General features: G+C 39.9%; 12 protein-coding genes across 21 annotated transcripts; 4 read left to right on the top strand and 8 right to left on the bottom strand.

Annotated features, from left to right (window-relative positions):
* Positions 1 to 4,828: 4,828 nt before the first annotated feature.
* avpr2aa (arginine vasopressin receptor 2a, duplicate a) lies at positions 4,829 to 32,768 on the top strand. Its single transcript, XM_008413598.3, has 7 exons — positions 4,829 to 7,705; positions 9,992 to 10,047; positions 18,928 to 19,304; positions 22,068 to 22,313; positions 22,530 to 22,676; positions 27,586 to 28,111; positions 31,221 to 32,768. Exons 3-7 carry the CDS (start codon positions 18,930 to 18,932, stop codon positions 31,418 to 31,420), a joined length of 1,494 nt encoding a protein of 497 aa, XP_008411820.1. The 5' UTR covers positions 4,829 to 7,705; positions 9,992 to 10,047; positions 18,928 to 18,929; the 3' UTR covers positions 31,421 to 32,768.
* A 6,747-nt stretch (positions 32,769 to 39,515) lies between these two features.
* Positions 39,516 to 43,062, bottom strand: ssr4 (signal sequence receptor, delta). The gene is made up of 6 exons (XM_008413597.3): positions 42,883 to 43,062; positions 42,576 to 42,694; positions 42,416 to 42,490; positions 41,069 to 41,158; positions 40,924 to 40,989; positions 39,516 to 40,060 (listed from the first exon to the last, which is right to left on the bottom strand). The coding sequence occupies exons 1-6, from the start codon at positions 42,929 to 42,931 to the stop codon at positions 39,956 to 39,958; spliced, it is 504 nt and encodes a 167-aa protein (XP_008411819.1). The 5' UTR covers positions 42,932 to 43,062; the 3' UTR covers positions 39,516 to 39,955.
* Positions 43,063 to 43,982: 920 nt separating this feature from the next.
* arhgap4a (Rho GTPase activating protein 4a) lies at positions 43,983 to 56,670 on the bottom strand. 4 transcript variants are annotated; one of them, XM_081608984.1, is made up of 22 exons: positions 56,295 to 56,670; positions 54,789 to 54,875; positions 54,440 to 54,611; positions 54,185 to 54,353; positions 53,260 to 53,322; positions 53,034 to 53,162; positions 52,816 to 52,944; positions 52,521 to 52,742; positions 52,341 to 52,442; positions 51,297 to 51,476; positions 51,102 to 51,186; positions 50,852 to 50,879; positions 50,617 to 50,716; positions 50,222 to 50,282; positions 49,981 to 50,058; positions 49,757 to 49,885; positions 49,562 to 49,667; positions 46,861 to 47,088; positions 46,702 to 46,754; positions 46,403 to 46,625; positions 45,115 to 45,205; positions 43,983 to 44,916 (listed from the first exon to the last, which is right to left on the bottom strand). In XM_081608984.1, exons 2-22 carry the CDS (start codon positions 54,850 to 54,852, stop codon positions 44,761 to 44,763), a joined length of 2,568 nt encoding a protein of 855 aa, XP_081465110.1. In that variant the 5' UTR covers positions 54,853 to 54,875; positions 56,295 to 56,670; the 3' UTR covers positions 43,983 to 44,760. The 4 variants fall into 4 exon arrangements, with proteins under 4 accessions (XP_081465110.1, XP_081465108.1, XP_008411816.2 ...); XM_081608982.1 differs by lacking the exon at positions 56,295 to 56,670 and adding an exon at positions 55,138 to 55,246; XM_008413594.2 differs by lacking the exon at positions 56,295 to 56,670 and adding an exon at positions 55,138 to 55,245 and having other exon boundaries at positions 45,115 to 45,160.
* A 2,319-nt stretch (positions 56,671 to 58,989) lies between these two features.
* naa10 (N-alpha-acetyltransferase 10, NatA catalytic subuni) lies at positions 58,990 to 61,409 on the bottom strand. Of its 2 annotated transcripts, none has more exons than XM_017305997.2 (8): positions 61,227 to 61,409; positions 60,989 to 61,087; positions 60,845 to 60,903; positions 60,513 to 60,558; positions 60,322 to 60,437; positions 60,149 to 60,193; positions 59,735 to 59,833; positions 58,990 to 59,619 (listed from the first exon to the last, which is right to left on the bottom strand). In XM_017305997.2, exons 1-7 carry the CDS (start codon positions 61,245 to 61,247, stop codon positions 59,740 to 59,742), a joined length of 480 nt encoding a protein of 159 aa, XP_017161486.1. In that variant the 5' UTR covers positions 61,248 to 61,409; the 3' UTR covers positions 58,990 to 59,619; positions 59,735 to 59,739. The 2 variants fall into 2 exon arrangements, with proteins under 2 accessions (XP_017161486.1, XP_008411813.1); XM_008413591.2 differs by having other exon boundaries at positions 59,749 to 59,833.
* Positions 61,410 to 62,437: 1,028 nt separating this feature from the next.
* Positions 62,438 to 71,284, top strand: LOC103467319 (ceramide kinase). The gene is made up of 13 exons (XM_008413592.3): positions 62,438 to 63,023; positions 64,942 to 65,037; positions 65,174 to 65,311; positions 65,393 to 65,521; positions 65,939 to 66,002; positions 66,084 to 66,229; positions 66,315 to 66,389; positions 66,470 to 66,622; positions 66,827 to 66,932; positions 68,889 to 68,992; positions 70,034 to 70,230; positions 70,316 to 70,635; positions 70,788 to 71,284. The coding sequence occupies exons 1-13, from the start codon at positions 62,888 to 62,890 to the stop codon at positions 70,900 to 70,902; spliced, it is 1,779 nt and encodes a 592-aa protein (XP_008411814.2). The 5' UTR covers positions 62,438 to 62,887; the 3' UTR covers positions 70,903 to 71,284.
* A 141-nt stretch (positions 71,285 to 71,425) lies between these two features.
* On the bottom strand, positions 71,426 to 81,740 carry LOC103467320 (glucose-6-phosphate 1-dehydrogenase-like). 4 transcript variants are annotated; one of them, XM_017305996.2, is made up of 13 exons: positions 80,962 to 81,740; positions 80,531 to 80,568; positions 80,292 to 80,400; positions 79,003 to 79,220; positions 78,755 to 78,916; positions 76,368 to 76,493; positions 76,177 to 76,270; positions 75,911 to 76,097; positions 75,570 to 75,805; positions 74,917 to 74,993; positions 74,657 to 74,749; positions 74,482 to 74,547; positions 71,426 to 71,555 (listed from the first exon to the last, which is right to left on the bottom strand). In XM_017305996.2, the coding sequence occupies exons 1-13, from the start codon at positions 81,070 to 81,072 to the stop codon at positions 71,543 to 71,545; spliced, it is 1,530 nt and encodes a 509-aa protein (XP_017161485.1). In that variant the 5' UTR covers positions 81,073 to 81,740; the 3' UTR covers positions 71,426 to 71,542. The 4 variants fall into 4 exon arrangements, with proteins under 4 accessions (XP_017161485.1, XP_017161484.1, XP_008411815.1 ...); XM_017305995.2 differs by lacking the exon at positions 71,426 to 71,555 and having other exon boundaries at positions 74,379 to 74,547; XM_008413593.3 differs by lacking the exon at positions 71,426 to 71,555 and having other exon boundaries at positions 74,379 to 74,547; positions 78,755 to 78,913.
* galnt6 (UDP-N-acetyl-alpha-D-galactosamine:polypeptide N-acetylgalactosaminyltransferase 6 (GalNAc-T6)) lies at positions 81,735 to 92,836 on the bottom strand. Its single transcript, XM_008413590.3, has 11 exons — positions 92,650 to 92,836; positions 90,876 to 91,382; positions 90,244 to 90,416; positions 86,190 to 86,339; positions 84,496 to 84,730; positions 84,291 to 84,408; positions 83,995 to 84,195; positions 83,771 to 83,902; positions 83,572 to 83,673; positions 83,296 to 83,454; positions 81,735 to 82,331 (listed from the first exon to the last, which is right to left on the bottom strand). Exons 2-11 carry the CDS (start codon positions 91,352 to 91,354, stop codon positions 82,218 to 82,220), a joined length of 1,863 nt encoding a protein of 620 aa, XP_008411812.1. The 5' UTR covers positions 91,355 to 91,382; positions 92,650 to 92,836; the 3' UTR covers positions 81,735 to 82,217.
* A 3,174-nt stretch (positions 92,837 to 96,010) lies between these two features.
* Positions 96,011 to 139,093, bottom strand: LOC103467316 (adenylate cyclase type 6-like). The gene is made up of 25 exons (XM_008413589.3): positions 138,927 to 139,093; positions 138,508 to 138,630; positions 134,012 to 134,189; positions 132,839 to 133,712; positions 113,808 to 113,957; positions 113,322 to 113,443; positions 110,498 to 110,609; positions 109,722 to 109,849; positions 109,469 to 109,627; positions 109,236 to 109,377; positions 108,985 to 109,113; positions 107,731 to 107,759; positions 106,453 to 106,600; positions 106,249 to 106,346; positions 106,028 to 106,115; positions 105,777 to 105,893; positions 102,751 to 102,900; positions 102,450 to 102,625; positions 102,205 to 102,237; positions 102,092 to 102,121; positions 101,679 to 101,811; positions 101,132 to 101,395; positions 100,780 to 100,984; positions 100,494 to 100,618; positions 96,011 to 97,677 (listed from the first exon to the last, which is right to left on the bottom strand). Exons 4-25 carry the CDS (start codon positions 133,709 to 133,711, stop codon positions 97,549 to 97,551), a joined length of 3,540 nt encoding a protein of 1,179 aa, XP_008411811.1. The 5' UTR covers position 133,712; positions 134,012 to 134,189; positions 138,508 to 138,630; positions 138,927 to 139,093; the 3' UTR covers positions 96,011 to 97,548.
* Positions 139,094 to 142,198: 3,105 nt separating this feature from the next.
* On the bottom strand, positions 142,199 to 149,182 carry LOC103461560 (uncharacterized). Its single transcript, XM_008403833.3, has one exon. The coding sequence runs from the start codon at positions 147,788 to 147,790 to the stop codon at positions 142,199 to 142,201; it is 5,592 nt and encodes a 1,863-aa protein (XP_008402055.2). The 5' UTR covers positions 147,791 to 149,182.
* A 5,634-nt stretch (positions 149,183 to 154,816) lies between these two features.
* cacnb3b (calcium channel, voltage-dependent, beta 3b) lies at positions 154,817 to 177,549 on the top strand. Of its 2 annotated transcripts, none has more exons than XM_081608979.1 (14): positions 154,817 to 154,897; positions 169,835 to 169,954; positions 170,086 to 170,208; positions 170,302 to 170,423; positions 170,646 to 170,698; positions 171,701 to 171,720; positions 171,913 to 171,993; positions 174,306 to 174,364; positions 174,550 to 174,650; positions 174,805 to 174,956; positions 175,131 to 175,226; positions 175,437 to 175,607; positions 175,696 to 175,743; positions 176,736 to 177,549. In XM_081608979.1, exons 1-13 carry the CDS (start codon positions 154,859 to 154,861, stop codon positions 175,723 to 175,725), a joined length of 1,167 nt encoding a protein of 388 aa, XP_081465105.1. In that variant the 5' UTR covers positions 154,817 to 154,858; the 3' UTR covers positions 175,726 to 175,743; positions 176,736 to 177,549. The 2 variants fall into 2 exon arrangements, with proteins under 2 accessions (XP_081465105.1, XP_008411807.1); XM_008413585.3 differs by lacking the exon at positions 154,817 to 154,897 and adding an exon at positions 164,450 to 165,063.
* Positions 177,550 to 183,631: 6,082 nt separating this feature from the next.
* rnd1b (Rho family GTPase 1b) lies at positions 183,632 to 199,360 on the top strand. The gene is made up of 5 exons (XM_008413582.3): positions 183,632 to 183,954; positions 184,392 to 184,479; positions 193,160 to 193,269; positions 193,366 to 193,500; positions 195,833 to 199,360. The coding sequence occupies exons 1-5, from the start codon at positions 183,835 to 183,837 to the stop codon at positions 196,076 to 196,078; spliced, it is 699 nt and encodes a 232-aa protein (XP_008411804.1). The 5' UTR covers positions 183,632 to 183,834; the 3' UTR covers positions 196,079 to 199,360.
* LOC103467314 (E3 ubiquitin-protein ligase DTX3-like) lies at positions 199,236 to 217,875 on the bottom strand. 2 transcript variants are annotated; one of them, XM_008413584.3, is made up of 3 exons: positions 217,498 to 217,875; positions 215,709 to 215,926; positions 199,236 to 201,148 (listed from the first exon to the last, which is right to left on the bottom strand). In XM_008413584.3, the coding sequence occupies exons 1-3, from the start codon at positions 217,795 to 217,797 to the stop codon at positions 201,127 to 201,129; spliced, it is 540 nt and encodes a 179-aa protein (XP_008411806.1). In that variant the 5' UTR covers positions 217,798 to 217,875; the 3' UTR covers positions 199,236 to 201,126. The 2 variants fall into 2 exon arrangements, with proteins under 2 accessions (XP_008411806.1, XP_008411805.1); XM_008413583.3 differs by lacking the exon at positions 199,236 to 201,148 and adding an exon at positions 210,069 to 213,623.
* Positions 217,876 to 220,309: the final 2,434 nt, after the last annotated feature.

The following is a 220,309-nucleotide window of genomic DNA, read 5'->3' as shown; positions in this document are numbered from 1 at the left end:
TCTCTCAGATTACTTGGGTTCTTGTTTTAAGTCAGTAATTCCTTAATATTGACGAAAAAGTTCCACTTACTTTGGGAGATTATTCCACCAAAAACATGGAAAAAATATCTCTTTAATCTGTCAATGGAACAAACACTTTTTCATCAATATCAAGGAAAAAAATGACCTAAAACAAGCTCATATTTGCACTAGAAACAAACCCAAAACTGTGTGGTAAGAGTTTGTGTTTTTGCAGTGCACTGATTGAGCTGTGCACTCCGACCCTTTCTAAAAGTTAAATAGAAGGTGATGGTGATGATGTGACCTGGACTGATTGAGTCAAACGTAAAGGGTTTGGCAAACTGTCTTATTTTTATAAGTTTAAAAAAATCTAAAATAATAATGTAAGTCAAATAAACCCTCTAATTGCGGACCGTGGAAGCAGTTCTGCCATGAATTAAGCCTCAATTTCAAGCCAAATAGTGATTTTAAAAAAACAAACAAAACCAAAACAACTACTTTCCACTTTAAATGACTTCAGCTAAAAAAGAAAAAAAAAAGAAGCCAAACTCTTGATTCATATGTGACTGATAACATCCTTTGGCGAAATAATGACATTCCACAACCACATGTCATCGTTGATTGCTATCTGTTTTTTCTCATACTTAGTTTTTTGTCAACTTCATTAAAAAAAATAAAAATAAAGTGTTCAATGAAAAATGGGGCAATAAATATGTCTGCTGGTTCAAGTGGAGAAACCCCCCCTGCACCCCCCAAAAATCAAGAAAAGCATTTGCGTAAACATTTGGTTTAAATGGATTTGTTGGCCGTATCTGATTTCTAATCATGAACACAAAGCCATTTTACTCGCAGAACTAACCTCTGCTAATCTCCCCCCGACATTACTCTTTTAATTATGGCCTTGGCTGTTCACACAGATTGTACATGAGTGCACAAAAACATACTAAGATGAATGCAGCGGTGCTGTGTTTAGCTCTGCTATCAGGCCGTGCTCCAGCCATATCTGTGCAGGCTGGTGGCTCTGATCTGTCTTCACAAGCTTCCATTTACAACCCGGCTGGCAGTGAGACTCGCAGCAAGGCCGTTCAGCGCATTCATCTATGTCTATTACGGCTATTAGTATGATAAAGCATATGGAGATAATAGTTGTGTGAGAAGTGATTCTGGCTATCAAACTGTGACCACATGCATACACACATATGCGACAAATTAATTTAGCTCCCCTATCCCCCATCCTTTAATTTCATAAACAGTTCATGTCACAGAGAATCCTTTGATACGAGCAGGAAAAAAAACAAAAAAAAAACAAAACAAAACAAACATTAAGCACGTCTGGACTATTTTAGGAGGATTATTTGTTCATTGACATCACCTGGAAGCAAAGCAGACCACAAATGTGATCCCAGCAGCAGCAGCAGCTCTCAAATGACATGTCGCTGTGACTGAAGCTTTCATCAAAGGTGAAAGGCTGGTTTTCACCTAATTGAAACAAACAAAAAAAATGTTTTAAGGAACAAAAGCATTCAAATCCCTTGAAATTTTCCGCATTTTGTTTTATTTCAGCCATACATTGATAATCTTTATTGAGATTTTATGTGATAGATCAACATACAGTAGTAAAATAGTTGTGATTCTTAAAATAGTTGTGAAACGGCAGTGATTCTTTGTGTTCTGCCCTTTTTCTAAAATGATTGGGTTAAGTTTTTGTTTTACATTTTGACTGAAATGTAGCAGAAATAAAACAACCAAAAATCAAACAATTATTTGTCTTAGATCTCTAGCAAGTGTTTAACGCTGTGACTTCTCTTCTAAAACATTTACATTTTTTTCAATATATTTACCATTATAAATGTAAATAAATACATTGTTATATTTACTAGAGAAGGTGATGTACAGTGAATATTACATTATTGAATATTTTCTTACAAGTTATAAAGTGGCAAAATGTGCTAATTTGTTAATTGTTTTTAAACTTCTAATGTTCATTTAAGAATTTAAACAATTTCTTACTGTAACATAAAAAAAACATTTAGAGAAAAAGACTACAGCGCTTCATACAGCTATTGCTTAAATGTCTGGTTTTTCTGCAGAACCAGTTTTTCTCTGCGCAGGAAGATCACACTGATAAGTTTCTTCTGAGACAGTTTTTACATCCAGCCTCTCTGCTCTCTGGAATCAGCACAGCTTTCTATTAACCAGAATAAAAAAAATAAAAAAAGGAGGCCTGTGCATTATGTTTATTCACGGTTGTCTGATGCAGAAACAGCTCCGGATACAGGTAACTGGTTAAAATGCCAATATGAACGCAAATAATGCAGCTGTTTTCTAGAGAACTGTGAGGAGAAGTATGAAAGATGTTAATCAGTGTGTGAATGTGTGTGTGAATGGGTGAATGAGTGATTAATGTGCGCAGCCCCTTTGGGGATCTTCGGCCTCGATAAAATACTGTACAAGTACAGGCCGTTTACCATTTAATAAAGGAAATGAAACAACTCAGTGATGATCTGTTTTTATTTGATTCTTGAAGATGTTTGTCCTGGAGGAAATAGTGTGTAATATGTGTGAGCAGCAGAGTGAAATGGAGCATCTGTCAAATTTTGCTTCCTGGTGAGGATGAAAGGCAGGCAGAGGGACCGTTGAGGAGATCTGGAGGATCCAGGATGAGGAGGAGAAGGTGAGTATTTGGTGTGGAAGTTCATCCAGGGATCAGAGGTTAGAAGCAGGGGTTATGCTTCCGTAACTGGAACCAATTAATCACAGAAAGAACTGAGAAGTCTCTGTTTCCTCTGCCACTCTTTTAAGTCTGCCTTGATTAGCTCGGATGAGCTCCAGCTAGAGCTTGTTAACCTGCAGCAATATGCATGTCTCACTTTATTAGCCCACAAAACGATAAGACTGCTTCTTCTGACTCTTCGTGTTAGACTAGATTATTTTGGAGCCATGGTGCAGAATCCATCTGGGTTTGACTTTTTAATCTCTCCTTCCATTTTTTAAGCTTTGATTAATTTCCTCACTAGAAATAAGTGTACAATGAAATCACAAATTTGTAAGTGATATTTCAACATCAGAGTCTAATCAGTTTTTGTGTCATTCCAGACGTCTAAACAGTTGCTCATAGCCAGAGTGAGTTAATTACAGCTAAAGAACTGTTCAAATTATGATCATAAAGCTGTTTTACACCTCTTTCTGGTTCCCTTCTGACATTTAAAACACAATCTATCATCTATAGATTGTGTTTTGTTCTTTGTAAACTCTATTATAAAGTTAAACACGACGAAGAAAAAAACGTTTGTCTTCTTGACACAGTCCCACAGGCTTATGTAAACGGTCGTAAAAAAGTATTTGTTTGGATGTTTAGCGTTTTTCTAGATACTCATTAGACGTCTGCACTCTGACTTTGACAATGAGTGAAAAAACATTTACTCAGTAAGAATGGATACAAATGCAAGACAACACTTTTCAGATCTTTGTAAGAGGTCTTGAAATGACTAAGTGTAAAATGATGAAAATGTAATACTCAAATATCTTTTTGGTGGTATCTGATTTGCCATTTAGAAAAACTTTAACATTAGGATTTTTATTCAAAAGATTCAACAGTTATTTTTCTGACACAATTTTTAGTTAAGAAATTTGCAAAGAAAATAGACATTTTATCAGAAATTTGTCCTGTGAACACCACATTTGACGGTTTCGTAAAAAAAAACAAAAAAAAAACAAAGCTGCGGAAAACAGCATTTACAGATAAAACAGAGCTAGCTGAGCTGTCCAGACTGAAGTGTTTCATTACACATTATTGCCTTTAATAAAAGAAAATTAGAATACAGTTACCTCTTATTATTATTATTTTTTTACCATTTCTTTGGCTCAACATTAAAGCTGTACCCAGATGCTTGAAGCAGATGTGGAATGCATCCTTTCGAAGGCCAGTCACAGGTTTGCAAAAGTAATCTCATGAAAAGGAGCTTTGAGATGTTGGGTTTCCTGGTTATTATGAGCCCTAAAAAAAGTCGAACCCCAATTTCTCCGTCCGTCTCGGGTATTTATTGGTCATCTGACGGTTAATGATTCCCTCAGATGTTCCCCAACATTTATCTTTCCAGTGGCCTGGTGGTGTTTTTCTGTACTGTGTGCACAGCTTGACTCTTTTGAATGAACTTCCCACTATATATATATATATATATATATATATATATATATATATATATATATATATATATTTATATACACGTTGTTTGTTCCTGAGCTCCAGCTGAAGGTAGCGCTGTCTGCTGCCAACTTCTTTGGACTGGAAAGTGAACATGATTGATTTATTTTCTCTTTTTATTGGAGTTCCCTTCGGCGTGTTCTAGTGTTTCCATCAAACTTTTCTTCACACCGTACAGGGCCTCTGACTTCACTGACCGTACGGCTTATTATGCAGCCTTACTTGTGTGTTTGTAAGAAATCTTTGTGCAAAAAAAAAAAAACAAAAAAAAAAGGTCCCAGAAAGGAGTTAGCAGGTGAGAGCCCATCTCAAAGAGAAACAGCTGTCGTTTTTATTTCTGGCTCAAACCGCAGCTGAAAATAAGCTCCAACATGTGGGAGAATGACCAGCCAGAAATCTCAAAGGAAAAGACTGTCATGATCTGAGATATTTAAAGTCTCCACATTCCTTTTGAGCTTCGCTCCTGCCAAGCGACTTAACATGTTAAGCATAAAGATGCTCCAGCAGATGATGGACAGAGCAGAACATTTTTTGTATTGGAACACGAGTATTGGAACAAACTCACCGTCCCCCCGCCCCTCCCCAAAAAAAAGATATATTTTTTTTTGGGTCATGACCTTAAGAATTTATTTATTTCATTATGTTTTTTTACTAGAATCTTTTCTTATCTCCCCCTCAGGCTCATCAGTTGTCAATTTTGGCAGCGAGCAAATTGGATTAATTTTGCTGCTTTACTGCTTTAAAACAAAATGTTCTCCAGGATCCAGGCAGTCAGGATAATCATGTTAGAGTGAAACCTATTGTCCCACCTCTTCAGCTTAGGACAAAATGGTTCAGCTTGACGAGGCGAGTCAAGCAATACCTGAGGGAAAGAAACACGTCTTCTGACATTATCTGGTATCAGATTGTTGAGGAGGGTGGCTCGGATTTAAATGTTACAAACATAAATGTCTGTAGATACCCCCATTCCCATAAAGTTTAGTGGAAAAAAACAGTTTAGCTGCATTACTTTTCTTTACTTAAAGGAATTAGACCAGATGTTTTATACTTACATTTATCTAGCATCCCTGAACAGGAGTATCTAGTTTATATACTTTGGATCAACATAATTAGATTATTTTTATTCTTTTGCTCTTTGCTCTTTCCTTTGGTTTGTTATTTTGTTTGTATTTCCTTTTAATTCATGTAAAGCACTTTGAATCGCCTTTTTGCTGAAAATGTGCTATATAAATAAAATTACCTTACCTTACCTTAACTTTTAAAATACTTTTTGGAGCGCTTTGCAAATTTTTTCATACCCTCTTACTTTTTTTCACGTTTTGACACAATTCACTTTTGCAAATTTCAAATTTGCAAAGTTGTGAAGCAAAAGGAAAATGATGCATGTTTTTTTTTTTTTTTTTTTATGTTTGCAAGTAAAAATCTGACAAACGTTGCTCCCATTCACTCAACCGGCTTCAGATGCCACCCAATTTATAGCGTCCATTTTTGTGTTCTGCAGTATTAAAAGGCCGCAAAAATGTTGTGCGCTGACTAAAAAAATATCGCCCTGAAACATCTCTCCAGTAAAAACCGGTGCTGGCGGCCTGAGGCTCTGGGGATGTTTTTCTTTATAAGATGGGGCTAAATACACGGCGATCCTGGAAGAAAGCTCAACACAAAATATCTAAAATTCTTGAGACTTAGGCAGTCATTCACCCTCCGGATGGGCCAAGACATACAGCCTTGGCAAAGATGGAAGCATTTAAATAAAAGCATATTTATGAGTTGGAATGTTCTAGCCAAAGGCGAAGAAACGATAATCCAATTGAGATTCTGTGGCAAGAATTAAAAATTGATGCCCACAGAAACTTTTCCTCCAATCAGACTGAACCACAGCTATTTCACAAAGAAAAATCACCACAAATTTGAGTCTTTTTAATGTGCAGCATAGAAACGTGCCCTAAAGATGTGAAGCTGTACTGACTGGCGGTTCAAAATAAACACATCCTATACGCCGTTTTAGTTTTAGAAGAATTTTGTTTATCATTGCTCTTCCACTTTTCAGTTACGTTCTGTTTTGGTATATTATAAAACGAAGTGATTGACCTATAGGATGGCTTCGGTTTCAGTTTTATTTAGAGATTTCAAAGTGAAGGAAGCTGAAAATATGCGCGTGCAAATCTTCTCAGATTTTTATTTATGCAAAGAAATTGAAAACACTGCCACGTTTCCCTTCCATCTCACGACTATGCACTATTTCATATTTTGCCTATCAAAGACATTTCAGATTAAACAGCTTCTGGCTGTAAAGCAACACAATGACGGAAAGTTTTACTGCACTGCTGCTTTATAGCCACAATTTTCCTGTTGCCTCTTCTGCGTATTTGTGTTGGAGCAAACGTAGGTTTGTGAACACCCCCCCACCCCTCCCTTGTGCACACCTGTGAATGTTTTCATGCATGCCAGCAGTATTTCCTTACAATCACAAGTACCGTACACACCCAAGAGAGAGAGAAACAGAGACAGAGAGAGAGGGAGAGAGAGCGAGAAGGAGCTGTAACGCTGAAATTTAAATACATAATCATTTTATTTATTTTGTGTAAACCCAAGTGAATACATCAAGGGTGTGACCCAGCTGACTCAGCGGCCAAGCATTCCTCACCAGGTGCTCCGGTTCTTGTCCTCCATCAACAAAGGAGTAAAAAAAAACAATAAAAAAAACAACAAAAAAAAACAAAGCGTTCCACAAAAGGTGTGAGCTTGGATTTAAAACAAACACGGCCAATGAGTTATACAAGAGACAAATTATTAGATTGGAAAGGGGATGGGTGTGTTGCTGCGTAACCTTCACCTTGGTCTGTCCTCCTCACAATAATAAACATGGCTTTCTTCTTCACGTCGCAGCCACGGACACAGACAGCACACGCACACATGTATGAACAGAGTTGTCCCTGTGTGTTTTTGTCTTACACACACACACACGCCCACACACTCACACACACACACACACACACACACTCTCTCTCTCTCTTCATAGGTATGTGTAACATCCTCCCTCCGCTGCTGACAGCAGGCTCCACCCTCAGTCACAGAGGACAGGCTGGTTGACCTGGGAGGAGGAGAAAGCTAAGAACGGGAGGTGGGAAGTCAGGGTTGTGGGGTTGGGGAGGAGGGTGGGGGACACAGAGCTGAAATTCAGTTGTGCTGGTGGTATTGGAGGCACGGCACAATGGGCAAAAGCAAATCGAGGGAGTGAAAAGAACTGAGACGCACATGGCTTTTAAATGGACCTCACCAATGAACAGTTGTGACTTACAGCCCAGAAAGGACACCATAAGGGGACCTGCACAGACTCTGTCTTTGAAGCACTGGCCAGGAAAAAAGTTGCCATGTTTTTTTTTTTTTCTTCAGTTATGACAGATTCATTGAGGAGTCAGCTGATGGGACGGTGAGCAGTGTTTGAAAACGCTGAAGAACTAAAGGCTTTAACCTGAATCTGGGAACAAAAACAGGACAGCAGTAAGTAGAAATCTTTCCTTAGTCAGAGGTGATTTTTTTAAAAATTTTTATGGCTGAAACTGATTTGTATTGTGTCATGTTGGTGTTTTTATACTATCACCTAGGCAGAAACGATACTATTTATAGATATTTAATCATTTCTATCTTCTGTAAATGTTGTTCATTTCATGCAGTGGCCAAAATAATAAAATTAATCCATATTTGTTTCTTGGTGGACCTGAGTCAGCACAGTGTATGTTTTATGTTTTCACCGGGAAAATATAGTGTTGTAACTGTAAATATTGTTGTGTTGTCCACATTTTGACGATTAATTAGATTACATGCTACATGTACGTTAAAGCAAAATCATACACTCATCATTGGCATTAAATAAGCTCAACATTGTCTTATTTAAAATAGAATAGAAAATTGTATTTATCTGAAACCAAAGGAAATAGAAATTTGTCTTTGACAGGACTATACACACAAATATAAAACATTAAAAAAAGACAAATACACAAGATGAAAATCATAGACAGGTTATAAAAATCCCTTTGCTGTCGAGGAATTTCTTAATATGATGTTTTTACATAAATTAGAAATGACACACATAAAAAAAATAAAATGGGTTATTGAAATTATGAATGTTATGCCAGAACAGCAGTTCATCCTGTTTTGACTGTAAGTCAGGAAAAAAAATGTTTTGTTGATCATTTGTTGTTTGGTGATTAAAATTTTTATGCATAATTACAAATAATATCAAACATATTATTAAATATTTATATATGACTACATGTATATAATTGTAGTAGTGTTTGTTAAGTGTAGCATAACTAGAATTTACAAACAATCCTCGCCGTGTGACATTAAATCTGTCAAAATGTTTCCTGTTTTGAGTCAATCAAGATGACCAAAGCTATTTTATTTTGCTAAATGCCAGAATAATCTGATTTTTTTTTCATTTTTTTTTTTTCAAAATTTGCTTCTTAGTGTTTGGTGGAATGACCTTTCAAACTGTGCGACTTGGGTCAAGTGTTTTCCTTCCAGAAATCTTTCTCCTTCGTTTGCCCTAATTGTGACTCATTGTGACAGAACAAACATGGCTGAGTCAGATCCGTTGGCCATTTGGCTCACAAACACACCTTTGACGCCCCACCCAAAAATGTTGCTCCGGACACTCGAAACATACCGACACTGTTGTCCTCAAGCCGCTCTAGATCTACTCTTACATTGTGATTTGGGTCGTTGTAAATTGTGCTCAAACCGTTTGAAATGCTGATTTAATATTTTCATGTGTTGTTCTTTCCTTGTAATGTCATGTATTTTTGTCCCTCCTGCTAACACTGAACAATGCCCACATCATGATGCTGCCACCCCACAGCTAGGATGGTGTTCTCAAGTTTCCCCTCGTTTTTAGCTCAAACTAAAATTAAATTTGTTTGCCTGTTTCGCCTTTTTATTGTCTTCTTCCTCCCGGAGTGATTATTTTCAGTACAGCTTTAGTTCCACTTACGATAATGACGCGCCATAACAAACTTCCACCAGTGTCTTCACATCGTCTTTTGTTTTTGTTCAAGAGTTGATACTCGCATTTCACATCAAGGCACGTCCGTCTCTGGGACACAGCAGCCGTCTCCTAGCTGAACTGTTTGATAGCTGGACACTCTCATGGTGTTTACAGTTTTGTGTAATTGAGCAGACAAATGTGGCACCTGCAGGCATCTGGAAATTGTCCCCAAGGAAGAACCAGACGTGTGGAGGTCCTCCGTTTTCTCCCTGTTACGCCGGCTGATTTCTATTGACTTTTCCATGATGTCACATTTGGAAACGTTGCGTGTTTGACGCGTTGCCTTAAATATATATCGACAAAGACACTTGTTCAACTGTATTCATTCATTTTCACATCAAAAATATACTCTTAGAGTCAATATTTCCATCAGATGCTGGAATATCTCAGTAAGAAAATGAAAAAGAAACAACTTTTTTCAAGCTTCTATCACAACAATATGAAATGACATTTCTTATTTTATTTTGACATTGATTCTGGATTTGAACAAATACAACACAGCACTGTCAAACAGTATTTCATGTCTTGTTGACTGTCCTCGATCTGAAGTATTTTGCCCCAGTTCTTCCCAGAGAACTTGTTTGTCTAAGTTTTTCCATGGATTAGCGAGAAGGTCTGGGGGGATAGGGATGAGGGAGGGATGAGGGGCTGTCAGGTCGTTAATGTGAGCCACTGTAGCATGTAATATTAATGGACTGTAATGATGACGCCTCTTAACACTTTTCCTTATACCCAAACAGAGGGAGAGAGGGACCAAGGACACACATGAGGCAACCTACAATGCACTGACAGCGAGGTACGTGACGGAGGCATGCTGCTCACCTTGTGCTTGCCTACCTGTGCAGCCTGTGTGCGGTTTATCTGAAGCTTTTTTTTTTTTTTCTTCAAAATATTAGCATCCTGCCCATATTGTTAAAGGAGAAGATTATGGCTCTGAAAATGGCCAGAGAAGATTTATCCCAAGCAGGAGATTGTTGGGCGTTTGGTTTCTCAAAGATTAATGATTTCTTGCCCGACTTCAGAGGGAGATTTACCAAAACAGAGGGGATCATTTATACCGCAATATTTTCTTTGCCAGTAAAAGTGATAATGGCAGAGTTTTCATGGTGAAACATGTCTTTATGTCAGAATGGTGTCTAAATTAAGCTCTAAAGTAAATCTGTCTGGCTTATCAGTGGAATCAAGAAACCGCAGTAAGTGAAAACAGGAAGCTGACTTTTCCCCGAAGAGAGCAATTTTTTTTTTCTTTCTAACGATGTGCACAGAATCAGCCGCTTGATTGTGGCCCCCGCTAGGAATAATCGCAATCAACACTGTTATTGTCACAGTCTGTTCGCCCTGGTTCCTAAAAGGGAATCATTCCATCATGTGGTGCAGGTCTGACCATATCAGCTGCCAACCTCCAGGCTTATTTTAGTTGAAGTGGTAACACTGCAGCTTTCTTCTCAGTCTGCAGGGGCGATGCTCTGAATTTTACATAGCCTGCGTGACGTCCGGTTTTGTGTAAGGCGCAGGCTTGATGTTGGTGCGCTAGTTAATGATACATAACAAGGAAAACAGCCCATGGTCTCATGAGCAGACATTATCAGTAATGATAGGAGGACTTGGACCCTCTTCTGCATCAGACCTCCCCATTGGCTGAAGGAGGGAAACACACTCCCTGCCTTTGTTTTTTGTGAATGCAAGACGCAGCTAACCTCATTTGAGAGGAGGTTAGCCAGTGACCCTAATAAATAAGCCCAACGAGGTTTGGCCTCACGTCATTAAAATTTCAAGAGCATTAGATCTCCATTTTTCTAACTTTCCTCAATAATGCTAAGGCTTGAAGCCCATTATAGTTATATTTATTTCATATTAGAAGAAGAGAAATGTGTAAAAATGCATGAATAAAAGAAAAAAAAAAAAGCACGAGACAGCGTCAGGAACAGCTGAAAGTTTCCAAAGGGTGATGGTGTTAGATTATCGAGTATCAATGGATAACTCAGGGCACTCAGTGCCCTCCTTTTCTCATCTGAGGAACCTCATGCGTCCCATAAATTTGTTTAATCGATTATTAGCTTAAATGGTTTGCTTATAGTCCTGGAGTTTCAACGTTGTTAGATTATTTTATTTATTTTATTTTTTTTGCCACACTGAAAGATTTCAGATCATCAAAGTAATTTTGATAACATAAAATGGAAATCAGAATAAATACCAAAAGCAGTTTTAAAATAGTGCTTTCAATAACTACAGGAAAAGTGTCAAAACCAACCTGCTGCAGATTTTAAAAAAAAAGGTGATGTCGCCCTAACATTAATTGCTGAGTTTTGCCACGCTTTGCAGCAATTCCTGCCAGTCAGCATTTGTGATAACGGAATATCAGAAATTTTGTCTTTTGCTTGCAAAATTGTTTCTATACAGCCACATTGGAGGTTTTTGTAGGCTGCTTTTATTTTGTTTAGTTCGAGGCAAACTTATAGATGCGTTTTGGGTAATTGTCTGCTTTTGTCTGATATGCTGCATAAGTTTTCCACCCAATGTAAGTGTCCCACTATTTTGTAAGAACTTTTGTAAGAAATCTGCGTCGCCTCCTGGAAGTGTTGGTGATGTCCTCTTCGACTGATTTTGGTAAACTGGACACTTCTGGGAAGCTTCCCTGATGTTTACTCAGTGTGCGGATAATGGCTCTGTGGTTCACTGCAACCTAAATGCCTTAGAAATGGCTCTCTAACTCTTTCCAGGCTGACAGATGCCAGTGTCTTTGTTTCTCATCTTTTCCTAAATTTCTTTAGATTGACTCAGAATGTATCATTTACTTTTAGCTTACTTCACATTTTTAGTGCTGTCCCGATTCTTCAGGTCTGGTAGTAACCAGGCCTGGGTTTGGTGAGCAAAATTAAACCAAATAAAGACACCAAACACAAAGTGGGCAACCACTTTACCACATATCCCCAGATGGGTTTGATCATCCATATTCAGGGGTCACCAACTCCAGTCCTCAAGGGCTACCATCCTGCAACTTTTAGATTCACCTCTGCTCCAAAATGTCTGAATTTTCTCACCAGCATTCATTCCTCTCAGCAATAGGCTGGAAATGAGCAGTTTATTTGATCCAGGTGTGTTTGAGCAGAGACACATCTAAAAGTTGCAGGACGGTAGCCCTCGAGGACTGGAGTTGGTGACCCCTGCTCTAGGTCTTAAATATCCTCAAATGGCTGAATGTGTTGATTAGATGCATTGATAAAACTACATGGGTCAGGAATGGTGGGGTTGAGGTGGTGAGGAGTGACGCAGAGACCCAGGTTGTAAATGAAATGATGGGTTTAATGAAAGGCTCACAGTCCAGAACGGGCAGCACGGCGGAGAGTTAGCGAACAGCTAATACCGGTAGCAACTGATAAACAGGACTAACATGCGAGCGAACACAAACCAGGACTTGGCAGTTCCACTGGAGAGTATCGGCAGCAATTGACAACAGACATACGTTTGACAAGGACCCGACGAAGAACACAGACAACAGGTGAGACTAAATACACACGGGGTAATCAAGGGAACGAGACACACCTGGGAGACAATCAACGGGGAAGACGCAGAGACGGAGACACAGGAAGCAAACTGAACACAAAAAACTAAAAATAAACACACAGAAACACGATCATGACAACATGTTAACTAACAAAATATTAACAATCGGCTGACTCAGCTGATCATTAATATTGATATTAAATGTCCAATTAAATATTGAAGCTTTGTTCACACTTATGTATTTTGACACTTTACAAATAAACGCAGATTTGATTTTATTGATTAAAAATATTTAAGCACATAAATGTTACATTGAACCTTCTATTCATGTGGCCCGTTAGGTTTTCAAGGGGCCACATAAATGATATTTGACCTCCGATAATATTCAATAATATTTGACCTTTTGGATGGTTTTGGACTCAAAGTTTTTAGTCAACCCATGCTAACAGAGAGGTAGTCGGTAATGCAAAGCCTTGAATTTACCCTCCACAAATTGAAATGCATAAGCACATATATATATAGCATCAAGATGTCATTGAGAATCATTCGGAAGGTGAATTTACACTGGATGTGAGCGCGATAGCGAGGTTCTGATGAAATATGGAGTTTCAAAGACGAAATTGTGGTCACAGCCACTTTATCATGCAGATGAAATGTCAGCCGTCCAAGCCGGTGACACCACATGACTCATCCAGTATAAAGTTTATATTGTAAGAACCTATTGATCTGTATGTGAAGTGTCATGCCGTATGAAGGACAGTTGCATATTATACTCCCAGTAATAAGCTTATATCAAATGTTTAGTGCCTGTCAGCTTGGATTTATTTTAAGTGTGCCTTTTCCTGCTGCCACACCCTATAAATTAGGAGTTATTTGTTGCCAAATAATTAGACGTACTGGAGGCACTTTGACAGATGGAGAAGCGACGAAGTGATGAAAACGAGAGGTGAGAACAAAAACAGAAGAAGAGAAGATTAGAGGAGGGAATCTGCAGCATGTTGTTGTGGTTCACGCAGGGCTGCTAATGAGGACTGAGAGGTTCCCATCGATCAGATCAGGTTGGACCTTGTCAACGGAAACTAATCAAGGGACTGACAAGTGCAATCAAGACGAGCAAGGCTGAGGGAAGGTGATTGATTTCTAATTATGTTTGAATTACAACACCTAATGTGTGAAAACTTGTTTCTCGCCAAGTGGCACAAAAAACATCTTGGTTTCCTTAAAAATACTTATTTGGTTAAAGGTGGTTAATATAAATATTCTATAGACATCACTGTCATCTCAGTTTTATAATATAAAATTGGCTTTAATGATTTTTTTGTTGTTGAATTCTTCAATACTTTTATCATCTTGCCACACAGACAGACATTATGTACAACCTGTCAAGACAATGAAAAGCCTCTTTATAATACTAAAAACATTCTCCTAACCTTTTAACTGTATTCAATTACAAGAAAACAGATTTGGCATGTACAAGCAATCGTTTTGTTTTCTGACATAATGGAATATTTATGCAAGCCTTTTCTGATCAAACTGGGAGAGGGATTCATCATGTCTCTTTCCTCGAGCTTTGTAAGAGTTTGACAAGTTTATTATTGCCATTCTGGGAGAACAATGTGTTTTGAATATTCTTGATTTCAGCTTTTCAGCCTTCTTGGGGGGCTCTTTTGTATTCTTTTTTTCAAACTGTGTAGTTTCTTTTGTTCAGTTTGTAACAGATTTGGATACATGAATAGCCAGGTTAACTCCTCATCCTGACAAAATCGGCTTTTATTTAACTTTTATTTGTTATGTTTTGCTCCCCCCTCACCACTTGTGAAGTTTGGTAGTTTTTTTTTTCTTTTTAATGCTACTGTTTGAATTGTTTTTAGTCAGCTTAGTAAGATGTGTGCACTATATTACAGTTGCCTTTAAAAATCAAACTTGTCAGTTTGGAATTAGTGTATGCTTTTAATCTTTTCTGGTTGTGATACTCTGTCTCAATTTTATGTCAAGTACTTTTTGGGTTTTTTTTTACAACCCAGAGAGTTTAAGGATTTTTTTAAATGCAATTCTCAGTTACCAATGCAGCACAGATCATCTTAAAACTGACATTATACAAATCCCTCCAAATCCATCCAAGGCATGACATAATCCTGAAAAATATGAAAAAAATGGAGTATATTTATATTTATTTAGTATGAGAAAATTTTTTAAATGTATTTTTGCAAAACTAGTGGCAGCACATTTGTTTACCCCTCGTACAATTTGAATGATTAAATGTAACTGAAGAATTTTGTAATTTCATGACAGAGAAACTCAGCATTACGGTTAATGACAGTTAGAAGAAAAGGAAGAAAAAGGAGAAATGTTAATCCATTTCTATTTATTTTCCATCCTGGAACAAGGACTGTTTCACAGACCTAAGTGCCGTCTTGTTTGTCTCAACACCCAACTACATGGTTGCATTTCCTTAATTCTTAGTATTAAATAAACATAACCTTGTTTTACATTTTGAGAAATTGTGTTTTTTTTCCTTCTCAGCGTTATGTCGGTTTTTCCTTCAGTACAGAAACGTTATTTGGCAGGAGGAAGTGGGACACTTTGGATTGTAACGACTGATGATCCCTGGTTTAGGATTTTTCCATCCATGATCTTCTATTTGCCTGAAGTACGACTATGAACTGGCACAGGCAGCCATTTCTCTCAGCCCCTTTTCAAAATAGTAAAGACAAACAAGACAACTGCTATTTATCTCAGGGCTTTTGTATCTTAGCAAAGAGATGGATCATCTCAGAGCACTCTTTATGTGTCTCTGCAATCAAACACTTTGTCAATCATGTTCACCTAAAAACTGTTCTTTAGGACATCTGGTGCTGAACTTTTATTGCCTTTTTAACTTGGCATATCTTGCACATGATGTCATTTAAGAGAATCACCAAAACATGTGGTAGAAAAGACTGAAAAGGCGCGAGGGGCTGACTTGTAATGTTTTTATACACTTTTAACAATCTGTTTCTGTCTGCCTGAGGCTTTGTATGTTTGGGCCTCATGCTGGAAGGCAGCACAAGACAGAGCGGTAAATGGATGGTTGCACATCAGCTTGTCCGTGGGGAGGAAGGCGGAGGGAGGGCTTTTGGGGATGTGTGGGGTTTCCAACTCTGTCATTAATCAGACTGAAAGCTTTAGAGTAAAGAGGGGAAGCAATGTAGTGGACCAACTCCTAAAAGCAGTGTTTACAGTCCATCCAGCGTGGGGAGATGGGATAATTTGAGCTTTACATTAAGCCAGTTGGACAAACGGGGATTGATGCAATGAGCTTGGAATACATTAAACCGCATCCGGCACGGTTCTGGAGACGTGATGTTCTCTCACCATGCAGCGGCGAGCTTTCCTCTTTGAATACGGGAAATATGAGCGGCAGAAGTTTTTCGGCTCTCCTGTTCGTGTAGCCCACCGAGCAAGTAGCGCAAGCAAAGCAAATGAAGCTGAAGCAATTAGCTAAAACAACACAATGTCTTTTGACGGCTCAGAACAGCAGGAGCTTAAAATGAAGAGAGACATTTGCAGACATACACCTCTGCATGAAATTAATTGATTGCTCGGCTTAAACTTAATATAAGTTTATTTGATTTTCCGTCAATACTCTTAATTATTTTTCCATGACCTCCGTGTACTTCATTTGCACATGTAGCAGGGAAAAAAATCGGGATTTCACATGAGAAACTGATGACACAGGGAGCGGTTCTTTTAATAAGATTATTTATTGGTTTGGAAGTAGCACAGCAGCTCTTATTAATGAGCTCGTAAATTATGCTGTAATTACAGAGAAGGACATGAGTCGTACCAACGCAAGGTCAGAAGATCCCTTGGTGGAGTGGAAGACCTTGCTGTGTGCAGAGGAATATAATTAAAATATAATAGGAAGGCATTCTGAAGCTTTGAATTCAAACAATATTTCTGGATGGACTTAATATTTTATTTGAATAATAATTAATAAAAAAAAACACATGTAAATATTAATCAAAAGCGTTTCTCTCCCTCTTTCCACATCTCCAACCTCCTGTTGGACAGAAAGGACCAGCTGGACCCGCTTGAAAAATTCCTCAGGCAGAGCCATTACATCAGGCTGGGGGTATTATAAGCTCTGTTATCTCACAAGGCCGTCACTGAAGGGGTTATTATTTGCAAATTGGTCATTAGGCCTCAGTGTAGCGGTGACAATAACCTCATAATGGAGTATTAGTCACATCTGATCGCTGAATATCATCACTGTTCAGTTCAGGGCTATTTATAGGGGTGGCATCCATTCTCATCGTGACACTTGTACTGAAAGACACAGAAGTTATTAAACCGGGAGGAAGCCAATCAGATGGCACTTGGTGATAATTCATACATGGATCCTGAGAGGTAACGACATCTTAAATGTTATTGTAAATATTTTACTGGTACAGCTGCACCAGGGGCATATCGTAGGTGCCCGAGTAAAATTACAATGAAAGGCTTCAACAACAAAAGGCCCAAAGATTCATTTTGAAGATTACAGAAACAAAAAAAATACAGGAAAATCTAAATAGTTATTCCCAATCCCCACTAAGAGATCGGAATACTGATGAAAAGCAAATCTATCTGCAGTTCAACTATTTTACAAGGCCAGGGTACTAGAGCACATATTTACATTTTAAAGGCTGCAATGTGCAATGTGTGATTTAAATTTTTTTTTATATATATACAGATTTTTTTTTTTTTTGTCACACATCCATGTTTCTGATGAAAGAGGACAAAAAAACAGAGTACTTCTTATGTTAAAGAACAGTAAAAAGTTAAGTGTAAGAACAGCGTTTAGTTCTTCACAGCATCATATCAAGTGATGATCCCTTTCAGAAAAGAGTTGAAGCTAAATACTTTTATGGAGCTAAAAATACTGAGAAACAATGTAAAGTAATAAATAACAACAAATGATGTAAATTGGAGAGTAGTAGAAGAAGAAAGTAGCAGAGTGAGGAACGGTGGTCAGTTTGTCATCCAGCAGCCAAAGCCTGAAGCAGCATATCAAAAGCTCTGGATAACGTCATCCAAGTTTTATCAAAAAGAAAAGTTTTAAGCCTCTTCTTAAAAGTGGAAAGAGTGTCTACCTCATGGACTAAGACGAGGAGCTGGTTGTCTTTGTCTGATGTCATTTCTTTTAATAATTTCAAACATTTATGACAAAATCTTCATATCGTATGTTCTACAACAAATGTAATTTTGGACTTCATGTCTTGTCTTTCCAGTCCCTTCATTTGTCCTTACATCCTTCAGCCTGCATCCAGTTTATTTGACCAAGTTTGAACCCCTCACCCCGAGCTACCCATGACTCTGTTTCTCAAATTATCATCTCACCCCTCTCAACTTTCCATTTTCTTTTGGCATTTATTTTGAAGCAAAGAAAAATAAACCAAAAAGTTTATTGCGATCAAGAGCCTGTGCAACATGTTGAAAGGGGGAAAAAAAAGAATGAAACAATGTATGAGAGAGAGAGAGAGAAATCTGCTGAGAAGGGAACAAAAACAAGGGAAAACAGGAATGCTGGGGGCTGGGGTAACCATGGGATGAGAGCGATTGAGAGCAAAGGTGAATGGATGTAGGCTGGTGGGATAAAGGGAAAAACTGTCAATTCAACCTTGAGAAAGTTTGAAAAAGAAAATAAGCTGAAGTGGACTTGCGTCAGAAAAAAATTGGAAGTTTCGAAAGATGGACAAGCGGAGACGTTATTAAAAAAACCAGAGAAGCACCGAAATGGAACATGATCGGCGCAACGTCTACCTTTCAGTCAAAACTTCATAAAACTAGTTAGGAAAATCTATTTGTGGCTCATAATGTGAAACTTTTCCTGATGTTACAAAAACAAACAGTCTGTGGTCAGTCTGTGAATCCTCGTCTTTTTAAAAGGTCCAAGAGTTTGGATAAATATGGAAAACAGAATTTAAAAAAAGCACCCAACAGAACCCAGCAAATAAAAAAATTGTTTCCATTTGGATAATTTAATAATGAGTAATTTAATTATCTAACATGATACTTGTGTCGTGACAAGACTGCATGTACACAGGCTCCTTTCTGAGTGCGTGTCCAAGTTTAACTTCTGCTTGTTATCTTCAGCCGGAAATTGTTTTTCTAAATAATAAACACATTAACACTTTGCTTGTTTTCTCAGGAATGGAAAGGATCAGCGTGGAAACAGACTGGGATGGGTTAGGTCTCTCCTCTCCGGGCGACACGGGAAGAAACAACGTCTCCTCGTTTGTCACTGAGCTGAACTCGTTCAACATTTCTCGCGGCGGAGGGTCCCTCTTCGGGATCTTAATAGAGAACGGCTCCAACGCCACGGCTCACACCGTTCCTCAGCCCAGGGTGAGGGACCAAGGCCTGGCCCGGGCAGAGATCGCCATCCTGGGGGTGGTGCTGGCTCTCACCACGCTGGGCAACAGCTTCGTGTTGTGGGTGCTTTTGAGAAGGAGGAAGCACAATGCACCGATGCACCTGTTCATGGTCAACCTGTGTGTGGCTGACCTGGTGGTGGCGCTCTTTCAGGTCAGTTCGTCTGGTTTAACTAAAGCACTGACAGCAGATCAAAATGTGACAAGTTGTTCTTTATGAAATTGTCGAAGTAAATAAGTAATTATTTAGGTAAGCAAAGAAGTAGACGAGTGAGTAATTAGGAAGGCAAACATATGTAATAATGTGACTTTAGGTAGATTAATGGGTAATTAAACAATAAGAAATAGTGTAAGTAATCAATGTATTAAGTAGTTAAATATGTAAGTCACTAAGTAAGTAATTAATTAGATGATTTATCAGGTAAATAAGAAACAAAGCAAGTAGCTAAGGTAGAAAACAATTAGACTTGTAAGCAAATACATAATAAGGTAAGTAGCAAGAAGGTGAGTGTTTAGGCACATAAGTAAGTAAGTAATCAGTAATTCAGTACTAAGTAACTAAGTAAGAGTAAATAATTTGGCTAATATGTAATACCACTAATGAATAGTTAATTTTAGCAATGTTAAGGAAGAAAAAAGAAAGAGAGCGAAGGAAATAGCAGTCACTGAATCTAAAAAAAACAACAAAGAAAACATATAATTTGGTGGGTAGCTAAGTAAAAACGTAAGCAAGAAACTAAGTAAATATTTGGACAAATAAGAAAATATGTGATTAAAGAAATAGGTAAATAATTACAAAATCAGTAGTTGAGTAAATATGCACAATAGAAAGTAATTAGGTTAGTATACAAGTAAGCAAGTGATTGAGTGCACAATCAGACGAGTAAATAAGCGAGGAAGAATGTAAGTAGTTAGCTTAGAAAGTAAAGTTGATTAAAATATAACCTAAATAAATGGTTATTTAGGTAATTAACTAGGAGTATAAGTAAGTGAGTAATGGGTGTTAGTAGTTATGATAGTATGGATGTATGTATGTAGGTCAGTAAATACACAAACAAAAATCAATGAAAACATAATAAATAGCTGTTCATTATTTTGTTAAATATAGAGAGCAATGTTTAAATCTTTAGTTTGTTAATGCGTAATGTGCAAATTTGTCCTCAACTTCCTCAGTGTTGCAACAGAATCAAAGGTCAAAGGTCGGAGCACACTGTGTGGCTTCCAGGTTTATCTTTGTCAGCTCACCTGGCTGGTTTACAAAATTACAACTGGTTTGTTTTGAGTTCCTGAGAAGAAGAATTATATTAAAATAAAAGAAGAATATTTTCCTTTCGCAACCTCGTCCAGATCTTATTAGCTCTGCATGTGTTTGCATAAAATACTGGATCACCTCTGAACTTCTTCCAACTCTCTATCACCATCCACCGACTTGTTTTGCCAATCTAGCATCTCAGATCCGGACAAGATATTTCCAGAGGGCTTTAAAACTAAGTAAAAGAGACGTACTGGTTGCGCTTATGCGCTGATGTTTCCGTCATTATGAAAAACACATTTTGGAGACCGCTCACTCAGAGAAGATCTTGCAGCGAACCAAAAACAACCAGAGTAAACATGCCAGCTCTTTTGCGTGCCAACGTCAGGCTTCTCTGGTTCCAGGTCTGTTTTGATAACAGGTCTTGTTGTGCATAAACCAAACGGAACCAATTTGTGCCATCATGACATTTGTAATGTTAATGACGCGTTCAGACGACTTTCAGCCACTGCACATTTTCAAATGCTGTTACATCATTGCAGCTTTGAACTCTTGCTGATAAGAACCGTAATGTGATGTCTCAGTAAGATTTTCCTGTGCTTGTCATGATAATGCAATACAATCGTCAATTTAATACAATAAAATGTATTAATAGCAGGCAGAGTGTATTGCTAGATTATTTCTTGTCATATCAGACCCATAAACTTCAATGTATTCTACTGAGATCTCATCTGATATACAAAGTAGTACTTGTGATGTTTTTTTTTTATTTTCCGTTTAGATTTATAAATTTTTCTTTCTACAAAAAACAGCTTAAAAGCATTACATGCGTCTATTCAGCCCTCTTGACACAATGCACTCAATAAAATCCAGCGCAACCAACAGCCTCCAGATGTCACCTAATCGGAATATAGAGAAGAAGAGAAGATTGAACACTACACACACCCTTCACACACACTCCTAGGTTGAAATGTGGAGATGCTTTTCTTCAGTTCAGTTAGGGGACCTGATGGGGCTAAAAACACGGCAACCTTGGGAAAAGAAGCTTGACTTTTTTGTCCACTTCACATTTATATACCACTTTACATTTGCCTGACACAAACACATTTCTGGATGTGAAACAAAATGTAGAACTCAAAAATAAAAACGATAGGCACTGTAGGTTGTACCTGTTAAGATTGTTAATGTGTATTAGATGGAAATATTAACAGGGACTCAAATGAAAAATCTGACAGTTAATGAACAACTAAAATGACACTGTTTTGCTGATTTTTTATTATTTTTGTGTGTAGCTCAGCATTTTTATTTTTCAATTTTTTTTAAAGTCCAGTCAGAAGTCAACTTTAGTTTCATACATGAGTTTAGGGTCAATTGCTGGAACAGTTTTCGGGTGCATATAAATAGACTCTTGATGTTAAGGTGATCATGGAGGTGCGTAATCCACTGTAACATTGTGATTTACTGATGTGGATAAGAATAGGAGCCTGTGGTGCAGAAGGATAAGCCTTGCAGCAGAGATAACACCCAGTATCACCTGTGATGACCTTCAGTGTTTCACCTCTACATTTCTGTACCACAACAAAAAAACAAAAACAAAACATAAACAACAACAATGCTTTAAAACGAGCTGCAACTGATAGCGGTTTTCTAAATGTTTGTGTCCAGGTTCTGCCCCAGCTGATATGGGACATAACAGAGAGGTTTCAGGGGCCCGACTTGCTCTGCCGGTCCGTCAAGTATTTGCAGATTGTGGGGATGTTTGCTTCCTCCTACATGATAGTTGCCATGACAGTCGACCGACACCATGCCATCTGCTGCCCGCTGCAGGCCTACCGCGTTGGGGCAATGTCCCGCTGGAACACCCCTGTGATAGTGGCGTGGGCCCTGGCTCTGGTCCTCAGCATACCGCAGGTAGGGAGGGGCGAACAAAACACACACACACACACACATGTTGAAATAGAGAAATAAGCCCTAATCAGGTCTCCACACCCTGGCTTTAACAGACCAGCTCAAGGTGTTGGTGGTTTATTTTTAACTATATGAGGTCACTACAGTTCAGGTGACTGGAAACTACTTTGTGTCAGGTCTGAGGGAGTGGTGACCACAGGTTCTTGTTACATCTCTCAGGTGTTCATCTTCTCCCGCTCGGAAGTGGCTCCGGGTGAGTTCGAGTGCTGGGGTCACTTCACCGAGCCGTGGGGGCTGAAGGCCTACGTCACCTGGATGACCGTGGCTGTGTTCCTGCTGCCCGCCCTCATCATTACCATCTGTCAGGTAATATCGGTTGCGCCGGCCGCTTCCCTGCAGCGTGCACAGACTATTGATAACAGGATTACATGCTCAAGGCAACCTCATCAGATAATGATGCATATGGCATGAATGAAATGCGAGGTGCACTTGGCAGCCATTGTTCAATCACACACGGGACGCTGCAGTTGGTGTTATGTGGCGGACAGGCATTCTGGACTGCCTCCCAGCGGTCCTGCTCTATTTGGGGAAAGATATTTCAAGAGTCTGGCCGTTTCTCCCTAATTAAAAGAGAGCTTGGAGGTCCACCGTTGAGGCGGCTGCTCTGAGAGCGACCTGCCAGGAGGTCGCCAAATTGGTGGCCCATTTCTCAATCTGGCATTTCATATCAAGAATATTTTTGATATACAAAGGCTTTCAAATGTGGACACAAAAGTGTCAAAACACTAGTGTTTGTCCTTTTAAAAAATTAGGTCACATTTCTATCGTTTCCACATAAAATAGATTATTCTTTACAATGTAGCTGAGACAAATTAATATCTGAGACAGATATTAAAAAGGTGTAAACCGCCCTAGGTTAACACTTTGCTAAAACACATTTTGACTCTGTGTTCAGTCTTCTTTAGCATGAGTCTGTCAACATCTTGCATCTTTTTTTTTTTTTTATAACTTTATTTTTATTTTTGTTAATGTTATTAGAACACAATCAAGAAAAAAGATCAAACAATAGAAATTATAAAACAATAGAGAGAATAGAAAATATAAGAAACAAAAATACAGAATAAAAACAAAAATCACATCAGGGGGGACTCATTTTTGTAACACAAAACAAAGACAGAAGGGGACCATTCCTATCCAAAATTAGTCCTGTCTCGATGTGAAGTTTGTCCATTTTTCCCATTTGTCCATGCATTGCTGTTCCTGTGTCCTCAGTCTATATGTTAGAATCTCCATCTCAAATAATGAATTCACAGTCTGTATCCATTCCTTTGTGGTAGGAGGTTCAGGTTTGCACCACTTCCTGGTTATGACCTTTTTGGCTGCCACCAACAGAATTTTTAACAAATAACAATCATAATTAAGCACAGCATTGTCCAAATAACCAAGATATAAGACCAGGCCAGACTTGGGTATTGAGTAACCCAAAATCGTTACAATCTTATTGTGTATTTTGTTCCAGAACTGTGTAATTCTAGGGCAAAGCCAGAAAATATGCGTGTGATTAACATTAAGAGCTCCACAATCTCTCCAACATGGTTGGTCTCTAGATTTGAATTTACTAGTAATTTGAGGTGTTCTAAAAAATCTAATTATATTTTTCCAACAATGTTCTCTCCAAATTCTGGAAGAGGATGTTGTAATTTGAGTCTTCCAAATATTCAGCCAGCCATCTTCAGTTAGCTGAATACCAAATTCCTTCTCCCATTTTGTTTTAATATTCAACGTATTAGTGCCTCTATTTTCTAACAAATATTTATAGAGTAAAGACACTATTCTATGTTTTTACCCTTATAGGTCTCTATCAGCATTTTGACAATCCCATTTTCATTTGGGTCTATTTTTTGTTTTATTTCTTTGTTATAAAAGTCCCTTAATTGTAAGTATCTAAAATGATCTTGAGTTCTTAGAGCAAACTCTTGCTGTAGTTCATGGAAACTTTTAAAGTGCCCATCTTTAAGGACTACGCATAATGCTGTTAAGTCTCTTTCTAGCCATTGTTTAAATTGTGGGTCCTGAATAAAATATTTATTGTAGGCTGGCCACTGGATCAAACATAATTGTTTCTCTAATTTGTATTTTCGGATTATATATAACCATTTACCCAGTGAAAACCTAGTAATAGCATTAACATTCTTAAGTATATTCTTAATGGTCTCAATATCTCCAATAATACTTCGCAATTCTCTTCCATTGACTTTTTGTTCAATATTTTTCCATTTCGCTTCATAATTTTTGGCGCTTATATTTATTATGGGAGCTATTTGGGCAGCGTGGTAATATTTTCTAAAGTCGGGTAATGCCATACCTCCTTTCTCTTTTGGTATTTGTAAAGTTTCAAATTTTATTCTGGGTTTTTTAGCGTTCCATATGAATCTAGATATAATCTGGTTCCATGTTTTAAACTGTCTATCCGGGATTTCTATAGGTAATGCCAAGAAGAGGTACAATAACCTTGGTGACACGTTCATTTTTATCGCTTCAATTCTGGAGCTGAAGTCTAGTGTTAGGACATCCCACCTTCTAATGTCCTTCCTAATTTCTTGATCCACTTTAGTAAAGTTAGCTTTATATAGATCACCTCTGTCTTTCGTTAATTGTACTCCTAGGTATGTCATCATAGTAGAGCTCCAATTTAAGTTATATTTTCTACGTATCATTTCAGATGGAGTATAACCAAATGTCAAAACCTGTGTCTTTTTCAAATTTAATTTGTATCCTGAATAAAAGCCAAATATCTCTAACTGGTTGATTAGACAAGGCTGCGAGTTTTCAGGGTCTGATAAATAGCAAATTACATCATCTTCAAACAAACCTATTGTATGGGACTCATTATGTATATCAATACCCTTAAGATCCTTATGTTGTCTTATATGTTGTGCGAGTGGTTCAATATAAATTGCAAATAAAGTTGGTGATAAACAGCAACCCTGACGTGTAGAACGTTCTAGTTTTATATTGTCAGTTAGATTTCCATTAATCTTGATTCTGGCCACTGGTGATTGGTATAAAGTCCTCACACACTGTACAGCTTTTCATTAAAACCAAATTTTTCGAGTGCTAACAACATCTTGCATCTTGACATGACGATATTTGCCCTCTGTGCCATGTACCGACAGGTTTGTCAGAATGTAAGGAAATCTCTTACCCACTGCCTTTTTTTAGGTAATCATGCTGATTGTCTCTTAAGTTTAATTTTTGACTCTAAATTAACCTTTCCGACAATTTAATTTTCATCACCAAAAGTAATTATTTAAGAACTAAACTAAAATTGCTCTTCGTCCTTAGCTTCCAGCAGACATCAGGAGGTTTGATGCAGAGCTGACAGGTATTTGGAACTATTGAGACCTTTACACAACTTAATAAAATTCTTAGTTCCATCTGAACTAAGAATTCACTAAGCGTTCACCCTGCAGCCCGAAGAGACCCAATTCCGAATTTTTTAATGTTTTTTTTTTTTTTTTTTTTGACCTAATGCGACCTGTACCTGATCTTTTCAAGACAGTCTGAACAACACAGCTGGGATTTTTTTTAAAAAAATGCGACCCAGGCCACTTGACATCCGATAGTATCCGATTCTAATGTGACCTGAAGTCCAGGCCGCGTGCATCCTACCCGAACGTCACTGATACTCGACAAACGTCACTATTCTGCGTCTTGATGCGCACATGCGGGAAGAAAAATAACTATAATGAGGATTAAGTTGTTAATATGCTGGCTCAGGTCGGACAACAACTTCAAAATCGTAAGCTATGCTCCACCGTTAGCATCCATGTTTACTTCCGTAAACACTGAGCACTTCTTTCTTTTTCATGGCGGTTGGCAAAACACTGAGCATGCTCTCACGTTATTGCGCCCTCTACTGCGCATGCGGGACACTTTCAGGTTGTTGGCAGTTCACACTGGGGAACACATAAGTACAGGTTGCATATTTGCAAGTGTGAACGCCCGTGCCAAAGAAAAAATGCGATCTGACTACAAATCAGAATTGGGTCTCTTCCAGCTGCAGTGTGAACTTTGCCAAAATTAACCCTGGAGCATAATACTGCCACTACCACATTTCACTCTGGGTGTGGGGTTCTTTTGGAGAAGATCTGTGTTGTCTAGCACACATTTTGGAATTGCATCCCAATTCCAATACTTTAAGTTTAATTTCTTTAGATCATAATACGTAGTTGCATGGGAGTTGCAGGTTTGAGAGTTTTTTTGCCTGAAAAAAAAGGTTTCTGTCTCACGACTCTACAACCTTTGAGCTAAACCTTTGCTCCTACCCTGCTGTTGCCCTCCCAATGGCCACCTACCTGTCTCTTTTGGTAGTTTTGAAGAAATTTCCAGTTTTTGTAATTTTACTGTTTTCTTTCTTCTTCCCAGTTAATGATGACTGACTTCATTGTGTCACATTTGGTGCCTTCAAACAATGAGATTCTCCTAATTCTCTGCTAACTATGGTTTTAGCTGAAATATGTAGAAGACATGAAAAGCACACCGGGACAACTGAAATTTGTTTCAGCTTAATCGGATTCAAAATTATTGTTAATAGATGTGAACTTAAGACTCAATTCTGAGAAAATATCGAACACATCCCAACAGCATATTTGTTTAAGGGTGTCCACATTTGCGCAACCGGGTTATTACAGTTTAAAAATAACAAAACAAACAAAAAAAATATTTTCCTCTTGTGGATTTGTCGGCTTCAGTTCAGTTGGACAGAATAAATGTCACTTTAGAGGTGAAAAAACATAGGAAGTTATTCATCGTGATCTCGGTTTTTACTTGACAGGAAAGTGTGCACTTTTGAGAGCGACCATATTTGGGAAGATATGAACAAAACCTGAAAAAACGCTGCGCGAAGTGAGTCCGAAAGCTACGTTTGGCTAATTAGATCCACAACCTTGGAGGTAGCGATGAATTAGAGATCATAAAATCCCTCTAAAATGGGTTTCAGATTTCCTTTTAAAGAGTTAAAAAGAGCTCCATAAACATTTCACTGCAATAAAATTTAATGGTCATCTTTTTCTAAGGCAGTGAAGAGATAAACCTGTTTAGTGATGCTACTAAAAAGTTTCACAGTTTTTATTGTCGACAACTGATGCCAGCATAGTTTGGTTTTTATGTCCATTGAGCGTTCAATTTCTTTCTCTTTCTTTTGGCACGTGGCGTTTTTAAAGCTCATCTGGTTTCCTCGCATTGATCTGCTGCTACAAATCCTGTGTTTCAGATAAGAATCTTCCGGGAGATCCACAACAACATCTACTTGAAGTCAGAGAGGATAATGATGGCCGAGCTCAAGAGGAGTGAAATCCTTCTTCGCTTCCAGGGCCTCAGGAAGGAGGACAAGCGAGAGAGGGAGAGGGGAAGACAGGCGACGGGGAGAGAAGGAGGAGGACAGCTCCTGAAGGACAATGACGCCCACGACTGCGAAGTGGGAGAACATTACGACTATGTGCCGTCTGTGATTCAGTATAGTAGCTGCTGCGGCGAACATCAGACAGCAGCCACATCGCTGACGCAGGAGCAAATACCGAACGGCTCAGATTTCCGGGAGTCCTGTGCCAACTCCGCCCGCTGCTCCCTGGACTATGCCCCCCCTCCACATCAGGTCACTCCACCCCCCAGCATCACCAAGGCAATGTCCAAGACGGTGAGGATGACCCTGGTCATAGTGCTGGTCTACACCGTCTGCTGGTCGCCGTTCTTCATCGTCCAGCTGTGGGCGGCCTGGGATCCAGACCCTCCAGACCAAGGTCGGTGACAAACATCACGTAAAGATGCAGCACAACGAACTTGCATGCATGTTGTGGGGAATTTTATGTGACAGACTAGATCCCAACACAAAGTAGATCCCAAATTTGAAGTAGAAGGACAGTTTGTAGTTTTCAGCATATTTTACAAATATAAACTCTCCTTTACTCTGATAAAATCCAGTGCAACCAAATCCCCTGCAGCCAAAGCCAGATGTTCTTCAGAGGTTTGTTGGAAAGCATTAGAGAATAGAAACATTCATACAAAAACCAAAACAAGTAAAAAAAAAACAGGGTACACACTAGTAAGTTAAAGAATAACGATAAAGTGAAAACCTGGGCAAGGAGACCAATAATCAGAGAAAAACCCAAGACATACTTTGCAACCAGAGGAGATGGAGAACTTCACAGCTCAGGTGTAACAATCCGTGGATGGAACAACTAATAGTTTAGAGGCAATAAGGAAGACATAAGAGGTCCTATCTGCAGTTTTCCTCTCATGCAATGGATGCAAACGCTTTCTACATGAACAAACATAGTAGTGACAGAGTCATACTGCGGAGATACTGGTTAGAGTTGATGGATAGCGCCAACCACCTTCACCTTCTAACGGAGCGACTCATGTAACCAGCACTGCCAGTGCAGTCAAAGTCCAAACCAAATTCTAATTGAGAATCTGCGACTTGGAAATTGATATCCACTGTCACTCAACTTCAGGATTATACAGAACTCTGTGTGTCAGTCACATGAAGCCTCAATCAAATGCAAGAAAGTTTTTGCTTTCTCATGTGACAAAACGTCTTAGAAGTAGGAATGCTTGTTTAAGTCACAGTTTGTTTTTAATCCTTAAGCAAAAGAGCAAGACAACCAAACATCTGCATCCCGGGAGTTAAAGTGAATCCTTGATGCTGTTTTGTCCCACATGGATTCATTCTCCTGAGTCATGTTAATCCTTTTAATTGCTTTAAATGGGCAACCCTGATCTGTTTTGCCACATTGCACAGCCCAAAAAAAACCTAAGTGATTATGTTACTCAGCAGCAGCCTCCGATCGCTGCTGTTGTCCATCTCATTGAGAAAGGATCCCTCGTTATTCCAAGGACCATTTTCTGATTCCAAGAACCGGCTGTATCTCAGATGATGTAACAGCGAATGAAACACAAGGTCAAAAAACAATGTTTGTTTTGACCCGCAACTAGAACCCCCCTGGATTGCATGTCTCTATAGATTTTCAGCACAAAACAACATTTGTTGACGCATTTACTGGCAGCCAGAGATCGGTGCAACCAACAACGGCTGCTTCCGCCTTCAGCTGGGCGAGTGGGTGACCCACAGTAAATAGCTTGTTTGTGTCCATGCTAATTTTACACCACAGCCAGGTGTTCACATTTCATTCACGTAGGTGCGTGCCAGCAGCTTGCACACATGGCCAAAAACACACACAGGTGGACAACGCCGGATGAGCCACGTAAGCTTGTAAGCACCCACATGAGCGGACACGCGCATACATATGCAAAGTTTAAATATGAATGAGTCCTTCCTAGCATGCAGCTCCACAAACACACAAATAGAAACACACACACACGCACATGATTGTTATCAGCTCTTTATTCAAAACAGTGGTTTCAGCGTTTCTGCTGTTCCCGAGTGAAGTAAACTATTCTAGTTGTTATACAAACAACGTATTATTAGATCCATAACAACATTTAAAAAAGGAAGTAGGTACAGTTTTTTTTTCTCCCTGGGATATTCTTAAAACAACAACCACAAATGTTTTATATATATATATATATATATATATATATATATATATATATATATATATATATATATATATATATATATATATATACACACACACACACACACACACACACACACACACATACTGTTATAAATAGTTTGTTTTTTGTTTCTGGAGAAAAATCAGTAACATGTAAAATGTAAATTGTCCCTCACTTCTTACTGTATTTGCCAAAAAGTATTCATTCCACTTGAACTTTTTCATTTTGCCGTGTTTTAATAAAAAAATAAAATAAAAAAATCACAGTCTTTAATTAAATAGATCAAAGCGTATTAGAAAAGAAAGTTTATGAAAAGCTTATCATGCAATCTTATTCTACCCCCTTTACTCTGATACGACTAAATGAAATCCAGTCAAACCTGTCGCTTTCAGACATGACCTAACTCGTAAATAGAGTCCACCTTTGAGTAATTACTTCTCGGTGCAAATCCAGATTTGTTTGAAAGCCTCTGAGGTTTTTTAAAGAACATTAGTGAACAAACCGCACCATAAAAGCCAAGGAACACGCAGGTCTGGGACGACTGTAGACCCACAAACACATGACCACCTTAACAAGAGCATTAAACACAAAATCAGACACGAGGATCATGGTAACGCTCAAGAATCTGCAGAGATCCACAGCTCAGCTGGGAGTGACCAGACTTGTGCGCTCCACAAGTCTGCTATTTACAGATGCTTGACAAGAGAAAACCCATTGCTGAGAGAAAATCCATAGAAATGCTGTTTAAATGCATCACGATCCACCCAGGGGCAAACATGTGGGAGAAGGAGAGTAAAGTTTAACCTTTGAGGATGCATGAAAAAATGCCATGAGAGGCAGGAAACTAACACATCACACCCAAAACATCATCGCAATAGTAAAATGTGGTGGTAGCATTATGCTGTGGGGATGCCTTTCTTCAGCAGAGACAGGGAAGTAGACCAGTCTCATCTCAAGACGGAAGGAGGTGAGTGCAGGACAATCCAGAAAAGGAAAACAAAAAACCCATAACTCAGAGTCAGCGCTAAAATTGAGTGGTGTACATTAATATTAATATTATATATTAATGTGTCAGAATGACCCATTAATAGTCAAAGTTTAAACCCTCAACTTGCTGACAATCTGTGGCAAAACTTGCAAACCAATCTCCTGAGATGCCGTCCATTCAGCCTGCCTTAGCTCAAGCTGCTCTGTACAGGAGAATTGGTGAAATCTTTTTGTCAAATAAAATCCCAAAATGAACACAATGAACTTCCTGGTTGCTTGATGACTAACAGTGGAGAAATGCTGCACTATAGTCACGCGCTTGTTTTCCTGTGTCCTCTGCAGGAGTGGCCTTCACAATCCTGATGCTGTTGGCCAGCCTGAACTCGTGCACCAACCCGTGGATCTACACGGCTTTCTCCAGCAGCGTGTCCACAGAGCTTCAAAACCTGCTGCAGTGTCGGTCACGACTCGGCCGACGCGGCTCCCTGCCGGACGACTCTACGGCCACACACACCTCCACCACTAAGGACAACCTGTACTGACAAACACCTAGAAGACGGACGCGCCAAGACACGCTTGAAAGCGCACGGCGGCTGGGCTGCGTGAACGCCGTGCCGCGAGCGTCGACGCTTCTGCCGCCGCCATCTGCAGCATCGCCGCTTGAGAACGGGCCGACCTTTACCAGATGTTTGCTTTGACAAAGGACAGCTGCACCCTCAGCAGGACATCCATCTGCACTCACCTGCCTGCTCCGCCCCCACTGTAGCTACCGGAAGGATGTCATTGACGATGTCAACAACACGCGCTGCCGAGCCTCGCAGTGCATCTGCAATGCAAAATGACCTGGAAAGCAAAGAGATTTTCACTTCAGTAGCTTCTGGCTCGGGTCTTGTGGAGCGATTCATGTGGGGAAAATGGAAAGAAAACACTGGCTGACTCTAACACAGCGGAGAACACCAGGAATGCAAAGGATGGATCGCTGCATTAATATCCTCTTGGCATGCCAAATGCACAAGGCAGCAGACAAAACTGTGGATCCAGAGGAATCCAAACAGCAATAAGAGAGACTGCTATAGCTATGAGTGGGATCCGAAACCGAAGTGAACAAATGTTTTTTTTTGTTGTTGTTGTTGTTTGTTTTGTTTTTTTAAATGAAAGATCAAAGGCTGAAGGAAGTCTTCAGAAGTTGGACACGTATTCACTCCTGAGGATGGCGAGTTGAGGTAGAGCGGAGTCCTCCAAGAAGCTGCAGAAAAACACGCATAAAACACTCTCAACAGCAGGGGAGGAAGGAGGAAAGAGCAGAAACGAACAAGCACATTTTCTACGAGCGACTGTGGCTGCGAACGATGTGGCAGTGGTTTGAGTAAACATACAAGACTTTCCAATTACGGAGACTCCGAAAAGTATGAACTGCAAACACCAGGACAAAGAAGTTACATTCCAGACGCAGTGCAGATAATGTAAAGTGTATTTATTGACCTCGTACGGCACAACGGATACTACCTTTTATTTAAATGTTGAATGTGAACCGTCAGCTGTGATGGCGCCTTGAGAGAAAGCAAAAAGATGTCAAACCAAAGTTTTATCTACGCAGGTCTTAACAGCAACAAGCTTCAGCAGACGTGACGGAAATCACTGCATTTTAGCAGAACTGTTGAGAAGAAAGTCCACATTAAGAGGGAAATGAGTCCAAACAAAGTGCCTGGGACCTGAGTTACAGATGTTGTTAGAAGGGCCTCCCTGAACGTTTAATCTCCAAATGATGTCAGCTGTGTTATTATTAGACGGAGCTACCATCAGAGCAGGGATTGTAAGATTTGTTATATAACACCATGAGCCATTTATACATTTTGCTTTCTTATTTATTGTTTAAAAAGATTATATATATATATATATATATATATATATATATATATATATATATATATATATATATATATATATATATATTCCCATATGCCTTTCTCAGATCTACCACACCAGACAAGACCCAAGGTGTAGGTTGTGCAAGGAGGCCCCTGAGACAGTCCAGCACATAATAGCAGGGTGCAAGATGCTGGCAGGGAAAGCGTACATGGAACGACATAACCAAGTGGCGGGCATAGTGTACAGGAACATCTGTGCAGAATATGGACTGGAAGCCCCAAGATCAAAGTGGGGAACACCCCCAAAAGTGGTGGAGAATGACCGAGCTAAGATCCTGTGGGACTTCCAGATCCAGACAGACAAGATGGTAATGGCGAACCAACCGGACATTGTGGTGGTGGATAAAGAACAGAGGAAAGCCGTTGTGGTGGATGTAGCAATACCAAGTGATTACAACATCAGGAAAAAGGAGCATGAGAAATTGGAGAAATACCAGGGCCTCAGGGAGGAACTGGAAAAGACCTGGAAGGTGAAGACCACAGTGGTGCCTGTGGTCATCGGGGCCCTCGGGGCAGTCACCCCCAAACTGGAGCAGTGGCTCAAACAGATCCCAGGAACAACATCAGACATCTCAGTCCAGAAATGTGCAGTTCTAGGCACAGCCAAGATACTGCGCAGAACCCTCAAGCTCCCAGGCCTCTGGTAGAGGACCCGAGCTCAGAGGATGAAACAGACCACCCGCGGAGGGTGAGAAGGGAATTTTTTTTTATATATATTTTTTTTTTTTTTTTCCCACATTATTTTTCTTTCTGTGTAGTACATTATGCCCCTTCACTGCATGGCCAACTAAATGTTGTTTTATATAAAAGTGTTACAATATAAGCTGTTCTTCTTCCGATAGATACATCTGCACAGACGCTTCGTCACCTTTTTGAATGTTTATGTTAACAGGTTTAGGGTACACAAGTTTCAAATTCAACTTTAAAAACACTTTATTGAACCCAACGGGAAATGGACTAAATGAATAAATAAATAGATACCTTCATTGTGGATTTCCACTTATCGAGAGAAGGCTGAAAATCATGTTCGACTTCGAGAGACGCTGAGCAGAGAGTGCAATCATTTCAATCAGCTTTGCTGGAGCAGGGTCCCGTTAAAACACACACATTGTACTGGATGTAGAGTCATCAAAGTAAGTTTGTTTCTGAGTCAGCAGTCTTTCAGTCTATTCGCCGCAGACGGTTGTGATCCGGTTGTTCTAGGCTTCTGATTGGTTCCTGAGCATCTCAGTCAATTTCATTTCATCTGAGGGTGACAGTTTGATCAGACTTGGATTCTGATGAGCATAAATGACATACAAGGAGAGAAACAATAGAGTTTTTTAATGGCCCATTGAACCTTATATGTACAGCCTGCTTAAACATTAAGTCAGGACGGGAAATCGATCTATACAAGTCACATAAGGAATGTACATCGATAGTAAATATCAGTGGAGGAGTATGTACCTTTCTAAAGTTGTGTGTAATGTATAATTTTGACCAATCCACATTTGATAAAATTCACAATTTATCTAAACTGTGCATCTCTTACTTTCTATGCTAACTGAAGCTGTATTTATTCGACACTAAAAAAAAAAGGAACAATTTCAGTACATCATAAAAATACTTTTTTTCTTTTTTTAAAATAAAATATATTTAAATGCTAGGTGTGTTCACATTTCTGACCAGAATTGTAACTGTGTGTATAATATTAGGTTAGATTTTAAGTATCCATCTCAGCTGAGAGGCTTCTGAAAATAACGCTGCGTTTTGTTCAGGGCCTGTTTGGTTCAGCTCGTTCTCGTGTTTTCACCCGTGCAGCAGCAGCAGCCGCCGCCGCCGTGTTATGCGAGTCTTCAGGACAATACTGGGAGACTTTCAAGGTGTCTGAGGAGCCCTCGCCCTTGTTGAAGGAGTGCCTCACCTTTTCCGCTGTGAGCCCAAAGTGTTTGGGCTTCCAGCACGCCACCGTGCATTTGTTCCCCAGACGCAAGGCCTTCTACTTTGATTCTCGGCCAAACAAAAGGTTATTGCAACAACGTCCCGTGTCTCACTTTGTTATATCAGGAAATGGATAAACTTCTCCCTAAGCCTTCGGAGGATTCGTGTGTTTTTCCTCTCTTTCTGTCAGGAAGCGGGGAGGTCAAAGGATGATTCCTCTGCGAGAAAAGGCCCAGACTTCACATCAGACACGCTTGATCTTCCCATTATGCGTTTCTTTTGGTCGTTAAAGCACATTAAAAACACCTTAGTAACGAACGCTCTATGACGGAGAGAGAAAAATCACCGACATAAACATCCCTGAGCATCAACTAAAAATAGCTCCATCCTTGCAGTGAATTTCCGTTTGACTCCTGAGAGCAGAGAGCCGGCACAACCGCAGACGTCGTCCTCCCTCTCTTTTCATAAATCGAGATCGATGGGTCTTTACTTGGTCACGATTTATTCGTGATCGGGTGGGACAGTTTGGGTGTGTTTATACCGAGCGTCCTGACGCCCCTCGTTTTAAAACCGAGCGGCGGTCAACGTCGAGATTCAAGGTCACCTCGCCATCACAAGCCAGGCGGCGTGTTCTGCCGGGCCTGCGGCCGCAATGGGGTGTGAGGGGAAACAAATGACCTGAGCTGGACGGCCGCAAGGACGGAGAATGGGGCGGGTGGGAGGGTAAACTGTGCGTCCTCCCTCCTCAGATCAGTGTTGAAGCCAGCTGAGGAATGACAGGGAGGGGGATCCAACCTTTATCGCTGTCTGCATAAATCAGAAATCACGTCAGGAGTGATCCGTCTTACTGAGGAACCCTTGTCTGTCTGCAGACCTGCTGTCTGCTGAAGCTGGTGCTCAGATCATTCCAAGACCGCATGGAGTCCTATCTGCCACAACAACTCGGCCGTGTGCGATAGAAGGAGCATTAAACTACATGTCTAGATAGAGTAAAAGAAAAATGATGCTGCTGTTATGACCCCCGGATTGCTTTTCCTTTCACATTTGCAGTGTTACATACAATCATTACACTTTTACTTCATTTATTTCTTCATCTGGAGAGAGATTTGTTTATATTTCAGGCCCTTGTCATGATTTTAAAGCAAACTTTTGAATTATGTTTTCAAGAAAGGGAAAAATATTAAGTGATTCAAAAAGAAGGGGGGGGGGGCCCTCTGGGATCAAGGTTATCCTTTATCACTCTGAGACACCTTGTTTTCATTACTACAGGGGTGTTTTTCTACCACCTCAACAAGCCTCTGCAGCGTTTCGTCTCATTAGAGTAAGAAAAAAAGAGAAAACAAAAACTTGAGGCATGTGGACGCTATCTGATAAAACCTGGTTTATGGGGTTTGTTCACTATGCATTTTACAGGATTTATGTGCTGCGAAATGTCTTGTTGTGATGTGTCTCCTCTGGTTTAACCTGCAGTATTTCAAAGTGAAGGGGCCAGCTGACCTATGCATATAAACACGGCATGTATGAGGAGTGCCTGATGTGATGGAGGAGAAAAGGGTCGTTTCAAACATATACAGCAACATACAAAAATATTCATATCGCTAAGAATTTTACAATTTGTCTGTTTAAAACCTCAAACTTCAGTGTGCAAATGTGTTGGACAGACCAACACAGTGTAGTGCATAATTGCATGAAAGGGGGGAAAAAAATGACGGGGTCATAGGTTTTGATTAAAAGCATTTTCATGAGTTGCAACGACGACAAATGTGTGAAAATGGTTGGCTCTGACCTCTGACTCGGATGGGCTGTGAATACAGATCCACGTCACAACTTTCAGATTCGTATTTGCAAAGAAATGTAGAAAGCCACCAATCATTTTCACTTCACTTTGCTGCTTCTCTACTTGATGTCGATCTGTCGCCTAAACTCCAAATGAAACGCAGACAGACTAAGCAGGTCGCAGCGAGCACAGACAAGACAGAGACAATAGCTGTTATGGAGAAGTAAAGCTGCTCTGAACTGTTTTATTAGAAGGAGGTTTAACACGTCAAACAAAAAAACTGTTATTGTAGGGAGGGACGTGGCCAGCGCAGTAAAAAGATACAACCATCTGTAAGATTACTGAGTTAGCCCAGCGTTTGTTGACCTTGTCCTGTCTTACAGAAAGTGAGATTAAAGAGCAGCAAAATCAACGCTTTTAGGCAGAAAGTGTGACCCCATGTGAAGATCATCTCTGAGACGCCAGTTTCCACATTGCTGACTCCCAGTAAGCCCATCAGTGTCTGCCCAGGAGTCGGTGCTTTACACACCTCTGTCAAAGCAGCTTTTATCTGCCTTACAGCACATGTACACACACATACACGCGCACAAACACACACTGTGTTTTGAACAATATTTTTCTTTCAATAACTGAAATGTGACGGCAGCTTATTGGTTTCCAAATGTTTGTTAAACTTGCCTGAAGAGTTCAGGAATTTTTTTTTTGATTGAAAAGTTGCGACAAAATTAAACTTTTTTGGGCTTTTTTTTTTTTACATCAAAGTAATCAGGGGATGTGTTTGAATCCTGGTATATAGTTAAAATGTCATGCAAGACAATTACTGCGCAGCAACATAAAAGAAGAAATATGTTTCACATAAATAACAGAAGCTATACATAAAAACAAAACCATGTTATTAAAAAATAGGATGATTCATATTGTGTATCGTCCTTCCAGAGTTGCTCTTGCCACATAACAAAATATGTGTATCCTATTACAACATTGATCAAATCATTATAAATATGAGGTATCTTCAAGGAGAATTTTACATTATGTGTTGCGTAATTGTTCAAATACAATAAAAAATTTATTCCCAGACATATTTTTCTTTGTAAATCAGAATTTTACATATATAAAACTAATCTTTAACCATTTGCTCCTGGGCAAAATAAACACTTTCTTGTGTTTTTTTTTTTAAACAACAGCTCTATAAGTCAGTTTTTAACTCTTCTTCATCATCGAGTGTCGACATCGACATGCGGGTTGGAGTTCTCCGTTCTGAACGGAAACAAGGGAGAGCGTCAGTCAGCACCGATTCAAAGGTCTTTGGCTGTTTGTTTGCTCGTTCCATTTATATCCCTCCAGCCATCCAGCTGTCCCACTCTTCCCACAGTTTATTAGGTCTGCATGAATGGGTGAGTGGATCTATTCCAGCTCAGGATTTCTCTGAACTGCCATCTGTCTCACTGCTACAGCTGTGTCATAAAGCTATGTGAATACGTATTTATCCCCTTACGTATTCCTGCTGTTTTTGCCTTTGTTGTCACGCTCAGATGATTTAGATAATCAAATAAATGTTAATATCATAAAGCAGTTTGTTAAATTACTTATTAAGGGAGGGATATGCTATCTAGAATAGCCTTGCTGAGATTTCTGTGGATTAAGCAACTGCTGAAAAACAAGAACACGAAGGCCCTCATTTCATTTCCCAAAACACATTTTGATGATTGCCAACACTTTTGGGTCAATATTCTGTGGACTGCTGAGACAAGTTGAACCTTTTGGTGCATCTCATTACATTTGTTGTAAAACTAATAACATTTCAGAAGGACAAATCATAACTGTAGTCAGACAAGGCATGGTGGTTTGATGATTTGATGTTTAGATTATTATAGTCCAAACGTAAATCTGTATTTCTTCGAAGAGGAGTGGGCCAAAAACCTCCACAGTGACAGAGACGACTGTCCTCATGGCACAACAAGTTTAAAGTGCAATTACTTCTGTAAAAGGTCCAGTTTTTTTGAATGGCTTTTATCTGTTTATAAATGCAATCATTCTTTGATGTCTCTACTGGCTGTTGCCTTTTGAATTTATTCAGGTTATCTTTGTCTATTAAAATATCTAACACACTAAGACAAAACAAAGACTTGTGTGTAATGGGTAATGATCAGCAAAAGAGAAATGTATTTTTACAAAAAGAAATTGCTACTAAAGATACATTAGTTTCATGATGTGTGATGACAGCAGCATAAAAAAAGACAATGTTCTTTTAAATGTCTTTAAGAAGCTAGTGTATGTAGCCTTACAGTGTTTGGTCAGTAAAGAAAGAGACAACTGTTCTAGAAAAACATTTAAAATGCCATGTATACAGCATTTGCTAACATCCGGTTTGTCTTTCTTCTGTAGTCAGGTCAGACGCCTGTAATAATGCAGCTCAGTGCTGCCACTATGTGTTCAGTTGGTGGTACTGCAGGTTCTGAAATCAGAACACCATCAGCCGTTTACTGAATTAGGGCATTTTTAAGTCACTCTTAATTCTGTTTACTTTATGCCTGTTTTGTTTCTGTCTCTAAATATAATCTTGATCATATATTGTTTTACTGCTGTTGACGTTGAAGCTTTTAAAAAGACAAACATTTGAGGTGCGTGAAACTTAATATTTTACCAAGAAGTAACTAAAGGATCCGTTAGCTAAGCAGTAATGACTTACTGAAAGATGAAACATCTCTCAGGTTCTTGCTGGATTTCTAGATGATAACACTTATTTAAGCAAACTCATTGCGATCTACAATTTCTTTTTTAAAATTCCTTAAAAAAAAAGAAAGTCATGATTGTCATTTTTCTTAAGCCCACACTGGACACATGTTGTTATGGTCACACAAATGATTAGACACAAACAGTTCTAATATATCATCTCACTAAAAACCCCTCAGTGTAGCCGACGTGCGTCGTTAAGGAATATGATAAATTTTCCGGTGTCCTTTCGGAGAAAGACAAATTAGAGCTGAAGAGAATCAACAAGCCACACAGAAATAACAAGAAGCCATTTATTAATATTCCAGGAAGAGACGCGTCTACAAAAGGCCTGTTCTGACCAGTCGGCGCTCTCACTCTGTTGACATTTCATGTTCGTGGAAAGCTCAACTCGACCGGCGTTCAAACCGTCTGCACACGTCCCACTCTGACCAGTTCGCCCACTCAGAAGACAGTTCTGGTGTGGATCAATCAAGGGGTTTTAAACTGGTCTGAATACAGAGCGTGTTTAATGTTTGTTCAGATTAATCTGATTTGATGCTAAAAAAAAAAAAAAAAGAAATAAAGACTGCAACCTCTGCTCGTTTCCCGGAAGCAGAAAGCGGCAGAAGCCTGTTGGTTCGGCTGCAGCGATGGTGATGGATTAGTTGATCCAGCTCCGCCAGAATTCAGTCTTTTTCAAAGATCCGGTAGTCACAGGCAAGCGACTGCGGATCGTGTTATGCTTGGATGGTGCTCTTGGCACTGAAGGCCATGTAATAGACCAGGATGCCAATCAGGCCAGCCACAACCTCAGTCGACACCCAGGGGCCGCTCCAGGCACCCTGAAAGGAGAAGCGTGGAACGAATGAGTCAACCTGCAAGTGATGCATTCAAAGCTGCGTGTTTTTGCACGACACCACTTCAGTCACGAAGCCAGAGAAATCATGTTCCAAGAAAGATCTTAGAAAAATTATTTTACTGGTTTGTGAGACAAAATATTTGCATCCTTTTCAAACCTCAGCATGAGTTTATATGACGAGTTTGACAGGAAATGACATCACATGAGATGGCAGAGTGGCTTAAGAAAAAAACTATTATTTTCAATTTATTTAATAAATCAACCAAGTTAAAGGTGACTAAGTACTTAAATTGTCTTTTTCTGGCACTTCTTTTGTGTTACCAAACCTCATCTACAGTTTATAGTAAAAGTCATACCAGTAAATGATGGCAGGTTTTACCCAAATATTGAAATCCCCGTTTTCACAGCAGGTTTTGTTAAATACACACTTCATCACGACGAGGCAGCGAGCAACCGATTATACAACAAGGTTTTGATTTTCATCACTTGAATACAATAAGACAATTTCAGTAGCAGAATCCGTTTTAGTTGCTTTTCTGCTCCTTGAGGGTTTTTCTTGTTTGTTTTATCACAGCTTAGCAACATGCAGATTTCTCTGCCAGAACTACAAATGACAAAAACAAATTCCAAGAGCACATTTTTCAAAATAGCTAATTACGTAGAAATAATTAGCAAATGAGAACCTTCACAAAATATAATTCAGGACCTATTAAAGCATTTAAAACGCAGGACATTTGGATCATTAAATGAATGACTTTGTAAGGCGTAGCCCTACTGTAGTTTTATCAATCCAAAGCTATTTGACTTAAAACGAAAAGAGCTGCAGTCATATGGAAGGCGACTCACCCGGTGGTCAATGTTGACGGTGAAGAGAGGCTGAATCGCATTCACGTCCTCATTGTTTCTCTGTGCCTGAAACAGATGACATTAAACATTTTACTCGAGATTAAACATTTCACAGTAAAAGAAACCGTTGTGTATCAAAACGTACCTTTCGGAGGGCGCTGTAGGACTCCTCGTCAAAGAATTTGACCTGATACGTTCCTGAGCTGGCCTGTTTGTGGGGAAGACTCCAGGACACCTGGAAGAGAAGCAGGGACAAACCGATTCAAACCCGTTCAGTATTATTTTAAAAGTTTGCACCCTTTAAGGATTTGACCTCAAATAGAATATGTGTAAAGAAATCAAGTCAAGATGTTGACTAGGACTGAAACGATTCCTCGAATAATTAGAGTACCTCAATTATTAAAATTCCTTGAGGAACATTTATCTGCCTCGAAGCTTCGTTAAATTATGTAGCGCACCGTGTTCCGCTCGGATCATTATTTGTGGTGGGCAGCGCACTTACTTCTGCCTATGAGTTGTTGTGAAGAGCTGAGAAAAAAAAATACATATTTTGACTATTTAAATTTCATTTTAGTTCTTAGAAATGTTATATTTTAAAAGTTTGGTGAATTTACTAATAGCTGCTTGAAGGTAAATTCTGCATGCCAAAAACATGTTTGGAATATTGTGTGAACAATTTGTATATTTTTAGAGTTGAGACACTAAAGCTTGCAAAGAGTGGCTGGGTTACCAGAGAAAAAGGAAAGAGACAACAAAATGTGTGTTTATCATAACTGATATTATTATCCAATATTCAGAAATAGTATTGCAATTAAAAATGTTTCTAATATCTCGGAACCTTAAGTACGAGATTCTGTGAGCATAAATGTTCATGTCTGACCTTTGAGTTGCCCTCCCAACACGGACATTTGAAATCAAAAGTTTACAAAAACAGAATAAAAAAGAAATTTCTCTTGTTTTAGGTCAGCTAGAATTACCAAAATTATTTTAGTATCTGAAAAGGCTTGTGAGGAATGAACTAGAATTATAGCAAATTATTGTGAGGAGCTTGTGAAAGAAACCCCAAAAGGTTTAATCGTAGTCAAACAGTTCAAGTAAACTTTTGATTTTGGAGACGTTACTAAATAAATCCCGGACACATTACCTCATTATTGAGGCGTTTAGCAAATAAAGACAATTTTGTTAATTTTTACTGACCTAAAACAAAAGAGACTGTAAATATGCTTTGACTAGACCATTTCCACGTTATGCTACAACTACCATGTTTCGTAGTGGGGAAGATTTAGCAAACACTACAAATGACATTCCTCGAAATGCTAATGGTGCAGAGTGAATAGATGAGAAAAAGAAGGAAATAGGCATATATCACAACTTCGATTTACCAACATTACCACCATCGAGCCAGACTCATGTGATGTCATTTCTAACATTGCGCACCTCTAATTTGAATTAAGTAGAAACGGGACTAATTAATCCAGCTGTGAGTTCATACCTGGTATTTTCCAACATCCTGACCTCTGGTCACAGGGAACTGTCTTCCATTGACATCAGCATACAGAGTGACGCTCTGCAGAGAAGAGCAGTGATCATGATACCACAGTCAGTCCCTCAGCAACAGAGCAGTAACTCACTGAAGCTGCTCTCTGGGTTACCTGGGCTCCGTTAGCGCAGGTCAGGCTGAGCTCCACGATGAAGACAGACTCCGAAGAGATGACAGCGTCAGAGGTCGTGTAGGCCGACGGGGTGATCACTGGGTCTTTGCAGCTCTCCCCTACCAACAAATAATGTAGATTAGCTAAATATTAGAGATACTAATACTCCATCAGAGCAGATGCAATAATTAACAGGGGCTTGACACATGGTAAGAAGACATTTAAGGGTGTTTTGATAGGCTAAATATTAGCAATTACAAGCTAATTGAAGCCAATGGGCCTCCTTTCATGATTCTCTTACACTTACCCGAACAGGCAACCACCAGTATCGTCAAAAACGCAGCTATCCGGATCATCCTGAAGTCTGACGAGTCGCTTTTTATCCCTAAATAAGTGTTAAAATACCGCTGTAAACTCGCCACACTGAAGTACACCTCAGCCTACCGCTAACACACCAGTGCGCCTGCGCTGCAAAGAGGTGTACGTAGCGCCGCACAGCATTCTGGGAAACAACATTGGAGACACGTCAACAGAGATTTTTTTAAAATAAATTCTTTATTGAAAATGAAATACAAAACAATACAACACAACAAGGCGCACGATGCAAAAACAAAAAGTGCCACAGAACAAAATAAAAATATGAAAATACAATCTGATAACAGTGCAAAGAAAAATGGGAAAAAAGATAAATAATTACAAGAGGATCTTTTATTCATGAAGTCATTTACATGTTATTACTGGTTTTTTTTTATTATTGCAACAATTTAGCACTTCCTTCAATATAATTATTTTTTAAAAAGGTCTAAATTGAAGTTAAGAAAAAATACTACCGTGAAGAAAATATGGTATTTTTATAGTGTGACCCTGTCTGAAGACCAAGTTTTATAACAGGGGAATAAACTTTTTCATGCAAGATCCAGTTTTGAAAATTCTTCCAAAAACACTTAAATATGTTCCGATATTTCAATATCCAAATCTCAACACTCACAGGAAATACTATTTTGCAAATATAAATAAATATATATATATATATATATATATATATATATATATATATATATATATATTACAGTGGTAAATTTCATTTGGTAGTAATTTTATATAGATTCATATTTTACTATAGTATATTCCTATAGCTGTAAATAGAGCTGGTTTAATGATTTATACAGTATTACAGTCAAGTCCAAAATTATTCACATCCCTTGCTTTCTTGTGATTTCTTTAAAAATATACAAGAAAAAACAAATCAGGTAAAAGAAGTTATAAAATTGAAAACTACATTTTTTTTTTTTACATTTTACTTTAAAAATTCACTTAAGATTGTTTATGCCCGCATTAATAAAATGAAAAAATGTTGGGCATTACAGCAATCAAACCATTCTTATAATGGCTAAGCAGCTTTCAGCATGTCATTCAATTCAATGTTAGTCACTACCTGTAAATAACAGAACATCTTAGACATATCACTGATAATTTTACAGTAAATAAAGAGGCCAAGTGGGTTAGAGATAGCATAAGTACATTTATTGTTTTGATAATCTCTTAAAAAAAAATTCAATAGTTTATAGTGGTTCAATGATTGTACAAAAGAGTAGGCCAAAATGTTCAAACTATTTGTCAACATGTGAAAAGTAATAAGGAATGTTTATTTGCAGTTATTCCTGCACATAAAGGAAACAAAGAGTTTATTGAAAGAAAATCATCTTTTATAATATGGCTCAGATTTTATGTTCAATTCTTTTTCCAACATTAAGTATTTGTGTATTAGGTATTAAGGCATATTTGCCTAAAATAAAATTAGAAAATAAAAGGAAATTTATTTATCATGTACAGAAAAATCAAAATAGGAAACAAGGTATTAAATACAACCACTATAGTCTCAGTTTGTATTCACTTTCAGCTGATAACCAACCATCTTCATTTAGTTCTATGCAAACATCTTTTCATTTCAAGTCGTTCCCAGTTTTTATAAATTACTGTGGGTTTGAAGTCACTCCAGCGGATGTGAAAATGAAAAATCATGACAGAGGATACCGAGTCACGGGTCCCTTGGAACAGAGATCATGGGTCACTGGTTTCCGGTTTCTAGAAATGGATGTGCTGAAGGCTGCAGTCGGACCCCTTCACTCTGCCCCTCGGTTTCCATTAGCATCTCTGTTGCTGTCATGTGCTGATGCTGGTCCACTCAGTCCAGTTGATCTGTTGACCTGAAAAGACTGGTTCCCTTTCCTTTCCGTCCGTCACGTTTCCCCTTTTTTTGTTGAGCCTGGGCAGAAGCATCCTGCTGCGTTTGTCGTGTCAGAAGCTCCTTGAAGACCGAGTCCATGTTATTACAGACCTCCTGAAATATGCAATAAATGGAAGCAAAGAGAAAAAGGAAATCTACCTTGTTGATCATATTTTATACCAGTAATAATTTTATTTGAAACTATTGAACAGAATATTTCACTCAATATCAATTTTCAAAAGGTTTGCATCACTCACAGCTATAAAATATATTCCTTGTAACATTTTTTTTTTAAAAAGAAGAAAAACAAACCTTATCAACTTTAACAAACAAGTCCTCCGAGGATGAATGTTGATATCTGCATGCAGAAAATAAAATAAAATAAAAACTAATACCCCACTTTCTAGGAAGAAAAAAAAATTCCATTATTGTTGATCAAAAAAAGTAAAAAAAAAAAAAAAAAGTTTCAGTTCCAGGATGATCACAGGTGTGAGTGATGTATTGTGACACCATCAACAAGAAGCCCCTGAAAATAGGCCGACAAGGTTCTAATTTTTCAAATCACACATCGACTAATGTCAAGAGAAATTACACAGCCTTTGAAGGTTTGATGAAACCAAGGTTGTTTCGTGAAACTCACACACTGAATAATGGAGATTCTGGTATGACATGGGGATGTTTCTTATAAACATCCCCATGTCATGTATTGTGACAACATCACACACCGGGGATCAGAGGTCAGTTTGAAAGCATCCAATTTATTGAAAAAGTCGTACCACCTTTTGCCGAAGAGGAAATGCTTTTGAAATGAGCATTTTACTAAAATAACAACCCAAGCCTAAAAGGAAGTGAGCAAGCTCTGGTTTCCAGACCAACAAGATTAATGAATCCAGTATAGGACCTGTGAACAAACGTTAAATGCTCTGTTTCTGAGGTAAGAAATTCAGAAGAACTTTGGAATGTGGTCCGACACCCATTTCTCAAACAGTTTTTATGCAACTAAATGCCGTTTTTTTCTAATTAAATTCTTTATTGATAATGCTAAACAATTTTAAACAGTGGACGTTATATTTTTGTAACATCAGACACTTTTTAAACAGTTCCACATTTCTTGCAGTGTTCTTAAAGTATGTGGAAATGAAAACCTTCATAAGGATTTTAAGCTTTACTCATTGTTTTCAGACGTACCGCTATTATTGAACGTAGCTGTAAATATAACCTTTACCTTTCTTCCTCTGGTGCCAAACTGCAAACCTACAAGCTACTGTCCAACATTACTGTCAAAGTAAACCAAGTGGTTTCCATAACAACAAAAGATCTAACATTAAGATGTATTCAGTTATTTTCACATTAAAATTTTTGTAGGTATTAACAATTACAGAAACATTTTTAATAACTTATGCATTTCCTTTTTTTTCCTTACACAAATAATTGTGTGTTTCTTGAATTGTATATGTTCTGATCATATTCCAGTTGATCAGAACAACTGGAATATGTTCAGATATAACTAAGTATAAATGTAAGTAAGTATATATTAATTTTTTTCAATCCAAGTATTTCATTCCTCTTTGGTCCATAGATTAATAGCAGTGTTACTTACTCTTTGCGTGAATAAGATGGAGAGAGCACTTTTTTCTGCCTGTACTGTGGTCCAACTGGAATCTGCAGCGTTAGCTTTCCGGACGCAGAAAGGACGCCCCCTGCTGGTACCTTACTGTAATCTAAGCAGCCGCTGCTGTTTGCTCTTGGACGCTCAGCCTTTGTCAGTGCAGGTGCTGCAGACACATCTGGGCCAATACCCGCCGGAAATCCCATTTCTAAATCTGTTGCAAAACAGTTTTTTTTTTTTTGTTTATATAAAAATTTCGGTTCTGAAGTCAAAATAAACGGCATACTTACCTTCTCTGCTTTGGCTGTAATCCGCCTCAACTTCTCCTTCAATAATAACCTCACTGCAAAAGAGATGAGGCCCAGACACAGAATCAGACAGTTTCACTTTTCCCCACATGTTCTGCATTCACTTCTATCTGCAACCTCAAATGTGTTTCGTTGTCTCACCAGTCGTCCTGTTCGAGAGTCATGCACTTCTCATACATTGGTCCTTGTACTTCGCTCTGACTGGGAAAAATGCTTTCATGCTGCAGGATGATGCCCTTCACCAGGGCATTGATCTGAGGCTGCACAGTTACGACTTCGTCGTCCTGCAGGCCTCTCACCAGGCTGGGGCCGAAACACACGGCCAGATTGTACGGCTGCATCATGTTCTCGTCACTGTACTGAGACACACTGCAGGCACAGAACAATGATCAAGATTATTTTTAATAAGCATCGTCAAAGTAACAAAAAATAAAATCTTAACCACAGTGCAGTGGAAGCATGAACCCAAACTGTTCTACAAGTCTGGAGGTTTTTTTTAGTTCTTGTTCATGGTCAAGTTGCTCTCGGAAGATGTTTTGCTCACATCACTGTTTTGTGGTCTAACTGACATTTTGGATGGAAAATTAGGCTAATGGAAATTTATAGATTGTGGAAACTTCCCCCGCCATGACATCTGTAGCTACCAAAATGTCTTTTTTTTTTTTTTTTTTAAAGTGTTTTCCTTCAAACTTCAATGCGTTTCTTCTACATTCGACCTCATATGACTATACTTTTGTGTGGATGAAATGTACTGCTAATGATGTCAGAAAATGTACAGCCTGCATTGGGATTATAATAGAGGCAACAGCTGCTCATAACCTTCTTATTTTATTTATTTACAATCAAGGCTTGTGGGCCACTATCTCTGAATGCAGTTCAATCAATCAAGCCTTGAAGTTGATGGGCTACAGCAGCAGAAGACCATACAGGAATGCTGCTGCAGTCAGCTGAGAGCACAATATTGAGCCCTAATGTGCACAAATTCAACAAACTTACGCAATTTATACTGTGTATTCAGTTGCAATTTCAATTAGGATCACACTTTTACGTAAAACAACCACTTTCTGCCATCGTTAATGGCAGAAAGTCCTAGCTTAGAGAAGCAACTGTTGTCGTTTTTTTAATTTGGGAAGAGACATAATTTTTTCCAAAAAAAAAAAAAAAAAGAAATTCTGCCAGAAAGATAATTTCTCAAGTCAAAGAATTGAGGTTGCCAACTTTCCTAGGATTGCCAGTCCCAGCAAAATCACTCCAAATTCAGACAATGCAATCAATGATCAGATAACTTATTTAAAAAAAACAAAAAACTTGAGCTTTATATCAGAATCCACAGGAATCAGCATGTTTAATGCTAAAGTATGTCACAGTACAATTAAAGACTGGAAATGTATGACTTTTTTTGGAAGTGGTTGCTTGAGGAAAGCGTAAAACAAATGTGTCAGTATAACCTTTCAAAGGCCGCCTCTGAATAAAACTGTAGGATCGATGTTCTTTGGACTAAAGTAACTAGAAAAAAAAAAAAAAAAGTTTGGCCGCAATATAAATATAAACATGGTAGCAGAAGACGAATGATTTGGACTAGATTTTCAGCGACACCTCCAGGGCATCCTGCAGCCACTGAGTCAACCATCAACTCCCCCGTATATAAAAAGTACCCGGACTCAAACAGTGAGGAGGCGTACATGTGAATGGCAGCAGAGAACTTTAACTTGGTGTGAAATGCTATTGAGACTTTCAGAGAGGTTTGCCCACAAACCTCAATGACCTGATTCTATGTTGTAAATAAGAGTGGACTGATGTTATCCACAATGATGTGATGGACTTAAACGTCAACTATTGCTACTCGAGGAGGTTTAAAAATATGATGCAGCATACTTAGTTTTTCCTCATGAATGTCATGACTGTAATTTGAATCATCTCCCACTTAACAGAGTATTCAAGTTAATTTTGGGCAAAAACACCAGCCGAACGGTAAGGAAATCTTTACCACAGCATTGCAGTCCTCTTATCACTTTGGTCCTTAGGGTCATGTCAGTGGTATTCAACAGAAAATGGTGACTTAATTTAAATCAGGTGCAAATGAAAACAATGGGGGAGGCAAGTGAAGCTGAGAGTATTTTAGAAACCTTTATACAAACAAAAGTAGTTCCTACTGAAGCCTGCTCTTGCATAGTATTTCATCACATTCAGAGGACTCCAAAGCACTTCTCACTACGTTCACCGATTCACACAGATTGTGGTTACCTACTGGATTGTAGCCACAGCTGCTCTGGGATACTCTGACGGACGGACTACCATGCACCTGCACCACCATCTTTTCCAATATGACGACGTGCTTTTAGGCAAGGCAGCTAACCCCGGGTCGTTTCCTGAATGTACCTCAGCAGCATATATCGGTGAGAACATCGTTAGTGTGGCCGGGCTGCATGAGATTCCAGTAGCTGGTTTCTGAGTGGCTGGTCTGACTGGAAACATGGCTTTCTGCCACAGAGCTTTGTGTGCAACAGTAAGGCTTGTGGCAAACCGTCATTGAGACTTATGACCTTTCGTGTGGTTGTGACAAAATTGGAGAAGTGCAGTGTGGGTGAACACTCAATGAGTTTTTTTTCTAAATACCAAATTTTAAAAGAACATAGTCATGTCGGTGCTTGACAGAGTCTGGCGATGTCTCAGGTGGCGTTCAAAAAGTTTGGAAACCACTAACGATCTGATTTTGCTGGCTTGTGCCCTAGTCCGAGTCGGCTTGCCGCTGCAGCCACATACAGTTTGAATTTTCAGTTTTGTTTCTCAGTTATTCTCCTCTGTGCTAGATTTTTATAGCTCCTGAAGTTGCAGTACTCACTGATGAAGGAAGGCAAAGAGGTATCTCATGACAACAATGACGGGCTCAGGGTAAGACGACACAATTGCCTTGAGCTGAGCTGCTCGCTCCGCATCGTCCTTTATCTCTAAAGGAAACGTAACGAAAGAAAGAATCAGCTGCTGTTGCTATGCATCTCCAGTCAAGTCAAACGTTTCCTCTCGCGCGAGCTCTTACGATTGCACTCCAAGAGCTGACTGGTGCTGCTGACAGGAAACAGGGGATTGTCCAGACATCTGAAGTAGAGCTTCAACACTCCCGCTACAGAGTCCATATCATATCGTCGCTCAGACAGTGGGTCCTCTCCTGCAGGGAAGGCGAGGACACACTGTCCAACATTATTAACTCTCCATAGTGAGTGAGGTTCATCCAAACAAATGCAGATGCACACACAGATCTACCTCGTTCAAACGCATCTCTTAGAACATTGACCTCCATCTGAGATCCGGGTACTCTAAAAATCCCTTCATGGTGGAGACCTGACGAGGAAAACATACGCTGCAATCATTTTTGCCCCATGAAGCAAAGACTTTATATTCCAACTGGAACAGTATAAAGAAACACAGACCATGTATGCAGCTCTAAAGGCTGATGAGCGATGAAAGCGGCTTGCTTACCGTTCCTAAAATCTTGAATACTCACCATAAAGGTTGATGAAGCGAACGCAGCTTTCCACAACATATGGTATCTGTTGTCCTGACGCCTAAAACAGGAATACATATTTCGTTTAAATGCATAAAATAACATAAGCAAATATTTAATAAATATCTAAAGTATAGTGTACATAAAATCTTTTCAAACTTCCTAATAAAAACAAAAACCGCAACCATTTCTTCCACAACACTATAAACAAACAGTAGGGCTAATTTGTGATAAAGTAGCAATATATATCACAAAGTACTAAAAAAAATAGTAATAGTGTTAATAAAATTATATAAATTAAATAAAATTACTACTACAATAATAATTGCTTGTTTTTGAAAAGCAAGCAAGAGTAAAAGATGCATCAGTGCAATGAGGAATAAGGATTCTTCTACCTTTATGAAGGACAGCATGTCTCCACTGAAAAGTTTGTGATTGTGGATCAAATTGGCACTTGAATGATTCTTTCTCATACGCAGCGACTTTCCAGAAAACCTGCAGAAGCCAATATATTGACGCATGTTTTTTTTTGGGTTTTTTTCCCCCATATTGCGCATTTCCCTTAATTTTGTACCAAGTCATCACAGGACAAATAAAAAGGAACAGAAAATGCAGAATTTGAGCTTATACCTGGGCTGATGTCCATTTGATGCTTCAGCTGAGGGGAAACAAGAGATCTTTTGAAAACGACATGACAATCCAGTCTGACTTTCAACTGCTTCATTAAACTACTCAGTCGGCAACAAAAAAAGGGAACACGATTTAAAATTTAAATGAGAAACACTGTAACAACATGCCAGTACACTGGGTCATTTACAATGGAACATTGTGTCTGCAGTTTGCTTTTTTTTTTTTTACATGAAAAATGCAGAAGTGCTACCTTTTTCTACAGCCTCTTTAAGCAGGTCATGTTTTGCTTGGAGCTTAGACACCAATGAGCTGCCAACCAGATATTCTTTTACTTTCTGAAAAAAACAAAAAAAAACAAAGAAACAATCAAACAATTATGATTGACTATTGAGTCAAAACTCAAGAGATCCCCTGAAGTGTGAATTATTCTGGTCTGCAGACTCACAGTGAAGTAGACGTTTTCTATTTCCAGTATGCTGGCCCTACGCCGCGAAACGCTGGGTTTAACATTCAGATTCTCGGTGCTGCCCACTTGAGAAGGACTGCTACCCAGGCTGGACTCCAGATCATCATCACCAATGCCGTCCAGCAGCGCGGACTTGGCTGTTGACATGCTTTTACCAGCCTATGCGACAGAGAAAACACATCAGCTCAAGCAACAGGTCATCCTGTTGAGCTGCAGGATAGAACAACAGTGATGCAAATGAGCACAAAGTAAAAAAAAAAAAAAAACTTTAAAACAAAAGAACATAAGGGGAACATGTCCATGAACAAAGATTTGAGTTACATAGGTTCCTTTTTTTTGCAAGCAGAGCCAATTTGCTTTTATAGACATCCCGTTCTAATAATGATCTATGTGGTCCGTTTATGCAAAAAGGTCTTTAAATACACAAAACCATCAAGAAACTACATTGCAGCTTTCTGAAATTAGCAAGCAAAGGTTTTCATTTCACTTCTCTAGCAAAAACAAGGGCTTTAGCAAACTTCAATGTGATTTAGAGGAATTTCTTGTGAAAAAAGCAGCACAACACGGCATGCGATTGTGAAGTAGAAGTAAACAGGGAAATTATTTAACTCCTACATAAAGTTCAGTGCAACCAACTGCCTTCAATCGATCATGTTGAAACATGCCGGTTTCGACACCTTGCTTTGGGAATTTTGAGCCACTTTCTGTTCATACCGTGCCAAAAACAATAAAACTGTATAAGGACTCATGGCAGCGGTCCAGTGCCAACACGGTAAACTATTTCTCTGTTGTTTCTATACATTGCTATGACTTATTTGGCTTTAATAAATTGGACTGATGATATTCACTCTGTTTTCTTGGTTATTTGAGATGATCACTCCCAGAAAGAGTCCAGGGAAGTGGCATTTTAAGGACTTTTGAATTATTCTTTCAATACTTATGCATATTCTTTCATTAAGCAAATACTGACGTGTCAAATTAAAGTCGTTAATGAGGTGCTAAGTTTTGTGACACGATCTTTACCTCTTCCGTTTCTTCAGTCACCGTTTTCAGCCGGGCCTGTATCTGCTTGAATCGGGTCTCCATCTCACACCTCATTTCGCACTCTGCACTCACTTCAGAAATCTGCAACATGCGAGAAAAAGTCTTCAGTCACCTCTGCTAAAAAGCAGCGGGACTAAAAACCGGCTCGAAAAAGCCGACCTGGTCTTCTTCGTGGGGCTGGTAGGGGAAGCGGAGGGGCATGGAGAAGGTGTTGCCGTGGTCCTGCAGGAGGGCGTCTCGGTCTCGGCTCTGGTCCAGTCCGGCCACAGCCTCCTGGAGCTGCTGCAGACCCGTCCTCAGGTTCTGCTGGGCCCACGACTGTCTGGACAGGTAGGCCTTCATCACCCGACCCAATGAGAAGTGGTACCCCACGTCTGCGCACTGTGGGGAAGAGGCCAAATGAGCTGCAGATGGGACTGCACATCAAGACTAAGGTGTGAAATGAAGCCCTTACGTCTATGAGCGTGGTGATGTCCTGAAGGTAGTATTTGTTCATGGAAGAGTTGGCTGCGGACAGGTTGAGGAGGTAGTCGTTCCTGGCCTTGCTGCACTTCAGCTGTATCTCCTGGACTTTAATTTGCCTCTACGCAACACATAAAAATGTGTTTCACATAAGAACACGAGGAGCCACATCGACAGAACACGCGATTCACAGGAACCATTTTCGTTTACTTTTTCTATCAACCGCTCCAGTTTTTTAGCCGCACTCTGCTTTTGCTTTTCCTCCTGCTTCTCGGCCTCCCTCAGCTTCCCCTCTGCACAAACAAACTCTGAGTGGTACTGGTGGTAAGTCCGCCATGCCTGCACAGAGGCACAAACAAGTACTTTTTGTTTTTTTCTCTCTCCCGTGTTTAGGAAACAGAAACTGTTTTAAGTGGTTGGTTGGTTTCTTTCTTACTGTCTGCAGCTCGGTGGTAACCTTGAGTAGTCCATCTTGCAGCTGAGTACAAAGGTCTCTACTCTGAAAACATAATGTGGAGACAAAACATCGCAGTTGACACCAAAACAGACGAACCAAAGCAAACCTTAAAATCTGTGAATTTTGTCACAACTACAACGAGGAGATACAGTTTATTTCAATGAATTGGACTATAACCAAAATGTTAACTTTAGTAAATCAATTTTAAAAATGAAACCGTTACAGCTCATTTCATTTCAGACACACCGATATATTTGAAGTTGCTAATTATGATAATTATAACTTACCAGAAATAAAAGCTAAATATCATGCAACAAAAAACTGAAAATATTTTAATCCTTCAATGTTCTGAACACAATCTTTGGCAAAGTCTGCTAACCTGCAAAGAGACATTACTACCCTCTACAAATGACAAGAAGGTCAGTGTTTAATGAAGCCGTCTAGCGGAATCCAAGCATATTAATGGAAAAATGAGCGGTAGGAAAAAAAAATGTGGTAGAAAAAGGTGTTCAAGCAGCTTGGATAACTGCAGATTACTAAACTTTCGGGGATTTGGATGATTTGGTAAACAGTTCCTTTTCTTGTGTTGATCTGGTGTGTCTTCTCATCCAAGCAAAACAAAACCATTACTGCAACGACATTTCTCTCTGCAGACAAGCTGCTGGGAAATGTTGGTTTTATTTTCCAGAAGCAATCAACACCTGCTCACACTTTCAGAAGTACAAATACCTATCAATTTATTTAACTGCACAGCAAACTGGCCTTAAACGCAAAGTAAAGTCGGTTTTTCATTCGATACATTTTTTTTGGGGGGGGGGGGGTATTCATTAGTTGTAAGCCAGCAAGCAAACAAACAAACAACAAAAAGTACTACTGTTCTTAAATGGGCCTGTTCCAACAGTACCTTCTTAGCCAGACGCTGTGTGTAATCCAGACAGTGCATGACTGGCGTTATGAGGAAGTTGCTGCAACTTTCACTCAGTCCGCTGTGGTCCCTACTTTCCTGGCGGGTTTGAGACAGCAGAGCCAGCCAGACCTGGGAGACGGAGACGGAGTGAGAGCTTGGCTCCTTCCTGAGAGGGAAAACGAGTTGGAGTCAGTGTGGCGCTCTCTCTCTCTCTCTCCAATGAACCGCTCGCTGCTTTTGCTAGCTCGTTACCTTTTTACCCTCAAGGTGAACCTTTCCGCTAGCTTTTCCAGGGAGCGGGAATATTCGTTTTCAATCTCGCCCCGTCGCCGCAGGTAGTCCGCCATGTCCTGCAGCTGCTGGGTCTTCTGCTCCAGCTGCGCGTCCAGCACCTTCAGCTGGTCCAGGAGCTGGCAACGCATCTCTGGAAATATTCATGGGAAGGAGAGACGAGCACAATAACCGCAAAGGCTCACAAGCAAAAAGCGAGAACGAGTGACTCATTCTGAAAGTGTTGCAAGCAGGGTTTCCCCACGACATGCTGGTCACATTCAGGAAGAGGTGCGATAGGTGTGAAAATTACTTAGATGAGTACTTTTACCTTTTATTTGCGTGTCATAGTCCACCGCTCCCACCCTCTCCTTTCGAAGCTTTACAGAAGTCATTGCTCCTCCAACAGGGTGGAATTCTGTCAAGTAAAGAAAAAAATTTTAATAAAATCAACCCATTAGCTGTGTTCACAGCAAAATTGCAACAACAAACTGCTCCTAGCATTTAGCTGGACGGACACACTGCAGCAGCCAAAAGCTATGCCCCGTTGCTGCACCAATCACACTTTTTTTTTTCTTTTTTCAGAAGATTTCACGCCCCCAGTCTTTCCAGCGACCTAAACCAGCTTCTTCCTGCCGCTTAAAGTGAGAAGAGAAGTCAAGACAACTTGTTCATCTTACTGTAACACATCGCCCTCAAAGTGGAGGCCCATGCTTTTCTGAGCGGGCAAACTGCTGAAAAGCAGCAGTTGGAGTTGGGCACAAGTGTTGCCCTGCAACACACCAGACCCGTTTGCACTGCGGGGCTTTTGCAGAAGGTGCAAAAAATAGCTCCGGCAGCATCTTAAGCTTTATCCTAAAAATAGTCTGAACCGTGAGGCAGAAAACTCTAAGGGGATGTGTGCTTCAAAGACGACAGGTGGTCGAGCAACGACGCTAAACTTTACTGATTCAGTCACTGCAAATCCCACAAGGTTTGACTCTTTTCTTGAATAACTGAATCATCACAGGGAGTTTGTGTCACAAGGTTTGGCAAGACATGTTGGACTGGGACATTAAAGTACATAATTTTTTTTAAAAAGACCAAAAGCGTTACCTTTTGGCCTGCTTTCATAAGGATGTGACAAATAAATAAAAATATAATATTCCTTTAAGCATGTGATATTTCACCATCAACCTACAAACCAGCACTTTATTTCATTTTTTCTTTTTCTTTGTTTCATTAGTGTAACAAAGTGCACAGCAGAAAGAGGAAGAACGAGGTTTTTTCTTGCTGGGTCATAAAAACTTTATACACAATCAGCAGCACATTTCTCTGCACTATTAAACTTCCCCTTTTCAAAAATCAAACGCTCTTCAGCTCTCTTTTAGCTAAAGCCTGGGCTCTATTTTTCCCCCCATCGACAATTACCAACTGACCTGCCAGGGCGACAAAATCACAGCCACAAGCTCCCCGTCCACAGGAGGAATGCCTCGTTTTATTATTTTACAACATGTGTCACCCTTTCCACATTTAGAAGTTCATTCTTTAGCTGTGCGATTCACAACTTTGTGCTGTCACCACCACCAATGTAGTTTCAATCTTACAGCAAGCATAGCTTAGAGCTTGTTAAAATAGCTGTGTGTCCCATTTTGCCACTGAAGTTTCACAGGTAACAACATGAAATCTGAAAGGGTTATAAAGCGATAACAGCCCAGAGGGCTGTGTTTGCTGCCAATAAAAAACTATAGATAGGCCATGCACTTCTCATGAGAGTTGAGCGTAGTCCGTTTTAATTTGATCAAAAGAACATTAATGAAAGGTCAAATACAACCAGGAAGAAAACAAGATTCATTACCTGTAATAGATGTGTTGACAAGCCCCTTCTCCTTACTCAAACGACTAAATAATGCCACTTAGCAGCACAGTAAACTCTGAACAGTTGTTTCACCTCCCCCGCAATTTGGACTTGGATGCTTGTGGGTGGAGCAGAACTTGTATCTCTGTGACTCTTTCTCTCCCTTTCTCACAGACGCACACACTTGCTGTTGTGCAGCACTCTCTCTCTCTCTTTCTCACCCAGCAGCCTTCATCTCGCTCACACATGCAGCCTGAAGCATCCTCGTGTGATTGTGCAAGTGTGACAAGCTAAGAAAAGACAACCTTTTAGAGCCAAGCCCTTCCTCTCTTTCTTTCTCATTTTGCCTTCTTGAACGCTTCAGGCTCCAATCACACTCCAGCTGTTGCCATTGATTAATTCCCTCCTCAGAGGTGTGGTGTCAGTGACTGGATGCAGTCAGGTTTGGGGTTCAGGTAAGAGGGGGGTAGGGGGAAAGCAAATCAAAAATAAATAAATAAGAAAATAAAAGACAAAGAGCAAAGGGAAAAAAGGGAGTGTTCTCTGCACAAGGGTTAAAATATTTAGTCATTTTTTTCCCCACAAGGCATCAGATGAAGAAACCACAGATCAACTTCTCCTTTTAAATACATTCAAACATGTACATTATGTTAGATATATTTATGTCCATGACAGAAATAGAGAAAAGCTATGAAGGGAGGAAAAAAAAAAACAGAAGTCAAGAGTGATGGTGTTAAACTGTAACAGCTAGCAGTCAGTGAGTGCAACCTCTCATTGAGGTTTGAGCCCATAAAGTGATGATTGGTCCGGTAAAGAGAAAGTCAGACGAGTGCAGTAGACTGAAGACAAACCAGCACCTTACAGAACAGTTTAAATTAAACTCGCCACAGAGTCAAATAGGTGTAATTTGAGCCACTAAAATATTGTCAGAAGACAGATGGACTTTGTAATGTCTGCTCCAGTTCTGACCAGCATTGTTAAGGTCTGCACATATTTTTTCCAAGGACTGAGAAGTGTTTTTGTTCTGTCTTCCAGGACTTCCACATCCCTGGTCAGGTTGTTCTCTCAGTTTTTTTGTCATGACATCCTGCAAGCAACACACGCTCAAGTTAGAGCACTGATGTGTTAACAACAGCAGATTGTCTGTACTGATAAAGGACACTTAAGTGAAATCTGGTGTGAACGAAAACAAGTTTCTCGCATGCAAAAAAAAAAAAAAGCAACCGCTCTCTTTGGCTGTTTAGTACTAGCTTGAGCTAACTGTGCCAGCATAGCATTTCTCTTGCACAGATGCATTCCTTTAGAGAAATTGTTTCTTTGTATAACACAAGTTATACATAGAACTCGGGGTCACTTCCAGTTTTTAGGAGAGGGACTGCTCAAATTTTCATATATTTATTTAAAGCTGAAGATTTTATGATTTCTGTAAAACAGCTACTTTTGTGAAAGGTCACTGCACGAGTTGCATGCCTCTGCCACGTACCTCTCTTTTGGCCGTTTCCTTCCTCAAACGTTCAGTTGGATGGTGTTGCACAAGCACATTAAAATTCCCCTGCACAGACACTTTATGGTCAGTGTGACAAAATACATTTTTAAGTTCTCATCTCTATTTTGATTTAATGAGTAGTCTCTTTTTTAACTTCCAAACAGACACTTTGCTGCAGTTTTTAGCCCTGCTGTGACCTAAAACAGAGTTTGGTTGTAGAATTAATAGACCTGTGTTTAGGAAGTGTTGCATCTATTTAGATTACATTTTTTTATTGTCAAACTTGACAGCTATCCAATTAATCTTTGTGAGATTTGTTGAGACGACAGTGATTTTTTTTCTCTCCAGAATGCTACCACTAGGAGTCACCAAAATGAATCCACTCACACATATTTTTCTTAACCTATGCTTTTCCTGCTCTCAGATGTTGCCTCGCTCAAAGACAGTGTCCTGGTGAAATCACCGCTCTGCAGACCTTTTTATGAATAATTTGCATGTGCTTCTTGCTCCTCTGTCAGTGTGTACTCAAGGTACTCCAGCTTCTAACACTCCAGAAACATGCATAATGCAATGCCTTGCTAAAATATTCTTTTTGACCCAGCCTAGTCCAACAGACTTACAACAAACAGTATGAGGCTGTGGAGATGCTTCTTCTCGGCAAGGGACAGAAAAGTTGACAAGAAGATGGAAGAGTGTCCATCGCTGGTCCTCAGGTCTTAAATGCGTCAAACCTTCAATCTGAGTCACTGCTCATGTGTCTTGTTTTTTTTTTTTATTTCTCCAGGACTCCAAGTTTGACCCTTTGCTCCGGCTTAGGATCAGTTTTCAATTGCCTACATCCGGCAATAAAAATATATGATATTCTAAAATCAACTTTGTATTTGAAATTTATTGTCGATGTGCTCAATCTCTTAATAAGCAAAACAAATCCACAGCATAACACAACCTCTTGAGTATCAAAATTAAATACTTTTAAAACATACTTTGATATATTGCATCTGTACACCTTTTCAGTGGAGGCAACTAGTTTCAGTGTGCAGTTCTCCAACTCATACTAAAACCACCTGCAGTTGCAAAGCATGAATGGTTTATGGCATGCACAGACATTTGCAAAGCTCAAATTTATTAGAGCTCTCTGCAATAGGGTACTTAGAAAGGGAGTGGGAAATGGCTTGTTTTATACATTGAAATCACAACTGGACACCGCTCTGCTTTTACACAAATTTATTTTGATCGATGACCTGATTAAAAAAGGAGCACTGCACCCGCTGACCATTTTTTGTTGTGTTAAACTGTGTATTTGTAGAATAAAAAAAAGCTTTCTCTTCTTACAACAATAGGGAAAATGCCAAATATTAAAGAAAATTACTGTAAAACTTAAGTTTTTTTTCCTCCAACAAATTAAGAGACCAACGGTCATTTTGAATTACAGATATTTTGGACTTTCAAGAAATCATCGATCAAGTAAAAATGCTTCGACCAATAAGTTTAGTTTAATTTGGATAACACATTGACTCAACTCTGTTCATCACAGCAGAGGGAGAGAAAAAAAAAAGAGACGCAGCTTTGATAGTCAGATAGCCAGCCTTCAAAGTCAGAAACAGCTGCAAATTGCGATAAAAATGGATGCTTTAAAAAATGTCAAGAACTGCGGCGTCATTGTGAGTCAGAAGAAGAATCTTTAACGTCTGTGCTTTCTGTTGCCTCGCTGACTTCACTCAACTCTTTGCTCTCTCCTCCACTGTCTCTCTCGCTTTCTCTCTCTTGGTCGCCGGAGCCTGATGGGCTCTGACCAGATGTTGCTTCTTGACTCGACACGCGCACGCCAGGCTTCCTCAGCTGCATGAGAATGACAAAAAAAAGAAGAAGCTAAATTTACACACACACACACAAAATGTATCTCAATTAAGAGCAAATAAAGGAATGTCAAAGAAGTAAAAAGGAGGACATTTACAGATTCTAATTCACCTCATCGGCCATGTGAGCCAGGTCTCTCTTCATGGCGTAGGCATCTTCTCCGTCTGCGTAATATTTTGGTTCGACTTCACTGATTCTGAAGAGAGACGAGATAAAACTTTACCTTATATAAAGTCAAATTCAATAAATTATATTCTTGAAGGACTTATTTATTGCAGTAACTTAATTCACCAAGTGAAACAAATAAATAATAATTACACTGTGATGTTTTAAAGCCTTTCTTCCCGACAGTTATGATTTTCTTTGTATACATCTGACAAAAACATTTAAAGTTATAGAATTGTTTTAGCCCAATAAAAAAATTTGAAGACAAAAATGTGTGCTTAGTAATAATCACATAAAAAATTTATTTTCTAAGGCTTAATATTTGACATGACATAAACAAACTTACTGAAACTTAAGGGTGTTGGAGTACAGGTGTAGAGCTGCTCGGTTGCTGCAGTGGGGAAAAAACAAACAAACAAACAAAAAAAAAACCATCAGTAATGTTCACAATCTGGAAGAAAAAAAAAACCTTATCTACATCTGACCATAAGAAAACGAGTTTCACTGCCACCCTGTCACCTTTTGCGAACGTGAAGTGAGACATATTTAGCGTTGAAGTTTTCTATCATGGCCCGGCTCGCCTGGTCCATCAGCTTCTGGGCCAGACCGAGACGTCTGTGGGATCGCTTCACTGCCTGCAAGACGTAAACCAGGTCACACACAGATTTATCAGTGTATTTATAGAATCAGGAACCTTTATGCAGACTCACCAATGAAGTAATATGTCCATGAGGTACATCATCAGGGTCCTCCTCCCTAAAAAAAGAAAAGTCAGTTTTGATGAATGAATTTTACAGCCAAATTCAGTTTGATTCAGGATCTGCACAACACCAATATTTACCATTTGCATAATTTTTTTTTAACATACCGGATGAGGTATGTGCAACTTTGCCACTGCAATTTTAGCATTCGCTCTATCGTCACACATATCAAAAATAAATCCCTGAAATCACTGTTTCAGTTTATGAGCGGATTTTCTGAAATTTATATTTTTATATTCTAATTTACTCAGATGCATCCATAATTGTGGTCAAATACTCACATTTTTGCCAGCACATATCCAACAATTTTACCATTTTCGTCCTCAGCTATATAGGAGAGCTGAATGAAAGGAAGACAGAGAGTGAAACAAACGGTCAGGCTTTTAGGACAAAGTAGCACAGGCGAAATGAGACAGAAGGAGCACCTGAGGCCAGGATAATCCGTGATAGAAGTAGTATTTCATCTGGTAGTTTTCTGGGAGACACAACAGGTTACAGTGCTGCATGTTCATAAGGTCCTCCGGCTGAAACAGATAAAACAACCACCGCAAAAGTCCATCACAAAAGGGGGAAAAAACAACCGATATTTGCAAGAGCAGCAGTTAGCTTAGCTTTAGCAGGTAGTAAAACAGCGTGGCTGACATGGGATTTCTGTGTGCTTACCCTTGCGTTTCGTATATTCATTTTGTTGTTTGAATTTTAATAAAACTTCCGAAAAAAAAGTTTTTAATTTACACGGTTTCCAATAACCGTTAAAAAACAAACTACACGAGAGAATTTAAAAGACCCGGCGCACTTACTAACTGAATCAAACAGCTAGCATGAAATGAAGGAGGAAAGACGTAAACACTTCCGGTGAAAATGTGTCACGACTTCACAATAAAAGCCTTTAATGGACTTTTATTTTATTGTAGCAAATACCAACAATTTATGGTGAGGTAACTTTGTAGATTTCCATGATTCCTTATCTAATGTGTCTAAAAGTAAATACAAAGACAAAAACGATCAAAAATATTACAAACTACAAATATTTAAAACGAGAGTCTATAAGAGAATATACAACATTATTTAACTTTACAGAATTGCTTTTCTTTCCCATTATACATTACCTACGAATATTTTTGTTTTAACTGAACGCAGACAACAGAATAAGAATAAATAAAATGGCATGAGATGAATCATCATAGTGTTCCCCGGATCGGCAGTTTGAAATGTCAGATCTTAAAACTTTTAGATGACTCCATCTTTTCACCTTCTGACCCTAAAAATAACATTGGAAAAGACTTGTGTCCCTGTCTATTATTTGCAATAAGTCAACTCAAAAGGTTCTCAACATTTTCAACATATATCAATTCTCAATAGTTGTTTCAATCATTTGTAGGACCTTTGGTATGAATGTTATTGTTCTCATCAGTTTTGTTATTTTTTTAAAACTGAACAGGAGCACAAGAGAACAACCTGTCAATTTGTGATCCTATTAACTTTGGGAGCTCCTGTTCTATACAATAGCTGAAAGCAGACACAGCCCACTTCAGGCATTTCAAATGAGAAAAATCTAACTAATAAGTTATAAACAACCCTAAATATATATTGGAAAACATATTAAGAATAAATTTGAACATAGCTGAAACATTCAAGTAACATAGCAATAAAGTTAAAGAAAACATTTTAAAACTTAAAATGTTATATATATTACAATTTTGCCACTTATGATGAGAAATAAATTAGGACACCCACATATATTTACGTCATCCTTAAAAGGGTAAAATTACGCACTAGTGTGTGACATCAGATGCACATCATGAGAACATTTTTACTCAGCACTTTGAAGAAGGTTTGCTGACTGTCGAAATGAGATGTGAGATCATGTATAGGCTCAAATGATTTCGTATTTACAACATACTTTCCGTTATTACTGTCATGTAATTAGTTATTACACTTTTCTTAGCATGCTTAGGCCTGATAAACAAGCAAATAACATTTTCCAAGCGCTCAACCTACAGGGACACGGTCCCTCAGGTAAACTTCCGTCCAATCAGCAGCTTTATGCAAATGAAAGCTGCAGGTGCCATGAGGGAAGGGAGCGGTGAGGCAATGTTCGAGCGGCAGCGACAACATTTCAGCGTGAATTTTATCCAGATCAAGATGACAACCTTTCTGACTCAGTGACATCTGTGACACCAGACAAAAGAAGTCGGGCTATTTTCTGATTGTCGACTGAATTCGGATTGTTGGCACCGACCTGTTGTTGTTTTCTCAAAAGGGTGAAAGTTATGCATACAAACGGCGGTCGGCAAAGAGTTACTTGTGGACATTTCGGTTGAATGAAAACCCAGATGGAGACCGACCTGAGACTGGAGTCAAGTTTGTGGGTCGGGAATAAGAGATACCTGGCTGTCCTGACAGGCTGGCATCTCAAATGGACCGAGGCGGACAAGAAGAACCGTGATAAGAAAGCAGGTGAGTGATCCTGTTGCTCTGAGCCAGGTGACAGAGACCGTCGCCTTAACAACCTTTACAAATCAAATCCAAGAATAAACAGTTATATCCTATTTAAAATTGTTGTTACTTATAATACTTCACTATTAGTCTTGCAAACACTTAAAGGTTTTACACTGACAACAGGTTTTACGGTGCAGGCAGGGAGTGCTTTCATTAAGTCCTTTCAAAAACGTGAAGAACAAGCTGAGCAGCACCAACATGTCATAAAACAAGTTTACTGAAAACAGGCTGGAAAACACACACGCGCGCACGCACGCACGCACGCACACACACACACACACACACGCACTCACACACACACACACGCACACACGCACACGCACACACACACCTACATGACCTTAGGTTGATATAGGCTGTATATACAACAAGATATCCGGCAGTTATTGAATATCACCCATTATTATTATAATAAAAAGAACTAATTCCAGCCAGAGAAGGGGAAAAAAAGAGAAATGTGTGGTGGTTTCTCCCTGAACACATCCCAATCCAGGTCAAAAGCAAGAGACAAAAAATTCGTAGAAATCCAGTCCTTATAATGCTGCACAAACTTATGCATCCGCCCATCCACACACATTCCAAAACAGAAAAAGCATGACAATAATAATATAAGAGAAATATATAATTAAATAAGTAATAAAAAATGAAATAAAGAAATAAAAAGGGCCTACAAATAATTTAATTTGCATCTGTATCAGGGAGCAAAACAATGGTGGCAACTAAAAATGGGAAAGTTTCACCAAGTTTCCATAAATTGCCCTTAGGCAAGAATCTGAGTTTTTCCATTTTCAGGTTTCAGAGAGCTTCCCTCACCCAGTGTTCATGAGATGGAGAGACGCTCAGTTTCCACTTTAGTAAAATAAGCCATGGTGATTTAATGTACATTAGGAAGAACTATCAGCCTGTCCAAATGTGAAAAAGCCCTTAATTAAAACACAAATTAAACATGATTGATCTAATTTTTTGGTTCAGTTTCACTAGTCTTAACATTACCCTCTTACTGTCTGGTCTATAAACTTATTTACTTGAACAGATCCTGTATAACAACATCAGGGGTCATAAACAGCAACACATTATGCCCCCCATCTAAAAATCATCTATTAGTCTGAAAAGGACTATGAAGCCCTGTATTGTGGCTGAATAACAGCAGAGTGGGGTAAAATTCCTTCACAGCAATTTAAATGATAATTTCAACAATGAGTGTCAATAGCAGGTGTTAGACTGAGGGGCTTTTCCCCCTAATAAAAATAAAATAAACATTGGAAAACAGTTTTTGTACTTTATCTAATTAGGTTTGTGTGATTTTGCGATTTGCTTGAAACAACTGAAAGGGACAAAAAGGCAAAAGCAGAAGAAATCTGTAAGGGAGAAATAATTTCTTTCATAAGCTTTTACGGAAAAATGAAAAGATAAACTTCTGTCTGCAGAAGATTTAACCTAAAACAAAAAAAATCAACATTATTTAACACAATACAAAGTTATTATAATTCATGCAAGTCAAAAATCAATGGGCTTCTTGACTTATTATTATTAACAAGTAGAGTGAACAACACTGACCTAATCCGTTGTGTTTATGCTGGTCAGGCAACATGCACTGCATGCTGTTTAAACAAACAAAGGCTCAATTCTAATCATGTTTATCTAGCATACACCAGGAAGGCACTCAGACCAGCACAACTCCTATGAAAATGAAGTGGCTTGACAGAATCGGCTTTCATTACAATCACACTGTCGTTTTTCCAGTATCCATTTTGCAACAACGTAGTAAAATCCAGGACGTAAATACCTAAATGGAAAACATCCGTATTTAATGCTCCTCATTACAATGAGTTTGAGATCCGTTTGGGATTTTCCTCACACCCGTCCTGTCACACAGTTTCAGTTCCTGTGGCCGAGGTGGTTGGAGTGGAGGAGGGCCGGGTGGAGGTCCTGCCTCACAAGTCTGTGGAGGACACAGACCGAGACTTCACAGGTATAAACACTCGTTACACAGCCACAATTTAACTATAACATGTATACTGTAATCAGATCTGTTGTTTTAGCCTGTTATCATAGTAGCGGTTACATAATGCCGCGGATAAAACATTTATTTACTGATCTGTCTGCAGTTTTCTACGTGAAGCGTAGCAACAGCAGGACGTCCTCTGGGCTGCTGTGGAGACTGGGCCGGACCCAGTTCACCTGTCCCAGCCGTGTCCTCAGAGACCAGTGGACGAAACACCTACGGACAGCCCTAAAAACACACAGTGAGGGGAGATTTTCCATTTAAATTGTTGCTGAATCCCCAAGCCTGTAGCTACTTGTAACATCCTAAATGTGTTTTTCAGGTCCCCTCCGTCCACACAGGCTGCTGGTTTTCATCAACCCGTTTGGAGGAAAGAAAAAAGGAAGGCAGATCTACCACTCACTGGTTGCCCCTGTGTTTGAGCTGGCTGGCATCAGCTCCCATGTAATAGGTAAACACTGTTATTGATAAAGTTCATACCCCTTCAACTTTTCCCCCATTTTGTCACTTTACAATCTCAAGCTTTATATGTGTGATAAAATCGAGTGGTTAACAGCTCAAATCTGTTGACAGGAGAAGTAGATTTATTTGAACTATATCAATCTATGAACCTTTGACCCTGCCACTCTCTTAATTTTTTTAATTTAAATAGTTTTTCTATGCCATGCAACAGACTGGATGGATGGATGGATAGTTTTTCTATCAGATAACTTCCCCAAGAAGTTATCTGATAGACACAGAAGTTTGTGCTTTGACGTGACAAAAATCTGTATCTTTTAATCTGTCCTCTGTCTGACCTTAACTCCTAAACCTGTTTTCAACTGCTGCATTTTTCTTTTCTTTTTTTTTTTTTTTTTTTCCGTTTTAGTGACTGAACGAGCCAACCAGGCCAGAGATCACCTCCTTAAGAAAGACCTGACGGGCTTTGACGGGTGAATGCCGTCAGTATTTTGATGTGTGGTGGGAGGTCGTTACAAAGGCTTCACAGAAACTCTTGTGTTTGCTTTTGACAGTGTGGTGTGTGTGGGCGGCGATGGCATGCTCAGTGAAGTACTTCAGGGTGTGATTGGGAGGACGCAGCAAGAGGCAGGCCTTTGCGAGAACGATCCTGCGGTCACTCTGCAGCCCTGTCCGCTCCACATTGGGATCATCCCTGCAGGTAATTGCTGGAATGTGCTCATAAAGTCAGTGTGCGTTACAGATGTTAATCCAAAAAGCTCATTCCTGGTTGCCTTACTGTATAGGCTCCACAGACTGCGTGTGCTACGCCACAGTGGGGGTGATCGACCCCGTTACCTCAGCTCTGCACGTCGTCATTGGTGAGGAAAGGTTTGCGTTAAAAGAAACCCCCCGTCCTGTCAAATTTTAGCCCAGCTTAAATAATTCTGCCATCTTTCAGGAGATTCTCAGCCTCTGGACGTGTGTTCAGTTCACCACGGTCCCGGTCAGGTGCGATACTCCGTGTCTCTGGTGGGCTACGGATTTTACGGCGATGTGCTAGCCGAGAGCGAAAAACACCGCTGGATGGGGCCCTTCAGATACGACTACTCAGGTCTAACAGAGATCCTTAGTGAAGAGAACAAAAAAAAAAAGATTGCATAGCCGAATTAAAAGAGCTCTGTTTTTCATCTCCTCATGGAGGCTGATTGCTGCAACCTGACCACTACTTCCCTTATAGAGCATTTTATGCAATACATCCGCTATGTTCTCGCTTTCATATTTTTCTTGCGCTATGCAATTCTTCTCGTTTATTTAGGTGCAGTGGTGTTTCTGAGCAACAGAAGCTACAGGGGGACAGTGCAGTATCTGCCAGCTGACCCACTGATGTCCAGCCCAAGAGATAAGACTCGCTGTTTGTCCGGGTAAAACACCAACTTCTGTTAGACAATTATATGAATAATTACATGCAACGTTTTAATAAAGACGGAAAGTTACAGTGGTTTGACACTTTAAAACATTGAAGTAATTGAGCAGTAGTTGTGTTACTTTCTGTTGTTTAAAGAAATAAGTTCTCAACTGAACACTGTTAAAACATGCAAATCGTTATGCACAAATACATTATGATACCCTTTTTTTTTTATCAGAAAATTATCCAAAAGGAGGCATTTGAAAGTGCAGAGATAATGATGCCTTGTTGAAATCATGATGCATTCACAAAGCTGTTCAAATTTCAGGCTGTTGGATGTGAAATGTTTGAAATTTTATTCAATCATTTCAAAACTTCTGTGACAACCATCCTCTTTAATTCAAGTGGGAAACAAATGCATTTATTAGAGGAAACAATCTAAGAAAAAGATGCAATAACCTGATTGCATATGTATACATACACCCTGAAGCTATTTGCTTAAGCACCTTTTGACTCACTTTCAGTAGTCAGTCCTTTTGAGGTAACGCCTGTTATAGAAAATGGGATTATTAACTGTAAGTAAAGTTGCAGTTACTCTAAGTTTGGCTTTCTCTTTTAGTCATGGTCATTTGCATCCTTTTGCTTAATCTGCAGTTTGCAAAGAGGCTGCGAATTTGTTATGCGGGGAAAGGAAGCAAAATGCATGATGAAGGCGGGAAGCAAAGTGGTCATTTCTCTAAAACTGATGAAAAGAATAGACTGAAACTGGTCAAGATGGCCACCAAAAGCAACACTGAAAGAGCTAAAGAAAATATTAACAAGATTTGGTTTTATTGTACATGTGACAACTTTCCATATGTCTGGTCTGAGTAGTTTCCAAAGGAAACAGACATGACTACATTTTTCCAGAATGTTATTGGAGAATGTGAAACCCGAGGCGTCTGAGCCAGAAGATAAGCTTAGCATAAACGACGCATCACAAAACAAACATCCCACCCAAAGTGAAACATGGTGATGGCAGCATCATTGTCTGGGGTTGTGCTTGTGAAGGTGGATGTAGTTATGAGTGGTTATTAGTAACAGTCTGTGTTGACCCAGAGCTTTAGACTCACGATGAAGTCTGATTTTACTTATTTGTTTTGAAGCATGCATGCAAATCGACAAAATAATGATGGCATGAGAGGAAAATGGAAGATTTGGAACCCTGCCTCCTGAACTATAGTCAACAGAATATCTGCTTTAGGCTGTGAACATCACTTGTCCTCACAGAAAGTCATATAGTATTGGAAGCAGGACACCCAAGAAGAAAACTGAATGCGAAAAGATAAAAATCAAATTAAAGGTGAAGTCACCTATTTTACCAAGTTATTGCAGCTTTTTTTAATATGATTTTTTAAAATTATTTTTTATTTCTAACAAATGTTTGTTTTTAAGTTAAATTGTAAAGGATTACTCTACATTCTATTTGGAAAATATGATAACATTTTTTACTCTGCAAAACCCTGGCTTTTGAACTAGGGTGTACTTACTTTTGAGCACCGCCGTACCTTCCCTTCTGCCTTTGTGTGCGTCCTAATCTAAGTTATCTGAGAATGTGGATGGTGATGATTTGTTGTAACACTAAACTCCTTTAATTAGAAGATTAGAAAGCATGCATGTGGTCTGTGGACGAAAAAATAAATAAATAAATAAATCGCCCAGAGTCTCAGCTTGGGACATTGTAACTGCTACCACCTGTACCTGGGACTCAGGTGTTGGGTGCATCTTAAGGAGGGTGGGAACTATGACAGTAGGAACTTGATCTAGATGAAATGTGAGACTCGGCCTCGTGTTGGGCTCGGGGTATCCACTTCAGCCTTTGTCTAAGCAAGCGGGCTCTGGCTGCCAGCAAATTTTTTAGGACGGCTTTTATGAGCAGGCATCAGACTTTAAGAGCTCTTTAAAACTCTCAGTGTGGTTATGTGTTTTCTAGGTGTGGTGTTTGCGCCAAAAGCACCGAGCGACTTTTCACAAACTCCTCCGATTCCGGCTCCCTGTACAGCTCCAACTCTGGTCCGTTCAGTAAAGACTCGGAAGGTAAAAAAAAAAAAAAAGACAACAATATTGTTTTACACCATGTAGTGACAGTCAGGTTTACTGAAAACGTACTGACCCCTGTCATTATTTAAGTTATCTTTATATATTGCGTAAATATATTTACTTGTACAGCCATATTTAACAAATTAAAATGTGTTTTAGTGAGGCTCATTTTTCAAAACAACCTCTAAAGCAGCTATTTTCATCAAGCTCACATTTCTTGATTTTAATCTCAAGAGTTGTGGTTTCAATATCTGTGGACAGAAAATTATGATAACAGAAATGAAGAATTACAAACAATCTGTCTGTAATCAATCAATGCAGTTCACATAGGGAACAGAGTTAGTGAAATAAGGGAATTTATATCTAAAAAAATATTTTGAAAAAAGCTGGAAAAATCTGACTTTATAGTGTGCACTCTCAAAGTAAGAATATTTTTTTATTTATTATTTCATACCCTCATGTTGCAGCATGTCATGGATTTACTCCGGATCATGTTGTATTTGTCAGACTTACACATCAGAGTCACAGTGACGACCTAATTCTGCTTTGGACAAGGCGATTGGCCTGTGGTCCAGCTGCTGTGCAAGTTAACCAATCAGATGTTAGGATCTCTTTTACAAACTAGTGTTACTGTGTAATGAAAATTATGGTAATAATGAAATACTGAATGACCATTTAAGTTATAACATGTAATTAAATAAAATGAACATGAAAAAACTCTTTTGACTAATGAGTAATTTTACATAAATTTACTTTTTGCATTATTATACTTTTGCTATCTTTTCAAATACATGAAAGGATGACATTATCCAATAAAATCCCTCTAAATATTTTTTTCTGTTTTGTTTTTTGCTGCATATTATAATTTCTTATAAGGTCTTGAACCACCCACAATATTGTTTTTAATAACTACACCTACACTTTGAAACAGTCCATCGGTATTTTTAAGTTGTTTTGTGTTATTTATGCTGTACAGATTAATCATGGTAGGATGTCGCTTGAAACTATAGAATCCTGTCTTTTTGTTTTTCTCTTTAGATGAGTGGGTCAGTGTGGACGGCAGGTTCAAGTCTGTGTCTCTCACATGCATGTCCAGCTCGTGTGCCAAAAGTCCTCTGGGTCTCTCTCCCTCTGCCCACCTGGCTGATGGAACAGGAGATCTCATCCTGGTGTGGGACACAAACCCCTTGGGATTCCTTGCTTTCCTCTACAGGCACACAACCGCCCAGGACCAGGTATCACGTTTTCCATGTGTGGAAACGAGTTTCGGCAGACATTTAAAAAAGTGTGCCAACCCATTGTTTCCACTTGTTCTCCTAGTTTGACCTGCCGTTCGTGGAGGTCCATCGTGTGAAGGCGGTGCGCTTCGCTCTGGCGGGAGGAGGAGAGGAAGCCGAGGACAGTGAAGGTCTGCGTGGTGCGGTGGATGGAGGAGATGGAGGAGATGGAGCATATGTCGAGAATGGAAGCATAGCTGGATCCCAGCAGCACCTGGCAGCGGGAGCAAATGGACAAACGATGACATGTGAGGACAAAACTATGAGCCCCTTCACGTGCGGCCTCTGCTGCAGGAAAGCTCCCGCTGTGTCAGTCTGGAACTGTGATGGAGAAATTCTGCCTTCCCCCGAGATTTGCTGCAGGTAAGTAAGTCATCATGGTGTGTTCTTTTGTCCCGCCTGTCAGATTTATGGTTTGCTCTCTCCAACACACGTCAGAAAGAAAAGGCCTGCGAAGCTGTTTCTTGTTACAAGTACTAACTACCTTTCGCCTTTTGTTTTGCCGCCGGTCTCAGGATTCATGGCCAGTTGGTGCGTCTGTACGCCAGGGGCATCGAGGACGGGACTTTCTTAAAAGACTGCACCGAGGAGAGGGACGAGTGCAACAGAACATGCATACCACCCAGATGAAATCTGACAAGCAATTAAAAAATATATATATCCGTTTGTTGTTTAAAGGTTTTAAAAATTGATAACACTGCAGCAAGTCCTGCAGACTTGCATTGCCAAAGAGTTTCTTAAGCTTCAGGCACTTCAATTCATACTTTGTCACTGTAATATTTGGAAGATAAATATTTATTCCTAAAGCTCTGTATGTTTATGTTCATTTGTCATCTTCCCTCCATGTACAAATGGTGGAAAAAGTTTTTTGCTTTGAAAATGACATTAACCTCTTACTGTACACACGATGTTTTCTGCTTTTGATCCGTTTTTGTCCGTTTCAGAGAATTAAGACGAATGTTGATGGAGTTTAAGCTACAAATATATGAAATTAAAAAAGGCATTATTTAAATTTTTTTTTATTAGTGTCAATAAAAGCAGCAACAGTTTCCCATGATAAAGAAGAAGAATTTGCGTCCGACTTGAACTGCATCAGTTCGACTCTTCACAGCATCCCAACCAACGGGCTGCAGCGTTACTCTTACAGGAAAACAAGCACAAGAGACTCGGATATTTAAACACATGTTCATTAATACTGTTCTTCCCAGGGCTTTCTGAATCCTGGGAAAGACCACTGCACGTTCCGATGTCTGTACATATGTCACATGGGTTAGGTCACACACCTGGTAGAGAAAGGAAGGAAAAAAAATACAAGATCAGATTTTTGCAGGCAGTAGATCAAAACGTCGTGTAAAAGTATTAATACGTGTTTTACATTCCCACATTTTTCACGTTGCAAACAAGAACGTTAATGTATTTCTTTTTTATCTTGATTTGTGACCAATGTCTATAGCTGTAAAGTAGAGAAAAATGAGTCCATTTTTAAATTGCTGTTAGCAAATAAAGGAAAAGGAGATCATTTAAGAGAGAAGAGAGGCTCACAGTTTCGGTGGTCAGTCACTTTTCTTAACAAATGTGTGAAAGATTTATGAAAGAATAACTTCAAAGGAAGCAAGAAGATACTTTCTTTGCAGTTTTGCAGCAGGTCATGCCCGGGACACAGTAAACATGGAAGGAAATGCTCTGGTCATGCTAAGTGTGGAGAAACATAGGCATTGCAATGCAAAGCCAGAAGAGAAAGCAGTTATTGAGAGATATTATTCCATGTATTGCCTCCAGGGGTCTGAATACAGGAGATTTTTCTTTACACTTCTCAGTTTTCAATGCACTATTTTGTGTTCGTCTGTTGCATAAGATGCCATTGTGTCCCTGGTTACAAAATGAGAAAACTGGGAAAAAATCCAGAAGGTTTCAACACTTGTGCACAAAGAGGGTGAAGACATGCAGTGTTAGAGATTAACATGTTTTTACCATTTGATTAAGCTTAGAAAGAACATTTTTCTTACCTGTGCTTTGACAAATGTCTGTCTCAGGAGATGCATCCTCTCCCAGACTAACCAGTCCAACAAGTCTTCCTCTTATGTTGACATGTTGCCATGGCTTTATGTGAATCATGACACTGCATGATTTTATTTTGGTGATCACTGTAAATACTGGTCTATCAACAGCAGGAAAATGCCCTTATCATTACCGTGATCTACACAGTGAATACAGTCATATGAAAAAGTTTGGGCACCCCTATTAATCTTAATCATTTTTATTTCTAAATATTTGGGTGTTTGCAACAGCTATTTCAGTGTCCAACAATCTAATAATTGTTGGACACAGTAATATTTAAGTATTGAAATGAGGTTTATTGTACCAACAGAAAATATGCAATATGCATCAAAACAAAGTTTGACAGGTGCAAAAATTTGGGTGCCCTTATCATTTTATTGATTTGAATACTCCTAACTACTTTTCACTGACTTACTGAAGCACAAAATTGGTTTGGTAACTTCATTAAGCTTTGAACTTCGTAGCCAGGTGTAGCCAATCATGAGAAAAGGTATTTAATGTGGCCAAATGCAAGTTGTTCTCCTGTTTAAATCTCCTCTGAAGAGTGGCGTCATGGGCACCTCAAAACAGCTCTCAAATGATCTGAAAACAAAGATTGTTCAAAATAGTTGTTTAGGGGAAGGATACAAAAAGTTATCTCAGAGATTTAACCTGTCAGTTTCCACTGTGAGGAACATAGTAAGGAAATGGAAGACCACTGGGACAGTTCTTGTTAAGCCCAGAAGTGGCAGGCCAAAAAAAATATCAGAGAGGCAGAGAAGAAGAATGGTGAGAACAGTCAAGGACAACCCACAGACCACCTCCAAAGACCTGCAGCATCATCTTGCTGCAGATGGTGTCACTATGCATCGTTCAACAATTCAGCGCACTTTTCACAAGGAGAAGCTGTATGGGAGAGTGATGCGAAAGAAGCCGTTTCTGCAAGCACGCCACAAACAGAGCCGTTTGTGGCGTGCACATTTGGACAAGCCAGCTTCATTTTGGAATAAGGTCCTATGGACTGATGAAACAAAGATTGAGTTGTTTGGTCATAAAAAAAAAACGTTATGCATGGCGGCAAAAAAAAACAGCTTTCCAAAAAAAAAACACTTGCTACCCACTGTAAAATTTGGTGGAGGTTCCATCATGCTTTGGGGCTGTGTGGCCAGTGCCGGCACTGGGAGTCTTGTTAAAGTTGAAGGTCGCATGGATTCCACTCAATATCAACAGATTCTTGAGAATAATGTTCCAGAATCAGTTACGAAGTTGACGTTACGCCGGGGATGGATATTTCAGCAAGACAACGATCCAAAACACAGCTCCAAATCTACTCAGGCATTCATGCAGAGGAGCAATTATAATGTTTTGGAATGGCCATCCCAGTCCCCAGACTTGAATATCATTCAACATCTGGGATAATTTGAAGCGGGCTGTCCATGCTCGGCGACCATCAAACTTAACTGAACTGGAATTGTTTTTAAAGAGGAATGGTCAAAAATACCTTCATCCAGGATCCAGGAACTCATTAAAAGCGACTAGAGGCTGTTATTTCTGCAAAAGGAGGATCTACTAAATATTAATGTCATTGTTCTGTTGAGGTGCCCATACTTTTGCACCTGTCAAATTTTGTGTTAATGCGTACTGCACATTTTATTTTAGTCAAATAAACCTAATTTCAGTACTGAATATTACTGTGTCCATAAGTTATTGGTTGTATCAAACTGAAATAGTTGTTGCAAACATCCAAATATTTAGAAATAAAAATGATTAAGATTAATAGGGGTGCCCAAACTTTTTCATATGACTGTATCTGCTGCACATAATTCAGCACCAAGCCATTTTGTCCTTTCTGGTTTTGTTGGCTTTGAATTTGGAGTAAAACATCATTGTAATTTTAAACAGTTTTTGGGCAAAAGGGTGAAATGTGATTTATTTAGAAAACTCGTACACACATACATGTGGAATCACACGAACACTTGCTTATTTCTACATTAACTTGTGCGTGATTAGGGAGAAAAACGCAGTGCTTTTTTAATACGCATGCAGACAAAATCAAACTGGCACAGAAGTGGCTGCTGTAAATTTTATTTGTAAACATACAAAGGCTTTTAGTGAATCTGTGCATGCACGTCATACAACTTAGAGAATCAGCTTGTGTGGGGCTGCACCCACTTGTATGTTCCCTCGTAGCGGAAGCCCACCCTCTGAATAAGATCGTCTGAATCACTTGGACCACGACTACGGGCAAAAAGGCGAAGAGAGAGGAGGAAGAAAGAAGACGTTCAGAAATAATCATGTCTTTTAAATTAACTTCTGTTTGTTTGATCTGTTTTTAACCAGAGTTTACCTTCCATATGTGTAAGGAATAGGTTGTGTCTTTGCAGCTTCTATTTGGTGGAGCAGGGGGGTGAAGATCCTCCAGGCTTCTCGCAACTCATCGCTGAAAGAAAAAGAGAGGATGGTTGGTAGATGAAAAGCCGTTTGAAAAATGTCCACTATGCTGATAAATGAACGAGTCTTCCAAAATCTGATGTATTTTTTATTGTTTTATATTTAGGATAAAGGTGCAGGTTTTCTTTCTCAATTACAGTAAACGTTGCTGCAGACCTGCGGACAAAGTGCATCTGATTTCCACAGAGGACGTCCAGAATCAGTCTCTCATACGCATCAGGAAGCTTCACGTTCTGCAAATACATGTCAGTGCAACGTTACAAAAAAACCTAACACAGGAAAATGAAAGAAAATCCAAGCAAAGAAGAAATGTCACAGCAAAAAGAACAAAAACAATCATACATTAAAATAAAAATAAATAGGTTGCATCCTAGGATTCTGCAGTGGCTTATTTGTTGACAGATTTTTTTCAATTCTCATGTTTTTTTTTAGTATTAAAAATGTTATGTAGTGTTCATCAGCATCTTCTATAAAAGTTATCTCAGGCAAATTTTAAAAAAAGCTTAATTTTTCTTTCATTTTAGTGATCTATGAGGAGATGCTATTAATTACATTTCAACACAATACTTTCTGAAATATTATATTTCCAAACATTTTGGTTTTGAAGTTGATTTGTATCCTTTGTGATGTATTGCCTACTTGCAGCTACTTTATTCCAGTAAAGTTTTTTTTTTTCAGTTTATTTCTTTTAAAAAATAATTCTATGTCAATTTTTGGGCATTTTCCTCTGTGCTTACACCAAGTTAAAACTACATCTTAGAACCAATAATTGGAGCAGAATTATAGATTGAAACGAATGTGCTCAGCACCTTGTATCTGCTCTTGTAGGTGAGGTCCAGCTCGGTCTCCTCTGGGCTGAAGAAAACTCCAGGCCTCTTGGTCATCATCTTCAGGTAAATAGCCTCGTCTGGCTGCACCCGGACCACCAACTCGTTTCTCTGACAGCGGTCAGCAAAGATGTCTCCGGGTACGTCCGTGAACTGCAGACGCACCTCGGCTTTCCGCTCGTTCAGGGCTTTACCACAGCGCAGAATGAAAGGAACCCCTGATGGACGACCCAGTTGCGGATCAAAACACGGCAACTCCAGGGAAAATTTAAACAGAGAAAGAGAAGGAATACTGAGGAAAGAAGTCTGGATTGGAGCCTCACCATCCCATCTTTCATTCTGGACGTAGAGCACTGCAGTTGCAAACGTTGGTGTGCAGGAGCCTTTTGGTACTGTGGGATCATCGAGGTAGCCCAGCTTGGCATCGCCCTCCCCGCCCGGATCTCCCGCGTACTGACCCAGCACCACATCTGCCATGTTAGGAGGAGCTATGCACTTCAGCACCTTCACCTGCAGAACACCAAATACAATAACCGACATCAGCTTTGCGATGACTCCATAATCTCGTCACTCACGACGACTCGCCTACCTTCTCGTTCCTCACGTCGTCGGGGCTCGTGGATGCAGGTTTCTCCATTGCAATCAAACAAAGCATCTGAAGCAGGTGGTTCTGCATGACATCTCTACACACACACACACACACACACATACAAAATAAACCCTGCAATCAGAGCAGAGTTCCTGTGAAAACTAAAATCTAATTCATAATGCTTACTTCACCTAATTATCCCAAAACCATCAAAGTATCCTCCACGGCCCTGAGTGCCAAACGGCTCTTTGAAGGTGAGCACCACAGAGGCCACACTGTTCCTGTTCCATATGGGTCCAAAAAGGCGATTTCCAAACCTACAAGAAAGTAAACATAAAAAATAAATACATAAATAAAAAATAATTCTGAAACAGACCACAAGATGGAGGGTTTTCACTTTTACAAGCAGCTGGCTTTCAGGTTAGAAAACACAGCTGGATAATGAAGGGCTGGATTTCTGACAATGGATTCCACAAAATAAAAAGTTATTTAAAAATCATAAGAAGTGGGGGAAAAAAAATGTGTGTACACTTGCATGTGAATTTATGTCTGAGCCAAAAACAGATGCGCAACAAGCCTGGATGGTAGAAAGCAATGAAGTTATTTCAGCTAATTCAAGAAACTTCACTCTGTCTGACTGCTTTTTATTTTTACAAAATTACAATTTTAATCATATATGTAATCATACAGTATCTCTGGGGAAAAAAAAAAGATAAGGCCATTTTTATAACTACTTTCATGTTTTATGGCGTAATTAAAGAAAGACTAATTAGTGCTGCAAGGTTTTAGAAATTTTAAAATAAGAGAAAAAATATTTTCTGAGTGGAACCAGGTACTATATATACACTGCTCAAAAAAATAAAGGGAACACTCAAATAATACATCTTGGATCTGAATGAATGAAATATTCTCATTGAATACTTTGTTCTGTACAAAGTTGAATGTGCTGACAACAAAACCATCAATGGAAATCAAATTTATTATCCAATGGAGGCCTGGATTTGGAGCCACACACAAAATTAAAGTGAAAAAACACACTACAGGCTGATCCAACTTTAATGTAATGTCCTTAAAACAAGTCAAAATGAGGCTCAGTATTGTGTGTGGCCTCCACGTGCCTGTATGATCTCCCTACAACGCCTGGGCATGCTCCTGATGAGGTGGCGGATGGTCTCCTGAGGGATCTCCTCCCAGACCTGGACTAAAGCATCCGCCAACTCCTGGACAGTCTGTGGTACAACATGACGTTGGTGGATGGAGCGAGACATGATGTCCCAGATGTGCTCAATCGGATTCAGGTCTGGGGAACGGGCGGCCAGTCCATAGCTTCAATGCCTTCATCTTGCAAGAACTGCTGACACACTCCAGCCACATGAGGTCTAGCATTGTCCTGCATTAGGAGGAACCCAGGGCCAACCGCACCAGCATATGGTCTCACAAGGGGTCTGAGGATCTCATCTCGGTACCTAATGGCAGTCAGGCTACCTCTGGTGAGCACATGGAGGGCTGTGCGGCCCTCCAAAGAAATGCCACCCCACACCATTACTGACCCACTGCCAAACTGGTCATGCTGAAGGATGTTGCAGGCAGCAGACCGCTTTCCACGGCGTCTCCAGACTCTGTCACATCTGTCACATGTGCTCAGTGTGAACCTGCTTTCATCTGTGAAGAGCACAAGGCGCCAGTGGCGAATTTGCCAATCCTGGTGTTCTCTGGCAAATGCCAAACGTCCTGCATGGTCTTGGGCTGTGAGCACAACCCCCATCTGTGGACGTCGGGCCTTCATACGATCCTCATGGAGTCGGTTTCTAACCGTTTGTGCAGACACATGCACATTTGTGGCCTGCTGGAGGTCATTTGCAGGGCTCTGGCAGTGCTCCTCTTGTTCCTTCTTGTACAAAGGCGGAGGTAGCGGTACTGCTGCTGGGTTGTTGCCCTCCTATGGCCTCCTCCACGTCTCCTGGTGTACTGGCCTGTCTCCTGGTAGCGCCTCCAGCCTCTGGACACTACGCTGACAGACACAGCAAACCTTCTTGCCACAGCTCACATTGATGTGCCATCCTGGATGAGCTGCACTACCTGAGCCACTTGTGTGGGTTGTAGAGTCCGTCTCATGCTGCCACGAGTGTGAAAGCACCACCAACATTCAAAACTGACCAAAACATCAGCCAGACAGCATAGGTACTGAGAAGTGGTCTGTGGTCTCCACCTGCAGAATCACTCCTTTATTGAGTGTGTCTTGCTAATTGCCAATAATTTCCATCTGTTGTCTATTCCATTTGCACAACAGCAGGGGAAATTGATTGTCAATCAGTGTTGCTTCCTAAGTGGACAGTTTGATTTCACAGAAGTTTGATTTACTTGGAGTTATATTGTGTTGTTTAAGTGTTCCCTTTATTTTTTTGAGCAGTAAATATATTACATATATAAGCAAATCATTTTTAGCCTGATGAAGCAGAAAATATTGTGATCTGCTGCCTTATGCTTCCATGTGAAAACTTGTTTTTGGGAGGATAGATTTCCTCTCAGCTGAATAAAATTTTCACCATAAATTAGTCAAACAAATTGAAAAAGTTACCTGAGGACCATGAGGTTCTGAACCATCTCTTTTCCCAGGTAGTGATCTATGCGGTAGATCTGGTCTTCTTTGAACAGGTTGGAGAGGTGGGCTGAAAGCTCCTGGGAGCTCTGGAGGTCATGACCAAATGGCTTCTCAAAGATTACCCTGTTCCAGCCTCTGCTGTGAACAAACCAGATTAGAAAAAGAAAAAAAAAGAAAGAAAGAGAACGTGCAGCGCTGTTTTTCAGGACTGGAAATGTACTGACTTGCAGCTCATGCAGTGGTTTCTGATGTTTGTGCTGACTTCGTGGTAGACAGTAGGGGGCAGCGCCAGGTAGAAGAGCCGGTTGGCGGTTTCCCCTCCGGGCAGAGATGACAGATGACTGTTGAGTCGTTCAAAGGAGCTGCTGACATCATAGCAACCTCTCAGGTAGGAGTTCTTCTTAAAGAAGGCTGATAGACTGTCCAGCTCCTCGTCAGTGACCTTCCGAAGAAACCTAAAAGTTATCCCTGAAAACACTGAATAGGCCTACCAAAGTATTCCCACCCCTCGATCTTCACGTTTTGTCTCTCTGCAACCACAAACGTCAGTGCGTTTTATGGAGAGTTTATGTGACATGTAAAGACTAAATTGTTATCTATCCATTTTTGATTATCACTTTGTCCATGAGGGGTCACAGTTCGACTGGTGTCTGTCTTCATCAGCCATTGGGCGAGAACTTTGGTACACCCTGGACTGTGACTAGTCCATCACGGAGTGAAGCGGAGACACACACAGGCTCAGACTTAAGCCTAATTTAAAATGGCCAGATGAGCAAACATGCATGTTTTTGACTGTGGGAGATGAAAGCAGGAGAAAACACACGTGCAAGGGAGAACAAGCTGCATGCAAAAAGGTCCAGGCCAGAACCTGGGTCCCTCTTACACACAGTGTTAGTTCAGCAGTGATACAAACAATCTTACATCCTAATAATAATAATATGCTGTTTTTATTTATTTTTGTCTTACAAATAAAAAAGTGTTTGATGCTTTTAGAAACATCAAACCTAAAAATTGGGAAAACATAGGCTATGTCTCTGCCAGCACTGGACATTGGTGGAAAGCATCTATTAACAGGAATGTTAAATCTTAATTAGATTTTGGTCTGTACTTTGACTGATCCATTTGAACATATGGATATGCTTTGACATAAACCTTTTCATTGTACCTGTGTGTTAATATTTAGTGTTGATTGACTGCTGGAAGGTGAATGCATGCTCCAGTCTCAAATATTTTTTCCACCTCTAACAGGTTTTCCTATCGGATTATTTGGCTTAATTCATTTCTGACCAATATTGAGAATTTTTGGCATCTTCCGACAGCAGCACTTTCCTCCATGTTTGCCACACTTTTCAGATTTTCATTAGAAAAATCTTTAGATATTACAGCATAGTACTACTTTGTGCTGGTCCAAGTTTGTTGGATTGTAAAAAAAAAAAAAAAAGCTCTAGGGGTGTGAATACTTTTACAAGGCACCGTTACCTGTAAGAGTATCTCAACAAAGATGAATAAATACCTTCATATGAGGAAGACATGCCGCTTTAATTTTCTCTACAGTCAGGTCAGAGCGGGCAAATCCCACAATGTAGATGTCCTCTGGGAGCAGGTCGTCTTTGAATAACCACCTGAACAACAGGCAGAGTCAATCCAAAGCAGCCGTGTGGAACGCTTTGTCCAAGGGTCAAACTGTGAGGTAAACAACTTTCAAGCAGCTCTGCAAGGCAGGAAGGATTTGAGCTGCAGGTTTTCACTCACCACAAAGTCGGGTAGATTTTCTTCTTAGCAAGATCTCCCTATGCAAAAAGTACATATAGTAGCTTTAGTCAAAAGTCTGAGCAGCTTTTACAGTCGGCCACAAAGCAATCAATCATGAGTCCAAAGTAGAGATAAGAGCTAAAAAAAAAACAGTCAAAGTCTAGGAGAGAGAACGAAAAATGTGTTTTGATGAGAGAAAAAAAAGAAAAAATGTCTTTGCAAGCGGTTACGTACAACATGAATGAATACAAAAAGAGACTAAAAATTGTCAGGAAATTGAAGATAGTAAAATGTCAAAGTTTATATTTTTTCATCTGCTCATTCTCTCATTAGCACAACTTTGTCTTCCAACACTTGAAACGGTTACAATTTGTTCAAATCCTCAATAGACCTGGCCAAGGACAGTCAAATTATTGTCAGGTTTTACTCACAGACGCCCCCAGGATGATAAATACGTGTGTGCTGGAATGACTCGACTGTTTGTCTCCATAAAGCTCCTTCCTGAGCTCTCCGAACACCTCCGACCGAGTTAAGGGCTCCATAGTCCTCTCCTGAGCAGCCTGCGGTGACCCTCCAAGTAAATCCCAGACCGACCTGCTGAGTTTTACATTTTCACTGTGGCCTTGACAATCTTTGCAACTCTGTGCTGCCACCTATTGCTGCAGAAGGAAATGTATACCTGCAGAAATGTGTGTCATTTCTTATGGCATGAATTTTTAGGAAACATGTTCTCCGCTTCCTTTTGTTTGAGGGAATCTTTACGCTACTTCACATCCGGTTTGGTGATCTTGTGCATTCTGCTAAACTCACACTGCAGGTTTTGTAGGACAAGACAAAAGCAGTTTTCTGGAATGTGTATCTCCAGAGCCACTCCCTAAATAAACATTGAGTAAACATAAATCGGCGCTTCTGAGAAGCTATAAGTGCTACATAGATGGAAGACTTCTTGTCAGCATGAAAAGACATTCTTAACACAAAATCTTTAGGTTTTGGTTTAATATCTGTATCAATCATATAAATGTAGTTTATCCTTCAGTATACAAAATATCAGACAATTTTCCCAGATTTTATGCAAGTATGATAAACAGTCAACAGACCAATTTCACTAGAAAGACATATATTCAAAAATGTGCCTTTGGAAATTGTTTCCTAGATCGTTAACAGAAAATAACTTATTTATAATAAAAAGTTATTTAGAAAAAATCATAAAAAAATATTTTTAAAAAACTAACATTTCATCCTCTTGAGAGAAAATATTTCCACATTCATCACCGGACACAACAAAAATCACAATCGCATAACGATTCTCTCTCTCTCCCTTTTTTTTCATATTAGAGTGTAAAACAAGTGAATTAAAGTCATTGCAGTTCAGAGCCTTTTTAAAGCTGCCACTGCTAAATGCAAAGTTCACACATGTCCAAAGATCCCCAAACCACAGTAAGAAGAGTTTCCTGAGTGTCATCCATAAATAAAACAAAAATAGTTATACCCAAATGAGGGTTTCCTTTTTTTTCTTAAGCCAGGCATCATCTCTGTATTGTCCTCCATCTTTTCCTGGTCACCAGTATGGCCACTTGCCCAAAGCTTTTCAGCATGTCCGTTTGGATCTGTCATGCTTCAGCTCTGAGCTGCTGAGTCTGATAACAGGGAGGGGACCAGAGGTCACCTAATGGGCAGACTGGGGGGGTCAAGAGAAACTCCATTGCTGGAAGGGATCTGCAGCATTACAGTGGTCCATCTGAACCTGACCCCCTCTCAGCTGTAAGCACCTCCCACTGCTGGGATTCTTCAGAAGACTTTCCTGAAACAAAACAATAAGAAAAAAAGCCACATGAAAGCTCAGCTTAGTGGAATTAAGGCACTTAACAATTGTATGTATTCAATATGCAAAAACAGATTTGACATTCTGTTCTCCTTTTCATTAGAAACCCCTGGCACCTTATGCAGCAGCTAGTGAGGCTAGCTTAGCATGCACACACTTCTGGGGTTAGGTAGACAACTAATTATCTCGCCATTGTTCTTAAAGGGTACGAAAGTTAAGACCTAAAGCTTTTCTAGTTGAAATTGTTGCGCCATGTTTTTCTGAGCGACGTTGCTAGACAGCAGCTGTCTGGGCTGTCCCAGCAGAGGAATGGAGTCCATCTGGATGAGCCCAAGACTGCAAACCTTTGAAGGCTGCTTACAGCCAACGTCTAGAGGAAAGTCACGTAGACTGATTTTCTAATGCAGAAAAAGAGAAAATCTTTACAGCATTGCACAATAAAAAATGTTGGTTTCTGCAGATAGTTTTACTGATCTTTGATAACATTTAAAGTGTAACGTGCATCTAGGATTGCAGTGGATAGATGAGGGCTTTGCAGATGTAAGCGACGGATGCTACTTATTCTGCTTACTGTCTAGGAAAACCAAAAATAAAAGACATCAGTGCCGGGACATTCTGCAAATCATGGGTAAACTGAGCTGTAAATGTTTCTAATTTTTCCTTAAATGCTTCCTAAATACGTTTTAAAAATTGCAACATAAAATATTATAGTAAATGTAAGAGTTCATTAAACGTCTGAATGCTGTGGACGTTTCCCCATTTCACATTTTGTCAGAGCATCATTTTAAATAATTTCAAAGAAATTAGGTAAAAAGAGACCTTATAAAAGTTAAAGCTCCATTTGAACGAACCTTATTTTACAAAACATATAGATGTAAATGTTTGTTGCTGCTCATAACGGTAGCTGTGTTGAACTGAAGTAAGGATGTGAAGCGTCGCTCACCTCTGTAAAGACCCATTCCTGCTGAGGTGACAAACTGGTCCCCCTCCCCTTCAGCTGGCACAGCTCTATCTTCACTGGTTCTGACTGATCGTTGGCATGGAGACACAGCTGTTTCCCGATGTTGTGACGCAGCTCTTTGTGGGACGAATACTCAAAGTACTACAAATACAATCATCTAGTTAGAACCAACAAAAATAGATAACATCCGATCATCTTCAAATCTTTTTTTTTTCTTTTTTTCCCCCATTTCCTGCTAGTAAATGAGAGATCCTGTACCTGGTTTCCTCCCATGTTGTGACACTGGTACATGATCACAGCTTTACCCCCCTGGTTGTTCTCGCCAACATCCAGGCAGGTTCTGGATCCAGAGTTTCTGATCTATGACAAACATGGACACGAATCGAGGAGAACGCAAACTGAGCAGTGCGTCCAAAATAGTTTATCAGATTGTTTGTGTTCAGAAAAATCGACTCACTGATCCGAATTTTTCTGGCGTTAGGTCAGGAATGAAGATCTCTGGGTAGATGGTGTTCAGGTACCAGGTGAAGTTCTTGCAGTGAAGCCTGTTCCTCAGGTTGAGGCGATCAGAGATGTCTCCATATTTATTCTATTGTAAAACAACAACAAAAAATAGATTAGTGACCAAAACATGACGAGTCGTTTTGGAGCAAGATGGTGCAGTAGAATTAGAAGACAGACCTCCCTGGCCATCACTGCAGCGTTATTGTTGCGTCGATAGAAGATCTTCTTGAAATCATCCATCCAGACTTCAGCCAGGCGCACCTGGTTGCGTGTGATGACCTCGGTGCCCTTGGGGAAGGTGTGCGGACTTTTGGTGCGGAAAACGTGGCCCACCACCGAGCAGGGGATGATCTCCAGCTGACCCCCGCACTGCCACACCTTCACGCAGAAATGTTTGCAGAAAATGTCAAGGTAACTTAATGATTAATGTGGGAGAGGAAGGAGGAGGGGGGAGACAGATAAGAGAGACTGACCCTGAAGGACATTTCCACATTTTCTCCGCCCCAGATCTCCATCTTGTCATCATACGTTCCGATGTGCTCAAAGTACTTCTTTGAGATTGAGAAAAGGCCTCCGGCAAAAGTAGGTGTTCTGAAATTTTCATGAGCAGATCCAAAGGCTTTAGGTGTTTAAATGATTCAGACCTTTAAAGAGCGAAAACAACATGATCCATCTTACTTTACAGGGTAGGTTTCGTCCTTGCGCAGCCTCTTTGCCTCCTCGGGTATCGCCTCCCAGCCGAACGTCAGGCTCCAGTCGAAGTTCCCCCGGTTGTAGGCGCGGTTGGTGGCCACGGGTTTGTTGAACTGAAAGGAGTTCAGGTCGATGGTGGTGATCTCTGGGCTGACCACAGCGGTGGGTTCCTCAACTATCCGGGCCAGGAGAGGCTCCAACCAGCCATGAAAACACTCACCTGACCATGAATAGAAGGGAAAGAAAAGACTTAGTTTTCTACAAATGCCCTTTTGCACAAACTAGCGTACTTTTCTGGTGGCAAGTTTACGTTCTCTCATTACACCCATGAATTTACTACAATGTATTTTTAGAATATATCATAGTAACAATTATTAACTTTTATGAATTTTCCAAAACAAGAATTGGGTTCGAATTTATGGTTATTTTCTTAAACTCACAAAAGGGTCAAAGTGATGCATACAAACTCTAACGCACTTCTTGGTGTGTTTCAGAGAAACCAAAGACTTGTTGTAGCCATCAATGAGGCTCCTTTAGCCTTTCAAAATAAGAACATTTTATTTAAACTGGTTGATTTCCTGTGAGGCCCTCACTTCAACATAATTTATTTATTTCCAAAAGTGTTCAGGTAGGTGCAACTGCAGAGGCTTAATGTTAGCCTCCTGAATTCATCCAATCAAAACCAGCTTTGATTTGTGTGTGTGGAAGGATGGAGACAATGGTTTCAACCATATGACCAAGACTTTCAAGTTTAGATAAAAAGAAATTGGTTAAGATGTTCAGGAACTACCAAGGCTTCAATTTATGGGACTAATTAAAAAAAATAATAATAATTTGAATCTTTTTTTTTTCAAAAGTCTTTCTCTTTCTTACTGTTTATTCAATGTCACATGCTGTTTTTATTTTTTCTTTAATTATGTAAAGCACCTTGAAATGCCTTGCTGCTGAAATGTGCTATACAAATAAAATTTGATTGATTGATTGATAAAAACTTTTATGTTTCAGTCTCTTGCAGAAATTTGTAGCTGCCCACATGGAGAAGCTGAAGTTCTTGGTAAACGTTTGGTCGTCCAACAACACAAAGACTGACAAATAACAACATTTGTAGGAGTCAGTCCTAACTGAGAAGCATGATGGTGACAGCAACATGCTAAAGTTCTTTTTTTCTGCCATTGGTGCTGTAGTATTGCACAAAGTGGACAGGATAATGGAAAGCATTCTGTAACGTTGCCTCAGATGGTTGTAAACTTGTGTTTAAATGCTCTGAATTTAAATAAACTCTCAGTATTTGACAAAGAGAACTTGGTTGAAACAAGCGTGCATCGGTATTTTTGTTACAGACATTGATCCAAACATTAGATGGTATTGTAGTTACATTTTCATATACACTGCTCAAAAAAATAAAGGGAACACTTTAACATTTAAGTGAACACTGAAGTGTTCCCTTTATTTTTTTGAGCAGTATATTTGAAATCCTGCTACATATTAGCAATATGTTAGCACAACTCTACTGTCAACGATGTCGATTTAGGGTTCAAGTTTATGCCAGATATTTAAAGCTCAACCACTTTGTTTCACGGTATCCGCTACTGTCATTTCAGGCGACTGTATGCAACCCAACACACTGCCAGTGACTCGTGCATCGCAGCCGACCGCATTGTGTGTGGAGGTTTCCTTACAGTGCGCATCAAGGAAGGTGAGCACTTCAGCCGTAGCAATGCTGGCTCCCAGCAGCCTGGCAGTGATGAGGCCTTTCCTCTCTGGCTGCCTGACAACACGGACGATCTTAAACTGTTCCACAAACAACTCCAGCTTCTCCTTCAGGTGGTCTGTAAGATACAAAACGTGTGTTAGAACAGCTCTTTAAGGGAAGTTACGATGCACATCATCAGTTGTGGCACATGAGCGACAAGCCTTCGGTCTGTACGATTGAACACCTCGCTGACGAGAAGACGTAAAAGTCAAACAGTCGTCAGGCTTAGACCGACACAAGCAGCGAAGTGGAATACTTCCCCCCTGAAAGCTTTTGTGGCCACAAGAAGCGGCACATATTTCTCAGCAGAGCAAACTCTGCAGCCACAAGCAACGAAGTTCTGCAGCAGAGAGCTGGAGCTCTAGCAGCTAAAAAGAGAAGTCAGAGTAAAGGAGGAAACGTCTGCGTGCAGCTGGGAGGAAAACAGTGATAGATTGTTTCATGGCTCAATAAATAAGACAACATTATAAAAGATAAATAAAAGATCATCAGGTTGCAGCATGAATGACTTGTTTTTATAGGTGCTTTGAAAAAGTATTCATGTCAGTTTAAATGATCCGCTTTTATGTGATAAATCAAAAATAAAGTAGTACATAATTGTAAAGTGGGAGGAAAATTATGCATGAGTTTAAAATTGTTTAATAAAAAAAAATTAAAACATTTCAGTTACAAGAAAGCTTCTCAGAATATTGTGGAAACATCTATCGCTGCGATTATGACTGAAAATATTTGATTTACATCTCTGCACCCTGAACTTCCTCTCTGCAAAACAGCTTCAGCTTAGTCGGAGTGGTTGGAGAGCATCTGGCATCCTGAAATTCGGCACAGATTCTCCATATCGAATTAGATCTAGGATTTGACTGGGACATTCTCAAGAATAAATATTTGAGCTAAGCCACGACATACTGTGGGAAGAATATTCCCTCCCTCTTTTATAATGTATTAAACCCTAAACCTTATGAATAGGTGAATAATTTTGCAAAGAATTATGTGTGCAGAACGATAGAAAAGGCATAATTTTTAGTTTTTGGTGCAATCATACGAATCCTGAAGGTAATAAAATTAACATGACAAATATAAAAATAATAATAAGACAGTGATTTTCTGTTTCTTTCAAATTTCTTTGTTTTAGCACTTTGTATCAGTTACAAGAAAAGACAAAGCTGATCGTTAAAATAGTCACACATAGAGGCTTAAAGTTCAAGTTTTCAGGAAAGTCACACGTCCAACTCAAATCAGAAATAACATCCCACCTCGTCTCATGTTTTACATTCACAGTGTCATAAAATTCTCAATACCTCTCATGTATTTAGAACTTTCTTACTCCATGTAAGACAGTTCTCACATGGAGTATTACAGATCACTTAACAATGTCAGCTAATAATCATCTACTGTCAAATACTGTATAATGTTACACATCCCCACGAGATTTTCCAGTTTTTTAAAGTTTTTTTTTTACATTTCTTTGATATGTAAGTTGTCCCGTTTCTTACAGACTCCACTTTAACCTGGCTCTATCTGAACAAATGCAGCAGAACATTAACTTAGTAGTGGCACACAGTTTATTTTATTTTATTATTATTATTCTCTGAAAACTGCAGGCTTTTCCAAAGGAATTGTACTGTAAATATAGCCACTGTTTTAACATCCCAGTCGAATGTGGATTTGTTTAAAATGGTAGTTACTTGTAAAGGAGATTCGGGAGTTGAATGAACAAATTATTAAAAACAAAGACATGCTGATGTCGATACAGAAAGAAATGCATAGAAACAGAAAGACAGGACAGAAAATAAAAAAACCCCAAAGAAACAGAAAGGAACACCCTGATTCTTTCCTCCATCTCTAGGTTTGCATTATTTAGACTGAATTATTTTCATAGCAATATGCATTTCATATGATCATCAGCAGCATGTTTCTGTCCATTTAAGTTAAACGAGAATATTTACTTTAACAAAGGAAATATGTCACTTGCATCTAAAAAGGTCAACATGTTCCTGCAAGGTGCCCTGGCTCTCGAATTTTAATTTGCAGCACCTATCTCCACTAAAACAAATTCTTGTGGCGCTGCGGTAGACGCAGTCGCCTTCTTCCAAATCACTCTCACTTCGAGTCCCAGTTATTTGTACAACCTGCTTGCTACAGAGTGAGTCAGCTGCTGAAATCCTAAGTAAACATGATTCTGGGTCACCTTTCACAGCGCAAGAAGGCAGTTGACTTTATAGGATCTCAGACAATGAATGATACTGTTTAAATAGCCGCACATAACCGGATCCTGGGAGTATTTCGTTTCCCTCCTCCAGCGTTTTGTTTGTTGGACGGTTGACGCCTATCGTGTGGACCGTTAATGCAGGATGAAAACAAACCAGTATGCTTGGCTTGCGTTCAACTGCAACACCAAAAAAATCAACGTCGTTATCGTCCAAAGACAAAGGAAAGCAGAGCAGGATACCCAAAGATGATAAAGCATGCGACACTGATATTAGCTGCACTTTCACAGTAAATGCAACACTCTGTTTACCTTATCTGTGCATTGGCATCACATTTGAAGCGGGCTGGTGTGTTTATGTTGACAATCTGAGTCCCATTTTTATTGGAAGTAGACGGGAATAAATGGGAAAATGCAGCATGTTTCAGTAAACATAATAATATATGCCTACTGATTATTTTATGCTTAGTTGCAGATATTTTAAAGAAAATGTTATTTCGCAGTCTGTTTTCACAAAGATTCACAATTTGGAGCTGATTACACTAAATAGGACAGTGGAACTGAAAAGACGTTTTGTGACTGCATTAACCAGAACAAGGTCATGCTGTTATGCTTATGAGTTATTCTACTGTTCTGCGAGTATAGTTGAAGATGCAGATGTTAGAGTTCTCAAAACATCTGCAGCTTTAGCAGAAGATGTGTTCAGGATAAGACCATGTCTGAAAAAGACAACAGACCTTTGTGGCAGAAACAGGGTAATGGTCAATATTATGAGAAATCATTTACCTTTAAAGAAAACTTTAAAGGAACCTAATGTCTCCATGGTAAAGGATGACGAACCCCAGACAATGTGAACGAATAATAATAATAATAAAATCTAATCAGGAATATATGTCGACTAGATTTTAATAATAAAATCTGGTCAGCATACTGTATATTCCTAATTGGAATATATGCTGACCCTGATGTCAACCTAAGTGCTGAAGGAACACCGATACTAAAATCACACAGTAAAATTTCATTCAAATCAGCACACATCATCACATGACGCGATTGGGCCATTTAGTTTACTCAGTAATCATGTTCTAGTGCCTGTAGTCTAAGTTTTACCTCATCGGCGACAGATATTTATCCCAGTAAAGAGGTTTTAAAATAAATGTCTTTGCACATGCAAATGCAGTCTTCAGTAGTTTATTATATGCTTGACATGTTCAAGCAGCTGCAGTTAGCATGCTTAATCCTTGTTATAATTTCTATCAGTCAAGATGTAAACTATTTGAGAACAGTGAAAGGAAGGTGCAGCACTCAACACAGTCTCTCTTTAGCTAAATACTATTGTAAAAGTAAAATAAAGAAATAAAACAAGATAAAAAAAAAACTTTGACAAAAAGGCTGCAAAGAAAAAACATAGCCATGCTCCAAAACAATAGCCTACAAATAGTAAGTTTAAGCTTGATGTTCTAAATTAAGTAGGTGTAATAACTTTATATGCTTTCTAAAAATGGCAGCACAGAGGCTACATTTAGTTAACCACACTGTCTTCTGGCTCTTCTGATTGACGGTTTTTGTTCCTGCTTTTTCTGAACCACTTCTGCTCAGTAATAACTAATAAAATCTGAAGAGGAGAACGAATCATTGACTGAGGTGCAGCTCTGGATTATGTCCTGTGTAAAAATGTGAATTTGCACTGCGGGTTTGCTGTAGTACCCCTCAGGCTGACATTTACTTTCCACTCCGCTCCCATTTGCTCATCTTCCACGTGTCTCACTGTTACCTGCAACGCTGGCGTCGTCAACCAAGATGATCTCCTTCAGCAAGATGGCGGGAGATGTGTGCAGGACGCTGTAGACCGTCCTGAGGAGTGTGGACCAGGCCTCGTTGTGGAAGACAATGATGACGCTGGTGGTGGGCAGAGGAGGGCAGTGAGGAAACTTCCTGTCCACACACCTGGAGAAAGAGAAGGAGGCATATCTGATGAAATGAAAGTCACACAAGGTCTCCCATGTCAACACATAGGAGACGAGTGTTTTTGGATATTCCGTGTTTTTATGATGGTAGTTTGAAATGTATTAGCGAAGCACATCGTGAGAAGTAGTTTTGGCATCCTGCAAAAAGGAAATGCAAAGGTTTACAGTCTGGGTGTATAGGTGTGAGCCTGGGAGTATTTACTCTGACGTGTCGATCTCTGTTATTGCACACTGAGACGTTTAGCAACGCAAGCTTACTAAGCCCTGGAGGTTATTAAGAAAAATTGTGAAAACGTCTGTAAATCATTGACCTGTGTGAGCACGGCTCTCTCTGAGATTGAGACAGCTGTATCCTCTCATGTCTGCATGTCAACACCGTCGTTGGCACAACAGCAATTAGCACAGCCAATAAAAGATTAACTTAAAGACTTCGGCTTACTCCGGCGGTCTTGTGTCGTCCCCGAGATTGCGGCTGAGCGAGATCCGGTCGCTGGCAAACTGGTTGAAGCAATGCCGTGTCATGCCCTCCTCCTTCTCCTTCTCCTCCTCCGGCGTCATGTTGTCCTTCACAAACGCTCTCCCGTCGGCCCCGGGGCTTTGAGGGTCCTGTGGCGGTCTCTCCAGGTGAGGTTTGAGCTCAGCCTGAGAGTAAAATCCGGAGGGGCATTTAACGTCCTCCGTGGGCCGCGCCTGCACCGGCGGGGGCTGCGGAGCTCCGATCTGGAAGCCCATGTTGTTCACAGCATTCCGCACCATGACCATAACCTCGTCCCGTTTGTGGGCCAGGTCCTGTAGCCAGGGGTCTCCGGAGTTGGAGGAGCCGACGTCCCTCTGGAGAACCACCAGGATCACCATGAAAAGAGTTCCCCCGAGGAGGACCAGCTTCAGGGGAGACAGACGCCGGCGTATCAGACGCATGTTTCAGATGGGCCGGTCCCTTTGGAGGCTGTGAAACAGGAAAGCACAGAAATTCTCTTGAGTTGGCCTCCTTGGCAACTGCTAAAGGCCACCACTTACATCAAGGCCTTTCAACAACACGCTCTCCTGTTACCATTACCCGCCTTTTACCTGGTATACATTCACTAACCTTTTTCTTAATGAAACCAAAGATGTCAAAGCAGGAGAGGGCGGGGGAGGGGGGGAACAAAAAAACCTTCAAACCGGTTTGTGCGTCTCAGCAAGTGTCATAGCAGCTGGTGATCCAGTCAACCTTGATCCTCCTCCTTCCTCCTCCTCCCCCCTCCAGGTCTCTTCAGGAAACAGTCCCACAGGGCGAGCACGGAGAGCAGGGAGGTGGTGAGAGTGAACAAACACACCACACCTCTCAGCAAACACCTGAACTCACCTTCTCTGTGGCCACAGCCTGCCAGGACCCACGTGGCAGCAGGTGAGACTCACCCGAAGGCTCTCACACCAGTTAATAAGTGACACGCACTTTGTTTTTAATCTCACCAGGCCAATCCACCTCGTTGCTTAATGACTAGCTGTCATTTGCAACAGGAACTAAGATCTGCTACGTGGAGCGTGACATAACTTCAACCAGCTTTTAGTACAATAGCAGCCTGTTTCCTGCTGAGTGAAACAGGATATATCACTGCGAAGTAGGACATCTGGATGTCCTCTGGTGATCACTGTCCAAGAGAAGACTCACTCTTACTTGGTCATAATTAATTTAATATATTCTGAGGTCAGCTGGGCTTCGTAATTGATTCAGGCGGGACACTTCAGTGTTCAAGAAAAGTCTGGTCTCAGCCGTCTAAGGCGCAAAGGCGCCCCTTGTGCACTTCGATGACAAAATTAAACTACTTCTATGAGTTGACATATATCTGACTTTACTGTATGTGGCAACAATTTAATCTGTTTCTTTTCCCCCAGGAACTGAAAGATATTCTACAGATTCAGCACAGTGTGGTCTATAAGATATTTTTTTAAAAAACAAAAAAAAAAACGACAGACTATTCAGCTCTTAACGTTTCACATCTAAAATGAAAGAGGAAGAGTTGGTGGCAAAAGTCCTGCTTTCAGTGACTGAGCGGTGAAAGATCACAGAGCAGCTTCTATTTACCGCGCTTTACTGTCAAATGTGACAGTAAAGCGTCACATTTGACATATAAAGCGTCAGACAGAGAACCGGGTTTTTTTTTTATCGATACCAATCGGGGACCATTACACCTATGAAGTTTAAAAAAAAAAAAAAAAATGTCGCCACTTACTTTAATGAAAAGAGCAAGCTGTCCACACCTGCTCTCTGCTTGACGAGGTGCTCCTCCTCGGTTTGTGCGTTAGGCTGCCAGATTAGCAGCCACGATTCTTCTCACCGACTTTGTAGATGACAGCCGACCGGTGTACTGTCTGTTGTTTTCAGCTCATGAACAGGTGCCATATTTACAAGATAATAATTAGTTGAAGTGAGTCCCCTGCTGGTGGATTGCGTCCAGAACCGCAGAGCATCACATGGCAGAGAGGTCACATAGTTAGTGAATCATAATAAGAGTAAGTATTAGGTTTCTTAATTTGAAACTCATAGACGATAGTAAATCCAGACTGATAATTGCCAAGAATTTATTCCTGTTAATTTGAAATGATTCTTTAGATTAATGAAGCTAAGTCTCTCGGTTAATTTGAGTTTGACATAAAACCAAATAAACCAAGACTCAAATAAATAAATAAAAATGATTATAAATGGACACTTCTCATTACAGAGATATTACAGATTGTGCATTAAAGTCCATTTGGGTAAAGTTGAGTGTAAGGAAGAAGTGTAAGGGCGGAAAGGTCCACAAGCAATCTGGCAGAGGCGGCCCTAGTCTGTCTAGAGCGTTGTCTCTCCAGGAGATCAAAAGTTACACGACATAGTTATGGACTTAGTTTTTGTCTATTTTAAGCAACAGGGGACTCAGATATTTCAGATTGCAGAGACCCTTATCACCAAAGAGACATGTGAATCTAAACAAAGGAAGTGAAATATTTCCCACAGTGTGACAAAGTGGTCAGTGCCCTCATAGTAGGAGTCAAGGATGCAGATTTCTTTTCCATTTTAGTGGACTGCTAAAATCAACATGACCAAACATTTAGAAATCAGTTGAACTGTATCAACAGTCTGGAGGCTTTCTACAGATCTTCCAGGGTGTTTCTTTGGGTTTTGGTGGCTTTTCAGTGATTTTCCATCCAGTTCTTGTAGCTGACATTTTTGACAAGCTGTGCATGTTTAAACTTTGAGGAACCTGGAGGAATAAAGAAGAAGTCTCAAACACTATGTTTAGCTGTGAAACTTTATATAATAGTCATTTAAAAAATATATATATTCACTTTTCTACATAATGAACCCTTTCAGCAGCCACTTAAAAAACACCAAAGTTTTTAATGGAGGAATTTGTGAGAGCAACCTCGGCTGTCGTCTTGCAATTCAATTTTCAAATTGTAAGGCGATTCAAGGATTTCTTAAACATGCATGAAAGAATCAAAGCAACACTCCAAGTATATTTCTGAACAGAGAATAACAATATTACATGGTGTAAAGCTCAAAAAGTCAGTTTTACACGACACTCCCCCTTTAAAACTTGTTTGAAGTTTTAAAATTCAACCCACCCACATCAGTGCGTCAGAATATATTAAACCAGCGGTAAATATATCACAATACAACTCATGTTCCTGCGTTGTGTATCTACCAGAGTGACATTAGTGTTTTTTTTTCATCAGGGATTAGGAGGAATTTATGTCACTTAATTAATGTTCACCATAGAGTGTTGTAAGTTAACACTGCAATAAGTTCAAAGTAAATACATTATTCATGCTCAAGCAATTAAATACTCTCTCCTGTATCACCCTCTTGAAACTGTAGACCGTCTTATTCAGGAGAGGAGATGGATGTTTCTCTCGGGTTACTGTCACTCGGTGCGGTCTTGATTGCAGGTTGCTGATTGAGATGAGAGATAGCAGAGAGAACGCCACGGAGCAGAACTGAGTTACAGCGCCGTCCACATTTATTGGCAGCCTTGGTGATAATATTAAGCCTCAGAATAAATTAATCTTCTGTTGCGGTTGGAGAAACTCGCTCAAAGAATGATGGATAAAACAAATGTATTCAGTGCGGTTAAAACTGTTAAAAGGATCTTTTCTCGTTTATAATATTTGTCTGGATCATTCAGAGTCCTGGGTTGTCTCCTCTTCACCACATGTATTCTGGGTCTGGACACTGAGATGAGATGATCACTTTTGTGTCTTTTGAACTATTTTTTAGGTTGATTTAGCCACACATTTTGTTTAACTGTCCTGTTAAGGAACCAGTGTCAAACAATTTTCTGTTTCTTGTAGATTTTGCATTTGAAATGTCTCGCAATTTCCTGTGTGGTTTTAGAAAAGCCACACAGGAAATCACGGTTCCTCCACTACGCTTAACAGTGTGCATGATGTGCTTTTCCATATATTCACCTCACCAGTTTGTTCCAATTTTTGTCAGTTTTTGCCCAAACACAATGTCGAGTCAAACTCCAAGCTGCCTTTTGCAAACTTCACATGTTTACATGTGTGACGGTGGGATGGAAAATGATTTTTTCCTGGCATTTCTCAGAATAGCCTGGTTGGGAATGTAGACAGCTTCAAAGCTGGTTCTAGACTTGGTGAACCTAAGATCTCCTTGTTTGGTTCAGTTCAGGGATTTTTAATGTTCTTATAATCTTCCTCACTGATGAAAAGAAGCTGGGCTCTTACCCAGCTATAATTTGGACTTTTGGACTGTGCAAGGAATCGTTTTTAAAGATATTTTTGTCTTCAGCGCATGCAGAAGCAGACAGCTCTAGTGCTCTCAGTTGCTAGCCAGTTGCTTAGCGACCAACGGATAACGTTCAGCTGGATGTTTGCATGTATTCAGAATGGTCTTGCTTTTCCTGTTTAACTTGTTTCCAACTTTCATATTTGATGGACTGCTGGCATTGCAGCCAACGGTCTGCTAATATTTGGCAAGGCTGCCAAAGTAATCAGAAAGTTTTGGCCTGAAGCAAAGTTTAGTTTGTTAAAAGGGTCAGAACAGCCGATGAACTGAGAAAAAGGCATATCTTAAGCCAATTAAAACAACCTACAGCAACTTTAAAAAGCACAGCAGTATGCACACAGGCATCATTTAATAAGGGGCACTTGTCCAATTTATTATGTAATAGTGCTTCTGCTACTACTACCACTACTGGTAGTAGTAATCATTTCAATCATTCAGACTGAAATGATTAAAATAAACTTTTAACACAATTTGAACAAAGGATATCGATAAAATTGATTAATTTGCCCCCAATAATCGGGATACTAACTTTTAATATTGTTACATGCATATTGAGTCGTAATTAAAAGACCATCAACACTTTGATTAAGTTTAAAATAATGTTACCTTTATTTCACAGTTACAGAAATAGTTATTAACCAAATAGTTAGCTAAAGTCTCATTTTTCCAACTTGAATTTATTTTAAGGAATCACACACATCTTTACCAATAGTGCTTATTGTTACTTAAGAAGCTGCATTATGTAAAACGTTTGCTCTTGTTGTTCTTCGTCTGCGCAACAACAAAACCATGTGAGGCACGGCAATGGAAAAAAGCCATTTATTGATTTCTTATTCTAGTAAAATTCAACTCTATCTGTAGTTGCACTAGTTGAAGGTGAGACAGTGTTTACTTGGGTTTTCATAACGACAGAGAGCAACAAGTGACTGTTTTGCGGCGTTTTGGCGCCAAGACAGAAACAGAAGCACATCAACAGAGTATAAAGCTTTTTTTTTTTTTTTTTTTAAATAGAAAATATTCCATCTCAACTGTTGGGCTTCTAATACGAGGATTTTAAGAACCAGAATGATTTTCTTTAAATCACCTCATTGTGGATAAAAATCATCATTTTTGCATACATTCATTTGATTATTGTTTCAAACAACAGTTCTTTCACGGGTGCTTATACTAGAAATTAGCGTCAAATACTGCTGTGTAAGGTTGTGAATATCGGGCCATGAAGAATGCAAACATTAGTGCTGAATAATATCAAGGCAATACAGAGCAGAAGGAGAATTTCTGCATAAAAAATAATCCCGCAGCTGTCAGGAAGTCAGCTTACCTTTAACACAGTTCCAACTAAACCACGCTTATTTCATTTGGAATGAAATCAGTTAGTAAATCACAGTCCAGTAAAGGCGCAGTGGGACACGATCGTCTTCAAAAGATCAATCTTGACACAAACAATCAGGAATGGACACTCAACTGTAGTGAACAACACAAAACATGATTTGCAGCAAAAAGTTTGGCAAGAAAGCGTTGTCGTACAGTATCTTAGAAATCTCACAGTGAAAAGTTTTCTGTCTGCCCCTCATCAGATCGAGCTACAGAGCTCACACCCGTACACACGTACACACACGCACACACACACACACGCAGCCGTAGAAAAATGGTTTATAGTTGGAATACAATCGTTCTTCAGGTCAAACCGTTCTTCTTCCGTTTCCCACGTCTTCTTCCGGGCCCACAGGGGCCCGGCGCTCAGCCGTGTGTTTGAGTGGACCATAAACTAATTGCAGGCTGGAGGGAACAAAGAAAGCCCTGATTAGAAACAGAAAGGTCAGAGCCAAGGTTGCTGTCGTTGCCGTTTTCCTTCTGCATTATCTGTGCGTGTGCGCTCTCCTTTGTTAAAAACAGTTCAGAGAAGTTACCGTGGCCTTCGCTCTTTGAAAAAGAGGAATAATATAGCTTATAAAGTTTATTATAGTGTTGAACGGAATCATCAGACATTTATTTGTTCTTTGGTTATTCTTCTCCTTCATGTTGTCCTTGCATAATTTTCTTCTAAGAAAGATTGCTTAGTTTCTCACAAAAATAAATAATGACTCCAGATGGTATACTTGTACTATTGCTCAAAAACACAAGTGCCGCTGCTTCCTTCCTAAGGCCACTGGGATTCATTATTTAATCGAGCGGCTTGCGACAAGCCTTCAGTCTGAGAATGTGACAAGAAACGGACTCGTCTCTACGACGGCCGCATCTTGTCCCCTGCGCCCGTCGCCGAGCCGGACGCTCAGTCTCTCTGCAGTCCCTGCCGTTTCAGCGCAGTGGGAGTCACCGTGCGGTCAGGCTGCCTCCGTTGTTAACTACCCGGCGGGCCACGGGTGAGGAAGTAGGTGGTCATCTCCCCCTTCCCTTTCACCTTGACGAGACCTCGGCAGTCCAGCTGGTATCCGTTGTTGGCCAGCACATGGTACAAGTCGGTGGTCACCTTGGAGAAGGAAATATGTGAGATGTTTAGTCAGTCTGGCAGGAAAAAAAAAACATTCAGTGTATTTTCACAGAAGTATCGACCACTTGAACATTTCATATTTTGTCAGGTTACCACTATAAACCCTGAATGAATACGGTTCTGATGAGGAAATTCAACTTTTGATTGAGGTGTGTTGGAGAAGGGATAAGCTTGTAATTAGTCCATGCTCGAATGGAGTATTGAAAAGCTCCATGTTAGATTTTAAAACTTTTGGGTATTGTTTCATAACCTAACTCTGCTTTAAGCATCTCCACAACTTTATCTCTGACCTACTGTGGTCCTTGGTTTCCATGTGGCTCTTTCTTCTTTCGTGTCCTCAAAATCTCTGAGGCCTTCACAGAACAGCTGAGATTAAATCGCCTGCAGATGGTCTCAATTTACTAATTAGGTAACCTTTGAAGGCAGTTAGTTGAAATCGATTTTATGCACAGTAACCCTTTTCAGATTTTTAATTTGAAAACATTTTGAAAGTCATTTCTCTTTCCTTTCACATCGCTTTGTGTAGGCCTTTCGCATAAAAGCACCTGAAGTTTGTGGTGGAAACGCTACACAATGTGGAAAGTACTTACCTTTTACTGCACCGTAAATAATATTATGCACCGGTATTTCAAAATGTTTGTTCAATTATGAATCATTATGCTGTAATTACAATTACAGTGACACCAAAATGAACACTTTCACTTACAAACTGAAAATGTTCATTTTGGGGTTTTTTTTAGATGCCCTTTGCTCATTCGGCAGTGAAATTTAAAACAGTTAAACATTTGGAGCTGCAGTAACACAAACTGTCCTACAGGGCGCAGCAGTGCTCTATCTCGTCATCCCTGTCCCCGAAGCCTTTAGCTTTGCATGTGCATAAAACATTTGAAGACATGCTTTAACATCTGCTAAATGTTTATGATTATGACGTTGACCCATGGCAGCAGCTTTGTCTCCAGGGGAAATTTAAATTTAGCTTTCTGCCTGATCCCAAAGGGACATTCAACGAGGAGCATATCTGCTGGAACACAACATGTCTGGCAGTAACTGAGATTCTTGCGAGATGACACCTCTGCAAAATGCATAACATTTTTTAGTGATTATTGTGATCTGCTTCGAGTTGTTTACACTGAGCATAAACTCTATTAACTCTATGTGCAAGTCTGAGTTTGTGGAAGAAAAAAAAACAACAAAATGAGTTAGATGTCATTTTTGTAATGATTTACATATGAATAGACACGAGTGACCCACATTTCTGTAGGAGCAAACACTGAGCAGGGCATTCATGACTAATTTTTGAAGAATCTGCCAGAGGTGTGGACCTGAATCGCATAATACGAATTTAATGACTTTAGACACAGCTTTATGAAGTCAGGAAAATACTTGAAACTTACATCTGGTTCTGAAACAACAGGGACAACAGATGAAAAATAATATTTTGGCTAATTCTAACAGAAATGTTAATTAAAGTGCATCATCGCTCCCAAATAAATTACATTTCAACTTTAAACAAATTGCTTCTGACTTCACTTAAGCTTATTAATATTTACTGTGTGATTTTTTTTTAGATCTTTTTCATCGACTTTGTTGCTTTTCAGGGAAATACACTCTTTAAGAAACCTCTTGGGAAAGCGTTTATTGTTACTCTAAGTTAGGTTTGGTGACATAGTTTTAAGATTTAAGGTTTAGGACTTTTTGATTTAAGCTGAATCCTTTTTCTCACCTTCCTAGGAAACAGGGTTCAGCTCCACCACTGGATTATAAGTTTGCTAATTTGTCCACAACTCATTCACAGTCCATTCAAGACATTTTTGAATGATTGTTGTTTTGAACTTCCTGACTAAACTCCACTCCCAAAAACTGCATGATGATGACGTCCAATGTGACAGCCACATTTGCAAGGGAAATCTTTGAAAAACATTCACACATTTTCATTGAAGTCATTTAACATCCTTTCTGCTTCCGGCCTCTGTTTTTTTTTTTTTTTTTTATCCCTGCTGCATCAGCTGTGCTCACACCCAGCTTTCAGTGCAGGGCACTGAAACACAGCTCAGCTCTTGAACCAGAATAACTACTTTTAACGTTTCAAGTTTTGTACACCCACAATGAAATAGAACTATCAATGAGCCATATCAAAACAGAGAATAAACGTGCTAAGATTAGCACAGTACTGCGGGAAACTGCTCAGCAGGAACAAGACGCAAAGAATATATTTTTTTTTCCTTGTTGTTGTTGATGTGGTTGTTGGACCAATTCACACAGAATGTAACCTCAAGAAATTATCCATTTTGTACTTTTTAGTTTATGTGTATAACTCTGCACCAATTCATACAGGTACAGAGATCAGTAGACAATTTGGGTATAAGAGTCTTTCCTAATGGTTCATAATGATGTGGCAGAGTAGGAAGCTGGAATAGGATCCACGACTTTTCAACAGCAACAACGACTTTGGCAACCTTTTTACTGAGTTATCCTGTGTTGGAGCGGCATGCTGACGCCATCCTAAAGAAATGTCAGTGGGTACAAAATAGCAAACATTGCCAAGAAAGAAGAAACTCCATGGTCCTGAATCCAATACTGACACAATGTAGCATTGTCTTTTTTAACTTCACTCTGAAACTTTTACTAGTTTTTTTTCCTTTCTTATCTCACCAACACTTTTTAAATTATTTGTTTTGATTCTTTGCTGTTTTTTACAAATAAAAAAAAAAATCTCAACTAAAGTGATAAAAATGTGACGTACAAGTAAAAACTTTGGAGCAGTTTGTGAACACGGTCTAAAGCAAACGCCATACCTGGATGTAGTCTGGTACTCCAGTGCTGTCCATTCGGCTGGCCACATTGACTGTGTTTCCCCAGATGTCATACTGGGGTTTCCTGGCGCCAATCACCCCTGCCACAACAGGCCCCATGTTCAACCCTGAGAACAAATCATGCTGCAAGTAAGTTACACTATTTAAAAAAAAAAAAAAAAAAACAGTTCCTGATTAACTTATTTTAAGTCTTCTGTGTCTGATTAAACATAAAGAGGTTTTATGAGGTAATGTTTCAGGAGCAATTTCTTCTAGCTTCCAAGCGTACCGATCTTCATCTGGAAGTTGTTGAAGGAATGCTCATTGATGTACTTCATCTGCTCTCGAAGCCTCATGGCGTAATCAGCCAGAGCCAGGATGTGCGAGCGGCCCTCTCTGTCATAGGTGGTGTCGTTGAGGCCCGAGGCCACCATGTAGGTGGAGCCGATTGTTTTGATCTTCTCCAGCTGACGGAACCGCTCCTCGCTGATTATCTGGAGATGAGCGGTAAAGCACAAATTAGGAGAGGGAATGGGAGCTGTTGGTTAAAAAACCCCCAAAGTGTTCACCTCTTAACAGGATGTAACTGTTGCTTTTCCAGCATTATTTTTATTTGCACGGCTTGGCGGTCCATATTTTACCTCGTCAAAGTCGGCGATGATTTCGTTAAGCAGTCTGAGGCACTCGACCCCCTCGTTGTTTGCCTCCAGCTCCACGTAAAACTCGGAGAAGTTGCTGATGGAGGCGAACATGACAGCGACGCACTCACACGACTGGTAGTACAGCTCGTCATTTCGCCGCTCCATCGCGAGGAAGTGGCCGGCCACATCTTTGGGCAGGATGTTGTGCAGCAGGCGTCGGTTGTAGGCCTGTAATTCCTCCATGTCCTCCTTCTCCTCCGTGGCCTGAGGAGACACGCGGAGGGAGTTACACTAACAGGAGACTGTTTGTTGTTTTGCTTTGATTGTTCACCACATTTCAGCATACTACAGCAGGTCAGGTGGAAATTTGCGATGAACTGACATTTGTCCTGGTTTCTCTAGTTTCAGTTCTCGTGAATATTAGCCTTCCGACACACAAACACACGATGCTCTTTGTACTGAGTGCCGGCAAAACATACGTGGTGAAAATCAACTTTTGCAAACTTTAAGCACTTCTGCTTTCAGTGCAAAAGTGAAACTTATTCACCTGCAACTTCCAGAGGAAGTCGAGACGTGCGGTGGACTCCACCTGCTGGCCGTGCAAATAGAGAGCCAGAACGAAAACCAGCAGGATTATGGGGGTCATGACCCTGAGGGGCACCTTGGTCACAGCCCCCGGGCTGAAAAGAAAAAATACAATTTCCAATGATTTTAATACCTTTGAATAAAAGCAGATGTCTACAATGCCAATCAGAACTTTGCATACACCCATCATGTGCATGAATGTCCTACTAATATTCTGATGCAATATTTGTGTAACAATTCCCTCCAAAAATGGCAGTCATGCATTTAGTGAGTATATGTAAACACAGCAAGATCTCCATGTTTTCAGAAGGAAAGTAGGGACTTATGTAAACTTCTGATTTACACTGTGGATATATTATGAATAAAGCTTCTTACCACTGCTCTGCGGTTTCATTGAAAGCAGATCTAGGAAAAAGAGAGAGAGGGTCAGCCCTGCAAACACATGAACCCACTTAAATAAAATGGAGCAAACATAAAAACCATCTTACTGTTGCAGGGAATCATTAACAGGTGGTAATTGCCTGTGGTAAAAATGAGAACATGTTCAGAAATAGGACATAACATTCAAAAATAGGACTACTAGGTTTTAAACCTTAAAAAAAAAAAAAAGAAAAGAAAAAAAAAAGGAAGTAGGTTGAATCCAAGCTAAACTGCGACCCGGCGAGACGTACGTTTAACCGGTCAAGTTGGAAGTTAGTTTGTAGCCAGCTCAGGAGCCTGGCAGCAGACTTACAGAGCGTTGGCAAAGACCAGCAGGTCGGCGTTGTCAAACAGGGTCACCTGAGGCCACTCCACCAGCAGGAGGAAAACGAGATAGATGAGCAGCATCAGAGCCAGCTTCCCGATGCTGCTGATGTGCAGGAACACGGAGCAGGCCAGCAGGGTCAGCAGTACGCTGTAGCTGAAATACTGCAGCACACAAGACAGCAAGGGAAGAAAAAAAAAAAAACAGGAACAGGAGAAGGATTTAAGCTGGATATTTGGACAGTTTTTATAAACATTCACCCCGAGAATGAAATAGAAAGAGAACCAACCTCAGGTAAATGGCAGGGCATCACCTGACTGGAGCACAGAGTCAGGCCGTCCTCTGCTGTCCTGGTGAGGTTCTGCAGCAGGCACAGAGTCACTGTTGTGTTCAGTTCCCGTCCTACACAGTCCTGCAGTTTCTCTCTGCTGCAGGTAAACTGGGGAAGGAAAGATGAAATCTGATCTCAAATGGAGCAGGATGGACAACCGGATGTGCCACCTTTTGGCAGACAAGTCAGTAAAACAAACAAACGATCCACCCTCAACATGTAATACAAATGTATTGAAGTAACTACAACATTGCATTGAAGTTATATCTGTGTAGGCCCAAACTCATCGAACGGAAGCAGAGCTAAAGCCGTTTCTCAGCATTTTTCATTTTATATAACATCTCTATGGCAACGTGGCAATAAGGTTGCTGCCAAACAACCTTGCGATGAAAACTGAAACTTTATTTCGCTACCCTCACAGAGAGTAAATGTTTGTTGATTAATAAATTAGATTTTTATTTTATTTATTTTTCTTAATAATAATAAAAAATCAGTCTTATGTTTCATGTTAATGCTGAAGTGATTGTTAAGTGGATGTTTTATTTCTTTATATTAATCTAGATAAATGTAGTTTCCCTTGATTGCAATATTTTGTTCATAATGAAAACAATCTTACAGTTGTAAGACTACAGATGATTTGCTCTTCTTTTAGTTATTTAGTGAAGTTGGTTGAACCACTTTTTTTATCTTATTTTCCTAATCTTTAATAACAAAAGAAAAGGCCAGACTCATTTAAAGATTCAATACGGCTCATTATTCCAATTCTGTTTGAGAAATATGACAATTTTATTACAAATCATTTACATGAGTATAAAAAGTAAACCCACTAAAGAGAGATCTGATTTTACAAACAGAGAAAAAAATAGTGATGATAAATGTGGAATAGAAATATTAGATTAAAATGAGAAAAGTCTCAATTATCCCTTGTGTTGCAGATGGGGGTTAAAAGGCGATCTGTGTTAAATGTGGAAGGGCTTTGTGGTTTCGGGGATGACAATAGGAGCGCCTCCTTTGTGAGCATGAAAAGACAACAGACGTGATCTAACAAGCTGGAAATAAAACAGAGTGATAGGTCTGTCTGGTCTGGACGCCAGTCAGAACCGTCCTAAATACACCTGGCAGAGTATAAAGTTGATAAGAGAATCTTTATCTAAGCTCACCCTCTTATGTGTCTGTAAACTATAATAAATGTCATAGATAATAAATGTAAGAGTAAGAATAGTTTAGGGAAGCTTTATTATTGACAATAATCTGTAACTGATTTATCTCTGAAACTATAAAACAGTGCTAGTGCTTCTTCAGTTCTGTTCTGTTGGTATCTCATGTATTGAAGATTCTGATTCCTGTAGATGTTGCTGTTTTCTGTAATTTTTTCCCCCAGTTTCTGTTTTATTTTAAGATCTGTCTTTCTTTATGTGTTCTGTTTACTTCTTCATTCCTTCTTACTCCTGTTTCTGACTGTTTGTCTTCTTTTGGTTTGATATTTCGAGTCATTCTCATGTAGGATTCTTGCAGCCAATTAACAACCACCAGCCTGCTCCAGGTTCACTTATCATGTTACCACCATACAGCAAATATTTTAATTCTGCTCTCCTCTGTCATCAATCTGCTCTGTACCACTTCCACTCCTGCCACATTTATTTTTGAGAGTTTTAGTTCTTTTGTTCCCTTTTTTTAAAAATTTTGGACCTTTGAGCATCTCCAACATTTTGTTTCTTCTACCTCACTGCCTGCATTTTGGTCATTCACAATAACCGATTTTGACGTCACCAGATGCACTTTTCAAAATCCTCTGAAACTGGCACTACAATGGCATCAGAGATGTCAGAAAATGTAAGCTTTCGGTTACATTTTAGAACAAAGTGAACTTGATCAACAAAAATCTAATCGTACTCTAATGAGAGGCAATGTAAAAATGACTGGAGGCTATTTTATTTTTACTAGTTGACAATTTAGGTAAACTTTGAGGGTGGAAAATGAACTAATGATAGCGTACCTGCTGCAAATGAAAATATATTCAATAGGCTCTGCCATAACAATATTTGGGAGATCTTCAGGAATTTTCTACACAAAATATCTGCATGTTACAAAAATGCTTGCATAACTATTTTAAGCACGCGTCAGTTTTGTCATGTTTTATCTGTGCGCTAATCTGGTCATTTACAAAATAACAGGCTGATACATTACTATCGACGTGTTAAGGTACTAGCATAGTACTGCTACAGGACTAACAGAAATACAGCTTATTTCCTTTTGTGGTCATTTTGAACTCCAATTTCAACACTACTGGAGAATCTCTTCCTTCAGTTCTTCATTTAGGTCTCAAAATAATTTTATTTAGATTCAGTTAAGATGGAAATCAGCACTCACTGTGCTCAGTTTACGCTCTACATTTTCACCCATCTACCTGCAAGCTTCTGTCTGCTAGGAATTACAGATGATGATTATGAAATTACATCCCAGTGAGAGGCAAAGCAACAATGACCTCAACTCATTTATTCTCATCAGTGAATATTAAAGCTGTAATTTAATAGGTTTAGAGAATGATGGTGTCACAAAATAAAAAATTATTTTGGGGGGGCTGAACATTGTTTCTAATCTTAGTTTGAGGAGTGCTGCAAGTTTAAAGAACCATAATGACAAGAAATATTTGCCAGAGAAAGTCCCTGAAAAACCCCGGCCCAATTTAAAGATCCTGGTTACAGTGGCATATTATAATTAGAAACAGATGCTTGTAATTACAGGCCCCCTTAGGCAAATTGATCTAGTTTGTCGTCTGGATAGTTCTGAATTTCTTCTACTCTCTCGGAAATCGGATTAGAAACATATGTAAGGAAATGTCTGACGGTTTAAAGGAAGATCAGACAAATGTAAAAGCCACAAAGCCCCTTGTTTACAATGTGGGCTATGTTGAAATAACATGTTTATGCGAAACAACAGTTTCATTACTCAAGAGCAACTTGACAACCGTCCCCGATGCCTACCATATTAGCGAAAGAAGAGATGAAGAGAAGAAGGATGGTGAAGACGCCCACCAGCGTACTGTTTGCCCGAGACTGGATTATTTTCTTGGTGAGTGTCTGGAAGGCAGCTGGGAAGCGCTTTGACATAAAGCGAGGGGAAGATCAGATAAGCGAAAGTTAATATTATGAGTGATGCCAGCTGAAGACATGTAATAAGCACTCATATCTGGAGCTATCTGGCAGAAGAAGTGGTGAAGGGCTTTGTTTCCTACTTTGAGGCAGGAATAGATGGCACAGATGAAAAGGATGTTGGCGAGGATGATGAAGATGCTAATGTAAAGACCGAGCATAAGTGTTGTTCTGTGGAAGATAAAAAAGCAAGCTCATTAGGACGTACAGCTCTCATTAACCCCTCGCAAGCTAATCAAGAGCACATTTCCTGGCCATAATTTGGTATAACTTGGAAATGCAGTTTGTCAGAGAGAGGACTTACTTTGGGAAAATTATCATCTGAATAAAACAGATGCAGAAGAAGACAAGCAGAGTGCAGCCCACGTAACCGCCCAGACGATCGTCCACCTTTTTGGAGTACTGTGGAAAAATAAACACACAGAAAGAAACAGATAGAAGCTTAGCTACTTTCCAACCCAATTCTTTTAGAAATGACAAAAATGTTTTATAGCAGAAAACTGACAACCTTTTTCTCCAGGTCGGGTGCCTGAAATGTGAGCAGAAACTTCTTGACGTGATCTTTCCTCAGCTGGTCGATGCTGCGTGCGTCGATGGCTCGTGCAAGAAAATCATCCACCTCGTCCTCAGAGTTCTGGTTTTCCTGACTGCAGCGGCTATAAGACAAATATCGTGGCATGAAAAAATCTATTAGCTTATCTGCACGGTTTACCTTTCAGCTCGCTGCGGCTAATCAACTAAACGTTAATATTTAGGAAACATTAACAACTATTTAAGCCAACTGACAGTTTTCTCAGTGTTTCTTATCCTGACATTCCAAGCCATGATTGAATCTTTCTTTTTACGTGTCCTGGCCTGAGCTGCTTTGAACTCTTTTGCCTGATAAAAACAACATATCATCATGAAAAGTTATTATTACTGTACTTGCAGAAAGAAACCTTAAGATTGGCTACATTTCTGTCTGGTTTGGTGTGAGAGGAAGTTTAAGTCCTGGTGGCGCTCGATCTTCAGAACGTTATCCTCAAACAGCCTCTGTCCAACAAAGGGGCCGAGTTGAGGTTGTGATAAATGTTTACATGCTAAGGTAATTTGTCTAATTTGAGTGAAGTGTTCACGTTCTGGACTTTATCCTCTCAGTTGTGTGTTTAAAGCTTCGTTAACTGTTTTAGGGGATTCATTCTTTACATTAGGTGCCCAGGTCGAAACGGAAATGAAGAAACTACAGACACCTAAAGTTTTAATGCTTCACAAGAAATGATGTGGAGTATATTTGTTCTTGACCTTCTGAAAGTTATTTGAATATTTTTTAGGTTTCTGATCAGTTTAATTGTTATAAAAAAAAATTCTGGCTATTTTATTGTACGTGGCAATTTATCTCTTTGTTTTTATAACTTTACATTCTTAATGCTTCTTCAAAATCTCGAAGAAATGTAAGAAATCAGCTCTTCCAGTTGCCATATGAGGCTGATTTGATTTAAATAACCAGTGAAACTGTCGGCTTATGCACAATAAAGTCCTTTGGAGGGGCTGTTAGTCGCAACAAATGCATCAGTAGTTCAGAGTTTAGTCTGTGTTTGCATCTGAGAAAATGTGTTTGTGAGAGGATCGACCTGTGTTATGACAGGCAGGAAGAACCAGATCCAGTACGGTATTAGTGCTGCGCTGGATCTGACTAAATAAAACTAACAGTAGCCACCAGAGTGAAAGATCTACACTGACAGTCTGCCAGAAAACCTCTTATAATAAAAGCTGCCCCAGCAACAAAAACCGGGAATAAAATACTCACTTTTCTTTGCTGGACGCTGCATCAATGCCCTGAGAAAAATAAAAATACAGAGCATAAATAAGGAAGAAAGGCAGAAAAAGTCCCAAAATAGAGAAGGAGCAACAGTAAAAGTGAAAAACAGTCTCAGATACTCTGCACAGTTAATCCCTGTGAGCGAGTTTGATGTTTTAATTAATGCTCAGAGGCTTCAAATTACACCCTCTTTGCCCCAAGGGCTCAAACCCTCTGAGATAGAAAGGACAGAGGAGGAGGAGGACAGGGAAAGAATGCAGGAATAAAAAGGAAATGAGACTTCAAGATTAAGGAGAGGGTGAGGGAGAAGTGGTGAAGAACCAGGAAGCTCCCCTGGAGATCTATTGTGATTTCTGTTTTCTTTTCTCAAATTTGCAGTGGCTCTTTTATGTCGACACAGAAAGCCTCCAAATTTGTCTCACTTTTTAAAAAATAATATTTACAGAGCCTTGTCCAAATATTATGGTTTTAATGAACATGAGTTTAAAACTAGTAGGAGTGTGAAGATATTAGCTTTGACCACGTTAAAATGATCAGTGAACATTAGAGGAACATGTTGTTAGTGATTGTAACTTGTTCCATCAACTTAAATAATAATAAAAAACACATAAAGAAAACACTTAATGCTCCTGAAATGTGGAATCTTCCCCCCCCCCAATATTTGATTATTACACCGCATCTTTATGAAATAAAATAAATATATTTTCAATTATAAAAGAACACTTTCAAGTAATAATTTAGTGATTTGTTGTTATTTAAGGGATTGGCACTTTTTGACTCCCATAGAAAAGGACATTTTTTGCCCAAATATGGTGATTCCAGGTGAGGCAGAACTTCTTTACTTCAGCGTGGCTGAATCAAGTCACTGCTTAGCGCTTATGGCGTTCAACATGAGGCTAGTCAGAAATTTAACCAACATAGCATTTTGCAAAACAGTTTGCAGTAAAATAACAAACATCAAACTTGCTTGTTTCTTTCTATCAACAGTGTTTCTACCTCGGAGCAACATTCACCGCCTCTGTCAACTTGCAGGGTGGGCTGACACTGTTCCTAATAAACAACAGGCTCAGCTCTATAATCTGTCTTCTTTGGTAGATGCCATCACTGCATTAATCTTCTAATAACATAAGCAATACAACTCAAACACAGCTCCAAACCGGCCCACAGCAAGTGTGAGGTTTTGCTTGCTAATCTATCTGTAAAAAAAAAAAAGATCTAGCAACGTTTAAGAGGGAATCTCACCATCTTCTTGTAGACTTTAGACTCCTTACTTCTGGAGAAAGCTCTATCTGACACCCAATGGGACATCAGGCCCTCTGCAGAATTTGCACGCTTTCGGTGAAGTTTGGCCATCATGGCTTTCTCCTCTTTCTGAAAGGAAAAATAAATAAATGCCCTTAAAGTCATGTGACCAAAAGCATTCGGCTGTTTGTGTGAAATATGTGGCAGCGGCATGGTATTTTAAGAGGAGCCACGCAGATAGGAGCTCTTACTCTTTTCTGGCTGCAGCCAAGCACCAAAAAGGTTTCGATGTTGTTTTCCTTCAGGTAGGCGTTCCTCTCCCCTCCGTATCCCGGCTCCACCTCATAATCCCCGTTCAGGTACTGCAAGGTGGCTTTGGTAATGTGGATACGTCTGAGAACACGAGCAATTCAGAAATCAGAAGGTGCACGGAGAACGCGGTCGTCCGTCACGTCAAGCAGCAGGTGGAGCCGGAGGTTCTCACCCTGCCTTCCCCCCGGCCTCCATTTGGTTGGCGAGCGTCACGTCGTTGGACCAGACGTCAAACTGCCACTTGCGCAGGCCCAGCACTCCGCAGTGAACGCGCCCGCTGTGAATGCCCACCCGCATGTTCACATTAACACCTGTCACTTCTCTTACCAGCCTGCAGATGAAAATACACACACTGCTGTTAAAAAAAAAAGACCTTGACTGACATGTCATGTGTTTCAGTGCTTTAGTGTCCAGTGTTCACTCACGAGATGGCTTCAATCATGTCCACTCCCATCTCCACACAGCAGTGGGCGTGGTCAGCCCGGGGCTCCGGCAGACCTGATACGCAGTAGTAACAGTCTCCGAGGATTTTGATGCGCAGGCAGTGGTTCTCCTGTTCAGCAAAGGAGCAAAATACAGGTTTCACCTAAAATGTTAAGTTTTTCATGAGACCTAACGTTCAGCCAGCAGTTCTGTGATTAAAAGCATTTTGGATTTGTTCAGCCTTTTCCTTTGTGTTACACTTGAATGTCTCGGATCGTCACACAAATTTTAATTTCAAAGATAATCTGGAAAAAACCCCCAACATGTTTGTTAAGATAAAATGCTATCCAACCCAACATGGCCCTACAAGAAAAAGCAGGTGTCTCAACTCAGGTTGTGCCGCTCTTTGCAGTAACAACAACAAGTGTTTTTGATGAATGCTGGTTTTTACATCACATATAATTTGTAACTATATAAAAACTACTTCTTGTATTTAGTAGTTTTTATATAGTTTTTATCGGATATTGAAGTTTTCTGTTTTGTGTAACATTAGGGTGTTACACAAAACAAATTAGATTAAATCTTTAAGGAGACAAATAGTTTTCTCACATAACTGTAGATAAGTCTCCGCGTAATCTAAATAGTGGCGTTTGCAATTCATCAAAGTCCATAACGGCATTTTTCATCCGTGATACGGCTAAGACTGCAGATTGCGCAGTTGCACTGGAGTCGGTGGTTCAGAGTTGTGCAGCGAAAGCCGCAGCAGCAGGTGTCTCACCGAGGCCAGCTTGTCGAAACGGGCGAACAGCTCGTTCAGCGTCATGACCAGTTCCTGGGCTGTGCACTGAGACGCCAGGCTGGTGAAGCCCTCGATGTCGGCAAACAGTATGCTGCAGATCATGAGATGTTGGGGTGGGAGAGGTGAGAGGGACGAAGGGAGAAAGAAAAATACAAAAGAGAAGAGAATTATATTAATCAAATACAGGAGGAAGGAGTAAACTGCTCCACTGGAGCAGAGAAGAGACAAAAAGAGTTGCAGACACTTATTCAGCCACGGTTCTGGTCACTTAGTCAGATTTAGGTCACAACATCCATCCCTTCCCTCTGAGAACACCTCCGCCCCCGACGCCTCCCCGTCGCCAGGTCTGCTTGACTTTGCTGGTCTAACTTTTAAAAGAACCGAAGCACAAGGATAAACAACAGGAAGACCAAAGACGCTGTTCAAGGTGACAGATGATGCTGCCTGTCCCACGAGGGAACGGGTGTTTCATTTTCTGCACAGCTTCATGTGGGCAGTAACGTCTTTCCTCCATGTAACAGATTAATCTAAACTGTAATATTTTGATATATGAAGTTTTAAACTTTTAAACTCAGAATATCTCTCAGAATGCTCTGTTGTGGTTGTATGTGAATTTTATGTGAAAGAACAGCAAACAATGGTGCACAACTGTATGTAGGAAGGACAACAGGTTTACGGATTTATTTTACCAATACAAATTTAAAGACTGAGGTTATGTTTACATGTGCGAAATTCCTTGATCAGATGGAAATGTATTCGGGCTAAATAATCGGAATGCATGGTTTATATGGAGTGGTATGCGCAGAGGTGTAACATTTCCCTAAACAGACAGAAGAAGAAGAAGCGGTACTTCTGTCTGTACTGCACATAAAAAAACAAGAGTTGTGTCTTTGTTTTGTGTCTTCTAAGGGACCAGAACTGATCTACACCAGGTTCTGTTACTCAACTCTCTATTTAAGCTGCAGGCTATAAGCAACACATGCTGTTGGCTTTCCTGCATTAGACGACCAGAGATCAACAAACCACTCTTTCTTTTCTGACTTATCGCACACATGCACAGTCAGGTCAGTCTGCCACATTCAGAACAAGTGTTTACATGCACGACATTTGGATTATCCCTCGCTATATTGTACCACTTCTCTCATTCAGATTGCAAATTCAGTCCAATCAAGCTGAGTCTGATCAGAATAGGAATTACATTATGCATTTTTATTCTTACTGGCCATTTATTCTGATTACTTATGTCCATGTTAATTATGAAGATTTTTTACTTAGCCCACTGTAAGTCAACATTAAGGAGAACCAGATTTTATTGTTTTTGGGGCGCGTCTTTACCAGCTTTACACATCTAGAGACATTTTGGAAATTTTGTCATTTTCTTGTCTACAGAAATCCCTTGTACTCACAGTGGAGTGAGTTTGAAAACAGTAATCTTCAACTATTGCCAAAGATTTAGGGTCATTCTAACATATCATGCTTTACCTTGTATGTAGGCTCTTTTATCTTTTACTCTGAGCATCACTTTCACTGTCTCGTCTCAAAACGCACTTTCCCAAAGAATGACGCTGCAGCCAGCACTCTGTTTCAGGACGGTGTCGAGTATTCAGGGTGATGTAACATGAGGACAACTTCCTCCCTGACCTGTGTGCTGTGTTCCTCTGTCTTTATGCAGCTGCTTGTTCACCAATGTTTTCCAAACAAATAACTAAGGCTTCCACATTGCTAAATTTATACTGTGATACATATATGTTTGTTTTTTTATTTGCTAAATTAAAACAGAAAAAACAGGTGTCCTTCTTCCATTTTAAAATTATGTGCTAGTACTTTTTGCTGGTCTGCAATATATGACCACAGTAAAACATACTGAGGTTTGTGGTTGTAATGTGAACAAAAAATAAATAAAATCCAAGAGCCATTAATACTTTTACAAGTCTTACTAACTCCCACACAATAAACACATTTACTACTGGCCAGTCAGAGGCCAAACCACATTATAATAAAATCATTTTAAGAGGTTTTTTTTCCTAATTTGGTGCAGATAAATTTCAGCCTTGGGATTTTTTAGTAACTGAAATGACACGACTCAAGGAACTAGTCAGAGAACCAACCTACAAAGGGAACAAAACCTAAGAAAACAACCCTGTGAGTCAAAGCTGGGTATTATTTCACTGAACCACTGGTGGCTCTTCAGTATTTGCAGAGGCGATATTAGATTTTTAGGTTCTGCAGGGATAAAACAAAGAACAAGATAAACTCTGAACTGAATTAAACTGATTATTTTATTCAGAATTTGTTCAATTTGAGAATTCTGTAAAAGTAAAAAATTTAACAAAACGACCAGGAGTAACTTTTGTTTGTTTACGTGATTCTGTGCCGAATCCTTCACAAAAAGACCTGAAAATAACTCGACAAAAACTAAAGGTTTTAATCTGGGTTACATTGAGGAAATTGATTGTTCCTGGAACATTCACGCCTTAGTAGGGCAGCAGTGAAGCAAAGCATTATGCCACTAAGCGCCGTAAATCAACCTTCCTTATCTGGGTCATCTGCCACAGAAGATCTCTGCAGAAACTGCTTTTTTTTTTTTGTTCCTCTATTAGTAGTGAGTTCTTCCATTTCAGGATGTGAAAACCAAATGGTAATGAGAAAGAGGCACAGGAAACGTTGGGCCTACCTCTCATAATTTACTACTGATTAATGTCTGTGCCATCAAACCACGATATGCTCAGTCACTCTCAGGGGAAAAACATCTCAGTCAGGGACAACGTCGTCTTAGGTTGGTTGTGTCCATTACTGGGCTTACCTCACATTATCGTGTTTCTGGATGTAGATCTTGTGAAACATCATGTCTTCCTTCTTGGCGATGATATCAGCCTTCATCTCCATTGCAACATGCCTCGGCAAAACAGATAGCAGCAACCGTTCCTAAACAAGGGAGAGAGAGAGGAATTTAAAAAGAAAAGACAGAAAGAAAGAGAGAGAGAAACACACACACACAGAGAGATGTACAGAGGACTTTTTAAAGATTACTTTCCACTAAAAATACTGAATGAGTCACTGTGTTTTACTGGCATATGTGTGGGAAAGTGTTAGTCGGCTAGAAAGTTGTGGAGATTTGTGCTTCTGACCTCACAACAACAACTAAAAAAAAAAGAGACAAACAAATCAGTCTGTGACATGGAGACTGCCATTTGTTACTTATTTGCATGTGTGTGACGGGTTTTCCTGGAGGACGTCGGCACTGCTACTCCCTGTCTGACTCTGGCAGGAAATGCAGGTGTGTGAATACCTGCTGATGGTTCTCCCTCTGCAGGTGCTGCCTGGCCTGAATGTATCCTCTTGTCTCCTGGAAGGTCTGTCTCTGGGAGACCTCAGCGGGATAGTGGGTACAGATCCCGATGATGTTAGCGCACAGGAAGATCAGCACATTGGCACATATCTAAAAACAGAACCAGACGGGGAAGGTGAAAGGGAGACAGAAAGTCAGGAACACGTCGGTTTTAGTGGAGCAGTAAACTGAATCTGACGTGGGTGAGGTCGCAGGGGGAAACTGATAACATTCTGTGTCACAGGAGGGACCAGAAGGTGAGGAGCCACTAGATGTGATCTGGTTGTAAAGGATGGGCAAATCCTCATAAATGTAGGAGGACGTCATCTCACTTTGTGTTCTGAATCACTTAATGACTTAAAACTGTATTTGAGAATGAACTTTAATCTCTAATTAAGCTTGATAGTTAACTATGTTGACTGTTTCTTTTCTCTGCAAACGGTTCAAGTTTTTAGTCATAATTGGGTCAGATGTTTTTTTTTGCCACTTTTCAAAACTATCTTTAGAAATATTACTCAGGGTTTCTGTAGGTCTTCCTACATTTTTCTTCTTTGGATTTTGTCTGTGCAATGTTTCTGATAGCAACCCTTGCATATTGTGGAGTGATTGGTTGAAGAATCAAGGTGTAGAAAAGGAAACGGAGAGACAAAATTAGGGCTGAGAATATTATTGTTTTCTTCCGCTTTCCAATAAAGTTCAAAGGTTAATTAATCAGGTCATGTCTGCACATTTTTTTTCATTGTTTTAATTTGCATCTTTCTTTTGTTTCCAGTGATGCTTACATTTTTATTCTTTTGATTTATTTCACGTTTCAATGTCTTTTTTGTGTTATTTTGATGTTTTGATGTCGTTGCACTTTTCTAGTTTCTTACTATCATAATCAGCTTGTGATACTCTACGGAAAGCAGAATGGAAAAAATTCATAATAATCCATGCTATTAGCTACTCTGATATTTAGCAGGTGTTTAATATTTTATTAAGTCTATTTAAATCCAAATGCATAACTTTGTCATAGCTTTTGTAATCACGGTTTTAAGTTAGTTGCAGAAGAATTTATTGTAATTTTCTGAAAGGCAATGAACTCATACTACACATTCTTCTTCTTCTTTTAAATTGTTGCGTTTGTACCACAACAGTATGAGTTTATTAAATGTTACCTCCACATAAAGTTTCGGTCTGAAACAGGACCAAAGAGATGAATCATTTTTCATTTAAAGTATACAGGTAAAAGCACTTTGGTTTTCACCTCATTGATGCCAAAATACCAGTTTGTCTCTCTCAAGCTAATTGCTAACTGTTAAACTACAACTGAAGAAATGAAAATAAATTATGTCTTTATGCCAGGGTTTTAATCCAATTGAGCTTTGGGTCACCATTAAGTTCTCTTCTATCTGTCAAAACAACAGCGGCTCGTCCTCTGAGATCAGGAGGCACAATCCTAAAAAAAAATGGTACTATGACATCTCAAAACATTCAAGTATTTTAGGAAAACCTTAAAAATGTCATAATATATTCTGAATGCTTGGAGGTGAAATATAAAACAACTGAAGAATGATTGATTTCTGCCCAGCGTAGAATATTTTGGCAACAAAATTGATTTGATCCAGCAAGCAATGATGTAGAGGGGCTGAATAAAAAAACATTCATGTATGTCTACTAATGCGGTGCTTTAGGTAGAGGCTAATGCAGCTGCCACTTATGTGCTGTGAGGTTTGAGAATCCACAGTCTGTAAGCAATTATCTGTGACTGGAGCAGATTAAGCTGAGCAGTATAGTATAGTTACATTTGTGGGGTCATTGACCTTCAAGGCATTCCTCTCTGCTGCTGCAACCACTGTCTGTTCGTTTTTCGGACCCCCCCCCTTGTGGTAAGCCGAGCCTGCAAGTCTTTTTTTTTTCTTTTGTACGATAGCCTCAGCTAAGACCGAACATCACGAACTGAGTCCCGAGTGTCCGGACTTCCCATCTTTAAGAAAATGTTGGAGCATGCGCAGACACATGTCCCCTTCATGTTCAGAGACACACTCTGGCCTGGGAAAGTCATTTGACCTCTGACCAGAGCGCCTGAGTGTTTCCTCCACAGATGATATCATCAATAATAGGGGGAAAAAAAAGAAATGTGCAGGCTCTTCGCCCATGCAAAGGCTGATACTGAATCTGTATTCATAACAGGCTTTAATATGAAGGCAAGAAGCTGAAAAATCTCTCCTTTGGTACCAGTATGTCTGCAGGGTGCTGGTATGTGGCCAAAACCAGTGCCTGTTTGTGTGCATACTTGTAATTTGTGTTCATCAAAAAGGATGGCGGCAAAGAGATGCGGAGCAAAAGATAGAGGTGGGTTATCTGTTCGCACACATACGCGGCATATTTTCCTGGATGTGTCAGCGCCCTTTCAAAATCTGAATGATAACTGAATCATAAGGGGTTAAGCTGCTGTGTTTATCATCCCCACGCTGCTGAAATCGGCAGATGAAAGCAGACCCTCTGTAAAAAAAAAAGCAATGACTGTTTTTTTTTTTTTTCCCTCATGCTGTCCTGAGACGAGTTTACACTGTATACACCAGAGCTGACCATTTGTTGTCACAACAAGTCAGAGATAATCCAACAACCTATGCTTGAAACAGGACATGGTGACCGCAGCACAGAGGGAGGCAAATTCCACTGGGAGCGTTAGAAAGGACGATCAATTCTGGCCGACTTTCCAGCCTGAAAGCAAACGACTGGTCCAGATTAGAGAGACATCCGTAAAGACTTCATCCTCAGATAAGACAGACTCAAATTTCAGACTTTTGAAGTAAGAAAAAAAACATAAAGGCACTAATTCATTCTATCTATAAAAAGGAAGCTCACTTGAGAGCTATTTAAAGGTGAGATGAGCTGGCTTTTAGGGCCCAGGTGTGTGAGCCGAACATCCACTCGTGTTTTTTTTCCACAACAAGCTTTGTGGTTGTTCCCTTGCACGTTAAGATTGAATTTGTTCCACATCGTCACACGCTTTTACTGCTAACCGATTGTTTTTTTTTGACTCAGTCAGAAGCTCAAGCCTGCCGATTAGCGCTATGTCGAGATGTTCTGTGCAGTCAAAGGCGACCTGATACTCCGGTTTCTAACATCTACTTTCACGTTAATACCAAACAGATGGCTTGGAAAAATACCCAGCAAGATAACTCGGTTAAGCGGCCCGTCTGAGAATCAGCGACACCTGCAGCTCCCACCAACACACTTACCGCTAATACACTCCTTTTGCAATAAGACTAGTAAGTAAAATGTCAAAAACGCCTACGGGGATTTCAAGCTAATTGATTTATTGATTGATTTTGGTTGCCGTTTTGAAAAATTAGAAGTTCTTCTTCCTTTAAGAAAAAAAAACGTAAAAAAAAAAAACCCCAAATTGTCACATGATTGCTTGGCATCACAATCTCACTCAATAAGGTGTTTTAAGGTTTTTTACCAATAAATATGGAGGAAGCTGTGTGTAAGTACGTATGTTCACAACAATGATTTTTCAAAACGATAGCGGTAGCTGAAAACCCAACAGTCACTTTAGTTCACATCCGTCCACTGGTCAGCATGAGGAGTCATCGAAAGGAAACCGAACCATTTGTGGGAAATTTTGGATAGATTTTCTACTGTCCATGTTGAAATCAGCTAACACCGTCCTAACACGAGGCACTGAAGTCGCCACAGAACCATTTTCTCCTGACTGGGGCACATTCGACTTTTCGCCTGTCTGTAGCCTGCATGTTATTATTTCGAGGAAAGTAAAGCTTTGAGGAAAAAGCAATGAGCATTGCTTCTGTTAAAGTCAAGTTTCACGCAGAACCAAAAGCATTTATAGGGGATATAAAATAAATCTGGAGCTAAGCACGAAGTGCGCGAAAGCTCTTCAGGACTGGCAGCTCTTTGATTCTGAAGCTTGTTTTGTCTGTTCAAGCATCCGGCCTCGCAAATCCACCCCAGACACGTAGCTGACACTCCACTTCCTCAACGGAGATGTGGTGCAGAAGAAGCAGAAGCTGCTTTTCTCTCTCACAGTGATCCAGCTCTCTCAATCTGAATAAAGTAGCACCTCATAGTTGATGATTCCAGAGCATATATTGTGTAGATTTTTGGCTCTCTGAAGGTTACCCCTTGCTCAGCATTTACATGTGCAGAGATCTCTCGGCGGTGGTGCTGAAGGGAATCCAAACATTGGCTTATAAGGTGCGGCTCACGGTAAGGTCTTTACTCAGTCTTGCAGAAAGGATAGAATGTTAAAGAACAAACGGAGGAAGGGGATGGAAAAGATCTCACCTTGGCAAACAGACAGAAAATCCACTCTGTCTTTATTAACATCCCACTGGACAAAACCCTCGAGCAGAAGTGAAGCTGGAACGTACATGTGTGCACACTGAGAGCTACTCATTCATTCAGGGACAAAACGAAATGCCAAAGCTGATGCGCTGATCTATATTACATTTCATGAGAGGCCTTTGTGTTGGTGTGTTCTCATGCAGGTTGAGTGAAGGTGACTGTGGCATCTCAGCAACTCATTTCCACTTCAGAACTGAGTTCCGCAAAATAATAAGTGGAAATGAAAACTAAGGACTGATGTCACGCGGTGCTTGGGAAGCATCACACAGCATCAACAAACTCCAAGATGTTTATTTGAGATTTTATGTGATGCACTTTACAATGTAGAGCAAGATTGTTAGGTGGAAAGACAGGAATAAATATATATTTTTTAGAAGTCTACAAATCTGAAAAGTGTGGCATACATTTGTATTCAGCCACAGCCCTCTGTAAATTCACCTTTTGCTGCAATTACATCGGCAACTCTCTGGCATATCCTTTGTTTCTTCACGCTATGCACAAATAGAGGAAATTGCTTTGTTTTTTTTAAACCATCCTTCTTTTCAAAATAGCTGAAGCACAGTCGCTGAGCATCAGCAAATATAAATGTTCTGGCCTTACAATTTGGTTTTTGATCTGGACTTTTAACTAGGCCAAATCAAACATGCAAATATTTTGATCTAGACCATAAAGTTGCAATTCCCAACTGCTTCGTTTCGATCTAGTCACATAAAATCTCCCCCAAAACTTCTTGAGATAGCTTGGTGAAACGTGGAAAGGTTTGCAGGGTACGAATACTTTTGCGTAAAAGTGTAATATATTTTCTAAAATGTGTCATCCCCGCAAGCAATGCAGGAGTCTTCCTAAGCTTTAAAAAAGTCGATATATTCTCTGTACTCTGAGCTCCACACTGAGCTGGAGTTTAAACTCTGAAAGGCCAGAGTGCTACGTCCCACAAGTCAACACATGGACTCTGGGGACACTGACTGCTGCTGACATGAAGGCAGCTCTCCAGCAAATGACCTTTGATAGGCATCTGCAACTTTTCTGAATTTGTAACATATGAGAGTCACACAGTGTGGATGAATGCCTAAAAAGATAGCATGGTAAAAATAGGCAATGGTGAGAGACTTTGTGGCACTGGCTGCTATCACTCTGCGGCTTACAATGATATATAATTAGTGACAGAGAATTTTTTTTTTTCCTTATAAAGACGAATGTCGCACTGGGGTGTGGGTGGTTGTCTTTGCCATCTTGGGTCCCTGCCGACTGGAATCGGAGTTTTGTTTTCGTCGGGACTCGGGCCAAACCAAAATTAGTCTCAGGCGACCTGTGAGACGTCAAAGTGATCTCTGCAAAAAGCTGAGGCAAATTCCATGAAGCTAATCTGGGCTGGAGACAGGCTGAACATCTGTCTCAAAAATAAACCCCAAAATAATACTGGGATGATAAATGGCGACTGGTGAAAGCAAAATGTCAGCGATACCTCAGGTTGTCTGGCAAAAGCAACCAAACAGAAGAAAGTAGCAGTATTATGTATTTTCTAGGAACAGCTCCACTTTATTGCACAATCAAGTATCTATGTTGCCTTCAGTTGTCATAAAAATGCTGCTTATATCAAACACACCTTAAAAAAAATCTGCCTTGAAATTGGCCTCCGTCTCTTTAAGAAGCTCCTGCTCTTTCCAACACAGCATGTCATCACAACAATGCTTTTCTACTATGCTGTTTCTTGGGACCGTTGGACTGAGAAGTAGTAGTAGTAAGTTGTAAGATAAGCTAAGCAGATGAGCAGTTCCACCAGGGGATTGCTAATTGCTGCTGCCGCTAGTCGGTAGGAGCTGAGTGGCGGGGGAGGAGGGTTCTGTTAGGTGGAAGCTCAGCTGGAGACTGCAGCTGCAGGGAGGAGCTTCGTGGATAAGATGACAGCAAACATTTCTACACCCAGAATGGCTACCAGGGGAGATTCAAGGATTGCTCAAACATGCAGAAGGACCATAGCAACACTTATAGGAATGTTTTTGATGAGGGAATAACATAATCAAATGACACAATGCTCAAAAAAGTCAATTTTACAAATACAATATAATTTTTGTCTCACTTATTTCTGCCTGTTCCTTCTTGTGGATTGAACGGGTCCCGGTTTTATAGCTTTCTCCTACAAACATTTGACCGCAGCACATTAAGATGGAAGAGTTAAGGGCAGAATCTTAGATAAAGCTCAAATAGTCCAATAAAGTTTTATTTACTCTGTAGTGTTTTCTTTAAATAAAAATCATAATATCCCACTCTACTCTGCTTTTCTCCTTCTACCTTCTTCCTTTTTCAGACAGAATGCATTTGGGCGGTTCTGATTTTACAGCTTCTTCTGGGAATTTTATCTGTATTTACCCTCTGAATGCTGAGAAACAGGTAATCAAGAGTCCACAAAGCCACAGAGGGTTCCTTGGCTACTAACAGACAACTTAACAAACAAATGTAACACAAAAACAACTGTGTTTTTGTTGTTGTATTGTTATTTGAAACCTGGAGCAAGGCTGTTTCCCTAAAAAGTGAAGCAGGAAGATTGCATTACTTTGTCTCGTGAATTTTGTTAGTCTCTGGCTTCTCACTGCAGAAAACTAACCAACAGGTTCTGAGCTCAAGGCCTAGCTGCAGGGACATTAATCATTTTGCAGTCTTTTTGTTTCCCGTTATTTTTTTTATTTTTTATTTTTTATCTGAACAACATGTGGAACCTGAAGGAAATTTAAGGTTTGATACTTTGTTTCTGCTTTCAGCAACATCCGTTCTGTTTTAAATTTACAGCTTAAAATAATGAGAATCAGCTTCGACGACCAAACTTGTGTTCACAAACAAGCAATTTGACTACAGCTTTACATGCTTACAGTGAACCGATATTATTGAATAAACCAAACACATAAACTAAAAAAAGCCCTCTGTGGTTTTCTTGACTTCTTGCTACCTTTGTCTCAGTATTCAAAGGGAAATGCTAAATAACAGCTGTTCCCAAGAAATGCTTTTAATTTTAGTTTTTTGAACCAGTTTGTGGTTTTAAAGGTTTTAAATAAATTACAGTTTCAGCAAGAAATATTTCCATCCTGTGGTTTGATGTGCTTTTAATGAGATACCAGTGACTGGAGTTTCCCCCAGCTGTATGGAGTGTAGGGTAACGCAGCCCTTACCTGCACCTGTTACAGTGAAATGTCTTCCAGCTGACAGAAAGAAGGCTATTATCCTGTTCCCTCTCTCAGAAAAAAGACACATTTGGCTGTTTGGATATATTTCAGTATGGGAAACCAAACTCAGTCCTAGTAAGGTAACAGTGTTTTAAAACTGCAGTTGGCAAATGACAAAATATGTGCAGCCAAATGAATTGCTTAGCCAATAAGCTGGTCAAACTACTATTACTTATAAAAGGCAAAAAGAAAAACTACATATTAACCAGTCATGTTTACTCATAGATCTGTTTTCATGCAACATTTCTTCCCGGTTTCTTATTTTTCTTTGTTCTAAACCTAAACACTGAAATTAAGCCATCAATGTCACACAAGAGTAATGTGACTAGCTTTAAACAAATTTACTTAGTAGAAAGAAAAGCAAAAAACTGTAGGCTGTATAGGCTGCTGACCCCTGTCCAAGAAGAACAGAAGAAATGCCTTCTTCTTTTCCTTTTCCAATTATCACTCATTAGACGAAGCAGATTCAGAGCACAGCGCTCGCTGTGTGTCATAACGTCCTGGCTTCACGGGGCTCCTGCTCCCTCATTGTTTGTCTGGACGGACAGGAGGGGAGGGTGGGCAGGCAGAGGGCAGAGCTGGACGTGACACCCCCTCCCAGCTGTGTTTTCACCAACCCTCCACTTCCTGTCCGCTGACGCCCTCGTAGGCACAGCTTTACCTACAACACGACGGCTAGAGGAACGCCAGGCGATCAGTCGCTGTAAGCCTTTTGCTGATTTGGACTCTGTTAAGGGGTCCAGACCTTAACAGAGTCCAAATCAGCAAACTGTTTTGAGTCTGAGCTAAACATCCAGGAATTCAAAAATTGGCTGCTATAAGATCTCCTTTTAAGCACAACACGAGGCCACCTATGCAAATGAAGACAGACCAACTTAGCATGAATATTTAGAGATTGCCCTAAAACTGGAAAGCAAAGTGACCTGCAGAAGCAACAAAACTTGAAAGTTTTTAACCTTTTCTCAGGTTACACATTAAATTTTAATCTTTTTCATTTGAATTTTGCATCTTGGACAAATGGTGCATAAGAGTGAAATGGAAAGTAAATTGTTTCAATTTTATTTGTAAAACTTTGCTTTGATTCCTCTAAATGAAGTCCAAGTTTGATTCTGAATTGCCTTCAGAGGTTACACAATGACCACAACATGACGCTGAAGCACGGTAGTGGCAGCATCATGTTGGGAAGATACCTTTTGTTTCAGCAGTGTAGACAGAAGCATGCAGAGCTGAGTGAGAAAAAAACATTTGGGATGCTGTGAAAGATTTGAGGCTTTCACAGCGACAGTTTGATCAAATGTCTGAAACTCCAGTTCCCAAGACTCACAGTCAGCTTTTAAATGCAACTCTTCACACGTGTTGGAAACGTTGCTGGAGTTGAATATTCTGGGTTTATTCAAAACATGTGTTTAGAATGCCTCAGTCAAAGTTCAGACTTTAATCCAATTGAATCCATGTCCAGACTCGAAAACCGATGTTTGTAGGCCATCAAATCTTGATTTGGAATGGGTTGTCTCTCAAGTTACGTGTGTGTGTGTGTGTGTGTGCGTGTGCGTGTGTGTGTGTGGGTGGGGGGGGTGATGACCAAAAAAGTTGCTTTAATCTGCATTACCTTCATTTGTAGTGGTCAAATAAAAGTAAATTAGGTTCATTGTGACTGTGTTCACAGCAATAGCAAAACGTTCGCAGTTCAGTCTCCTGAACTGTGCATGATATTGGCTTTTACTACAAAGTACACAGATCAATACAGGGAAAACAGGTTATAGTTTAAACAGCAGGAAAAAAAATATTTTCAGTCCACAAGCTGCTTAGTCAAGGATGGGCTGATACTGAATTCATGAATGTGACACATCCGGCTTTTAGCAAAAATTCAGGACCACAGTGGAAGGGAGTCATGTGACATGTTTATAAAGCCGGTGTTTCATGAGAATATGAGCCCAAGTGTAGAGTTTCAACCCATGCTTGAAAGAGCAAAGCATGAGCTGAATTGCATGTATATGACCTTTGATTTATGATGTTCTGCTCTCCCCGCTTTGCACTCTGCTGTGCCGTGGTGTTCCCAAACAAATGCCGCTGGAAATGCGGTTCACACGGACCGAACGGTAAGAAAACAGAGTGGGATATTGCAATCGCAGTGAAAGGAGAGACATTTTTGGGATCTATAATTGTTACACTAAACAATCCACCTAATCAGCTTTTCACATTTTAGGGGGCGGGGGAGATTATAAATTCCAACTTCCTCTGGATTTACTTTGACTGTGTGAAAATAAAATCATGGGACCAAGGCCTTGTGCTAAAGATCATTCATTAAAAAACACTACTGTGAGTCTGAGGGAGAAATCTACACAAACTGGACAAAGCCACCATAAAGATGTTTTTTTTTTCTTCCTGTTTTACAGGTAGCTGCTGAGGAGACATCAGGTTTAACAGGGACAATGATATCCCTGACAATAAAAAACAGGAGCTGGCCAGACGTGTGTACATATCAGGGGGAGGAGGTCGGGTGTCTATTTGTGCACAGCTAGTGAACGTGCTGCCGAGGCCTCGCCTCAGAAAGCACGCTCTCATGCCAGTCTGTCATATGGTGTCAGTGTTTCCCGTGTGTAATTACAGCTGGGGTAGTGGGAATAACAAAAGACAGTCGGCTACTGTGATGATGACCTTTGACAAAGGAGGCATTCAGCTTCCTGCCACCATAACTGGAACGGACAGTGCACTCAGCAAGAGACGAATTATCCATAATCGTGCATGCCACGATTTAACGGCATAAGGATTTTTACTGTATATTGCTGATTATTGTGGCAGTTCAGCCTTGATCCTTGTATTTGCTTTTGTAGAGTCAAATTACTGGTAAACAATAAACTGTTATTAGAAGCCGGCACTTCCTGGTCCTTGATTATAAGCAGGGTTGCGATTTCCCTTTGGATTTAAAAGAAATGTACGGCTTAATGGTAATCCTAATTTTTCCCACTAGCAGCAACGGAAATTATCCGTGTTGGTCTCTCTGTTTGTAGTTGTAATGCAGCAATGAAAGAGTCTCCACCCTGAGGTTGGGGAGGTTTATTGTTTGAGCCACAGAGTTGTTTGGACCGAAAGAATTGTGGGAAACATTCTCACCATTTCAGTCACATGAACCACACCGACCTCCATAACTTTCTCTTTGTACAATTTTTATTTTTTTTGTAGGTACCATACTAGCAAAAATGATTTGCCATTTCACAGATTTTCTCTGTTTTTACTGTTTTTATCATCACACTGTTATAATTATAGGGCACTATAATTTCTGCTACGTGCAAAATGCGGACAGAATCACGGAATTTAATAAACAAAATGGAATCCACAAGAAAATGCGGAATTTCACAGAATCAGCCGTCATCAGCGAGAAGGGAAGGATATATACTTCCTTTGGTGTTTTAGCCGCTACGTCTCCCTTATCCGCTGTTACCTGGCTAGGCAGGGCTCTGCTCTCCCCTCCACACAAACAGAATAATCCGGTCAGAAACACTGATGTCTTCTCAAAAAAAAAAAAAAAAAATCAAATAACTCAATGCTTAGCGTAAGCTACAGGGTCAGTGAGTTTTATGAAACAGAAGAAAACTCAACCGAGAAAACTCAACAGCTGCAGTTGCAGGAACATGAGAGCTAAACTCTGACAGTAATCGCTCCACTGGAGATGTTTGTGACAGATGGAAGAAATAAAAATTAATACAGGCCGTGATCACTACTGACATTTTAGAGAACTTCATGCTTCACTCTTTAGACAAGCTTTATGGATGTGCTGATGTCATTTTCCAACAGGAACTGGCACCTACCCACGATGCCAAACGGCGCTTTAACGACCACAGCACCACAACCACCAACACCCTGACATGACCGAAACCCCAACAAGAATCTGAGGAGGATCGACAAGAGGAAAAGAAGAGGCAGAAAAATAAACACTGCAGAGAAACTGCAGGTCGCTCGTCCATATTTCTGCATTACACTTTCTTTTTTATTGTTTTTATTTACAGTTCAAATGACCTGAAAAAAATGATCATTTACAAGTGCAATTTCTGAGTTGTATCTTTAAATGTGTCATGAAATGAAAAGGCCAATTCGGTACACATGTTTATTAGCATTCCCTCTACAGAAAAGCGACTTCAATATGAAAAGAACTTTTTTTTTTTTTTTTCAATTTTGGTCTCTGAGTAATTATTTTCAAAGCCTCTACCTCTAAAATGTTCCAGCCAAGAAGGCAAACAGACATTTTAAAAACAACAAAAACCCAGATCATGAGCATCAACTGTACTGAGGCGATCAGCAGTTTCAGGTTGCAGTCAGAGAGCAGAGGTCATTTTCTACCAGAAACCCGTGAGTTTTACACATGCTTCAAACCTCCACACCCCATAAATCACTGCCCACAAGGTTCGGTAACTTAAGCATCTGCTCAGCCGTTGTCTTCTGAACTAAACGAATAATGTAGGACTGAGTAATGCTCATGATATTTCATGGATTGGTATATTTCTTAGCGGTGTTAAGCTGAAGAATCTGTATGTTTCCATTAAGACACATTTCCGTTGAGCCCATAACAAGGTGCCAAAAGGACAGGTTTCTCCTCTAAGGCTGGATCAAAACAAAAGCCTTCAGATCAGGCTCTGTCAAAGGCTTCTCTTATTTAGTATTTGAATATCTAAATTTATCCTACCAATCATAAACAACTTACCTTTCTTGTAAATATATGAATGTCTACTATTTATAAATTATTACAAGTCAGATAAGAAGTCTGAGCATTATGCCGAGGCAAGTGAAAGTCACTTTAAAAACGTATTCAATAAAAACAAACATCCAAACGCAAAGACCTCAATCTGATGGTTTATAACAGGGTCTGAGCTCAGCACAAGCTTTAATCCTACTTAGGATGACTGGAATAAAGTTACAATTGAAAAATGTGTTAATTAGAAAAAATAATTAGGAAAAATTTGCTAAATAATAAAAGGAATTTGGTCACTTCTTATGGTTGAAAGGTTTCGGCATTTATGTATAAAAAGGTTATTTTTTTCTGTATGATTGCATCCTATCTGGCTGGACTACAAAAAAAAAAAGCTACTGTAAATTGAAATTTTGGTTATTCTGAATGTAACAGCACGCTAATGTTGTTGTTCATTATTTATTGTTGGTCATTATTTGCGCTCTAGTGGTTTCCAGATTTGCAGCAGAGAGTTTATAGATTGAAGCTCAGTTAAAAAATGTTCTGTATTGCTGGTCAGAACATTTTAGGCATCAAGGCAGAAATATTCTTCCCCCACCTGCTAACTGTGCATCAATTCATTAGCATAGAGAGTGTGGAGATATCCGGACAGAATTGGAGTAACAGTATAGAGAAGGTTAAATCTTAACCTCTGTGTAGTTAGGTTAATCATCACTATGATCTTTCCACAGTGTCATACTCCAAGTGCCTATTCTAATCTAATCATTCTAATCATTCAACAGACACTAAAAGTTGGGGACAAAAGGTCAGGACTACAGCGAGCCACGTTCATCTCCTCGCATGAGTTCTAATCATTAAAGAAAGGCCAGACCCGAATCTAACCAAACATCTTTGGTGACACTTGAAAATAGCCATTTACAGATGCTTTACCTAAAATCTGACAGAGTTTGATCTGGTTTGTAATAAAAGATTAACAAAACGTTTAGTCTCTAGATCTACAATGCTGGTCAAAATGTACTTTAAAAGCCTTTGCAACTGCAATTGCATCGGAAAATTTGGCCGATTAAATTTTCTGATGTAAAATTGTAAAAGGCAGAAATATTATGCCTTGATAATATTTCTTGCAAACTGTAAAATTTTGCATTCCTATATTTGTTGACGGGGACTGAATTGTAAGTGTCACACTTTACAAACTTTAGTTAGAAACAGTTTTGGAGCTATGGATTATGTTATTTTCACCTCTGAATTATCCCGCCTTAAATAAAATAAGTCGGTGGTTGTAATTCGACAAAAATGTAGAGAAGTTGTAGGGCACTGAAAACTTCAGTGCCCTACAACTCTGAAGGGATTTAAGCAGTAAAAATTCCATGCAAACTTTCCAAAAATGTTGTTCAGTTTTCACTCAGCTCACACTCAAGTTTGCAAGAAATATTATCAAGGGAATAGAAACAATTAAGGTTTCAAGAGGTAGAGCAAAAACGAAAAAGAAATGCACATAAATAAACAAGTTTTATTATGATGTGAGCTGATTCTTTCTCCCAGGACGCGCATGAATAATCTTAATCATTTAAAGCCAACTGTCTGAAACAACTAGAGACTTGAAGGGAGGCATTCCTAACTCTTGTTGTTTGTCTGACTCAGAAACTATAGAGAATGTTAAAGTAAGAGCCAACACCTTCTTTAAATTTACAAGCTGGAAACAGAAAACACAGACAAGGGAGTGGTGGAAACATGAAGCCGTGAAGCCTTTAGAGCTGTGACCAAAGCAATCTCCATGAATAAACATCTGGAGGTGGGTCTGCACAATCTGCAGGCATGGAACAAGCTCCATCCATCAATGCTCAATCAACGATAGATGGATCCAACTTAATGTGTTGGAAAAGTAATCGTGTCATTTATATAATTTTTCCGGATGTGTTGTGCAAATGAATAATGCTAAAACCGACACAGCTGTTTTCCGAGAGGAAGCCTCGCAGAACCTGGCAGATTTCTCCTCTTACATCATTACAGGTGACGACTCTATTAAGAGCGATTAAAGCGTTCCCCTGTAGGGTTCTGGAGTAACTTTTAGTGAACGGCAGCAGCGTTGCATCCCTGTTCCTGAGAGCTGCTCCACATTCATCTCTGCGCAGTTATCTGAAGAGACCCTACAGAGCGGAGGAAAGCGGAGCGGTGCAGAGCGCTGAAAAGCCGGGATCAATGGAAGCAATCCCCACGAGTAGCACGAGCTCAATCTCTCCCTGTTGTGAAAGAAAAAGGCCACTCCATGTGAGAGGGGTTTTGTGAAAATGGAAATATGACTCAGAGAAGGAGAGAGAAGAGACTGGTGGGTCTTTGACAGGAGGGTGAGTCAGCCGTTCATTTTATTCACGATCGACATCAATGGTTTTCCACTTGTCACCACCGTCGAAGCCCACAATCCCCGTCCCCAACAACCACCTCCCCTTCTCCATGGTGGAGGTCCCTCACAAAGACTTCTTTTGTTCTCTGCGTCGACCGTTTCTCATCTCCACTGATCTGATCCTGTATGAATATCTCTGCAGGAAAACGACAAACGGGAGAACAGGCCGGCTCATGAGGGACGACGAACCAGAAGAAGAGCAACACAAAGACCCCCTTTTATGGGAAACTGGTTTGGTTGTTCTTATTTTCTTTGAAGCGTCTTTCAGCTATTAGGTAAAAACTCAGACTTGTTTGTCACCTGGACTGGGTTACCTGGTTGGCACCATCTGCCTTTTCATTAAAATTACTCCACAGCTTCCTTTGTTCTTGAAGGTGCTTTGTCATTATTTTCTGCCAGTGCTCTGTCTTTGTCTTCTTGTTGCTCAAGTACCTGCTTTTTTGTTTCATGATGTGGACTTTCTGCTACTGCTACCGCCTGTCAATGAGCCTTCATTTTGTTTAAATGATCCAGTCCAGAATAGCTTGACGCAAAGGCTGCAGCTAACTTAAACAGCTCCAGTCTAAAACACGTCGCAGATGTTTATGTGAACGTGATTTAACCTTTCGCTGTTTTGCACTGGAAGGTTAGTTGCGTTCAAAATCTTTCCAGTTCTGTGTGCCACACACTTGGAAAAGAATATTTAAAGTGTCTGACGTAAATGTAAAACGGTAAAATGTTATGGCAGTTTAGTTGAACTTTTACTAAGTTTTAGACTGCCTTAATTTTCCATATGCTAGTTATTCAGGATTGAAATGTTTTTCATGCTTGGTGCTGCATAAATGCCTCATGAGTTTCCACCTCTTATTTCCTCTGTAAATACTCAACAACTTCTTTGCAAATACCCATCTAGTGCAAACATGATAATAGTTTAAAGGTCCATAATAAGGATCACATAAACCTCCATGACATGTTTTAAGGTAAAGATTGTTTTGAAACAGCAAAAGTCTGCTTTGTTTTGGTAGCTTTCTTGCATTAGCTTTAGCCTTTTGGACCTTTGGACTAATACAACAGTTATCTACCACAGGTAAGATATTTCTGCCTTTAAATTTTTAATGGAGCTCCACCTCAAAAATAATGCAATTTCCATATTCCCACCTGTCCCAGTCCTTAGGTTTAGTGTGTTCCTGTTCAGTTAGATGTGTCTCAATTGTATTGATGATGCACATGGATGGAAAACAAAACAAAACATTACTATCTGGTCCATCTTCTAACAAACAGGATCCACTGCTCCACTTGTGGTAGCTTCACTGTCCCTTCTTGCTGTCTGTTTATTTTAGCATCACCTATCATGCTAAAATAAAGAGCTGCGCCGACAGCCAATATTTTCCTCCAAATCCATAAACTAAATTCCTGAATCAGTTCTTTAATTTTTCCAAGTAGGTTAAATTATTTTGTTTTAACTTGTGTTTTCCAGCACCACTTACAAAATAAAATTCACATAGTGGCATTGGAGCATCTGTTTTCAGGAATACTGAGATAAATCATTTATTTTGTATAGTAAAATTCTCTTCAGGCTCTATGATTTGGGGAACGTAACGTGAGACTGTTGCTGTTAGATTTGAAGTACTAAAGTAAAAGTAGTACCATATTTTTCGGACTATAAGACGCTAGTTTTTTTCCCACGCTTTAAACCATGCGGCTCGTAGCCCGGTGTGGCTTTTCTGTGGATTTTTCTTCAGCCACCAGAGTGAAGCAGGAAGTGAATCATTGGAAGTCAGAATTGGAAATAGAAGAAGAAAGTGCTAATTTTCATTTAGAACAAACACATGCTAGCAGCAGGTACGACGGAGAAACTCTTGAGTTTCTCCACACTCATTTTAAGTTGAAGGCTATCGATCTGGCAGTACAAGAGGTGGAAAACCGAGAGCGGCGGGGATACCAGCAGCTTATAACCTGGTGCGGCTTTTATATGTACATTTCCAGTTTTGTTTTTTTTTGTTTTTCAAAAAATTTGTAGGTGCGACTTATAGTGAGGTGCGCTCTATAGGCCGGAAAATAAGGTAATTGCTCTTAAGATTGCCACAAAATGACTCTTCAAACTGGCAGACGGCAAATTGTTATTGAGGCACCACCATTTAACTTCTTGCAACAGCACAATGGAAAACAACAGTGTTTTGGTGTAAGCCATAAAAACATTGTACAAAATTCAGTCTGACTGTTAAGAGACCCTCGTCCTCTCACTGATTGTTCAAACAACATGAAACGTTGTGTGGTGAAAGTCCAGATCTCAAACAGTCTATCAACAGCAGATCTGTGCAGCCAGCCAGGGCCAAAGTAGACATCGGCATCAAACCGTTGAGCCACCCATCATCCTATTCAGACTATGGCAGAAGCACACAAACGCAGATGACCTTTGGAGTTATGTCAATATTAACTTTTTTCAGACTGTCTCTTTTTTCCTCTGATTGCTTAATGACCAAAACAACTAAAACAAATTAAAAAAATGAATACAACTTCTCAATTTAGAAATCTTGCAGCTGATTTTTGCTTGAGATTAATTTTTCCTATGCAAAAAATGTTTCTCTAACTCCTACAACTCTCCAACATGTGTTTATATCACCTGAAGCTGAAGAAATTTTCCATTTCATGCTAACACATGAAGTGAACTTTGGTATCAATTATAGCAGCCTACAAAGTGGCAAGAAAAATACATAGGATATGACTAATAAACTGAATTTGTTTCCCAGTTAGTAAGTAGTTGTCTTATTAATATCCTTAAAAAGGATTCTGACCTGTGTATAAACAATCTAACCAAGTTGGCGCTTGACGCTTTAAAAAGTGATATTACATAAAAACATGCTGTCTCAAACTCCAAGATGATTTTAATAATAGTGGAATAAATGTACAACTGAAATATGACAGATCAATATTCTGGGATATTAAATGGACCAAACTCGTGCATTTTGTGCTTATGGCATGGTGGCTAATCCGGGAAAGGTATTTTGAACAAACGGGTGAGAATAGTGATTGTTAGCCAAACGCCTGTGGAGATAATATGAGCTTTTAAAACCAAAAACAACTTTACAACGGCAAACGTCTACTTTATGAAAAGATTAAATAGGAGCAAAAGGACTAAAGACACAAAAACAAATATAAAATGTGCAAGAAATGTTTCCAGTGAGCTTCCAGATGAAGCGATTACAAACTGGCTCCAAAGTGAAGAAGTAATGATCCTGTTTTCCATAAAATGAATTGCACAATCCCAGCATCCCACCCCACCCTATTTCATTTAACTACAATAGACTCCTTGTTTTAGGGGAATTCGGGCTGAATGGCACCATGCTACATTATCATGATATTCCTTGACAATGCAGTTAAACGGGCTCATTCAACCCAGATGACCTTCCACAAATCCCAAAGAGCTGCTTGTAGCTGCCCAACAGCACAAAACACGGGCTCATTAAAAACCTAATTTGAAAAGCTGAGGAGATCTAGAGAACTTTCTACTTTTAGTACGGCACCTTTGACACGGAAAAGTGGTTGAGGAGTCAGTACAGTGTTTGTCCTTTTGTGTCGAGGCAAGAAAGTGGGCCATTTCTACTGCTCACCACAGTGACAACATTGTATTCAACTATATGGTGACAAGCATGTTGGGAATGTTTTCCTTTTCGCCTCTTACAAATTTACCATCACACAAGGAATGCCATTTGAAATAAGATTTCTTTTTTATTGTTGTTGTAAGGCCATAAGGATCTCATACCACATCAAAAGTACAAATGTCACTAAACAATGTGGTTTTTCTGTGCTGTGGTATTATTTAGTCACATCATGCAACACAGTCAGTGGCTAAGAGACGTACTGAGAAATCGAGCGATTTTATGCTTGATTGCTAAACATAATACAGCGAAATGCTCTGGTTTATACTATTGGAGAGCTCAATTTTAGCTATATTGTGATATGTTGATTTTGGAAATCCTGGCAGGCCTTCGGAAATCTCACATGTAATGTAAAGCTCTTCCAAGTTTACATGTAAGTATTTTGAGGGCGGCAGATGAAGCGTTAATTAATCTAATCCTAAGAAGGTTTAAATATGAATCAAACATTAAAATAAATAAAATACAATGAAATAAAACAAGAACTCATTGAGGTGGTGGGGTGTGGGCATTATAATTTCTCAAAGCAGTTTATCTGTGGTTTAAATATGAAACGTATACTCTTGTCCTGTTACATTAGAGAATGTGACACAAAAAAGTGACACAAATCTTGTTTTGTTTTTTTGTCATAATATGAAAAATATAATTTATAATTCATACTTTATATGCTATAAAACTATCACAGATCTGCTCTCGCTTACCTGTTTGAGAATGAACTTGTCCTGGTGGTTGACGTGCCAGGCGATGAGAACATGAACGGTGGACAGCACAGTCCCACTAAGTACAGCAGCTCTCATTCTGACAGGCAACAGAGTGTAGATAATATAGACGAAGAAGACCGTCCACCAAATCCCCTCTGAGGCACTGCGGGGGGACACCGTCAACACCCCAGAAACCTGCAGGACTATCAGGACCCCGATCACCAGGTAGCTCACAATCCACATGTAGTCTTGATGGAAGCCGTTGCGGTTGCACACGACCATCAAGGCCAGAAAGAGAGTCGTGGCCACTGACAGCACTACGATGTAGGCCACATTAAGTTCAGCGTGGACACAGTGGAAGGCAATCATGACTCCGCACACGACCACCAGCATCCCCATTAGCATAGTGAGGGAGCTCTGGTTGAGTCTGAAGAAATAGCGCTGGTACAGGCGTTCCAGCTTGGCAGACTGAAATTTTTTGGATTGAAAAACCCACATAAGCCATCTCCAGCAGTCTGCAGCAGTCATCTTCTTACACCTTCTCCCTGCTAATTCCCCTGCTTCCTCTTCTGGTTTTTCTTTCCGCTCACCATCCTCCACACAGGGATTTCCTACACCAACCACCCTTTTCCCATAGTGGTCCTCCTGCCAGCCACACCGCAAGCCAAAGTTGCCCCCACTTGCACCTGCTTCACAGTGGTAATACTGGGGGGAAACATTAGGGACTTCTGAGTCCTCTGAGTCCCTCAGGCAGCTCATGTATCGGGGGTTGCATAGTGACGAGCTGTCCTTCCTCTTCTTGCCATTGCGCTCTCCCCATGCCGTCTTTTGGTCATCCTCTCTACCTACGAAGAGGCTTCTGGCCCACGACATCCTGCCAAAAACCAAGAGACAACCAGGTAAATTAACTGAATTTGCAAAGTGCTTTTCTAGCCATACTGACCACTCAGAGAGCTTTACATTAGAGTCACATTCCCCCAGTCACTCCAGGAAACATATCAACATTCATACATTGATACAGCTCTGTGGGTCTTGCCAAGGGGCACATCAACACGTTGGACAAGGAAGACGGGATCGATCCACAATCTCGCTTGCATACAGACTACTCTACCAACTGAGCCACAGTAGCTCCTGGAGAATATTTAAGCTGTATAAAATTGAGGAACCTCTCACCTGTGTGGGCTTTAATGTGTGTAGAAGCACTGTGCTCTTTGGCCAGGCCACTTGTTTATCCCAGCAAGGACACAACATGAGCTCAGAGTCGCCAGAGGCATCAGAGGTTTGGGTGAGTTGAAGTCGCTCTCTTTTTTATTTCCCTTCAGATTCAACTTCTCACACTTTTTTTTATTACCTAAAAGGAAAGAAAACACACATGCAAAGAACATTTTATGTCGATGAGCATTAAATAGGAGTTGGGATAAACCGCGTGAGTCTTGATTTCAGCTGCAATTTTCCGATGGTGTAACCATTTGACTTTTTTCAACAATTCAAAGTGGTAGTGGTAGATTCATTGTGGATATTTTCTTGGAAGACTTTGGGCCTCTTATTGGACATTTCATAAACGGTCCAGCCGACCTGAGTTTTGTTGCTGACCATGTCCGTCCCCTGATGATCACAGTGTACCCGTCTTCTGACGGTTTCTTCTTGTAGGATAATGCGCCATGTCTAACCTCTCAGATTGGTTTCTCAAACATGACAATAAGTTCACTGTACTTCAATAACATCAGCAGTCTCGTGATGTACAATAGGACACTTTTGGTATGAGTTGCAAAGAGATTCATATGATGGATTTGAAGCAATTACATAATACAATCATGTCAGTATGGACCAACATCTCTGAGGAATATTTCACACCTTACTGAATATTTACCAAGGGAAATTAGGGCATTTCTAAAGACACAATTATCCTGAATACATGTTGGTACAAGCAAGAAGTTTGTCATAGTGATTGGTAAGTTTGTGTGTCTATGTGCGCATCTTTAGGTCACTCTGACTCGAGAGTCGATGAGCCAATAGTCATCAGGCTTTTTAATGTTTTTCACATTAGCTGCTTGTAACAGGCAGACAAAATATGTTGCTGTTCTGTTAGCACAAAAAAGTATTGTTGTTGACAGCAAAATGTCCTTGTGTTGCCCATCACTGCAATTTTCCATCAAACCACAAAGCAGAACACAGAACTATTTTAACAATTCTTTTACAGGGATTATTGTTTTTCTGGACTTGCCACTGGGGGCTTTTGGATCACAAAGACAGACTGCATTCTGCTTTCACTTTATCACTGCACTCTACCCTAACGTCTGTGGCCAAGGATGGGTGTGCTTCATTTGACAACAAAGACCCATTGACTGGACATCATCAAAGATCAAGAACTCTTCAATGCAGATTAAATTGTCCCATTCCTCCCCTTCCTTTTACCTTTAACTGCTAACTACAGCAGCATGTGTCAAGGACATTGCAAACCTCTAAACCTAGTAAGCAAATCTATGTTCCATAAGCTGACACTATTGATGAGAAGAGCACAAATAAAAGGCACTTAAAGAGATGCATAATCTCCACCAGTCTTGAATATGAGTTACTCAACCACAACAGGAAAACAACTGAGTTGCATAAAATGCACAGCTGGTTCAAATTCTGACTTTGAAATACATATGAGTGATGGGAAAGTACATTCGTCAACATTAGTGTGGGATTTGGGGAGAGCGGTGCTTCACACAAGCAAGCAATAACTAACACTGCCTTTTTCTCACGAGGAGAAAGCATCATAAACATCTTATTAGATGTAAAACTGTTCTAGAGTAAGATGGAAATAAGCTGTGAAAGCTACAATTCGCTTTTGGAATAGCTAGCTACCGCTTGTAGTAAAATATAACATATGTAATTAAATATGTTGAAAATCCATAGCTTTTCTCATTTAAATTCATATCTGTAGGAGATGTTACACACAAAAAAAGCTCTTTGTGTTCAATGAGCTACTTGTGCTCATGAGGGTCATTCTGCAACCCATCCCCACGATGCAAACACAGAAAAAGGGAATGACCTTTTCTTTTTCTTTCACTAATAGTTCTAGGGTTTATTAAATCTCAAAGTACGTGAAAAGAATCACTGTTCAGTGCATAAATATCTGGTTCTGGTTTGACCACTCTTATTTTACATGGAGATAGTGAAAAGTAATCCAGATTATTTTTATTGAAATAGCACTTTAATTTAGTATTGAATAGGAATCTATAGCCTCTTTCACATAGCAGCTCCTTCATAAAGCTGTGGGGGGCCCCTAAGCTGCCTCTGGCCTTTCATAAAACTCAACTCAAGCCTGCTTCGTCCTGCACACATGCAAGCTTTTAAAATCAAGCTGGCCTTGAGGAACAAAATGAGGTATGGATGAAATGGGTCAAGCATCTCTCATTTTGAAAGGTGAAGCACCTCTGTGCAGTAGGACGTCTAGCATGTATTTCTTAAGTGTCACTGTTAGACAAGAAGCCACACTAGGATGAAGAGCATCAATCTTTTTTTTCTCAGTGCACTTTATCGTGGTCTGTCCATATATAAATATATATAGAACATAAGTTTCTAAAATCAAACTCACTTTCACATTATCCTGCTGCTATTCTTACTTGGTGAGTCCATCTTACGTCATGTGTGAAAAGAGGATCTGCAGGTCAAAGGCATACAGATTGATTTATAGCCCCCTTTCATCTCATTACTTTAAAACAACACAGAAACAGCAAAAATCTGTCTGAACTGGAATGACCTGGTGAATCTTGACTATTGATGTCCATTATTTCTCACATTCAACACTCATTAGATGTGTTGTGCTAAAGTGCACCAATAAAGACTGATTACTGAACTCTAGCTGTGGCTGGTTTCATCATAATTGTCAATGCTTCTGAATAAAACATGTTTTAATAGGTTTTCTGTGCGCTGTGCCTTAGAGCATTGGTCATTTACAGTGGTATGGGTTGTTCAGTGGAAAATGTTGGGGGGTTTTTTCAAACAAATTAAAAAAGTTAATGTATTATCCCTTCAGGATTTTCTTTTATTTACCTCCAGTTATATATGGCCTTATCTTCCTAAAGTGCTTACATTGTAATAACACAGGGGAGCGCCCACCTTCAATGGATTATTTTTATTGAACTTAGTTTATTTATACTGCGAGATTCTAAACAAATGTCAGCTCGAGGCACTTTATAAGACAAATAGATCAATATATACCCAGTTTCAATCGTAGTTATAAATACGCCAGTTAATTGACCACCAAGTGGTCCAAAGTTCTCTTTCTACAGGAAACTTAAATGATTGCATTGAGTCACCGACTTAACAGCAACTCCTCCTCTTAATGAACCATGTGGCAACAGTATACAGTTTATTGCACTGAGTCATTAACTTTGCAGAAATCCCTCATACTGAGCATGTACGCAGTGCCACATGTTCACTGCCATAACTTTTTTTTTTTTTTCATTTTTTAAATCTTTTTAGTGTTGCACAGCCCTTTGACAAAATGTCACCCTGGGCAGTGAGCCATATCACCCAAATCAACTCCACTCCCTGTTATATAGGACAATAGTGTCACTGAATTCCAGGTTGCCCACGCATATACCACTTCAACATTAGTCTGTTCTTAGACTACATGGACATCATTTTGGTATTTACTTGTTGTTGTTTTTGTTGTTGTTGTTGTTGCTGTTTTTAATTGAGACTGTCCTCTGATTCGTGTGGGAAAACATTCTGTAGTCTGCATACAGACATCTGCTATATATCATGAGCTGAATCTGCATCACATGGGCCGATTGGAGTCAGCTGTCCTGCATGCATGCATTACAAATTAGGATTGCAATTTCCATGCAGGCATTCTTGAAAGAACTTAAAGGGGTGCTATTATAGCTTTCTCCCCCTTTTTTTTTAAGCTTTTGACACGGCCCATTAGTCCTGCTGCCATCACTGCTGAGCCTGATGTTAGAAAACATGTTTGGCAATAACACGTGTAGGCCCTGTCGGTCTGGCTGCGGGCAGCCGGCCGAACCGGGGCGCATTACATAACAGGACGCACCAAGAAGCCTACAGGGGAAAGTCGATGGCTCTGTGTGTTCTCATGTATTCTCTTTGCCACAGTTCACGTGGACGTAGAGTTGGACCTGATGGGCTGAAGTGAGCCCGGAGCGCACTGACCGCAGAACAAACTGAGGAGAACTGAATCAAAAGTAAAAAGATTCTGCAAGTGGATCCATCAGCACTGCCAGTGTGCGCAGATAAACAGTCACTACATGCTGATAATCGAGTCCGGGTTGCTCAGAATTGAGTCCACGGGCCTCTCCCTCATTATGTTTTGACTCCAAACATCGCTGGACAAGAATAATGTCAGATCTAAAGCTGTCCAGCAACGCGTTTGTTACAAATCCGGCGAAGACTGGGAAAAGTAAACGAATGGCCGTGTCCCTTTTTTTTTTTTTTTTTTTTTTTTGGAGGTATGCTGAGCAGCATTGTTGTGTTTATTCCTGCAAAACAGTCCTGGCTGGTAAACGCCACCGAGACCATTATAACACCAAAAGCCTGTAGTACAGTTCAGCTGTTGGCATTTTTCCCCCGACTGCTGTATCATCTGACTGCATTTCAGCTCTGACAGATTTACAATGCACGGAAGAAATGACCGAAGAGAAGCGCCGTCGGCTACTCACCGTCGGGATATCCATGTATGTCAGAATATATCCGATATACCAGAAACTCCAACGCCGCAGTGGAGCTCCGCTTCAGCCGGCGCGACGCGCTTCAGATGCGGATCCGTCCGAATGGAGAGGGCTCTGGGAAGCAGGAGGGAAATTAGTGGGACAGTCTTCGCTCTTCCCAGTGAGAGCTCAGCATTACAATCCGGACGTCTCTCTCTCTCTCTATTGCTCTCTCTCTCCTTCTTTCTCTCTCTCTCTCTCTCTCTTCCTCCGTTTCTCTCTGTCCCTCTCTCTCACACACACACGCACACACGCGCAAATACACACATATAACCTGCTATCCTTATTTGGACATTGCATTAACTCCCATTCATTCAGCCCAAACTAAAACTTTTAAGCGTACGTATAATTAAACCGAACACGGTCCCTACCCCTCATGTCAGCGCATATATCCGCTCCAACCCGAACCGCCGGAACCTGTCCAGTGAAGGACTAATAATGTCGACAAGGTCAGAAATTATACACCAAAACAAAGTCCTAATGAGGTAGCAAAAGCAGGAACATATGTACTCGTAGGCTACTGCTTTTTTTGTTGTTGTTGTTGTTGTTGTTGTTGGACGCATCAGTCCCCCTAGAGGTGACAGGTTTCAATGCTGCTTTGACGGTGGTTCGGTATCAACCCACTGATTCGAGCTGGTTCCAAACATGCAGATCAAAAGTGGCAGGTGGTCCGTAACAAAAGCTAAACTCAGGAAGAAAGTCAGATTAAGCCAGAGAGCTCTATCTAGTGGCGAAGATATCTAACTTCATCCCACTTTTTAAGAGCGTTTTCACGTGATTGCGTGTAAAATCAACCCTAAAAACTAAATAAAAAGATGAAGGCTGAGCTGGAAAAAAAAAGAATGTTATCCACATTGAGACGAGTTCTCTACCTGGGCTGAGAGGCCACTCAGAGAAGAGGAAGCCAGTAATTAAAAAGCAACATAAAATCCAAATTAAGGTTGGCAAGGAACTGGTTTTTTGTTTTGTTTTGTGATCTGTGTTTAGTCCTGTGTTTAGTTCTGTGTTTAATAAGTGTTTGGCCGCGATGGCCACTGTTATATTTGTAGAGAAAAGTAGGGAAAACATCTTCTCATCTATGAAGTATCATGTGGCAGCATCATGTTGCGTTTTGTTGTAGGAGTGAATGAAGCGCGTCACAAAACACATGAAATCATGACAAAAGAACAACGTGTTGAAATACTGAAGCAGCTTCTCAAGAGACATTGACCAGCATGTTGAAACTTTAGAAAAAAAATTACATTTTAAATAATATCCTTGATTGAATCCAAAAATTAATTGCAAAATGGTTGAAGGATTACAAGTTGATTGCTCATTTAATGTCGTGTGTCATCAGCCCATAGGTAAAAACCGATGATCCTTAGTTTTGACAGCCAAGTTAATGGGATGATAAAATCTTCCTTTTATCGTCTCAGACATCTGTCTGGGGTTAAACCTTTCCTCTGGAGGTGTGACTGGGTAACAGGAATCCATGTGTAAATGTTTGAAAGGTTGATGAGTATCACTTGCAACTCAGCGTCATGATGGATTTAAAAAAAAATCATCTAAGAGTAGAAAAAAAAAGATATTAAAAAAATATTGCATTTAGCTCAAGGATTGCCATAGACACCCAGAAAAAAGACAATTCTGGAAAAAAGTAAATATTACACATGAAAACTTTAGAATGCAAATAAATTAGTTAATATCAGAGAATTAGAAACAAAATCTCACACAGTGTATGTAAATATATGGTTTCAGTTGTTTATACGGTTTTCCTCCCTTGGTTTTCACGTTTATAGTTTGAAAAGCAAACTCTGAAAGAAAAAGCCTCAGCGCCAGCAGCAAGCAGAAGTCACGTGTCTATTATGTTTAATCTGTAAACCTGTCAAGCAGCTTCTGGACTGACAAGAACTGGTAACTCTTTTGTTTTGAAAACCACAGAACACCCTGAGAGATCCCTGAGAGATCCTTGCAAGGACGTGAAAAACTGTTATGATCTGTGTTGTTCAGTATAGTTTATTTTGAGATTTTCTGTGTTTAGTCCTGTTTCCCTGTGAGTCTCTGTCCTGTCCTCCCCGTTGATTGATCCCAGCTGTGTCTCGTTCCTGTATGTAGCCCAGTTATACCGCTCTAAAGTAGGTACGGGCCCCTGAGTTCGTTAAACCCAGTAACTTATGAATAATAACTTAATACACTCTCGTGTTTAAAACCTATGTTGAGTTTCACTCACCTTACAGTAACAATACTCCAGTACTTTTCTATTCTTCTCACCCAATCATGTAGCGCTGATTAAGAATAATAAACTTCACATACTATCATAAAAAAAATCAAACACACACACCTTTATGAGATTTGAACTCTTGAACATATATTAAACAATAATAATTCACAAAATGCAAATATTTCAGTCTTTAGTTTCACAAACCCTATATTAATAAATGTGGGCCTATGCTTCAATGTCCACCTATGCCGGCAATAATTAACTAAAATATAGTCCCAAACAAAACCCCGTTGCAGGCCTGATGTGATGAAGCGTGGACTTGCGATACCTTACTCCAAGGAAAATCTTGAACCTTCTTAGAATTTAACCTGTCCTTGGTCCCAGTCGGCAAGATGTCTTCCGCTCCTTCCCCAGTCCCTCGGTCCACAGAATTCAGGAACAGCAGGAAAGTCCAACACAGACACAGTCCTCCAGCACAGTCACAGAAACTTTCAGCGTAAGCTCATCTCTCTGCACTAGACTTAACTCTTGAACGTTCCCACGACGGCAACATTAGTTGAGTCTTCTGTTAGCCGAGTTAGCTCACAGTATTCAAGTCCATTCACTGTGCTAATGAATGCTAATGCGTTAGCGAGCATTACATATGACTTTTCACCTACTGTACAGTGAATTTCGGTCAGAAATTATCACAGTAGCTGCAACAAAAGTGTAGTGTCGATATCTATTAAAAGACTGTCGAGTTGAAAGTCTAAATATCTGCAAGACACTCGTTCATTAATAAGTCCGCCACATTTTTTCAGCGCGGTTCATCTTTTTCTTTCCATTTTTTTTCTCTCTCTCTCTCGTTTTTCTGTGTCTCCCCCTACTTTCCTATCCCTTCCTAATCCTCAGCCAATCACGGACGAGCAAAGTTGCTTTGCTCTACACAACTTCCTCTTTCAAACATGAGCCCTTCAAAATAAAATATGTTGAAGATTACTTTTCTATAAAACAGTTTTAACTACATTTTTCCAAATTCTTTTAACTTAACCATATTACTTCAAGTACCTGTAAGTACAGCTTTTTGTTAACACTTATTTATAACAATTTTAACATATTTAAGCAAACATGTTTAATACATTCTAAATTATTATACCTTCCATGAACTTAACTCAAAACAAAATACCTTTAATTTAGACTGGGTTACACCCTCCCCCCTCTAAACATCTGGTGTCCTCAACAGACTTTATGAACACCTGCATTACTCAACAATGGGAAGGGTGGTTTTAGTCTACATTTTAGCTCTGTATTTTTATGACGACACCCCTATGAACAATAGTGAGGGGTTGATCACTAGCTTTGCCAGGTTCATCATAAGTAAGTCTCACTACTGGTTTAATGGTACGTTTTGGTCTTGAATGTGCATGACTCATTCTGCCGTTAGAACTACTTGGACATGGCCTGTCATCTTGAGGGTTCCTCGTCTCTTCCAAAATGAACCTTAGGCCCTTTTGGTTCACGTCTATTGTTGTGTTTTTGGAGTATCCCCTCCAGATAAGTTCGGTATGGTCGGTGTGGTAACTCCCACTCAAAGTCAGATGATTCAGTTGACTCCTCATGTGAAACTTGTATTGAATGATCATTGTTGCGTCTCTTAGACATAGTTTCTCTTTGTGCCCTTCTTGGTAACCTTGGGTGCATATCTGGAAGATTATCCACTACTGGCATACGCACATAGTCTCCTATGGGCAAGAGGTTGTCTCTGTGTAAAGTTTTGAACTTCCCTTTTCCATTTAATGGCTTCACTTTATACACAGGCAGATTTGGCATCTTCTCCATAACAACATAGGGAATATCACACCAGCGGTTCTCAAGCTTATGTTTCCCTTTTAATCCAAGATTTTTCATCAAAACTTTGTCACCAGGTTCCATATGATGAAACCCAAGTCTCCGGTCATATGCTTTTTTGTTACGCAGATGTAGTTTGTTGGCTGCTTCAGTCGCCATCTCATAAGCCCTTTGCAGGTTATCTTTTAACTTTGCAACATAAGAGGAATGCTGATGGTTCCCATCTTCATCCAAAGGTGTCCCAAAACACACATCCACTGGGAGTTTTGCTTCTCGCCCGAACATTAGAAAATATGGAGAAAATCCAGTTGCGTCACATTTGGTGCTATTATAAGCATGCACTAAGTGAACAACATGCTGGCTCCATTGTCTTTTCTTTTCTTGATTCAATGTTCCAAGCATGGATAGCAAAGTCCTATTAAATCTCTCTGGCTGTGGATCACCTTGTGGGTGATACGGGGTTGTCCGAGATTTTTTAATGCCTAACAGTGTCAACAGTTCCTTTATGAGTCGAGACTCAAAGTCTCTCCCTTGATCGGAGTGAATACGTGTTGGAAGTCCATAATGCACAAAATACTTCTCCACTAAAATCTTAGCAACTGTGAGAGCCTTTTGATTTTTAGCAGGAAAAGCTTGAGCATATCTGGTGAAATGGTCTGTGACAACTAACACATTGCTGATTCCTTTCGAATCTGGCTCCATGGAAAGGAAATCGATACAAACCAGATCCAATGGTCCAGTACTAACTATCTGGTTTAAGGGTGCTACTTTTGAACATGGAGTTTTCCTCAAAACACACTCTCCGCAGTTTTTAATGTACTGCTCAACATCAGTGGACATTTTAGGCCAGAAAAATCTACTTCGGAGATTATCAGTAGTTCTCTCAACTCCTAGATGACCTAAATCATCGTGAAGAGATTTCAGCACAGTTGCTCGGAACTTAGCAGGCAGGACTAGTTGGTGAGTTTCTCCTGATGACAGATGTTTACTCACGCGATGTAACAGTCCATTTTTCATGTTTAACTTTCCCATCTCTCTCTTCATAGCCATCATCTCTGAATTAGCTTTGATGTCATCAGGCCATTTTCCATTACTCAGTGCTTGGATGGTTGGTCCTATGAGAGAGTCTTCACTTTGAGCTCTAATTAGCTCTTGTCTTGACATTTGTTCCAGTGAGTTGAGCTGCAAACGTGTAGGATAAGCATATACATCAGGGATACACTCAGGAGAAACTCCAAGCTGTTCTGCATAATTAGCAGAATCTGCAGAAGAACCATTGGTGCCAACTCTCTGACATATTGACTTTACTCCCGCTTGTGATATACTTTGCCACTCAGGCTCTCTCTCTCCAGGTTCCATCCGTGACAATAAGTCTGCATCAATGTTGTTCTTCCCCGGTCTGTAGATTATGTCAAAATCGTAGGCTGATAAGTCCGACAGCCAACGATGCCCAGTAGCATTAAGCTTTGCTGAGGTGAGGACATAAGTTAGGGGATTGTTGTCCGTTCGTACAGTGAAACGTGCTCCATAGAGATAATCATGGAATTTCTCCACAACCGCCCACTTAAGAGACAGAAACTCCAACTGATGAATGGCATAATTCCTTTCTGAAGAGCTTAGTTTGCGGCTGGCAAATGCCACTGGTCGCAGTCCCTCTGGATACTCCTGATAAAGGACAGCGCCTAGTCCATTCAAACTGGCGTCCACATGCATGATGTAAGCTTTGTTGGGGTCAGCAAAAGCCAGGACCGGGGCATTGGTAAGACAGTGTTTCACTTTCTCAAATGCATCAGTGCATGATTGATCCCACCTTTCTCGGAATGGCTCCCGCTCATCCAAATAAACTTTAGCTTCTCCTTTTTTGGGCTTTCTCCCACGCTGCGTGGGTCTATATCCTTTAGTTAGGTCAGTCAATGGGCGAACTATGGAGGAATAATTCTGGATAAACCTTCGGTAGTACCCACAAAATCCTAAGAATGACCTCAGGGTCTTCAGGTTAGTAGGCATTGGCCATGTGGCAACAGCTTCAATTTTTGCTGGATCAGCTGAGACACCTTCTGCAGACACTATGTGACCTACATATTTCACCTTTGTCTGACAGAACTGACATTTATCCAGGGAAATCTTGAGCCCTACTTCTTGGAGTCTGTCAAGAACCTTTAGGAGTCTCTCCTCATGTTCTTCCAGAGTTTTTCCAAAGATTATAAGGTCATCAAGATACACTAGTACTTGGAGGAGGTTCATGTCACCTACAGCTTTTTCCATCAAACGTTGGAAAGTAGCAGGGGCTCCTGTGATACCCTGTGGCATCCTCTCAAACTCGTAAAATCCTAAAGGGCAAATAAAAGCTGTTTTTTCTTTGTCCTCTTCCTTCATAGCTATCTGATAATAGCCACTCCTCAAGTCTAGGACTGAAAACCACTGACTACCAGAGAGGCAGTCAAGAGCTTCATCAATACGGGGCGTGGTGTATTGGTCGGGCACAGTTCGACTGTTAAGTGTCCGATAATCAACACACATCCTCACATCTCCATTCTTTTTTCTCACAATTACAATGGGAGATGCATATGGGCTTTTAGACTCTTTAATGATGCCTGCAACCAGCAGTTTCTGTATATGACAGCGTACATCATTAATATCTGCAGGAGCGATGCGTCTGGAGCGCTCTCGAAATGGGCGGGGATCTGACAGTCTAATTGTGTGCTCCACCTCTTTAGCGATTCCCACATCCAGTTCATCAAGAGAAAAGACAGATGCTCGTTCAGATAGCTTCTGACAAAGTCTTTGCTTCCATTGTTCTGGAACAGGTGACTCTCCAAAATTTATCAGACCTGTATCAAATCCTGAATTTACAGTGTTTTGTTTGGAAACTGTTGTGACAACATCAGTAACGCACAGACATCCCACAACAGTGCCAGCTGGAACTGTTATGTCTCGCAAGGATTCATTCTGGAACAATAAGGTCAGTTGGTTCACATCCACAGCATGACTTGGAATAACCATGGCTTGTAGCAGCACACCAGCAGGAAGGGGATTTACACTTGAAAACTCCACCACCAAGATGTCATCAGGAAGAGGCTTCTCCACATCCACTCTGCAAGATGCTTTACATTTACTCCCAGCAGGAAATGTCAGGTCTCCAGGACCTTCCCACTTTATACATCCGATCTCTTCATTTTCTTCTTTTAAATCCAAATTTCTTTCTGCACCTCCCGGCAGAAGATTGTGTATTCCTAGAGTCTGAACATGCACTCCAGATGTTTCCTCACACAGCTGAACCAAGCGTTTTGGAAGATTGGCTTTTGCATTGGTGCCAATGATGACAGGGGTTTGGTCTGGACCAGGTGGATCCGGACAAATCAGAGCTAGGACTGACAAAGTAGCTGGAGCTCCAGTCACTTTCTTAGGAAACTCCATATCTACAATCACATAGCCAAGATATGGGTAACTGGAATCACTCAAACCCCATATGTCTAGTTTACTGACAGGGTGAATGGGTGTGTCAGACAGGTACTTCCTGTACCAGGATTCAAAAATGATGCTCACCCGGGAACCGCTGTCTAGTAGGGCATCACATAGCTGTCCATTAATTTTTAAAGGTTCCAAGGACGGTGGCCCTATTAGTCCTTCTGGCAACCCGACAGATTGTAGGTTACCCACTGCACTCTTTCTCACTGTAGCACTCTGCTCAACGCTTTCATCAGTAGGAGATTGTGCATTTGTGGTTTTAGCTTTTTTGAGTGCTTGAATAAGCCTCTGAATGACTTTATTTTGATTTTCAGGACTTCTGCATTTACTTGCCAGGTGTCCACTTTCTCCACAGCGGTAGCAAAAACGTTCATCCGCATCAGAACGTCTATTTGGAGTGTGCACTGCCATGACAGCTGGTGGCGTTTCAGCCCGATGTGACACTCTGGATTTGACTTTTTGCTGCAGCTGTTTAACTTGTTTCTTTAAAGCCACAACTTCAGCATCCTGACTTGGTTCTTTAAGTCTCTCTCTGTCAGTTGAACCTTTGTCATGCTTATCTGCAGTATCTTGAGGGGGTTGAGAAGAAAGTGCAGTGAACATTGACTTTACTTCTTTTATCTCAGCCCTCAGACTCTGAATTTCAGAATGATTGTGGTCCACCTGAGGTTTGGGTTGGACTACACGTACTGATGGATTTAACTTTGCTCTAGATGCTTCATACTCCTCTTCAGTACGAATTTCACGCAATAACTCAAGAAAGGTTGGAGGGTTCTCTTTTTTCTCCCTCAACCTGAGCTGAATTAGCATAAGGTCTGAACCCACTGCGCCTTTAAGCAGTTGTTCAATCCGAGCTTTGTTCATGCTTGAGGCAGGAAGGCCATCCCTTTGAACTACTTTCGACAAACAGCGCTCTAGTCTTCGGAGGAAATCTGACAACTTTTCCCCAGACTGTTGCTGCATCAGTCTAAAAGCAAAGTATAAATCATCTCCTGACTCTGCCATTCCGAATGCACTATCAAGAGCTTCTAGACACTCCTCAGGACTCACATCTGGATCAGAAAGGCGAACTGCTTTGATGACTTCTAATGCAGGACCCTTTAGGCTCTCCATTATCCTCCGTCGTTTTTCTTTTGGCAAACATTCACTCACTTCCACCATCATGTAAGCTTGCTCCAGCCAATGATCAAATTGTTCCTCACCTGCAGGAGTAGGCACTATGCCGGAGAAAGTGCGCAGGCGGCGAAATCCTCCAGTCTCTGTTGCAGGTTTAGCTGCTTTGTCCAGTAGGTCAGTCACAGCACGAATGAGGGACTCTGTGGGCGAGGGAACGGGTTCTGACCCAGCTAGAAGAGCATGCACATCCTCTGCAGTCTTCCCTTCTGCTTGTAGGAGAGTATTTAGTTTGACACTGAAATCTTCATCTGCACTCAAAGATTCTGCAGTAATGAATATAGGCCATACTGTAGACTCATCTAAAGTCAGCACTTCATTTGGTATGTCTGCATTTGTAAGATTCTCCCTGCACTCACAAAGCACTAATATTTGGTCTGTTGATTCGTCCAACATTCTTCCCCTCACACGGACACGCCCAAGACACTTTATAGTCTGCAATGTCTCTTCTATTTGTGCAACTTCTGTATTTTGGGGAACTTTTGTCAACAATGCATGGCTCTCATTTATGCCTTCCCCTCGGCACCAGCTCTTGAGCTTATTTACAATAACCTCAGTTTGCTGCATTTTCTCTTACTTTTAACAATAATGTTCAGAAAAGTACTTTGAACTAATATATCTAGAAACTCAAACAAATAATCCCAGCGGTGCCTCCATTTTATGTAGCCCAGTTATACCGCTCTAAAGTAGGTACGGGCCCCTGAGTTCGTTAAACCCAGTAACTTATGAATAATAACTTAATACACTCTCGTGTTTAAAACCTATGTTGAGTTTCACTCACCTTACAGTAACAATACTCCAGTACTTTTCTATTCTTCTCACCCAATCATGTAGCGCTGATTAAGAATAATAAACTTCACATACTATCATAAAAAAAATCAAACACACACACCTTTATGAGATTTGAACTCTTGAACATATATTAAACAATAATAATTCACAAAATGCAAATATTTCAGTCTTTAGTTTCACAAACCCTATATTAATAAATGTGGGCCTATGCTTCAATGTCCACCTATGCCGGCAATAATTAACTAAAATATAGTCCCAAACAAAACCCCGTTGCAGGCCTGATGTGATGAAGCGTGGACTTGCGATACCTTACTCCAAGGAAAATCTTGAACCTTCTTAGAATTTAACCTGTCCTTGGTCCCAGTCGGCAAGATGTCTTCCGCTCCTTCCCCAGTCCCTCGGTCCACAGAATTCAGGAACAGCAGGAAAGTCCAACACAGACACAGTCCTCCAGCACAGTCACAGAAACTTTCAGCGTAAGCTCATCTCTCTGCACTAGACTTAACTCTTGAACGTTCCCACGACGGCAACATTAGTTGAGTCTTCTGTTAGCCGAGTTAGCTCACAGTATTCAAGTCCATTCACTGTGCTAATGAATGCTAATGCGTTAGCGAGCATTACATATGACTTTTCACCTACTGTACAGTGAATTTCGGTCAGAAATTATCACAGTAGCTGCAACAAAAGTGTAGTGTCGATATCTATTAAAAGACTGTCGAGTTGAAAGTCTAAATATCTGCAAGACACTCGTTCATTAATAAGTCCGCCACATTTTTTCAGCGCGGTTCATCTTTTTCTTTCCATTTTTTTCTCTCTCTCTCTCGTTTTTTTGTGTCTCCCCCTACTTTCCTATCCCTTCCTAATCCTCAGCCAATCACGGACGAGCAAAGTTGCTTTGCTCTACACAACTTCCTCTTTCAAACATGAGCCCTTCAAAATAAAATATGTTGAAGATTACTTTTCTATAAAACAGTTTTAACTACATTTTTCCAAATTCTTTTAACTTAACCATATTACTTCAAGTACCTGTAAGTACAGCTTTTTGTTAACACTTATTTATAACAATTTTAACATATTTAAGCAAACATGTTTAATACATTCTAAATTATTATACCTTCCATGAACTTAACTCAAAACAAAATACCTTTAATTTAGACTGGGTTACATGTAATTACCCTCCCAGTGTATTTAGTCTCACCTGTTGTCTGTGTTCCACGTCAGTTGTCTATCGTCATACGTTAGTCGTCGTTGTCAGTGTGTAGTCTGCCCCGGCACAGTTGAACTGTGAAGTCCTGTGCCGGCCTTAGCTCTTCGTGTCAGTCTTTTGTTTTGAGTCAGTTGCTACCGGTGCTGAGCCTCTGTGTTTCCCGCTCTGCCGTGCTGCCTGCTTGTTTTGGACTGTTCCGAGCATCTATATTATTAAACGCCATCATCTTCACCATAACCTGGGTCTCAGCGTTCTATCCTCACCACCACCAACCACAACCCTTGACAAAAAGTAAGTGAAGCGTATCTATGCAGCAAGTTTCACAGAGTAAAACAAGCAAACAAACAAAAAATTCTTATGCGGTGTTGAAACACTGAAAATAAAAAGCACACTTGAAAACAAGAAATGCATTTAAAATGTAAAAACACAAAAAGGGAAGATTTTAATATGATTTAGCCCTTTGTGTAGAGAGCTAGACATCAGGATGATGGAAAAGAGGTATTTTTCAGACTTTTAGATTGTTTTTATTTTCTTTTGAGAGTTGCCTGTATCATTTCCTATAAGACAAAGTTGCTTGTTGAAAAATAGTTTGATACCTATACACTAAAAGGCTGTTAATGCAAAAAAACAACAAAAAGAAAAACAACAAAATAACTACTTTACTCACTTTTTAAAAGATTCAGCAAAGTCGATGCAAATAATAATCAGGCACTTTTCATAACCCGGGACTTTAAAAGATTCTCCCCCAGGTCTTAAAAAATGAATCTGTGGCACTGATAACCTCTGACCAGATGATCTGAGATCACAAGAGGAGATATGAAGCTCTAAAAAATGTCAGATGTGCAAAGAAACCAGAAACACATTGAGGTTTAAAAGTGAGGACTGAAAATTTACAGGGGGTTGTAAAATGTAATGGCAGCCATTGCAAAGGATCTAAAATGGGTGTGATGTGTTATCTGGTATGTCTGTCATGCATTTTGTACTTATTGAAAACAATGAAACCCCTTCTTATATAAACGTATAACATGAGCTACCACAATAGTTCAGGCAAGAAGGGATAAAAGTGTTAATGATTATCTTCAGCTTGGCTAAGAGAGATTTCTCAGCTGATTCTGAATTAACTTCCAAAGTCAGAGTCAAAGCTAAAAACAAGATTTTTAAGGAATAAGTTCATGCACCAAGCTGTGATTTAATTTCACATCGTCAGTGTTCAGGGGCAGTCACTGAGGTTTCTGTCGCTCTTACAGATCCGGTATTTAAATCCTGGCTAAATGTTTAATTATAAAATGCAGCTTATGGTATTCAGTGGACTGACAAGAAAATATCAGCATAAAGATAAGAAAGGTTGAAGCTATGATTCATCACCCTGATTCCTCACCCTGGGCCGTTTACTGCTCGTCTTCTCCTTCCCAAGCTAAAGAATGTAATCCACAGAATATGTATCCTGTGAAATGTTTTCTAACTATGCAAATGCAAAGCCATGCTAATAGGACATTTCATTTTAATCTGCAGGTTGTTTGATAATTCTGTGCCATCACTCAGAAATGTCCACTGTAACAAACAAATGGGTAAAGCTGACCAATCGGTCGCCTTACGCTCTTTTCTTTTCACAGAGCACAGTTCACAGATAAATGAAATTACTCTTCAGTACACAACTGCGTTCAGACCTCATGTCAACACAGAGCCTTAGACTGGTCGAACAGAGGAGACAGGTTTCAACTTGTCCCATTAGCGTGTGAGGTGCCAGGCTGAATCACACTGGATTAAAAACGAATGCACAGAAAAGTCATCAAACGAGTACTTTGAAAACATATTTTCTCTAACTTTATTCTTGTAGTGTGATGACTTTACTCACAGCTTGTCCAGAAGTGGGCAGTATTGTTTGACGAATGATCCAAGCTGCTCTTTGTCAGAAGGCGTCTGACTTTAAATCAGGACTGTGCCGTGAAAGCCCCCAGGTTTGGGGGGCTTTGTGAGGAGACCAGAGAGAGCATTTCCTCAACAGCAGTTAATGCTTTAAATACCTCTGAGATGAGTCTTTACATTCTTACTTTCCCTCCGTAACACAAAACTAGGTGTTTCCACTTTATATATCCAGTTTATCAGGGCTGTTCTAGAGACCATGTAAAAACCACAAGCTTTGAAACGTCAAAGCTGGGATTTGAAACCAAGTTCTTGCTTGAGGCAACATTGCCACAGAGGACATATTTTCCTCCATGAAAACCTTCCATGAAAGTTAATATTTTCTAGTCTGTCTCTGAACAGATCCCACTGCAGACCAGGTGAACTTGCCTGCTTGTCAGACCTGTGCATGTTGCATTTTAACATCTTCTACATGTAGACGTTTCCATACCGTAAAGTAGCTGGGTAACACTTTATTTGAAGGGGTGTGCATAACTGACATGACACTGTAATAAACATGACATAACATCTGTCATGAACTTGAAGTCTTTATGAATGTTTATGACAGTTGTCATGAAGTGTCATTCGGTAAATAATGGCACTTTTAATGCAAAGTTGCATTAAAAGTCCATTAAAAGTGCCAACTTTGCATGATTTTGTAAATTATAATTTAATGCAAAGTTGCCATTTTTAATGGACTTTTAATGAAACTTTTAGATCAACTTTGCATTAAAAGTGTCACCATTTATCGAATGACACTTCATGACAAATGTCATAAACATTCATAAAGACTTCTTTATGTTCATGACGGATGTTATGTCATGTTTACGACAGTGTCATGTCAGTCTTATGCACACCCCTTCAAATAAAGTGCTACCAGTAGCTGAGATCAAACTGGTTTGGCCTACAAGCCTCTTACCAGACTCCTAAAATGCAACAGTTTTCTTTCTGAAGGCCTTGGACAACTCTTTTTAATCTCACCATGGTGTTCAGTCTCACTCCAACAGTCAGCAACACATCAAACTACATTTCTGAAGCTAGAAGAGGGAAAAGTCACCTTCAAAATGCTGGATGGCGTCATATGCTCATTATGGGATCTGTGTGTAATTTCAGCATTTTAAATGAGAATGAACATAACATCCTAATTTATTCCTAAAACTTCAACTCTATTAATAATTTCATTAATAATAAATGATTAATCATAATTATTAATAGTCAAACTGATGCGTTTTATGTTGCGCAGCTCAAACTACTGTAGCTCCAGGATGGAAGAAGCAATAACTTGTTCTCAGAGCACCAGTTTGTTTTTCATGGGGTTGCACGGCTGAAGACCAGGCAGGACGTCCACGTTCGGTCTTGTCAACACCTTAATTCAATCAACGGTGTGGCAAAAACAAGTCCAGTTCACAGAGGCCCCACCTGGCAACACAATTTGAAGGTCCTGCTGTAAGGATCTTGGTGCCAGTAGCCGTTGCTCACTTTCAGGAGTCTAATGGAGTCCATACCTTATTGGGTCAGAGCTGACAGAAAAACACACTATAAACCACTAAAATTAGGGGGAAAAAACACATCTCCCATTTCTGATGTCCTTACACTGGCTCCCTGTAGGTCAGAGCAGACTTTAAAATATTTCTGTTAGTTTGTAAATCATTGACTGGCTTGGCACCAAAACACATTAAATGTCTTTTTGTCATTGTCTCAACCCTCCACTCAGGTCTTCTGGTTCAGATCTACTCTGCAGCCCCAAAGCCAAACACTGAGAACCAGCATTCAGTTTTTATGATCCACTAATCTGGAACAAACGTCCAGCTGCAAAACAGGAGAAACACTGAGCTCCATCAAATCAAGGCTAAAAACTCAACTGTTTGGAGCTGCATTATAACCAGATCATTGATTAACATACTTCCTAATCAGTTACTGTGTTATGGTTTTTATGCTGTAAAGCATTTTTGAACAGCCTTGCTGCTGGAATGCACTATACAAATAAACGTGATTTGTAGTCATAATAATACGCCTGATCCAGCGTGTCTCATTTGCTGTGTTTCAAAATGCAAGCATGGCCATAATTTGAAATGTCCTGTCACAATAAAGGAAGCGACACATAAGGGGGGCAGAAATAAATGATTTGTTTCTTTTAAGGTGAAAAGGCAAAGAGGAAAGCAGACAGAGATGTAACACATAGACTCTTCAGTTCCCTCTGTGACCCTGCAGCCTGATCATCGTGTGACTTTGTCCTGCTGTTTCTGACATTGACGGCATCAAGGGGTATAAAGTACCGACAGCAGTGGTCGATTGGTGCTGTGTAAGTGAAGGCCACTTTACAGGATGTTGGAGGATGAAGTGCTGGATAAGGGAAAATTGAGTACACTTTCCTCTTGTTCCTGTCTGCATGGACACCGTCAGCCTGCGAATACAAGACATGACAAATAAAAAAGTTTCATGCAATAATAAGGCAAAAAAAAACAAAAAAAAAGATATCAGGCAAATTAGTAATTTCTTGATGCATGTGGCTGAGCTTTCCATTAGGTTATAAAAGGTCTATAAAGGGAACAACAAATACAAAATGTCAAATAAGAAATAAAAACATCAGTCTGCAGTTTACGTGGATTAAATAAAACTGCATATGCGCCTTAAAGGATGTTCCACATTAACCTTCAGAAAAATCCGAAATGTCACTAATGTCAAAAATAACTACAATCTTTCACGTTAGCCAAAATAACTATAATGTCTGCTGATGTTTCCACATTCAGATGTTATATCAAACATGTGATCACACCATTGAACAAAACAGAAAATTAGCCGCTTAGCACTGTAAACAATTAACCTTTAAATTGAATTTAAAGCTTTCCTTTATCTAAGTGGAAAAAAGGCAAAACATAACCTTTGATAAAACTTTCATACACGGCTGTCAGCCATTTAACTAAAAATTGGAAAATAATTTAGGTTTTGGACTACCTATAGGGCATCATTCAGAATGGAAAAGTGTTTGCTTTTACCCTACGAGGCCATGGAGCTGCGAGACTCACTTCTGTGTAGATTTTCCATGTTTGTTCTTTGCTACTTTTTAAGACGATCAAATAATTATTTGATTAATTTATTTATTGAATCCCTTTGGATCTCTATAAAATTTTCATCTGGAAGGGTCACATTTGCTCTTTTGAAGTTGATCTCCAACACCGAGAGAGGGGGGGGGACAACTCTGGCTTGGATTAAATGAGTTGGGCAGACATAAGACTCCGAAGAGATCATCACACTCGATTAGGATTCAAAAATAGAAATTTGACATGAGATTACAAAAATCCCCCCCCCCCCACCCCCGATCCCACAGAGACGGATTGAAAAGTGCAGGATTTTGCATAATTTATTGGGAAAGCTGTAATCTATCCACCCGTGTGACCGTGCGGGGAGATATGGCTTTGTGTACAAGCCATTGATCATTCTGTGAATCAGAAACTGGACATTTTCACCGCACGGATGATGTCGGAGCTCCACATCTCTTTGCAGAGCTGAGACACAAAAAAAGGTCGTTATTTTGCGTCTCTTCCGTGTGAAACAGACAAGATGCTCTGTTTTTAGCTGATGCTTTTTATACTCTGATACCACAAAGACATTAAAAAAAGAAAAAAGATTTAAAAAAAAACAAAACCGGAGTTTTTTTTTTTGTTTGTTTGTTTTTTTTTTCCCATTCAGCAAGTTGAAGAGCGGTGTTGGATGAGATCCCCCGTTAACTGCGGATGTCCCTGACCAATTCAAGCGTCTTCCTGCTGAACGAGGTGGGATTTTTTTTTCCCCCTCTTTTCTTGACGCGTACAAATAACTACGCAGCTCGATTTCTTCTTAAAACAATTCTTGCATCCTGTAGTCGGTCTATGGCATGCAGACGTGAATGCGCGGTCACGATGGGAGCGTCTCTGTGTGGGTGGTCAGTGGCGCAAAAAGTGGGTATGCAGGGTATGCAACGCATAGGGGCGCAGCACCAGAGGGGGCGCCAAAACCCCGTCTGGAGGGGGCGGCGCGCCGATGATGTTTTCCCTTACACTAATGCGCGCCTTACGCTCCTTCACCTCGCACACATGAGGAGGTAAATGTAGCGAGTTTTACCCTTCACGTATCGTCGCCTCGGGGAGGGGGGGGGGGGGGGGGGGGGGTGCTGAGTGGGCGTCGCTCCTTCACCCTGACGTTCCGTCCCTCGGTCGGAGGGGGGGGGGGGGGGGGGGGGGGGGCGCCGATCTATGTTTTTGCATCCACCTGAATAATGTGTAGTTGCGCCACTGTGGGTGGTGATGAGTAAACGAGACAACCTGGCTGCACCGGGAGTCTTTCACTTTCTAATCTTGACTCCCATCGGGGCTGTCACAATGCCAGGTGAAATTAGGGCCAGATGAGCTGCCTTTAAAGGGATGGAGCGCAACAGATACACTCTCGCATGAGAAGTGTGTGGACACGGGTGGAGATATGTAATAACTCAGACTGTAATACGCTGTCAACTGTCATAAAGTGGATGTGTTTATAGAAAAGCATTCAGACGAATAATTTGTGAGCAATGGTTTGGAGAAAAAAACAACTGCTGATCAGTCACCCATTTGAGACTTAGTGCAGAGCGGCGGGAGAAAATCAAGATTATACAATCGCCAAATGCTTCACAAATTAGTATTATTCTTGCATGCGTATTGTTTAATTTATTCCTAAACAGGAACTGCACTTTCTCCAGGTAGCTATTTGCTCTAATGCTGAAACTTTCTTGGTGAATCACGTTGAACGGCATTCATAAGTGTATAAGTGTTAGAAGAAAAGAAAAAAAAGGTTTGATAACAGCTTAGATTCACATTTTCTCTTTCAGGACTTTTATTGGTCCTTTGTGTCATGAGTTGTAGATTGAGTAGGTCTCAAATATGACAGGCAGAGCTCAGCAAGTAGATGGTGAAAATTTAACAAAGACATTAAATAAACAAAAGCTTAAAAAAAACTGAGATCATGACACTTTGCTCATCAATTTTCAATTAGTGGCTTTACTTTGGCAGCATATTTAATTAGAAAACGAACACTCAGACATTTTTATAAAACAATTTTTAGAAACAATAGAATGGGTTTTGTTTATATTCGGAATAATAGTTGCCTCATTAACAATTAGTACAAATTTAATATAATCTCACTTTATATTAAATGGCATAAATAATATGATGGAGACTAATCAGTTCTTCAGCTATCTGCATTTACAGCAACTTTATGTCATTTTCCATATTGCATGAAATGACATCGGAGTAAAAAAGAGGGCTTGTACTGTGCCTTCTGAAGGATAATTAAAATGGTCGTGGCGAATATATTTTGAACACCAGAGCTGTGTATTATAACCTTTGAGTGCAGAGTTAAAGTACAGATCAGAAAATTTCCATATAGTGAAACTTTTTGCAACACTGAGGCATTACAAAGAACTAGAGTAGCAACTTTATTGTCCCAAAGAGGCAATTTGGTTTTGCAGACAGCAAAGAACAATTTGCAGGTAAATACGTAAAAAAAAATAAAAAAAATTGCAATAGTAGTAAATCACAACATCCATTTTGCACACAGTGCAATCACACACTACCACAGTTTGTGATGCATGTGGGAACCTGTCCTGTATGAATCTCTTGGGCCCTCAGGCCAGCAGGGGGCCATGGGCAGTTTTACCTCAGGCTGGCTCTGATTAGACATACTTTAAACTTTTGAATAAAGAATAAAAAGAACCACATCATCTGCACAACAATATGATGAAACAACAATGCAACAATTCGCTCCTCAAAAGACCTTTCATCTTATTTTTAGTAGGTTGCATCTTTTAGTGTTTCCTTTGAAACTCTGAGCTTAGTCACTTGCTTCAGATTTAATTTTCATTTATTTTATTATTATTATTATTATTTTTTTTTTTTTTACAAAACATCTTTACTATTATTTTATAGATTCTTGGTTTTCTTCATAGCACACAAAAAGCTGCTGTATCATTTTCAAAGTCAAAGCACAGATGCTTGCGGTTTGAAAACTAAATCCTGGTGCTGAGATAATCCACCATGGTAGACACCATCAGGGCATCCATCTGCATCTCTGTGAGCTTGTTTCCCCCCCAGAGGGCCTGGACTGTGTTAAAGGTGACGAAAAAGTCACCAACGATGACCTTACCCTGCTGCCAACTTGGAAAAGGTCCATCCTTTGCTTCGGTGTTTTTTGTGTTAGGCAAACTGCAGAGTCTCTGCGGTATGCTCTGTGTGACCTACTCACAGAGGTAGGATTTATTTTTAAAACTAAAAGGTACTCATTGGACTGCTTAGCATGTGAAAATATAAAATTATTTCACTTGAGTTTGTACTTTGATGAGATCATCTAAGGAGGTCCTGAAAACAATCCAGTTTTTTGCTTCTTTTTTTTTTTTTGCTTTTCAGTTTTACTCTGTCCAACTTGACAGAAAACATTTATATGGTTGTAAACATGTGATCGCATCTTCTGAATGTATTTAAAACAAAAGTCACAGGAAAAAAATAATCATACCAATAAGCATAAGATGTGAAAGACTCTTTTGAATATGAAACACATGGGCTAAAACATTTAACATGTGGAAGTTTCTCCTAAATATGTTAAACATGCTACTGAACTACAACATGCTAAACATGTAATAGTTTAGCATGTTAACACATCTGGTGAAAATGTTTCACATGTCAACGTTTTCCAACATCCGTGTTTCAAACACACATGGAAAAACTTTCCACATTTGTAATTTTGCGCTCAGCCTTTCATTAGCTGTTGTTTGAAGTACCTTTGCTGAAGCAAAGTAAATAGAAATGTGTTCATTTTTAGCTGAAGTTCACATCTCTGCTTCATGTTATTCCACGGATTTCCCCTGGGCTTCACATGTAATCTCATGAGCTTTATGTATGTCAAACATGTCATGTTACATTTCACATCTGGATGACACTCACCTGTCATCGCATGTTTCTTGCATGTTACCTTGACCATTTCAAACTAATTACTTTGTTAGTATAACAACCTGCATAATAAATTCAAAGATAACCTAGTGGAGAATTGTTTCTGTATTTACTGAAAATATTTGTCCTCATTATCTAGACCTTTTTATGTAAATTTAAATAATTTTATCTCCATTACGTCATGAAATATGCTGCGTTTGAAGTGATGCTCAGAGACTCTTGCAGTCACTTCAGTGGTTTCCAGGTCTGTTTACCTCCTCCCGCCTCTTGCTCTATGTGCTTCAAGCAGAGATCACATTCTGTACCTGCATGTCTGAGCCTATCAAGGGCTGAACATGCGCCACGAAAGGGCTTGGCAGCAGTCAGGTGTCATCTCCTTCTGCTCAAAAATCAAAAGGCAGCTCCCCCAGTGTCTTAAAATATCCCCTCATCCATAATGCACCAGCAGCATCTCTGCCCACAGAGGCGCTTCATTTGGGACAGCCTGACAGACATCTGCACTCAATGCTTGGTTGCAGCTCCTAAAGCTCCTGTCTCTCTCTCTATTCCTCTTTCTCTCTCTCTCTCTCTCCCTCTCTCCCCTTCTTTCTCTCGCTCTGCTTTTCTCCTGCTCAGTGCAAAGCAGAGTGAAGTTTAACTTTCCAAACTTCCTTCGTTCATTCATATTTTATTCGCATCTTCTGCTCACGCTGAATTTGAGGGGGTGCCTTATCCGTCTTGCTCTCCGTCTTTATTTTTTTCTTTCTCTCTGTTTCCCGCGACAATCTCAAATTAATTATGGATCTCGGCCTTGCTGGAGATTTTCCTCATCTCTTAAAACGTGTTGGTTTTGTGAGGTCACACAGATGGTGGCTGTCGGCATTTTAAACGTAACTTCCCATCTCCACGCATTACCCAAACCTCAAGTTGACAATCTGTGGAATTAGAAGAAGAAAAAATCAGTGCACACAAATTGCTGAAATTTCTTATCATGTCATCATTCTGGGAGGTAAAAGGAAAAGTTCAAATGAGTCTGAAACAACACCCTAATTAATACGAGGTGGAGTGGATTGAAATTTCTGTCAGAAACAGCCACTTGAGCGTCTCATGATTGTAATACGCTGTGCTGTTGTCAATCAGGACGGAGTCGTGAATGAACTCATGACACATTGTCACTGGACAGCCCCATTGGACGAAAAATGGAGAGTTTATTGCAAGTAGGGGAGTGGAGGAGAAGGGTGGGGAGGATGATGCGCTGAGCAGAGAGCGCCTCAGTGACGTAGCAAGAGACTCAGAGCCGAGAGTGGTGGAGAAAAGGAAGGGGGGTGCAAAGACAGAGAGAGGGATAGAATGCTTACCAGCACGCTACAGTACACTTCATTGTTACCCAAGAGAGAGCGCACACCATGACTGACTAGCAGAGAGGGCAGAGACACGGGGAGAGTGCTCTCCTACCTCCATCTGAGTAAGTACTGCTATCTCCTCAGAATCTGATCCGGCAACTGCTGAGACACCTACCAAAGCCGGAGAATACATCCACAATTGTTTTCTTGAAGGATGCCTGGTTAGATGTTTGTGAATCAGAAATTTGTCACGTCGTAAACTCTACTTTTTAAAAATTCCAGCCTCAAAGTTTGAGAGATTTTGAAGAAAGCGACGCCCAGCGTAATTCTGATGTGATTCGACCAAATGTGATGCACATCCAAATCCCTTGCCCTCGGCACTGACATTTCCGTAGAAAAGTCTGAGTTGCTCTAAAGCAGAAAAGGGCATTTGGAGAGCAGTTGTGTGGCACGGGAGCAGCGGTGGGAAGCTGTGGGGGCACTGGCTCGTGTTTTCTCCGGCAATGGGGGGAAGGAGTGCATTTGGGAATGTTAGGCTTCCTGTGCGAGGTCAATTAAATACTGCATGAGACAGAGCACTAAAAGCCTGTCCCGTGAGGAGCAAAGTGCTCTGTGTGTGTGTGTGTGTGCGTGTGTGTGCGTGTGTGTGTGTGTGTGTGTGTGTGTTGGTACATAAGTGTGCAAGCTTTGATTAAATTTGATGAAGCAGCAATGCTGAGATGACCAAAAAGCTCAATTACAGCAAAAAAAGGGGGTTTTATACAGGAACTGGGAACATATGTTGTTATGTGTTATAAACTAAGATAAACAACACTTGTACCTCTGCAATCAAACTGCAGTTTTATCCATTTATCCATTTCCTTTCCAGCAACATCGTTACTCAGAAAATGTGCGTGCACAGAAAATGTTTAAGGTCCATCGGTAAGAGCTGGAATGGTTGAATATGTAGGGCGTTCATTGCATATTAATAAGGCTGACATTCCCACAGTTAGCTCAGCCCACGAGTCAAGACGCACCAATTAGGCCTGACTCAAACCCAGAGCCCGAACCAGGTCAGCGCTGAACAAACGTGTGATTTAATTAAGCATTTGACTGGAATCCTGCTCTCCAGGTAGACAGACTCTATGTGGGTTAGCTTCAGGCTCTGCTTTGAAGCAGCATGGTGAAGTCAGTTTGAGGGATCCCCTGAGGAGTAGAGGAGGCTACGAATGCGCAGTGTAGTCAACAAGGCAGCATTTGACAGTGAATTGAAGAAGAAAGATTTCTGACCAGATTTTCTTCATCCTGCTCCACTTCCTCCATCGCATCCAAGCTTCTCTTCCTCAACCTGTCTGAGATAAGAAACGTCTCTCTACCGTCATACCCGTCTGTAGTGCTTTTGTGACCAGCTACCTATTTTACAAGATCCTAGTAATATATATACTAAAACACATTTATAAATTAGTCATCACTTGGAAGTAAAATGGCTGCAGGGAGAGCGTATTGTGAAGTTACATTAGAGCAGGAGGAGGGTGGAGCTGCTGAGGACAGTGTGGAGTATCAATCTGGGTGGCTCTGGTATTGATCCGCTCTGCCCTACTCTGGTTGCACTCTTCCCTGCGAGGCTCTGAAACATGCACCTCTGTCAGAGATGCTGCCTCAGCTGCTGCTGCTGCTGCATGCAAGCTAGATTTAGGGATTTTTTCACAAGTGCACATGCATGAAAAGTGGTCTTCTGATGTAGAGAAGAAACTTAAGGTACACAGATTGAGGGTTTTTTTTTTTTTGGCAGGGACCTGTCAATTTAAAATTTCTTTTTCACTGTATCACATTTTCTGTAGTTTTTTGTTGTTGTTGTTGTTTGTGGTAATAGTTTTCAATTCAAGAGAAAAACAAAAAAATATTCTCATGTGTCCATCAAAGCATGTAATGTTTTTTTTTTTGTTGTTTTTTTTTTACAAAATTCTCTGTTCGTCAGTGGCTTTTTGGTTGAAAATGCTGCATCTTTTGTGTTTAGACGCTTTGTATTGGAGAAGGATTTTAGTTGTCAGTGTTTGATCTGATAATACACAATCAGAGATGACTGAGGAAAAATTAACTCTTGAGTGTTTGTTGTTGCTGCCCTGCTGTAAGTGCAAAGATCTGAAATTGCTTCCAGACAACACATTTTCACGGCCATGAATTGATTGTGAAAGGAGGAGCTGAATGCTTGGAGAAATATGTGCTCATGTTGGGCCACTCCAACAGATTTAGCCTGACACACCACTCTACCATAATTTTTATTAAGTCATCTTGTTACATCTACACATAGGATCTCTAGATTTTATGAAAATGTTTATGAACATAAACATAATTTATGTTTATGTGACTCCCAACAATTGGCCCAAAATGCAGTGGAAAGGACCATTTATATAAATAGAAAAATAATAACAGAGGCTGGTTTTATTTATTTATTTATTTATTTTTGTTATTTTAGACCACATTACGTTTGGTTAAAATTGAGACCAAAAATGACTCTTTGGACGACATACAGTGCCCACCCAGAGTTTGAAAGTTCATGAAATAGCATAATCCTCTGTGCTATTTTTCAGGTTGGAGTTATCTTTGCCTCTCCAGGACTAGTTTCTGGGACCCACTAATCTGGATTAATAATAAGTAAAGAAACAAAGAGACTTATCTAATACAGGTAATATATAGTATGTTATATTTTATATACTACCAGCTCATAGTCCTTAAAGAGACACTTGCATAGAAGCATATATAAATCCTATTGTGCAAACAAAACAAAACATATTTAGGTCGCAACAATATTAGTTTAAATAAGTCTGAACTTTTGTACAAACCAGAACATTTCATCAGAAGTCGTCGTTTTCAGCAGTATGTCACCAACAGACTCATACAAGCGAAAGAAAAAACATGTTTTGTAATGGTAACCATGAGATTTTTGTTTTTTTTTAAGTCCACCTTGCTCACTGTGCCTATTTCAAAAGAGGATCCCACCTCCATAGTCGGCATAAATGTCTCTGGGTTTGTCTGTTCTCATTGAGTTCTCACTCAATCCGGCTTCAGAACAACTGTAGCTGAGCCGACCTCAAATCTGCTTCCTCCTACTTGGAGGCATTCATGAAAACTCAGTGAACTTTGACAATCCTCAGCCATCTTCTCCCCACTGCTGGCCCCCAGTCTGTGGCGGTAGGAGGAGTGTAAGTAAAGCAGAGGAGAGCTATATTTAGAACCACTGAACAGCAAAGACAAAACACACAAAAAAGGGAAAAGTCTCCTGCAAACCTGTCATCCTCTGTTCTAATAAATTAGCTGTAGCATTGCCACTATTGTCACTCATCGTAAATAGCTGAAAATACTTGGAATAATTAGCACCAGAAAGATAGATACATTTTTTTTTAAACTAATCACTTGTGTTTCAAATCTGTGTTGCCCCACTTTCTGTTTTTCCTTTGTATTCATTCTATTTTTGCCTCTGCTGGCCACTGCCTGCTGCCTTGTGCATACTGATACACTAATGATGAAAATATAGCCACCATATCATCTCTGATCCAGAGGGATCTGCGAGGCGAGTTGTTGCAATAATAATGTGCTGCTGCTGCTGTGTGTGTGTGTGTGTGTGTGGGGGGGGGGGTGCGTGTGTGTGTGTGTGTGTGCGTGTGCGTGAGTGCTTGCCTGCTCGCTTCCCTTTAATTTTGAAAAGCCACGCAGAAATGTATCGCCCTGAGATATTTTCTACTAAAAGCCTTGCTAGAGTGCACTTAATTCATAAGTAGTCAAAGTTGAATGAGGGTTAGAGCCTGTGCAGGAGTGTATTTTTTCCAGCGTGGACCCCAAAGCGGAGGGTCTCTCAGTGCCTGAGGCGACCAGACGAGCAGGCATGCAGCCTGGGCCAGGCGGCCTGGAACTGTAAGGATGTTTTCCATAATGGATACCTCTCTGCTGGCTTATTACCACTACTGATGGACTCAACATGGTTGTCTCTTGACTCACCACCGCATTTCTGATTTGTAGACTTACGCATCACCTTTCTGTCAGTAGGATGTTGCAGGGCAGGCAGACAGTTTGCTCTCCATGAGTCCCTGTTTGCGTATCCTCAACCATGTCATTAAACCTAGTTTATTTTATTTTTCATCCTGTAAAAATGAGTCACTAACCTTGAACTGGATCCACAGTTTGTTTCTGAAGCATTTTGTGGCTGTGCTTCCTGTAGAACTTTGGTAAAGGTTTGAAAAGATAATAAACCTTAACACTGTGGCATCTAAATGATCTTTGTTGGTATTAGTGGATAACAGTGGTGTGCTTGAGTACACACTGACTGATAAATTGGAAATAATTTGGCCCAGTTTATCTTGCACAGCAGAGCTTTGTGTTATCCAAAGCAGATAAATGTTGGGTTCCTCAAAGCTCCAACTGGGACCAATATCCAATAACTAAATTTTATAAAAAATACAGTTAACATATGAATTCTGATTACATCACTTCTTGTTTCTATTTCAGCACATTACATGTGGACGATGCAAAATGTCTCCAAATGAATGAAGAAAAGACTAAAATTATTGATTTGACTCAATGAGACTAAAAATCACAGACCAGGAAAAACGCCTATAGGTGTGATGTGTACTCATACCAAAATTAACATACACACAAAGTTTATTACTGGTTGCCATGTTCTGTGGGTAAGTTATTGTATCACAGATCTCAGTGAAAGATCATTTTGAAAAATCAGGCAGGCAGCTGCAGCTCATCCCATATATGCCTGCCTGGATCGTCACCCAAACCAGGAAAATGGATGATGTTAGGTCAGTCTGTCTACCTGGAGTCAGGCATGAAAAGTAAATCTTGCTTTTGGTTTATAAAGCAGTGAATGTCCTCAAGCCTAAAAACCTTTCAGAGCTGCTTGTCAGGTATGAACCACATAGATCCCTCAGGTCTTTAAATATGATCTCCACTCAATGTTCTCAAAACTAAAACTAAACAGGAGACGAAGCATTTAGTTCCTAAATGCTCTGGAACAACCTCCTCGAAAACCCGAGGTATGCAGAAACAGTTGGATCCATTAAATTAGGATGGAAAACATTATTTCTTTCTCATTATGTTGAACTTTACTCTTCTTCATTACTTTTGTTGTATTTTCTGTTTTTGAGGTGGTTTCACATTTTTTAACCCCACACAAAATATTTTGAAGTACCTCGTACTTCAAAATTTCAATGGTACAATGCAGATGCAAGCCTGCCTTTTCTTCATGCATGTACTTAGCATCTCTTGACCTTCTGGTGTAGAAATGATTCAACTCCATATGAACCTTAACAGTTATGGCGCTTTTGTGAAACCTAAGTTATGAGGGAGCGACTTGTGCAATAGAAACATGAGGAGACTTTCCTTTTCCTGACACGTCTAGGATGTAAAGATTTCCACGGGTGTACACAAAACAGTGCTGCAGTCAGAGCATCAATTTTCCATGGGAAATGAGTATTGAGGCAGCGCAGCAATGGCTGTGAAGCACTTATCCTGAGCGCGCCTCCCTCCCTCTGCCTCCCTCTCTCGCTGTGCTCCCCTCACTGTAACCACGGCCGGAGGGGAGGAGGTTTCTGCTGTTTTTCTGTGCCATGGGGAGAGGAGAGCACTGGCAGCAGAATCATGTCTGCCTCCGACTCGAGTGCTACAGGACTGATCAACAAGGTACGCTCCTAACGCTGCCTCCGTTTCTGTAGAGGACAATCTCCCTGCATGCAAACTCAGCTTTTTCGTCCACGAGTCTTCTAAATGGCTGCTCAGAGACATTCAGAGGACTTCACCGCTGTTTCGGCAGAAGTGTGCACGGGTTCAGTCACTTTGCCTGCATCTCCCCCCTTGTGTCTCTCCTTCACCTCCCCCCTGTTCTTCACCCAATGTTGACATGCTGCACCGAACACATGCAACTGGTTTTATCACGCTTACTGTGTTCAGCTTGAACTGTAGCATTTCACTGGGATTGCGACTCACTGGGCGGCCCATCTGTTGAACATCATCAATTTGGATCAATAGTTTGTTTTAAAAGTCCATCTCTCAGCTAGGAATGTGTTTTGAGTCGACAGAGAGCCGTGTGGCTCCTATCCCACTGAGGGTCAGTACATCTGGACTGAAAGAGATTACAGGCATAAAATTGCACATACCACTGTTGTACAGCTTGCTGATATCCTGGAACATGTACAACCTCCTTGGGATAAATATGTGTCTTTGTCTGTCTGTCTGTCTGTCTGTATTTATTTATTTATTTATTATAATATTTTCAGTTATCCTTTTATTTGTACCGTTTTGTTTTTGAACACTCATTGGATGTCACAAGCGGCATAAAGCTAAGTTTTATATTGTTTATGTTATGTTTTAGTAATTTTGTGTATCCTTAACCTTATTTTTCATTTTCTCTGTTTTTGTGAGTGTTATTTTAATGTATTGCCATAATAATTGTTCTAAATTTACTGTGGTTATTCAAGACCGTACCATCTGTCCTGCTTTGCTCATTTTTGTCTTCTTTTATATGCCAGTATTGTAATTTTTCAGCTCATGTTTTAATTTACTATCTGTAGCTTTTTTTTTTCCTTTTTTACTCTATTAAAGCTCCAGTTTTTGTCAGTGTTTCAGCTAAGCCTATACCTGTGGCTTTGCATGTGTTTCATAAAATTATGATAGATACTCAACAACAAAGTGCCATTATTTATATTCTACTTATATGTCTGACCACCATTTTTACTTGTTGCATTACAGAGTCTTAGTAAAACCCATTAGATTAAACACAAACTCAGCCAGTGTCGTGAAAATAAACATGCAAACATGCATTGCTGTCTGTCTTACTTGTTAGTGATATGAATGTGCTGCCCTCTGCTGGTGGAGATCTATAACTGCTGCAGCGTCATCATCTCGTGTTTCAGTCTCTGGTGGGATTTCCAGCATGTGAGGGTTTTCTCATTATCAGTATGTTTCCTCCAAACCTCTAACAGCTCATGAAGTAACATATCTGTGGACTAAACGATTAATATAGTCCCTAAATCCTTGAACATATGCATCTTGGCATATGTTAAATTTTTTGTAAAAGATTTAATAGTCTGACAGTTGTGTTTATTTCTACCTGTGTGGACTATATGCTGAAGCTTTGAATACCTAATGTGATGTGTGATGTTGCTTTTACACATCATTTTAAAGCCTATTTGCTGCTGAAACTGACTGTATTATGTATCCCTGCATTTGAATTTCGCTTTGTATGGAAGACCAAAAGCGATTAAACCAGACCACTAGAAACTTGGATGCACTGTTGACGCGTTGCTTGCACATAAGCAAGACAATGTTGATGAGTTACTTTTGCTTTGTTTACATGTGAATACTTGATGGGTATTTGTCAGCCAAACAACACACAATGTGTTTTTGATACACATGGTTTCCCATACCCTGTGCACCTGAATGCAGGAATATTAGCATAACCAGATTCATTGTGTGTTGTTTGCACCTGTATACCCTTAAGTTTTCACGCATAATCAACAAAAAAACTGTAAAAAGCTGCATGTTTTTGTAACCAATGGAATTCTGAAATATTTTTTTTATCATATACTCAAAATTTAATGCTGTATTGTTTTAGAAGTATGCTACTACAGTCAAAAATGAAGTTATTTAAAAAGCTTTTAACACATTTTACCTACATTTTCAGTAACCATGGATACAGCAGTCCTAAATGAATAAATACTCATGAATATCAAAGCCAAAGAAAGAAAATAGAAGGCACAACTCACCTGGTTACCTGAGCTAAAACATCTTGAGAAAGACAAATTTTATGGTTAAAAGTTTAGAGTAAAGTTGGTTAGTGTGATAAATTATCTCCTTTCAACGTAACAAGTAATTATTTTTTACCTGAACATGTTTGTCTGTGGGCTGCACAGTGGCGCAGTTGGTAGACCTGTTGCCTTGCAGCAAGAAGGTTCTGGGTTTGATTTCCAGCCCCGGTCTTTCTTCATGGAGTTTGCATGTTCTCCCTGTGCATGCGTGGGTTTTCTCCAGGTATTCCGGTTTCCTCCCACAGTCCAAAAAACATGACTGTCAGGTTAATTGGCCTCTCCAAATTGACCCTAGGTGTGAGTGTGTGTGTGCATGGTTGTTTGTCCTGTGTGTCTCTGTGTTGCCCTGCGACAGACTGGCGACCTGTCCAGGGTGACCCCACCTCTCGCCCGGAACGTTAGCTGGAGATGGGCACCAGCAACCCTCCTGACCCCACTGAGGGACAAGGGTGTAAAGACAAAGGATGGATGTTTGTCTGTGAAACACACACACATCATTCATCAGCAATGACTCTTTATACTTTAGTTAATTTTGCTATTCATGAAATAATCAGGGGTTTATTCTTAACATTTTGTATTTTTTATTTAATTCACAAGGTCAAAATTCAACATTCAGGCTCACACTTTCAGCTAAGTTTTTGTGGATCCTCTAGATATTTAACTTGTCAACAAGGACCTGACTGCCTAGGCCAGGGGTGGGCAACTCCAGGCCTCGAGAGCTGGTCTCCTGCAACTTTTAGATGTGTCTCTACTTCAACACACCTGAGTCAAATAATGAGGTCGTTAGCAGGACTCTGAAGAACTTGACTGCTTTTAGGAGGTGATTCAGCTGTTGGATTCAAGTGTGTTGGATCAGGGAGACATGTAAGAGTTGCAGGACACTGGCCCTTGAGGACCAGGATAGCCCACCTCTGAAGAACCCCTGGTTTAGAGTGAGCGGAGGGGGGATTTGTTGGAGCGCACTCATCAACCCTCATCTGCAATCCTCAGGAAAATGGGAAAGCCAACGAACTCATTAAAGATCTGGAAACTATATTTGTACATTTCCACAACTTGAGGAAGCTCTAACCAATTACAGAGTCGACGGTGATCAGTTCAGACAAAAGGTTTTCCAGATGTGCAACCATGACTAATGTGAAACAAATTCTTCTCGTCTGTGGATGCAGAGGTTGCCAACCAACAAAGAAGTCCTTGTTTCAAAATTAAATCCCTAAAGCTGATCTGAAATTTTCAGCTGAGATAAAGATTGAACTATTTGACCACGATGGCAATAAATATCTTTTAAAGAAAACAAACAAATACTTTTAAAACTAAGAACACAATGTCAACTGTCAAGCATGGTGGCAGCAGAATCATTCTGAGGGGCTGCTTCTCTGCTAGCTGTAGTGATTCAATATTTGTGGAGTAACAAAGGAGTGCTACGTACAAATTCTTCTAAGTGATTGTTTCACTTGAACAGTGATTTCAAACACACGTCTAAAGCAGCTTTGGGATGGACCAGGCAGACTACTGCAACGGCCTATTCAAAACCTTGGCATGTCCTCAAATAAGCGTTTCAAGAATATGCCTAGGAAAGTTGTTGGTTTTAACTAAATCAGTCATTTCTGATGAAAGTGGTCAAACCTTCGAGGATAACTAAGTTGGAAATCCTTTTAATGGTTACAAACAGAGCGGTCAAGGCAAAGAGCTTTAGGAGATTTACTCGTTCATCATTTTTATGCAGGGTAAAAATGATGAACGATGAGGTGATTTCCTTCAGATCTTTGGGATTTGAGCCATGCCAAAAATAACAAGGCAGAACATTTTTATCTTGAATAAAGTCCCTTTTTTCCTCTCTTCTAATGGACTCTGTTCCATCTACAAATGGCTCTCATATATAAATAATTCCAAAATCCTTTGCTTTAGATTTTTGCTCAAACTGTTTTGGGGGCACTTGGCGGTATCAAAGAGCTGCAGCTGAACAGGAGGAGGGAAGAGGCACAACGTGAGCCAGACGTGACGAAAAGGGTCAAATAAACCTTTTAAGATACTTTATTTGGCTTATTATAAGTTTGCTCACTTCTAAATATGATGTTGGTGTGAGAGGATGAGTAAGGTGAGGTTTGTGTTTTAATTATTAATCAATATAAAGGGACAGATCTCAGGATCTCTCCAGCACTTTCTATTGTCCTTTATTCTTTCTTGCAAAGGTTATTTATTGGCTCACAAAGAATTTTTGTACTGAAACCATTAAAAAAAAAAAAAAAAACAGTAAAACTATAAAATGCCAAATAGTGTTTTTTTTTTACACTCAACCTTTTTGGGCACAGACTGGATTTCTTCCAATACATGTTGAAGCAGATAAAAAGGGAAGGTTGTGCCTGTTGTTAGTGTTGCAGTACTCATGAACATCATGTTCCCACGGGAAGGGCTGCTTTGGAAAGCTACAAGAAAGGACAAGCAGGTGCAGGGACAGGTATACGATGGGACAGGCATGGAGGACTCGGATTATCTGTGTGAAGCGGTACATTCGTTATTTTCCTGTTACTCTAATAAAATTATAAGCAATTCCTGCCGGATGTTGCATTGAAACGGGTTCATCTCTTCCTTCAGGTCACCTCTGAGAGTTTTATTTTTATTTTTTTTACATTTTCTCTCTCCCTGTCCAGGGTTCAGCTGATTCCTACGCTAGTCGACCCTCTGATTCCGACCTGTCCCTGGAGGAAGACCAGGAGGCGTCTCGGCGTGAAGCCGAGCGCCAGGCTCAGCTGCAGCTGGAAAGAGCCAAGGTAAGAGGCTCAAATTTATGTTAATCCCTTAAAAATCAGTAGTACCAGAACTCTACTTTGGTGTTAAGTCTTCTACGTCTATGGAGCCCAAAGGACTGCTGGAAACTGCTTCACATACTTGTCGTCAACAGTCCAAGCCGGTGGCATTTGCAGTGAAAACCAATGTGAGTTACTGTGGGGCCCTTGATGAAGATTGTCCGGTCCAAGGTGCTGCTATCAACTTTGAAACCAAAGACTTTCTGCACATAAAAGAGGTAGGAAACATTCAAACTCAACATGACAACAATCCATGGTAAATTAATCTTTAGATATAATGTTAAGCCATTGTGCAATTTCCTTTCCTGCAGAAATATAACAATGACTGGTGGATTGGTCGGCTAGTGAAAGAAGGGGCAGACATTACATTTATCCCGAGCCCAGTGAAACTGGAGGCCATGAGGATAAAACAAGAACAAAAAGCAGCTGCCAGGTCAAAACACACACGGCCCTCGTGGATTTGTTTGCTGCCACTCTGTATTTCTGAGTTTCTCTGCCCTGATTTTTACCAGCTCGCTCTGCAGTACACACTGAAAACTTTTCAAAGCTATAAATAGCTCTTGCTCATGTGTTGAGCTTTTTTTGGAGCTCTCCAAATTGCCTCCTGAGGGGATTCATCACGCATAATAAAGTTTTGCATTATGTCGCTCTGCAGGAAAGGAGGGAACGCATCATCGGGAGGCTGGAGGTCCACCCCTCCATCTGCAGGTAAGGGGGACAGGAAGAGCTGCGTTTCGTTTCTCGTCTGCTGGAACTTGGTGATCCCCATAGGTCAGATTTATATATGCAGTAGTGAAAAGGCTCGTTTTAAAATAACGCCAATGAAAGGAAATAACATTTGGAATGACATTCATGAGAATGACTCTGGGGTCCTCTGGACTTGATAAAGTCTTTGCTCGCGTGAAACAAAGATTTTGCACAAACTAGTAGAAAGTCACTTTTTTTGGTTAAGAACCATTTTCTAATTGTGACGAATGATCAGCTTAATCACACCCGGCAACTTCACAGAAAACTACAGAACTCAATATTTACGTTATAGATCTGTAAATGGACCATCTCTGCAAGAGCCTGCTGGTCTCATGATGACATGTTAGAGTTTTTGGAGTCTTCTTTTAGCATCCTTGTGATCTGCTTTTAGGATAAACTTGCTTGGATGACCATGTTGGCAGCCATTTTGACAACATGTTCAGAGCTTATAAACTATTATCCGATACAATCACAAGTCTATGTTCATTTGAAACCTCTTTGAATCCTATATACTTGTATGCTAATCCAATATTCTGTCTAAGCTAGGACTTTTAAACTACACGTCTGAGGTTTAAACAAGACAAACTCCTTAGAATACTGAGTAGCAATGTTCCCATCCTCTGTTGTTCTCATAGTGACCCTCCATGAATTTAGCCCATTTAGCAGGGAACAACTGTTGGGTCAAAATTTTTCTTACATTTTAGAGAAAGTTTTAAAATGTCTTTTTAGCTGTTTTTGCTTGGTTTCGTTACTTGGTGTTTTACAATATTGTTTTATAATTTATGTTAGATATTGTACGTTCAGAGTTGTTAGAAATGCACATGGACCCTAATATTTTTACCTGAATGTAAAAGCCATCCATCCAACACGGACTCTCTGGGTATTTTATTTACTTATGGCTTTGTATCCTCTGCTTTTTTCCTCATAAATCATGTTTAATGTTAATTGTATTTATCCTAAAAGCCAAACAGAAGCAGAAACAGGTATGTTTGTCCTTTTCCTTTCTTGCCTCTTTGTATTTTTTATTTTCTTTTACTTTGCAATTCATACTCTGCTACTGAGTGCACAGCCAACCAATTTTTAACAAATTATCTCCTGGAGTGTGTTTCCATTCACTTCAGCGATTCTGTGCTCTCCCGTCCTCCACCCCCTGCCTGCGTTTGTGACCTCTGCAGACGGAACATGTTCCTCCCTATGACGTGGTTCCCTCCATGAGGCCCGTGGTGCTGGTGGGCCCTTCACTGAAAGGCTATGAAGTGAGTTGATTACCCACTGAGTTATCTGCTTTCACTGTGCAAAAGCTGTTAGAGAGAAAAATAGGGCAGACATCTTGAGACTTCAAAACTACAACGTCAATGACTCCCAGTTGGGACGTTTTCGCAACACTGACTTTGCAGTTCACGTTATCGCCTTCATTACAAAAGACTTTATTAAGATTAAAACAAGCAGTGAGCAAAACAAAAATATGCAGGCCTTTGTAGACTATGCATCTCATAAATGTTCCATTTAGATAGGTGGTGAAGCATACTTATTAAATTGGAGAAACGGTGCTGTAGCATTGCTTTAAACACTTATACGATCAACCTGTAAGGCTTTGCTGTCACAGATCGAGAAACAGGGTTTTAGAAATAGTTGCTCTGATGTAAGTGAGGTTAAGGACTCCCTCTCTCAGAGCTCAAGTTTTGGAGTTCTTGAAGTTGTCAACTACGAAACCACTTGTTGCCACTTGCCATAAAGGAACAAATCCCTCAACTAACTTACAGGCCGTTTGAGAGTTTTCTTGCACCCATTATCGACCCAAAGAATGACGCAGACAATCTGCACAATTTGAGTAGCATGTTCTGTTGTCTTTCCTATTTTGTAGAGTAGTTTACAGAAATTGGCCTCTGTAATATATTTTTTCCCATAGGAAAGATGCAATTGTGGATTACTACTTAGAAGTCCTCTAGCCACTGTGTTCAACCTAGAAGAGATGTGTAATTTGTCACTTTAAATTTAAAGAAGAGGCATTGTTTGGGGTACCAAAAAAATAAATACATTTCCATGTAAATGTATGCAACGCTTCATAAATCATCTGCAGAACACCAAAATAACTGTAACCCTGAAATGTACCAGACACATTCAATTGTGTTTGAGCTCAGTCTGTTGGAATGTTGCTTCAGTCAAAAATGGACTGGGTTTTCAGATCCAGTGGGATTTCTTTTTTTTTTTTTTTTTTTTTTGGTTGTTTATCCAGAATTATCCAATGAACAGCGATACTAAACATTGGAGTCACATTCTCCAAAGACTGCTGCCTCTCAGATCAGCTAAACCAATATGTCTCCTCATATATCCTAACTCAGTTCGTATTAGAACATTACATCACAGACAGTCGCACTGTGTATGAAACCTATAAAAACACATTGCTGACTCTCCTCTGAATCCTTCAGCATGGAATGAGTCTGTGTTTGAGTATGTTGAAATGCAAGGCGAGTGGTGTGTTTCTGAGCCTCTGTGTTTTTCTCTCTGCCCTGATCTCTCCGCTGTGATCTCGCACACTGCATGCCAAGCCGTCTGTGTTTGTGTGCATGTGTGTGAAATATTTATGCATTGCAGTGGTGCGATGTGCTTCGGGGATGCTCCGGTGGTGAACACCAGCTTGCCTCCCTCTCCCTCTTGTTCTCATTCTCTCCGCTTTGTCTCACTTGTACATATTGCATGCAGCCACTCCTTGATGCTCTTCCACATTAACTCCTTTCTCTCCTCTCTGAACCCCCTCTTGTGGTCACTCCATTTCTCTGCGTCAGAGTGGAAGAGCAGTGCCATCTAAAAGCCATCGATATTTTCTGCAACTGCTGGAAATTAGACCGTGATGATGCCGCCTTAGAAAAATCCAGAATGATGTCACGTTGAAACATTTTTTTTTGTTTTAGAACTACAGCTTTAGGGTTGTCCCTACTTTAGTTGAAATGTCCATTAATTGTCCGTAACATATCAACGCTAAAACTCGTGGAGCTTCAAGGTAATGACGGTGAAACTCATTGCTGAAGTGAATGTGGCCACCTAACATCCAAAGCTTTCTAATAAGTACAATAAAATCTGTTCATTTACATGTATGGTTATTTGTATCTCATTAAGTTATTCAAACATGTATTGTAGTAACATTATGTAGTCATATAACATTAGCTTACCATGGTAACTAACTACATTAACTTTTTTTTTCAACTAAAACACATTTTAGTTGGGTAGATGTCCATGTTTTTTGGGTTAAATGTCTTTTTCTTACTGAGAACAGCCCCAGAGCCTCAAGCGGTCCATTTCTCACAGCTTCAGACAAAATTCACATTTATTGACAATTATTATTTTTACTTGAGCAGGCCTACTAGCCTAAAATTAAAAGACAAAATCAAGGAATATATTTACAGTCCAGTGAAAACAATATTTGTACCAGCGTCTAACGATCTGGAACGTGATTGCAATGAGAAAGAGAACAAAGCCTTACAAACCAGACGAAGATATGATACGTTGTGTCTTCGTTGTGTTATTAGAGCAATTGTCTTCTGACTCCTTTGCACTTTGTTTCTCATAGGTGACTGACATGATGCAGAAAGCCTTGTTTGACTTCCTAAAGCACAGATTTGTCGACAGGTGAGCACGGCTGTCTCTGCTGCACACACTGTGTCTGGGTTCATTGTGGTGTTCTGCCTATCACGTTTCATGGTGGCTAGGATACAGCATGATGAAGAATTATTTTTAGCTCCCTGAGAGTACAGTTTCACTCCTTTGAAATGGAACGGTAGTGGATAAGATGTGATAAGACGCTCCTTCCTCAGGATCACCATTACACGGGTGACCGCTGATCTGTCCCTGGCAAAGCGCTCGGTGCTGAACAAGAAGGCCATAATGGAGAGATCCAACACTCGCTCTAGTCTGGGTAAGTAACGAGAAAAGCTGCCTTCAATCTTTTTGGTGGTGAATGGAGATCAATAAGAGCTAAGAATAGATACCTCCACTGACTCTTGAGTTAAAAATAGATTCCAGTAAATGTTGTTTTTTGTTTTTTTCTTTTTTTTCTGGTTTGCTCTCAGCTGAAGTCCAGAGTGAGATAGAGAGGATCTTTGAGTTGGCAAAGTCTCTTCAGCTGGTCGTCCTGGATGCAGATACCATCAACCATCCAGCCCAGCTCCTCAAAACATCTCTGGCTCCCATCATCGTCTATGTTAAAGTTTCATCACCCAAAGTACAGTAAAGCCTGCATTGTGTTTTGAAAAAGGATCAATCAAAACAGGTTTATGGCGAACCAGTCTGATTTAATATGGAAGTAAACAGTCAGCTGCTTTGATTTGAATTGATTTAGTGAGACCAATGTTTCTTAAAAAAAAAAAGTAATCATTGTCTTTGATTCATCCTACAGGTTCTTCAGAGGCTGATAAAGTCTCGAGGGAAGTCCCAAAGCAAGCACCTCAATGTCCAGATGATGGCCGGAGACAAGCTGGCTCAGTGTCCTCCTGTATGTCCCTCTGTTTTCATTTCAATCTAAGTCCATCTGTTTTATTTAAAAAGGCACAGCACACACATTAACAAGCAAACAGCCAAATGTACATGAGCAATCCAACAGACTAGTTTCCATCACTAGTTCCAGTGTCTGATGTGAGAAAAGACACAGAAACAAAACTAAAGAGAGTTTTATAAAGTACTTTTTGTGCTTTTGGTCCTTCAGGAGATGTTTGACGTAACCCTGGATGAGAATCAGCTGGAAGAAGCCTGCGACCACCTCGCGGAGTACCTGGAAATTTACTGGCGAGCTACACATCTCCCTTGCTCTGCCCCAGTTAATCCCTTACAGGACCAGAATATGGTCACCCCCCCTTCAGCCAACTCCAGTCAGCAGGTACAAACACACAGCCGACTAAAATGTTAAACTTATATTGAAGTTCCATTAATTAGCTTCACCTTCTCTCCTTTTTTGTCCAAAACAGTTTTCAGAGACTCAAGAGTTGATAGAATGATCCCAGCCTCAGATGCAGGTGAGCAGAAAATAATGTTTTTGTTTGTTTGAATGTTTTTTGGGCGGGGGGTTTATGAGTTAAACCATGTGTCATTTATTTATATTTTATAATTTCATTCATCCAAAAAAAGTTGTTTTAAATAGGGTCCTGTGGAGTTGCAATAAGAAATCTGTTATCTGGTCAAGATGGCAGCTGTGATTAGAACATAGAAAGGAACTATAGGACTGTGATGTGTTAGACATCTGTCTTCATGGATTTCACTATAAATGTCCCAAAATTCAGAATAAAGGTTGATGCTGCACAAAAATTTATAACAGATGCAAAGTAACAGTGAACCGAAATAAAACTTTCTGTTATTGTGCTTATGTATGAGGCTGGACCAAAATGCAAGCCAGTATCTTGGAGACAAATAATGAAATAAGTTTTAATAGTTTCAAAACAACTTACAGAAATACAGAGGTAAACACAAGGGGAGACAGGGTGACAGAAACTATAAACATTATCTCACTAAAATAACTAAGAACAGATTGACTTAAAGTAAGACAGAAATAGATGTTCATTTGATTTAAACAAAGAACTAAAGTCAAACACAGGCAACAAATGATCAAAAATATAAACCCAGAAAAATTCCCAAAACAACCCAAGATCCAGACACTTTAGACAGGAGTGATCCTGAAATGCCAGAAAACTGCTTTGCAACTGGATCCCTATGATTTCTTATCTAAATCAAGATCATTATTCGCTGCATGCAAGACCCTACTTAAAAAGATTTTTCATCAAGTGATTTATTTTCTTCCTCAGAAATTCCTTAGTAACATTTTTAGTTAAGAAAACGTTACTTAACAAAAACTTGTGGAAAGCAAATGAGGACGAATGAGAGTAGTTCTCTCATCAAAGCCGGACTAAAGGTTAAAGAATTTGTCTAAACACGCACATTTGTGTGTGTGTGTGCGTGTGTGCGTGCGTGCGTGCGTGTGTGTGTGTGTGTGTGTGTGTTTCTTTTTCTGCAGGTGCAGCCTGTGCTGTCGGCTGGGGTCAGAACAGTCAGGACATGGAGAACAGGGACCACCAGGGGGCAGCAGCGTTCCTCCTCTCATCAAAGCCAGCCATCACCTTCTCCACATGTGGAGCAAAGAGAAGAGCAGGGTCCATGCAAAAGGGTGAAAGAGCAGAAGTGTGGTGAGCTGGGATAGGAGGAGAAATATTCCACAGAGGGAGGAAGATGCACCCACCTGCAGCCTCACTGCTGCCCCAGGGGCCAGGCATCCCTGCTCCCACCGTCAACCGATAACTCAGGGCCGCTTTCTGCCGCTGCAAAAGCACCGGTTTACAGAAACCAGGGGAACAGTGCAGTCGCTGTTCACCTCCTTACCACCAATCCTCCCGTGTCATACTTTCTCCAATTCAGACGGTGAAAAAATAAAAAATAAAAATAAAATCCCTAATATCCATGAAAGATGAGCCAGCCCATGAGTGTCTGTAGCTGTCTGAAGCACACAAAGGCTGATTCATCTCTCACTGGAGATGCATCACACATCTAAGGGGCTGCTGAGGTATGTTAAGTCCATGATACCACTGGCACAGAAAAGCTGTTAGCACATCAGCTGGTTTCCAGTGCAGGGCTCTTAGGGTTTAATGTCTGATTCACCTTGCTTCCTTGCGGGTGCAAGGAGTGACAGAAAATCTATTATGTATGTCTTCCATGTCTGCAGCTTTAAGTGAGCTGCCATTTTAAATGTTTAACTAAAATGCTTCCTTAAAAGTACGTTTGCTCCTGTCAGAGTCATTCCAGTATCACATTTGCATGGAGACACATTTGGGGGGGGGGTGGGTGGGGCGGGGGAACTGCGATTTTGTCTTCCTTTATCCTCTTACTTTCCACTCCTGGTTTATCCAGGATTCTTCTTTCTGTCTGCCCTTGTACTAAAACAGTCTATACAACTATCTGTTACACATGTATTTGCTCTGAGTATACCAAATGCATATCTCTACATGTAGCTTTTATGCAAATAATGTATAACAAACACTGATAGCACACGTTTTCTACGTCTTTGCCACTGCTGGCGAATGTATGTTAAGTCCGGTGTGTTGGTTGAGGAAAGAGTCCTTACGGTAAAAGACGCAGGCAGCTGAAGTCCAGCCCTGGGATTGTAACTTTTTCCTTTAACTAATAAAATCAGATGGAAATTGGTCACATTTAGTTTTAAATCTAAAATAAATTAATCCACTGATTGTAGTCACATTGTCCCTCCCCAAAAAGTAAAGATGTTTGTGTAACAATGACAGTCATCAAATACTTATAGGTATGTTATTTATTAAATAAATGAACTTATGATGCATGGGAAGCTGTAGTCAGTGGTGGTTCTGGATGCAATATGGCTAAACCCAGAGGAGCAGCGTCTGTCATTTCTGACCAAAATGTGTTTTGCATTTCCAGAAACTCCACTGGTTGAAGCTCAACATGTTACCAACACATTTATTCATATTTATTCAATATTTTAGGTAATTTTATTCACAGAATTATATTGTTACGTTATTGATTAAGTTTGTGAATTTCTAATATTTCTGCATGAACTAAACCTAAGACAGTATATTCTCACACAAGTCCAAATGAGAGATACGCAGAATCAAGTTTGTGTAAATTTAACCACTACTGATGAAAATGTACTTTGCTGCTGATATTAAGCTTTAAGATTTGCACAGAAAGGAATTATATATTTTTTTCATAATGATGATCATGCAATCTTGTATTAATTAAGTAGGAATAAAATCAAATCTGATTGTGACAAGACATTCATAGGATTTAGGACTGAATGGTGAAGCTCTGCAAGTAAAACACTTGTCCATGTTGATTAGAAAGTCGATATTTTCAGTCAGGATGTTTTTGTCCCTGATACCAATCTGAGTCCTTGAGGAAAAACCTGTAGCCGACACCTACTGAGCTCCAAACTTTGTTCATGTCTTCATTCTTTAGTTGACGGCAATTGATACTCTGTCGCAACTTGTGTGTTTTTAGTTCAGCTTTGCACTTTTAAAGACTGAAAACACACAGCTACAGTCCTCGTCAAAGTCATTCTGCTGCTGCTGACCACATTTTTATGCACACCGATTGCAGCGAAGACCATTGCTGTCGTCCTCACTGCTTGTTCCAGCCTCTGTGCCGCATTACTAAGCATTTTGGCTCATGGGTCATCAAAGTCGTGCTGTGGCTCAGACATATGAGGCTGAACTGCTCACAACACAGGCGTATTCCTCAAATACTGGATCCATCTGACTGAATGAAAATGCTTCAGAATCCATGTCCAGACCAGTTTAGAGTCATTCATTCAGCAGAGTGTTTACTAAAGCCAAATCGTCTGAAACTTAGATCTTTGTGTCAGTTTTGTGGATTACTATTAATATAGAAGACTTTCTGTCCTTAAAAAGAGAAAAGTTTCAGCTGTGCAGAGCGGACCACATTACAGACAAGAAATCCAAGACAGTGCAATCTCCTTTTCACAATTAATGTACTTAACGACTAAATTTAAGCCGCATTAATACTAAAGTAAAGACTTTTGCCTACTATATTGTTTGTTTTCACTTAAATTCTGTTCCTCCTCTTAAATATTGTGAGAAGGTTTAACTACTGCTTCGGACATTTAAAAAAAAAAATCTCCAAGATCTTATCGTATCTTAATCTTCCATCATTTTTAAATTAAACTCTAAAAGAAATGACACTTTAATACTCACCCACCGGGCACTTGTGTGTTAACATAAATAAATAATCTTGAAATATTATTAATTATCCTATTATTCAAGCAAGTAAAACCACTGAAAAGCAACAAACTGTGAACTCGCCCAGTGGCTGCTGTCTTTTGTACACGTGAGATTTTAAAGGTCCTGAAGGGAGACTTTTGTTCGTTTCTGACATGTTTATGTCAAATAAGCATGGCAGACCTTAGACAGTATGGTGACTACTGAAGATGTTCAGCTGAATCTCAGTCTGAAATTGCAAGCCATGCAGTGGTGCAGTCTGTCTCCAAATTTGCCTCGTTCGTTTGTTTGACACCTCACAGTTCTTAACTTCCACCTCAGTGCAACTGCTTCGAAATTATTAGGAGACAATGTTCATCTAAACTCATGTAAATAACCTATTGTATGTGCATGGCATATATTGTACTCCTGTTGCATCAGAAGGGCTGCAAGGATCATCCTCACATGAGCAAATCAACATGAACTACATAACCACTTACATATGCATTATAAAAAATAAGCTGTAAATACTGTAAATGATTAGTATTAAATTCCATGCAAACGTTGCAAACTCTGACCAACAGAAAGTCTTTTGTTCTTTGTTTTTTTGTTGTTTGTTTGTTTTGTTTTTTTTCACAGTACACAGCTCAGAAAGCATGTGTTTATTTATGATATCCTCTGTTTTTAAAATGATGCACTTTTTATCCAGGACCAGATATGTCTTTCACTGAGACTGACATACACTTCTAATACATCAGGTTGCAGATTAATACCTTCCACCTGATAAAACACCAAGAGCACAGAACCTTCTTAGGATAAAACCTTGGATAAACCAGATCCTTGTTTTTTTTTTGTTGTTGTTGTTTTTATTTGAGTTGTATTGCAGAACGATTCTATTGTAACTAAACTATTTTTTTCCATATCCAAAGCACAATGTTTTTATTACTATTATTTATTTCACTGGCCTAAATTCTGGATGCAATATAAAGTTTAGTATTGATAAGATACAAGCTGAGACTATCAAGAGATCTCCTCGGTTGGGGTGGGGTATAATTGCACTACTATTGTTTATATGGATGCTTTTTTTCTCTATCTCTTTTTTTTATGCAATAAATGCACTCAATGTATGCCGTGCTGTGATCCCAACAACGCTGCTGGTTTCCGACAACATTACTAAAGCAGTCCGACATTGCCTGATGATGAAATGTGCTTGGTGTGTGTATCTGTCAACGCCACACGAGAACGAGGGGGTAAATAAAAATGTTACAATGACATTCTTTCGTGATGTGCATTTATTTAAAGACATTCACATATCCACCAGCAGAGGGCGTGTATGTGCGGTTCTGAAGGCGGGAAAACGAAGTGAGGCGAAGCCATACTCGTGTCCTGGTTCGGGTTTCCTGATGTAACGTGGTTTTAAATGTTGATGGTAGTTTGAGGCCGTGAGTCTCAACAGGAAAAAGATGGCGGCTCCCGCAGGTTGGGGGTTAAAGTCTTCGCCTCAAAGTACGTTAGCATAAATAAATACCTTCTTAGGTATTTTGTTCATGAGTGATGTTGAGATGGAGTGGGGTAGCCTATAGAGAGACAGATTTAGGTTTGTTAATAGTAATGCAGGTGCTCCTTCAGCCTGTTGGGGGGAATAAAAAGCCGAGCCAAAAAAAAAAAAAACAAAAAACAGAAAACATCAAAACTTTAAATTTTTAGATTTTTCAGTCTATCATGATGAGACATCATGACTGGAAGAGATTCTGGATGCAACCAGTAGATGTTAACACCCTTGTACTTCTTCTTTATTTCCACTGAAAACTTAAGGTGTATGAATAATAAGGTGGATCAAACTCACAGCAAGGTCTGAATTTAAAATCTGAGTTGTGTCTTTCTGGAGCTTCAGCTTTCTGACTACACCTGTTTTCTTGATTACAAAAACAAGCCTGTTAGGTTAATTGGAGATTTCAGAACTGAGCTTGTGAGTAATCGCGTGCGTGTGTATGTGTGTGTGTGTGTGTGTGTGTGTGTGTGTGTGTGTGTGTGTGTGTGTGTGTGTGTGTGTATGTGTGTGTGTGCAGGGTTGTGTGTCTCTGTGATGGACTTGCAATCTGGCCAGGTCACTCTGGAAGGTGTCACTTTATACCTGATTATTATTCACAGCCACCTGTCTCTCTGCCCCCATCAGAGGGGATCTGGTGATCCCACATGCATCTATGCTGCAGTAAGTAAACAAGGGTCAGAAAGAGTTCAGTGATTGCATTTTTTTTTTCAACTCTTTCCAACTCTCTCTAAGCAGTAAAAAAAAAGAATCAATTGTTTGCTATACCAATAATGAATAGAGCATCCTTCACATTTATTTGATAAAATTAATTAAATTACAATTTGATGTAGGGTTATTTCAGCGTGTCGCAAAATCTGAGAGGCAAGCAAGAAATGTTTACGTTTTCCTTTACAACTTAGTGTGAAGAAGAGAGCTTATCTAAGTTAAACCAGAGAGTAAGGCGCTGAGATGTGGATACCGATGGCAATGATTTGCTGCATCATGTATAGTTTCCCACAGTCTGTAGATCAACAACAGGAACAGGTTTTAGCACTGGAGATCTGAAGAAAGGGGGCTGTTTGCAAGCAAAAGCAAATTGCTTCTTCCCACTGGGACAAAACGCCAATAACGATCACCGACATCAGTATGTAAATCATCTGGGGGAGCGTCAGACATCAGGGAGGGCAGCTAATTGATTTTATCTTTCAGTCCGTCTCATTGTTTCAAAACAATTAAAACCAGGGTGTCAAACTACATCTCTGGTGCTCATGTGTGAAAACGTCTGACTGATGTCAAAGGACGGGGCTCACACCACCCGGTGCTTTTTGACCCAGTGGCTCCCCAGTGATAACAGTCACCATTTTAGTCCATAGGGTGTGTGAGAGGATCTGAGGTCAACAGGAGACACAGGAACCACTTCCTACCCATTTGTAAAACTATGTGGAATCATTTTAAATTCAATAATCAACTGAGTTTCATTGATAAAAATATAAAACTGTTGTAGAGGGAAGGTTATTGCTTTTAATAATAAGACAACTGTCTTGAAGTGAAGAGAAAATTAAACCAATTATCCCTGTGCTGATTGGTAATCGATCCAGCCACTTAAGTCATTTAAACCAATCAATTTGGAACGGGTCAAGTGACAGGTCATGGTTTTGCCTGCGTATGGTAATTTCTTTAATGTTTCCTAAAATGCATTGTTTTCAAAGGGAACAATCATTAATTCATTATGAAGTTTATCAAAACAATTTTTTTACCTGACATTATTCCCAGAATAGCATTCAGTTCAAAGTAAAGAAAGATTACACCATGAAAAGGAAGTTTTTTTGTTTGTTTTTTTGCCAAAACAGTTAACAGTTTTTGAAATACAGTTCTGTTGAATCATTATAAGCATCTTAGAACTTATCATAAATTCAGATTCTGGGAAGTTAGAAGCAACACCTAGAATAAATTAGATAAATACTAAAGCAGATTTTCGCCATGTCATGTTATGATCTATGTGTGTTTGAACTTTGGGTACAATGTGATTGTTTTGTTTTGATCATTTCCCTGTTGTTTATTCTCTTGATATGGTATTGTTTATTCGTTCATGTATTTAGTTTATTCTTATCTCTTATTTGTGTATTTGAGGCTAGTTTCCTTATAAGCAGTTTCTAATCTGTTTATATTAATTTCAGGAATTCCCTTGTCAGTGTTCATCCCCCCCTTTATTCGCTACCTTTTTTTACCTGTTAGCTACAGGTGTTTCCCATTTTCCTGATTGCTTCTTGAGATCGGAGTTGTTTTCAGACGGTGAAAGTCTGCTTTGGCTCAAAAATTTAATTGCACATTATATTTACATGTACACTTATATTTGATTAGCTTTAAAATAGGTTTAAATGACAGAAATTTAATACAATCCGAAATTCGTTTTTACAGTGTATACATTTTTCCCCCTTTGTGGCTAATAGAGCTCTATAATGAAATTCCAGACGAAAATTCTTAATACATACAAAAAAAAAAAAAGAATAGATGGATGATCCTTGACTGAATAATGTGCATGTTTGTAGTTCCCCTCGTATTAATCCTGAGCGCAGTGAAGCGACGTAACAGAGCCTGTGGACTGTGAGCTCCTATTGGCTGCTTCTCGCCCGTATAAAGAGCCGCAGTGGCAAATTCAATCAGATCAACTGCGGGCATCCTCCAACAGACAGAAGCAGGGACGCTTTATCTTACTGGGACTGTAACTGAGCTGTTCTATAGCTTGTTTTTTTTATTATTATTATTAGTAGTAGTAGTAGTAGTATTTGATTTTGTCCATCGCATTTTCTTTTTCCTGGAGAAAACTCTGGAGCGTGTTCGTCATCATGAAGGAAAGGAGAAATACGCAACCGCTGGTGGTGAGATGTAAACTGGTTCTTGTGGGAGATGTTCAATGCGGAAAAACGGCGATGTTGCAAGTGCTGGCGAAGGACTGCTACCCGGAGGTATGCAATGTGACTCATAATTGTAAAAAAATATAAATGTGTATATATATATGATTGGGATTCATCCACAAGAAGCTACTTTATGATTTTATGAAACATAAGTGTTGTGAAATATAAACAAAAAGCAGAAGGGGGGGGGCGATCCGAGTGCGCTGTTGCATGCGCATTTACTGGGATTTGGCTATTTCGGTTTATTTTGTGCTCACTGACTTATTATACACTTTGCACAAGCTTTATATTGTATTCCGAATGGAGATTATTACAATGTCTCTTTTTATGATATAATACAGTTGCATCCTAGCGACTGATCAAAGCAAAGGACGTGTTTTTTTTTTTTGTTGGTCCCCCCTTCTCGTGTTCGTTGCACTAAATAAACTTCCACTATGTGTAACTGACACCTTCCTGCTAATTGCATCCTGTTGCTAATTACTCCCTAGACCTACGTACCCACGGTGTTTGAAAACTACACAGCGTGTCTGGAGCTGGAGGAGCAGCGAGTGGAGCTGAGTCTGTGGGACACCTCAGGTAACCGACCGCCTGCTCCCATGTGGACTAAGACCTTCAGCTCTGCCTGCAGCGCACAGGGATGCGCAACAGGGCGATGACCGAAGCGTTTAATGAGCTTCTTTGACAGACTTCATTACCTGGACAGACATTTGAAGCAATAAGGAGGATTAACAAGTGTTCTTATCAGAGTTGAACGCTGTGAGATACAGTTCCTCGCTTAAGTATTCGTTCCAGGTTTTCAAAATTCTTACAAATAAAAATCTAAAAACTCTTTTATGCATAAGTATCCAAGGCCCCTTTACTAGAATACACCTAAATAAAATCTAGTGAAGGCACTTGAGGACATCTTTATCTAGTTATTCTGATGACAGAACAACTATTAGTTGGATGCACTATTTCTGGCCGGCCTTTATGTAATAGTGGCAGGAAGACGCAGCAAGTAGGGAGAGGAAGACGGTACTCTGGTCTGACGACACATGCTCAGTGCTGTGTGTGGCAAAATACTGCACATCATCCTGAATACACTGTACTGGTACTGAGGTTGCTTTCTTTCACTGTGGTGAGAATGGAAGGTGGGGTTGGGTACGGCAATCTGTTTTTATTCCTCTTGCGTTAACAAATGGTTTTTTTGGTTTTGCAAAATTTCTTGATTTTTCTTCTTTTTTTTGTTGTCATTAAATCCTACCTTAAACTTGCAGAAGGTTAGTAGAGCAGTCGTCCCCCCTTTGCTGTATGTTTTACTTTGTATTTTTGCAGAAGCACCAAAGTAAAGGAACTTTTAACCTTTCAGAAGGAATACTTGAAGTTATTTTGCTAACGATTATTGCTAAATAAGAGAACGCTTTCAGCTGAACATACCCACAAAGACTCGCTACGGCAACGTGTTAATACAGGAGATGCTTTAAAGATTTCTATTTAGGAAAAAAAAAATCCTGAAAACTTTATTCCAAACCAATGGCATTCACTGGTTTGTGTTGCTATGTCACACAATAAGAAATGCATCGAAGCCCTGATGTTTTTGTTTGTATCATGAAGAAATGTGGAGAAAAAAAAAGTGAAAGGAGCCTGAATACTTTTGCCTTGCTGTGAAAGGATACTGGATGCCTCATTGACCTTTTATTCTTTGTGGCTTGGTAAAGGAATGACACATTTGCAAATACGTTTCATGTACAGAATAAAAAAAAAAAAAAACACTTATTATTCCAGTTCACTTGCTTTCAATGGTGAATTTGGGCATCATGTGTTCGCTTCCACCACAAGCTTGAAAAGAGGGTCAATGTGTCTTTGTAGATATCCCTGGAGTTGTGCTGACCTGAATCCTGCCATCATGGGTCTGCGGCACCTGTTGGAGTCAGACTCCCCTTCTGCTCACCGCTCCGCACCTTCTCTGCTCAGTGCTCATCGCTCGCCCTCCGTGCTCACATCTCCAGAGTTACCGGATCAGCGTGACGGAGCAAATCCCACGGCTGCGAGTTTTGTTTACGTGTGTTTTCGCGTGTTCTGTGCACCGGTTTTAGGACAAATCCTTTATATAACAGACCCACATGTACAAGCGAATGTTTTCACTCTCTCGCAGAGTAAACGGAAAATAAATGAATAAAAATGTAATTGGTCTGTAGCAGTATAATTCCTGCCCCAGACCAAATGCCATCTTTTAATCCCAGACTGTGGACCTTTGGTCTGGCCAGTGGGAGTGGGCCTGCTGCCCGGCCGGGGATGATGTGGTTTCCTATTGAGCAGAAAGGTTTTCTAGAGCAGACAGAGAGGAGGGAGTGGAGAAAATGTGGTGACCTGCATTTTCCTCCATATGCTGCTCGGGTCACACACTCAAACAGCAACATCCTAGGGGATTAAGACTCTGAATAGGACCAGTGGACATAACTGACCCAAACATACATGAGTACATCCACCTTCTATCTAGACTTGTAAAGCAGGGTTCCATTTATACTCCCAATGCTTTTGTAGTTGTCAGATAGTACCATCTATATATATTTAAAAATTATGAATCGGCTTAAAGCACTTTTTCCAGTCTCTTAGACTTGTAAAATTAGGACTAAACAGATGGGTACTAAAAGACCCACCATTTTGGGTCTCTTAGTACTTTCTACTGTATTTTTAAATGTTAAGCAATAATATTTTGTATATTTTGCTGGCTAGCATCTGGATCCGACTGGTTTAAAAACAAAAAGTCTGATTGTCTTGAAACAGAAAAGGCTGTGAAATTGGTCATTTTTTATTATTTTAGAGAGTGTATTTAGCTTGGAGTTTCTCAATCATTAAATCAAAAATGTACATATTGACGTCTAAAATGTTAAACTCAGTTTGCAATAAAGTAAAGACAAATTATACAAATAAAATATTAATAAATGTGAAAATTTCTATTTTAAAATTTTTAGAGAATACAGTTAAGTCTGAAAACTCAAAAAAAAAAATTCCATAGGGTGCCATTTTTTCCCCCTACTTATCCAAACCTGTACATTCCAGGACAGAATCCGATGAGACCTTTAACAAATTAACACTATGTAAGCTTAACAAGACCTGTCCATGTCCAGGTCATCTGGTATAGTGGATGGATGGTAATCTAACACAAATCATTCACCTCTGTACACATACTTTGTTCCACTGAGATCAGAACATCAGTCCCCTCTGATTCCTGACGATAGATGACAGACTAAAGCAATGTGTGTTAGTCTCTGTGTACCGTCTCTGCGTTTTTTTTTTTTTTTTACTGTAATATCCTCTTAATTGCGCGGAGTTGTGCTGCTGTGGCCCGTCCACAGCGAGAGCGTCTCCTCATTATCCCAGCTCCCCCTCATCGATTTCACTGACCTCATCACCGGCTCCACACGGCAGGCAGCTCCTTCTCTCAGCTCCGCCATGGATTTACAGGCTAAAATCAATCCTCTGGTTTTAATCAGGCTGATCTGATCGGACGTACAGGGCGGAGAGAGGAGGAGGGGATAGCAAACACTGTCCACTGGCCGTAACTCATGAATACTTAATAATGAATCTCATTATTGGTGGTGTTGGTAACTAATTTATTTCAGGGTCAGTGATCTTGCTGATTAGGCTTTTGAGTTTGGGAGAATTTAGTGTAATCTAATTGCTTACTGTATCGTGTACAATTGAGATTGATGCCATCGATTTAGCTACTATTATTTCTAGTTTAACTCAAAATGAGAGCACATATTGTTGTCTGAACAGAACATTTAGCAGTATACTGCTCTGCTTGTAGTGTCATATCTTTAGAGCTTCACTCATCTGTTCAGTGTCATCCGATTGTCAGAGATCAGGTTGCAGATCTAATAGATCCAGGAGGAAATCCCAGATGTTCACAATTTCCAGCTCCTTTTTGGATGATGGATGGATGATTTAGTGACCGATTGTCATGGTGTTCCCAGGCCAGAGGGGATAATATAATCTTTTCGGTTGCTTCTGGGTCTCCTGTCAGTGGGATGAGCCTGGGAAATCTCCTGAGGGCGGACACCCAGCAGCATCCTGGTCAGAAACCTTAGGCTAAGGTGACCTTTGTGATTTGGAGGCCCAGTCCATCTGCTGCCTCCCAATCTGTGTCCACCTCAAACTTAGTGTAAAAATTGTTCCAGCCACTAAAGGTGGATGTGACCCCATCCATGTAAAACCTTATTGTGAAAACGGAACCATATCACTATAAGACCACAGAGTTCCCAAACAAGACATCCTCCTCTCTTTAGAAACATCTGACAGTTTATTTAGAGAACATAGATGTTTTTTTTATTTATTCAAATAACTTAATAAAAATTACTTTGCATTTTAGTAATATTTAATATTGCTATATTGCACTACGACTCTTTGTTTTAGCTTCTGTCTTCAGCCTGATATTGTGAAGACGATTCCTCTCATTGGTCAGTTTAAATTAGTATGTTAGGAAAAAAAAAAACTTAACAGTTTCCTGTTGCTTCATTTGGAAATGCCTCGGATGCTGAAAATGGCAATTTTGAACTTTCTTCTGTCAGTAACAACTTGCACTGTTAAAAGTTTTGTGGTTAGCACAACCTGGTTTCACTTTGGTGTAGTAAATGTGTTCACTCACCTGAAAAAGGGTCTTTTTTTTTTTAATGTTGGAGCTACCATGTCCCCTAAGAGTGATCTGACTGATCTTCCTGGTTTCTCTGCACGTCTCTTGCTCTTCTCATCAACTTAAAGCAGCTCATGTAATTCTTCTGTGACTCAGGTCTCAGGCTATGTCAAAAATATCCAGAGTTGTGCAAGTCTCAGGAATTTTAGAAAAAAATAAATACATAAAAATGTACTGTGTGAACTGCAGTCTTCACACAGTACATGGAGATGTAATGCTCTTGCGGGGGCTGTGATGCAGATGTTAAACATATCAAGATTTAAAAGAAGAGAGTCCTCAGCAAAGCTAAACAGTGCTAGACTAAATCATAGATGTAACAAAGATATTTATTTTATGATGTAACATTGACATTTGATCTCAGCTATAACCTCTTTGATGGTTGATTTTCAGTTTAAAACAAAGTCAGGGCAAAAGAGAGGTGCTGAGGGTAACGGGGTTGGTCGGAATACTAATGATAAAGAAACTTAACGTATCAAAAAAAGTGGGTTAGTCTTAATTATTATCCTCATTCCGACAGTAAACTAGCATTTCTGGAACTAAATTATTTCCCCTCTCTAAAAACAGAAACCCTGGCAGATGCAAAACTGTAAAATAACAATCTGAGGCAACTTTGTGGGTTTCTTCTTTCGACTGTAAACTAATGTCTGCAGTTATCAGCTGAAGTGCCACAGCTTCAGTCGGCTGAGTGTGGGTGATGGAGCTGGGGCAGCACTTAAACCCCCACCCACCCAAAAAAAAACAATCCGAGTCATCCCATCCCGCGATCATTAGTCTGTCTGACCTGTGCATTCAGATAGCGAGAGGAGGGCTAATGATGAAAATGGACTCCGTCGCTCACTTGATTGAACGCACAAGCGCTCTCTGTCACCCATGCACACAGAGGAGACGAGGTCCTCCCTTCCCCCACCTGTGTGCTCCGACGGTCGTCTTCCCAGCCCGTAAAGCTCACCCTCCCATCTCCAGCTCTCTCTCCTCTGTGGGTTTTGAGCCCTGGGTGCTGCACCATTAAACGCATACGAAGTTGATCTCAGCAACAAGACTTGCAATCTTTTCTTCATCTGCCATCCCCCAGTTAGTCAGCTTCGCTCCGCATGTTTCATGCCTCAGAAACTCTTCATCTGTCGTAAAGAAAGGAGGGTAGAGGAAACGTTTGGCCTTGCTTATCGCTGCATGGGCATCGATCTGACGGTCCAAATCATCCCTCGGTTTGCAGCAGAGATCTAAAATGGGGAGGTTGGAACATCCTACTTAATCTTTTCTCTCTCTCTCCCTCTATGCTGGCAGGATAACGTATTTGTCAGCTTTAGAGGCAAGGGCTCTCGGGGCCCCCTTGGTGCAGCCCTCTATTGATTGCTGCATTTAGATCAGGGGTTGTTTAATGCAGAATCACATCCTGTTTCCTGGCTGTGAGATAACCTCTTACTGGAGGAGGAGCTCTTTAGAGCACCCTGCAGACTCTCCTGCATGACAGATAAGGGACACTGAAACACATCCTCTGATTCAAATGTGTGCTGATTTAAAAGCCATTGAATGCAAACTTTCTTTCAGGCCGTTTGTGACTCCTGGTTTAAATGGATATTGATGATGCTTTTGTTAAAATGCAGTCACAGTAACTTTTTGTCCCAGGCTGTGTTTCTTTTGTCAGTCATGTGAAGTAAAGGATGACTATATAGGCCGCAGGATTGGGGGAGGGTGGCAGCGTGGAAGGGATTCTTGTCTTTTGCATATTTCGACCACGCAAGCAATAATATCCTCTTGAGGTGGACGCTCCCTCCTCTGTGTTGGCTCACATGGGAGCTTCCTGCTCCCTTTCACTCCATGTGCCTCCAGGAATTTCTAAATGAAACTGCTAACATGTTCCTCATGTCTATTACCAGTAAGCGATTGCTCTGCGGCTTGGTAAAAGCAGGTTCAGTGTGTGTGTTGGTGGTTTGGCTTCCCTGAGAGAGAGAATCTAAAATCAACCATCGAAGGATCCCACAACAGGATCTAGATGTAAAAGCATGCGTCTAAAATCAGCTTTACTTTCATGGAAGGTGTCTACAGAGGAATTGTTGGCATGCTAAGAAAAATGCAAAGACCAGGACTTCTGGAGTATTGTTCTTTGGTCAGGTTAGTCTTAATTGGAAGAGTTTTCGGGTTACTTGGCATAAACGGAATCCATCAAATGGCAAAAAACCTGATGTCATTTGTGAAGCATGGTGGTGGAGGTGTCATGGTTTCAGAATATTTTCCTGCAGCAGAACCTGGTCAGCTCATGATCCTGTGAAATCTGCCGTGTATCAAAGAGGAATATGAAACGAGCTGTAAAAAAAAAAAACAAAACAAAAAAAACTTGGAGATGAAGCAGAACTAGATGTAGAAACGTGACAATAACCAAAAAACATTCTTGGCTGAAAATTAAATAATGGTTCCTGAGCCTGGCCAAAGTTTCAGGCCCTGATGTCACTGAGATGCTGCACAATGAAAAAAACCCATCAAGCATTTTTCAGCTGAACGTGAGGAGTGTGGCCAAACTTTCCTCAGCCAGAATGCACTTTTTTATTTTTTGTGCAATCACTAAAACGAGGCTTATTTCTGGCTTTCACGTATAGACAACTTTCTTTACTTGAGGTAGATTATTAAAAAAGCTTTGAGGATTTATGCGTGAGCATTTCTCTTACAAAAAAAATGTAAATAAGGTCTCAAATGACAGCACTGAAAGCATGTTTATTTCTTCAAGCACAGAACCAGAGTCGGAATGAAACGAGCGCGTTCTTTTGTTCTTTTCCCACCGTGTTCACGTTCTTCTTCAGGACTCCGGTTCCTGAGGAATTTCATCACAGCTTGTCATTATTCCACTCACAGCACCCAGCAGCTGGCAAATTCACTTTCAACCTTTGATAATGCGAAGGATCATTAAATATTCATGAAACTGCTTCACATGCACTCATCCATGTTTGCATGAGCTTTTGTGTGTTTTCTTCCGATGTTCCTCCGCAGAAAACAATCGGGACAGTTGTGTAATGTCTAATGAGTGATTACACGCGCTTCTTCCCTTATCTGCGGCTATAAAAGGCGCTCCGAATCCCCGTTGGGATCCGCGCGGAGACTGAAGTAAACATTTTAATCCCCCCTGAGCAGAACTCTTCTTCTGTTTCATCAGATAGCGGATCGGGCTCACCTCTGGATGGAGCCAAAATTAGATGGCGAGTATTGTGTGTAATCAGGTGTGTCTTTTTTTATATATATATCTACTGGATGTGCGTCTCAGTCTCTAATGCAGAGAAGGAATGTCCCCAACAGTAGGTGGGTGGGTTGGTTTTTCTGGTCTGAAGTGATTGACTGGCAGCAAGGGCAAGCCTTTATGGAGAGGTGGGAGGAGGAGGAAGAGGAGGAATGGCTGATGTAGACGGTGGATTCCGAGGTTGTTGCTGTGGAAACAGAGGGACTGGAGGTACTGCTGCCGAGCATAGGATTTTTTTTTTTTTTTTTTTTGGGGTGGGGGGGTGGATTACTTAAGGATTCTGAGCATGAGTGGGAGCGTCTGCCTGCCCCAAACCCCACCGTTCCACTTGCATAATCTAGTGCAAGGGAAGATCAATGAGGATTTAGTGACCGATTGTCATCTTCTCCTGCCTCTGAAATGCCAGCAGAGGCAGGAGAAGATGACAAGAGGCAAGAAAAACAGCAGCTTCAAGAACAGAAAAGTGAAGCTAATCAAGAAGAAGCGATGGTGGTTGCCTGTAAACCCTACTGCTGCCTGCTGATTTATTTTTATTTTCTTTCTATACAAAAATGACTGGCTCACTAGGCAAATGTCTACACATGTTATAAAGCAACATTGAGAGTAATGATAAGAAAATATCTCCAATCATTATACCGGAATGGGGGCGGCTGCACTCCCTTGTGGTGACTATAAAGTCTAGTGATTTAACTGAAACAATGCAAAAGATAATAAGTCAGTGGAAAAGTAGTGGTGCTGTACAACAGGAATGTTATAAAAGAGCTGAAATGAATCTTCACTTGTTCCTGTTTCAACAGAAGTTAGCCAGCGTAAGCTCTGCAGTACAGCTAGATGTAGAAAAAAGAAAGGAAAGTTGCAGTTTGAAACTCCTGGAAGCCAGATCTTCAGATGCTGTTTTTTTTGTTTGTTTGTTTGCCAAGTGGCAGCCATGTACAAATATAAATGCTGTTGTTTTCCAGAATGGTGCTGGTCATATGGCTCTGTCAAATTTTAAATGCCATTTTGGATCTTTTGTAAATAAATTTTTTTCAGATGAGAAAAGAAGCTTTGTTCTTGGAAAAGCTTCACACAGGAACTGCATTCTGTCAACTGTATTCTCCTCCCATTGACTATAAAAATATCTATTTTGGTAGGAAATATTTATTTCTATCTACTGGATGTTGGTCAGATTTGCCTTTTGTTTCATCAAGGTTTTAATGTTTCATAACTGAGAGTCAACTAGTTTAATTGGAGATTCAGGAGCTAAAAAAATGAAACTAGGGTACAATATGAAATCTGAGACATCTGTCTCTTTAGAAATTGCTCATTCCTGCTTTTAACCACATTAATAGTATGTTGCCTCTCTGCCCTCTAAGGTTCTCCATACTATGACAATGTGAGGCCCCTGTGCTACAGTGACTCTGACGCCGTCTTGTTGTGCTTTGACATCAGCCGCCCAGACACAATGGACAGCAGTCTCAAAAAGGTAATGTCTTTTTTGTATTATTATTTTTATTTTCTGTACAGTCATGTAAAAACTCTAACAAAAGAGAGCTTAACAATTATACGTTTGTGTCCACAGTGGAAAAGTGAAATCCTGGACTTCTGTCCAAGCACTCGAATCTTGCTGATTGGCTGTAAGATAGACCTCCGCACCGACGTGTGCACGCTCATGGAGCTGTCCAACCTGAAACAGACTCCGATTGCCTATGAGCAGGTGAGAACCACAAGAAGCTTATTTCTCAGTCAGGCTAAACTAAAACTGGCAGGACCAGATATTTTTCTTTTTGTAATGTGTATTTTTCTCTTGAAATAAATTCAAGTAAGTCTTAGAGATGCACCAAGACTGGACTGTTGACCAGAACCAGACGATTTTCAGCCTAATCAGTCCCGACAGGTCAGCAGCTCGTAATCAAGGTTTAGTTTTAGGTCAGAGAAAGTCCCATATGTACACACTGCCAGCTCGTAACAGATCTTTTGGTATAAGATCTGCTACTATGGAGGAAAAAATTAAAAAGTGAATCTGTGATGGAAAATGTTGGATTTAAAAAGCTGTAAGTTGTTTGGAAATCTCAGGGGTAAGGATGTATTTTTTTAATAGGGAATATACTTAGACACTGCCGTTTAATCAATGCTAGCTGCACTTAAATGTGCTGATCACATTGATCACTAATATAAGATGCAAAAAGTAAAGTTAAAGTGTCAACTCTGTAATAACTTTGCCCACTTTTAAATATGAACCCTGCTTTGCAGCAGACGCTCTCTTAAACACACAGCTCGTAATTTAAATAATCTGAAGAAGACACAAAAGATCAAAGCTTTAGAAAAAAATGGATTGGAAATCTTATTGATGCATCTCTAATCAATGCATGCAGTTATTTTATATTTTCTTATTCACACAGTGATTTGTTTTAAGTTTAAAATGTTATGGTTGTGTTTATTTATTTTTGGCAAAGCAGCTTAAGTGACGTCATTCAGACGTGAGTAAGTACTAAACTCAAAAGAGATAAACTAGTTCTATGTTTTAAATGAAACCTTTGCTGCTTGCATTCGCTCAGTAATACAGTATTTCTCCCACCAGATCAATTGTAAACATTTCGTATGTAAAAAGAGAGTTGGCTCAAAGCTGGCTGTTGACTCATTAGTTGTCCTGTCACGAAGTATTTTACAAATACAATCAGAAACCGAAGGGGATCAGCGATGGGGCGTAATAAGTCATTGTCTTTATCCACCTAGTTTTACATTTGTTAAAATTATCCCAGTGAGGAGGGATTTGTTTCAACAGCAAAACTACGTTTTATGTTTTTCATTTTGAAAGCAATTAGTTTTGTCTGTAGTTTCCTGTAAGAGAGGTTGGAAAAATGTTAATTCCACCTAAAGGAGACATGATTATGAGTGGGAAATGGGTTTTCTAGAATGAACTAACCAATCTGTTAGAACATGCTTTCGTTTTGATGCCTTTTTTTGGAAGTTTAAGCTTTCAGGCTGTTGCTTTACTACGCAGTGTCGTGAAAAAGTATTTGTCCTCTCTAATCTAAAATGTTAACTTGTACTTAAATGTCAAACACATTTTAAAGTGAAAATGTTTCATTTTGTCCTCTAGAGTAATTGTTCTCTCTAATTTAAAATGTTAACTTATACTTAACACTTAAATATCAAATATCACATTTTAAAATGAAAGACTGCAAGAGTAAATGCTAAATGCAGTTTTCAAAGCATCCTGACTGTGTGGTAAACCAGAGAAGTGCTTGTGCTGCCATCAACTTGTAAGTAGATTATGTTTGCCTCCCTCTTCTTTGAAGAAATGTTTCGGTTTAGTCATATTTGAGGGATTTTGAGCAGAAACGGCCAACCCAGACCATCTCAATCACATTTAACTCCCTACTTTGACTAGGCCACTCCAAAACCTCAGTTGCTTTTGTTTGTTTATTTTTTGTACCCTTTCTGAGGTGGATGTGGCTCATTCTCCTACTGGATAAACTAAATATTCTTGAGCTTAAAGTAACTGATAGTCAGACATTCTGTTGACAAGTCAGATGAGTTTCTGATCAGTTCTATCAATTATAGCAGGTACTCCAGACCAGCACAGAACCACTACCATGTCTGACTGTCAGTTCTTTTCTTGAAATGCTGAGTTAGTTTCACAGCAGATGTAAGTGAGGCCTACACTGTCCAAAACCTTTGTCTTGGGTTTAATGAGACATTCATCAATTGATCTGAACTTCGCAAAACAAAAACATTTTGTCACAGTTGATTCAGTTTTTAACAAGAGGGCGATTACTTTTGACACGAGGCTCGGGTTGTTTTCTTTTCTCTTTGTAAACTAAATCATCATTCCGAAAACTGCATGTTGGAGTTTATTCACAGGTTAGAAAACAGATTTATTTTTGACATATTAAAGTGTAACAGCACAGCAAAAAGAGAAGAAACTTTTCAGATGGAAATGCTTTCCCACTGCACTGCATGCAGGGGGCGGGGGGTTAACTTTGCATCTTGTATTTTGGTGCAAGATGCTAATTCAGTGCATTTCCTGACATCATTTGCTACAGGGCTCTGCTATGGCCAAGCAGCTTGGTGCCGAAGCTTATCTGGAGTGCTCAGCCTTCACCTCGGAGAAAAGCATTCACAGCGTATTTCGCACCGCAGCGATGGCCTGCATCAACAAGCTGCAGCCCCTCCCAAAGTCCAGCCCCACCCGCCGCCTCTCCAAAAGACTCCTCCACCTGCCCAGCAAGTCAGACCTGCTCTCCTCCTCCTTCAAGAAGGAAAAGACCAAGAGCTGCTCTGTGATGTGAAGGAGGGCAGGAGGGGCTCCAGGTCCTCGTACGCGACTCCCAGCCCCAGCCTATTTGGTCTCGGGGAAGGGGGGTGGGCATGATGGTTTTATCAGGGCTCTCCTGCTGAATCCTTCCCTCACCCCCCCGAAAACCAAACGAACCCTCAGAAGAGGCGGACACTCAGCTGTCCGCTCTCTCCTGAAACCTTCGAGCGCACATCCGTATTTTTTTTTATTTTTTTATTATTAGTATTATTATTATTTCGCTTTTGAAACAAAACTTAAAACGGTAAAGGTTTGGGTCCATTGAACTTTCTTTATTTTCCCACCTCTAAACAAACTAGAACAGTGCTCCGTCCGTCTGATTTTACGCATCTACAGGCACACCTCGATTTAGTCCGATATGGAAGTGTGCAATTTTCAAACCTTGTTACATCAATGCCTCTCAGAATAGATATTTTTCTAAGTACTTAAATGAATCTAGCATGAAACTGTTGGGGAATTAGCAAAAATCCCATACGTCCCTTCCTAAGCGTGGTGTGTGAGGTGTCGCCTGTTTTACCCTTTCCTGACAAAAGAACATTATAAAGAGGGAGAACAGAGGCAGAATCCACAGAGAGCTTCTCTTGGCCTCTCAGTGGCGATGCGAGCGGCAGAAGGCATCAGCGCTGCTGTGCGTTCAGAGTCCAGCCTTCGTCGGTAGAGCCATGGCTGCATGGCTGTGAATGACTGCTCCACGAGCTTCCAGTCGAGCAAGTAGCAAAGGCTGGCGAGGCTCCGGATTTGTAAAAATAGCAGCAGACGCAAGACCAGGAAACGTGTGTGGAGGTTTGAAATGGGCTCCATTCACTGCAGGAGTCCCTACTTCTGCTAATGCATCAGAAATAGAAAGGCAAAGAGGCTTTTGTTGAAATCGGCATCATAAAAAGCTGTGTGGGTCTTATTTTCGAGGCTTCACTGCTTCCAGGGTTCAAGGCAGATTTTAAAATGTCAGATCGCCGCCATTGGGGTCAGATTGTCAATTGATGCTAAAAATATGCTTTGTTTCATCAAATATTCTTCAGAAAACAGTTGTAGCATTGCAATGATGACAGTTTTTTTTTTTTTTATTGTTTGCAGTTTGAAAAATGTCTTTTTATTTCATGTTCCCATGAAGGTCAGTGAGATTTACCAATACTGTAAAATGCCTGTGGATTTGCATTGATCTAATGTAGCACTCCAAATGCAACTCCATTCTTCCAAGACAAATTATAGCTCATGTTTTGCGCACACTTGAATCTCTTGACCTCCAACAAGCGTCGCTCACTGCTGGCGAGAACGACGACGGAGCAAAAATCGAACGCTTTTCGTCATCGGCTTAAATCTTTGGCTTCGTGGTTGTGTGTCTGTGCAGCTGTGAGTTCTGCGCTTCTGACCGTAAAGCAATAACGATTGAAGTGCTTGTGATACAAGGTGTGGCAATAAAAGATGCAGCTTCGTGATTACTGTCGTGCTCTGGACAGACACGTCATTGATTGAAACCATCTCTGCTGTACAAACCGGCTGCTGAGCTCATGTCTGCCCGTTCTTCTGTGCAGTCGCTGGTTTTTGGAAGAACCGGTGACAAAAACAAATAAGGGGGGAGAAGGGATCACGCTTCTGTTGGCTGAAAACGTTAGGTTTTTTGATGGCGTAGGAATTGCAGCGTCTTGCAAAAGTATTCACATTGCCGAAACTTTTTCGCATTCTGACAGTGCAAAATACTTTGACCAGTTCCAATCTACAACCTATGGATCTATGTGCAAGGTTGCTGTCCTGCTTGAGGATGAACCTGTTCCCTGATCTTAAATCTTTCATCTCTATGCTGTGTGCTGCTGCCACCTCTCTGTGTCTCACCATGGAGATGGGGTGTTCAGGGTGATGTGCAGCATTGATTTAGTTAGCCGCAGATAATAGTTTAATTGGCAACCTGCTTTACCAGAGTATGTTCCTCTCAATGTTTGCTGGGTCTACTAGATCTGCCAAAAGAGAGTAATTTGCATCCAAATTAATATGAATGGAGGAGTTTTCATCTGCAGTTCTGCTGACGTTCATGTCTTGGTTGCAGTTCTTGGTTACTCTGCTCTAAATTCAGATGGTGGGTTAAACAGTGCAGTAAAATGTATGTTTGCTAGCAAATCTGAGGCCTCCACAGAACGGCTGGATTTATTCTGGGATTAGTGACAATGGTACTGTATTTTTTTTTTTTTTTTTTACAATTAGATTATTTCAGAGGGTTATTGTTTAAGCTGGATGTCGGAGTAAGTGACATTTAACCCAACTGCTGGTGACCTTTTTTAGATTTTGAAATAAAAATTACGCATGCTTTCCTCTCCACTTCACATTAATGAACTACTCCGCGTAGTTCATTTGGATTTCAAATGAAATCCAAATGAAAAACTGTACTTGTCAAAGTACAGACTGAATGGCTATGGATGCTTTTGCAAGGCTCTATAACTGTTTCTTGAGTGAGTTGGCAATTACACACTTTTCAAATTAGAGATTAACTCCAAAAGTGAACAATTTTTAATTAAGGGCTAGTGTGTGATAAAGATAAAAAAAATAAAAGTGGGACTGAGGGGAACAAGTAATCAAACTGCACAGGCTGGCCCTGTCCAAAGAAAGCTATTTTTCCATTCTTCTTTTATGTGTATTTTTCACTATTTAACGCATGATGTGAGTTCTCGTTATCTTGGAAATATCTTCCTGACATGGCTGTTGTGTCTTAACGGTGCTGTGGATCTCCCCCCCTGCTTAACAGAGCTTGAAGCGGTCGTTTCCACAAAGGCTTCCAATATTCAACACCTCGCTACAGTTCGGACTGCGGCTCTCTGTTATGTAGACGGATCATTTCAGTCAACAGGCAGACACCGCCACATCTATTACTAAACCATTATTTAACAGTTTATGGCCAAGCTATCAAAAGAAAAATGTAAAAAAGTATTGGCTGATATTTTTTGTCTGCAAAGCCTTTCTATGATGGGTTGTTCAGGCGGCTCAGTGACCATGTCAGTTATTATGCAGCCCTTGTGTTGTAGTCGATGTGTGATACAAATGGTGCAATCAAACTTCTACGCATGTCCTATTATACGGTTATATATACTGTCTCTTGTTTTATAGTTATGAAATTATTGTTCCTGATGTTAGTATTTATTTGGTGGCTATCTTTGCCCTTTTTTTTCAGTGACATGTACATTTGTTTAAAAGCTGTTTTTGAAATCCTTCCTGTTTTATTACTTTTGTTTGTGTTTACCGCTGTGTTAAATAAAGCTTGTCTGGAACATGTTTGCCTCTTTTTTGTTTTTTTTTTTTTTTCCCAAATAAATTCAGTGAAATTAAATTCCCTGCAGTGAGGCAGCTGCACGTCTTTATCGCTCTTGGTCTTTATAAATAATCAAACATGCGAGAGGACCTTGTCTGATTTTAAAGCAAATTTAAATGAGCATACATGAGCGGATTAGTGTCACTTTCCATTACATCAACCGTGATATCAGATCATAGCCGCCGTTCAAGGAGCTTTAATCAGATTCTTTATTGACCTTTTTTTTCCCCCTTTACTTTTTTTGATAACACTGCTCAGAAAGATGGGAGTAAAATGTACTCTTCTGACTGTTTAAGACGGATCCGTGTTTCAAAGGACTGCATCTCTTATCTGCCTTCAAACGCTTCACATCTGGTCACCACTATGCTGCAGATGTGTAATAAAACTGGCCTGTTGCCATGTGAATACAGCTGAGGTGCCAGCAGGCCAACCAGCACATGTCTATGCTCACTGCAGTGAGACTGTGCAGGCAGGTGACTGGCAGATGGGTCTCTTTCACCGTTTTCAAACCAATTGGTTTCCTGCAAATGCACACATTTGAACGTGCCCAAAATGACCTTTGAACTTAACCACAGGTCTGTTTCTGACTCTGAAACATTCACATAGCAGTGACGCATTACAGAAAATTGTTGGCTCAGTAGTTAATTGCCCAATTATTGAGCACGTATATGTAGATATTCGATTAATAAGGCAAAAATCTCACTTTTAATTTTCTAAACATTCACGTTTGAGGTTTATTAAGATTTGAGATTAATCCTCAAAAATAAGACTTGCCTATTGTGCAGACATTGTTTTTAGTTTAGGTAAGATTTTATTTTTATTTTTGTTAAGAGTCATAAGAATTCACAATTTGTCCATGTGATCAAAATATTTGTTTTTAAAAGAAAATAATGGTAAAAATGCAGAAGTGCATCTCGTAGCATCTCCTAAATAATGAAGATGACAATCATGAAATATCTGCAGAATAATATTCATGTGGTCTCTTCCTCTTTTACAGTTAAGCCCGAAATTATTCATGCCCTTGGAAAATGTTGGTTTAAAAATAAAATATATTCCATGGAGTCATATTCCACATTCAAGTAATTACAATTTTCAGTACCTTATGAAAATAAACATTTTTAAAAAATAAACATACTTTACATGAAGCCCACATTTATGTACAAAAATGTTTTTAATCTGACTGTATGTTCCAGTCTCAGATCAGATGGTTTCGCTAAATGTGAGCAGAAAATCATCACAGTTGACTGAAATGAAAGCTGGGATGAAATAGCTGACGGATGGACAAAGGTATGTGTTGATCTTCATAAATCAGAAAAAAATGGCTGTAGAAAAATAATCACACACATAAACCTGGACATCTTCACAGATGGAGCATTAACTGAAAGCTTAGAACAGCTGACGAATATTTTCTCTTTCGTCCACACAAAGTGAGCAGGAAGCGAGGGTTAAAAAGGTCTCCAGAGCTTACCGTTGGGGGAACGTAGAACTATTTCTGTAGATGTTGACATTGTTGACATCCACGCATGCATACACAAGCGGTGGCCACGAGGACACACAACTGGGCCACATACGCTGCTTGCCTTTGTAAATTAGGCCAACATCTGGACTGGCGCTGAGAGTGTAGTTACCCACTCAGCTGCAGTTTGTACCTGGAGGGCTCGGTTGAGGAAAAGTGGTGTCAGGACATAGTTCAGTCTTCTTTAAGCACCTCTCCTACCGCTGTGTTATCACTTTGCCATCCACAGCCACCTTAAAGAGACAAAAAGCCAGGATTTATGGGGATGCACAACACACTGGATTAATCCCAACTCCACTCTGTTTCATTTTATCAGATAACAAATCCACTACTGTAGCATTCATTCCCAAATCTGGATATTTAAATCAAGTTTCGGGGGGGAAGATGGACAAACAAGCCATCACAGTGTACATTAAACAGAATCAACAGCTTCACACTAAGACAGTTGCACTGCAGGTTTTGGCTGCAAAAGGTCATCTACGGGGAATAACACAGGACTGACAGGTTTCAGTGCTGCTGTGTAACATTCAAGTTCTCAAATGACGCTCAGCTGTAACCTGTCACTCTAGATTTCCTGTTTGTGCACATGGTGATGGAAAAAAAAACCCTGCCGTATTGCTTAGGAAAAAAAATACTGTCAACAGCACAAGAATCTGCACACATTATCCATGCACTGCCATCTGCGCAGTTACGTGCTAATCTTTGATTACTGATGAGGTGTGATGAGGTGTCAGATCCTGCAGCAAGCGCCCCGTCTCTGTGTCTCCCTCTCTGTTGCTTACAGACACACCAACACCAGATCATCTGCCTCTGCCGCAGTGCAGGGAAATGGACAGAATAACCAAACACATCAACTTCCTGCTCCACGCGCTTACTTACAGTTTAACAGAATAAGATCCTTTTTAGCATTAAAACAGATTGTCTTTAATGGTAACGTAGCAATTAAAAAAACACTACGTTGTTTTAACTTAGAGTCCCGTGTCAAATTGATCACTGCTTTGATTCAAACTGAAAGATCATCATGAATGTCAAAAGTACAAGTTATCACTTCCCTATATCGTCACTCCTGCTAAGACCAGAGAAATTCAGCCTTCAATTATTCAGTGAGAACCAAACCCACCTTTTATAAAACATGCTTTTAAAAGTATTGGCGCCACTGGAAGGACAGAACTTCATCTTCTCCTTTAGCATTTTGTAGTCGCAGGGTTTCACTGGTGGTTCATGCTGTGAGAATTAGACACGATCTTCCTCATGTTCCTGTGTTCTCCAAGGGGCTCTCAGTGTCCACTTCAAGCTGCACAGTTATGCAACAGGGCCTTTCAAGTTCTCCAAAGCGGCCAGGAGGGTCCAGCCTGTCCATCCCATCTTCTCAAATACTCTGAAAGAGTCCAGGAGTGTTTGCCTCGGGTTCCAGCCATCAGCAACGTATTTAATCATTAGATTAGCTGGATTCCAGCCTTATGCACCCCATCCATCCATTGTTATACCTGCTTTTTCCATGCAGGGTCACGGGGGGGCTGGTCCCTATCTCCAGAGGTCAACTCCATCCATCATAGATGAGGGCAGGAACGTAGACCAACTGCTAAATCAATCAGACAGATACAGCGCTCGCAGGTGCCGCAGTGATGCTCCTCAGTTTTGTTTCCATTCTCCACCAAATACCGCGCTGCTGTTTTCATTTGGGTTTTCTTCCTCAACAATCGTCCTCAAATGTAACTCTAAGGACAAACTGTGCAATGCTCAGAGCATCTCAAACTGTAAAGTTTACGACGACGCGGTCAGAAAAGCTGAAGACACGTGACTTACTTGGGTTGTTTTGGTTGTTAGATTAAAGCACCGAAATGCATTAATCACCTAATCATAAAAACTAATCATAATGGGTGCTGTAGTGGCGCAGGGGCAAAGCACAACCCATGTATTGAGGCCTTAGTCCTCATGCCGGTGGTCACAGGTTCGATTTCTGGCCAGGCGACATTTGCCGCATGTCTTCCCCTTCTCTCATCATGACCTTCTTTCCTGTCAAACTACTTTCAAATAAAGGCCACTAGAGCCAACAAAACCTTTTAAAAAAAAACTAATCATAATGTCAAGCATAAAGGTGGGGGCTTGATGATATGGGCTGGGTCCGTTTCCATTCAGTCAACTGTAAACTCTTGGGCACAGTGACACATCGCAAATAAAATGAAAAAAAAAACAAACAAAAAATTTTTTAAATAATTGTCCTTCTAAAGCAGAGATAGAAATGTTGCAATAACATGTTCTGCTGGAAGTAGATCACTTTAAAATAGTTTTCTGTATCTTAGGGTTTATTTTGAGCATTTTTATAAAATCTTTTCTGTAGTTTCTAAATCCAAACAGTGGAATTATGAGAATTTCCAAAACTATTTTAAAGTTAAATGAATATTTTATATGTGAATTCTCAGTGAGGGGTAGAAAATAATATTCCAATTTCAATTAAATTCAATGTAAAAAAAAAGTTCAAATAACATTTCTGAGTAACATTTTTTTTTCATCAACTCATGCAGAGAAACACACACACACCCACACACACATGCACCAGGAACATGTTTTATGTCCCCGCTTCCGATCACTGGGGCAACCACACACAATACCCAGAGTTTGCTCTGCTGCACCCAATGTGACAGTGTTTTGTGCATGAGTGGTTTAGCAAGGAGGACTGAGCTGTACCCTGATCGCACACACACAAACACACACACACACACACTGTGGATCTGGCTACATGCCACTTCCAGCATGTGTCTGCACAAGCCAAAATAACATGAGAGATCCCATGCAGTGGTTGGAAGCACCATCCCCTCAGCAGCACCAGCGGAGAAATAAGCTCGGTTCAGCTCTGTGTCTTTCATGCTGATTAAAATGCCAGATTAGGTCAGCTGCAGCAGACAGCAGTAATAATTACTCTGTAATTGCACCACAATGTGTCTGCCGTGTTTTACCGCCGCATTTCTACTTTGTATTCCAGGGTCAGCTGCAAAAAGTACAACCTTAAGTACAAATCTGGCAGAAAGTTTCATTGCACAACTCAGAGAAAGCAGCCATTAACAGGAATGAGCATTCCTCAAAAAAGACAAAACGGAGCACATCCACGAGAGAGTGTGCATTTTGTGTGAGAGTCCATGTGTTACCCTAAAGTTCCCTGCAGCTATCAGAGGAATATCGGTGCAAGCGGAAGATGGGAGGCGGACAAAAGAACGGCGAGCCTTTCCTTCGAGCTGCACTCTGCTCATTTTTATCTCCGCCACTTCTCTTAAGGGAACATCCATGGCTACAGGCAAAACTATGTGCTTTCAGTGGTCCAAGAGAGACTTATGTGTATGTGCAGCTTGTTCTGGGACTAAAGAGCCCTCCCACTGAGTTTTAATTCCCCTGCTCTTACTTGAAAGGGTGCCAAAGAGGCGGGCTGGGCAAAAAAGATGGATGAGGAGTTACCAAGGTCTGGGAGAGGCAGAGAGTGCATAAATCTGAAAACATCCTCACTGTCTCCTCTGAATTTTTCTACGATCTGACTGGAAGACATGAAGAGGGAACTAATGCGTTCATTTCCTTCTGCACCATTAAAGAAACTACAGTGCTGCAGAAACACGTTGGATCTGCGGGATAATACTGGCCTGAGTAATGATGCTGACTGTTAATGACCAGTGAGCTGAGAAATTTCCAAGAATACTAGCTTGAGATAGGACACCCCAACATGTACAGGCTCTGAGGGGGAAATGGAGCATGCAAGTGCAGATTGCGTACGTCATGCACTGGAGGGGAAAAGTATTTACTGTCTGGCAATATTTGTTGGAGGTATCCCACATGCAGTGAAGAGAAGATGATCAAAGGATTTCTGAGAAAAATAGCTGTCCTTTAAAATCTTTTGAAGATATAAACAACAGCAATTTTACATCTTAGATCAGAAACACAATCAGGAGGTAAGTCTTATGGACAAGTTAGAGCATCATTTTTTGGAGACATTTTCATAAATGGTAAGGATGAAGGACCCAAATGCAGAAAAGAGACAGGTAGCATTACCAAGTGAGCATACACAGTTGAAACTAGAAGCATATGGTCCTCCTAGCTGAGAAGAAGCCATTATTCCAAAAGAAACACACACAAAAAAGACAGATTAAAGTGTGAAACTGAACAGAATATTCCTTTTTAGCATAAAGCTATAAAAAGAAATGATAAATAATATGATATTTTTGCTGTATCACCAGTCCGTAAGTCACACAGCAGTTTTAGTTGCCAGGTATACTTCTGTACTTTGAAGAGAACGGCCCACAACCACACAGTTTGATGACAGATTGAGCCACCAAAGGAGAAAATGTCATAAAACTCATTTCAACTGCAATTTAAGGCAGCCATAAAAGTGACAATCAATTCAATTAAAATGTAATTCAGTTTATTTATACGGCGCAAGCTGACAACAAACAACATCTTACAAGACTTTGCAAGACCAACAGATCAAATTTAATAAAGACAGAGCAAGCACACGTTAATGACAACACAGCAGGTGAGTTTGTATACGATCTCCTGTTGTGAGAGACGGGGGTGGACTTAATATTTCAAACACCTGCCACAGAACACATTGTTCTCCGCTACCTTACCCTGACCTTCCCTCCTCCATTAGTTTCTGTTTTTGATGAGAACGACTGCTTTGAAAATAAAGGAACGCGGCTTAATGAATGTGTTTTCTACATGGCGGAAAGCAGTGTGTTACTACGCAACACATCAGCTGCAAAGATATCCCCGTAGAGAATTTTCATCTGCCATCTGCCCGCATCCCCTCCTCTCTCTCTCTCTCTCTCTCTCTCTCTCTCTCTCTCTCTCTCTCTCTCTCTCTCTCTCTCTCTCTCTCTCTCTCTGAAAATCTATGTGCTTCGTCTTCTTCTCCTCTCTTTCTTCTTCTCCCTCTGTTTGGCTAACATATTCCCAAGCTTTTGATTCTGAGCAGTTGGGAAATGGTGGGGTGCTTTTCAGGAAAAGTAAATATGTGTTCTTTCCTAGTTTGCCATCCTCCCTGCCTTGATATGTTGACTGTAAAAGGCTTAAAGGCGTCTCTGTGGCAGGAATCAGTCTCCCGCTCTGCAAACGCCGACTCTTATCAGAATCCCTTCTAATTAGTGACATGGTCTGCATTGTCAGAAAGAACAACTAGGAAGTGACGATGTTCTCATCTCATTTGACTACAGTGTCGTGTTTTCATTTCACACTCATTTTGCTATGTTTAGGTTAAATTAAGAGCTTAAGCACTTGTATTGACCTTGTAAGAGTTGCACAGTTTTACAAAAGGCCACAGTGTGTGTCAGGGGGTGGGAGAGGGGCTGGTGTGTGTGTGTGTGTGTGTGCGTGCGTGCGTGCGTGCGTGCATGCGATTGGTGTCCTATATCTGCAACAAACTTAAGTTTACTCCTTCCCCCGTGCTCTACTAAAACCAGTGTGTATCAATATGCGTGTTATGACTCATTTTGATTTATGCAGCATGCCGTATAGCAGAGCCTACAACAGTCACAACTCTTTCTATATTTATCTGATGTGATTAAACTCTCCGTTTGTGCTCATAATTCACCGTCTGCACTGCTGCGTAAGCTGTTTGTTGCTATAAGGTGCAGCTGTTTTCATTTGCCAATCACCAGAGCCCCCACTGAGACCCTCTGGAAGTGTGACGAACACACGTCCTCAAACCACGACAGAGGTGAGGCGCATTTCATTTACCGTAAGGGTTTATTTATTTTATTTTATTTTTTTCATCTCTTCAACCTTAACTTTCAGTGTATTTTAAAATCTCTGATCACTGCCTGATTGTCCGTGAGGTATTTGCAAAGATGTAACATGATGGTATAAGAGGGTTACAGTATATCCTGTTTTCTGTTAGATAACCCCACTGCATGGCCCACAGTTATTTGGCCAAGAACTGAGGCGGCAGCAGCAGCAGCCCACACTTTGGCATCTCAACACAAAATAAGCAGTTGTGCAAACACAAAGCATTCCTTGAGCCGGTCTATATTTAGCGTCTCGTGCTTAAGCCTACATCATGATGTTACAATCTGGTGGCTTAATTAAAATAATCAAACAGGTTAACAATAATTCTCTTAAATCCTCAACACCAACCCACAAATGTGATGAAATCCGTGCTCGGATGCTGTTTCCAGCCATATTTAGAGTTTGTCTCAATTGGCTGTGCAATTCATTCATTCAAGGCAACTAAACGCGGCGTCCGCAATGAATGACCGACATGCACTTCTAAGTCCTGTCAAACACTCATGATGTAGCTATAGGAATAGTTTTATGTTAAAGTGGATCTTTAAAAAGGACAAACAATTTACAGAGAGAGCAGCATTCACAGACCGACAAATTTATCCACTTCCAAAGACCAGTCATGAAAATATTTGTAAAAGAGACAACAAATGAGATTGTATGTGATGGCTTTCCTCAATGGCAATTTCAAAACATAAAGATAAATTAAAACTCCTCAACATGTGCATCCCACTAAGTGGAAAACCAGAAGCAAAGCAGATAAAATGTCCGTCTAAATCTAAACAATATCTGTGTCCCAAGTGTGACTCTTTCACACTGAGACGCAGCTTCAAACCTGTTCCATTGTTTAGAAAAATACAAATTATTTCCAAGCTAACCGTGTTTTATTACCAGTGGAAATGTGTTGGATGCAGTCTCTTATTAAGAGAGACACATTTCAGAAAGCTTCTGCCAGCTTCTGTCATCAGCAAAGCCCGTTTATTGTCCCCCGATGTGCTACAGGCGGCTGTTGTTGTGGTCGTTGAAAAGAAAGGCCTCGGCAAAGAAGATTCCTGTCTGCAAAACGGCATAAAAGGTCATGCTAGTTGTCATGACAGCCGAAGCTAATTGCACTAACACGACGATGTCTGACAATGGACGGCCATGGACGAGCTGCAGACAGGAAGGACAACAAAATGTTACCCAACACAGCCTGCCGCTTTGCTTTATGTCGTTATTCTCGTTGCGTACTAAAGAAGAACAGGTTTTGCATGATGTTAGAAGAAAAGCACATTTTTACAGAAAGTTTTTTATTGGAGCTGTTGTTTTGATGTCACGCAGGAACTGTGGTTTTTGCTAATGAGCAGGCCTGGCCCAAAAAACCTTGATGCACAACGTCTCTGCTGCTGTGTCCTGTCAGGAAAAGCAAGTCAGTAAATCTGTCAGCGTTACTAAGAAAAGCCGAGGGTCTGTTAGGCTAAATCAGGCAGGCAAAAAGCCACGTAACCCCGGCTATGAATCAGAGAGCAGACTGCTAGACTCATCCTTGACCGCCACACACAAACACAGCCTTGCACATTCATGCATTGCAATCTGCGTACACAGTGCACGCACGGATGCAGGGAGGTCCGCACAGACAGACAAAAAGTGGCAGAGGCGCAAGCGAGCACCCACACACCCACCTTCACTTTGCTGTTCTTAAGCAAACAGCCTGAGGCTCAGAGGATGAGCATGTCAGTGGTGTGGGCTGACATTCTGTCACACAAAGAGAGCGGATGGAGACACATGCCTCTTCAGCATCCTCCTGTGCGTTTCAGCTTACACGCCAGCACCGCCTCGTGTCTCATTACTTCATCTTTGTGGTGCACAGATAGACATTTTTTTTGGGATTCCTCAAACCATTTATTTTTTTCTTCTGTCAACTTTGACATTACAGGGGGAGGAAAAAGAACTGGGTGAAGATATAAAATACCTTCAAAGGCATGCAGAAGTAGGTTGCATCTGCTGGAGCTGATTCTCATTACAGAGAAGAGGAAATAAAAGTAAAAGTGCACGATTCACAGGTAGTTTGTCTGTAGTTGGGCACCTTTAGCATGATGAGTAGGCAGACAAGGAAAGGGGGGAGGGAGGAAAGCGGTGTGCCACGGCTCTCCCTCCTCACAGCCAAAAAACCCCTCTAATTAAGGAGCACGGAACGGAGAACAACAGCTCTGCATTGTCACATAATGATTTTCTTATCAACCGCAGCGCAGAAAACGCGACGCGCCTCTCATCTGATGGATGTACGCATGCATCTTCGTGCTTCCAGGGAGCGTCTCAGAAGGAGACGTCTAGTCGCACCAAGAAGCATGCAAGCAGCAGTCTCAGTGCTATTTTTTACTGCTCTGCAGCAGCAGGATGTAACAAAAAGAAAACAAAAAAAAAAAACAGCAGAGAGCAACAATCGATGAAAAGCAACTACAGCATCAGAGGGACGAAGCTACCACCCGTATTACAATATATGCAGAGAGCTCAGGTGATTCTCAACGTTTAGAGGGAGGTTTTTCATGGAAATTTACTTTGATGGATGTTTGAAACCTTACTGCTCTGCCAAATTTTAATTATGTGTATATTTATGGAGCTGCTTGCGTTGTTGTTATTCTTTGCCCTCTTATCCAGATGGACCAGATGGCATGACAGCGAGGGAAAGTACCTGTCCAGAGGGGAACAAAATTATTTGAATTTTCTTAGGAATCCTCTGCACTGTTTTCCTTCAATATAGCTTCCAAGTATTTTTTTTTTGTGAGTTTTGCATAGTTGTGAAAATGATCTGTGGTTTTAGATTTTTCAACAAATTACAATATTAAAAAAAGTGTGCAGTGGGTAGCTGACCATCCCCTCTACTGGACCACACCTAAATCAGTGGTGTCCACACCTTTTACTCACCGGCCACGGAAAAATGAAATACATTTTTAAAGTAAAAAAATTATTTCAACTTTAAAAGTAAAGTTAAAATTGGTACGAACTTATTTCTACCTATTCAGTAATTAACTATGAAATATTTTATATAGCAAATCTGTTGCATAAAATCAATTAAAACTAGTTGATCTTAAAACAAAGAGGACCTTGCCTTATCTTAAAAATGTATATAATTACTGAATTATTTTGTGACAATTTCTTTTTCTTCTCTTGATATGGAAAAACAATTGTTTAGTCTCATTATAAAGGAGAGCAGAGTCATTCCTTGTAAACACTTCTTGGATTTAAAAGAAGCATCTTTTTTATAAAAAACTTTCCAGAAGGTTGCAGATAAAACCCAGTGAAGTCTCCCAGTTGGTAAATAGAGTCCACTGGTGTGTAATTCCAACAGAGTATGAACTCGTTTCTGCAGGCCTTAGATGTTGCTTGGAGAACATTAGTGAACAAACACCATCATGAAGATTATCATCATTATGGTCTTTATTTATTCAAGTATAAGTCACAGAGATGAAAACATTCTGCTTACAGAGAGACTAACTCGCAAACGCCTTAAAGCAGAAAAACAAAATACAACATTCAATAAACAAAATATATGTCGTTAATATGCAACGCAAGCTGTTATGTAGACCTTTAAAGCAAGGTACAATTTTATAATACAACCCAATGCTTTAAACATCTGACAGAGCCTTGTTCAATCCATTATCTGGTAATAAAAAGACTATGATCAGTCAGAGCCAAGAGGCCCATGGTAACTCTGGAGGACCTGCAGAGAGCCACAGCTCAGGAGGGAAAATCCTTTTCCAACTATTATTCATGCTCTCCACAGATCTGGTCTTTAAGGCAGCAAAACGGTTGAAGAAAAGTCTGAAAAAAAAATCCCTTCTGCAGTTTTTTCCCCAAGCACAGGGGATACAGAAGAGTTATGGAAGATGTTGCTCTGCACAGATGAGACCAGAACTCAACTTTTGAACTTACATGCAGAACAACATATGGAGGAAAATCTGAGACTAAATTTCACACACACACAAAAAAATGTATCTAATAAAATAAAAAGCACACACACACAAAAAAATCAACCTTTCTCAATTTGAATTTTTAGCAAGAACAAAATGCATTTGTGCTTTAACCCCAGAGAATATCATGTCAGAGAGACGTCCTCACATAGCAACAAACCAGACAAATTCACATGAAGTATTTCATGTGTAAATGTAGGTTAGATTCAATGAAGCGAAAGTCATTTCAGACATGCTTCTACTTTGTGCTACTTTTGCTAGATTCTGCTTTATATCACACAGAATCCTGCCTCACTACTCAGTGCGATAAAGGTTTTTAGGATTATTATTAAAATGTAAGTTGCATTATGAGGGAATCTTTCTACTTTAGAGAACCAAAATGTTGCAGAACTCTTTAAAACACAATTCAAATAAACCTTTTTTTTTTTTGATGAATGGACGGATGATGACATGTGGATGAATTTTACTGATGAACTACTGCAGAAAGAGGGGCAACACAGGGTGGGGTGGCAGATGGGTCCTACTCTGATTAGAGGTTAGCAGATGCCCCGAGATCCTACAGGCCACAGAAATGCCCCCAGTCACTGACGTCAGAGTGGAAAACAGGCCACTATCTGACTCCGTTACATCACGTGTGCACTCTTTCAAACTACATAAAAGTTAAACGTGCTTCCTGACTAGTCTTTTCTTTTTGGACCAAAACCCAATTTGAACTTTTTTTTTTTTTTTTTTTTTTACGTTTTGTCACATTACAGACAAAAACTGGAGTGAAGGAGGAGAGGATCAAGCTGAAAAATGCCAAATAAAATCGTCAAACTGCGGTGTGAATTTGTATTCAGCTGGATTCATTCCGATATCCCTAAATAAAAGCGAGCAAAATCAAATGCTTTCTGAAGTCACTTCAGAAAGCATTTACACAATAGTACATTTAGTAAACTAGTTTACACAGTAGTTGTGTTGTGTAAATCAATCTCTATATCAATCCAGCTGACTTGAAGGCCTCAGAGGTTTGTTACGAGAACAAAAAGAATCATAAAGAACAAGAAACAGCAGACAAGTAAGGGAAAAGTTGAATGTTATACTATCTTTCAAAATTTGTTTTTGTGGGGAAACAATGTTTTAAACCATCAATCATTGTCTTTCCACTACATGTGCTAGTTTGCATTGGTCTATCCCATAAAATCGTAGTAAAAAAAAAAAACAACACACTGACGCTTGTGTCTGCAACGTAAAAAATCAGCTTATGCACTGTAACGTCAGACCAAAACATTCAGAGCGAGTTTTAAACAGGATATATTTGGTCCAGCGCTGATTTGGTCGGTCTTCACACAATTAACAAAGAACAACAACTTCCCTTTCAGCTGTTAGCCATCACCACACAGCAGTATGCATTCCTCCAAAATATAACATCATATTTTAGTGAAAGACAAAGCAACCTCCTCTCTAACTGTTGCAGTGAAAACGGACCCAAACACGTCAGATATGAAACTTTGAGGGGAGAAAGCAGGGAACAGAATGACGACGAAATGTAACAGTCGTTCTACTAGGAGAACACCGCCATCTAGTGTACAGGCATGGTGATGTCAGGGCATAAAAAACATTTCACTCATTGTTCTTAAGGCACAAACTTATCTGATATTGCATAAGGCACGAAAACGTTTAATGTGTATCATTGCAAAAATAAAAAATATTACACAAAATTCTGTTTTTGTAGAAAGGCTAATAAACCTAATTTTTTAAAAAAAGTAATTTACTTAAATTAGTCGTTAGCCAGGCACTGTCATTCTTTAGGGTTTTTTTTTTTTGGTACACCTATTTAAAAAATAAAATGGAAATTTAGTTACATTTATTTTATGGGAAATGTTATGGGAAACATATGGGAAATATATATGTTCAAATATATTTTCACAAAAAATGTTTGCATGTTTTCACACTTTTTTTATAAGAAGGAAAAGAAAAAAGAAAAGAACAAAAAAATTACAAGATATTTTAGGTGTTTTGACTAAACAGGACTATCAACAAAATAATATACAGGATCATTTATCTGACTCTGGCATAGACCCTAAAAAAAGAATCACTTTTCATTCATATTATGTTTCCATCCAGTGCAAATGAGCTTGAAATAAATTGTTTCAAACATAGCACTCTCTAATTGTATTGGCATTCCTGGAGAAAAAAAAAAAGAAACGTGTAAAAGTCCTTTAAATAAACTAATCTTTAATTCCCCTCTGCCACAAAAAATTCAACCTTCAGCTAAAAAAAATGTTCAACTCCTAACTGTATTTTTTTTTTTTTTTTTGAATGACTACTTTACTTTTTTGTATTGTTCAAAATCTAATCCATGTTTTTCTGTTTGTTGGAGTTTTAAATAAGTAGGTAAATAAATACAGGTCCATTTCTCCTAATTACTCTTCAAAATGGAAACATGCCACTCCACCAAAGCATGTAGGTTCCAGAAAAGCCTCTTTTCTACCACATCCTGAGTGATGCTTGAAACACGTAGAAGTCAGTGAGGTAAACAGGATGTTTTTCAGTGTGTTTTTCAGGGTGTGATCAGAATAAGGTGACATAAGATTAATTTAGTTTTCACACGTTTTTACATTTGCTAGCAAGACTGCTAACAAATGTGAATGATGCTGTATGCGTTTAATAAGTAACACTAATGAAATCGATACCAAACTCCTCTTTCTTTATTGGCTTAAAGTAAATCAGCTGCATAACAGAAATAAAGCAGAAAAAAATCTTTGGAAAAGCTAAACTTCTCCCTCAGTTTAGCAGAGGTCATATACAAAAAAAACAAAAACAAAAACACATCTTCAAGTATCCGTGGTGAACATCACTGTTGAAAAGTGCAGATTTGCAACTGGGAACTTAATTAAGAGCAGCACTAAGTCTGTCTAAATAAATGTTTTCGAACAATCAGTCATCCTCTGTTACACCTTTAAGACGAAGCTCCTCTTGAACCCTGAACAGGTACGCTGGATCTGGGTAGCCAAAACTGTAACAGAAAGAGACGAGCAGAGAAAGAGATCTCATTGGTTTTGTGAGTTCCAGGGCTGCTGCAAAACCATCCAACAGTTAATGCAACATAAATAATTTCACCTACCTGAACTTACTTGTTTTATTCTTTACCTCTAGCAGCCAGTGTTGCCCATAAAACAGCTCAATTAACTGAGGTTAATCCTAGTTTTCCTGATGTACCTGGAAAACCCGGTCTTCTTGTTGAGTAGTGGTCAAGCATCGGGACTGATTAAGTGTTTTTTTTTCCACAAACTTAACTGTTTTACTTTTTTATCACTGAAGTTAATCTGGTCTTAAACAATTTTATTGAAAAATACATCACGTTTATGCAAAGCAACAAGAGTTGGTTTTCGTAAGAATGAAGATGTAAAGAGTTTCTTAACTATGAAAACAAAATGTGAACACTTTGATCCCTGATGCACTTGAGATAAATCGCTCCGTCACGCTGGGAAAAGCATTGAACAGCTGCTGGACGGCTGGACAAAGTTCCTCTCAGAGGACGTTTTGTGGCTTCTTATCATTCATAGAAGTTTATTTGGTAGTAAGTCCACTACTTCGCACAAGAGGAAGGCCTATATAACTATAAGCATAATACAGGTCTCATTTGCTATTTTTTCTATAAAATGTCAAGTTGCTTTAGATGTTTTTCTTGAATAAGAAGAAATACATGTGCCAAAAACTCACACCTGCTCTGCGGTGGTGGAAACCTGATTTCTTAGCTGCACACTCTTTCTGAAACCGACTTGCTGGACTTTCACAGAGCTTCTTCACAACAGCTGAATGTCTGACCTTGAAGTTGTTGTGGTTTATTTATTTCAAAAGGGACAATGTATAGAGGCTAGTTTTAGTCCCTCCAGGCACAATCAATATAAATACAACAAATTACCGTGGAACGCAGACAAGTTTCTTCCAAAAAAAAAAAATATTATTTTTGTTGTTATAAATAAAAAACACTTTTTAATCTAAAATAGGCATGTCAAGTTGCACAGCTAAAAAGAATGAAAAGCGATATAGCACAACGGCTTGCTACAATGCAAACAATACAATAATCGCATAATCAGTGCCTGCATATTTGATTATCTAAGAGCCATGCTTTTAAGTTAGTAGAAAATTATTTAAAAGACTCATAATTTCGCACACTCTCTGTATTTTATTCCAGCCGTCAGAAGCTTTCAATGAAAATGAGTTCTGATTAAATGTGCCATGTCTAACGCACCAAATGCAGAAAATAACTGTCCAAGGCCTCTGTTATTTCATCATCAGGCCTTGTGCCTGATGATTCTAGAAATCATGTATCTGGGTAAATCTAACTCGCAGCAGTATCCTTAAGTAGGAAGCAGTTTTGATGAAAATAAATAATGACAGCAAGCGTTTTAGTTGAGGTAATAATGCCGAGTCAAGCAATCTGGTGCCAATGTGATAAACATCAACTGGAACCAAGATGGGTGTGGTGCTCAAACAGACTTTGCAAAGCATGATACACAACTATAGAAATATGTTTGAAAAAGTAGGCAGCAACATAAATAAATAAACAGTTAGATAAAAATAGTGGAGTGCATTAAAAAAGACCCTGAAGTGGGACCAAGCTTGCTAAGCAAAGCAGAAAATGAGGGTTTATGAGAGTTGGAGGCCAAAGGGGATGTATAATTTAAGACTCAAGTTGATTTGAGTGAGATGTTTTTTCAACCTTTTTGTAGACAGAAAATAACAGCACAGAAAGATGGGTCTTTGCAGTCCTTCATCTATGTTTTAGAAACAAGTCTTGTCTTTTTTTAAAAAGCTCTTCAACACTAATTTGTTTTTGTTTATTGACTCTGTTAAGTGCTGGATTAACAATTGTCCAGTGGCCAAAAAAACTCTTATGAAGAGCCTAAGAACAGTCTTTATGACACTTCTGCAAAAAGGAAGCATTCAGACTTTAGAAATCTTCTAAGCTACCTTACAAGACACAAAGACAAAGAAGACTGATTTCAAGCACCTCTCTGTTTTGAAATAACTTTTCTGCTTTTCTAATGAGAGAAGGATACCAGGCATCGTCGTCGAGCCTGGATGGATCGCCTACCTCTCTGGACCGCCATTTATGCTGGTCTTGTGGTGAATGTCGTTCCAGGTAATGACATTGTTGAGGCCCGTGGTGGCCGACCGTCCAACGGTAAAAGTAAGTCTTCGGTCGAATGCTTTCCTTAGCAGCCTCAAGACCTTCTGTCCCTCTGCACAATCTGGCAGGTAGGCAGTACGAGAGGTGCTGCTGTACCTCACGCCGGGATTTGGGTGCTCAGCCTGGAATAAAGATGAGATTTTTTTTTTTACCTTAGCACCAAAACGTTTCATCAAAAAACTACAAAAAACAAACATTCATTTTGCCAATTTATAACTTTCTGAGGCCCTGATTGTCTTGATGTTCTCTCCAATCAAATTAGACATCAGTTCTGAAATCTCATTATTAACCATGAACTAATTAGCAACAAGCATTATTGGGACCTGCCCTAGCACAGGGCACAGGAGAGCATTGAAATGCCTTGCAATTTTGAACAAAAAAAAACAACTGTTGTTAATTTGTTGCTAAGACATGAGCGCGTTTTCTGGTAACCACGTGCCATGAAGTAAACATCTGATTTTTACTTTTGCAAAATTTACCAACTGTAAATTACCTGTGTCTAAGCAGATAAGCAGTATTTCAAAAGAGATTATATTTTATGAACAATAATATTGGCTGTTATTAATTTGGTGTTAAGAGATGAGCGTTTTTTTTCTAGTAACAAACTGCCACAAAGTATAAATCAGATTTTTTACTTTTGTGTTGAATTTCTGTTTTATAATATATTTACCACCAATGACAAAAAAAAAATCACATTTCTGAAAAATTCACCAACTGCACAGTTCTTGTTAAGTAATAAGTAGCGTAAGATAAGTAGTATTTCACAAGAGCAGAAGAAATCTTTTGAATAATAACAATATTTGTTGTTAATCACTGCCTTGCATCTTGGTGCAGAGTTGATGTACAGGTACCTTCCACAATATCCAGTTTCAGGTTACATTTCTGGGTGCAGTAGACTGAATCATCTTCCTAAATATTCCTGAGTAAATGCAGCCACCAGTTTCTCATGGTGTGCTGCTAGAGTGCTTGAAGGTCATCTATATTTAACAGTGTACAGAACTTTCCTTTACACAAAGAATACCTGAACCTTTCCTCTTGCTAACAGCTTTAACATGCAGAAAGTTGAGCAATTTGGTTGCAAGGTTTCCTGTTTTTGTTTTGCATCGATTAATATTACCCGACTGGAAAATGCTTGAAACAATCTCATGAGTTAAATACATGGCTTGATAAAGGTAAATGCTCAGTCTGTATCAATACAGATACTTTGAGGAAAAACAGTTTTTTCCACAGTCTTATCATGATGTTAACATCCACTGTTGCCATGTATTAAGGACATGCTTTATGGGTTGCCACAATGCATTGTGCACATCAGTAAACAATACATTTGACATGGTTGCTCTCCAACTTTATCCCAAAAGCATACAGTTGTAAAATGGTTTAATGGTACGTCCACTTATTTATCATCTTTTACTGTCAATTATTAATCGGTTAGTCCCCAAAAAAAAAATCAACAGATCAGCTCTGTATTAACATTAAATCAAGCAGAAAGGACGGCTCTTTTCACATCATTACGTCCACACTCTGTTTTCAACAACGTAATGACGTCAATCTGAAGAGTTCACTCGGATGCCTTAAAAGGAACTTCCCTCCTGTAATTAAAGAAGGAAACACAGCACCCCCTGCTGGATAACTATGTTTCAAAACAAGTAACGACATATGAACAGCAGCAGCGCGAGGAAGCTGCCAGACTCACCCCTTGTATCCCCCCTGGGAAACTGTACTGGATGACAATTGAGCCACAGCTCTCGAAGCCCGGCAGCTTCAGAAAGCTGTGGGTCACCGTCATCGTGCCCTGCGGCTGGGTCCCCGTGTACACTCCGTGGAAGGTGTTGCATATCGGACATGCGGGCTTCAGTCTGAAAACTGAGTCGATGCACTCCGAGCAGAAGGAGTGCTGACACTTAAGCGTTTTCTTCCTCTGAATCCTCTCCAAGCAGATGGCGCAGTCTCCCGTGCTGTCAGCGTGCTTGCTGTTGTTTGCCGGGTTTTCCATGATTTCCACGGAATGTCAGACATTTAGCAGCCTTCTGCTTCCTCTCTGGGTCCGACTCCTCCGGGGTTGGATACTTCAGACCTGTGACGAAGAGAAAAGGGCGTCTAGTTCATCTCTACTGGATGATAAACAACCCATGTGCCAGGAAGTGGTAAACAACTCATCTCTGATTGGTTGTATGTCGTGTTATTATTATTTCTTCTGCCCAAGTTATGTTTTAACAGCTACGATGAAAGGTAAAGCAACGCATTTTGTTGATATTTAAATCATTCGCGTTATAGTTCAGATTTACACATTTGAGCTTTTGTCATCAGGTTTATTGTGCGTTTGCTATAATTTGTTTTCTATGACCTGAATAAACTACATTTTTTAAACAAGATTTCATTCTTGAAGAATATGCATGTGAAAAGCTGACATTGAGCTCTTTAAAAAGTAACTACTTCCCTCTACTTTATGAACTCCATTCTACCAACAGGACAGCACTTAGGTTTTATTATTGTCCTGTTAAAACATCCATTCACATGCCCACCCCATTTTATTCAAAATCGCCTGATGTTTCAGATTTAATGATGCCATGTTCTCTAATATCAGATACTCAGATTCTTTGGGAAACAAACAGGCCCACAGCATCACAGATTCCCCACCATCCTTAGCAGTTTGCGCCATCATTAACACGGTGTAGGAGAAATGCTGGTTTTCATATTCATCACCTCTTCCACACCAGATCTGCCCAAAGTGTTTCTTGCAGACATGCTCAGCCTTCATCCAGTCAAGTCAGACAGTTCCAGTTGAGCAGTAATCTAGAGCTGAAAAACAGAAAGTCACAAATTAATAATGAAAGGTCAATAGACACTGATCAAAAAAGTATGTCTTTGCTATACAGTTTCCCTTAATTTTATCATTTGTTACCAAGGGTTTCAATAAATTTGTAGATGCTGGTTGGATATGGGAAATATGTGTTGACTTTTGTTCATTCACGTCTTCCAGGATTTTATAATGGGTATCCTGTCCATCCTTTTTGACCAGAAAAAGTACAAAAAAAGGCACAACAGTTATTTCCAAAATTGCAGTGTTGCAAAAAGGATTTGCTCCAGTACAGGTTTCTTCGGTTTTTGCTTGTGCTCAAACTTTAATTGGTTCTATGATCTGAAGCATACAGGTGTGACTAAAAAGCAAAAACAGAAGAAATCTGCATGGGGGCAGGCTAATACTTTTTCACAGATGTTGAAGCAGTTTGAGCATATTGTGGTTCCCTGCAATAAACTTTTATCTTAGTGCAATTTGTCTTCAAGAAAAAAATTATTACACCTTATTTTAGCAACATATTGCTGTATTTCTGATGACGGCACAATAGAATGATTACATTGGCTGGTATATTAATTTATGATATGTTTAGTTTTTACTAAAGATGGAAAAATCATAACTGCTTCCTACAAGTCACTTCAAAACACCCTTGCTGGATACTTTTAATAAAACCTTCTTAACCACCCGGTTCATGTCAGTGAATCTCCAACATATGAATGCTTTCAAGACCTTGACAAGTGCTTTGCTCAAAGCAGCTTTGTTTCATTGCCAAACTAAAATGTCCAAATGATCATGTTTTGCTAGTTCTAAGTTTTAAAAAATCTGCCGGTTAGTAGAAACTTTAAATGTTGTGAAATCTGACATGTGAACCTGCCTTTTTATTTAATAGAATATGTTTGAACCTTGAATGTGAAACCACCTCTAGTCATGAGAAGATTTTTATCAAAGAATTAGAAGTATCCACCAACGGATGATTTGTTATCTTATTTTGTTGGCATTTTGGTTTTGTTAAAATAGTCCATTTTCCTTTGCTGTGTAATACTGACATTGAAATGATGGCCTCGGATTGGTTGATCAGTCCCTCATGACGCCTCCTTCCCTAGGACCTTTGCTTTCCGACTCATCCTTTGATGAGTCAAGGTTTGTTACTCTCTTTTTAGATTTGGTTAAATACAGGGAGACATTTCTCTCTACAATGAACATTACGTGACTCTTCTGTGATTTTCTTCAAGAAAAATACTCATCATATTCAAAATGAGGAAGCACAGAAAAATGTAAAAACTGTTGTTTTTTGATACTGTAAAACTGCAGTTTATGATCAGAAAATGCTTATTTTGAATGCATATAAAGAACTGAATTTATCTATTCCACATATGGTGCTGATATTGATGGTTGTTGATGAAATACGCTGCTGGTGGTACTCCTACCTTATATGAACTGATATTTGATTGAGTTTTTTTTGTTTTTTTTCACCTTTTTTTTTCTTTTTTACTTGCAAGCATTAAATGCCCTTTGCGACCCGAAACTCTTCAAATTGAACACAAGCTTACAAATCAGCAAGCTTTTCAAGTGAATGTGTTCCAGACTTTCTTCAGAATATAAAGGTATACTCTGAAACCTTGAATTAGACTTTTGCTTCCAGCGAGAGGTATATGTTATCCTCTTATCCCCTTATCTTTAAAAGCAAAAGAAAAAAACTAATTTCTTA

Source organism: Poecilia reticulata, chromosome 7 (assembly GCF_904066995.2).
Source record: "Poecilia reticulata chromosome 7, P_reticulata-male-v2, whole genome shotgun sequence".
NCBI classification, from domain to species: domain Eukaryota; kingdom Metazoa; phylum Chordata; class Actinopteri; order Cyprinodontiformes; family Poeciliidae; genus Poecilia; species Poecilia reticulata.
This window is presented reverse-complemented; position numbering and strand designations above follow the sequence as displayed.

What these genes read in the sequence shown, in the direction of transcription:
- avpr2aa (XM_008413598.3), top strand. Translation starts at nt 18,930, where the DNA reads ATGGAAAGGATCAGCGTGGAAACAGACTGGGATGGGTTAGGTCTCTCC. An exon ending in TCATCATTACCATCTGTCAG is followed by an intron (nt 22,677 to 27,585) that starts GTAATATCGGTT and finishes CCTGTGTTTCAG; the next exon opens with ATAAGAATCTTCCGGGAGAT. An exon ending in TCCAGACCCTCCAGACCAAG is followed by an intron (nt 28,112 to 31,220) that starts GTCGGTGACAAA and finishes TGTCCTCTGCAG; the next exon opens with GAGTGGCCTTCACAATCCTG.
- ssr4 (XM_008413597.3), bottom strand. Translation starts at nt 42,931, where the DNA reads ATGATCCGGATAGCTGCGTTTTTGACGATACTGGTGGTTGCCTGTTCG. An exon ending in ACTGGTGGTTGCCTGTTCGG is followed by an intron (nt 42,695 to 42,882) that starts GTAAGTGTAAGA and finishes ATTTGTTGGTAG; the next exon opens with GGGAGAGCTGCAAAGACCCA. An exon ending in CCTACAGCGCCCTCCGAAAG is followed by an intron (nt 40,990 to 41,068) that starts GTACGTTTTGAT and finishes CATCTGTTTCAG; the next exon opens with GCACAGAGAAACAATGAGGA.
- arhgap4a (XM_081608982.1), bottom strand. An exon ending in TAAAGAGGCTGTAGAAAAAG is followed by an intron (nt 50,880 to 51,101) that starts GTAGCACTTCTG and finishes GTTTCCCCTCAG; the next exon opens with CTGAAGCATCAAATGGACAT. An exon ending in CCATCTTATTCACGCAAAGA is followed by an intron (nt 45,206 to 46,402) that starts GTAAGTAACACT and finishes TTTTCTTCCTAG; the next exon opens with AAAGTGGGGTATTAGTTTTT.
- naa10 (XM_008413591.2), bottom strand. Translation starts at nt 61,247, where the DNA reads ATGAATATACGAAACGCAAGG. An exon ending in ACGGATTATCCTGGCCTCAG is followed by an intron (nt 60,904 to 60,988) that starts GTGCTCCTTCTG and finishes CCTTTCATTCAG; the next exon opens with CTCTCCTATATAGCTGAGGA. An exon ending in TCCAACACCCTTAAGTTTCA is followed by an intron (nt 59,834 to 60,148) that starts GTAAGTTTGTTT and finishes GTCTCTCTTCAG; the next exon opens with AATCAGTGAAGTCGAACCAA.
- LOC103467319 (XM_008413592.3), top strand. Translation starts at nt 62,888, where the DNA reads ATGAAAACCCAGATGGAGACCGACCTGAGACTGGAGTCAAGTTTGTGG. An exon ending in CACAGACCGAGACTTCACAG is followed by an intron (nt 65,038 to 65,173) that starts GTATAAACACTC and finishes ATCTGTCTGCAG; the next exon opens with TTTTCTACGTGAAGCGTAGC. An exon ending in GACAGCCCTAAAAACACACA is followed by an intron (nt 65,312 to 65,392) that starts GTGAGGGGAGAT and finishes TGTGTTTTTCAG; the next exon opens with GTCCCCTCCGTCCACACAGG.
- LOC103467320 (XM_081608985.1), bottom strand. Translation starts at nt 81,072, where the DNA reads ATGGAGCCCTTAACTCGGTCGGAGGTGTTCGGAGAGCTCAGGAAGGAG. An exon ending in CATGTCTTCCTCATATGAAG is followed by an intron (nt 79,221 to 80,291) that starts GTATTTATTCAT and finishes TTTCTTCGGAAG; the next exon opens with GTCACTGACGAGGAGCTGGA. An exon ending in AACCACTGCATGAGCTGCAA is followed by an intron (nt 78,914 to 79,002) that starts GTCAGTACATTT and finishes TGTTCACAGCAG; the next exon opens with AGGCTGGAACAGGGTAATCT.
- galnt6 (XM_008413590.3), bottom strand. Translation starts at nt 91,354, where the DNA reads ATGCGTCTGATACGCCGGCGTCTGTCTCCCCTGAAGCTGGTCCTCCTC. An exon ending in GACGACACAAGACCGCCGGA is followed by an intron (nt 90,417 to 90,875) that starts GTAAGCCGAAGT and finishes CTCTTTCTCCAG; the next exon opens with GTGTGTGGACAGGAAGTTTC. An exon ending in ATGTGGAAATGTCCTTCAGG is followed by an intron (nt 84,196 to 84,290) that starts GTCAGTCTCTCT and finishes TTCTGCGTGAAG; the next exon opens with GTGTGGCAGTGCGGGGGTCA.
- LOC103467316 (XM_008413589.3), bottom strand. Translation starts at nt 133,711, where the DNA reads ATGTCGTGGGCCAGAAGCCTCTTCGTAGGTAGAGAGGATGACCAAAAG. An exon ending in TTGGCTGCAGCCAGAAAAGA is followed by an intron (nt 109,114 to 109,235) that starts GTAAGAGCTCCT and finishes TTTTCCTTTCAG; the next exon opens with AAAGAGGAGAAAGCCATGAT. An exon ending in CAACTTCCAGATGAAGATCG is followed by an intron (nt 100,619 to 100,779) that starts GTACGCTTGGAA and finishes ATTTGTTCTCAG; the next exon opens with GGTTGAACATGGGGCCTGTT.
- LOC103461560 (XM_008403833.3), bottom strand. Translation starts at nt 147,790, where the DNA reads ATGCAGCAAACTGAGGTTATTGTAAATAAGCTCAAGAGCTGGTGCCGA.
- cacnb3b (XM_008413585.3), top strand. Translation starts at nt 165,022, where the DNA reads ATGTCTGCCTCCGACTCGAGTGCTACAGGACTGATCAACAAG. An exon ending in GTCCACCCCTCCATCTGCAG is followed by an intron (nt 170,699 to 171,700) that starts GTAAGGGGGACA and finishes TTATCCTAAAAG; the next exon opens with CCAAACAGAAGCAGAAACAG. An exon ending in AAGCACAGATTTGTCGACAG is followed by an intron (nt 174,365 to 174,549) that starts GTGAGCACGGCT and finishes CTCCTTCCTCAG; the next exon opens with GATCACCATTACACGGGTGA.
- rnd1b (XM_008413582.3), top strand. Translation starts at nt 183,835, where the DNA reads ATGAAGGAAAGGAGAAATACGCAACCGCTGGTGGTGAGATGTAAACTG. An exon ending in GAGTCTGTGGGACACCTCAG is followed by an intron (nt 184,480 to 193,159) that starts GTAACCGACCGC and finishes CTGCCCTCTAAG; the next exon opens with GTTCTCCATACTATGACAAT. An exon ending in CTCCGATTGCCTATGAGCAG is followed by an intron (nt 193,501 to 195,832) that starts GTGAGAACCACA and finishes CATTTGCTACAG; the next exon opens with GGCTCTGCTATGGCCAAGCA.
- LOC103467314 (XM_008413583.3), bottom strand. Translation starts at nt 217,797, where the DNA reads ATGGAAAACCCGGCAAACAACAGCAAGCACGCTGACAGCACGGGAGAC. An exon ending in TCCCAGGGGGGATACAAGGG is followed by an intron (nt 215,927 to 217,497) that starts GTGAGTCTGGCA and finishes TCTTTATTCCAG; the next exon opens with GCTGAGCACCCAAATCCCGG. An exon ending in ATAAATGGCGGTCCAGAGAG is followed by an intron (nt 213,624 to 215,708) that starts GTAGGCGATCCA and finishes TTTCTGTTACAG; the next exon opens with TTTTGGCTACCCAGATCCAG.